This window comes from Oryctolagus cuniculus, chromosome 4, assembly GCF_051225735.1.
Source record: "Oryctolagus cuniculus isolate XC-2025 breed Fujian yellow rabbit chromosome 4, ASM5122573v1, whole genome shotgun sequence".
In the NCBI taxonomy this organism is placed as follows: domain Eukaryota; kingdom Metazoa; phylum Chordata; class Mammalia; order Lagomorpha; family Leporidae; genus Oryctolagus; species Oryctolagus cuniculus.
Window position 1 is genome coordinate 60,291,204 of NC_142870.1, and position 288,358 is coordinate 60,579,561.

The 288,358-nt window shown below is 36.9% G+C and overlaps 1 protein-coding gene and 1 pseudogene across 4 annotated transcripts; one reads left to right on the forward strand and one right to left on the reverse strand.

Moving 5' to 3' along the window:
* Window positions 1-32,196: 32,196 nt before the first annotated feature.
* On the forward strand, window positions 32,197-240,724 carry ALCAM (activated leukocyte cell adhesion molecule). Of its 3 annotated transcripts, none has more exons than XM_002716725.6 (15): window positions 32,197-32,983; window positions 187,571-187,671; window positions 190,932-191,151; window positions 199,164-199,228; window positions 200,379-200,466; window positions 200,929-201,111; window positions 207,892-208,019; window positions 209,823-209,955; window positions 216,734-216,846; window positions 218,264-218,399; window positions 218,515-218,648; window positions 221,394-221,526; window positions 223,357-223,395; window positions 223,681-223,798; window positions 240,612-240,724. In XM_002716725.6, exons 1-15 carry the CDS (start codon window positions 32,911-32,913, stop codon window positions 240,697-240,699), a joined length of 1,752 nt encoding a protein of 583 aa, XP_002716771.3. In that variant the 5' UTR covers window positions 32,197-32,910; the 3' UTR covers window positions 240,700-240,724. The 3 variants fall into 3 exon arrangements, with proteins under 3 accessions (XP_002716771.3, XP_008265229.3, XP_089186823.1); XM_089330697.1 differs by lacking the exon at window positions 32,197-32,983 and adding an exon at window positions 162,644-162,904; XM_008267007.5 differs by lacking the exon at window positions 223,357-223,395.
* LOC149126984 (synaptophysin-like protein 1 pseudogene) lies at window positions 93,596-97,977 on the reverse strand (annotated as a pseudogene). Its single transcript, XR_016232092.1, has one exon. The product of XR_016232092.1 is annotated as a synaptophysin-like protein 1 pseudogene (transcript).
* Window positions 240,725-288,358: the final 47,634 nt, after the last annotated feature.

A 288,358-nucleotide genomic window follows, 5' to 3' on the forward strand; every position in this document is an offset into this window, starting at 1 on the left:
TTGCTGGTATGAAATACAACCATCACTAGGATTTCTCTAGTGGAGAAGATATTAACTAAAGTTGATTTACTCAGGCTCACCATCATGGTTCCTGAGCAGCCAAAACTACCTTTCAGACTCTCTACCTCACCAAGTGATGCAGCTTCTAATGCCCTCTGGGTAAAGAATAGAAAGCAGATGAGAGTATTTCCTTTTTTTCTGAATGACAAAGCCATGCAATTATTCAACCTAAGAAAATTTGGTAGAGAATAATATTTGAAAAGCATCAAGCTCTATTTGCAAGAGGAAAAATTATTTTATTAACAATTTAATTTTTAAGGTTTAGCTACTTTCAGAGATTTTGTTCATCCTTAGAAGAGGCATATTTTAATTTGTTCATTTTCCTCTACCCATGCATTTAAGGAACTACTTTGTGTCCCTGGTCCCAGGTTGACCAATTAGATTATTTATTCCTTATTCCACAGAGATGGGTCCATGAATAAGAACATGAGCCGGATCATTTGGGGTGACAGATAAGCATGTGTTATGTGAGGGAAGGTTTTCTTATTTGAGTGAATCTGAGAACCATGTAAGTATTCTCACCTCAGAATTCTACCCTATAGCCTGCAAAATTAATCTCAGCTAGGAAGCATGGATGTTACAGAAATCTTTCCAAGCCCCTATTTCAAATTAATCTGCAGGTCTAACTGAAATGAGAGAAACTCGTCACATGTAGCTAGGGATTTGACCTATTTTTTTTTCCTTTTTCCTACAATATTTAGGTCATTCAGCTTTTTAGAGCTTCCACAGATCATGGCAAAAAATGCAGTATCTGCTGCTTCAGTGAACCGCAAGTTCCAGGTTTTCAATTCCAATCCTGATTCAAGAACAATGCAATGACCTTGTATCTTCACTGCTTGGATGCTTTCTTCAGTTTTTGAGTTTAGAAGTTACTCATATAATCCAAAATCCCATTCAAGATATAATGTGTTGTGTTATTCCTCCTGGGTAACCACAAAGCTCCTTCCAAGATTATTCCCCTGGAATAAACATTAATTCCCTTTTCTATAAGTCATTTAATGGTTTGGTTTAATGATTTCTCAAAAAATGATTTTTAAAAAATGTTTTTGAAGCCATAGTGATATAGCTTTCATGTACAAGCTATCACCGATCTTCTGAGAATTGTATGATAGTTTGAGCATTAGGGGGACAATTTAATCACTGACATAATATTATATCATTAAAATGTTTAACTATAAATGAGAGCATGGGAAGTTCAAAATAAATCATGCCAATGAAATAAAAATTTTCTCCTTAAATTTCTTTAAAAATGAAAAAGAATATATAAATAATAATAAATAATTAACACTACTTTCTAAATAGTTTAAATCTCTAAAAATGGTGAAAAGGAATATTCAGACACAATGAAATATATTCTGAATATGTTTCTTAACAGTGTTTGAAATTAATACAAATTTCCTGCTAATGAAGTAACAATTTGTTTTCATGGTTATTTACTAAATTACAAGTCTCATATATGCCTTTGCTTTATAATACACTATACATAAAAGCATTGAAAATGAGAAACCTTCAAGAATATGGGATTATATTAAATAGTACGATCTTTAATGAATATCTTGAGTAGTCTATTAAGATTGGATATATTTCTATAAAATATTAATATAATTTCATCCGATAATTTGACTAGAGTCCTGTAGTTAAAATAACAAGTGAATTGAAGATTATTTAAAGGTACATTTTGTACTCTGATTTCTATAAATACGAATATGAAAATAGGGAATATGTGAACAGATTTAACCTAACTAATCATTTTGATTAATAAAGGTTGATTATCAACAATGTACAAAGAATTTTAATCACATGAGAGAATATATGAGTAAAAGCCACACATTGTCTTGTCAGAATAAATAGTAATTTGTTACACAAAATAACTCATCAGAAAATTAGAAAATATGAAATATAATCAATAGATTCAGGTTGTTAGCAACATCTACTGCATATTTTCATCCTAGATTTCCTTGAGTCATTTGTCTATTACAGAGAAAATGCTGTTATTGCTACATTCATGCTATGGTCATAATCTATTTTCTAATTTTGTCTGTCACATTCTGGGGATTTACACCCAATCTTTTATTCTAAAGCCTTAATGTATTTCTTCATAAGGCCTAAGTGTAAACCCAATTGGAAATGGATCTTTTCTTTTTTTTTAAGGTTTATTTATTTATCTGAGAGACAGAATTAACAACAGAAAGAGGGAAAGAGAGAGAGATCTTCCAAATGGTGGTTCACTTCCCAAATGGCCACAATTACCAGAGCTGAGCCAATCCGAAGCCAGGAGCCAGGAGCCAGGAGCTTCCTCCAGGTCTCCTATGCGAGTGCAAGGGCCCAAGCACTTGGGCAGCCTTTCACTGCTTTTACAGGCCATTACCAGGGTGCTGAATGGAACTGGAGCATCTGGGACTCAAACCGTCATCCATATGTGATGACAGTGCCACAGGCAGGGACTTAACCTACTATATCACAGCACCAGACCCTGAAATGGATCCTTTCACAACCATCTCTTCCAGTGCCTCAACTTTTGTTTCATTGCCTTAACAATAAAATAAACAGAAAAAAAAATTGCTCTCTGGGTCCTGCCAAATAATTAGCTACCATAATTTTGCAGGTTTATTTACTGGCTTTGAAAATACAAAAGCAAGAGACTTCAATTAGCATGAGGGAAGCAGCTTATGGCAGGTATTTCTATTTATTTCTTCACAACACCCTGTTCATATCTCCTTTGTCATAAAAATCTAGTTTAAGATTCTCAATGATATCTAGGTTATCTTTCTGAGCTTCCTCTTAACATATGTTCACAGTCACTCACTCAAATCTGCATCTGCTCACTATCCAGTATCCCATGACCTTAATATCAACTCAAAAGCAATTGGAGTCCAGTTTTAAATAATTATGTGTTGCAGTAATGCATCAATGTCTGCTTCAAATTATTTTTGCCTTAGAAAGCATTACAGCAGTATAATTAGTGCAGTCATAAGTGGTTTTATATAGTTTTCAATATATTAAATTCAACTACAAGGAAACTAGAGGAACCATGTCCATTCTCTGGTCTCTATTCTATTGTATCATTATCTCTCTATGAAATACAACAAATAGTACACAAATATGGTTCCTTGTATGTGTGTTACACCTTAGCTTACAAATAAATTAAATTCTTGACCATTAAACATGTACAGTTTAAAAAACTAAATAAAGAAATATTCAAACTGCTATTTTCTGGATGTTCCCACTCTACCCAAACTCTGTATTTTATGTCAATGTGGGAAGCTTCAAAGTGTTCATCTTTTTTTTTTTCCACTTTGCCCTCTGAGGACAGAGGGTTCAAGATACCATCTTCAGCACAAAGTTGTGCACAGCAAGTCGAGTTGCCATTTGCTATGCCAGCATCTCATATTGGAATGCCAGTTCAAGTCCCAGCTGCTCTACCTGCCATCCAGCTTCCTGCTAATGCATGCAGGAAGGCAGCATAAGATAGCCTTAAGTACTTTTAGATCTATGACACCCATGTTGACGACCAGAATGGATTTCCTGGCTCCTGGCTTCAGCCTGGCCCAGACCTGACTTTTACAGCAACTTGGAGAATGAAACAGCAGATTGAGGATCTCTCTGCATCTCTCTCTCTCTCTCTCTCTTTCTCTCTCTCTCTCTTTCAAGCAAATAAACAAATCTTGAAAAACAAAAAGATATCATCTTGGAAGCAGAGATTAGGCCCTCACCAGATACTAAGCTTGCTGGCAGCTTGACTTTCTGCTTCTCCACATCCATAATGTAAGCAATAAATTCATGCTGTTTGTAAGTTACCCAGTCTAAGATATTTTATTATAGCAGGAGGAGTGGGCTAAGACATAAACTGAAAGATCTATAAATTTGAATAAAAATCATATATCACAAAAAGACTTTAGAAGAACAGTATACAAGACACTACAATAATGCTTATACTTGAACAGGTTGTTCCTTTCAAACAACAACAACAAAATTAATTGAAAGATAAATGAGCTATGGCTTAGCAATGGGGCATACAAATAAACTTCTCTTTCATTATTCTATAAATTGATAGTTTTGATATAAAAGTACACAACTCAGCATGGTGCATTAGTTTCCCTGTAAGAGTGGTAGGGATTTCATAAATATCCTAATTATGTAAGGTAAACAGACTAGTTATTACCAACACAAATTTCCAGGAAAAAAATAATTGAAGGCTCTCACATTAGAAATTACTTTTTTGATTTGGCAGCTTGTCACATTTACAATTGTTTGCTAAAAAATTTACTGGCACACAGAAACTTCACATGTATTTTTTGAATGAATTAATAAAAATGCTTTTGGTGTATTCTGGGTTTATCTAGAGCCTGGCAAACTTTTAGGTTTTGCATCTGGTGATACACAAATTGTCTACCTTAAATTAGTGCTGTGTGAATAAACCCAGGCATTTGGGAAGTTGAGCTTGTATGGAAGTTTTGGGACTAATAAGAGACAAATGAGGTACTGCTGAAGTAAGTCAGTAAAAAGAACATTTTCCAACAATATTGTTAAAATATAAATTATTTATCCATTTACTCAAATTAATGTAAAAAATCAGTACTGCACACACACTCACCCAAAAATCAAGATGTGAAATGATGATCTCTCCCACCAGCAGAGACCACATGAATGCTCCTGGGGGTCCCTGGGAACAATCCAGAAGTGCCAAGACATGGAACATCTAATGAATAAGTTCAACCAATGACAGAAAGCAGATAAAACAGACAAACTCTTGGCCTTTCTTCCTCCCAAAGTGACACTCCCAACAAGTAATGTTTGCATATGTTCTCTCTGGAAGACACTTCGTGGTTGGGCTACTGGTTTTGTTCTCTTGTGAATCTGACCAACTTAGAACAATGGCTTTGTTGTTTCTTTTCCTTCTTCCTTGCCCCATTTTCCCCATATTCCACATTTTTTAATTTCATTCTGAAATTGTATTTGTCCATAAATATAATATGTAACACATTCCATTATGCAGGGAACCCCTGCCAGGCCCAAAGGTGAATAAGGTACCATACCTGGAAACAAGTTTTGTAACAACTGTGATAGGTAGGGTCAATTGATAAATTCTGTATGGCACAATACGTGTTTCTCTATGAGCATTCAGAAAAAAGAACTAGGTACTATGTGAGATCAACAAGTTATGAAGAATAAAAAACAGTTTACTGACAAAGAACCAGCAGGTTAAGTACCAGTTTATTCCAAGCAGAGGGATAGCAAGAGTAAACAAAAGGGTAGAGGCATTTTCAGGAAACAATTTCTAGAAGAGCTTTATTATATATCTTCACACACTGCAAGGTGCTTGAATAAAACATCTTGCTAAGGATCTCATTGTCATTAGCTCTCAAATGCCAATTTGAATAATGTCTACCCCACAGTATTATCTAGTGAATTAAACTAGGGTATATGTGAAAAAAAAATCACGTAGAAAATGTCTAACAAGTGAGAAGACTTCCTCCCAACTCCCTTGAATGCTTTATATACTTTTAAAATCCATTTTCAATGAAACATACTGTGATTGCTACTCTGTCCAGTCTATTCCATCTACGGACAAGGTGCATTGCATGCTAATAATTTGAACTATTTTAATATGCATTTCCATTTAAAACTGACTAGTAAACATCTGTTGAACTGCCTAGAAAATGGATTTTGGAAAATGAGCTAGTGACTTAATTTAATAATGTGCAGGGAGTCAGAGAGCTATCAAATCTCAAACTCGACATAAATAATTTTTTTGACATTTGTGTTTTTCCACTTTTACATTTTTATTAAAATAATCTGAATTTATGCTTTATGGAACACTGAAGAAAAATTACCAATTCAACAACTTTGTGCTGTCTTCTCCCTTTTAGTAATTATTTTTACCATATACCAATTTGTTTGCATTGTAGGAGGCAGAAGTGTCAAAAAAGTATTACTATTTTACTGATAATTTTCTGTTTTATATATCCTTAATAAATTATTGTATGTGCCTATTATTTTCCACTAAAGTAAAGTGCATGATATCAACACAGTTCGGAAGTTGTACATTGACTGAATAACTTTTGGCTTTCATTACTTCATTCAATAATTAATTGCTAGGCTTGTCAGGGTATATTTTTTTAAGTGTACATTCCCCTACATCAATTAACTTCCAATGATTTGGAAGACTGTTATCTTGTCTAGGAGTTTAAATAAAAAGTAGATGTATGCAAATGAATGTTACCAAAAATCATGCTTCAAGAGTTTAGAGTAAGATACAACTGTCCTGAAGTGAAGAAAGATGATAGTGAAATATTGGGAGCATAAAAGCCAGTGAAAATCCATTCTAACTGCAAATTGTGAGTGTGTAAAGCAGGAAACACATTGGTATAAGTACAGGTCAACTGGTAATAGCATTATGCATATTCCTGAAAAATAAATATTTGAATAATTTGCAGTTCTAGAACTAGTTATCTTAAATTATGGGAAATAAATTAGTAGGTAAATAAGTAAGAGAGTACAGATGAAGAAGAGAAGTTAATTTTATAAAACATACCTTGTAGTTTTGAATTTATCTTTTTCCTCTTCTTTCCCTACTCTTTGCATATTTTTCATTGTATTAATGTAAGGAACACAGGAAAAATTAATAATCCACAATAAATTAATTCATAGATATTTTAGGCAAACTCTAAATAATATGTATTTAGTTCTGTAGGCATGAAGAAGCAGTAATAAATCTTGCAGATGTTTTTTCTAATAACCCTATCTCTACCAGTAATTACAAGCAGTATCTCAAAAACACAGTCACCACGTTTATTCCTGTGCTGTAATAGCAGCCTCTGTAATCATAGCTTAGAAAGCTAGAAAGGAATTCAAATAGCATTTTAATTCCAATGAAAATTATGCTCTGAATATTTTACCATTAACTATATTTTACTGATCTTTATTAATATATTTAGTTGTTCATGCTGTTTTTCCTTTTTTATGCATTTTTAAACAGAAAACAAACTTCCATTTGTAGATCACCTAAAGATGAAGCATTTTCTCATCCAAACCTCTTAATTACCTCTCTCTTACCAACCACTCATTTATTTAGTATTTGAAGGCTACAAGGATAACATAATTAATGAAACCATATATTGAAGTTCTGAATGAGGTTAGCCTATTATATCACTTACTACCTTTGTGATCTCAAATTCCTTAAACCCTCAGTCCTTAGCTTCTTCCATAATAAAATGAGAAAAATTAACTTTACCCCACAGAATCACCAAGCATACTCAATGAGATTAAACACAGCAACTACCATAGTGCCTAACTTAAAGCACACTCAACACATTTTAAACATTACAAATAATTTTTTTCAAATTTTGTTTATGTCAAGCCTTCCTTTTATTATTCACAACTTAAAATTCAGCACAACATTAACAATTTTATAAAATGATATAGAATATTCTACCAAGTTCCATTAATTTAAATCATTTCTTTGAACATTAGCAGGCACTCAATACATTTTAAGACTGCGATTATTAGGTCCCGGGTTTTGGCACATCAGATTATACCACTTTGTGCAACACCAGCATTGCATATAGGTGCCAGTTCAAGTCCTGCTTGTTCCCCATCAGATCCCGCTTCCAGCTAATGTACCAGGGAAAGCAGCAGAGGATGGCCCAATGGGCCCCGGCACCCACATGGCAGACCTGAAAGAAGCTCCTGGCTCCTGGTTTCAGCCTAACCCACCATGGCGGTTGTGGGATTTGGGGAGTAAACCAGCTGATGGAAGTGTGTTCTCTCTCGCTCTCTCTCCCTGTCTCTCTCTCTCTCTCAGGGTCTCTTTCCCCACCCCTTAACTCTTCCTATCAAATAAATAAATAAAATCTCTAAAAGCAAATGATTTCTGTTATTGTTGTTTTAACTATTATCCGTATCACAACTCCTTTTCTTTAGAATAAAAGGCCGTGATTTGAGCATTAGAAATTACAATACAGAAGCAAACATTCTATTATAATAGCTTTAAGAAATGAATATGAATATGTTTAAATACAAGGGATCTTCAAAAAGTTCATGGAAATGTAATGCCATGCCTTTTAAATGACACAAAGGAGTTGTTTTTCTTTATGAGGTGCCATGTGATGTTTCAATATATGCGTTATTGTCCAATTACAGCAGAAATATTGATTTCCTCGAACATTTAACATTTATTTATGGTGAAAACATTCAAACTGCTTTCTTCTAGTCTTTTTGATTTTGTTGTTGAAATATATGGTACATCATTATCATCTAAAGTCACCGTATTGAAAAATACCAGAACGTCTTACCCTTATCTAGCTCTAATTTTTTATTAAATTTTTTTCTGAACTATTTGAAGTATTCTCATACATGAACACTTACCTAATTTTTGACAGTCCCTCAACTATACTTCAGTTATGATGGTTTAACTTAAGACTTTTCAGCTTTATGATAGTTTGAAAATGATAAACCCCCATTAGAAAGCATTATTTGAATTTTTATGTTGTCCTGTACTAACAATGGGTAGCACAATATTTTCTCCCAATGCTGCTGCAACTTCTAGGCATTCACACCATCTTTAGGATAAATGACCAATACTTGACTGTTTGCTTGACATAGTTGACTTGACATAGTTGCTAAACTATGATGATCAGTAGATTCGCTGTGTTAAAATACAGTATTTTTGATTTATAGAGTTTATTGGGACATAGCTCCATTTTAAGTTGAAGTGCACCTGTATTCCCAGATTAACTGAAAGTAAGCTCAATAACTCACTTTTTTTTTTTTTTTTTTTTTTTTTGACAGGCAGAGTGGACAGTGAGAGAGAGAGACAGAGAGAAAGGTCTTCCTTTGCCGTTGGTTCACCCTCCAATGGCCGCCGCGGCCAGCGTGCTGCGGCCGATGCACCATGCTGATCCGATGGCAGGAGCCAGGTACTTCTCCTGGTCTCCCATGGGGTGCAGGGCCCAAGGACCTGGGCCATCCTCCACTGCACTCCCAGGCCATAGCAGAGAGCTGGCCTGGAAGAGGGGCAACCAGGACAGAATCCGGCGCCCTGACCAGGACTAGAACGTGGGGTGCTGGCACCGCAAGGCGGAGGATTAGCCTATTAAGTCATGGCGCTGGTAATTATTTTGCATTTCAAAAGCAGTAGTCAATTGTGAATCTTATGTACTCTACTGTGCCAATATATCCAAACCCCAAAAAATCAAAACCCCAAATTTAGATAGACCTTTTTTTTAATAAACCTGATTTTGATGATTATTAGAGACACAGGTCTCTTCTTATTCATCAAGAAAACTAAGAAAGTTAGGACTTCCTCATAGAGTTCTCAGCATTGGTGATAGATGGCCTCCAAGCTTTCCCCCACGTTATAATCCCTCTCTGGTATTCACACGCTTACATAGTTCCCTCTCACAATGATTTGACTTCTGAGGCTGAGTTATGAAAGACATTGCTGCTTCTGCTAAATAGAGTACAGAAACATCCTGCATATTGTTTTTTACCAAGTTAAAAATTAAATAGGGGAGGGTCTCTGCTCTTACTACTCCAAATTCCACTCCTATCATGGCCACCACAGGGCATCCAACCAAGACTTCTGAAATTTTAACTGATGAAATTACTTCAGACACATGATTTCTATGACTCAATAGTTCTCCACTTGCTGGCCACTGATTGAATGTCTTCATGTCTCAGGCACTGTCATGTGCTGAACGCCTGGCAGTCTTAAGGCTCTTACGTTCCGTTTCTCTTTCTCCCCCTTTCTTGCAAAATGAAACTTTCAAGATGAAACTTTCGTGTTTTGCATTAAGAAAAAGTCCTAAGTCTGCCATTGATAACTGTTTGCTTCATTATGCAGCTGCTTTTTGAGATTAGCATAGGTAACCTGCTGCTGCAATCTGTAGGATCACATGATGTCAATAGCTGGCAATTACTGCAAAATGAAACTTTAATAGAAAATTGCCAACCAGGTGGGCGGGAGTTATGACAAAAACGAAGCGATCACAATTTTGTAACCAATAAAAATATCGATGAAATGAGCACAATGGGGAACCTCTGAAAATTGTGAAAGTAAACGGAGCATAAATACCTAAGTGGATTTTTAAAGATTCTTTTTCTACCACATCTCTAGATTTGATTGATTGGTGTTATCTGCCTTATAAACATCTATGAGTTTATTCTCCTTATTTTTATCATACCTAGGAATCCCATGAAGTTAGTATTGGCAGAATTATTATGCTTTAAATTGTATATAAAGAATTATAATTAAGTTTAAAGGTATTCCTGTTCCTATCTGTCCTGAACACAAGGAGAAAGCACTGATGAGAGACATATCTGAATTTTTTAATCGATTGCTTGTTGCACCTGATTAAAGAAAGAATTTTTAGATAATCACTTGTTTCAAATAAAGACTATTAATTTTCTGTTCCAATCATCCCAAAAAGATATTGTTGTTGATGTTGTACAAACTACCCAAGCTTAACATCCAAATGAGTATTGTTGGGACCATGAAATTGCTGGTCAGACAGTATGACAGCAGCGATATTCAAAGTAATTAGCAAATTGAATGGGTAAGTGGCATCAACCAATCAGAATTGCCCTTGGTCATAGTTCTGAAGCAGAGTTAGTAACCCCTCACTATGCCATGGGTTAACCTCGTGAAGGGGCTCTAGCAGCTGAGTACTTGGTGAAATCATATTCAGGATAATTCAGGGAAGGGACAATTAATAATTGGAAGAGAATAATTACAGTATGTTAGTGATTGATATGACTGTGTCACATATATCTGGTGTCACTATGGCAGGATGAAATGAAAAAATATTTTTAAAATTATTCCAAAGATAACGTCACTCCCTAAACCATGAGTGCAACTCCTTTTTGCAACTGCCTTCAGAGCCAATTTAAAAGCCATACAAGAAAAAGTCTCATTAATTTCACCATACCTCATTTTTTTCCCCAAAAATGGTATTACACAACTTGTTAACTCACATTATTCTCCACACTTGGCTCTGAGTGGATTTCAGCTATTTCCAAAAATCCAACTCAAATTCCAAAGGAATATAAGGATATATTTTACAACGTTTTATGCAGCATCCAAAATAACTCCCAAATGAATAAAAGTTAACTGTACTATATTCCTATTATATATACTACAAATAGTTACTACATTTAGTTTTACACTATTTTACTATGCACTATTGACCATTTGGGAGTCTAAACTTCAGACATAGCAAAAATTTTAGGACAAAAATTCATAATACTGCAGAGAGAGGGGCTTTCTTTTGTAGAATATTCCTCCCCCTAATTACAACTTCTGGCTCTAATAAGTAGACTCATGATAATGACATATTGAAAGAAACAGGACAAAGTTTCCAAATATTTTAAAGTAAAAGGAAGCTAAGTTTTATTAAGTGTCCACTGCATGCCAGGAGTCCACATGTTACGAAGAGCTTTTGTGCATATGTAACAAATTTTAAAGACTATATTTAGCCAGGCAGTGTACCACATAGCTACATATTTTGTTATTAACCGATTGTTAACTGAAAACTCTTTTGGTTATTGTATTTTTTTCACAACATGTTTAAAGACCTGCTATGAAACAAGTATACATCAAATTATTTTACATTAAATTATTTATCCCATATAATATTCCTATTAGGAATATTTAGGAATAATTAGGAATAATTAGGTACTGTTAAATTCCCATTTTATCAACGAAATAGAGACTTGATGTAAAGATGTTAAGATTGCTTACAGTGACGAAGCAGAGCCAGGATATGAACCCAGGCACCCTAGAACCAAATTGGTTTCACTGAGGAGTATTAAAGGAATTGTTTAGAACACTGCAAAGAGCTGTGTCAGAGCTCAAGCTACTAAGACAAAGGACCGGAGACTATGTGGCTGAAAAACATCAGAAATCTATTTCCCACATTATGGAGCCTAGAATATGAACTCAAGATATTGTGCTGTCCAGGTTTTACTGAAGTCCTTCTTAAGAGCATACTTCCATCTTCTCATTACTTCTTCACATGGCAAAAGAGAGTGAGAGAGTTCTCTAAGATATCTTCTACAAGGACACTAATCCCATTCATGAGGCCTCCAATCTCATATTCGAATTTCAAAGGCCACACTTTCAAATATGCCATTGAGATTAGGATTTCAACACATGAATTTGGAGGAACACAAGCCTTCAGCTGATTATAGCTTGCTACTTTTCAAAATAAGAAATGTGGTTATACATGGATGGAGTTTGCACAGTGTAATATGATTTGCATATAGGTGAACACAAAATGAATGACCTACCCAGAAAACAAAAGAAAGATATGAGGAGTGAGGAGTTTGCACCATGCAATGGAAGGAACTCTCATTCCCCAGCATCAATATTTTCACTGAAGTCTATGCCAGAATGACTGAAATTTCCAGAATTTATCCACACTCTGAGAAAAATCAATGATTATCTTGTTTTGACACATGTGTTGTAAACTGTATGTCACAAGTCATTACTTTTATACTTAAAATATATACATTTAAAATTCTTTATTTTTAAAATTTGCCTGTTAGAAGGAGTCACTGTGCACTTATTCCTCATGTAGGATCTCTGTCCTTAATGTGCTGTACATTGAGATTTAATGCTATAACTAGTACTCAAACAGTACTGTTCACTTTGTGTTTCTATGTGGGTGCAAACTGTTGAAATCTTTACTTAATGTATACTAAACTGATCTTCTGTATATAAAGAAAATTGAAAATGAATCTTGATAAGAATGGAAGGGGAGAGAGAGCGGGAAAGGGGAGGGTTGTGGGTGGGAGGGAAGTCATGTGGGGGGGAGCCAATGTAATCCATAAGCTGTGCTTTGGAAATCTATATTCATTAAATAAAAGTTAAAAAAAAAATTTTAAAAAAATTTGCCTGTTAGAAATTGTTCAACATATCCACATGGAAAATTGGGGCAAATATATATGCTAGACAGTTCAAAATATTGAAGAAACTTTCTCTACCAAATTAGTAGACCAATACTAGAACTGCTAGGTATCTTTCCCAATCTTCTATTCTACGACTTTTGTAATTTCATTCTCTTCTTTATATTTATTTCTTTTGTTTATAAAATTTATTTATAAGAGAGAGAGAGCTCCAATGTGTTAACCACTCCCCAAATGCAGCAACTGGGGCTGGGCCGGAACTCAGTCTGGGTCTGCTACATGGGTGGGGAGCAGGGTCCCAACTACTTGAACCAGTGCCTGCTGCCACACAGGTGTGCATTATCAAGAGGTCTGAATCAGGGGTGGAGCCAAGATTCATACACATACACTCCACTACAGAATCTGTATTGAAACTGCATCCCATGGAGTCTCTTATCCCCTGGGCCACATGTTCCCCCTTATTCTCTATTTTTTCTTCAGGTCATCTATGTAGGCATCCTTAAACATATTTTTTTTTAATTTTCCCTTTTTAAATTTTATGGAAATGAAATCATTTTGTGTATATTGTGTGACTTTTTCTTTTTTTAACATAGCTGTGATATTTATCTATACTGATGTGAAACATTAGTTTATTTTTGTGGCTACTTAGTATCCATTATATACTCCAATTCATTTATTCTATCTTTGGTGGATAATGGAAGCATTAAAAGTTTTGTTGTTAACGAAGTAATGCTATTATGAATATTCTTGAATGATATCTCCTTGTCCACATTTGTAAACAAATCTCCAAGTTACATACCTAGGAGTTGAATTACTGTATGTAAGGTATTGGTAGGAATTTCTAATTACTATTTTCCTTTTGCGCAAAAACAGAGAGCTGATGAAGACATTTCCCTGACTTCTGGAAGCCAGTTGTGACCATGTGACTAAGTTCCTGCTAATAGAATCTAATACGAAAGGAATTAAAACCCTTCCTGAGTAGGCCTTAAAAATTTGGTCTGGGGGTAGGTATGTGGAGTAGTCACTGCTTAAGAAATTCACATCCTGTATCAAATTGTCTGGCTGTGCCTGGCTCAAGTTCCAGTTACTCCACTTCTGAACCAACTTCTTGCAAATGTGCACCTTGAGAAACAGCAGATGATGACCCAAGTACTTGGGCCCCAGACATCCATGTGGGAGATGGAGATTGAGTTCTAGCCTCCTGGTTTTACCCTTGTCCAGTTCTGGATGTTGTAGTGGATGGAAGATTTCTCTCTCTCTCTTTCTCTCTCTCTCTCTCTCTCCATTTCAAATGAAATCTGAAAATAACTTTTGAAAAAAGAATTAGATCTTTATCCATTGTATGCTCTTTTCCCTTCCCACACTCTAGGATATTTGCCATCTGTGATCCAGTTTACTAATAATACAAAAATGTCCAATGGCCTAAAAGTGACCAAATAAGGAGAGGTAAACATCACTGATCAATGACATTGTATAAGAAACCATCCCCCAAATTGTTCCATTCATTTGAGACTATACTATTAAAGGTAAATACCACAGGGGCTTTATTTTATACCATCTTAGCTTCTGTCTTATGTAATACATAGAAAATGCACCTTTAATCAGAGTTAGATTTTTTCAAAATTTTGCCAAGTGGTTGCAAGAGTTGACACTCTCACCAGCTGAGTATGAGAGTTCTCATTACTGCAAGTGTTCCTACCCATTTTGTATTGTTAGTGATTTTCATTTTTATAGTTGTAGTGAATGTGAAATGTTCTCACACTGACTTTAAGTGATATTTCCCTAATTACTAATTTTTGATGATTTTTCCATCAGATATCTTCTGTGAGTACATGTTTCATTCTTTTGCCCATTTTTCTTCTTCATTATATTTTTCTTAACTTTTTTAAGAATTCTTCATATTCAGGTAGACATCCTAGTCTTTTGCCCAACATCCTATAAATATCTTTCATCTTTTTACAGTGTCTTGGTGATCTTTTTTGGCGAAGTCAAATATCTCGGACTTTTCCTGTATTATTTTCACTGAATTTCTTTTTTGGCATTATGTAAAAAATTCTTCTCTTCCTTAATGGCATGGAACTATTTATCTAACCTCACCTAAAAGTTTAAGTTTTTATTTCATACACTTGAATAATTGGTTCACTTACTCAAGTTCTGATACGCCTTCTGTTGAGCAGAAGAGTAAAAGGTGGAGTTATAACAGGCATATGGGAACTGCAAATAATCATAGGTGTGTCCATGAGCATTTACATTTTTGTGAATGCCATCATTCACATTTTTTGAGAGTGTGGAAAAAGATTGTGAATGATTGATTGACAGCATTGTCTCCAGAAGTGACCTTAATGGTATTTAATAGGAATAAATGCTAAACCCTACAGTTAAACATGCTCTTAGTTACTCATAAACAGAACAGGTTGGACCCAGCTCATTTATTGCTTCATGAGAAAAAGACAGAGTTCTAATTTGTGGTTGACAAGCTAGGTATGACTTAACTGTGACAGGTTGCTAAGAAATCTAGAGTCTCATCCTTCACCAAGAATAGAATGTTCAGATCGTGGGTGAGTCTTCTCAGCAGCTGGTACTCATTAAAGAACAATTAGGTTATTGCATTTTATTCAGGTGTTATTCTTAAGAAGGATATAGGTAAACCCAAGGACAAACAGGTAAAAGTTATTAAAAAAAAAAAAAAGTAGTTTAGGCTAATTAAAAAAAAAATCTTCCATCAGCTGGATGGTGTCTTCAAAAAGAACTGATTGACTCAAGAAAATAGTGATCTCCTTCCCCAAAACTGTTGGCACTAGAATGGAAGCTGAGACACCATTTACCAGGGATGTTACCAATAAAGCTAACATCTATTAGTGCCTAATACAGGTGAGAAATTTTCCTATGCATTTTGCCTGCCTTTACCCACTTAATATTCACAGCAGTCCTGGGAGATGAGAACAATTTGTCATCATTCTCCAAATAAGGGTCTGAAACTTAGGTTAAATGATTTGCCCAAAGCCACATAATTTGTAAAAGGCAGAATGCACATCTATCTTGTGACCAAAGACTGAGTTCTCACTCACACTGCTTCTCACTTCTCAATGATGTAAAAAGATCTGCACTGGGGAGAAGTTGTACTATGGTACCTTCTAATTCTGAGACAACTCGATTTTAATAAAACAAAAATGGTTTGCACTGGGAACATAAAACAGTATAGAAAACAGACACCATAGGGAAATGGGAAGTGGAGTGAGATAAGCACAATTTAATGAGGAGAGAAAAAGTCTGGAAAGATCCTAAATGGAAGACATTGATACAGGAAAAATTACTCCTGATAGGTTGTAAGCACGGAACACTTTTTGAAGGCTATGCACACATGAGAGAAAGGTGACTAGGGAGTTGGAAGCAGCAAAAAAAAAAAAAAAAAAAAAAAAAAAAAAAGCAAGCAGCATTCAAAAATCAGGGGCAGGCATTTGGCACAGTGATTAAGTCACTGCTTGGGATGTCCACATCCTACACCGGAGTGCTTCGGTTAGCTCCCAGCTATCCTGCTTTTGATCCTCTTCCCTGGTGATGCCCAGTCTTGGAGGCAGCAAATTACTTCTATCCCTGCTGCCCACTTTTCCTTCCAGCCTCCTGGCTTCATTTTGATCCAGCACTGGCTTTGAGTTTTTTGTGGACCAAGTTACCAGATGTAAGACCTCCGCAACCTCCTCTGCCTCCCCCTCCTCCTCTTGAATCTCCTCTTCCACCCTCTCCTCCACCTCTTCCTTCTTTCTCTTTCTCTTCTCTATCTCCCTACCTTTCAAATACAATGGACATTAACTATTTTTTTTTCAAATACAAAAATTGCCCTTCCCTTAGCAGCAATGACATTTGATAATCTATAATGAGGTTCCAAACACCTCATTTTGTTTCTAGAAAGAACTAAGGGAAATAAAAAGGAATATCATCTTCCCATTAGTATCAAGGGTTTTATAAGTAATTGAATAACACCCTTCACTTACAAAAGCCGGAGTAGTAAGATGGTAATTAGATCCAAACGGACAATTTTTAAGCATTAGTGCATGCCTACCCTCATTTAACAAACATTTATTAAATGCCTACTATTTGCTAGACACTTTCCTAGGCACTAGGGATATAGCGGGAAAATATTTCTCACTTTGCAAATACATTTCCCTGTATTCATTGACTGTGCTCTCTGTGCAGAAAAGTGCACACAACTGAATATGTAAAATAAAAAGTTATATAAAACATGTGTGAGAGCTAAGGAGAAAAATAAAGCAAGGTAGAAGAGAAATGAGTATATAGGGAGAATTGTGTGCCTATAAGATTTTAATTAAATATTATATGGGAAGTGGTCCATAGAGACAATGTATTCAGGTACACCAGGGCTTGGGTCAAGCTTCTGAATCACAGAAACTGTGAGGTTTCATGGCAGTGTTAAAAGGACAGTGGGCAAAACATTTGCCATCTCTTATTCTCATGTCCTCATCTTTAAAAGGCAAATCCTAATATTAGCACTCTTGGCAACACAAAGTGGGTATGTGTTACAAATGAGTCATTGAACTTGAATATGGTCTGCAAAATGTAAGATAACACATACATGTAACTTCATGGTACTACAAAAAATCATTTGTATTTTTTAAATCCCCTCCTCACTTTGTCATCCATGGAATCTGTGGATCCCTGAATATATATGTATATATGTGTATATTTATTTGTGTGTGTATGTGCATCACATAAAGAAAGAAAGAAGAAAGGAGAAATTTTGATTCAGTAGCAAGAAGATACACACACTGGGTCTCGACCATTTCATATCTCATATAACCCACCTAGTACAGATAAGCTGACAAGGAGCAGTATATATCTGTAGTGAAAACTCAGGAATAGGATCCTTTGAGGCTTCCAGGAGCTTCTAAACAGACCAGGGGCAACACAGGCCTTCTCCATTTGGGTCCCCATGGATTATTAAAGACTCTGCAGAGTTCTTTTAATCACCTCCGAATTGCTGGTTTCCTTCCTCCATCTAAGAGACTCAACAAAATGGAACTTGTCAACTGTGCTTATGGTAATAAATCTCCTATCCAGTATTTCTCCTGACATTCTAATGCCTTCCTGAACATAATAAAAAGGTCATTTTCCACCTGAATTCATCTTCTCCAAGCTGCCTTATATTTCTGCAAATCCAAGTTTCAACAAGTTTGATTTCATTCCTTCTACAGTATTTTATTTGCTTTAACCAAGCTAAAAATCCCAACAGCCACTCGAAGCTGCTCTCTAATAGCTTGAATGGGGATTATATTTTATTGGCTGCCTGTATAATGTGGATACATTTCGAAAGCCAAACTGCTCCTTTTCCTTGAGTGACAGAGAATTAAATGCTCCCTTTCAGATATTGCCCGAGGATTTCTTATTATTTTGTTTCCCACATCAATTCAATTGCTTTCTATGTATCAATTATGCCCAGATCAGCATTCTCACCTCAATATAAAACAAGCCTTCAGAAGCTCTAAGACAGGAGTAAACCGTTCATTTTGCACAACCCACTCAGCTGTATTGTCACATCTTGTATTTCACAATCGTGTTTCTGGCTTTCAAGGGGTGCAATTCAAGTAGTAGTAGCTTTCCAGCAATTACACGTCCTCACTGCTGAGAAATCCCTTCCAGAAAAACGGTTGTATTTACTTTTGGTGTACTTGGGTGTTGATTTAAGTGCAATCATCATTTCTAGACAACATGGTCAGGAATACTGTTCCATTTATAATGAAAGTTTGGGGGGGGGGGCGGTTGGGAGGTCCCCTAAGCAGAATTTGGGAAAATCTTGAACTTTGGCCAGTGATAACCGCAGAACACAGGAACCCACTTGCTTAAGCTACCACATCTGTGATACTCATGTGTGTGATGGTCATTCTTCCCCCTCCCCGACACGATGAGTCAACGCCATGTGATCCACCAGGCAGACTGTGGCCTTTCCTCTGGAGGAACAGAGTCCCAGGACGATTTGTAAGGACCACGTCGTGACCGCGATCTCTGTCGCGCGAGGCGGGAACCAAATTATACCGGGGGCAGGTGTTGTCCCCGCCTCTACAAGGCAACGGAGAGTGCGCGCGTCCCCAGCTACAGCGCCGCCAACCCGGCCATCCTGAGTCCTGTGAGACCGGCGAGCCGTCTCTGCTCCTCGGGATGCAGGACCGCTTTCTTCAGCTCCTCAAGGAAAATGTTTCTTGAAGGGGAAGGGTACCCTTTGGGACACTGCCAACACCCAGAAATATCAGCGACCCCTCCTCCCGGGGCCGGATTCGTAGACCCCGGGAGAGCAGGTGACCATTGGGAAAAGAGCGGGGAGACCCTAGGCGAAGTACCCAGCTTCCTAACCTGAGCAGTTGCTGGGCTAAACCCAACCCTACCGGGGCATGGAGGCAACCGCAAGCAGCTGCAGCCTGGAAGGGTGCAATACTTTGGACAGAACCGGGAAAATAAAACAAAAAACCAGAACCCTTTGCCCACGGGATCTGGGGCTGCAGGAAGCACTCCACTGAAGAAGGGGGCCGGGGAGCAAGGGGATGGGACACAGAAGAGGAAAGAGACTTTTTCCTATTTGTCTTCTAGATATTCTGTTTTCTGATTTGCTTTTTCCTCCACTGAGCCCAAAAAGGAATTCGTTGCGATCCTGGGGAACTTCCATTACTTAATGAAAACCAAGACAGCATGTGTTTCTTCCTCTTCTTTAAATGAATTTAGCAACATCTCCCTCACTATCTTCCCCATTCTTCCTCCCTCGATTTACTCTCTCCTACACCATGTTCACTGCAGCCAAAGCTTAACGCTCCATTCGTCTTTTGGATCAATTGAAAACATGTGTCTCAGATATTATGTTCTGTGTGTAAGGTTTCCATCAGCCTAAATGCCTTTAGAGTATACTTACTCTTCCACTAATTTGGACTTCCATTCCCAATGCTCCAGTCCTTTCTAGTCCAAGGTCTCAATTAATAGTGAGATCTGTCCCTCCCTCTCTCAACCCCTCCCAGTGTAAAAAGAGCACACATTTTCATTCCACTCCACTTGCATTCCAACCCCTTGCTGGGTTGCTGTTTTGCCTGCAGGCTCTCAGAGCACATCAAAGGAATCTTGCTTTGACTGCCCTTAGACCTGAAGTTGGTGCCTATGGTGGGGCCTCTCTATAGACTTGGAATCCACACATCTTCATTGCCCGCCCCCCTCCCCCCCCACCCCCAGAGCCTGCTTCAATTCCCTGTAATAAAAACAACCCAAATGCTCAGAGCTTGAAGGAGGATAATCTGACTTCTACGCTACATCCTCAGCACAGTTCTTACCCTTCTCTCTCCCCTGCTTTCTTTTTCCTCATGTACCTTCCTTTCCCCACCAGCACTTGGGTTTCTGGCATGTCAAAACTTAATTCAACATTGTTAATTCAGATATGAGAAAAGGCTGGTATTAGACATTTCAGCTTTGCTGTACAGTCTCACAGAGTATAAGCAATCACTCATTCAACAAAAATGCATTGCACACTGACTAGATTCCAAGCACTGTGAGAAGGCCTGAGAACCGAGAGAATAAATACATCACTTTCTCTTCTCCCTCTGCCATTAGTCATCGTCATAATATCATCATCATCACCATTTTTCTTGACAATATTCATTGAGTCCTTAAAAATGGGCATTGGGCTATATCTGGCAGTCATATGTACATTTTGATATTTAATTATTATAAGGATCCTATGAGATCAGCACTATTATAAGCTCCATTTTATATGTGAGAAAGCTGGGAATTAAAGGGCTTGAGCAGCTTCCTCAGTCTCTACTCTTAACAAGTGTTGGTGCAGGCATTTGTAAACCAGACAGTCTGACTCCAGACATGTGGCACATCTCTGCTAAGGAGTCGCTGCTTTAGTGGTGAAGTCAGACTTGTAAACAGATAAATATATCAAAGAGGTAAGTGCTATAGCCTTAGAAATACAGAAGCAGCAGTGACTAACAGTGCCTGGGGGAATCAGGAAAGGCTTAAGAGACAATTTGACATAGGAGATGGGTCTTGAAATAGGAGTAGGAGTACCCAAGGCAAACAAAGGGATGAGAGTGGGAAGTACATTTCCTGCTGAAGGTGCCATGTCTGTGATGGCACTGCTGAGGAAGGCTGCCAAGGTATGTGTAGGAAATAGTGAGTGCAGCGGAGTGCACGGGAGGGTTGTGATCCAAAACTAAAGACGGGCAAACATAAAAGTGAAGATAAGAAGGTCAAGAACTTCAGAGATCTTGCCAGAAAGTGTAGCCTTCAAAATGACGTTTATTCAATGACTCCAGCAGAGATTTTAAAGCAAGGAGTGACATAATCCTGCATGTGAATGAATGTATATCTATTTGTCTGTCTGTCCTAGGATAACCAGGGAAAATCTAGAGAATGAGAGATGTAACGATGCTAGTTCTAAAGTTGATGTACAGATGTGAAATATGATGAGGGACTGGGCTAGGAGTCATGACATTGCAAAGAAGGAATTTTGTTGTCCAAAGAATATTGTCATGAGGCTTCTATCTGTTTCTAGGATAAAAGGCTTTAGGCACAAAGAATTTTATTTGAAATAAGAAGGCCTCTTAAGAGAGAACCAGACTAAGCCTCTTAACTTTACTAGTATAGTTCAAGTCCATGAAACTTAGGAAGATTAAAAACATGAAATTAACTAGAGAAATAATAATAATAGTAACAGCCACAGACTTCTGTACACACCCTAGCATCTTTCGGTACATTTGACCCCCATAACAATTTTTAAGGATAAATACAAAGCAACTCTTAACTGCATTCAACAGAGGAGTAAGCTGAAGTCAGTAACTTGGGGAAGGCTGCACAGATAATTAGAGACAGAACAGGGATTCAGAACCAGACTTGCCTGATCCCAGAGCTCACACAGCTTTTATATGCTATGTCCTGAGACTGAAACCTACATATCCTTGCTCCTCATCCAGTGCTCTGTTCAGTAGCTATTGCTGCTTTTATCCTCCATTAAATACATTTCAAGCATCACTAGGCACACATCCCTGACTGTTTGACTATCTATACTACTGGAATTATCCTAAAGTAGCATTTATTGTGGATTCATTGTCTGACAAACACACTAAGCTAAATATTACGATGATACTTTCTAAGAAATGAGGGTTGTATGGTGAAAGAAGGAGCAAATACAAATGACATTAATATGCACCCAGAAACAGCAAATTGAAACTTTGCATGGTCTAGGCACAAAGAATCAAAGGCAATTGGAGAAACAGCTAATGTTATTCAGATTTTTCCTCTGCCAGCAGCTATCCGCATGTATCATTTTTTATGAGAAAACTGACTTGGAGTGGTAAAATACTTTGCTCAGTGTCGCACAAATGCTAAGTAAATGAGCCAGAATCAGACTCAGGTTTATCTGACACTAAACTCAGGTTCTTAAACACTGTGTGTGGCTACAACTATTAAAGTGATTAGGGAATGCTGAAGTCAGTCCCATGGACAGCAGCGGCTGATAAAGTGCTAAACAGCCAACTTTTTAAAAAGGGAAATAAAGGAAAGCTCTGATTTGTAGTGTTGGCAATTTCCAATGTCTGTAGAAAGTACATAACTACAAATTGACAGTTTTCAAGCTGCCAACATGACATCACCGGAGACAGTGTGGGGAAGAGCTCTGCGGCCAACTGCAGAGAGCTTCCAGCACACTACTGTAGCATGCAGGAAGAGATGCTGGGACAGCATTTTACAAGTAAAGGTGAAAAGATTTTGGAGTGCTTTTTGGAGAAAGGATAACGGATGTAGGCTTTAGTGGAGGTTAGGTGAGTTATATTCAAAGAAGACACGAAGATTGAGGTAATGGTGATTAGACGAAATAGAAAGATGGATTTAGGATTTGCTGGGCAGCGTTAGCTTTAAGAATCACCATGCTGATGGATTAACTATTTTCTTGAAAAGAAGGCCTAAATATTGACATATACTGTTTGAAACTTTTGGCAGACACTTGTTTTAGTGGCTGCTAAAACTGAAATCGTACTTAAAAGGCTCAAATCAAGGCTAGATGAATCAAAAAGATTAGTCAATATGTATTTCTGGCTATTTATCTTCTTTTTTCTTTCCTTATGGCAAGGACAACAGCAGGCTGATCAAAGTGATATATTGCTGGACAAAGAGCCTTAGTAAAAAATATGGCAAATATATTTGAAAAGAGTTACTCAGTACTCACCTTCAAAACCTGCTTATTCCATCAGATTGTCTGAGTGTACCTTATATTGACTTTGTATCTAGAGGAAGTAAGTATATTTGCAAACACAATAGAATATCTATTTCCTCACTTTATTTCACATCTTTCTAAACATAAAACAATACCAATGCTTCCCTCATTCCTCACATAATTAGACCATAGATTGGATAGGGAAATGCTATTTAACAAATAATTTTCTGTTTTCCTCTAAACAAATATAGCCTCCTAAAAGAGAAAAGGATGAGACTAAAACTAGGTTTCCCATGTTCCAAATATTTTTTTTTCCCTCTGTTAACCAAAAGGTCTCATTGTGCACAATGCAGATGGAGAGCCATATTGGTGTTTAGAATCAATGCAAAATAATACAAGGAAAAATAAGTACATATCTGTTGGTATTGTCTGTTTGCTGGGTCATGGCTTCCCATTTCTGTGAGTCTGAGATGCTGTCAACATGGTGCCCACTTGCTTCCTGATTGCAAGGTAGGACATGTGACTGCCTGGCCAATTACAGGAAGGGATCCTATTGTTCACAGTAAAATACACAAGAAGTGACAGAGCCAAGCAAAACTTTTTCATGAGTAAAAGGATCTCCTTTCCTTTATGATCTCAATTTTGTGGATGTAGACTCAGATGTTCAAATAGCCATCTTTTCTGTATTGAGGCAGCTGAGCTAAGCAGAGGAAATTGAGAAAATAGTCAAAGCCAAGCAAAGGCCTGTAAAGCTAAGATATGGAAAGATGGACAAAGAATATTAACAATCTTGCTCAAATGCCTGGATCCTGCTATGTCTAAATATATACATGCTTTTGAAATTCTCAGTTTTACCTGTTAAGTCACCGCCTCTCCTTTTTTTTTTTTTTTTTTTTTTTTTTTTTTTTTTTTTTTTGACAGGCAGAGTGGACAGTGAGAGAGAGAGACAGAGAGAGAAAGGTCTTCCTTTTGCCGTTGGTTCACCCTCCAATGGCCGCCGCTGCAGCCGGCGCACCGCGCTGATCCTGGCAGGAGCCAGGAGCCAGGTGCTTTTTCCTGGTCTCCCATGGGGTGCAGGGCCCAAGCACCTGGGCCATCCTCCACTGCACTCCCTGGCCATAGCAGAGAGCTGGCCTGGAAGAGGGGCAACCGGGACAGAATCCGGCGCCCCAACCGGGACTAGAACCCGGTGTGCCGGCGCCGCAAGGTGGAGGATTAGCCTATTGAGCCACGGCGCCGGCTCGCCTCTCCTTTTTTTTTCTTTTGGATAAGCTGAATGGAGTTGGATTTTTCTTACTCTTAACTTTAAATCTCCTGACAATTACAAAAGCCATAGTAAAAATTCTCACTTAATGTCAGAATCTTGTTGGCTGGCTGGCTGGCTGGCTGGCTAGAATTATATAAATAATATTTCCCTGATTTAAAAATATGAATGGCAGACAGGATGAGGACATAGTGAGAGGTAAATTTCTTTTTGGCCAATATTTTAAGATATGTTAATTTATTCTGTTTTGTTTCTATGATCTATGACTCATCACTTTTTGGACATCTGTTTCTTTCATTGGCACACAGGCCATCATATACTCATTCCTTCATTCATAAATTATCATGAGTTCATGCTAAGTTTGTAGAAAGCAGGCAAAAGACAGGGTATTAAGTTGGGAGAAGGGGAAAGGAGAAAGGAGCCATTCATCATTTTCAAACTGGAAGGACAGGTTAATACTAGAATAAGTATTTTTCATCTTAAATTTCACATCAGGAATTTATGTGGATGGAGAAGAGCCATCTCAAGATAGAAAAACTGGTTAATGTACTTAGAAAAGAATCTCCAAAGAGTGTCATTCTGAATTAATTTTTTAGACTTAAAGACATTTTAAAATAGTGCATGATTCAGATTATACCTTAGATTTCTCAGGGCTGACACAACTATTGATTTCAGGATTAAATGGACACTAAATTCAACCCTTAAAGCAAAGAAATATCAAGGATCAGCTTGGAAAGGGTACACAAAGTAGAGATCATACCAATTAGCCTCATTGAGAAGGTGGCTCTTAGTTACTCAGATCTTTTTACCTCAGTAGCAGTTGTATCATCTTCTACCTCATTTCTTCCCTGCTATTATCTCCCGCTACTGGATGGACTATTTCACCCTATAACTTGGGTGTCATTCTCTATAATAAGACAAGTCATTTGACTTGAAAGATGTATCAATAAACTAGCATTAATAGAATTTTAAAACCAGAATAATGGCCAAAAGCATTTGATCTACCTCTTTGACAGCTAGAACACAACACAGATTATGGGGGTTTTGTTGAAAGAACATATACATGTTTATAAACATATACATGTTTATAAATGTTTTTGCACATTGGCCTATACAGCTGTTTTAATATGTTTTGCATTTTCTCACAATCTTTTCACCTTGAGATCAATTATTAAGTGAATTTCTTGCCCTTACAAAGAAAACTAAACACATTAAACACCTCCATGTAATGTTAAAATGCTGGACATTAAATTAAATTAAATATTTGTCCTAAAGCTCTGTTAGCTGAATACATTATGAATCATCTATGTTTGTGGAATACACTGCTTAGAGTTATAACTTTGCCAAATTCACCCTGTAGAGAACAAAGTATAAAGAACATTGAGGCTTAAAACCTTTGATACTGAACTAAGTCTGTAGACTCTGCAATATTGGTACTGCATCTATAATCATGCCTTAGTGAAATGTTATATAGAACATTACTCAGAATGTTTGCTCTGAAAAGAGTTTTTATAAATGCATGTATTTGAGATTGATTAATGCTGTCTGATATACATCAGATCTTATTATTATTCCTAGAGTTTGACTTAAAAGTTACAGAGTGTCTTGTATATTTGCTCTACTTGAAAGTGCTATATTTGCATTTAAACAAGAAGGGTACCCATAACAGTGAATTCTGGTTAAGCGTTTGGCTCTTAGGACCTCCATTACTTCATCTGTCATTTAAAATACTTAGATTAGCTCAGTGGTTTTTCTGACTACAGGAGGTGGTGAACCTCTTGCTACATATCAAACTTCAGCCAAAACAGATCCATCTTATCAGTTTATTAATTATTTTGCATTATAACATATTATTCACTGATATTATCATGAATTCATGGCTTCACTATTATTCAAATATCATGTGCCAGCTCTGTCTATTTTTGACATAAAGCGGAAGATAAAACAAATGAAAAATATGAACTTATTGAGCATTGTTTATAGCAAAGAAAGGTATATCATTAAAATCCTTAAACTAAGTATATATTATGCTAGAGGCTGATAGATTATAATGGAGAAAAATGAAGCAGGAAAGAGAGGTAAGGAATTTGGGGGTTAGGGAGTTAAATTTTAAATAATTGTTCATGGAAGGCTCAATAAGAGTGAGTAACAAGTATTTGAGCAAAAGTATTAAAAGAAGTGATGGAGCCAGTCACATTAATGGCTGAAGGAAAAAATTTCCAGGTAGCAAAAACAGAAAGAGCAAAGTCCCGGAGATGTGAGTGCATTAGGTATATTTAGGAATATTGAGGAGATCTTTGTAGCTGAATCAAACCAGAGTCATCCCTATCCTAGAAGAAGGTTTACTTTCAAATACTCACTAATAACATTTATTTAAATCACTCTTTTTAAATTTTCACTTTATACGAAAGTTTCCTTCCCCCAAATGCCTGCAACAGCTGGGGGCTGGGCCAGGACAAAGCCAGCACCTGGTATCAATCATGGGTCTCCTAGAGGTGGTGGCAGGGACCCCAGTATATGACCCATCACCTGCTGCCTCCCAGGGTGCCCATTAGCAAGGAATCTAGATTAGAAGAGGAGTTGGGACAAGAACCAGGTAACCACATGGGATGCAGGAATCTTAACCATTGAGCTAAATGTCTGCCCCTGAAATTACTTGTAAGGCCCTGAAAAGCACTAGGATTCTAAAGTTCTTTCTTATATTACATAATCAATGAGCCTTGATTCAGTGTTATTAATCCTTTTTCCTAATTAACAAGTCTTTTCTCTTCAAGGATTATACATTTATCCAAGAATTGCTTCTTAATACTTTCTTGTGAACTCAACTATCTTATTTATTTTAGGAGAAAATAGTATGTGTAACTGGGGCCTTATACATAATTAATTTGACTTTCTAGAAGTCCATTAGATCCATGGTGATTTCCTTGTTTTAAATATAAAATATATTTTATGTTTTACCATTACTATATCTTCACCTCATATTCCTAAATGGAATTATTATTGATCACAATGACTAGTAAATATCTGACAAGGCTAATAGAGATTAGTAAGGGACATCTTGAAAATACTTAATCAAGTTCAAGTTTCTTTGAAGACATCAAACATATGAATAACCATACTCTGAGTCATTTTCTACTTTCCAAAAACCTAAGTGAGACACTTAGTTCAGTTAAAAAGCTGAAAATATACTGTGACCTTTGAGGAGAAACTCTCAAGTTGTAGGGTAATCCCAGACTGTTATGCCTTGTGATTGTATTATTATGCATCTACTGAAATCAGTAATGAACTAAGAGTTTTGATATACTAAGGGTTTTTGACATCCACTTTATATGGTGTAAGTTTCATAGTCAAATTTCCTAGCTAGATTCTTTTCCCATTGCTCATGTCTGGGACAGGAAAGAAAATGACTAAGTGGATTTCTAGTTCTACTGAAATAACAACGAACATCTTTTTGTGCCCAGAAATTGAGCATCTGAAACAAAAACTTAATGTTTACCATAGACTTTGAAGTTCTTTGATCTTCTGAACTCCAGTGATATACCTTTATTAGCTAGTATCATTGAAAATATGTTACAGAATTTTATTAATTCAATGACTAACATTAGTATCAGCAATTGACATTATAGGATAAATTCAATGGGCATATTCTTAGAAAGTCAAATACTCATTTCACTTCATGGTGATATCTAGAAGTGATTTTAGAAAGCATTTGTTTGTTTGTTTTTTAAAAAAGCTTTAGATCCTGAAGCAAAAGTCTTATCTTATACATAAGTAATTTGTTCCTCTTTAAAAGTTTTATATCGTCCAAGAATTAATATAAATCCCACTTAGCCCCTACTTTAATCTGTGTCATCAGTGCATTAGCCCAGGCTCTTGCTTAGAAAAGTCACTTAGGAGTTTTACTAATCAATCTTTTATTCTCAGCTTTGGGCTTTGGGTTTTATTCTCTGTGATGGCGACTTTTTTTTTTTTCTGTCCAGTTTCTCTTATAGATTGTTTTCTCAATTTATATTCCAAAGTCCTCACTGTAGTGACTAAGACTTGATCCCTTTTCTTTGCTTTCCTAAACTTAGTTCATCCAAGTTCAATTATTCAAGAACCAATGGAACCCCTTTCATCCCTTCTTGTCATTACCCCTTATAAATTCAAGTTTGTGTGAGGGTACATATTTTATAAAGAACTCCTTCTCACTACATAGAATTCACTTTAAAATGTGGCTGGAGTGCTCTATCTACTTGCAAAGTATGACTACATGTACGTATTCACCAATGGGGAGGAACAAGGTGAAGAACACGAGCCAAATGTTGTTGAATTGCATGCAGTTTTGTTCAAAAATAAGGGGGGGGGCACACAAAAACACTATGACATATGGTGTTGAAGAGCAAATGTCTTCAGCTTCCAAAATCATCTTTGGTGAAATCACATCCCTAGTCAAAAATCTTTTAAGCTAACCTGGGGAAAAATCACTTTCATATTTCAAATGCTCACATGCCTTAACTGGCTATGTTGTCCCATAATGTTTTAGTACAGGACAAAGGGTCCTGACTTGAACACTGGGGCTCCTGAGTTCTGGTCTCAACAGACCCCAAGTAGGATCTGCCTACTGTGCTGTGTCACTGCTTGGAGCATACTGTCCTGATTGATGATGCATTCTTTTATATTTAAAATGCAAAGCTCTTCTTATGTTCCAGGTAACATGAAATATTTCTCCCCTGGCTGAACATTATTCATTTTACCTCCTGCAGTCAGAAGTACCCATCACGAGGCTCTGATGCATGACTAAACTCTCTGATAAATATCATTGGGATACTATGTATCCTCGGTTGTAACAAGAGTGAGTGCCATCCAGATGGCAGCTGGAAACACTCTTCCACTTAAGAACTAAGTAAGATGGATCCAATCTCCCATTACCTAGATGTTGAAAGGCATATACTCCCGTTTCGTTGTATTATTTTGTGGAGCTTACATTTTAATGTTTGTTTCTAACTCTGAACTCTTGCTTATGCTGCATTATTTCAGTTTAGAAAAGGTCTTGTCATCTCATATGCACCACACGTCGCCCATGCAAATTGAGTATACTGCTTTATTAATTTCCTCAAGGAAAATGTGTTTGAGGGAAGCCTATTTTATTAAAGTTTTGGAAAGATGCAGGAATTTATATTAAAAGCACAAATTCATAGCTATACACCTCTAATGGGCAAAGTGGACACTGATGAGCAAAGGTTACCAGGAGCTCAGTTCTAGAAGCAGAGTGCCTGTGGTACAAGTCTGGATTTATCATTTCTGTGAATCATTGTGTGACCTTGTGAAAGTTCCTTCATATTTTTGAATATCTGTTCCTTCATGAGTAACATGAAAATGAAAATAATAATTACTTCATAAAATTTTTTCATAGGGGATTATGTCCATTCATTCCTATAAATTGCTGAGTAACCCAACATGCAATAAGTTCTCAATAAGTCTTGCTAATAAACTAATTAAAATATATTTACAGGCTTTTAACCATGCCAGACTCCAGCTTGTATGATTGAGCCCTCTTTCCTTCTCTTTTCAGAATCCTGCCACATTCCCCTGTCAAATTATTATTGCAGTTTTTATGATTTTGTTGACTACAGAGCAGTTTTACCATTATTTTTATGGTTTTAGCTATATACCATCAACAATCTTTAGAGTTATTATCCCAACTGGCTATTAAGTCATCTTCCTAAACTAGAACATATTGTTCTCCAAAAGGAATTCTAGGAGCCATGGATTATACATAAATATATTTATTATACACACAGAGATATGTACATATAATCAGGTGCTTCCAGAGTTGCAGTGTGTTCAATATCCTTAACTCACATAATGTATATTCACCCAATTTAGCTGCACACTTTTGAAAGTGGCATTGTAATGTGACATCACCCTTCAGTGTTGAGAGACTGACTCTTGCTCAAGGTCACTCACTGAGTAAGTGCAGAACAGGAATTCTAAAAAGGCTTTGTCTACACCCCCAAAGCCCTAGCGCCTTCTGTATCCATCAGTTAGTTATCTCTGTGATCTCATTTAATCTCAACCACAATCCTGTGAAGTTAGCACTTTCGGTATCATTGGAGGATTAGAGAGATTGAGTTGTCCAAGACCACACGGTTAATAAGTATCAGAGACAGTCTCTGTTTCACCAATCTACTTTTAAACAATTAGGCTTATTAATTCCCACCCCAAATACAAAGGTCAGATAGAGAGTTTGCAGATTCAGGTTAAACAAATCGTTAGGATGAGGCGCAGTTAAAAGAAAAACAATTCCCAAATGGGAGTCTGCAGGATCCCATGGGAATGCTAACAGTCCAGGCAAACTTAGCTCACAGAATACAGAGCTAAAAGGTGTTTGCTTTCTAGCATTAGCCTTCTTGTTGATGTTAAACCCAAGGGGAGCAACTAAATTTGAGGTAAAAATATTAAGAGCTCTCTACCTTAGAATACTGTTACTGTAAGGAGAACCGGGAGAACAAGACAGGCAGGCTTTTGAGAAAAATCACAGCTGAAGAGGAAGCTCAGTAGTTTCGAGCACGGAAAGATAAAGGATTCACAAGCTGCGTGTTGGCGTGCGGAGGGGGTGGGAATGCGAGGGTTCTGTTTCCCTTCAGCTTCTGCCATCCCCACACCCTAACCCCCATCTGGCTGGCGACTTCCAGCCTTTTGATGGAAGCCCAGGACGTGACTGTTACTAGTTGCTATTCCCTGTTGAAGATCAGCCCCCACACAAGGGTGATCCTGGGACGCATGTAAGACTGCTTAGTACCCCGGGAGAGGAGTCTCAGGGACCAAAATTTTCTTACGCTTCGGGGATCAGAGTTGTGATCGCTCATCCCTGATTTAGAATCCCTTTAGGGTTCCACAGCTCCACCTCGGCGTTCTGGAGAAAACCCTTCCTTCGAGCTCTGTGCCTGATCTGAAAGCCACACAGGCTCCCCTGCGTTCCGCCTTGGGAGGTGGTTCAATCTTCAAAAATTGCCTGAGACGCCTGTCCATCTGTTGGGGCGCCTGGCTTTCTGGAACGCGCCAGGAGGAGCTTGGCTTTTAATCTGAGTAATTTGAGGATTTTCTGTTTGTCACTTAAAAAAAAAAAAATCACCACTTAATTGGAAGTAACAGCGGCGCGCGCTCTAGATTTGTAGACGTTGGGAAAATCAGTAACAGAATAAGGTCTACAAATTCCTGATTTAATTGCCCCGGGGGAAAAAGAGCTAGGCTCTTCTCGGTACGGAGCGGCGAACTGCGGTGGGTGGGCTGCCTGGAAGGGAGGCTGAGAGCCAGAGCCAGGGGCTTACAAGGGGCGGCGGAGTCTGAAAAGCTACAGGAGAGTCAGGGCAGGACCCGGGTGGCCCGGGACACCCAGCGGCTGTCCCCGCTAGCTCCCAGGAGTTTCCTTCTTTCCCATTTCTCCTACCCCTTTACGTCCCTGGACCCAAAGCGCCCTGCCCCACTGCTCATCACAGGAGAGAAGGCAGCAACAGCGCGGAAAGTCCTGGATGAGCGAGGCAGTGGGTGGGGCTTCTGGGGGCAAGAAAAGAGCAGTCTGACTTTTCCAAGCTTGGCGAGGCTGCGTGGGCAGAGGGAAGAGGCCGCGTGGTGACGGCGCGGGTAACGCCACGGGAAGTGTCGCTCCTTGAGACCCAGCCGGGCGCGCGCGGCTCCCGCGCCTGCCGATTGGCGGGGGTGGCCTAGGGGGCGGAACTTTCCGCGAGCGGGAAGCTCCGCCCCCTGGCGCGCTCAGGTTGGGGCGCACGGTTCTCCCCCACCAGCCAGAGTCCCGGCGCTGGGCTGCGTCTCCGACTCGGTCCTGCAGCGCCTCTAGGCTGCGGATCGGCGCTCCAACCACCTGCTCCGCGCTGCTCCGGGGGAAGCAGAGAGGCGACTGGAGAAGAGGGAGGGGCGGGGGAGGCGGAGAGAGGCCGCTTACACACGCCTCCCGGTCCCTCCACTCAGAGCAGCCCGGAGACCGCTGCCGCCGCTCGCTCTGCCTCCGCCGCCGCTGCCACCTGAGGAGACCCGCAGAGCCCCGCCGTCGCCCCCGGCCGTTCCCTCGCACCGGGCTTCCTTTTGCACGCTGCAACTACCATTATTAGTCTCGCCGCACGAGAAGGAAACTAAAAGAAGACACCCGCCGAAAAGAACCAGGAACACCTTTCCCTATTACTCCAGTGTCTCGCGGAAAGAGAGGGCGCCGGTGCGGGAAGGAGCGGCCGGAGAGACCGAGGGCGAGTGCTGACTGGGAGGGAGGAGTCGGGGTCCCGGGAGGTGGAAAGTTGCGAGCGACAGAAAGCCCAAGGTGCAGCGCCACAGCCCAGAGGGACTGTGTGTCTGGGCGAAGAGACTGCCCCTTGCGGCGTCGGGACCCGCGAGCGCGCGGGCACCGCGGGGCGCGGGACGACGCCCCCTCCTGCGGCGTGGACTCTGTCAGTGCCCCCCTCCCCCGAGAAGGAGGAGGAATATGGCATCCGAGGCTGCCCCCTCCTGCCGTCTGGTCTTCTGCCTCCTGATCTCCGCCGCAGTCCTCAGGCCAGGTGAGCAAGGGCCTTGGAGCAGCCCCGAACGACGTGTGCTGGGGGCAGGTCCCTAAAGGCCCGGGCCCCGGCCTGGCGCCCGCCGGGCTGTGCGCCCAGGCGCGTGGGGGAGGTACGGGGACGGCCCGTCCGGACGCACAGCCGGCCCCGGGCTCAGTCCCCTGGGTCGCACCTTTGGTCTCGGCTGGGCGGCCCAAGTTTGGGCGTCGGGCAAGGGGGCCTGGAAACCTCTCCAGGAACTTTGGGTGCGGCCGGGGTCGAGGCTGCCGGAGCCCGCGGACAGGATCGCGCGGCTCTTCCCTGGTCCCTGGGGCTGCGGGCGGGCAGCCGGCTCTCACCCTCCCACCGTTTCTCCCGTCTCTGGGCGGCAAAGTCCACGCTGCTGCGCCCCGGGCAGTTTTCCTTTCGTTTAGCTGTCGGATGAAATAACTACCCGCACTTTTTCGTATAATTCCCCTAGTAACTTCCCCTTGCTTTGAGATGAGGAAGGACTGCGAGGGGTAGAGGAGAAAAAAAGGACTTTTATCCCTCCCCACCACCCTTGAAAAAACGTGGTTCCATTGTCTGGGTGGGAGGTGAGCGTGTGGGGGTGATGGCAGGCAACCCACGCAGCCTGAACTGGAATTAACAGCCGGGGCTGGCTGTGGTTTGCGAGACCTTACCCATAGCCTTGTGGATTGCCAGGACCTACCCGAGAGCTTGGGTTCTCAGTTCCGTACTGTGCTTTAGAAAGAAAGAAAGAAAAAAACAAGGCAAAATTCCCAACAAGTAAAATATCTAGCGGGGAATCCCTCTCCGCACCTCGGGGGCGTCCTCAGGCCCGCCGGGCGCTGACACGAGTTGGTCCTCGCCCCGCGGTCTGCGCGCTCTCGGTCACTTGACTGCGCGGCAGGTTCATTTCCTCGCCCCACGGAAGGGTTTGGGCTCCCCCACCCTCCCCTTGAAGTTTTGGTTTCTCTGCCTTCGTAGATCCTTGCTAAATTACTTCTGTTACTTGGGCTGCTGTTTGCTCTTGCCCTTTTCTTTACCTTATATCAAAGAAGAAAAAAAAAAGCTCACTTCCTCCTCGCCTCTTTGATTCCTGCACGTCCCTTCAGTTGTTGGCGAGCGGGGCCCAGGGAAGAGGATTGGAAGCCTCTGAACCTCTCAAGGGAAAGGGGGAAGTGAGACTGGGGTCTAGAGCCTGAGGCAGACATCGCTAGTGTGTGAGCTGCCGCCGCCGCCGCCGCCGCCGCCGCGTGGGTGTGCATGGGGATTTGCCCTGGCCAGATCTCTTTATTAAAGTTACATTTCTGGGTGAGGTAATGAGCTCACCTGCTGTTTCTGAGGCTGAGAGAGGAGTCTGTGACGAATCTCGGGTTCTGGGGCGGGGACGGTGAAAGCAGGTGGTGGTGGGGAAGAGCACTGGGGAGATGGGAAGGGACGAACCCCCCACCCCCGACCCCCCGCCGCCCCGGGGTCTAACACAGTGCGGATTTCACTTTTTTTTTTTTTTCCAATCCTAGAGTCCGATGGGAGAAGGAAGGGAAGGGCACTTGGTTGGAGCCCAGAAGAGGGTCTAGAAGGCAGGACGTGGGTGCTTTAGTTTGCAAAATGCCTAGGATCCGCAGGCCCGCGGTCGGTTTTCAGTTAACCCCCTCGCGACTTTGAAACCATAATCTCACCTCCACCTCCGCCCGGGGCACACGCGCGCGCCCTGTGTCCTTTTACTTGCGGTCGCGCTGGAATTTATTTTCCGTTGGGCCACGTCAGAGGACAGGCTTCTCCGTATATTTAATTGCTACAAGAGGAAAGGTTCCGCTGTTTAACCTTCTTTCGCGGGGATTATTTGGCACCGCAGGCTTGTGCGTGCAGGGGGCGCAGAGCCGCGCTGTCTGGCAGCTGGGAGCTCTCTCAGCCCGCCACCAGCCATCGCCCATCCGGGGGTCGATGCCGCAGACCCTCGGATGCGTGCTTTCCCAGAATTGCCACTCTGGCATTGAGTGACGTTCTGGATGTAGTATCAGCGTGTTGTAAATGGAAGGATCAGGGCACCAAAGGCGCCCAGTCTCCAGTAGGAGAGCAAGTCTTGGACGGCAGGTGCACCTCCTTCTGAGTCCTCTGCAAGGGAGACCGGGTAGGACTGCAACAGCAATGAATGGCTAGTTTCCTTCTAGGGACTAACTGGCCACGCGCCTGCTGCCCTTGGTTTCCCCAGCAGTTTCAGTAGTGTGTGCCCAGCACCAGAAGACAAAACTCGAGTTTATGGAACTGCTCCCGCGGGTCTTTTGGCCTGTGGTCGCTGTGAAATCACGGATGTCTTTTAGGCAAGCTGCGTTACATCTATAGAGGAGAGGAGGAGGGTATTAGGAACCGGGAACACTGAATTCAGAGATAAAGGCAATGGAGTGTGTGCTTCGCATCCAAGGGAGCAAGAATCTCATTATTCTTGTAGAAAGAGCGTCAGCCTGTGGTGACATTTTGTATTGCTTTAGAAAGGCTTCCTTGATTATTTACAACAAGGAGGCGGGGCGCTGCAGTTAACTCTTTCTTCACTTGGGGCGTCTGTTTGTACCTGTCCCTAGGGTTTTTCATAACTACTCAGCAATATCATTCATTTCATGGTTTAAGTCCACATAAAGACCTTTGCAGTGGGATATTTTTAGTGGGATATTATGTTTGAAAAATATCAATTTATCTCGAACAGGCTCTGGGAAAAGCACCAGCTCAATGTCCTTTCAGACACTGATGTGAGAATTAAAATTTATTAATTTAAAAACTAAACCTGCTCAAGAGCCAACATATATTGTTTTCTCCCACAAACATTTATTTAATCCAATAACGGTTTTCAGTTTAATGGGGGTGATATTTGCAGTAAATTGCATTTCTAGGCTTGGCTCAGGAACATCTACCTTCAGGCACTTGAGCAAATCATTGGACCTCTTTGGGCTTCAGCTCTCTCTGTATAAAATAAAAGGTGTGCAAAGGGTCTGCTCTCTTCCAGCTGAAAAAAAAAACACACACACACACACACAAAACATGTGTTTCTGATGTCCTCAAGTAAAAATTTGAATTTACCTGGCAAAAATCATTTTCCAGTAGTATTTTTCTACTGTTCCTAGTCAAGACATAAATTACCACAAAAGTGCCAGTGGATTCCAATTTTAACTCCCTCCCCTTTCTTCACTTTTACGAATTCATTGTAATATCTTGTAATTTTCTAGTAGTATTTTCCTGCTGTTCTTAGTCTGGACAAAACATAAAATTATACTATTGCAAAGTATTAGTGGATCCCAATTTTAACCCCCTCTCTCTTTTTTTTTTTTTTTTTTTTTTTTTACTTTTATGAATCCACTGTAATACCCTGTGCTTACTCTTCCAGGCCTTAATAGGGCTATTTAAAAAAACAAACAGGCAATTTGATGTATAGGAATTAATCTTTCATTCTCCTGCAAAAAGAGATTCCCAAAAAAGAAAAAGATCTTAGGTTTCAGGGCACCCTGCTAGTGAAACTCTCAACTACTGTAAGACTGCCACTATCCAAATTGCATATACAGTTCCTAGAATGAGATGTAAGTGATGATCGATGTTAAAATGTTCATAAGACAAAGCCTCACATGTAGACCCTGAAGCTATAATACTATTATAAAAGGAAATAGAAGACTCTAATACTTTCATGTTGTTTAAAACCCTGCAGAAGTCCAACATATTTTACATTTCCAGATTCCAAAATTTTTTTGGACTTCTAAAAATTCAAGCTAGCTTACCTTTTATAATAGAAATTCTGATTGGAATGTGTGTCTACTGTTGGATATTAAAAAGAAGAAAATCAATAAAAACCTACTTAAGTGGTTGTGTTATCAGAAAACTCTTTATATGGGCATCAGTATTTATGTTGGGTTTTTAGCTATGCAATTTAAGAATGTTGTGACCTGAGGAGAGTTATTCTGTTCTTTTTTATTTCTCATCCACAAGATTTTCTGTCTGTATAATGTGTGGTTCTGATTGTGGCCAGATGAATAACTCCCTTGCGCAGCATTTTGATTTTTTCAAGTAAAACATGCTATATTAATTAATACTTTTATTATGTACTTAATAGAATAACACCCTTTAATTAATTCTAATTAATTATCACTTTGACTAGTTCATTCGTTAAAAGCAGGCGAAAATATTTTTTTTCTTTTCAATTTTTCTCCTTCGAGTTTTCATGCCACTAGACATGAGCACTGTGCAAGTTGTCAGCAGTACTTGTGTAAGATGGCAGCATTTTGTCAGATGGTATTTGAAATGCTTTGTAATCACCCTGTCTTATATTCCCAAACACATCTCATTCTGTTCTGGCCATTTATTTAGCATCAAACATCATCAAAGAGTTCTAGCTCCCTGAAGCTACTAACTCAAGTAGATACGTGTGACTTATATCCTAAATATGCAGAGAAGCCACATAGGTACAGCTGTGATCAAAGAGTGTCTCTGTGTATACATGAAACTTAAGGTGAAATTTTTTCTTCTTTATGTGCATTTATATTTTTCATTGTTAAGTTTTCACAAAGGCCCATCTCATTTCCTACACATAAATATATGTGACATATGAAGAATGAGTTAACTCACAGAAATACTAAAGAATGTTTTCTTACTAGTAGTGAGTGATAAATGAATATTTATTTGATTATTACTTTCGGATTTCAGCTCATTTAATTTCCAATAATAAATGAAGAGGACTAGAAAAATGACCATTTATACTTTTCATTACTTTTTTTATTAGAGCAGAATTTTCTCTCCCCCTAGGAGAACAAATTCTCTACTAAAATATATATTCTTTATTTAAGAGGGTTTTATAGACTGTTGGGAGGTGTTAAATCCTACAATTTTTATAGTATCCCTACAATATATAAAACATTATTGTATTTTTGGAGTTACTAATATTTTCATTCAGCTAATTTCTCTGTTTAAATAACAAAATCCATATTCTTCCACCCCCCGTCATTATTGAATGGAATATCTTATTTATTTCAGATAGCACTAGTTCCAAATGTGCTGTGGTATTCAGTAATTGTTTTATGGTAACCTATTATCATAGCCCATTATTGTAGTGTATGTTCCAAGAATGAAATTAGCTTTTAATGCTTCCTCTCTTATTTACCCAGTCACTTCTCAATTACCCATTCAATTGAAGGGGAAATCAGAGTTGCATACTATCAAAACAGCTTCTAATCAAAGGATTACTTAATTTGACTTTGAGTTGAGGTACTTCAGTGAACATGCCTGTATCTAGTCTTCTACAAATTCATATTATTTCAACATAATGAAAATAAACTGTGGGGGAATAGATTAATTCAAAATTAGACAGCAGTCTAGGTTCTCTGACTCTTTTTCTCCCCCCCCCAACTCTCTCCTGTATCACTTCATAAACTGATGCAAAATCATGCCCAAGTAAGAGTAAAAACATTTATGAAATTAATTCCAGTGTTTGTGATCTTTGCAAATCATAGAAGTATAACAGACTCTTAATGATCATAAGGCAAACTTCTATGGGCTTGGCAATTGGTATAGTCTTCTGACTTTGTTCAGTCACTCTTCTATCAAGAGTTCTTTGTTTCTCATCCAAGTATTGTTTAACTGTGAAAAAAATTACATTTTGAATATTAAGTTTTTTTCCTTCCTTTGTGAACAATTTTTCTTAAGAAAATTTTCTATGAATGAATAAATAAAGAAATTATACCTTTGTCTTGATATGAGTTCACTTGGTACCCTGATAGATTGACTCTGTGAACAACCTGCTTTTAGGGAAAAAAAAAATTTACTTTGAATGGATTATAAAGTCACTAAAAACAGTGAAAACCGGTAATATCAAATCCACAAATGACAGAGGAAGATTGAAATTTAAATTTAAAGGACTTCCTTTTGGATTACTTTGTTGTGATAATTTCAACACTGTAGTTACATAAGTTTGCAGATTAAGATATCAACAAGCATTCTAGTGCAATATTTTCTTAGAAAAAATCCTAAAGCTCCTCTGACCTCAGAAGTTGATGAAAGTAGTTTTTTGCTTTTCATTTGTAGAGCATAGATTCAGGGTGTCTAGGCTACTTCATTTGAGCTTTGAATGAAAAATGATTAACTTAACTATACTTTTTGTCTTCAATACAAAATTAGCATTGAAATATCAGGAACAAGTGTCGTTCCCAACTGTTCTCTTTCCCTTTGCCCCCTCGTTGTATTTGCTGTAGGCTTTGCCACAGTGTAGTATGACATTACTTTTTTTCCCTCAATTGATCATGATCTTTTGAATACAAAATTTTATATTCATTTGTGTATCCTTCAGTACAGTAAAGAGAACATGCTTCTTTGTTTTCATTGTATTAAATAGCTCTAGCACAAAAATGGAAAACTAAGCTTGTTTATAAGCCCATTCATGGGCTATCACAAATACTTTCTCAAGGAACTTGGGAATTGAGGATATAATACTGCTCCATGAGAATTAAACAAGAAAATAAAAGCACCGTGAAAGAAAAAATAGATTCAAAAATTATCTGAATGCAAAGAATTCACAGACCATTAAGACATGATGACATTTTGATAGTATAAATGAAGAGAAAAGAATGAAAAGAACACATACATTAGGAAGAACTTGTGATTAAAATCAGAAAATGCTTTGATCAGTAGAGAAAATAAAAGGAAAATGGTGTGGGTTATTCAATTGTAGTTATTGAGCAGATGCTTTCTTTTGTGGTGGAAGTGGCTCCTCTAACTAGAAGACACAATTTGCCCAGCCCCCCCCCCCCCCGCCTTTGCAGGTGTGTCTGTCTGTCTGTCTATCTATCTATCTATCTATCTGTCTGTCTATCTATCTATCTATCAATCATCTGTCCGGACTGGTAAGATACATCAGAGCCTAATGCTTTAAATATTAAAAATCATAGAATGAATTTTCCCATGCTGTGATTTTTATGATCACTAAAAAAAATCTTTCGAACTATAATGTGAATTCCTATAAAGCTAATTTACAGGAAGAGGACATCCTTGCTGTAGGATTGTGAGCATTGTACTCCCCTAGCAGTAATTGTTCTCATGTAAACCAATAAGCTACTTTATGAGTTTGGCTAGTAATAGTCATCCTTGAAAGATGGGAAAACTTTTGGTAAGCAGCCAAAAGTAACTGATATTTTCAGGGCTAAAGTTACACAATGAATGATGGCAAATTCATCTCATGAGTCCTCCTGAGGTATAGTCATACACAAGATGACACTTATTGTGTCACCTGTTGTGACCTAGTTATTTTGCATAGGTATTTTATAACTTTGGTGAAATTTGGTTTAATAAGCACATTGTTAGTAGGATGACCATATATCATACATCCTTGTATGTCCAAGGCAATCTTGGCATATCTCCGGTGACCTGGTTCAATTATTAATGACACCTCTTTCACTCTCAAAAATGCAGTGTGGATGGTAAATTATTTGGTCAGTATAGTTATTAGTAACTTTTTTATATTTCTGTCTTAACTTTAGGAGATTATTTATCTAAACAAAGTGCCTATTTGTACCCTTTTTAAATTTAAATATCAGCTACAGTGAATTATGTGCTGCTTTCCTGTCAAGTGTAAGATAGACACGATGCTTGAGCCTGGAATCCCAGATGTTGTAGTGGGTGTAGAACACTGAGGATCTCATAGTTTATAGTCGAAATCAAACTGACCTGAGATGCCAGAGGAATAAGAACGACTGAAATTTATCTGAGAGCACATTTGATTATGGGATTATTGAGGAAAAGCAAGTTTTAGTCTGAGCTTGAAATCCTTTTACAGCAAATTGTGCAATTCTATTCTTTGCTTCTATGAGGTTTCTCAGTGCCCCAGCATCAATTTGGATTTAAAGATAACTATCAGGGATGTCTATAAAGATGAAAAAAGTCCCCAAGCCCTTCTGTACATGTAAACTAGAGTTGCATCAGTCAGATATGGTGTGCTGAGTGGGGGCAGCCAACCATGAAGATGGAGCAATCAGTGCTTAGACTGCTCCTTCCAAACTGGACACTCATGTGCTGTTTGGTTCAGCTGTCTCAGTGTTTAAGGTACTTCCCCAAATCCCCCAAATCAGGGGACTTAAGGGAAGTTAAGAGGGCATTTTCCAAGAACACAGGGTAAAGAAATGCCATAGTTTTCTTCTCATTAATAGGGTTGAATAAAGGGAAGGGACATTGGCCTCTGTGACTGAACCTTTTGTCAGTCTAAACTGAAGTATTTTCCCTGATGGTTGGTTTCAGGGTATGGAATTTGCCTTGTTCTAGATCAGGCAAAAATATAAGAGATCTGGCAGTGTATTAGTTAACTATTGCTAAGTAATAAAGCACTCCAAAACAATGGTTTAAAACAGCAACCACTTTTTTTTTTTTTTTAAATTTCATTATTCTGCAGGTTGACAGCTTGGTTTGGGCTTGGCTAGGTGCATTTTGTTTGTTTGGTTTTTGTTGTTTGGTTTAGTTGAATGTCTTCATTGTACTGCAGGCATCTGCAGGTCAGTCCAATAGCCTTGTTTCTGGGAGTTGGCTGGCTATTGTTTAGGAAAAATAACTCTCCCCCATGATCTTCCGTTCTCTAACAGGCTTGCCAAGGCTTGTTCTCTTAGTAGAAGCTTAGTTCTCAGAGAAACCAGAAGCTTGCAAGTTTTCCTGAGGCCTAGCATCAGAACTGGTAAATCATCATTTTTGTCTCATTCTATTGATGAAGACAAGTCACATACCCAGCTCAAATACAAGGCTGGGGGCATTATCTCTTCCTATTGTATGTGGATAAAGACCAGACAGAGAAAATTACCTGCACTTTTTTGAATCCATTATACAAAACAATAGAGAATGTGGCACCAACAAGGACCATTGCATTAGAGCTTTGATCCCACATTCGTGGTTTACACCTTCCTCTTGGGCAAAACATGTGCCTTATTGGAGCCTTCACAGCGTCCAATAAGAATACTAGTTCCTATTGTTAAAACCTTAACTTCTGGAATGAAATTATGGGAAGCTGAGTCTGTGTATTTGTGTGCATATTAAAGGATGATAGGGGAGGCTTGGAAAGATTAGAGGTACACAGTTCGTGTCATGAGCTATCATGAGGTAGAAAAGATGTTGGAAAAATGAGAAAGTTTCTTATCTTGTTCATTCCTCTATTAGAAAGCTGAAAAAAATGAAGATACGAGTTAAGAGATCATCTAAAATTCAATAGCAATGTAACCACAGTTCTTAGAGACAACAATATTCTTAGCTTCAGTTGTGCCTAGACCGATGGCTTAAAGATTTGGGGGTATTAAAAAAACTTTAAAATTACTTAGCGATTTAACTAAGGTCATACTTTCGGCCAGTCTAAAATTAAAACTCATGTGAATAGAGTTCTCAATATGTGCAAAGCACTGTACTTGGGGATATGGAAATAAACTACGGGACAGTCAAGGTCCTATCACTGAAAATATGTTCTCTTTAAGAGACATCAGTCAATTTACTATATAACTATTTGCTTGAAATTTTGCCAAGTATGACATGAATAAATGATAAGTTTACATTAAAGTGAACAAAATTTGAGCTGCATTTTAGGAAAAACTCACAGGAGTCACTTCAGAAAGTATGTGCTAAGGAATAATTAAACAGACAATTGGACAGAAGGATTAGCATGAATGAAGACAGGAAAGTGAGAAGGAACATGACTTCTAACTCCTGGACAGGAAGAGAGGCTTGTCCCTTTCTGGTGAAATCAAAGGACCTCTGAAGGTTGAAACAGAAACCAGGGATTCTTGAAGTTGTTCAGGTACTTTCCTGTGGTCTCCCTGACTGACTTACCAATTGTGAGTTAAGAAGATCTCTTTGTCTTACTTAAATACCCTTATACTAACAAACATTTGCATTTACACTTCCTTCATTAAAAAAATAAAGTGGGACCATACCATACATAAAATATTGTGCCTTCCTTATCACTTAGCAGTACATTTTGGAGATTAAAATTTTGTCCCATATCAACAGCACATAAAAATGATGCATTGGATTTTATTTACCACCATAATTAATGTAACCAGTTTACTGTTTTTTTGAAGTGTATATAGTTTCCATTATGTTGTTATTACAAACAACAGAGCAGTGAGTATTCTAATAGATGTTATTATCCTTATGAACAATTATGTTCCTAAGAAGATGTTTTGGAAATGAAATTGTTGAGTAAAAGAATATGTGTATTGTTCAATTATAAAGAAAATGTAAAACTTTATTTCAAAAAATACCCGCCTTTATAAACGTCCATCCAACTATATGATGATGCCCCTTTCTTATACTCTCTCCATAACTCAATAATAGTATTATGTTTAACAGAATAATTCCTTGGTTTGTACTGATTTAAGGTTTATGGAAAGAATACAATTATAGGAATAATAAGCACACATACTCACATGTAAGGCAAAAACTATAATACATTGGTGCCTAACTTTTATTATGTATGTGATAAAACCAAAAGTGGGGAAAAATGTGTTTACTATGAACTTATGTGCTGTTTCCACAAAAGGTTGCTAACTTTTAGAACATAAACGTAATTTTGTAAGCCATTTTTTCCTTTTCCTTTAACTTTCATATTCTATGGAATCAGATTGACTAAACTGAAAGAGTAGATTCAGGGGCAACCAAATGTGAACCTTAAGAAGATTCGATGCTGTTTTTCATTATACAAAGAGTTTCCAAATATTTGTGTTTGTTCACATAGGTACCACACACATAATATGGGTGGTCTAACTAATTCTATTGTTTAAATACTGTATATTGGTTTACTAAAAGCCACTTATTTTTAAGTAAATCACATTTTGAACAGATTTTCCAAGAAGATTAATAAGCTTGTGAAAATTTCTACAAGCTGAATAAAAGTTTCACCTTTTGCAAATATTAAAAAAGTACTCTTAACTGTATGTTTCATTCTGTTATTTTTAGACCTACTATGGGAGGTAGAAGGAAAATCTGTTTTATAGTCACTTTATATAGAAAAATTAGCACTATGTATAATAAGGAGGTTTCAACAAATATATGCTTGATATAAACTTTTAAAATAAAATAACATATGCATAATTTAATTAATATTAGTGTGCACATAATGTAATTTTATGAATAAGCAGTTTTAGCCTGGTGCTTAATTTTAAATGTTTACATATGTGGCATGTATACTTCATTCTGCAAGGATTTGCAGTCTGGTTAAAGGTCTGACACTTTTAAACAAGAATATTTATGGTAGTTATAAGACATAGGTTTTTTTCAGAGATGGATATGGCTTTAAATATGAATAATGCTTTTAATATGTCTAAGAGTAAGATGTAATATATAAATGGATTTACCCTTTTAGATACATCTACTTGACAGAACTTCAGTGGATGCTAGCTAGTTTTCAAATGGAGCTTGTTTGAGAAGCGTCTGTTTAATATAAGATTAAACTGCTGTTCTTATCACACCAGAATGGCAAATACTAAGTATCTGTTTATTCAAACAATCTCTGTACCTGCTAAGTTATTTATCACTTTGCTGATAAGATATATAAAAGAAATGATAAAACATCAAAAAAAGGAGAGTTTCAGGGTATAGTTTGTAGATTATCATTTTTAAAATGTCATTAAAATAATACATTATTTGCTTGATTTTTATGAACTCTAAATTCTTACAGATTCTAGACTTCAAAAACTTTGCACAAAGGCTCAAGAACTTGAGCATTGGGTCAAAGTGTCAGCTTGCATTCTAGCTTTTGCCACTGTTTTCTTGTTTGTAAATTGAGGGTAGCAATACCTCCAAAATTATTTGATATTGATATTCAAGAAGGTAAAGAGTATATACGGTGCTTCTCAATGGCTGGCAATGCTAGATTCTCAACCAATAGTAATTAATATGAATGACATTTTCAGTAATCATAATATAATAATATCGATGCATTTACCTCCAAAAACTTGTGAAATATCTCATCTACTGATTTAGAAATATGCTTCATTTCCATCTGAATATATTTTGGGTTTCTATAACAAAATCAGAAAGCGTATTTTATTAGGAGATTTAATAATCCCAAGATTGTCAAGTAACCATTCAGTTTTATTAACTCAGGAAAATTGAAGCAAAGTAATAAATTAAAAAATAGCAGTGTTAAAAGGTGGTTACCCCAAGCAAGGAAACCAGCAAAAAGCTTTACATATTTTAAAATTGGGACATATATAATTAACTCTATTATTCTATGATATTAGCATTGTATATATGGCTGTTTAATTTGAAAATATTATACCTTGGAAAGAGCAAAAAATTCAATTATTGTAATGTAGAAATCTCCATGACCAAATTATGATTTTAAATACAAGGCACATTTTCAATATAAATTGAAATTCAATAGAGGGAGCTCCACTACTTTCATTTTAGGAGCACAGTGGGATGCTTCCATTTATTATGATTTCATAGTGACCTCTAATTTAATAGTGAAAATTATAAAAACCTTCAATTTTAATATTAAGGATGCTTCGAAATCAAATAATATCTTCCTCCTATTTATGATATCCATAGAAATGCTTCTTAAATATATTTGATGTTTTAAAATCCCTAGTTCTTATTTCTTTGTACCTTTTGGATAATAAATCACTAGAAGAAATTAAAATATGTATACTCTCAAGAAATATACTTTAATATAGTAAGGTAAAAAGGAAAACAAAGTTTTTTTAAAATGATAAAATAATACGTGTTTCGATACTAATTTTGTAGTAGCTAATAAATTAAACTATTACATGTTTGAATAGTGGAGGAAAATAGCTAATATTTTAGTAATAACTTCTTGGACTTTTAAACAGATGACTATAGATTTCTACATAGAAATGGTCTATTCTTGCACTTTCCCCTTTTATTTTTCCACATATCACCTTGACTTTGATCATTCTATTTTCATCATCATATCAGTTGTTACTTTGTCTTTTAATTTACTGTGATGAAAAATGTTGGGTTTTTAGGTACAAAAATTGATAATTTTTGGAACAAATGCACTACATTGAATTAAAAAGTTGAGTGGTTTTAAATGTATAATGTATCTTCTAAACTGTTCCTATATAAAGCAGTAATATTCAATTCTGTGTGTGATTCTGAGAATTTCTTTACCTTTTAAGAGATTTACCTTTGTAATGGAAATATTGTGCCATGTATTTTCTTTACAGCTCAAAAAAAATCTAAGATGCAAGGATACAACTTGATTTAGGAAAATAATACCCACACACATTTGTTTAGCTTTGAATCAATATTAAGCAGTAATTTTCCTTGCAGTTCCATTAGAAAAAAATTTAAGTTACATAATCCCATGCAATGTACTTGCTAATTCATTACTAAAGTGTTATCAGTTAAAGAATAACTCAGTTCACTGGCATAGTTAAGAATTGTCAACACAGCTTACAATATTTCATGTTAGGATTAGGTTAATATCTGCCTTTGTGGCAACACTGGGGAAGCAGCCTGGAAATGGATGCCTATAGCTCATTCATCACAGTTTTAACAAAGCATAATTTTAAATATTCCTAAAAATTAATGCTAATTTTGTTGTGTTACTTTCCACTGTGGGTGTGAGTTTGAGAATATGGCTTCTGCAGCCAAACTGTAGTTTTAAAACCAATTTTTCCACTCTGTTTTCCAAGCTGTGTGACACTAGCGAGTTGCTTAACCTCTCTTCTGTACTGATCTATGCAGTGAGGACCATAATACCTACCTTTTAGGGTTGGTGGGAAATTTAAATAAATTAATATACATAATGCATATTTCCACAGCTTGGAGTAAACTTCTTTAAATAAAGACTTATTTACCTATTCTGAAAGACGTACAGAGAGAGAGAGAGAGAGAGAGAGAGAGAGAGAAAATCTTCTATCCTCTAGGAGACTCCCCAGATGGCCGCAATGGCCAGCACTGGGCCAGGCTGAATCCAGGAGCCAAGAGATTCATCTGGGGCTCCCACATGGGTGGCAGGGGCCCAAATACCTGGACTATTTTCCATTGCTTTTCCCAGGCCATCAGTAGGGAGCTGGATAGGAAGTGGAGGAGCTAAGTCTTGAACTGCGTCCATATGGGATGCCAGCATTGCAGGCGACAGAGTTCTGCCTCCAAGTAAGCTCTTATGGTAAAATTTAGACTCAGGTGTTTAATCTCAGGTAATCTTTCCTAGAAAATATGACCATATTGCCAGCCTACTTCCATAGATGCATAAAGATGCGAGGTTAGGTTGTTCAGAATTATAAAATTACCAGTTCTACCTCCTCTTCACTCCAATATTTCTTCTATTCAAGAAATGGAATATCAGTGAGAGTGGTTTCATATTATTTATCGGGCATAACCTTGAAATTTCTCACAAATCATTCACAAACTCCAAGACTTTATCCATTAATTATTAGTGTCATACTCATTATGAAACAGGGTAGTATTGCAATAATGAAGTTGAAATCAAAACGTAAATGTAAATTTAAGACTAAAGATGAGATGCATTGCAACATATGGTACACAGTGTCTGAGAGCAATTGTTTTCCAGCATTAATGTGAATGGGCCACAGATAATTTATGAGTACAAAAATGTGTGTACTTAGCGGACAAACTAGTGTAGATTCGGAGTAACTTAGGGCTCAGTGATCATATTTTAAGAAACTGAATAAAGGATACGTAGCTGAATGTGTTTCTCAAACCACTTGTGTATCCTCCCTCTTGATTTTTTCTCTCCTCTGCCATCAGAATGTTAGAAGCTATACATAGAATCTCATCACTGCTCTGCTTAAACTATTTCAGTGGCTCCCTGGTATTGTTAGGGTAAATCATAAATTCTTCATTGCAGCACTGAAAGGTTTTACATCCCTCAACACAGTCTTTCTTGGAATTCCCTGTTCTGACCATACTCTAAATGTGCCGTACCCTATGTGATCCCTGGGCTATATTTTCACATCTCTTAGTCTACAACATGTGTTTGTTCATGCTGTCCCCCTTTATCCTCCCATTGCCTGAATAATTTGTACTCCCATCCTTCAGAGCAGTTTCGCTGCCCATTCTCCCAGGAATACTTCCCTGAGCCGTCTAGGATGCCTGTCCTCTGAGTTCCCAGAGTTCATTTCGTATATTGCCTCTTTGCTTTTGTTTCTTTCTTTAATGGATTCTTTTGTTCTTTTAGAGTCCCCTAGAAATTTAACGTTGTTTATTTATTTATTGTGAGCTCATCCAGAGAATTATAGTAAATAAATATGTAAATTATAGTAAATAAATATGTAACTGTGGGTGGTGCCTTAAATCCTGTCAACAGTAAAAAATTAGAAATAAGTTGGAGAGGAAGCTGGTACTGTGGTATAGGGGGTTAAGCCACCACCTGCCACATTGGCATCCCATATGAGCACCAGCCAGTTTGTGTCCTGGATGCTCCATTTTCCATCCAGCTTCCTGCTAATGTGCCTAAGAAACCATTGGAAGATAGTTCGAGTACTTTGTCTCCTGCCACCTGCATGGGAGACCCAGGTGAAGTTCCTGGTTCCTGGTGCCAGTGGTCATTGCTGACATTTGGGGAGTGAACAAATGGATGGAAGATTTTCTGTCTCTCTGTCTCACCTTTCCTCTCTGTAGTTTTGTCATTCAAATAAAATAAATACTTTGGAAAAAATCTGTTGTTATATTTTGCAAAAATACTATCTACTAAAGAACAATCTTTAAATTGTTATATATAAAAAATTGATATATGTGTATAAAATTGTGTTATAAACCTAAAAAATGAGAAAAATATTGAACATTTCATTTTTACTGAAAAATGGAAATTGTTCTGTTAAAACTAACATGAAGTTTTAAAAAGCAAAACTGTATTGATAAATACGGAACAAAATTCAAGTCATCATAGTATCTCATGTGATGACTGAAAAAATATTTTTTAGGTTTTTTGTTATCTCTTCCCTGGACAAAATAATTAAATTTCTATAATCATTTTACTTAAATCCTTTTGTATAAGCCTTGATTCTTTTTTTTTTTTACTTACCTTGTATGTTTTCCAGTTATTCAGAATTTTAATTTCTATATCATGGTTTTACTCCATTGTTCTCCATATAGATAATCTTGTCAGTATATTTACTTCTTTGGTCTGAGAGTCAAACTATCTCCTAAACTTGTACTTAGAAATTCTAAGATTTTTCTAGAACATTATAAAGGTTCTTTCTGAATAAATCAATATAAGCCCTACCCACTATCAGAATGCTCCCATCTATTGAAAACTGCTGTGTTCTATGCAATGTAGTATCCACTAAAGAATGAGTATTTGAATACACTATTTTAAGCTTACAAGAAAATCTGTGCTTCTAGTTTATTTTTATTTTTAAGTAACAAAATTTAATCACATTTTCACTCTTTTCAATGTAGGACTCAATACACTATTGTCTATATATAAATAAATATATCAAATAAAGCATATAAATGGGCCTCTCTCTTTATTTAAACATGTAAAGTTAGTTTGCCCATATCATCAGCCTCTCAAGATTTGGGGTTAATTAAATAGGCTCCATGATAATTTAAAAAAATATATATATATAAATTTTCTACTACATGGGAAAATGTTACCCATTTCTGTGACAAATATTTGTGGATTATTGGATTTTTGGCCTTTGATATTGGCTTCAGATTAGTGATGTGTAACCCAACAAAATATTACTCCCCAAAACATAAAAGATAATTTATGAATAAAAGTCTCCATTTTCTGTGGAACTGGAAATTTTTATCATTAACAATCCTTGTATAAGTCTATGTAAGCAGAGTTAGAAAGTTCAGTTTTATGACCATAGATACGATTCCAGTAATGGAGAGCACTGTGTTTTATAAAAGCCATGGAGGATAAGTGAAGCTGAAGGGAACAGCTTGTACTGGTGAGGAAAGGGACTTCTCTTCAGAGAAAAAAGATAAGACTAGAAGCCAACATGAAATGGAACTTACTTGTTAAAAAAATTACTGCAAATTGTATTGACCAGGGTCCCTATGCTGTAAAAGAAATTATTTTTCCTGGTTTGTTCTGACACCCAGTTGATGATACCTTCTAGTAATTTCTAATTTGAAACTCTTCCATCAATATTAATACTCAATTAATTTCTTCTCCTTAAAGAAGTAGAGCAGTGGATAAGAAAAAAAAAAAAAAAAACTTCCTGTAGGGAAATTCTGATGCAAAGTCATCTTGGAATACAGAGAATTATTGATCAAACAGTGTTAAATTCTGACAGCAGATGTGAATTCATGGTTCTTTATCAAAATTTAAGAATTCTATAGAGAAACTTGAATTCAGTTAACTAATGCCATAGAATATCATTTAATAATAAAATATAATATACCTATTAATCTTCAACTGAATTACTCTACAAATATACTCAGACCTTTCGTGAATACTGAATACTTGTACATCCAGGTTCTGTCCCAAATGTGAACCAATGAGACTCTAGGAAAATATTTTTGAAGCTGCTTCTCCACAGATGGATGGGCCAAATAGTGTTGAAATATCTGCCTTAACCCTGGACATTGTTAGGCCTGAGAAAAGACGTGGGCATTGAGCACTTATTTGCTTATCTCCACCGTAACAGATTGCAAAAGAAGTTAAAACTACAGAAATGAGCATAACATAAATTGAGTATAACTCAAATTCTGAAAAGGGAAGTCTGGTCGGATAAGAAATCTGGAGGAAGAAGTGAATATTAGAATAACAGAGTGAGGAAGATAGAAGTGAATCAATGAAATGTCTTTGGTTAGAATAGCTTCATCTGTATCTGTTTTGAATTAAGTGTTCTATGGTTCATGCATGGGTCAACGGAATAGAAATAGCCAAGGCTTCATAGTCTGAAGATTTGGTCCTAATTATTGGTTAACTCCTTTGCTTTATTCACACATAGAACCAAACTAAATCTATTCTCACTGGCTGGGCTCATTAGTCCCCCAACTAGTTTTACAAGATATTTCTCTACACCCTACCTTCTGATTTGAATTCCTGTAATTCCTCTATCTGCTCTTTTTTTTTTTTCCAAAAAAAAGATTAAAAGATTTATTTATTTATTTTGAAAGGCAGAATTACACAGAGAGAGAGACAGAGACAGAGACATGTTCCATTTTCTGGTTCACTCCCTAGCTGCCTTGCTGTACCAGGCCAAAGATAGAAGTCAGGAGCTTCATCTGGGTCTACCATGTGGATGTAGGGGCTCAAACACTTGGGCCATCTTCTGCTGCCTTTCCCAGGCAGGGAGCTGTAGCAGAAGTGGAGTAGGTAGGACACAAGCCAGCGCACATATGCAATGCCGGCGTGTGGAGGTGGCAGCTTTACTTGCTGTGCCACAATACTGGCCCCACAGACCTTGCTTCTTGACAGACTAGACTTTACCCTTTCATTATATCAGAGTAAATATGTATTTTAAATTCTTTTCTTTGTGAATTGTGAATTTTTTCTTTTAAAACTTAAAATGAAATGGAAAGTATGTTTTTTTTTTCTATCAATTTAGACACATTTATAAAAATCACACCTTAGACACCAAACACTAATTAAGGAATTATCAAATAACTAGTATTGATATATTACTTTTCCTAGCCCAGTTTCTAATGTTTACCTTCTGAACTTAATTATTTTTTTAGAGATTTTCTTTTTTTTTTCAAGATTTATTTATTTTACTTCAAAGTCAGAGTTACACAGAGAGAGGAGAGGCAGAGAGAGAGAGAGAGAGAGAGAGAAGTCTTCCATCCGATGGTTCATTCCCCAATTGGCCGCAATGGCCAGAGCTGCACCGATCTGAAGCCAGGACCCAGGAGCTTTCTCCGGGTCTCCCATGCGGATGCAAGGGTACAAGGACTTGGGCCATCTTCTACTGCTTTCCTAGGCCACAGCAGAGAGCTGGACAGGAAGTGGAGCAGCCGGGTCTTGAACCGGCACCCATATGGGATGCCATCGCTTTAGGCAAGGAGGTTAACCTGCTGTGCCACGGTGCCGGCCCCCTGAACTTAATTCTATGATGTGAAAGCAGACATCAAAGGTAGCATGAGGATATTACTCACTAAAAATTATTTTGACCAAGAGTTTAAATTTCACTCTACTTAATATCATAGTCAGTGTTGATGACTTTTTTTTCAAATTGATAAGTTTGTAGTTTGCCTTTTCTTTTTATCTCAGGTCATTTTCTGAATAAGAATTTAGATTTATCCATAAGAGAAACGGAATAACTGAGGCGTCATCATATTTTCCACAGCAGTATGTGGTGGTCTTATAGGCCAAGCTTCCAAATGAGGTTGCTACAGGGAATGGCAGGCAGAAATAAAAATATAATCAACAATCCTTCCCACTCACCAAACCAAGTCAAACAAACAAACAAAAAAAACGCGATGAAACCATCAAACAAAGCTTTGAACTACCTCAAACATAAGATCATCTTTTACTTCTCATCTTCAGCTGGCTATTTGCTTTGCCTTCTGGAAATATTGCTCAATCTATTTGCTTTTTCTCTTAGGTGTTTGTGGGCTAAGAATGTTCTAACAAAAAAATGCCCATTAATTCTCACAATAGAACTAGTGTGCACTTGTTAAGTAACTATATTTTTAAATATGGTTGCTTCATAAGTAGAAAAATAAAAAAAGAAATTAAGAAAATATGCCTTTTGATAACAGCTCTTGCATTTTCTTACTTAGTGATTGAATTGGAAAACTTTGACAAGTGAGTGTTGGTTTGTCATTGTTGATTCAGTAATGTTTGCCAAGATCATTGTCAAGTTAATAACAGTAACCAGAAACTTTCCTTCTTTGTTAGGATTGGCTATTGTGACCAATGGCAAAGTGAGGTGGAGGAACACTGGAAAGGGAGCCAGAGATTCAGGTTTTGGTTCTGCCTTTACCAGAAGCCCTGTGTATATTCCTGTTTTCTGTTAATTTTCTTGTTTGATGATAATTTTTTAGACTACAACCGATTCGACTACTTTCCATGTCATTGTGAAGGTTATGTGACTTTGTTCCAAATGGTCATTACGTTGTCTCTTTTTTTGTATAAATTTGTATTTTTTTGTTCTCATGAGTATGCATTATCAAGAATTAACCATGTAACATTTTACAGACTGAGATTTTCAAAGTCACAGGAGATCATAAATAGAATAATTTTGGCAGAAATTAAAAAATAAAATATAGGAAAGCACTAACAGTACATACTATTCTAACATCTACACATTTTTTTAAAATTTATTATTTGAAAGGCAAAGCTACAGAGAGAGAGAGGGAGAGTCAGACAGACAGAGAAAGAGAGAGAGAGAAAATATGAATCTTCCATCCACTGATTCACCCCCTAAATGGCCACAAAGGCTGTGGCTGGGCCAGGAGGAAACTGTGAGCCAGGAGCTTTCTCCAGGTCTTCTAGGTCTGTTCAAGGGCTCAGGCACTTGAACCATCCTCCACTGATTTCCCAGGCGTATTGGCAGAGAGTTGGGTTGAAAGTAGAACAGCTGGGACTGGAACTGGTGCCCATATGGGATGCCAGCGCTGCAGGCGGCAGCTTAACCTGTTATGCCACAACACCAGCCCTGCACAATTTTTATACTCTATATATTAACTTCCACATGTAAAAAATATCACAGTATTTGTTTTTCTTTGGCTTATTTCATTCATCATAATGATCTCAAGTTCCATCCAGTTTGTTGCAAATATCAGAATTTCATTCTTCTTTGAATAAGCAATATTTTATCATGTATATATACCACATTTTCTTTATCTAGTAATGAATAGATGGACATCTTGATTGATTTCATATTTTGTTATTGTGAATAGAGAAGGAGAGATATAACCTCTACCTTAAAAATGAACCAACTTTCCTTAAGAATGTAATGTTACATTTCATTTCATTTCAGTCTCTGTGTTTTAAATAAAGAAATAGAGATAGTAGATTTGGTTCAGAGAGTAACAGCAACAATGATTAAACCTTACATAATTAAACCTTAAAGCATATGGCTGTGTATGGAATGGTTAAAGTCTATAGAATGAAGGAATAAATGTTGAATTGATACCTGTGGTGTTAATGCTGGTCCATCAACACAGGTTGCTGTCCCACACCTCAAAACAACATTCATTGCTGCAACAAAGAGCTGGTTTCTTACTTTAAATTTTCTCCTTTTGAAGAAAACTCAGGGACCACTACTTCTGACAGTATTACAAATGTTATAACTGCTTTTCTGTCTTGCGTGTTTGATATCTATACCATATTCCAGGCAGAGATTTCCTGACACCCGTATCAACTTTGAGATCCACATGAAAGGATGATAAATTTGTTGGTGAATTTAGTGATAAAGGCCTCATTTTTCTTATCTGTAGAGTGATAGGAAGAAACTGTGACTTAAGTTTCTTTCTGGTTCATAATATTTATGATTTTTGAGATATCAGATCTGAGGTTTCACTAAATATTTGATAATAGGAATGCTTCAATCCCTATTAAACCTTCTAGTGAAACATCTTTTTTCTTTTTATTATTTATATTTTAAAATATTTTTTAAAAATACAGTATGCATTCCAAGAAATGCATATAAGAAAACATATAAGTGAGTTTGTCATCTGATCACACTCGTAACCAACCCTCAAATTATGAACAAAGCATTGCTAGTGTCACAAGAGTCCTCACTATTCCACCCTTTTCCATTTCTTTGTTTTAAATGTGTGAAATAAGAATGTATTGTAATTTATATAATATAACTAGTGAAACACTGATTATGGCTATATACCAAATAATATGAGGTCCATGTAATTCTTATATTCTCTCTATACATTAACTGCTACAAATAAGAGAAAAAAGCATATGATATTTGTCTTTTGGGGTCTGGCTTGTTACATTTTGCATAATATTTTCCAGTTGAATCCGTTTAGTTGCAAATGTCAGGATTTCATTCTTTTTTGACTTAATAATATTGCATATGATATATAACCCTATTTTCATTATCCAGACATCAGTTAATGGACATTTAGGTTGATTCCATATCTTAGCTATTGTGAATTGAGCTGCTGTAAACATGGGAGTGCAATAACTCTTTCATACACTGATTTCATTTCCTTTGGATATATTCCCAGGAATGTAGAGATGGGTCATATGATAGAATTTTTTTTATTATTGTATCAGCACAATTTGTTACCTTATAAAAATTAAAGTAAGCAAATTTCACTTTTTCTGAATTTCCTGAATAATTTACACATGGAAATAGTTCTGTTTTGTAGCTTTCATGTAGTAAAAGAGAACACAAAATGAAAGTTTTTTTTTTATTAATTTAACAGAGATCAATCTTTGTTTTAGTTTCTTGAGGAATCTCCATACTGTCTTGCATAATGACTGTACCAGTTTACATTCCCCACAACAGTGTTTTAGGGTACCATTTTTCGCACATTCTCAGCAGCATTTGTTATTTTTTTTTTTATTTTTGGATGATAGCCATTCTAACTTTGTTGAGGTGATACCTCACTGTGATTTTTATTTGCGTTTCCCTGATGGCTAGTTTTCCTGAGCATTTTTGCATGTGTCTGTTGGTCATTTGTATTTCATTCTTTGCATGTTCACATCCTTTGCTGATTTCTCAGCTGGAATTTTTATTTTGTTGTTACTGAATTTCTTGAGCTCTTTATATTGTCTGTATATTAATCCTTTATCAGAAGTGTGATTTGAAATATTTTCTCCCATTTGGTCAGTAGCCTCTTCACTTTGTTGAGTGTTTCTTTTCTTGTGCAGAAGATTCTTAGCATATTTCCCATTTGTCTATTTTTGATTTTATTGTGTGTATTTCTGGGATCTTATCCAAGAAGTCTTTGTCTAGACCAACATCTTGCAGTGTTTCTCCTATTTTCCTCTAGTAATTTGAATGTTTCATATCTTAGGCTTACAATTTTGATCCATTGTGAGTTGATTTTTGTATAGGATGTAAGGTGGTTGTCTTGTTTCAAACTTCTGCATGTGGAAATAAAATTTTCCCAACATCATCTGTTGAAGAGACTGTCCTTTCTTCAGGGATGATTTTAGCTCATTTGTAAAAGATTAGTTGGTGTGGACTTATGTATTAATTTCTGAAAAACCAGAGATCTTTTTCTTTTAAAGGATAAAATGAGTATGGTTTGAAATCAATAATTAGTTTACAAATGGTTCTAACCATACCCTGTTGGTCTTTAGTTACATAATATCCATTAAATGGCTATATGAATATTAAGGATTTCATGCATGAAAAGAAGAAGAAAGAATGACAGTAACAAGTCACTGAAGTGAACAAGTTATTACAGTCTATAAGTCACTTTCTAAGTCAGGAATAATATTTATTACATGGGAAATTTGTTGAAAGAACTAACAGATGATCCTTGGAAAGTAAATGGCCAGTAGAACAAGCTTCAGAAATGTTAGTTGTTGTTGTTCACACTTCTGTATTGTCAACATCTGAAGCTGAATGTTGAATATACATAGGTTTCAAGAAAAGCTTCAACAATGATACATTCATATATAATAAAAAAGATGAAAAAGTTTCCATGTCAAGCAATTATCCCACCATACTTTTTTATTCATATTTATTAAAAATGCAGGTATGAATAGCTAGAAAAATGAAGTGACAGAGCAGTATACATGATATGATTTTTTAAAAAGATACAATGTTTTTCAGATTGCACATAATCACTTACAAGATTGTACATACTTATGCCAGGATAATTTTTCCTGAAGTACATGTAAGAATTTTTAATAATGGTTATCTTTGGAAGTGAGGCTGGGGCATATGATATAGGAGGGAAGCCTTTTTATTTTTAACTTTGTATTCATTTACTTGAATTGTATATATATAATGTTTTCATGTGTATTATTTTTAAATAAACTGCTAGTACTAGGATTATTGTAACAACAGTGCTCCTACCAAAACTATAGAAGAGATAGACACATAATCTCAAGTAGTTGTTCATTTGTTTGGAATTGAGAAATTAGGACAATTAATTAGTTTTGGTTCTCTTGAAGCCTTAGGTTAATTACTTTGCTCACTTCATATGTTCCTTTTTTCTCTTTTTCTTTTGTGGATATGTGAAAACTTTCCTACTTGCTACAGTATACATACAAGTGTATTGGAATTAAAATGATCTTTCATTTCTATTGTGATTTTTTAAAAAAATTAGTCCTTTTTTAAGTTAAATTACATATTAGGTGTGGCTTCATAGTGTACTTTTTCATTGGTGTTTTGAAGATATTTTAAATGTGAACATGTAAGGATAGATTACCTGTTAATAACTGCAGAAACATAGCTAACAAAAGACCATTATTCACTAATGAAAAAACAATTCACATGTGATGACAAGCAAGTACTTATGAGAAGACATGTAATAAAAAGAATTTAAATTTTGTGTCTGTTGATTGTTGAATCATGTTTAATGGAGTTATTTTATGAATTTGTGCTGTAGAATTTTTAGAACAATGTTTCCCAAACTCTTATGACCATAATAACTAGACTATAACATAATTAATTAGGAAATCATGTATACTTAACACTCACTGTTGAAATTCATAGTACAAATAAGCTTTGCTAAATCTTGGTATGAAGAAATTTGCTTAACATTGTTTAGTCTTGTTTCTTACTTGAGCCATTTGGAGAACCAGTACTTAGGAAACAATATATACAAATAAAATTCATTAAGCAAACATATATTAAATAATATTCAGATTTAGAAAATAGAGGCTAGAATTCTAAGAAAAATTCAAAAATATTACCTCACTGCACAGAATATAGAAAAATTGTATTGCCAACTTACTTTTGACATTCACAGAAAATTTCTAATTATAGACATCCAAACTGAGTACATTTCTTGTTCTAATTTGAGGATTTCATAGAGAAGTGGAAGAATATTAAGTCTTATTTTTTCTTTGAAGTACCACAGTGCTAAATTCTGTGAGACATAACTTTAACCTTCCAAGATGCTTTGCAACTTCAAGGTAATTCTTTTTGTTTACAGATTCATCTATTACTCACCTGATTCAAAGAGACAGTTGTTGGCCACAGTCTTTCTATAGCTATTATCTTTGGTATTTTTCAGAAACACCACTCATAAAATAATTCTTTCACATGATGACAGTCCAGGTAAAGGTGTCTTACTTTAGATTGCATTCTGTTATTTAGTAATCAAAGTTTGTCTGATTTCTAGGCTCTCCTTTGTACCTGACATTTTGTTCACAGCTAGTAAGGAGGTAATTCAGAAGAGATTAGACAGTAAAATATATGTCAACATGTTTTGTAAGAAAATATTCAAAGAAAAGATGTTAACATTAAAACTAGGACTAAAAGTGTTTCTATTTTTAAGTTAAAACTGTAATGAACATCACCCTAGATGTACCAACAATCTCAGAGTATGTTAACTAACTTCAACTGTCAGGAAGCAGAGTTGATTTAAGTGAAAAATGTACTCGATGTATGAGCTGGGATGCATAGTTTATGAAGGGCATTATGAATTGTTTCAAATTACAATAGTACTAGTAATATGAGCAAACAAAAAGACTTCATGTTTTATAGAATAGCAGTGGTCCATTTTTCTCAAGATTGCTACATTTATAGCAAAGTATTGTGGTACTTCGACTGACTATGATAATAGACAGCATGTAAAACACCTAAATATGGAATAAGTCAATTTTAGTTATTCAATAATTAAACCTATTAAGAAGTTCAGGATAGAAGAAGGCAATAGTTCCCATTTTATTTCTCCATGTGTGTCCATGACACAGGACACACTACATTATGTATTTTGGTGTCACACGTGATGGGACCTAAAATGGGTATGTTAGGGATGAAGGAAGGAGAGCATCTGGAGATATTTCTCTGCTGCAAAACACACTAGCATGGTCTGGAGACACTGTCCTTGCTCCCAAATGCCCAAGATTTTCTAAATCTTTGGTTCCATCTTCAACTGGTCTATAGACATTGCTCTGCTTCCTTGACATCACTTACTCTTTTTTGAAAACCCAGCGGTTTTCCTGGACTCTTTTCACCTAGGCTGACTTTGTAAAGCAGACCTTTGAACAGAGGACATGAAAAAATTATCATTGTTTTAAAGAAAACACAAAACATGAAACATTATCCATAAGTACTCCTGAAAATAATTTTATTTTAGAGTTATGTCCCTAATATACACTTAGAACAACTCAGCCAGGGAAGCATTATTTTTTTTCCATTTTATGATTCAATACAATTATACAAAAAGTTTGACAACCCAATGACAATATTTTACAATCCAGTGATTTATAGGGACTATATTTTGCTGTTCTTCAATATATCCTTCTAAGGTTTTACTCTATGAAATTATGCTTTTCTTTAAAGTAATAATACTTTTATAACTGGTGAAGCAAATGCAGGGAAGGTAATAATGACTTTCACATAGAAGTTTTTATAATATTTCAGCTAAAGACACAGTAAGTAATGAATCTCATGCCATAAAATTATGCCCAAACCTTATCACAAGTTAACAACCAGCGTATAATTTGAGTTTTCATAAAATGGCCTTACTACTAATTTATTAACAGACTCTGTAGCATTATTTTTTAACAATCACTTTGAACCTTTTTTCCTAATCTATTTTAATTTTTGGGCTTAATATTTCATTATTTTTTGAGATAAAATACTTTTAATTTACATTATAGTCAAAAGCTTAATGACACTACTTAATAAATAGTTCAACAAATAAAAAATAAAAGACCTAACAGTCCAGCAGGAAAATAGGTAAAGACTACAAATACTACAACTAATAATCAAGTGAAAAGATGTTCAACTCCACTCATACGAAGTATATTTTAAAATAGTTGCAAAATAATTAAATTTGTAATAGTATAAACTTCCTTTCATTATTTGATGAAGATTTAATACAAAGTTTGACAAAACACTGTATTTGCAGCAAAATGAATTCATACAGGCATTAATTTTCTTTTTTAAAATTTTTTTCTCACATACATAATGGAGAACATGTAGTATTTTCTCTTTCTGTGTCTGATTTATTTCAGTCAATATGATGTCCTCCACTTTCAACCATTTTGATGCAAATTATAGAATTTCATATTTTAGTCAATAATATTCCAGTGTGTTTATGTGTGTGGTTGATTTCATATTTTGGCTATTGTAAACAGTGCTGCCATAAACATGGTAGAGCAGGTATCACTCTGATAGAATGAGTTCATGTGTTTTGGGTATATACATAGTAGTGGGATTGCTGGTTCATATTGCAGTTCCACTCTTAGTTGTTTAAGAAATTTCTATATTGTTTTCCATAGTGGATCCATTAATTTATATTCCCAACAGTGTTTAAGAGTTCCCCTTTCTCTACATCATCACCAGCATTGGTTGCTGTGTCTTTGGGAAAACAGCCTTTCTGAAAGGGATGAATTAATATCTTATTGCGGTTTTATTTGCATTTCCCTAATGGCTAGTAGTATTGAGCACTTTTAACATATATTCGTTGGTCATTTATGTTTCTTCTTTTTTTGAGAATTAGCTGTTCAGTTCCTTCACCCATTTCTTAGTTGGGTTGTTGGTTTTCTTTTGATTTGCTTGTGTGTGTGTGTGTGTGTGTGTGTGTGTTGTTGAGTTTTTTGAGTTGCTTTATATTCTGGACATAAATCCTTTGTCCAAAAAGTAGTTTGCAAATATTTTCTCCTATTCAATCAACTGTCTCTTCATTCTAAAGATTGTTTCTTTTGTGTGCAGAAGCTTCTGAGTTTGATATAATCCCATTTGGCTAGTTTTGCTTTTGTTGCTTACACTTTTGCAGTCTTTTCCAAGAAGAGTCATCACTTACACCAATGTCCTGAAGTGTTTCCCCAACATTTTATTTCAGCAGTTTCATAGTCTCAGGTCTTAAATTTAGGTCTTCATACATGTTAAGGTGGCATTTATTGTCTCTCCATTAAGAAATAGATTTAGCACTACAACAGAATATATTTTTAGATTTTAGGTTCAGCAATCTCCACTGGAACTTATTTTGAGTGGTGTTTCACATCTTATCACCCTAATATTTGGAAACTTTTTGTTCTTGGAGAATATAAAGAAATATTGAAATTCATAAAAACAAATAGGTTCCCATTTCCTGCATGCAGACTTTTTTTCTTACTAAATTGTTCTTTACATATACTATTGTAATATATCTGTTCTATGAAATCTAAGTGACTCTTCCACATCAGATCTCCACTTTAGATTATTTCACCTGAAAATATAATTTTATTATACTAAGTTGAAAATAATTAATATAACCCATGGTTTTGGTACCTGTGTTTTTTAGGAAATTTTCTTGCAGTGACACAATTGTACAGGATATAGCTTAAGCGAAAGTTCAGGACATATATTGAAAGTACAAAAATCTCTTTAACCAGGAAGACGATGTAGGTGGGATTAAGAACCTGGGAAATAACTAGAATTAATGCCATGAGTGCTGTCACTTCTATCTCCATTTGTTAGCTCTTTTTCTTTTTATTTGTCTTCTCCGTTTCTTCTCATTATCCTACTTTGAATATATGGCCATATAGCAGTTGCTAGTACCTGGATGTAGTTTTTCTTTTTTTCTTTTTTCTTTTTTTTTTTTTTTTGACATAGTTAGACAATGAGAGAGAGAGAGAGAGAGAGAGAGAGAGAGAGAAAGGTCTTCCTTCCGTTGGTTCACCCCCCACAAATGGCCATAACTGCCAGAGTAATGTTGAACCGAAGACAGGAGCCAAGTGCCTCCTCCTGGTCTCCTATGCGTGTGCAGGGGCCCAAGCACCTGGGCCATCCTCCACTGCCTTCCCAGGCCACAGCAGAGAGCTGGAGTGGAAGAGAAGCAACTGGGACTAGAACCCAGCACCTATATGGGATGCTGGCGCCGCAGGCGGAGGATTAACCAAGTGAGCCACGGCGTCGGCCCCCTAGTTTTTCTTCATTTAGTAAATTAACCAGCATGGTTACAATCCAAACTCTTACAATCCAAACTCAAAGGGAAAATACTCTGATTGTCTCAGCATGTGTCAGTTGCTCACTTAGGAATAATTGACTAGGGGTGGAGGAGGCTAAGTTGGCATTTCTGCATGGAAGAAAATGGCGATCTGTTAAGAGAAATGATTGGGCAGATAAAAATTCTACTTACTTATTAAAGTACTCTTTACTTAATCTAATACTTTTTGGCTATTTATATGCACAAGTTATTGTATGTAACTTGTTCTGGATGAAGATGAGTAGAGTAAGATAAATGTGTGTAGCCAGTCTAGTGGAATATTGTAGCTACATAAAACACTGGCATGCAATGCAGAGAATAGAGTTTAGTGATGAATGAATGGAGAGAGATAGCAGGTTAAGGACCTAGGAGGTTTGAGATAGAATATTTGAGATAGAAGAGAGATGAAAATGCGTATTAGTAAGAGCCTAATGTGAGGAAACAAGGAGCAGTGTAAAGGGACAGACCTGAACTTTGAAAGAAATAGGATTGCTTAAGGAAAGGCTCAGCGTTGGAGAGAGCTGAGAAGCTGAAGAATATTTGGAACCTTGTTGGGCTTCTACAAGATGTAGCAAAAAGATGGCTAAAGATATCTTTCCAAGAGTATAACCTCTGGATTAATTTCTTGGAAGCTTTGTGATTCTTGGTTATATATCATCATGTGGAATAACAATTTTTATAAAAAGTGTATGTATATATACAGGTGGCATTAAAGTGCTTTTAACTTTCTTTTTGTGGACTTTTATCCCATTTTCAGCTCATGGTGTCAGATTTCCTCTTGTAGATGAATTGAATTAATTTTTTTAGAATAACTTTTTGTGAGGCTATATAAGACAATATGCCAGAGTTAGAATGTACTTTTTGCCCGATTTTCTATTTTCTACTAAAGACTGTAATTCAAACAAAAATACAATAAAGTGTGTCTCCTAAAATTGTACCTGGTGAAATGATGATGGCTGTTACTATGACCCTTGAGGTTCATAAATTTCCCTCTTGGCAATTGTTTCCTTATTTAACTGGCAATATAAGTTTCGAGTTTACAGGTACAAATCTTACTTTTCTCTTATTTTGATTTTTGTTCATTTGTTATAAACATGCTTTTGAAAAATGAAAATTAGCTTTTCAAGATTGCACACATGTATAATGAAGTCAACTTATCCAAGGTGTTATATAATTTTATAACATAAAATTATGTGCATATACTCATATGCTGAATGACAAGAAGTGATAACCATAAATTTTAACAAATGAATAAATTCCAAAAATAGAGAAAAAGCAACTGATGTTTTCATGATAATTTCTCCTCAAGTAACCCTCCCCCCAACTTTGAACAACTAACAAAACAAACTAAACATATACCCACCAATTTAAAATTATTTTTTAATGATTGTCACAATATCTTTTAAAATAGCATTTTATTTTTTCAAATATAATTTTTTTATTTTTTATTTTTTGACAGGCAGAGTGGACAGTGTGAGAGAGAGACAGAGAGAAAGGTCTTCCTTTGCTGTTGGTTCACCCTCCAATGGCCGCCGTGGCCGGCGCGCTGCGGCTGGCACACTGCGCTAATCTGATGGCAGGAGCCAGGTACTTATCCTGGTCTCCCATGGGGTGCAGGGCCCAAGCACTTGGGCCATCCTCCACTGCACTCCCGGGCCACAGCAGAGAGCTGGCCTGGAAGAGGGGCAACCGGGACAGAATCCAGCACCCCGACCGGGACTAGAACCTGGTGTGCTGGCGCCGCAAGGTGGAGGATTAGCCTAGTGAGCCGCTGCGCTGGCGTCAAATATAATTTAATTCCAAATGCAAATAATAATTCAGTCAATTTAATAAAGCTCTTTAAAAGCTTGAATTTATGTTCCATAAATGAAATCATTTGTTTGCTAGCTCTAAAAATATTCAAAATGATGAATGAGATATCTTTTAATATTTACTTTCTTTGAAAAAGGTTTATTTTAATTAATTTATCAACATATTTATTGTGTTACTGCTATGGGTTAGCTACTAGGACAAGTTGGGTGCTGGGAATATAGCAATGAACACTGTGTGGTCCACTGGCGCTCTCAGAGTTAGTGCTTCTGAAACCTGGACATGAATCAGAATTACCCAAAGTGCTTATTGATATAGATTTTTGTTTCAGACACCCAGTTTCAGACTCAGTATTTCAGGATTAGCACTCAGAATTTGATAGTCTAACAAGTCACAGATATTGCTGAGATTGCCAGTCCTGGGACTATACTCTGAAAATAGCTGTCTTGGAAGAGGCAGTGTTTTCTATATACCAGGGCTCCAATTAGCCTATTTATTGCCTCAACTGTGCTATAGGCCCCTGTTTTAAATTATTCCCAGTAGAAAAATGCTTTCTATAAATTTAGTCTGGTATATGAGTGTTTCACAACTGTATAGTTGCTTATTGAATTAACAAAAACGTTTACAAGGTCAGGTAAATATGATTTTTAAAGGCAAAAGCTAACTTGTTTATTCTAGTGAAAATGTATCATCATCAGCAACTGATTTTCAATTGAATCATCACTTCATTTTAACATAAAGCTTTTCTTTCTGATCTTTTGGTAACCATCCAGTTTTCCATAGTCTTTTAAATGTGATGACCAGTGGTTCATTTGTTGCAATAATTAAGATGGATAGCAGTGTGCCTACTAGAATGACTACACTTGTGTTTATTGCATAAATTATTTTCCTAGTATGAAAGCCTCTTCTATCACTTTTGCCACGGTCTTATCTTTTGTACCCTAAACCATTAACCATAGCATGTTTAGGAGAGCTATACATAAAGAATATAACAATTTCTAATCATTACTGTTTCATGTCTACATTTTCTTAGCACTGGAGGTTGCCTTTCACTTTGTTTCTTTCTCCAAGAGTAGAAAAAATAAAACAAGCAAACAAAAAACACCTTCTAGAATGCACAAGCCTTTTATTTTTCTTTTTTGCCACCTTCACAGTTTAATTTGTTCTACTTCTCAACTCATTTTCTTGTGAATATTAAGTGAATTGGGGAAGTTGACTCAAAATACAAAGAGGTTCAGTCTCAAATATAAATTACATATAATAACAAATTTTTATCTTTTCTTTAAAAGTTTGGTGGTCTTTTCCATTTCAAAAATAAATGTGCTTCAGAGTAAAAAGAAATTATTCAGATAAAGTTAGGACATTGGTTGTATTATTTCAGTACTCATCATAGTACCCCACAGATTTCATTAGATATTTGCTAACCTAAGTATTTTTGACTTTTGTCTTTTAGCTTCAAAGGATATTCCATGCCTGTTATCTTTCTGAGGGTTAGTGTAGTCTTTATCACTGTATTTATAATATTATGCTTTTAAACTTTATAAGTCTGAAAACATAAATAAAACTGTAATATATTGTCAGAACATTAATTTAGTTATTATCTACATATCAAATAACTAGTTCAGACAAATCAGAGTAGATAACACAGAATTTAGTGGCAATAAATATATATTATTGCACATAAACATATGCTGTCTTGTTAGATTTATTACCTGCAGTTCTTTATCATATTTCAATATAAAAATAGAACAATGAATAAATACAGTGCTAGACTAGGTTATTGTTACTAATGTTAATTTTACATTCTCTTAGTGAGTCGATAGCATATCTTGATGGTTTTATGCTTTCAGATCTTTCAGGCTATCCTTTTCTAACCAAGGAAATCAGGAAAACTTGGCCTCCTTGGAAAACCCAAACTAGCCATTCAGTTCACACAAAGACAACAAGAGTCCTCTGTTTTAAAAACTCTGGCTTTTTTCAGCAGTACCATTGGCCTGAGAATACAGAGCATTCTTACCCACTGGCTAAATTTAACTTGGTTAACAGATAGTCTGTATCCATTTTTATAAAAAATTGTTCTTAAAAGGTAGTATATTTTGTCCTCAATCTCCTTAACACATCCACCATCTATTATCTACTTTCTGTCTTGACTTGCTAATACCTTTATTCTTATATACATATTTTATAGGTTGTCACTACTCCTGTTTTAAATAATTGAAGTTAAAGCATAATAGTTTAAGTGAGTTACCATCTTTCTTTGTGAACCTTGATACAAGTGTGGAAGTGAATTCAAACATACAAAAGAGGGATTAGAGAAGTAAAAATCTTTCATTTGGATCATGAGATGATGAAATATTTTTCTTATAGCATTGATTGAATGTGTTTGAAACCTTTATATCTTCAGTGGTGACACACATATTTATTATTAGGTTTTAAGAACTATGTATTTTCTTAAAAATCTCCAAACATCACTTAATTTAAGACTCTTGCTCTACTGACTGAGCTAGCCGGGCAGATGTCACTTTGTTATAAATAACAAATAGAAACAAGGCACTGTCATTTGTATATGTACAAAATATGTTTAAAGAATATAAAATATAAAATTTTAATTTTATTCACTGATAGTGCTGGAGATGTTCAGATTAATAAACTGATCTACTGTAATGTATCATTTGCATTTATATGATTTCATTAATGTCATATATAACATTACAAATTTAGAACAGTGGTAGAGTAATCGTAAGAAATTTTAATATATCTTAGCCTGAGTTTTATAAATGAGTAAAAGGCCCTCAGGCTGTACATTAAAAAAGAAAGAATTACAGAAATACTTAAGTGAATGATTGCCTGAAGATGGGATGGTGATGGTTGTGGTGAAGAAGATGGCTCAATTTGTTCATTGAGGGAAGAGAAGAGATGAGAAACTAATCTCTTGTTCAGACTGGAATCAGATACAGCAGAGATTAAATTCTTGCCCAGGCATAGGTTAGTCATGTGCCTTTCAGAAGGTTACTTTAGTCTTTTGATCATTTTCTCATATGTAAAATGGGGAAGGCAATACCTGTTTTATAAAGTTAATAGGAATATCAATTGAAAAATGTGTGTTAAAGTCATCCTATACACAAAGTAGAAACTCAAAAATGAGAGCTGTTACTAAAAGAACAAACCCAGAACTCAAAATGATTCCAAGTTTTAGGTATAGTTCCCATTGAGGTTGAACATTGATGATGTTCAATAGGCATTGACAATTACTTTCAATTATCCACAAGGAATTGAAAGTTAGTGGCTCCTTGTTGTGTTGAATACTGAGGACTATAACAATGCAGTAAATGACAAACTGAGATAGATGCTGCCTTTATTGAGTTTTATCTTGCATTTCATGAGCACCACCATGATTTCAACCTTGTGGGCTTTTACAAACTTTCACCGAAGAAGAGTCTTTAGGAACAACACAGAAACAACCCAGCAGAGGAGTGGCACTGAACTTTTGGGAGAAAATAATATTCAGATAGCTTTGTTATGAGAAATGAGTCCCCCTAGCAAAACACATACTTACTATCGCTGAAATTATTGGTTTATTCATTAATACAGAAATGTTTCTCAAGGATTTTTTATGGTAACAGCATAGAACTACTCTTGAAATTACAACAGTAACTCAGATAGATATAGCCCTTGCTTTCATGGAACTGATAGTGTTTTTTTTTGTTTGTTTGTTTGTTTGTTTTTTGACAGGCAGAGTTAGACAGTGAGAGAGAGAGACACAGAAAGGTATTCCTTCCATTGGTTCACCCCTTAAATGGCCGCTATGGCTGGCGTGTGCGCCAATCCGAAGCCAGGAGCCTGGCGCTTCCTCCTGGTCTCCCATGAGGGTGCAGGACCCAAGCACTTGGGCCATCCTCCACTGCCTTCCCATGCCACAGCAGAGAGCTGGACTGGAAGAGGAGCAACTGGGACAGAATCCGGCACCCCAACCGGACTAGAACCCAGGGTGCTGACGCTGCCGGCAGAGGATTACCAAGTGAGCCGCGACGCCGGCCAATAGTGTGTTTTAAGAATGAAAAGAAGGTGCTCACTTCGGCAGCACATATACTAAAAAGAATGAAAAGAAGGAGGTGGGTGATGGAGATGTGTCATAGCAAGTAAAGCTGTCACCTGCAAAGCCAATATCCCACATGGGCAGCAAGTTCACGTCACAGCTGCTGCACTTCCGCTGCAGCCCCCTGCTAGTGGCCTGAAAAAGCAGTGGAAGATGGCCCAAACTTTGGGTCCCTGTCACCCACATGGGAGACCTTGAAGAACCTCCTAGCTCCTGGCTTCAGCCTACCTCAGCCCTGGCCGTTGCAACCTGGCTTCAGCCTACCTCAGCCCTGGCGGTTGCAACCTTCTGTTTATTGAACCAGTGGATTGAAGAGTCTCTCTCTCTCTCTCTCTCTCTCGCTCTCACTCTCGCTCTTGCTCTCGCTCTCTCTCTCTCTCTCTTCCCACCCCATGTGTGTGTGTATATGTGTGTGTCTCCCTCTCTCTGTAACTCTTTCAAATAAATAAATAAATCCATTCTGACACCTTTAGAGGGCTTTCTTAATCATATATACAGAAAAAAAAAAAAACAGTAAAATTGCCACTCCCATGCCCATACTATGATCCTTTCAATGACCCCCTGCCTTTCTCATTTTTAGATATGGCCAGGTTACTTACATGCCATGAAGCAAAGTTCTTTATAACCTGACTGCACCTTAGGATCATGTTGACAATTTTAAACATACTAATAACTGAATCCTACTACATACAAATAAAAACGTCTGGACCTAGGTATCAGTATTGTTTGAAAACTTTACGGTTAATCCTAATTCATAACCATGATTTATATCTGCTACTTGAGAGAGAAAAGGAGATAAGAGAAAAAAGGAAAGAGTGTCTAACTCTACGATACTAAATAATGACAGATTGAACAAAACCAATGATAAAAATAGTAATACATCTGAAACTACCAGTGTCCCCATTTTAGTTTTTTAAATATCTGGCTTATACAGAAAGCAACTGAAGCAAATTACATTTAGATAATCATGATTTTATTTATACTCAGTGGAAATTTTCTGTGAATAAATATGCTAAATCTAGAGACTTTATCATGTTATTGGGAATTTCTTGTCCTGACAATTAATGCATTATTATCATATATTGTCAGTAAGAGCTTTATAATTAAAATTAATTTAGGCCAGATTGATCTTTATTTTTTTCTTTTCTTTTTTAGTACTTTCCTTTTTTTTTTTTTAAAAAAAAGACACAATTAATTTGCAAGTTAGAGTTACAGAAATGGCGGGAGAGCCAGAGAGTGATCTTCCATCCCTGGGTCACTCCCCAAATAGCCACAAAAGCCAGGACTGGGCCAGGCCAAATTCAGGAGCCAAGAGCTTTTTCTGAGCCTCCCATGTGGGTGCAGGACCCTAAGGACTGGGGCATCTTCCGCTGCCTTCCCAGGAGCCTTAAGAGGGAGCTGGAATGGAAGTGGAACAGCTGGACATGAACTGGCTCCCAAATGGGATGCTGGTATCACAGGCAGTGGCTTAACTTTCTATGCCAAAACACTGGCCAGGATCTGTATCTTTTAGAGAAGTTTTTATTTTTTTAGACTTTATTTTTTAGAAGAATTTGAGGTTGACTGCCAAATTAAATGGAAGATACAAAGATTTCTCCTTCTCTCCTCCATGCACACGATCTCCTCCATTATCAATATGCCCCACCACAGTGGCACATTTGTTACAATTGATGAGCCTACATTGATACATTATTGTTCCCCAAAATATATAGTTTACATAAAGTGTCACTCTTGGTGTTATATATTGTTTGGGCTTGGGGAGGTATACAAAGACATGGTTCTGTTTTTTTTTTTTTCCATATGCCTTTTTTATCATATTTTTAAACTTTTATTTAATAAATATAAATTTCCAAAGTACAGCTTTTGGATTACAGTGGCTTTCCCCGCCCCCCCATAACTTCTCTCCCACCCGCAACCCTCCCATCTCCCACTCCCTCTCCCCTTCCATTCACATCAAGATTCATTTTCAATTACCTTTATATACAGAAGATCAATTTAGTATATATTAAGTAACGATTTCAACAGTTTGCACCCACACAGAAACAAAAAGTGTAAAATACTATTTGAGTACTAGTTATAGCATTAATTTACATTGTACAGCACATTAAGGACAGAGATCCTACATGAGGAGTAAGTGCACAGTGACTCCTGTTGTTGACTTAACAATTGACACTTTTGTTTATGGCATCAGTAATCACCCTAGACTGTTGTCATGAGTTGCCAAGGCTATGGAAACCTTTTGAGTTCACTGACTTTGATCTTATTTAGACAGGGTCGTAGTCAAATTTAAAATAGCTGTTGCCCACATGAATTTGAATCTGGTGCTTGTAATTTTAAAATACTAGTTTATTTTTTCCTCATAGTCATTTTTTGATGTTGTGACAGGTCCATTAACTGTAACATTGGTAGGTTCAGTCTTCACTGCCTATCTAGGTCACTGAGAATTAGCATAATTGGAAAGGCAGGTTGAACAGGCTGTGTTGGAAGCCACAAAGCCAAGTTGTCTTAAATTAGGGGAAAGGAAGTAGTGTCTGCTGTGATGTTTACCATAAGATCTGTCAAACAACTACTGTTGATCCAGAGTGCATAAGAGAAGAGTTAGTGCCATTCTGTGTGTATGTGTGCATGTGTGTGTGTTATATGTATGTCTGTGTTTGTGTACTGCAGAATTGTCTGTACCTCCTTGAAAAATGCTTTACTAACTTGGTTTATGATGGACTGTTGATTCATTTGGAAATCTGAATGCTGACTCCTTTATTTTGTTTACCATTTGAGGCAGGCAGGCTTCAATTGACTTAACAGCATGGTAGCAACTCAGAACCTGTTGAATCTAATCATATTTTGACCCATTCTTGATTTGTTTAATCTCCACACTTTAGACTCTTCATCTGTTTACAAATGTTTGAAGAAGGTCCTACTCTCCAGTGGGGTTTGAATGAGAAATAATTTTTTTTTAAAGATTTATTTATTTTACTTGAAAGTCAGAGTTATACAGAGAGAGGAGAGGCAGAGAGAGAGAGAGAGAGGTCTTCTATCCACTGGTTCACTCCCCAATTGGCTGCGATGGCCGGAGCTGCACCGATCCGAAGCCAGGAGCCAGGAGCCTCCTCCAGATCTCCCACGTGGGTGCAGTGGCCCAAGGACTTGGGCCATCTTCTAATACTTTCCCAGGCAATAACAGAGAGCTGGACAGGGAGTGGAGCAGCCAGGACTAGAACCGGCACCCATATGGGATGCCTGTGCTTCAGGCCAGGACGTTAACCTGCTGCGCAACAGCGCTGTCCCTGAGAAATAAATGTTAATGTTGATTATAGGGCACTTTGAGAATACAAAGTGTTATGAAAAATTTGACTACTTTTGAAATGTTCTTTGACATCAACTTACAGAGAAAAACTGAAATTTTGCATAATAGACCTTTTTAAGGAATTTAATATTTGGTTTTTCCCTACACTTTTTTTTAAGATTTATTTATTCACATGGAAGGTGGAGTTACAGAGAGAAGGAGAGGTAGAGAGAGAAAGAGGTCTTCCATCTGCTGGTTCACTACCCAAATGGCCGCAGTGGCTGGAGCTGAGCCAGTCCAAAGGCAGGAGTCAAGAGCTTCTTCTGGATCTCCCACGTGGGTTCAGGGGCCTAAGGAGTTGAGCCATCTTCCGATGCTCTCCTAGGTGCATTTGCAGGGAGCTAGATCAGAAGTGAAGCAGCTGACCTCGAACTGACATCCATATGGGATGTTGGTGCTATAGGTGGCAGCTTAAACCACTGAGCCACAGAACCAGCCCCATCCCTGTACAATTTTCTATACTTGTGTACCATGGTTCTTCTAAGCCATTAATGAAGTTGGTAAACATCATATAATATTGAAAGATGTTTCTATTATATGCACTTTCAATTATTCATGTTAATGGAAAAACATTGATGCCAATCTTACAAAATGACAAACTGTCAGAAAGACCCCAGGAAGGGTGAACAGTCAGAAAACCTGGAGTCCCTGGTCTGTGGTATCTCTGTCAGGTGAGTAATAGTGTATCAGAGGCCATATGATCAGGGACAACTCAGCTCAACTGTGTAATGAACAGGAGCTGAGATTTGGAAGAAAGTGGTCCCCAATTCACCAAGGCTTTCCATTTCATCTGATTTCCCGCTTGGTAGAAGAAAGTATATATTTCAGGGCATAATTACAGCAGCGGCAGCAGAAGCAGAATTAATAGTAGGAGTATAGTAACAGAAGTGCAGTATAGTAAAAGGGTAATATTAACATCAGCAACAATAGTAACATCAGCAGTAGAAGCAATAGCATTTGTAGTAGTAGAAATAGTAGCAGTGGGAGCAAGAGCAATAGCTAACACCGATTGACTATTAAATGTGAGCTAGGCAGTGTTCTAAATTGTGTATCTATTTTATTATGTTTAACTCTCACAATATCTCTTATGATATAGGCAATTCCTATTTTATATGATATTGCCTATGAGAACAGTAATCATCAAAACTCAGCAAAGAGCTGAAGAACAAATGCATGTGCAGTGCTCAAAGTTTAGAAATGCTGGTTAGGCCTCTAAACAAAAGTGAACAGATACTTCTTAACAGTGCCAACTGTGACCTCTTAGAAAAATTACAACCTGAAATGAAGGAGAATATTTTTTATCCTAAAAAGAAAAATACAAGAAGTGATTTAATCACACATAGAGATTTGTATCAGGAACAGAAACAAAAGGGACATATCATACTGGTAAGGGCACTTTTGTGAACTGAAACAGGTTGCTGAAAGAGGAAATAGAATCTTTTCCCCTGGAGATATTTAATGCCAAGACTAATAGCATCAGTATAGAATGATCTGAGTAAAAGCTGGAGGGAAAAAGGAACAAATCTCTAGAGTCCTTTTCAGGCCTGCAATTTTATAAAGTAATTCGTAAATTTTTAATATCTTGGAACAGTGCTCATAATGGAAGAAAGAGATCTGTGTGTCCAAATAATTAGGACATCCGTTTCCTTCAGGATTTTTCCTTAACAATCTTGAAGAATGTGGTGCTACAAAAGAATATGAAGGTCAAAAAGTATTAGAAACAAATGTGCTTTATTCTCAGTGTGAAGAGATATGCCAGACAATGCTGAAATGGTGTAATTACAATTAATTTGAAATTCAGTAGTTAAAATTTTAAGCAAATATATTCTTCTCACCATAACACTGTTAGAGGTAAAATAGTAGAATGATCATATACTTACAACTAGTAAAATTCATGATTCATATGCACTTATTGTATTCAAATAATTAACCTTATTTTGCCTTTTTGTGCTTGAGAAATACACAAATTGTAATCCAGAGTCAGAATTTTAAAAGTGCCAGATTGCTGTTTTTTACAAATGAGATGATTTACAATCATGAGAATTGTGCCTTTTAGAAGAAAAAAATATCTTTCATACTGTATCAAAAATCAATATGAGCAGAAAGAAAATGAGGTCTGGTTTGGTTTAGGAAGAATGTTCCTGAGCACCCTAATTTTATAACATACTAGGAGAACATGTGAAAAAAATACAAGAAAAATATATTAATGATCATTCAACATGTTTAGCATTTTATATTAGATACACAATAAGAACAGAGGGATGATTAACAGAGATATTAATTTGGAAATTATTGTGGCCAGCATCGTGGTGTAGCAGGTAAAACTGCTACCTACCATGCCGGCATTCCATATGGCACCTGTTTGTGTAGTGGCTGTTCGATTTCCAATCTGGTCCCTGCTAATGGCCTGGGAAAAGCAGCAGGAGATGGCTCAAGTGCTTAGGACCCTGCTAATACTTGGGAGACTTGGAAGAAGCTCCTGGCTCCTCTCTACAGCCTGGCCATTGCAGCTGTCTGGGGGAGGCGGTGAACCAACAGATGGAAAATCTCTCTGTGTAAATTCCCCTCTCTTTGTAACTCTGCCTTTCAAATAAACAAGTAAATTTGGGGCCGGTGCTGTGGCGCAGTGGGTTAAGGCCCTGGCCTGCGGCGTTGGCATCCCGTATGGATGCTGGTTCTAGTCTGGCTGCTTCTCTTCCAATCCAGCTCTCTGCTGTGGCCTGGAAAAGCCGTAGAAGATGGCCCAAGTCCTTGGGCTCTTGAACCCACGTGGGAGACCTGGAGGAAGCTCCTGGCTCCTGGCTTTGGATCGGCACAGCTCTGGCTGTTGTGGCCATCTGGAGAGTGAGCCAGCGGATAAAAGACCTCTCTCTCTGCCTCTCCTTTCTCTCTGTGGCTCTGACTTTCAAATAAATAAATACATCTTTAAAAAAAAGTAAATTAAAAAAATTAGAAGTTTTTTCAAGGAAATATTTTAAAGGACGTGTTCATAAATGTACATTTACATGAGCTCATGTACTCATCATATAATAAGCAATAATAAATGTTTATCTAAATTTTACATTTTCCAATACTTGTTTTGCTTAAATGCTGTGATCTTGTGCTTGTAGTCAGTAAAAATATCTTGCTATTCAAGCAAACCCAGTTCTTGGCCAAAGTTCTACTAGCCAATGATGTGACCTTGTGACCTTGGGCAGATTAATAACATCTCTAACTTTTCCATTTCTTCATCAGTAAAATATATATAATGATAATATTTATCCCTGTTCTTGTGAAAACTGAACTAGTGAATTAAGGGCTTCCTACAGTGACTGATACTTCATGTGTGTCAGAGATGATTATATTTTATAATTATTAAGTGATTTAAAATATATTAGTTACTAATAACATTATATAGTTCATGTTAAGTATTATAAGTTAGTTATAGAGGGGTCACTATTTCAGGGATTAAACTTTGGTATAAATTTGCTTATAAATTTGATACAAAATAGTTTTTCCACCTTCTGTATACACATTCACAAATCATTCCAATCATGCAGACCTGGCTTGTGCTATAGATTAGAACATAGGTAGACTTTATATTCAAATATACTTGACTTCTATTTTCTACCTGTCACTTACTAGATGGATGTTGGATAAGTCACCCATTCCATCTCCTTTTGTTCTTGTTTTTTTTTATATATATTGTTTCTTAATATAAGGTGAACAAGTTTCATGGATTCCATATTTATAGAGTTAGGAGCATAGTGACACTTCCCACAACACCCTCCCTTCGGCCCACACTCCCATCCTTCTTCCTTCCTTTGTTATTCTTTCGTTTTATTTTTACAATGACATACTTTCAGTTTATTTTAGAATCCTAAGCTTAATCCTGTACTACATAAAGAATTCAACAAATAAGAAAAAGAAGCAAAATACTATTCCTCTGACCTCAGTTGTCATTTGTAAAAGAAGACTTTTAGTTAGGTTAATAGATTGCTTGGAATTACTATAGCTACAACAATGTCACGAATTTCTGTAGTTGACAAAGAGCAGGCTTAATACTAACTAAGTAATGTGCCTACAGTTCTTCCTTATTGCAGTATATGTTTGATCATTATACATTTCCTTTTAATTACAATACCTTTTGCTGAGGAAATTCAGAAGTAATTACAAAATAAGGGTAGTATGTTTAATATTTTCAGTGGAAATTTTGCACTCACTAAATGGATGAAAAATTTATAGTAAATAACTAGTTTACTAAAGCCTAAAGTGGTCATATGCTATTTGTTAAGCATTATTTACTTCAATTAGGCTAATTTAATGCCTACTACATGCAAAACATCATGTTCAATGCTGATGAGGGGGGTAATGAATACAAATAAGTTAAATACAGTTCTGTTTAATGACTTGCAATCCAGTGATTGACAGAAATGCAAAGTTTAAGATAAGCAGCGAAAATGTTTGAGGAGATGCGTATTCAAAGTACTATGAGATTGGAAATGAAATATAAAATGTTTTCTAACTTGGATGAATTAGATAGCCTCCTTACGCAGATGACATATGAAAATTGAAAGACTGCTATGAAGTTTAAGGGCACTCTGGAAAACAGCTGGAATAAAGACTCAGATTTGAGAAAGCTCAGCATATGTTCAGGGAACTGGAATCTAGGATGCTTGTGTGCATATGTGTATGTGTAATTATGTTTATTTGTAAGACACAGGATATGCATCAGAGTATAGTAGGACATAAAATTCAAAAGCTTAAGCTATAATTAAGTTGAAGAAGGATTTGAATTCTAGGCCAAGGTGTTTGATCTTATTTTATAGACAGTGAGACTACATCAAAGACTTTTGTCCAAAGGAGTGAAAAAAACTCAGATAACTCTAACGCTAGTCTTTAAGGTACGCTTGTGGAGAATGACCTCAGAAACAGAAACAGCATTTGAGAAGCTATGGTGATGGTAAAAGTGAAAGACAGATATAATCTGACCTAGAACCTCAGCAGGGGGAAGACAGCTGATTCAGGAGATATTTTACATAGAGCATCAAGATTTATGGCAGATTAGATAGATCTGACTGCTCTGTAAAGCACTATTTTTCATGACTAGTAAGTCAAGTCATTTAAATGACTGAAAACATTGCATAATCCCCTTTAGAAAGCATGTTGGAATAGTTGATGGATGTTCATTTTTCCATGTTTTTTAACAGAAAAACTCCAGGCATGGTAAACATGAATTGCTTACCTTTATCACTTTGGTCTCAAAGAGTTTTTAAGGATTCATTAATTAAGATGAAGTTCTTTTGAAAGAATTGTGGAAAATGAGATTTTCCTGAAGGAAATCAAGCTTAGCAGTTTCTCTTTGTGCATATAAGTAAGTAAAAGAAAGACAGAAATCATGTCAAGAAAAAGATATCTAGAGACAACCAAATAATATGTCCTCTAGGACCAGATTTGCGTAGTAAATGAAAATTTCTTTACGGTAACAATAGCTTTCTTTTATATGAAAACAGCTTGCAAAATTCATATTAATGTCAACCATAGTAACATTTCTCTTCTAGTAACCGTAAGAATGAACATGTTGTATTGAAGTGGGCATATATAAATTAGTTTTATTTGAATCTATTACCTTTTATTTTGTACTGATAGAATACTGTGTTGTGTTGTTTTCTGCCATGATTGTTTTTTCTAGTGCCTTCTTTCTTTTTAATTCATCCCTTCAGATTTATGTGAAAAGATGTGTGTTCATTAGACTTTTACCAATGGCTAATCTTTGATTCAACTATAGATTAACATCAGTAGGGTCTACAGAGAACATTCATCTCTTAGAATTTACTATTATGTTCAAGGGTATCTAGTTAAAACATAGATTAGGTTAAACACAGGAGTGCTTCAAAAAGTTCATGGAAAATGAAATTTAGAAGGTCATGCATAGTTTGTTTTCATACTATGCATTTCCTATGAATGTTTTGAGGACCTCTTGTATTTTTGGATCTAAAGTAAGTATATAGTTTTGCCACATTTTTCCATTGATTTTCTATATAATTTTTACATGTTGTTCATACTTTAAGAGAAACAGATATTATATGTACCAATTATTTGCCAACAAATAGATTCCTGGTGCTCCTTGGGGACAATGCAACTCTCCTACTTATTCCCAAATTCGATACATTTCTATTAGTTTCTGCTTGGCTTGTGATTGCTTCCTGTGTCTTCCTGAACTTGACCTTGCTGTCCCTCTCAAGGATGTGGTATAGGCTTTTTACATAATTTCCATTGAAGAATAAATTCCATAGAATGTTCCCATGAGATCTTAAACCAGTAAGAGGAGACTTCAGCATGCCTTGAGCTCCCTTTTTCCAAATTAAACATTTAATTTCTTATTAATGTGTTTTTTCTTATAGCCTATCCAGTTAGTAATGCCACATACCATCTGTATGATAGTGATCAAGTTACTAAACTTCTTAATTTTTTTCACTTATGAATTTGGGCTAATGACTATTTCAGAAATGGATATTGTAAGAAAATTATATGTAACTATATTTGTGTCATAAATAATGCATATGTGAAGCAGAATTCAGTTTCTGGTACATAGTTAAGTTCAATAATTATCATTATTATTGATAATAGCAATAGTGTTATTATTATGAAACAGTCCCATATTGCTTCTCTTTCTGTGTTCCCAATCTTGAGGAGTGGCAATACCATCTAACCAATTTTTGGACTGATCTCCTGAAATACCCTTGTCACATCTCCACCCGTCACATCCTATTTACAATCACTCAGCACATTCTGTTTATTCTACCCAAGAGTCTTTTGCATCTCAACTTATCCACCCCCCTCATTTTTTTAAAATTTAAAAGTGTAGAGATAGAAAAAGATCTCTCAATCAGTACCTCACTCCTGAAATACCCACAACAGCCAGGTCTAGGCCAGACCAAAGCTTGGAACTCAGTACTCAATCTGGGTCACCCACATGTGTGATAGGGACCCAATTACTTGAGTAGTCATTTACTTCCTCCTAAAGTGCATATTAGCAAGAAGCTGGATTCAAGAGCAGAGCCAGAACTCAGATCCAAATGCTGATATATAATGATGCTGTCCCAACTGGTTTTTTAACTGCTGCACCAAATACTCACCCACCATCATTTTCTCCATTTCTATTCATTGTCATACCCTTGATTCAAGCAACCGTAATTTCTTTACTTGAACTACTTGTAATAACTAACTCCTGTCCCCACAGTTGTCTTGCCTGCTATACAATTCATTCCTCTAGTTAGAGAGATTTTTAAAAATGCAAACCTGATCATGTTATCTCCTGCTTAAAATGTTTCAATAGCATCTCATAACCTCTAATATGAAGCCTAAAATCCTTGAAATGAGCTATAATAAAAGCCCAGCACAATGTGTTCTTTGCCTAATTCCCTAATGTCATTCATCTCCTCGTTACCACTTCTGTATCCAAAAGCTTCAGCTTTACTGAACTTCCTTTATTTCCCTGTCCCATTTCCATCCCAGGCCTTTATACACCATTTCCTCTGCCTGGAAGGTACATCTAACACTAATGTTTCACCTGCATAACTCTGACCTCTCAGGCCTAGTGAATTTTCCCAAAAGCTTTCCTGATACCTTCCTCCCTTCCTACTCCACACCCAGCCAACATATTATTAAATCTTGTAGGATTTCCTGTTTCTACACTGCATTCACCATGCTTAATTTTCTTATACAAGATCTTATCCTCTGATTCTGAAGCCCTTGAGGACCTAGAAGACTCCTTTGGTTTCACCATTTTGGCCAAAATATTAACATGGATGTAAAGTTAGATATTTAGTAAATAATTGTTGAATGAAATGTATGAACTGTAGTGAGAAGATGAAAGACTTTATTAACCCACTCAGACCTGAGCTCAAATCCCAGCTAGACCATTTGCTAACTCTGTAACCTTGAGCAAATTGTTTACACTCAGTTTTTTTTAAATCAGGAAATTGTGCGGTAATTTTATTCTCCTCATGTTTGTTATGAAAGTTAAATGAGGAAACATATGTAAAGCATTTAACACAAATGTATTTTCTATAAAGTTTGCTTCCTCTTTCTTCCCCTTTTTATTTAAAGTTGTTCTTTTGAAGTAGGAGCAGTGATTTTGATTACCCTGAAGCGTTCTTGCCATTCTATTGTATATTCTCTTAGGATATACAGAATTTAATTTGTTCCCTATTTTTTGTTAATATTCTTTGAGTGATTGATAGTGAATCATTATTTTAATCATTATTTTAGTGTCTCTGGGAATGAAGGAATTATAACACTGTTTTTGTCAGGAATAAGTATTCTTTGCTGTAACTTGGGCAGATGGAATGATCTAATGATTAAAAGGACCAGAAAAAAACTTGTCTTTTTGCTGATTGATTTGAGGGGTCTGATTATGCAGTGCTGACTCACCCTGAATAAAAATGTGTTTCATTTTCATTTCCTCTTACTAATATATGGCAGTCATCATTTTGTTTTCCAAAGGTCTTTAAATTCATCTAATATAAACTCTAATGCAAATCTTGTGTGTTTTTATAGTGTCTCTTACTTGATTTTTAGAAAGTAAAAGAGAATAAAGGGGTTGAAGAGGTGACTCTTGGTTTTAAGGATATTAAAATGCAATCTTCAACAGCTGTCCATTTTTAAATTAGATTTTAGTTTCTCACATGAGCAGTGTATGTTGGCTAGCTTCAGAGTAAGAATCTAATGCTCAAAAAGCTTTGAAGTTAATTCTCCATTAAGAAACAGCTGAAAGGTTGAGTGTGACACCATTTCTCCTTGAATCTTCAGTCAAACACATGTGCTCCTTTCAGTAAGTCTGCACTACTATGAGATTAAAAAGAAAAAAAAAATTAGTTAATGACAGTTCAAATTCATTTCATAGAGTAGAATTTTCTAAAACGGCAGATTGTGACAGTTGACGGATTGAACAATTTTCTTCTGTTGTGTGTTTTTCATTTGTTGTGAGTTGTTGCTAATTTTATGATGATCTGCTTCAAAGTTTGTGAGGATAGGGTGGTTAGTGTTAGATAACTGTGATCAAAATACAAATGAGGGATGAATTTAAAAATGTATATACATGTTAATATGATAAAATTAAATTTGATAGTATAGCTATTGAATTTTATCTTCAGTTTCTTTATTTTCCTGGGTATTCATTGGAGGAAAAAAATTCTGGCCACAAATGGAATTTTTACTGAGTACTATTTTATTTTTCACACTACATCCCAAACCATTTCCTATTTCTCAAATATTACCCACCTACTGTTTCATTTCTACCATTTTCTTTCCTTTTCACAAAAAAATTCTCTAATCAAATTACATTTCTGTGTTTTCTTAACATTTGTTACATTCTACTTCCTCTTGAGATCATTTTTAACCCCAAATCCCAGTGCATCTAGAAGGTCTTTGATTTTTCTAGTCTTTTAAAAGAGGGTGCTTTTTTATTTAAAATAAAAATTAGCTTATAATACCTATACAGTCATGCACAGCATAATGACTTTTCAGCCAATGTTTGCACAATGTAAAAATTGTCTAATTATGCATTTCACTTATTGAACTTGTGTGTTTATAAATAGTAACGAATAATTAAGAATATTAATTATATATAATTAAATTATAGTATATAGTTATTATATATAATTAAATATATAATAATATATAATTAAGAATAATAAATTTACCCTCATTTTTCTCCTAAAAGACTAAAATGTGGCATTATGGTTCAAAGTAGGTTCTCCTCATTTACTCCCTAAAGGGCTACAGTGATATCAAAGGAATTAAACTTAAGAAATAATTCCACAAAGAGCCTAAATTAAATAGGAAGCTTGATATCTTAGTCACATTCGATTGATGTCATTTCTTTATATTGCTGTATTTCAGAAATAGTGTAAAAACAGTTGAGTTCAGACTACCTAAGACATAACACTAATTAAAAAAAAAAGAAAAGGTCAGAGAAGTAGTAATGGTTCTGGAGCACTAATGGGAAAAAGACATAGTGCCCTGGAGAGAGCTCTGTTACCTCCACCTTGATGGCTGATAAAGGTGATGCTCCAAACTGCATTACAGAGAACGTAATAACTCTACAATGTTTCAAGGGTCAATGTGACAGGGAAGGTCCAGAGGCAAAGAAGGGAAATGAATATAAAGAGTCAAATTTTGTTAGGCCTTAAAATATATGATAATAAAATTTCCCATAGGGAATTTTAAAAAATGTAGCAGACTAGAAATTATAAGTGGTCTCAAAGGTGTCTTATTTTTCCAATTGAAGTAGCTGCTACAAGCTGAGAATTAACTGTACATTATAGTCAAAATAAGCAGGTGGTTATAAGAAATTAAATTTCCCCATAGAACAAATAAATAATTGTGACATTCAAGTAATTATGGTATCCCACAGTTCACATTCTGAAGAAGGTCAAATAGTACACATAACAATGCATTTCTGTCCTCCAAAATGAACATCTTCTGTTTATTAATGATTCATTTATTTATTGAAATTCATCCTTATAGAGATGAAGAGGCAGAGAGAGGGGGAGGAAGAGAGAGAGAGATCTTACAGTCTGTGGATCACTTCCCAGATGGCTGCAATGGCCAGGGTTGAGCCAGACCAAAACCAGGATTAGGAGCTTCATTCACATTTCCCGCATGGTGTGGGGGCCCAAACACTTGGTCCATTTTTCTCTGTTTTTCCCAGACCATTAGCAGGAATTTTTTTTTTTTTTTTTGACAGGCAGAGTGGACAGTGAGAGAGAGAGACAGAGAGAAAGGTCTTCCTTTTGCCGTTGGTTCACCCTCCAATGGCCGCTGCAGCCTGCGTGCTGCGGCCAGCGCACCGCGCTGATCCGATGGCAGGAGCCAGGTGCTTATCCTGGTCTCCCATGGGGTGCAGGGCCCAAGTACTTGGGCCATCCTCCACTGCACTCCCTGGCCACAGCAGAGAGCTGTCCTGGAAGAGGGGCAACCGGGACCGAATCTGGCGCCCCGACCGAGACTAGAACCCAGTGTGCCGGCGCTGCAATGCGGAGGATTAGCTTAGTGAGCCACGGCGCTGGCCGCAGGAAATTGAATCAGAAGTGAAGCAGGGGCCAGTGCTGTGGCAGAGTAGATTAAGCCCCTGCCTGTGGTGTCAGCATCCCAAAATGGCACCGCCGGTTGGAGTCACGGCTGCTCCACTTCTGACCCAGCTTCCTGCTAATGTCCTGTGAAAACGGTAGAAGATGACCAAAGTGCTTGGGCCCCTGCACCTTTGTGGGAGACCTGGAAGAAGCTCTTGGATCTTAGGGTATGGAGAGAAAGAAGTGTGCTTTTCTTTCATGGTGCCCCGCTAGGGCTCCAGGCTGGACTCAAAGTCAGTGTGGTCCGCAAGGTTCTCCCTCAGGTAACATCACCAGCGACACAGGCTTCCACACAGTCTGCTTGCACCTTGCTCTCTCTCAGAAGCTGGCATCTCCTCCAGGCCCCAGTTGCAGGAATCATGGGTGGTGTCTTTGCTGGCTGCTGCATGTTTGTTCTGTCCATGCTGCTCCATGCATCTCTCTGCTTTCTGTAGATTTTCCACTGCAAACTTCTCTACAACACTCCCTCAGGGATGCACTTCCTTCACTTTTCTTCTGTATTCTTCCCCTAGTCAAAATCAGCACATCATTCCCATATTCAGCCATCTTGGAATCTTCAGGACAAAAAGTTTTCAAATTCAGGCATAGGTTTTTTCACCTACAGATTTTACATGAACTTTTTTTTAAAAAAATATTTTATTTATTTGAGAGACAGAGTTATAGACAGAGAGAGGGAGAGAGAGAGAGCACAAGGTCTTCCACCCATTGATTCACTCCCCAAATGGTGGCAACAGCAAGAGCTGGGTCAATCTGAAGTCAGGAGCCCACAGCTCCTTCCGGGTCTCCTTTGTGGATGCAGGAGCACTTGTGCCATCTTCCTCTGTTTTCCCATGGCATTATCAGAGAGCTGGATCAGAAGAGGAGCAGCCAGGGTTTGAACCAGTGCCCACATGGGATGCCGCAGGTGGAGGCTTAGCCTTCTACACTGCAGTACAAGCCCAAGAAGAGTTTTAAAAGTGCTTTGTTCATTGATAAGTGACAACCTTTATTTCTTCCACAAAGTTCTATGTCAAAAATATTTATAAGAACAATTTAACTTAGAGAAATTCTGTGCAGATTCTACACACTGGTATTCACTATAAAATAATCAAAATTTGCCTCAGAGATTGTTTACTTTGTAGAAATCATGCTCTAAACATCAGTTGAAATGAGCTAACTACAGTTACAATTGATTTGGCCAATGAGATTATTTGAGATTATATATTAGAATTTTTTAAATTCTGTGTCTTCTCAAATAACTTTTGTCATTATATTTTCCTTAGCTCACAGGACATCAGTTTCTTCTTGCTACTGTGGGTTATTCCGTTCAGCATCCCTTTGGGGAAAGTCTAGCCATGCAGCCCATATGCGCAGGTAGCAGCTATTAGAGACACAGAGAAGGAAATAATTCCTTTTCTGTATGAATCACAGAGCCATAGAGATGACAGCATATTCAGTTAATTAAAAGGTACAAAGATTGAGAACTATAATGGAGGTATTGCTATGGGAACATAAAGAGAGAACAATATATTGTGGGTGCAGAAGGTGTATTTGCTGAAGAGAGGAAAGTGAAAGGAGCAAGACTGTCATCTCCAAGAGATCATAGAGGAAAAGGATTCAGCAGTTTTAGACAAAATTTGGTTGTATTTGAAAGTAGGAAACCAGTGGTGTCCTGTTTTGAGCACTGGTTAGTCAATGATGGGTAAGATCCCCCGGGGGACAACCTAAGACAGGCACAGGTGCATACGGAGACCACATGGAAATGGGATCAACAATGGTATGGCCAAGAATAATGCCTCCCTTTGCTCAAAAATAAACAAAAAGGGGGAAATGTAGTGGAATGAGAAGGCTATGCCAAGATGGCCACTGGCAAGTGAGCATCAGTTAATCAGGAATGGCTTTGAAACCCACCTGGCAACAGAGCCTGCCTGGCAACAGGCTGTGATTGGATGGCTTTGGATACTGCCTGGCAACAGTCTGTGATTGGTTAGGGCATAAACCTCCCCTTGACTGGATTGGTTGCCTTGGCTATTTAAGCTGCTGTACCAACTGAAATAAACGAGTCTGCGGGCTGCTCACCTCTGGCCTGCTTTCACCCGACTCTCGGGGTCTGTGTGGTGACTCCGCGCCTCTTGCCCCACCACACTCCTCCTCTCAGAACGAATTCACAGCAACATCAACAGTTCAGTAGAAACTTTAGTCTGGGGCAAATTTTTTTTTTTTTTTAAGAATTAGCAACCTGTTTGCAAATAGTCTCTAATGCACATTTGTTTTTATTCCTCAGACACTACCTTAAACAATGTTTTTAGATATTATATAGTTTAGTACTAGTATCTCCTTTAATAACCACTCTGATGGAAAGTTGTCAGTTGTATTTTAGAGGTGAAGAAATATCCAGGAAAATGACTGAATGATTAAATTTACACAGTTAATAATCACCACCAATGGTCTAGCTGGCTGATTTAAATGTAAGCTGGGAACATAGAGAAATGAGAAGACAAATTACATGTATTGATTAAAAAGTAGAATAGTATCCATGCTATGTTTCTTTTGAGATTCATAACAAATTAAGACTTTGTGTTTAGTATAACATTGCAAATACCAGATCTCAATGACCACATATTGTATTTATGATACATTTTTAGTATAGTTTGCCAGTAAAATGATAATTTAAAGAATTATTTATCATTAAAATAGAAACAAAGATAAATTATTTTAAATCATATCTGCTGTGAACCTCAGCCACTACCAATGAACGATGAAGAAAGAAATGGTTTCTCATAGAAAAGTGAGTAAAGACCTGAGACTCAGAAAAATGATGCATTCCACAGTCTTGACAATGCCATGGAACTCAGTGTTCATCTCCTGAGAAGTGTTCTTGATAAGAAAACTGTTAAATTCCTGAGCCTTTGTCGTGTGTTCTTTAGTCAAAATGTTGGTGGAGTTATAAACCTTTTATTTCATTTCTGCAAACTCAGTTTTGGACAATTTTTAACTCCTTAAGGTGAACAGGGGCTGGTGCCATGGCTCACTTGGTTAAATCCTCTGCCTGCTGCGCCAGCATCCCACCTGGGCGCTGGGTTCTAGTCCCGGTTGCTCCTCTTCCAGTCCAGCTCTCTGCTGTGGCCCAGGAAGGCAGTGGAGGATGGCCCAAGTGCTTGGACCCCTGCACCCACATGGGAGACCTGGAGGAAGCTCCTGGCTCCTGGCTTCGGACCGGCGTAGCTCCGGCAGTAGTGGCCATTTAGGGGGTGAACCAATGGCGGGAAGAATTTTCTCTCTGTCTCTCTCTCTCACTGACTCTATCTGTTAAAAAAAAAAAAAAAAAAAAGACCACTAACAACTTTAAAGCAACGTGTTGTTGAAAGATTATTTCCAGTGGAACTGGTAATGCACTCAGGAAGAAATTTGTTTGACTCCATCCCCCCCTTTTTTTTCAAAGTTGAATCAATGTATTTCTGGGACACTGATTAATAAATCAGTGCTTCTGAATTTTTGCTTTCCCCCGAGATATTTTGTGGCCTTTTGGACGGGGATGAGTAATGTGCTTTTCTAAACCACAGGTGATAGAGAAAGATAGTGCTTTTCCTCCACTTACGGGTGCTGTCGTAATCATTTAATGTGTTGAACACACGGGATGTTATTACTGTGCAGTATTGGATTTCTGCAGCATATTATGGAATAGAATATTGAACAATAATGAGACAGAACAGCTTTCTAAACAACCTGTGTTCAAGCCACTGATATGGAATTATGCCAGATGAACTTGTTTTGTTCTCCAACTACTTCCTAAAGATTCAGTGGGATACAACATATTTGAGTGGGAAAAACAGCTAATGGACAGAAAGAGCAAGTACAGTCATTACTCTAGGGAAGGACATAGTTCAACAACTGAACACACTTTTCAAAAATATATTAGACTCATAACTAACAATTGCATTAGTTCTACTTTTAAAATATAGTAGCTATACCCTTTTACAACATTGTATATAGTTAAGTCATATAATTTTACTGGAATCTTCTAATGTATGCTCCTATTCTTAGCAGTGAAAAGGGAACTGGTCTTTAATGCTTTTTCTGAGAGATCAGGATGAAATAGAAATTCTGTTTAATTTCTGGATTCCTGTATTACAGATGGTGAATCAAAATTGCAAAAATTTGTAACAACCATTATATTATAATATCCTTAGCTGTTTACTAAAATATGTTTGATTGTTTTGTGAAATTTTCTTCCTGCCAGTGTCAGTAAAAACATTTTTTCAGGGCCTAAGAAAACATAAATATTCTGACAAATGATTGTTAGCATTGTCTTGGAAATCTTACTTGTGTACAGTCTTTAAGTGGAGGACAAACAGGGCAATAATTTAATCAAGGCATTAGGATTGATCTTTTGTCCTGGGATTTCAGTATTGAGTGATTTAAAAACATTTTTATAAAGACAAAGAGAGTGAAACAGATCACATACACCCCTCCACACACACACACACAGTGTGGGGAGATTCCCAGCTGCTGGTTCAATCCTTATATGCCTGCAGTGGGAACAACGATGAGGTAGGAAGAAACAAAGCTGGGGATGAGAACACAATCCACATCTCCTACACGGGTGGCAGGAATCCATATATTTGATCCATGACCACTTCCTGCCTGATTGTACCTTAGGAGGAAGCTGGTGTCTTAGATACTAAGCCTGTCACCTGACCCTTGCATGATTTTTTTAACTATGGATGATATATAATCATGTTTTTTCACTAGGCATTTGTGTTTTTTTTTTTTAAAGACTTACTTTATTTAGAAGACAGAGTTAGAGAAAGAGGTAGAGCCAGAGAGAGAGAGAGGTCTTCCTTCCACTGGTTCACTCTCCAAATGACCACAATGGCCAGAGCTGAGTTGATCCAAAGCCAGGAGTCAGGAGCTTCTTCTGGATCTCCCACCGGGGTACAGGGGCCAAGGAACTGGGCCATCTTCTGCTTTCCCAGGCCACAGCAGAGAGCTGGATCGGAAGTGGAGCAGCTGGGACTCACCATTGCTGCAGGCTTAGCATTTGTTTTAGCATTTGTTCTTTTAGAAAAAAAGAAAACAATGTATAATCAGATAGTATTAAAATTATATTCAGTGTATTTCAAGTCCTGACAGGTCTTTTTGTTTGTGATTTTTAAGATTTATTTATGTGAAAGGCAGGGTAAAATAGAATGAAGAATAGAAAGAGATTTTCCATCCACTGGTGCACTGTGTACCTGAATGTCTGCAGCAGTAAGTCTGAAGCAAGAGCCCAGACCTCCATCATGGTCTCCTATATTAGTGGCAGGGACCCAAGAACATGTGCCATCTTCTGCTGGCTTCTCATCCATATTATCAGGGTTGCTGGATGGGACATGGAGCTGCTGGGACTCCAACTGGCACTCTGATATGGGATTCAAGCAGTACAAGCAGCATCTTGGCCTGCTGCGCCATAACATCACTCTCATATTTGTTTCCTTAATGACTAAGAATTACATTAGATTAATATTAGCCACATTATTTTAGCTGGTGACGTAGTATATTCGAGCATTTAATTCAAAAATCATAGATATTCATTTCCCATTTTATTCTATAAATTAATGCTGGTTTGGTTTGGGCATTTGACATCTTAGTTAAGACACTGCTTGGAGATTCCTGTATCCACATAAAAGTGGCTGGGTTTTAGTCCTGGTTCCAGTCTGAATTCCAATTTACCTTCAGTATGGACCTTGGGAGGCTCAAGTACTTGGGTCCCTGCCCCTCATGTGGGAGACCTGGTTGGCATTCCTGGCTCTGGGCTTCAGCCTGGCCCACTCCCTCCCATTGAGGGCATTTGTGGAATGAACCAGTGGATGGGGATTTGTGGCTCTGTCTCTCCGCCTCTCAAATAAATAAAATTTTATTTTCAAAATTTATGCTATCCTAATCCTATGAAAAAAACATGTTATTTAAAATTCAAAGCAAGCACAACCTTAATAAACACTGAGCCAATGATTGAACATTCATATTCCTTTTTCAGAAAGAAAATAAATCTAGTATGGGTCAAATTATATAGCCTGCAACTTTGACTCATGGTGAGTATTCTATTTACATCAAATAAGCTACTATTATTTGAATAATTTGGGCAGAATTCAACTAGTGTTTTTTAAAAGAATCATGAAATTATTAAAATTTCAAAGTATTTGTTCATTCACTGACATCTTTGACTTTGGTTCATTGTGGATACAGATATTTAAGTAGTTAAGGATGCCAGCTCATAAGCCAAGTAGTATTTCCTGGGAAATTACTTAAGTTCCCTATTCTACAATTTCCTTTTGAATGAGAAGCAGTATTTGCTTCATAGAGATTTTCTGAGTGTCATATGCATAAATAAATACAAAAAGTAGAGGAAGGAGCCTGAACCACATTAAGCTCTCCGAAGGTTTTAGGCATAAACACCTTGTTTAATACTCACAAAAACAACTTGTTGCGTAGAGAAAATTCCCATTTTACAAGGGGTCACACTATTCTAAATCACACATCTAGTGAAGTAGGAGAATTCAGATTAATCCTGAGAATAATTTGAATCCAAAAAACATGTTATTTCTTCTATACTGAAAATAAGACACTCTAGCAAAACAAATATCAGAAATATGTTGGTACTGGAATGAAAATGTTTATGGTGGTATACTGAGCAATTAATTTTGCTTGATTTTAGAGTTATGGGTAAGTAATATTGAGAAATTGTAAAGTTAGTTTAGAGAATATCTTAAACTACAGACTATGTAATTTGGAATTTATTGAGGTTAGTATTTGAAGGCACTGATAGTGTCTGGATATTTCTAAGAGTGTCAAAAAAGCAAATTTGTTTGGGAGGGAAAAGAAGAGTGAGAGAGGTAAGGATGACCCTCTAGGAATCCATGTATGAGTCTACATGGCCAGATTAAAAGAGCATCAAACAATGAAACTGTGTCCAGTGTGCCATAGCCATCTCAAAGAAGCAAATAATTTGTTATGTTGATGGACTATCATAGATGAAGAAGAGGAGAGGGTAACTAACTTTCTCACCTAGAAGACTGACTTCCTTCACTGACTGAACAAATCAAATTCAGCACCCACTATGTTTCTGCTATTGTCTTTGGCATCATGGAGTAGGTGGTAAAATTGAACCCTGGGAGATTTTATATGCAAATCTTTATGCTTATTTTAATTATATTCCCTTCAATCTATGGGTGGAATCGTCTAGCTAGTGACAAGAAGAATGAGGTTCGAAGATGGCTCAAGATGTCTTAACACTAAGTAGAACAATTAATGCTAAAATTCAGAACCTTGAAATTTTGTTCTGTATTCCATGATATATGAATATGTTGACAAGTTTAACCTCTCTGAAAAAATTACCTTCTTATTTGAATTCAAGCTATACTCTATGTTTGATGATATGCTGGTTCTATTTTCTTTACACACTGTGTGTGTGCATGTGTGTGTGTGTGTGTTGCAAGGGGGTGGGTGTGGGAGTGTATTTAACTAGGATTGAGCAGTGCAAAAGAGCCAGCATCCCTTCCTCTTCCAGAGCGGAGCCTCCAATTGTGTCAGAGGAGAAGGATGCATTAAAGGAATCATGTGCCTTTGGTGCATCTGCTGGACACTTCTGATACTTGAGAACTGATTTTTGTTCCCTAGCAATGATTTAAAGAATAATTTATCATAAAATTAAATAGATTGCACTGTAAAAATCCTATAATTACTCCCGTAAAAGTACAGATGAAAGCAAGTACCGAAAATTAAAGTGTAAAGTTTTTAATTAGGTTCTGATTATCTATAAGCTTATGTTTTAAATGTACCATGCAGTACCTTATAATAAGTAAGCATAAATTAAATAGCTACTAATATGTACATCATAAAAAGATTAATACTATAGCTATCATGTATTTTTGCTGGCATAGTTTTAATAGTTTTTACTCTAAAGGGGAATGGATTCTCAAAATTGAGCATTGATCACATGGTTACTGGAAGAGCAAAATATTCTTTCAGAACGTAGGCAATAATCTTACCTAGTTAAACTAGGTGGCAAGTGATTTTTTTAATCTCAGAAAATGAGGAACCTCTCTTTAAAAACTGAGATCTTTTTATGATTTAACTTACGCTTTTTCTTTGTGTAGGAGACTCACTCTTCCAGTGGAAGGGAATGCAGCCCATAGGCTCACAGACAAACTGAGCTTTGTTTTTGCATTTTATCTAGATCTGTGTTCTGCATTATACAGTTATTAACTGAAAACTTAATTTGGGAAGGTGAAGGTATTTTCTGAAATCAAATATTTAGAGACATTAACTTGCTGAGTGATCTTGGTCAAGTAAATTAAGCTCTTCTAGCCTTGGTTTTATAACTTAGAAATTTAGGAAGTAAAAGTAAATAATCTTGGTGCTTAGCACCAAATTTCAAAAATGATTTTTCTATATTCATTCTATTTTTGAAGGTTGTTGGCTCCTAAGTCCTTTCAAAAATATCTTGGAAATTTTAAATAAAGGAGATTTTATGTTTTATTTAAGCTATACAAGTTTCATATATTTCATGAATATAGATTTAGGAACATAGTGACACTTCTCTCCCACCCTCCCTCCCACCCATGTTCCAACCATTCCTCCTATACTCTCTCACATTCCCACTCTTAATTTTTACAAACATCTATTTTCAGTTTACTTAATGATTGTATAGTTAAACCTACACTAAGTAAAAGAGTTCAACAAATAGTAAGAAGAGAAAAAAAATACACACTGTAACCTCAATGGAAGACACAGGGCTGTAAACAATCACAAAATCTCAAAATGTCTATTTCACTCCAATACATTACATTTCTAGTATTCTGTTAGTTACCTCAGATCAGAGAAAACATATGATATCTGTCTTTTTGGGACTGGCTTAACTATAATGGTTTCCAGTTGCGTCCATCTTGTTGCAAAAAACAGGATTTCTTTTTTCTTTTTTTTTTTTTTTATAGCTGAGTGTACTCCATAGTGTATAAATACCATAATTTCTCTATCCAGTCAACAGCTGATGGTCATCTGGGTTGATTCCATATCTTAGTTATTGTGAATTGTGCTACAGTGCACATGGGTGTATAGATACTCTTTCATATGCTGATTTCCTTTGGTTTGGGTGAATTCCTAGGAATGGGATGGCTGAATCAAATGAGAGATCTATATTCAGATTTCTGAGGTATCTCCAGTGTCTTCCACAGTGGCTGCAAAAGTTTACATTCCCACCAACAATGGATTAGCCTACCTTTTTTCTACATCCTTGCCACCATTTGTTGTTTGTTGATTTCTGTATAAGAGCCATTCTAACTGGAATGAGATGAAACCTCATTGTAGTTTTGATTTGTATTTCCCTGATAGCTAGTGATTTTTTTTTAACTTTTATTTAATGAATATAAATTTCCAAAGTACGATTTATGCATTACAATGGCTTCCCCCACATACCGTCCCTCCCACCCACTATCCTCCCCTTTCCCACTCCCTCTCCCCTTCCATTCACATCAAGATTCATTTTCGATTATCTTAATATACAGAAGATCAGCTTAGTATACATTAAGTAAGGATTTCAACAGTTTGCTCTCACACAGAAACATAAAGTGAAAAATAATAGATGATTTTTTTTAAATGATGATGAAATCAGATCAGACCTATTGTCATGTTTAATCCCAGTGAGAGTCAAGTTGGGAGTTGATAATTTTTTTTTTTTTTTTTACAGAGGATCAGTTTAGTATACATTAAGTAAAGATTTCAACAGTTTGCACCCCCATAGAAACACAAAGTGAAATATATTGTTTGAGTACTCGTTATAGCATTAAATCTCAATACACAGCACATTAAGGATAGAGATCCTACATGAGGAGTAAGTGCACAGTGACTCCTGTTGTTGACTTTACCAATTGACACTCCTGTCTATGGCATCAGTAGTCTCCCTATGCACCAGTCATGAGTTTCCAAGGCTATGGAAGCCCTCTGAGTTCTCCGATTCTTATCTTGTTTAGACAAGGTCATAGTCAAAGTGGAGGTTCTCTCCTCCCTTCAGAGAAAGGTACCTCCTTCTTTGAAGACTTGTTCTTTCCACTGGGATCTCACTCGCAGAGATCTTTTGCCAGAGTGTCTTGGCTTTCCATGCCTGAAATACTCTCATGGGCTTTTCAGCCAGATCCAAATGCCTTTAGGGCTGATTCTGAGGCCAGAGTGCTATTTAGGACATCTGCCATAGCTAGTGATCTTGATTATTTTTTCAAGTGTCTGTCGGCCATTTGAATTTCCTCTCTTGAAAAATGCCTATTCAAGCCCTTGGCCTATTTCTTAACTGGATTGTTTATTTTGTTGTTTTTGAGTTTTTTGAACTTTTTATAGATTCTGGATGCTAACCCTTTATCAGATGCATAGTTTGTAAATATTTTGTTCCATTTTGTCAATTGCCTCTTCACTTTGCAGTGTATTTCTTTTGCAGTGTGAAAGCTTCTTAATTTGATGTTATCCCATTTGTCAATTTTGGCTTTGATTGTCTGTACTTTTGGGGTCTTTTCTAATAATTCTTGGCTATGCCAATGTTTTTTACAGTTTCCCCAATGTTCTCTAGTAATTTGATGGTAATGGATCATAGATTTAGGTCTTTGAAAATATCAATGCAACTTCATCAACTCTAAATGTTAAATGTTTCAAAAGTAAAATATAATCTTAATTTTTGTAGCCTTCTGAAAAGGGTCTTCAAAAAGAAGTGGCCTATTTTTCTCTACTCGCAAGGAGACTAGGTCTCAACCTATGCTTATACAGCAAGAGCAACATATGACAGCAAATAAACATCACCAAAAGTAATGCCCACACATACGAAGATATCTAGGTAAGCCATGTTCTTTTTACTGATACATGAGGGTGGTTCAGAGAAGTTCATGGAAAACATACATTATCTTTTAATTCCTATTAAACCACTAGTGTAATGTAGGCTTATTTCTCAAGTAAAAGAATTACTAAATAAACTACCTATCTGTTAGAAACTTCCAAATCCCTGCTCCCAACACGGTTTTAGTACACATATTAAGTACAGCAGATCATTTAGGAAAAAAACAGAAATAGAGCATATACCCAGTCTTTGTAATTACATTTTTTATGACATGAACAATGCTCAGATATACATTTTGAACTAAATATATTTTTTCTAAATACAACTTATATAACCTAGACTTTATTAAACAAAGATAGATCTTGAGCATATGATCTATACAAACTTATAGTAGTATATGTCCCAAATAGTTTTCTTCTTATTATGATATGATAATATGAATTTTCTGAATGAAGATATATGTTAAGGCTTAAGGTGTAAACACTTTAGAAAGCAAACAACTCACTGCTCATTTAAAAATGTACATCATCTCATAATAGGCCCCTGGATTTTCAAATTTACATGTGAGAATACATTTACATCTTACATTTCTAGAAAATATACTGGCTTTATGTAAAAATGCAGCAAAATTTAAAACCACAATTTTATTGAAAAAGCCATTACTTTTATTAGAAACCAATAATGCTTCTCAAGATGTTGGCAACAAGTCATAGCAAGACACAAATTTCCTACAGTGCATTTTTTCTTTAATTATATTCTAGTAGGAGGTGCAATACCTCCCTGGCCATGGGCAAAAGTATTTGATGGACTGTGGAAACTGATCTCCTTGTATACAAACCATGCATTTCCTCCTCAAAGTATCATGTTCAGAAAGCCAAAGATCACATATATGTTTAGGGATCCCATACAAGTCACAGAACCAAAGTAGTAATGTGCGTCCTGCTGTTCAAAAGGCAGAGGTTCCTGAACAATATTGTGCCGATTGGTTACTTTAATGTTCTTGAGAGTTTTAAGCCAAAGTGCTCACCAACCACAAAAAAAGTGGCAAGAAGAGTGATAACAAAGTAAACTATGGGTAGTTTGTGAGTGTCTCTGTCTAGGTTCATACAACCAACATACAGCAGAAGGGCAGCAATGCAATGAAAGAATGCAAAGACTGCAAACCTAATAAAACTGTGCCAAAGAAGAGTAATCTATGAAGACATGACCTTCCCAACTTAGGCCACACACATTTACATTTGCCTGAAATAATACCTGATTTAACTTGAATGGATAACCAAAACTAGCTGTCATAGTTTTCATGCCAGGAAACTGAGGAGGACAATACACTGGAACCTCTGTTTTGCCCTTAAAAACATCCACAGGTGGCCAAAGTAAAGATGGGCACAATCCACTCAAGGACCTTTATGAAGCCAAGCATCTACTTAAGCAGATTGAGGCTGATCTGGAAAAAGGACATCCTCTGAGCAAAGGAGGAAGAACAGTGGGGCGGAGGAGGAGGGAACCGACCCCCAAATAGTGTCTTAACCACTGTGCTGTACATTCACCCTGAATATGTATCTTTTTTTTTTAAAGATTTATTTATTTATTTGAAAGAGTTACACAGAGAGAAAGAGAGAGGTCTTCTACCCGATGGTTCACTCCCTAGTTGTTCACAATGGCTGGAGCTGCGCCTATCCAAAGCCAGGAGCCAGGAGCTTCTTCTGGGTCTCCCACACGGGTCCAGGGACTCAAGGACCTGGGCCATCTTCTACTGCCTTCCCAGGCCATAGCAGAGAGCTGAATCTAAAGTGGAGCAGCCGTATGGGATACTGGCACTTCAGGCAAGCATGTTAATCCACTGTGCCACAGTGCCGGCCCCTGAACATAAATCTTTAACATTCTCACCATCTCACCATAAAAGAATTATGTTACTGAGGTGAAGAATTTGTTAATTAGCTTGACTACAATATATGCTTAGATCAGATCATCACATTATACCCCATAAGTTTACACAATTATCTGTCAATTAAAAATAAATACATTAAAACCAAGCTAAACAATGTCCATGGCTGCCAGTGCTTGTCTTATGTCAGCACTACTTCATGACCACAGGCTGAAGAGTGCCATTAGCAGGAGCAAAAGAATGGGAATCCGGGAAAAGGAAAGCCCTTGTCTCCCTCAGTGTCTATTCTCCCTCCCCTGTTTCCCCTGTGGTGTCTGACAACTTGCCCAGAGCAAGTGTTTTAAATCACCTAGCTTTCGGTATTCCTTAAATGAGCTTCACAATGCTCTTTATTTCATGAAATTGTAGATGACATTTGGATTTTTTTTTTTAAGATTTATTAACTTGAAGGTCAGAATTACACAGAGAGAGGGAGAGAGAGGGTGAGAGAGAAAGAGAGAGAATCTTTCATCCACTGGTTCACTACCCAGATGGCCGCAACGGCCAGAGTTAGGCCAATCTGAAGTCAGGAACCAGGAGTTTCTTCCGGGTCTCTCACCTGGATGGCAGGAGCACAAGCACTTGGGCCATCTTCTCCTGCTTTTCCCAGGTCATTAGCATGGAGCTGGATCAGAAGCGGAGCAATCAGGACTTGAGCAGGGGCTCCTAAGGAATGCCCTCATTGCAGGTGACAGCTTAACCTGTGGTGCCACAACACTGGCTCCCAAGTTTGGGTGTTAATGAAGGTTTACGGTAGAGGTCTCAGAATCTATCAGATTCTCAAAAACATCATGAACTTCAGTATCAATATAACATCTCAATAGGCTTTATAACTCTCTTACTTGATTTTCCAAATCTTTATCAGGATTTACCTTACTTACATGTGGCATTCTGAAAACCTAGTCACCATGTACACTTAATTCTCCTGATTAAAAAATGCCTACAAATGATAAAAAAAGGAGGTTTCCAGACAATTCATTTCAAGATTCAATATAATCTGTAATACTGACTCTTATAGAGTAATGAGAAAGTCACATTAGGTTGAGCTAATATATATTTTGCCCACATATATGCACAAAGAAATTGCAAAAGAAAAAAAAATAAGTCCTTCCTTTGAAATCCTGAAGCATCTGAACTAAATATTTGAATATCTACAAAGGCCTGGAGTTGCTATGTGCACTTAAGATCGCACTATTTGTATTCTTTGTAAATTCCTTATGGCTGAGTCAATATTATTAGACAATCTTAGAATTAGAAGATTAAGGTTTGTGACCTTAACATTTTTCAAGATTAAAAGGCAAGACAATATTCCCCATTATGTTTCACCATCCTGGAAACAATAAAGTATACAAAGAAAAGCACGCATATGAAGAAGATTCTTTCTCTCTTAATTTTTATCCTTATATTTCTGAACTAGCCATTTGAAAAGAAAAAAAAATTTCTGAAATTGCACTTTCCAACATATTGTGATATTCCTGTTTCCTGGAACTTAAGGAAATTATTTGACTCCTCTATTTTAAAAACATAACACATCATGCATGTATTATATATACAAATACAATTATTTAATTTCTGCTAATTTTAGTAATAGGAAATTTTTTTTGACAGGCAGAGTTAGACAGTGAGAGAGAGAAAGAGAAAAGTCTTCATTCCATTGGTTCACCCCCCAAAATGGCTGCTATGGCTGGCACGTGCGCCTATCTGAAGCCAGGAACCAGGTGCCTCCTCCTGGTCTCCCATGCGGGTGCAGGGCCCAAGCACTTGGGCCATCCTCCACTGCCTTCCCAGGCCATGGCAGAGAGCTGGAGTGGAAGAGGAGCAACCGGGACAGAATCTGGTGCCCCAACCGGGACTAGAACCCGGGGTGCTGGCGCTGCAGGCGGAGGATTAGCCAAGTGAGACGCGGCGCTGGCCAATAGGAAAATTTGATACTGAGCAAAGTAAGAGGAGTAAAAATTATAGTCCTGATTTCTGGCAAGTGTTTCAGAATTGGCAATTTTAAAAGGTAATTCAATTGGGCAAGCATTTATCATACTGTAGTGCCTGGTTCAAGTCCAGGCTCCTCCACTGCCCATCCAGTTTTCTCTATTATGCATCCTGTAAGGCAGCAGATGATGGCTCAAGTGGATGGATTACTGTCACCAACTCAGGAAGCCCAGATTAAGTTCCAGTCTCCTGACTTCAGCCTTCCCTAACCCTTACTTATTGTGGGTATTTGGAGGAGTGAACCAGTGGATGGGGAAATCTCTCTCTGTACGTCTCTTTACTTTTCAAATAAAATCAAAATTAAAAAAAAAAATTTTTAAAAAAGGCAATTCATAAAACATTGCATTTTGGTATCTCTTTATAAGTTTTTGTCTGTTATATAGAAACATGGAAGCTGATGTGTTGACCCTCATGAAAAGCAACAGTAGATTAATACAGCCAGTGCTCTAGTTACATTAGTCCACCAACAAAGAATATTGAAACTAGAAATTGTTCTTGTGAAGGCATACATACCAGAAAAAGAGGTGGTGCTATAGTGCACTGGAGTTGGTCTTCAGACTAGAATTGGCATCCTAATCCCTTGAGAGAGGAAGAAATGAATATTTAATTTTATGACTTAGTTACTTACATTATGCAGCCTTTACACTGAGCACAAAGGAAGAAAACACTCTCAATGAATTTATGTTGATGCGATCTCTTCTAATTTGTGGTTAGGATCTATAATCTATTCCATAAGATGCAAAAGTTCAGATCACAAATGTTAAACCAAACACTTTAATTGCTTAAAACTGTAAGTCTTTCTGCAAAAATCCTATTTTTCTTTTTAAAACTTAATATCAGCTTTCAATCCTACTTTCTGTCATCCTTTGTTGGTTGCCACATCAGTAGACTGAGAATAAAGTATCTGCCCGAAGCAAATACACTAGAGGTCACTGTCAAACAGAGATCCCCAAGAAACCAAATAGAAAAGGAATAAAAATGAGAAGCATGTTTTATTAAATGTCTTCTACACCTGCTTCCTTTATCTTTTAGACTTGTTTACCAAAGCCTGTTGGGTATCTTGAAATTTTTTAAAGCCGCAAGGCATATGATGTGGTATTTATTTTGTAGCTGCATTAAACATTCCTCTCATTACATTAAATTCTGCAAGTTAATGGTCTAGTATTAGAAAATAATAATGATCTATGTGCAGGGCATTTCCATGAAAACTTTTCAATTGATGAATGGTTATAGTTGCTAAGCAGATTGGTTATTTATTAAGTAAGCACTGTAAATAAAAATATTTAAATGGCTGGTATATCTGTGATCCTACCAGTAATCTTCTTGAGATAGAGTGTGATGAGAAATGATATTTAAAAATAATTTTAGGAATTGTTAGTGGAAGCCAGTTATTGTACAATATTCATCTTATTTTCAAAATTATATTAAGATAGGATGCAATCTATTTAAATGCATTTTAATTAAAATCAATTAATTTCACCTCCAGTTTATTTTATATTTTAGAATGAGGTATTATTTATTTCTTGCTGATCAATATTTAATTGGCAACTTATTAAAATTAAAATATTTTGAAAACTACACTTGCAAGTCCCAGGGAATATAATAATAATATAATAAAAGTGAAAACAAATCAATGATACATAAACAAAACAAATATACTACAGAATGGATGCAATTTAAACTCAAATAAACATTGCTGATACATATTTCCATGCATACTATATTTTAAATAATATTTAATTTTAGAATGTTTTATAGGAAAATTTTGAACACTACACTATACTGTTTCCCCTAGCAACAACACTTATAAGCAAATAGGACTACATTATAATCAACTTAAATTCAGCCTCTATTCAGATTTTCTTAGTTTTACCTTAAATCCTTTTTTCTAGGATTTTTGCCTATCATAGTACATTTAGTCATCATGTTTCCTTAAGCCTTTTTTTTTTAAAGATTTATTTATTTGAAAGCCAGAGTTAGAAATAGTGAGAGAGATCAAGAGAAAGATAGAGGGATATCGGGAGATCTTCCCTCTGTTGGTTCACTCCCCCAGATGACCACAACAACCGTAATGGGGCCAGACTGAAACTAAGAACCAGGAACTCCATCCAGGTCTCCCATGTGTGTGCAAGGACCAATTACTTGGGCCATTTTCTGCTGCTTTTCCAGGCCCTTCAGAAGGGAGCTGGATCAGAAGAGGAGCAGCCTGGATCAGAACCGGCACCCATATGTGTTGCTGACATCACACCCGACAGCTTATCCTGCGCTGGTCCACATGTCTCCTAAAGCTTCATTGATTGATTATTTCATTTACTTGTGTCATCCTTACAGTTTTGAAGGGTACATGTCAGATATTTAGTAAAATATCACTTTATTCAAGCTTCTCTAATGTTTTTCTCATGATAATTTGGAGATGAGAATTCTGAGGTTTGAGGGAGAATGCCACAATGGCAAAATGCCATTCCCTTCACATCATATTAAATGTGCATACTGTCAACATTTCTTCTTAATATGGATGTTAACGTTGATCACCTAGTTGAGTTGGTGCTTGTCTGATTTCTACAGTATAAAGGTACATTTTTCTCCGGTTTTATTCTGTGCTCTTTGGAAGAAGGTCACTATGTGAAGCCCATGCTAAGGTCATACTGAATGAAGCCAATCTCCTATTTCCAAAGCTTTTTTTCCTAAGGAGTCTTTATACCCTCCTCCTTGAGGGTAGAGTATCTACTTCAATTACTTGGAAATTTTCTGCCTGGTTGATTTACCTATTTTCCCCCATTTTAAATGTACTTAATTATTTATTTTTATCAATATGGGTTCATGGATATTTACTTAGTACCTTCAGTAATAATTTGTTTAGTTTGTTACTCAAATAATTCCACACATTATTTTTGAACTATATATTTAGAAGTTCCTAACAGTAGCAGAGCATAGTAAATGTTGAATAGATACTAATTTAAAGTGTACCTAAATGTAAAAATAGGATTATGACCTATTTTGACATTAAGAAATAGGAAATGTACTTCATTACGACATAGTTGATCTTTAATCACAGATCTTTACTCACACCCTTAGAGAGAACAAAATAAGAAGAGGCATAGAGGGATAGGCACTGTGGTGTAGCAGGTACTGCAGTGCCAGCATCCCATATGGACACCAGTTTGAGTCTCAGCTGCTCCACTTCCCAGCCAGTTCTCTGCTGTGGCCTGGGAAAGTGGTGGAGCATGGCCCAAGTCCTTGGGCCCCTGTACCCATGTGGGAGACCTGGAAAAAGCTCCTTGCTCCTGGATTCAGATTGGCACAGTTCGGGGAGAGTGAACCATCAGAAGGAAGATTCTCTCTCTCTCTCTCTCTCTCTCTCTCTCTCATTGGCACAGTTTGGGGAGTGAACCATCAGAATGAAGATCTCTCTCTCCCTCTCCCTCTCCCTCTCCCTCTCCCTCTCCCTCTCCCTCTCCCTCTTTCTCTCTGTAACTCTGCCTTTCAAATAAATGAATAAATCTTAAAAAAAAAATGAAGAGGCATAGAATAACTTAGATATTCAGTTCATGAATGAGTGTGTTGATCAACTGATCTTGGCTGAGTTTGGCTACTTTGGGCAGGCTCACTAGTTTGTGGGTGGGTACAGTGGATGTTGGGTGGTAGGAGAGTGGTCTAGGGCATCAGGTGGTACTTGATATGCTTCAGGTGGCATAACAGGGAGCATCTCATTCTGGTCCACAGTTGTCTCTCAACATGAAGGAGGACAGCTTGAGCATGTTTTAGTGATGTTCAAAAGCAACACTGAGCAGAAATATGTGTTTTTCTTCATACTTTTGCTTGCATCACATTTCATGACATTCCAGTGGCCAAAACAAGGCACAGATGAACCCAAATTCCTGAAGTGGGGAAGCGCCGTGTGCCTCCTTTGTGAGAGGAACCAGAGTCACATGGCAAATGTAGTCACCAGGAAGGGGTCAACGGTAACCATAAAACAATCCAAATACCATGCATAACTACCCAAGGGAAAACGTCTAAGTTTTCAAGAGTGAGTGTTTATTGTTTTTGAAATACGTTTTCACTCTATTTTTGTTATAAATTATGTCAGCAAGTGTAAGTGCAGCATTATCATTAATTATGTCATATTTCAGGAGTTGTTCTTTCTGAAATGACAACCAAATCATTTAAAAGTATACCATAGTAGTTTACTTTTCAATTCTGCACACATCTTGGATTATAGTGAAATCTTATTGAATGAATGCTTTTTAATTGGGGTATGTTTCCAATATAAATGAGTATTTCATGCGGACAAACTTGAAGCATAATTATGAAGAGGCCTGTAAAATGAAAGAATCAGCTAAGCCTATAAATCCCCCCATGTACATTTATGCTAGAATTAGACACATGAATAATCTATTCAGCAAAGGACAAACTCCTAGAAAGAGGTCTCTCTGGGAATGCTTTTTCAAATAGAAGTATTGATAATTGCAGAATACACAACTTGCAAATTTGTTGTTTTAAAGTTTGTTTAAATTAAGCCTTTAAGAATTCATGCATATCAAATCCCACTTTTTTCCTGTAGAAAAATTCAAATAAAACAAATTGAAATAAATCCTCTTTTTCTGAAAACATTGAAAAATAATGTGAGATGTAATTAAGCATAGATGTTAATGTTTACACCTCAAATTCTAAATATAATCTATAAGAAGTTTTTATAACATTTCTCTTAAAGCTGCTAATATTTGAGGTAGCACTCTGTAATAAGACAGATATGTTTTATGTCTCAGGAGACCTGGGTAGAAATCCTGATTCTCCCTTTTGTAAAATCAGTTTAGACGATTTTTTCTTCTTCTTTTTTAACATCTAGGAGCCTCAACTTCCTTTTTTGTAAAAAAGAATAAACATGTTCATCTCAAATGATTGCTAATGAGAATTAAAATCATATATTTAAAATGTCAAATTTTGCACAGTGCTTTATACATAATGAGTTCTGTACTATTATGTTGATATCACTGCCTTACAAGTTGCACATTATTTCAGTTAGTAACTTAATCTTACTTTTCCAATATTTTACCTTGTGCATGCCAGAAAGACAAATATAATGAAACAGAATTGGTCCTGTGGAATAACAGCAAAAAAAAATTACTGGAGACAAGTTTTTTTGTATAGCAGATAAGATGATGCTTAAGAGACCTACATTCCATAATGGAGTCCTTAGGTCCAAGACCTGGTTCTGTATCAGATTTTAGCTTCCTGCTAATGTGCACCTTTGGATACAGCAAGTACTGGTTCCTGCCCCCAGCACAGGAGACCCAGAATTAAGTTTATGGATCCTGGCTTAGGCCTGACCCTGCTGTTGCATGCATTTTGGGAGTCAACCAGCAGATGGAAAAATCATTCTCTTTCTACTTTTCAATCAGCTAAAACAGAACAAAGAATGACAGGCACAAACTGGTATTTTATTGCTAGAATTTATATGCACTCTTGTTCTAATCATTTTGTCAAAATTTTGACAGGGCATACATTAATCTGCTTGATATAAACTTTTTTCCAACTAATATAATTTTTTTTTTTTTTGACAGGCAGAGTGGACAGTGAGAGAGAGAGACAGAGAGAAAGGTCTTCCTTTGCCGTTGGTTCACCCTCCAATGGCCGCCTTGGCCAGCGCGCTGCGGCCGGCACACCGCGCTGATCCGATGGCAGGAGCCAGGAGCCAGGTGCTTTTCCTGGTCTCCCATGGGGTGCAGGGCCCAAGCACCTGGGCCATCCTCCACTGCACTCCCTGGCCACAGCAGAGAGCTGGCCTGGAAGAGGGGCAACCGGGACAGAATCTGGCACCCCAACCGGGACTAGAACCCGGTGTGCCGGCGCCGCTAGGCAGAGGATTAGCCTAGTGAGCCGGGGCGCCGGCCCCAACTAATATAATTATTAAAGAGATATTCAAGTGTATTAACCTAGAGAACTTCATTTAGAGCATCTCAAGAAGTGGCCACATAGTAAATTTGACAGAATTACAAACGTTAAACTTTAAGTATCACTTTTTCCTCCTTCCAGAGGCAATAAAAACACTTATTTATAGCTGTAATAAAAAGGCCACAATAAGATAAGTTTCTGAGATCTCTTTTTAGTTAATTCTTCTATTACCAGATGCTTGTCACAAGGTATCCTAGATCATGCCAGGATCTTAATGCCAAATTTGGTAAAACAGAAACAGGCTCAATTAATCAATGAATGTTTAGTGCCCAGTTTGCCAATCAAAAAACATTCTTATCATTCCAACAAACTATTTTTTAAAATATCATTTACCTCCTTTTTTTCTTTTTTTTAAAGATTTATTTATTTATTTGAAAGGTAGAGTTATGGAGTGGTAGAGGTAGAGAGAGAGAAAAAGAGAGAGGTCTTCCATCCATTGGTTCACTCCCCAGACAGCCATAAAGGCTGGAGATGTGCCAATCCAAAGCCCGGAGCCAGGAGCTTCTTCCACGTCTCCCATGTGGGTATAGAGGCCCAAGGACTTTGCCATCCTCCACTGCTTTCCCAGGCCAGAGAGCTGGCTGGGAAGTGGAGCAGCCAGGACTCAAACTGGTACCCATATGGGATGCCAGCACTGGAGGTGGAGACTTTACCCACTATGCCACAGCGCTGGCCCTCGACACAGGATTTTTCAAGCCAAAATCCTGAATATCATATTGCATAGAATCCATGAATAAGATGTATGCCCCATCCATCAAATTTCTGCTTTACTTTTTTAGATAGGGCTAAGAGAATGCTCCGGTTTCTAAATAGATCTTGATGTTGCTTACATCATCTTAAGATACATGTGCACACTCACAGACAAGCTGACACTGAAAACTGGGTTATAGACTTTGTGTTCATATTTTGTGATGGACATATGAGGAGCTAGTCAGAATCAATCAACAATTAAAACTTTTAACCTTCTCCCAAAACAGGCTCCTGGGTTGGTTGCCAAGAAAAAGACTTGAGTGACTACAAACAATAGAGATGTTTCTTTGCATTCCCACTTCTCTCCCCCAAAACATCACTTACTTCATTGTCCCATCAATGGGGATTTATGAGGAGATTTTAATTATAAGACTGACTGGTTTTAAAATATAAGACTAATGTATTCTTGATATTGAGAATTTCTTTTGATTTATATTAACTTTAAAATCTTGTCTTTTCTCTCCATCAAGTGACCTTCTCTTTTAAATTCGTTGGTATTTATGGAATTGATGTGTTGCATTAACACAAAGCCTTTTATCCAGGAACTTCAAAGCACTTTTTATCTGTCACCATGCTATACTTATTTAGTATCACTATAAATTGTTTTTATGATTGATTATTAGAGTGAGAAAGCATTAACAAAACCAAAATATAAGGACAACTTTAAGATACATCAGATTTCATCCAACAAATTGCCTTAGTTTTAAATAACCCATGGTATGTTAGAATGAAATGCACTTCTACTTAAAAGTTAGCCTTGTTAACATTTGTTCTCTTAAATTACATTTTAATTTAAAATAGCTTGTCCTTATTTTGAAAATATATTACTGAAAATAGTTCATCTGCAATCTTGAGTTCCTTAACTAAAAATTTCATATATTAATATACTAAATGTATTCTATATTGGCCTTTTTTTTTCCTCTTGGGCAATTACATAGACATGTTTTTACTGGTAAGTATGGATAAATTAAATCTGTCAGGACATTAAAGTAGCAGTAGATAAATTGTGTCCATTGAACTAAATGATAGCTAATTCTCTAGAAATGATGCAGTTTATTTCTTAACTCATATAAGTTTATATTAAAATTTTGAGGGTGTTAATGAATGCATTGTTTAATGAGCTTATTTAGTTGAGCACACTATGAAATTCCTTTCCATTCTCCCAGTGACAATATACATGTGTTGAAACTGTAATTCAGTTTTCTACATGTGAATGGAATCATAAACTTAAATAATATTTTCAAATCCTTATGTGTATGACTTAAAAACAAATCTCTGGAAAAAATTATAGTATGAAAATGTAAGCACATAATGTAGTAAAATATAGATTTATGTATTACAGACTTTGTCATTGCTACAAGTCAGTGTCATAACTTTGGACAATTCCCTTAACATTTTTCAACTGTAAAATGTGAGCATACACATTGATGATTGCTAAGGTCATTTCAGGCTTCTATATAATTTAATGAATTGTGATTCTTTGTAAAATATGGGCTGCTCTATATATTTTTTAAAGATTTTATTTATTTATTTATTTGAGAGGTAGAGTTACAATCAGTAAGAGGTAGAGACAGAGAGGTCTTCCATCTGCTGGTTCACTCCCTAGATGGCTGCAACGGCCAGAGCTGTGCTGATCCGAATCCAGGAGCCGGGAGCTTCCTCTGGGTTTCCCATGTGGGTGCAGGGGCTCAAGGACTTTGGGACATCTTCTACTGCTTTCCCAGGCCATAGCAGAGAGCTGGATGGGAAGAGGAACAGCCGGGACTAGAACCAGCACCTATATGGGATGCTGGCACCTCAGGCGGAGGATTAACCCACTGTGCCACAACACCAGTCCCTCTACATATTTTTAAACCATGCCTAAGGTTGTTTATTAATTATAATTATAATTCATTTCTCTTTTATAGGCAGTAGTGATAAAATAACCAGTGACAAGTCACACAAGGAGCAGCATAGCATCTAGAGCTAGTCCCAGTAAACAAAATGCTTCTCTTTTTGCTTCCGGTTTTCAGTCCAACTAAATTAAATGGAGGACACAAAAACTCATTTGTGAGAGCACCCTGACTATTACTATTTTCCTACCATGGCTATATTATAGGACCATAAGTAATTGATATCATGGCATTTGAGGATATATTTGTAATAATTGTTTCAGTACCAAGTAACAAGGATCTATCTCAAACTAGGTTGCATAAAAATAAAATTTCAACATAATGTGATTGGGTTGGCTTGGGCCTAGAATCCAGAGTTTATGTGATACCAAGATGTATCTGTTACCATCAGTGCCTTGCTTTTCCTTCTTTCCATAATGTTCTAGAATGTTGAGGATTACAATCCATCTACCAGGCAACTTTGTTGTAGACACTTTGTCTTTCTTAATAGTTTTTTTTTTTTTTTTTTTTTTTTTTGGACAGGCAGAGTGGATAGTGAGGGAGAGAGAGACAGAGAGAAAGGTCTTCCTTTTTGCCATTGGTTCACCACCCAGTGGCCGCCGTGGCCGGCGCGCTAAGGCCGGCGCACCACGCTGATCCGATGGCAGGAGCTAGGTGCTTATCCTGGTCTCCCATGGGGTGCAGGGCCCAAGCACTTGGGCCATCCTCCACTGCACTCCCTGGCCACAGCAGAGAGTTGGCCTGGAAGAGGGGCAACTGGGACAGAATCCGGCACCCCGACCGGGACTAGAACCTGGTGTGCCGGCACCGCAAGGCGGAGGATTAGCCTAGTGAGCCACAGCACTGGCCTCTTAATAGTTCTAATAAAAGTTCTTCAGCCGGGTCCCCTTGGCCTTGTGTAGGTCAGTCACACAGTCATCTGAACCAGACATTTCATTCAGTGCGATGGACTCTCCCTGTTGGCCAAACTGACCCTGAACTCATCTTTGGAGCTTATCAGGCTTGGAATTAGCAAAGGGCATTCCTTCCTAAACTCTACCGGCTAAATAGTGGGAAGGAGTAATGCCACAGTGCATCAGAGGACTGCTCCCCAAAGGGTCAATGATGCTGTGTTTGCACAAGCCATAGGTATCCATTCATACTAAGAGTCAAAGAACAAGAAAAAGAGACAGTAAGGAAAGTGTTCCTTTTTTCAACAGCTGTATTTTAAGTGCTACTATGTTTCCCATACATTGAGAATATAGGAATGTACAAGAGAGACAAAACTTCCAATTCCAAGGGTGGGCATTTGGTGTAGTGGTTAAATTGCCACTTGGGAAACCTGCATTTGTATCTGAGTGTGTAATTCAAGTCCGGTCTCCTGTGCTTTTGTTTACACTCTGCTAATATACACCCTGGAAGGCAGCAGGTGGAGTAAACCAGCAGATGGAAGACCTTTCTCTCTGACTCTCCTTCTCTCTGTAATTCTACCTCTCAAATAAATAAAATATTTCAAAAATTGCACAGGAAAACATGAATAATCTTTGTAACTCGATAACTTTTATTAGTAACTGTTAAGGAGGATGTCCTCCATAAATATATAAAAAAAGTTTAATTGTGGAATAGATAGCAAACCATTGACAATAAATTTTAATTATGAGAATATTTCATTAGATATATGAGCTTTTATAGTTTCTTTTTTTAATTTATTTGACAGTTAGAGTTATAGATAGTGAGAGAGAGAGACAGAGAGAAAGGTTTTCTTTCTGTTGGTTCACCCCAAATGACCGCTATGGTCAGAACTACACTGATCTGAAGCCAGGAGCCAGGTGCTTCCTCCAGGTCTCCCATGCGGGTACAGGGGCCCAAGACTTGGGCCATCCTCCACTGCCTTCCTGGGCCACAGCAGAGAGCTGGACTGGAACAGGAGCAGCTGGGACTAGAACCGCACCCATATGGGATGCTGGCGTCTCAGGCGGAGGATTAACCAAGTGAGCCACAGTGCGGGCTCAAATTCAAAATTCAAATATTTTAAGTATTTGAATGTTGTGTCTTTTTTTTAACTTTTATTTAGCAAATATAAATTTCCAAAGTACAGTTAATGGATTACAATGGCTCCCCCCCCATAACTTCCATCCTGCCCACAACCCTCCCAAATCCCGCTCCCTCTCCCCTTCCATTCACATCAAGATTCATTTTCAATTCTCTTTATATACAGAAGATCAGTTTAGCATACATTAAGTAAAGATTTCAACAGTTTGCACCCACACAGAACATAAAGTGTAGAATACTGTTTGAGTACTAGTTATAGCATTAATTCACATTGAACAACACATTAAGGACAGAGATCCTACATGAGGAGTAAGTGCACAGTGACTCCTGTTGTTGACTTAACAAATTGACACTCTTGTTTATGGCATCAGTAATCACCCTAGGCTCTTGTCATGAGCTGCCAAGGCTATGGAAGACCCTGAGTTCACCGGCTCTGATCATATTTAGACAAGGCCATGGTCAAAGTGGAAGTTCTCTCCTCCCTTCGGAGAAAAGTACCTCCTTCTTTGATGGCCCGTTCTTTCTACTGGGATCTCACCTACAGAGATCTTTTATTTAGGCTTTTTTTTTTTTTTTTTTGCCAGAGTGTCTTGGCTTTTATTGGGCTCTTCAGCCATATCCGAATGCCTTAAGGGCTGATTCTGAGCCAGAGTGCTGTTTAGGACATCTGCCATTCTATGAGTCTGCTAGTCTGCTGTGTATCTCGCTTCCCATGTTGGATCATTCTCTCCCTTTTTTATTCTATCAGTTAGCATTCGCAGACACTATTCTTGTTTGTGTGATCCCTTTGACTCTTAGACCTATCAGTATGATCAATTGTGAACTGAAATTGATCACGTGGACTAGTGAGATGGCATTGGTACATGCCACCTTGATGGGATTGAATTAGAATCCCCTGGCACGTTTCTAACTCTACCGTTTGGGGCAAGTCAGCTTGAGCATGTCCCAAATTGTACATCTCCTCCCTCTCTTATTCCCACTCTTATATTTAACAGAGATCACTTTTCAGTTAACTTTAAACACCTAAGAATAATTGCATGTTAATTACAGAGTTCAACCAATGGTATTAAGTAGAACAAAAAAAATACTAAAAGGGATAAAGTATTAAGTTGTGCATCAACAGTCAGGGTAAGGGCCAATTAAGTCAGTCTTTCTCATTGTGTCCATTATTTCAGCAGGTTTCCTTTTTGGTGCTCGGTTAGTTGTCACTTGTTTTTATGATGTATCTTACTACACATTTACAGAGAGAGAGAGAGAGAAACACACGCACACACACACACACACACACACACAGAGAGAGAGAGAGAGAGAGAAGAGAGAGAGAGGGAGAAAGCAGTCTTCCATCCTCTGGTTCACTCCACAGATGGCTGCAATGGCTAGTGCCGAATCAGATGGAAGCCAGGGACCAAGAGTTTCTTTCTGGTTCTCTACATGGGTGCAGGAGTCCAATTCTGCTGCTTTCCCAGGCACATTAGCAAGGAGCTGGATTGGAAGTGGAGCATCTAGGACCCAGACTAGCACTCATATGGGATCCTGGTACAGCTTTCCCACACATTGTTGACCACAACTGGTTTTGATTAATGTCCAAAATGTCAAACATTTTCCCCTATGATAAACCATTTTATGTTTCTAAGGATACTGTATAGAAACATATATGTAAATAATATTATTTGGTTCAGTTCCCAAATCAGTGTTTTAAATACTTTCCAACCTGTTGCCCTTGTAATTATTATGGTAGTTACTTTTCCTGTTTAGCTTCAGAAGTTTAAAATACCAAGTGGGATGAACTATTCAGTTCTAAAAAACTGTATTTATAAATTATGTTCACAAAATATTTAGAAATGGTTTCTTAATAATTAGTCTTTGACTTTTGTTAATATCAAAATCATTCTAGCAAACACTTCTAATGGGAGAAATCTTTTAATGAAGTCAGCCAGAAAGCATTTTCAAGGATGATTGAAGTGCTGTCCTTTCGTCTCATTTGTAAACCTTTTTTATAAATACATTAAAATGACACAATTTAGTGATGTACTTTTCCATGACAGCCTTTGTGAAGATAAACAATATCAAGTGGTAAGGCCTCAAAGACAATTTCTACCAATTTTATGAGTCAAAGTTTCAGTTAAACTTGGCAAATTTTTTCTAACTCTTTTTTCCTTACTTCCATCTTAAGTGAATTAAAACTCAATTTCTCTGTTAGATTGAATCATTTGACTTACTGCCTTACATTCAAAAGAATATTAAAACAAATTTGAAGAGTAAGTAAACTTTTTACTATTAAGATTAGTTAGATTCACCATATTGTTTCTTTCCTATAGGGAAAGATATACCTAAAGGAAAAGGTATATACTTCATTCATTTAACACTATATAACGTCAAGTTAATAATTATAAAGAATTCTCTTAACTCATGCAGATAAAAGTTATCAGGATAAAACTCTCAAGAAGGAAAGAGAAAAACAAGCTCATAACTAGAGAAAGTGCTTGGGGGTAGTTTAGAGGTGGAAACACAAAGAATCCACCTGAGTGAAAAGAGAAGCAAGGCAGTCAAAACAGAAAGCGAAGGAGAAGAGAAAGCTCCTCCTTGGGTATGGCACTTTAGAGGAGAAAAATAAATTAAACTTGGTTAAACAGTTCTAAAGTTGAAGGGCAAAATATTTATTGATCATCTCCTGACCCTTTGAGAGTAGCACTGAAGCTCTCTTCAGGTTTTATTTTGTTTAAATTTTGAGGTTTTAATGGAGTGTGAGAAGAGAGGATAGGATGGGTTTGAAGAAAATATCAAGCCACCACATCTCCTTGAAGAAATGGAGAGTATCTCTCTTGGGTTCCTGCTCTTAAGACTAAGTTCAGGAGTGGGCAGAGGAGAAACTGTCCATGAAAAGGAAAAGTGCCTATCAGTCTTTCCAGGGTGAGAGTTCTTGGAGTTACTGACCTCTTTTTTTTTTAACTTTTATTTAATGAATATAAATTTCCAAAGTACAGCTTATGGATTACAATGGCCTCCCCCCAATAACGTCCCTTCCAGCTGCAACCCTCCCTTTTCCCGCTCCCTCTCCCCTTCCATTCACATCAAGATTCATTTTCAATTCTCTTTATATACAGAAGATCGGTTTAGCATACATTAAGTAAAGATTTCAACAGTTTACACCCACATAGAAACACAAAGTGTAGAATACTGTTTGAGTACTAGTTATAGCATTAATTCACATTGAACAACACATTAAGGACAGAGATCCTACATGAGGAGTAAGTGCACAGTGACTCCTGTTGCTGACTTAACAAATTGACACAGTTGTTTATGGCATCAGTAATCACCCTAGGCTCTTGTCATGAGTTGCCAAGGCTATGGAAGCCTTTTGAGTACACTGACTCTGATCATATTTAGACAAGGTCGTAGTCAGAGTAGAAGTTCTCTCCTTCCTTCAGAGAAAGGTACCTCCTTCTTTGATGGCCCGTTCTTTCTACTGGGATCTCACTCACGGAGATCTTTCATTTTGGGTTTTTTTTTTTTTTTTTTTTTTTTTTTTTTTTTTTTTCCCAGAGTGTCTTAGCTTTCCATGCCTGAAATACTCTCATGGGCTTTTCAGCAAGATCCGCATGCCTTAAGGGCTGATTCTGAGGCCAGAGTGCTGTTTAGGACATCTGCCATTCTATGAGTCTGCTATGTATCCCGCTTCCCATGTTGGATTGTTCTCTCCCTTTTTGATTCTATCAGCTAGTATTTGCAGACACTATTCTTGTTTATGTGATCCCTTTGGCTCTTAGTCCTATCATTATGATCAATTGTGAACTGAAATTGATCACGTGGACTAGTGAGATGGCATTGGTACATGCCACCTTGATGGGATTGAATTGGAATCCCATGGTATGTTTCTAACTCCTCTTATCTCCAACATGCTCTTAGGGGAAAGCAGTGGGGCTCCCTCTTGCCCCTAGTGAAGATCTATTTATGTTAATAGTCTTCTTTTAGCAGCAAGCCAGGCAGGAAATTTAAGTCAATTCACACTTCTGCATAAATTGCCTCCATCAGGTAAGCAAACAAATTGCTTTTCTTTGTATACTGCCTGGGATCTTCTGCCCCCAAGGTATTTCTTTTCAGACAATAGAGGACAAGTGTGAATTTCTTTGGTAATCCTTTCCCTTTTGGGCCTTGGTGAATGGTTTAGGGGAACAGAGTTAAGGCCTGGGAACTAGAGAGAAAGGTGAAGTTTAAATAGGGAGAATGTGTTGAAAACAGACTCCCTCTGGTTTTGATTTTTACTTAGGATATTTCTAGGAGTTAGACAATTATTTCAAGTATATTTTGAGTTGCTAATGTCTGAGCTAACATAAAATAATGACTGAATTTATGACTGTGCATTAATCATAATCACTTGGTTATGAACAGAAGCCCAAATATCATTTGAGCATTTGCCAAAGGGTCATGATACCTTGTGACTAAACAAGAATATAATAAAATAAGTGAGTTCTCAATATTTTACTTACCTTGAGAGTTTACAATTTTTTTTTAACTCTAAACCAGTTAATTCAGTTGATTCAGTTTTTCATGTCTGCCTGTTTTCTTTAATTATGGGATAGTTTCTGCCATGGCCAACATTCCTGGTTCACCATCTATGGCATTGCATTAAATCAAGTTGCTACTCCCATTTTTACAAAAGGAGAGATTGACTATATGAGAACATTGCCACCTTATTCATTATGTATAGCTCATTAGTTCCCTTGACAACTTTCTTTTGCTTTTAATCAACTGAAAGAAAAAGGCTTCACAGATTTTTAGTGGGAAACATATGGAGCTCTAGCTAATCAGCAATGTGGGAACTTATATTTAAAGGTGCAGCTGACCTTGACTATGCATCCTTCCCAAATTGCCTCTTATAAATCCTGTGATCAATAAATGAAATAGTATTCTATCCCCTTCACAGCTCACCTTCAAATATCTGTTATCCCCGCAGATGGTCTAGGATTCAGTAAAATGTTTTTGCCCATGTAAAGACTCCAATCTATGAGTTTTATAAAAGAGGGATTTAGCATTTCGTCTCAATAGTGAGATATGGCTGGAAAATTATAAATTGACAAGAAATCCAACTTTATTAAATATCTAGTTAGATGCTATATCTTTCCAAGGAGTCAAAATGAGTGGCACTGTATTGTAAGAGTAGTATTGACTTGAACATGGGCTATCTATGTTCTTTTCAGATGACACTTAGAACCTATTTTTAAATCTTAAAAAAAAACACGAGTATTTAATACACACAACTGTATTTTCTTTTTTTTTTCCCTGTGTATATTTGTGAGTTTAGTGGAAAGTGTTTACAATTGGATATAGATTGATGCTGCATTTGAGACTGGGTGAGATTTTAAATTACTAAATAGGATTCACATGTGACCATAATCAATCTATCTTGGGTCTTTTTAGCCATTTAGTTTCTGCCTCAGATTTGAGGTATCAGAACATCCAAAGGGACCCCCTACCTCTTAGAGAATTAAGTAGAATTAACTTTGTTAATTTGAAGATGTATTAAAAGTATCATAGGATATTGGTCAAGCAAATTTTAATGTTTATTCTACTTTGAGTGAATAATGAATATCTTTCCATTTTGTTTCTTAAACTAAGTTACAGAAATATAAAATGTGAGGGGAGTTCAGAAAGTTCATGAAAAAATGGAAATAAAGGGTAACTATTTTGGTACAAAACCTTTTGGAGTACTGTATTTTTCTCATAATATACATTTTCCTTGAACTTTTAGAAGACCCCTCATATTTGAAAGAAAAAGATTTTTAAAGGAGTTATTTTATAAAAATAAATAATTTCAAGTTTTCACATTGGAAGAGATGTTTAATTTATCAAAATATACAATTATGTAAGGTAGCAGTTGCACTGTTTAATAAAAATAGTTCTTTTGATGACTTAAAGATTTTATCCTTACTCCTATTTTGAGTGCATACTTTTTTTTTTCAAGATTTATTTATTTATTTATTTATTTGAAAGGCAGAGTTACAGAGAGGCAGAGGCAGAGAGAGAGAGAGAGAGAAAGGTCTTCCATCCGCTGGTTCACTCCCCAAATGGCCTCCACGGCCAGAGCTGGGCAATTTCCAAAGCAGGAGACAAGAGTTTCTTCTGCGTCTCCCACGAGAGCTCGGGGGCCCATGCACTTGGGCCATATTCTTCTGCTTTCCAAGGCCATAGCAGAGAGCATGATTGGAAGTGGAGCAGCTGGGACATGAACTGGCACCCATATGGGATGCCAACACTGCCAGTGATGGCTTTATTTTCTATGCCACAGCACTGGCCCCTGGAGTACATTCTCAAAGATAACAACTTTACCATTCGTATGTTATATGTATTATTTGGAAAATGAAATAGAAACATCCATTTAATCACTTATTTTTCACATGGAACATGTATGCATTACAAGGACCATAATTCTGTAAATTCTGGTCCTCCAGAGTGTTTTTTCCAAAGTTTATTTCTATCTCCCTAATTTCTTCCAGATCTTGACTTGCCTCTTCACTTCACTTTCACTGTGTTGAAAACCATATGATGCAATATGTGGTGTGTCTGAGTGGAATATGGTATACAATGAGCTTTGTAAGAGCTGAGAAGACATTGATAACTAATCAATTAGACTATAACTTATCTGAAATACAATAAATTATAGTAAGAGATATAAAGATGTATGTAGTATTCATTTTAAATACATAACTTTTTTTTCTAAAATAGTAAACATTGTAGATCAGGAAAGTACATCAAATTTAACATGATTTCTTTTGAAATTATAAAAAAGGCTTCCATCTAAAACATTGTAGAAATGCGGAATTAAATTTCTTTGCTATTTAAAAAGATGAAGACAAGTTTCAAATCGTTCTGCATATAAACTTGCTGACATGCATGATTTCAAATCAAGCCAGTTATAGCTCTCATTCTTTGAACTAAATTCAAAACTCTCTTACTTTTTCAGCATTAAGAGAGATACATCAAATATTTCCTTAATGCTTTACTTTCATTCAATCCACATCTGATTTTGGAGAGCTGCTGTCACAATGCCAAAAAAAAATAGACTGGATTTTTAATAACATTTTTGATATGATAAAGAGAATCAGGGTAGTTTTATAGCACAGTCTAAATGATGAACTCATGTTATACCTTTCAAATGAAATGAACTATTTCTAGTTTCTTAAAGGGCCTTTTAAAGAATTGGCTGGTAGAATAGCATGTCATGTTCATCATAAAGCCAGAAATGCCAAGAAATTTTTTATAATGCATTCCAAATAGATATGGTTATGTTCACTTTTACAATACATTCATTTTTTGTAAGTAGGCAAGATTATTGACCAAACATAATATGAAATCAATTCAAAAAGACCCCAAAATACATCCTAAACTTTACCACATAAATGAAAAAATAATTTAAAACACATTCATTCTCTTTATCATCTCATTCTTTTATATTCTCTAAGATATGCAATCAAGCAGTTAAGCAGTCAGTGGTGCAGTTTTATATCATAGTAAATTATAATGCCAAGCTAGGTTGTTTTAACAAATATGAACAGTGACTTTTTCTTTAAGAATACTGAAAGTATCCCTTGAAACAAATTTTATATGTGTATTTAATTGTTCATATATTCAAAAACATCCAGTTTATTTGATGTGTATTATGCAAAACAGATAATTTAAATGAACTTAATTTATTTAGTCTGCAATACAATAAAAGTATTTACAATGATCTTGAAGAACACCAACAACCAAAAAATTTGAGAAATTAACATTGAAGACATCAAAGGAATCATGTCATCCTACTACACAATTTCTAAATATACAGATACATTGAATACTGGTTAGTTAATACATGAACAAGTAATTTTGTTTTTAAAATGTGAAATGATTGGTTAGGAGTTTAAGATTAAAAAGATTAGAACTTTTCGTGCAAAAAAGGGTTTCAGAATTTTATAAAGAGACGAAACTTTTAAAGGTTAATTACAACTTGTCTTATTAAATGAAGATACGTTTGCGTTCATACCTTTCAGATGTAACTCTGAGAACTGTACTATGTTTTTAAAAAGTGTTTTTGCTTTGTTATAAAATAAATCTGGATGTGGCAGAGAAATGAGGCCCAATCTTCCCTCATGGCATTGCTACCAATAAACATTTGAAGAGAATGAGAAAGCTGTATTTGTTTATCTATTTCTGCTATTCTAAAAATACAACAAAAGTATGAGAAAGATGTTAGCTCTTTGGTAATTCTGATAGTCTTTTTTCTGTTTAGACCTCTAGATTTCTACAATTTTAATTAAGATTAACCCTTTAAATGCAAAAGCCACCATCAACAACAAAGAAAAGTAGCTGGAACTATGAAATTGTAATGGTGTGGATAGCCTTTTTTGTAGATGAGAGGTTAGTTATTTAAAGCTCAGCTAATGCTAAACCAAAATAATTTCAGTGAAGTCCTAAGCTCATTTCAGTCCTAATTTGGAGGCATACTGTGTCTGATCAACTTCAGACAATTTTCACATATAGATCTTTACCTCATTTGCACTCTTTATAAAGCCCTAATGATAAATGAATTTGTAAAATATTGTGGAGTATAATATCTTTGGTCAGCTAGTGACTTATCTGGAATTACTTAGTTAAAAATCCTTTACGGTGAAAGAAAGATGAAATTTCTTATCTAAAAAAATTTGTGTTTTTCAGTCTCCATTTTTTAAAATTTATTTAAGGTATACAAATTTCATATATATAGATTTAGGAACATGGTGGTACTTCCTACCCTACCCTCTCTCATACCTATGCTTCTACTCTTCATCCTCTCCTATTCCCACACTTAATTTTTACAAAGATTTATTTTCAGTCTCCATTAAAAAAACAAACTCCACTAATCTTCTGAATTTCTTTCCACCCAACGACTCTGTAATATCTTGCCTCTACACACTGTACTGCCTTTTTAGTCAATTCCTGCTTGGAGTGATGAGTAACCATGGCTCCATCCAATTTTCCACATGACATCTGTGACAGCAGAGCATGAACAGGACCTGTCTCCTGCAGAACCGTCCCTTAGGTGGAGCTTAAATCTTTGTAAGAAAGCCACCAACACAGGAATCCAGTCAGGACTCTGCATAAGGACTGGAGGCTGCCAGAGCTTAGATGCTGACAAGGCAGTGTTTCTTATCTCTAGGATTTCATGCCCCTCCCCCCTGATGCTCGGCTCCTCTAGGCTGGCAGGGAACTTGCCTCTGGACAAGACTGTGACAGACTCCCTTTGATGATGAGCATCCACAGGCACAGGGAACAGAATTTTCCTATTCATTGAGCTGCACAGCTGTGGCGATTAGATTCTGCTTTGGAGTCAAAGCTGAGGGCAGGGTTTCGGTTTAGGTAAAAGGGAAGACAGTTCGAGTACAAATGAACTGCTTTTGACTCTGAATTTATTTCTTTCAGATGCCCTGAGATTTAAGATCAACTCTTTATTTTACTGAAACTTGATAGTTATAAAGTGGCCATTTTCTCTGAAGTATCAAATGAAAAAAAATTGGTAATAACCATATTTCCATACAGAAAAAGACATAATTGCATATAGGAATATCTTGATAGCTCTTTGGCATTGATGATTTTACAATTATATCTTATTTCTCTCTTATTAAACCCTGAGTTAAGCCTAAAACCTCTCCTTGTTGGCTTATCATCAGTGCTGTTGTGGGCTCTGCTTCATTGTAGTTGGTGTGGGATGACAATTCATTGATTTACTTGATTTTTTTTTCGCCTTTTTCTGAGCAGAAAGTTTGCAAATTTAATGAATATGCTGTTCACATACTGAAAGAATCCTGGCTTATTCTACGGGCACTTTTAGAATGACATGAAAGAGGATCTATATAGCATGTGGCTATTTCCACCATAGCAAATTTAGAAAGCATATAGAGTTAATTCAACTGTACAAATGAATATGCCAATCAATGCATAATTTATCTCTGAAGAAACATATTTCTTGTGTCCCCTATTTGATTAGATGGCTTCAATGTTCAATTAATCAGTTACCTTTCAATATCATTCCTAAGAACTGCTTAATTAATCTGTTGCACTACAACCCTCTTCATTCTACTGGCAATCCCTCGCCCCATTTCAATGACAAAATGCAGGAACTGTGCCATGTAAAGACTTTATGTCAATGTCAAGTGAAGGTTGGTAAGTGGCTGGCTTGTTTTCTTTATTAGGTTAATCAAACCAAGCAGCCTCACAGAACTTATATTGTAAGAAAATTTTAATGAGTTGAAACAAATGAGATATGTGAAAAAACACCAAGATAGTAGTGGCGCTGTTTATATTTCTCAAAAACAATATACTACTTTCATCGAACAATTTGTTTTCTTCTCTTTTCCAAATAATGAATTTAAAGCATACTCCTAATCGAACCCAAACTAATCTATTATGTAGCACTACCACATCCCCTACTAACAAATGAAGCATGGGAGGCACCTGTGTGTTTAAAGGAAAAGTGATCTTTATGTTTACTACCTCCTGGGCGCAGTTTATTCCTTTTCTAATACTATCAATAAAATTCCACTAGTAGTTCTGTAAATATTTACCAATTTGATGGTTCTCTGAACATATCACGGAACAGTCACCCTGGGAGATACTTGCCATAAAATTAAGTGCAGGTTCATGGGATCTTTCTCCCCTTATCTGTTTACCAAGCTTGCAATCTCCCTCTTCTACTCTTTTCCTTCCTTTTCCCTTCCTATTATCTGAGACTTCTTATTCTCCCTCAGTATTATCCTGTTGGCCTCGCCATAACAGAGGCATTTTGATGCAGTTGTACCCAGATCTCATATCATCTTCTTCACCACCTCAGCATTTTAGGCCAACTCTCACCAGCAAGCCTCCTCACACAGAGGCACTTAGCATGCTAAGATGGGTTTATGATATTATGAATAAATTCTTTGTCAACCCAGTAACTTCTAAACTAAAATAGCCATGAAAGCATAGGTATTGTTTCTTTAGTTATATAGGTGACAGCCCTTTTGAGAAAACTAATAGTGATAATAATTATAATATTTGTGATATATTTGGCTACTTTTAATTTGCCAGGTACAACTTTAAATTCACTCAGGCCATCTTCCACTGCCTTTTCTAGGCCATTAGCAGGGAGCGGGATCCTAAGTGGGACAGCCTGGCATGAACCAGAGCCCAGTTGGGATGCCATTGTCATAGGCGGTGGCAAGCTTACCCACTGCACTATCACAACAACCCCTTAATCCCATCTTAAAGTCATCCCTATGTGCTGTTATTTTACTCATTACACATATGAGAAAACTGAGGCATTGGGAGATTAAATACCTTGCTTGAGAGAACACATCCACCCTATTTATAATTTTTAAACATCTAATTCTGGACTAGGTCTTTAGCTTGGTGGTTGAGATTCCTGTGTCCTCTATCAAAGTGCCTGGGTTTGATTCTCAGTTCAGCATCCTGACTCCAACTTTTTTTCAATGCAAGCCCTGGAAGCAGCAGTGATGGTTCATTTAATTGGGTTTCTGCAACCTCTTTTGGATACCCATTTAGTGTTCCTGGATCCCTGCTTCAGCACTGGCCTGGCCCAACTTTTTTGGTTATCTGGGGAGTGCAACAGTGGCCAAAAGCTTTTTCTCCCTCTCCCTCCCCTTCTTACTATCCCTCTTCCTCCCTTTCCCTTTCCTTCTCTTCTCTCTCTCTCTCTTTCTCTTTCTCTGTCTCCCTCTCTGCCTCTCATAATAGGAGTTTAAAAATTTAAAGGTATGTAATTCTGGAAATTCCACCAGAGTGTTGAGATGTGGCTTTTTTAAAATAATATTATTATCAGTACATCCATTAGCTTACTCGAAACAATACCAATCATACAAAGTTATCTAAGAGATTAACTATTAGATCTTATTTGATTTGGTTATCTAACTGTAATCAACCTATTTTCAGCAAAAAAAAAAAAAGAATATTATTGGCTTGGAATACTAGGTTAGTGCTAGGGTACAAACAGTCTCAGATGTGATTGGGTCTAAGTACTGAAATATGTTGCCTGACTTTATTGGCTTGGAATACTAGATTGGTGTGAGGGTACAGTCTCAGATGTGATTGGGTCCAGATACTAAAAATATGTCATCCCTACCGATCTTTCAACATGCTTTCCTCTGTGTTAACTTTATTTTTAGACAGGAGAAGCAGAGTATCTCGGACATTTAAAAAATGGACCTTGCGTCAATCTTCCTATGTTCCAGACCTGGTTCCTTCATTTATCAACAATTCCCAGTGATATTTTACTAGAAACAAAATTCTGAGTTAGTCCTCTGTCATTCTTTACAGCTAGATAGCACTTAGAATGGTATAGAATAGTAGATTTAAAATTTGTTGAATGAATGATTTATCATCTAAAGACAAACTCTTGTCAAATTTCTAGAAAAAAATTAAGACTATCTTTCAAGATATTTAAACTAAAATGTCTATAAGCTTGGTGTTGCATGTAGTGAAATTTTATCAAGGTCTGATTTTTATAAGGAAAGATTTATTAGAGGTGGTAAGTTCAAAATATAAAAAGGCAATGTAGAAATGGTACACATGAATAGCAATCTAAAAGTCTAAATGGAATTGCTTGAAAAATTACAAATTGTCAATAACAAAATACAAATTGATACTGGTAAGTTATTCAGTAAATTGAGCTCTTAAAAATGATTTCAATGTGGTATTAAGTACAAAGCTTCATTTCTTGCCATTCTTCTCTGTATTTCCAGCAAAAGTATATTCATAGTTTGTATAATAATTATCTTTCCTGCTTGAATAAGGCTTATCAGACGACTGAATTGGGTTTCCCTGGACATCTATTTATAACTTATACATGAATATACAGCCATCCCAAAGTCATTCAAGTACAGAAATGTAATATATTTCCTTTTCCTATGAGTACAGTAGAATATATAGGTGGATTTTTAGTTATATTGTTAAAACAAAGCTATCTCTAATAATTCATTAAAACTTTTACTTATTAGGCACTCCCTTCATGAAAAAAATGTACTTTTAGCAAGTTTTCACTTTATGTAGACATTTTCATGTTTGTTCCCAAGCATGTAAAAAATCAACCATTTACAAAAAACAGAATATTCAAAAGCAGTTTACTTTCTTCTATATAACATTCCAAGTTTAAACTTCCTAATGACCTAGGGGTGTCCGTCATGTATATTAGTTGTGCTCAAAACCGATGCTCCAAGTGCCAAGTCAGGTGTTTATGATTATTTTTCTTTATTCTAAATGGTGGTGCTGCTACCATGATTCCCCAGTACAGTTATTTATTTATTTATACTCTGCCTTCTGCTAAAGGACTTAATGTACCTTAAAAAACATGTCTTCAAAGATTTTTTTTAAAAAATGTTAAGAAAGTGAAAAATCAGAACACAAGTGAATTTAATAAAATCAAGAAGATGGAGCCGAGGATGACATTAGTACACAAAATATGTGTTATAAGGTGTCTTCTATTTGTTGAAAGAAGGCAGGTGTGATTAGCAGCCCCCCAACACATGGAAATATGCTGTGAATTTCTGAGTTCAAAAGTACAGCAGAATCAGAATTGGTTCTGGTAGTGAGAAAAACTTGCCAGTGTCTCCAAGTTATTCTTCATGGCCTCCATTCTATCTGGATCATTTCTTGGCGACTACTCACATAGGTAACCCTTCCTTGAAAACACTGCTCAGAAATCCATCATCCATTCCCAGGAAAGCACTATCAGATGCTTTTTTTCTCTTCTATCATTTGGGAAATACCACTATCATTGCACTTACAGTTTTGTAGCATGATTATTGCTTAGTTATATTTCTCATCCATGGTCTTGAAAGCTCCTTAACGGCTTTGGGTATGTGCTATTCATCTTTCTGTCTCCAAAACCCAGCATAGTATCTGAAATACTATAATCAATAAAATAATCTGAATGAATGAAAGAGTACTGGTAATATGCTGGATTGTCTCCTAACCAACATATTTATTATAAATATAAAATTAATTTATTAAACATTTTATAATATTCATTACTATACACTAAATTCAGAAAACAACCACACTCCTTTGTAATTGAACCAACACAGTGCAGCCCAAAACCTGGAAATAGAGGGCTCATTTAACTCAGAAATAAATCTTACATTTTTTCCCAAGATGCAGAAAGACAGGAACACACTGAGAGGAGAGAGAGTATACCCACCTCGATTGATTAAAAGTCTCAAAATGCCTGCAATAACCAGGACTGGGCCAGACCTGGACTGGCCCAAGGCCCAGAAATTCAAATCAGGTATCCCATATATGTGCAGAAACTCAATTACCTGAGCCATGATCCCTGCCTCTCAGGGTGTGCATTAGCAACTGGAGTCAGGCAGGAGCCTGAGCCAGGTACCAAACCCAGGTACTCCAATATGGGATGCCGACATCCAGCTGGCTTCTTAACTGCTAGGCTACCCTATGAATAAATTTTAGAGGAATGAATAGAATACATAACTAAATACTTGGTATATGTTAAGTAATAATGAGTTCAAGCTTACTTTACCTTTTGTGCTATGATTCTATGTTGCACTCTTAAGTCTGGAGTCAGTGAAAATAAGTATGTGTACCTGCTGTACATGTAAAGAAATGCTAAAATTCATTAAACGGGTCAGAAATAAAGACTGCTCTAGTTGGCTGTTTTGATTTTTTTTTTTTTTTTTTTTTTTTTTTTTGGACAGGCAGAGTGGACAGTGAGAGAGAGAGACAGAGAGAAAAGTCTTCCTTTTGCCGTTGGTTCACCCTCCAATGGCTGCCGCGGCCGGCGCGCCATGGCCAGCGCACCACGCTGATCCGATGGCAGGAGCCAGGTACTTCTCCTGGTCTCCCATGGGGTGCAGGGCCCAAGCACTTGGGCCATCCTCCACTGCACTCCCGGGCCATAGCAGAGAGCTGGCCTGGAAGAGGGGCAACCGGGAAAGAATCTGGTGCCCCGACCGGGACTAGAACCCGGTGTGCCAGCGCCGCAAGGCGGAGGATTAGCCTAGTGAGCCGCGGTACTGGCTGGCTGTTTTGATTTTGTTTTTAGTTGTTTTGTCTCTTTCTTTGTTTAAAATGCTGACCATCATTTCTTATTGCTCTCTGAATACTTCTCTGCTCAAAACTCTAAATTGGATTGCAAACTAGATATTTAAGCATATTTTAAAATTATGTAAATAAAAATAAGATATATTTAATACAGGTCCATAAGCACATGCTGAAAATGATGCATAGTTAAGGTTAAGTTAATATTAATCTTGTTTTTTTCTCCCAAAACCTCTAGATGTCTAGATGAAGGGTACAAGTAGGTACTCAATTCTCTGAATTACAAACCTGAAAACACCTTTATGTTTGAACTCTTTCTTACCTCTTCACATCCAGTTATTCAACAAACTGTGTCATTAATTTCTGAAATAGGTTTGCTGCAGTTTCTCTACTGTTCTTTCATTTGGGAATTCATATAATCTCACATGACATATTGCTGGAATACCTTGTCTAATTTCTGTAGTACTAACATCAATCCCTCTACGCTACTCTATTTACTCACCTTCTGGAGATTTTGCCTAAATGCAAACCATTCTATAAATACCTAACAGCCTCAGTATAAAAACCAAATTCTTTACTCAAGGATTTAAATAATTTTTAATACATATTGTGTATCAAGCTCTGTCCTCGGTGTTTAAAAACATATACAAAAGATTTCTAGGATTATTTCTCTTCCTTGTATCATCTCCTAGCTTTCCCCTAGTAATATCCTGTGAATACACTTATTGTCCAGACCCACAAACTTTTCCACCATGCAGAATGTTCTCTCATACTTCCTGGTACTTCAGCAAAAAATGCTCTTCTCTTGAGGCTTGTCTCCTCCTTGGTGAAGACTTTCTTGTGATTTTTGCCCATTCTTGGGCAGAGACAGAAAATTTCTACTAAATCCTCCTGGAGCCTACTTTCAAATAATTTTACTGTTGGTGTTTAAAACTGTGTCCTTATATTTCTTTCCCAGTACATTGTGTAGACATGAGTATTATCTTTTCCATCTTGTCAGTGATGAATGGTGGCTGTTCACTTAATGCCTGCTGAAGAAACTACTCAATGACCTCCTGTATACTTTAGATGGGCACTTGGTCAATGGTGCTACCAAGATTCAGGACCTATTGTTTCTACTTTGCCTTCCATAAGCCCCTGAAGGGCAAGAAATTATTTCCCTGTGGTGCCTAGTAAAGGGTTTTACATGTAATATATGCTGAATTCACAATTATTGAATTGAATTTTTAAAAACACTGTTAGCAATTTGTCCTGTAGTTGATGACTTTGTTGCTGGGTGATAATTGAAGAGGCAAATGGAAGGAATTGGAGAACTTCCGAGGGAAGTCTATTCTCCTCTTAGTTCCTGTTCTTCTCTGGCTCCTTCCTCATCTGATTGACTAATGATTAGACATGGAAGGTGAATGGACAGTAATCAGTGAGGGTGGAAGCTATACCATGTAACAGAAGCCCCTAGAAATGAACAGCAAATTAAATCTTTCAGTAACGGGAAAGACAGAACAAAATTGTTGGAAACATTAGTTCAAGGAGTGCCTTAGTCGAAATGAGGCAACATCAGAACAATGTGGGGGAAGGGAGCAGTGCCAGTGAGGCCGTTTTGACAGTCTGTGGTGGGTACTCTCTCTGGTCTGACTAATTGAGAATTGATTGTGCATGCAGAAAGGTTATGTTTTATTAAGGGAAACCTTTTTTCCCTTTTGTCGTTAAGAAATCTGCTCTTCTGCAGATGTTATTCCGTTCCCATACTAAACCCTCATTAATTTATAATTCACTGCATTGCTTTAAAAGTGCTGCACAGATTTCCTGTTTCTCTCACATACAGTGCTTCTAATAGAGAAAGTCAAGTAGGATACAGGTTGAAATGTTTCTTGTCTTGAGGGCTGCAAGCCAGACTTGCTGGTGCCAAAACATTTCACCAATAATCTCTTAGATCATTGTAAATGTTTCACAGTGCCATTTTGCAGGCTCTCTGAAAGTTAATTTGGGCTCTCAAACAACTCTTTCGCTATAGACTAAATTAACTCTGATTTTTGGAATCTGGAATAAAAACGAATGGTCTCCTAGTGGAGCTACATACATTTTGAATACAGGTCCCTCACAGAGAAAGGAACAGGATTTCATCCAATGCAAATTCTGAGGGTAGAGGCAATAGATATAGAAAGAGAGAAATTAATGTACCTTGTCACCCATATAACTCTTTTTTCTGCCAGTAAATTTGATATATCTTGGAAAAAATTCAATACAAAGGAAAATAGAATCAAATGAATTCTCAATTTCTAATTATCCAACATGCCATTAATCAAGATAAATAAAAAGAGTGGTTTTAATAACCATTTTCATTGAATTCTTACGGATATATGGAGATAGAAGGATAACTTGACAATTTAGATATATATTTGGGAGAATAACTTGACAATTTAGATATATATATGTTAAAATTTAAACATTTTAAACATGAAATACCTGTATACTTAACATATACCAGATTCCAAAAAACATAAATAAATATATTAAAGTAGATGCAGACTTACAGGGACACGTGCTTAGATCAAGGCACATGGGGACAGTAGCTATTTAGCTCTGATTGACCAAAGTCAAAGAAAGATGCATGCCTAGTGTGACCAAATCTTGAATTTTTCTAAGGAAACTAGAAAACTGCATTTGCAATTTAATCTCTTATGAATATTTGCAACCAAACATCAGAATGTTTGTGATGATCAGGTAAAACATACATATGAATAATACTCAGCCTTGCAGGCAACCAGCTTAAGACCTCTAGAATAGAGATGTATTGACCGATTTTTTTTTAAAAAAAGACTTATAACGTGTTAAAAAATTAAGAAGCAATATAAGCCATTACATAATTATGTGTCAAATTAAATGAAGTTTCAATGAGCAAATGTAATTGTTCTGGAAAGTGAGGGATCTACAGATGCTGAGGTTTAGCTGGAATTATGTGAAGAGATCCAACTTTACCTGAAACTTGAAAGATGTTTGGCCATAGTGGCAATAAGTAAGGGAGGAATGCAGATGATAATTTGGGGAAACAGTGGCTGGTTTACATTTAGTGGAACCATTTCTTTTAATTCCTAGTCCATTGTTTTCTCCTCCATGCTCTATCACTTCCTATTTTATCTAGGATTAAAAAGAGATATGCATTAATTAAACAAGTACCTACTGATCACCTACCATATGCCAAGCACTATTCCTGGCTCTGGGGCACAGTGAATGTTAATGCTACAAATATATGCATACTGTACTGTGCATAAAGACACAGGTAAAATCCAACTTCATTACAAATTGAATACACAAAAGTCACATTAGATACATTTTAATTACTCTAGAAGGAATTCAAATTATTTGAGAATTTCCATAATTCCAGGAAGACATAGTAAAGGCTAAAATTTTGAATATGAACATGCTATATAAAGTATCAGATACATGTTACAAATATTCTGGAAGCAAGTCAATAAAACACATCATATTTATCAAAAGTTTAGAAAAAAATTAGAAGTGAGTAGCCAAACTAGAATTACAGTTTGGTCAGTTAGTGAAGGTATTTCATTCAACAGTCACTGAGTAAGTACTTATTGAGATAATTATTAAATGAATATAAGTAATATATTTATATTTTTATCCCTTGATGTTTATGTCTTTTGATAACATGGCACATGTATTTAAAAAGATACAGAAAGAGAGAAGAAAACAGCAATTATTTAAAAATAAATTATTTGGGGGCTGGTGCCGTGGTATAGCAGGAAAAGCTGCCGCCTGCAGTGCTGGCATCCTATATGGGCACCAGTTCAAAACCTGGCTGTTCCACTTCCAATCCAGCTCTCTGCTAATTGCCTGGGAAAGCAGCAGGAGATGGTACAAGTGCTTGGGCTTCTGTTCCCATGTGGGACACCCAGAGGAAGCTCCTGGCTCCTCGCTTCAGATCGTCCTAGTTGTGGCAGTTGCAGCCATTTGGGGAGTGAACCAGCAGATGGAAGACCTCTCTCTCTCTCTCTGCTTCTGCCTCTGCCTCTCTGTAACTCTGCCTTCAAATAAATAAATAAATAAATAAATCGTTAAATAATAATAATAAAATAAATTATTTGGAAAAGGATAATATCTTTGAGTATGCATCGTATGTCTATGAGTGTGCTTTATATGCACTATCTCATTTGATGAAAAATAATATACAAATATAAAAGAAAAATACAAAGTAAATACAAATAAAATATAGAAATATAAATATAAAAATACAAAAATAATATACAGATATAAATATTTAATTTTGCTTTCTAATTCAGCAAATGCCTTTACTTTTTATTTTTTATTTTTTAATTTTTTAGGTGAACAAATTTTATGTATTTCATATATGCAGATTTGGGGGCATAGTAAAACTTCCTGCCCTACACTCCCTCTCACCCATGCTCCCACCAATCCTCTTCCTCCTTTTCCCATTCCTTCCTTTAATTTTTATAATGCTCTACTCACAGTGTATTTTTTACTCATAAGATTACAGATTTCAACAATTAGAAGGAAAAACACTGTTCCTCAGCAGTAGAGACAAGGGCTATAAACAATCATTGAATCTCAAAATTTCAATTTCACTCATATACTTTTTTGATTACTCTATTAGTTACCACAGATCAGGGAAACCATCTGGTATTTGTCTTTTTGAGACTGGATTATTTCACTTAATATAACTGTTTCCAGTTGCTTACATTTTGTTAAAGAAGATAGGATTTCATTCTTTTTTATGGCTGAATAGTATTCCATACTATATACATAACACAGTTTCTTCATCCAGTCATCTGTTGATGGACATCTGGATTGACTCCATGTCTTAGCTATTTGTGAACTGAGCTGTAATAATCATGGGGGTACAGATAACTCTTTCATGTGCTGATTTCATTTCATTTGGGCAAATTCCCAGTAGTAGAATTGCTGGGTCATAAGGTAGGTCTATTTTCAGATTTCTGAGGTATCTCCATACTGTCTTCCACAATGGCCGTACTAGTTTACATTCTCACCACCAGGGGTTTGGGGTACCTTTTTCCCCACCTCCCCACCAGTATTTATTGTTTGTTGATTTCTTTTTTAGAGCCATTTTAATGGGGGTGAGGTGAGACCTCATTGTGGTTTTGATTTGCATTTCCCTGATGGCTAGTGATCCTGGGCATTTTTTCATGTGTCTGTTGGCCATTTGAAATTCTAAAAATTCCTGTTCAAGTCCTTTGCACATTTCTTACCTAGATTTGTTTATTTTGTTGTTAAATTTCTTAAGCTCTCCGTAGATTCTGGATATTAATCCTTTGTCGAATGCACGGTTTGCAAATATGTTCTCCTATTCTGCCAGTTGTCTCTTCACTTTGCTGAGTGTTTCCTTTGCAGCACAGAAACTTCTTAGCTTCATGTCATCCATTTATCTATTTTTGCTTTGACTGCCTGTGCTTCTGTGGTCTTTTCCAAGAAGTCTTTGCCTATGTCAATATCTTGCAGTTTCCCCAATGTTCTCCGGTAGTATTTTGATAGTATCAGGTCATACATTTAAATCTTGACCCATTTTGAGTTAATATTTGTAGAAGGTCTAAGGTGGGGGTCTTGTTTCATACTTTACATTCTTTTGAACATGTGGCAGTCCAGTTTCTAGTTGAAGCATATCATATATCAGGGGACCATCATTTGAAAGTGTATGATATAACATGTTTAAAATATACCTGTACTATAAACTAATGAATATGAATTAGCACTGTGGGGAGGTGTAACTCTTTTCAGGTATTCACTGCTCTTAACAAAGTAAATTGCAGAATGTAAAGTTAAAACACAATATCTATGTTGATATTTCAGACTCAGCCTTACTTTTCAAAACATGACCAAACAGTTAAAAGCCATGCCAAAAGCAGTAAAGTCTAGGAATCTTAATATAAAAAATATATGCTTACAAAACTTGCATTGCAGAGTGGCATTCTGTGCAAAAAATACTATATTGCTGGCCTAGCCTTTCCATCTGTTTTTCGCAGACTTCTTATCTAGGCAGTTTTCCAAGACACACAGAATATTAGCTGTGCACTCTCTAAATTTAACTTGAAAGTTGAGATAGATCAGATCCATATGTACAAGAAAAATAAAGTGTCAGCATGACCATCTTAACTCAGTGTCTTGGATATAATTTTTAAAAGCTACTCCTTCATAACTGACATATAATGCAATTTAACTTTATCTAGTTGAATACCTTTCACAAAACCATATTTCAGTCATGAAAAGGAATGAAATCAATATCTACTTAATATTGTGATTAAAAATGTATACCCAAAAGGAACATCTCAGTATTTGAATTCCAGTAATATTTCACCTCCCTCAGTCCTACTTTCATGTTAGTGCAACATTATCTCAGGCAGCACCCATTACAGTGGTTTTCTCTCTAATGTTGGTTCTCTTGCATACATTTTATGGCCTGCTCTGATGGAATTTTATCTTTACAAATGTGTTTTCTAATTTGTCTATTTTTGTGTTCAGTAAACTTTAGACTGTGTGCTAAGAAAAAGTTTTAGCAATCTCTTGGTTATATTACATTAAAAGCAGAATTTTCCACAGTGAAATTTTGATAGTCTTTCTTGAGGCATTTGGTAAAAAACAAAATTTCTTCGTTAAGTGTTTTGGATTGCAATTTATAAGAATTGGGTATTTGGAGGGTTTTGAGACAAAAAGGATAATTCAATTGCTACCTGCATGATGAGTTTAGAATAATTGTACTGAAAAGTTAAAATTTGCAATCACTTTAAAAAGTCTTTTACTGACTTTTGAAAATAACACACATATCTTCTAGGTTTTTCATAGTGAGTGTGTTATAATGTTTAACTGTGGATTAGTGATGTATTTTAATATCATGCATAATCTTGGTTCCCAAACCAATAAAATTTATCTATACAGAGCTTTTAGTTAGGAAAAAAATGAGCATTTTAGAAAGGAATATTTCCTAATTGGCAAAGATGTATTGATGATCCTTAGTTTCTTCAGATAGCAAAATTTAAATTCACAAAGAAATTATTTTCTTTTTATGAAGAGACTAGTTTTTCCTTTATATTTTCTCCTTCATAACTTTGATGGTACTGGGCAAAGAACACATTTTTATTGCAGTGCATGCCCTTGGAATAATGTCGTTATCTTATACTTTATAGGAAACCATATTTCACCATCCAAAGAAAAAAAAAAAATAAGGGTCTTACTAAAGAGTAGTTTTTCCAGAAGAGGCTATTGCATTTGTTGATTGGTACGATTTTAGTATGAGGACTATGATTGTCTTTACAAAAGTAGCTACAAATAATATTATGGTTAAAATAGCTGATAATACATGAAAATAAGAAAGTAGTTTGGTGGAGGAAGTACCAGAATGCACACTGTTCTTTCAAAATATTTTTGAGATGCAATTTGCATATAGATCTTAATTGTACATTTCAACAAGTTTTGGCAGATGCGTTCAACAGTGTAACCAACACCCTAGTCAGTAGACAGAATATCTTTGTCACCTCAGTCATGTTCCTGTGTCCCAGCTTAGCAATCTCCCCATCCCCTGAAAACAGATAATCTATGTTTCAGTTTCTATGATAGATTCATTTTGTCTGTTCTTGAATTCCATATAAATGAAATAATGTGTATAGGCTTAGAGATTTTGACAATAAAATAAATAAGAAAAAATAGTGTCACCTAGAAATTAGAAGATTGACAAGACAGAAGAGAGCAGTTTATGTTGCTTATGAGCTCAGAGATAAGAACCTGTAGAGAAAAAGAGCTAGAAGACTCAAGAGAATCATAAGTAATGATGATATCTGGGTAAAAGTAGAAATATTTTTATTGCGTTGGAGGTATTAAATGTAAAAATCTAAGTTCTTTGTGCTGACAGTTCACAGTGCTGACATGACTTTTTCCAGAAAATTCTGAGCAGCTGAGGAGTAGGTCACAGGAATCAGAAGACGCGACTCAGACGATATTAGTTACAAGCAAGATGGGTTCCACAGACCAACAGTGTAATGATAATCAGAGTAGAGCAACAATATGTGGAGAAAAAGTAAGACTGGCAAAGATCAAAAGAATGGCAGTTACTGTGAGAAGACATTTACACCCTGGTTACTTGTGGGTGGATGAGCATGTTACCAGTTACAGTGCAGTGTCTGAAAGTAGTGATCCCTAGTTTATACCTCAGTTCCCATTCTACCTTCAAACAAGTAGCTTTTTATTCTTCACAATGTGGCTGATAATTCTCAAGTAGCTTAGGGAATTTTTTTTTTTTTTTTTTTACTTTCTACTCCTACTGTCATTGTAGATAAACGTTTAAATTAGCTTATAACATTGACTACTTCACAAAAATATTTATGTCTCAGATTAAACCCAGAAAAGGATCAGACCATTGCCGATTACCCGAGGTACACAGGTTTTGAATTTAAACACCAAGAAAAATATGAGAAGAATACACTTGTTCTTTACAGTGGCTTTACTAACAATGAAAGTGATGCCAACTTCTGAATTCTCATTTATTCCATGGAACACTGATTTTTGCATCTGTCTTATTGAAAGCAATCCTTCCTTATACACAGTCCCCAATATCTATTTTTTTAAGTAATTCTTTCACCACTTATTTTTTGGCACAGAAATTCTAGCTCAAAGAACATGATAACAGCCACCTTTTTATTCCTGCTTCATGGTTAGGTTTCTTAACTGCTCAACATTTTAGGGAAGCTTTTCCCCCATACATTCACATTCCCCCAATTTTCAATGCTTTCGCCAGCTAGTAAGTGCTTTTCTAGACATCTTGAGTGTTCTCCAAGAAAGCATGAATGAAGAGACCAGGCTGACTATGCTCTTAGTGCAAATAGCAGCCATTTAGCAATCAGGGGCCAGAGATCAAGCAAATGCTTTCTTTAACTTTGTGCCATCTTCACATCTTTATTTAATGGCTACTCATTTATTGAGGCCACTTATATATGAAGAGTCTTCTCCTTGTACAAGAAGTATTTAAATGCTTTTCTTATACTCATTTGTTCTTTTGGTCTTTTCTTTAAAAATTCTCTTTTCTTCCCAGCTCCATTAGTTATCAAAGCCATTCATTTTCATGTGCCAGGACATAGCTCAAAGGTTAACTTGTGCATCCAGCTTAATCAAGAGGTGACTGTGCCCTCAGACATGCAGAATGAAAAGGTTATACACTCTGAATGTTTAGAACATTGTTTCAGCACATATTAATTAGTGACAAATGACCTGAATTGATTCTGTCTAGATCCAGGTCAAATGAGCAAGCAGATATTTGACTTCTAGCTTCAGACACTAGAATCCTGCTTGTTGGATTTTTCCGCTAGGAGATCTAGGGCTTGGCTCAACAACTTGAGGGAGTTAGTCTTTGGATGTTGTCAATTCTGTATAAGGTGAATAGGCTTTGCAGAAGTGATTTACAACAAGCAAGCTCATCCAAAACTGATTTATAGAGAAAACAGCATTTTATCAATTTGCAGGTGGAACAGAAAAAACATGGACTTTAGAACTGCATCAAATGATGTTTAATTCTAACCTCAACATTGAATAACTGTGTAACTTTGGAGATGTAATGTATTCTTTCTGAATTTAATTTTCCCATTTGCAAGATGAATATAATACGTATTCAATTCTCTGATAAGAAGTGCACAGGCAATATATGAAATATGCACAGGAATATCCCTGGAATATACTACATACTAAGTAAATGTTAATTTTTTTTCTTCAGTCCTGTTAATAACAGACATGATTATTTAATTTTAAAAAATTGATGCATCTGTGAGTAAATTCTTTCAGAGTGTATGCCTGCAGATTAAACAGTTATGAACATAGAATTACAAAAGGCAAATATTTTTATTTAGTACAGCTTAATGTATTGACCTTCTTCAAGCTTAGAGTATTTCTCAGTAGATAACTAGTATTGAGCATTAACTCTTAAATAGCCTTTCTCATGGAGAATGTGAGAAACACAGGAAAGATTTTCTTACAGCAGACTTATTAATTCAATATTTCTTATTAGTTCTAACTTTTTATAGTATGATTATACTTAGAAGATGGCATTCTTAGCTAATTTGACTCCAAATATTTTTGACATTTTTAATGAGGAAAATATTTTAGGATAATTGCTGAGATTTAGAGATAACCTAAGCTTATGAGGAGGTATTAGAATGCAGTTTTCAGTTTTATGATAGCTTTTACTGACTTTAATTTCAAATTATTTTCAAATCTTGATTCTGAGGTGAAGAAACTTAGTTTGTATCTGCAGTGTAAACAGTTAAATTATGCCAATTAAAAATTGAAATCAAGTATCCCATTTTGCATAAAATATTGTGATTCTGGTGGTGTACATCTTTGACCACCACTGCCTTAGGCATCTGGTAAAATTTCTTTCCCCATTTTTCATTCTTCACTTCCAGTATTTCAGTTCTGCAATGTATGGAAGTAGGAATCATGTTCAAGGGATCAGTTCCATGTAGTTTCCTGTTGCTTCATGAAAAAGTAGTGGTAACACTCCAACCCTTAAGGAATTTAAATATAGTGCAGTATACAAGCAATAAAGCAATGATTACAGTACAAAGTGCTAAGTTTGTCACTGAGTTACACATACATTGGGGTAGGAAAACAAATTTGGAGTTTAGGACAAACATAGAGTCTGATTCAGACTGTACATGTACTTGTACCTAAGGGTTAGCCAAGAATAATGAAGCAACTTTTTACCGACTCTTGGGTTTACTGCTCATTCTTTGGCACTACTAGAGACCATGATAAAAAAAAATTACCAAATGTGTAATAAAAACATCCTGTTAGCTGACAATTAATAGAGACAAGTTGGTATGAAATTTGATTACTCAGCTCTCAGTTCACTGGTTGATTGGATAGTAAAGCTGAGATCCAGTGATTTCAGTTTGACAGTTCCGCATCATTCCCAAGTAATATATTGAATTCTTTCTTTAAATGTCTAGACTTTCTCTATAACCTTCATTAATATCCATTCATTTAAATTAATTTGTCATAAAGATATAGAAAATATGCATCACTTCTTTTGTAACCTGTCAGACTTGCAGGGAAATCAACCCATGGACCAGTAGGCTATGAAGAAGACTGTGGCTCCATGCCCCTGGTGGGTGATATACAAGAAAAGTTGCCAGTGAAATTTACTTTGCCATCTTTGTTTCCTTTCTGATAAAGCATTCTTTACTACCAGGACCAAACAGGGCCATAAATAGTGCACACAAAGACATAAAAGTAAGGTTTAGTTCACTTTTATACTTGTGCTCATATTTATAATGTGAAGCTGCCATATCTCTATGCAGATTTTAACCTGTGTTTTCATGTCCACTGAAGTCATATATTCCAGATAATGTATTTTTCAGTGGTAGAACATTATTTGGTTCATTTTTATTTCTCTGATGTCAGTTCTAATTTATTTACTGAGTTTGAGCATAAATATTCATGTCTTTGAGTATAGTTATACTAGCTGCCTTAAAATTTCTACTTGCTAATTCAAATATGTAGGGCTCTATAGAGCCAATTTCTTTTGATTGTCTATTCATTATGCATGAGTAGCATTGTTTTCCAGGGAAAACCTGGATTACTATACAGTTTTCTTGCCGAGTTTTTGGTATAAACATTCAGTATTCTGTGCATTTTAGATTAAGAAATATTACCTTACTTATACTAAAATCATCCTAAAAATTCATGCCTTCACCAGAATTAAAAAGAAGTGTACAATTAATTGGTAACTCAAAAGAGCCCATACTCCCTATTCTTTTGTGCAATGGTAAATAATAAATCTACTTTTTTTCAAGAAATGGCTTATTGTATAGAATAAGCAACTGTTTCAATGAAAGTTAAGAAATAGGTATTTAGGAGCTAAATTATGAAAATAATTCATCTTTTGATAACTAAATATTGTATCTATGAAATTAACTTAAAGTTTCTTTAAGTCAAATTAACTAATTTTGAGTTTACCATAATTTTATAAGGAAAGAGGAAAATCAGGGAAAAAGCAAGTGATAAACGGGACTTATTCATGAAAACCTTTTAAGCCATTTTTGATGATTAGCTATAATCACTCCAGACTTCTACACTATCACATGAATGTGCAATAAGAATTGTTATTCATAATGGTGATTCTGAGTCACAGGTTTTAACTCTCTAATATGCCCATTCTCCTCTGTAGTTGTATTAATAAGCCAAGAAGAGGATTAAACAATTTTCAAAAAATTTTAAAGAGAAATTTAAGTTGTTTTTTAGATTTATTTATTTATTTAAAAGTCAGAGTTACACAGAGAGAGGTGAGATGGAGAGAGAGGGAGAGAGATCTTCCATCTGCTTGTTCACTCTCCAATTGACCACATGGCTGGAACTGCGCCAATCCAAAGTCAGGAGCCAGCAGCTTCCTTCAGGTCTCCCATGCGGGTGCAGGGGCCCAAGGACTTATACCATCCTCCAGTGTTTTCCTAGGCCATAGTAGAGAGCTGGATCGGAAATGGAGCAGCCAGGACACGAACCAGCACCCATATGGGATGCTGGCACTGCAGGTGGTGCCACAGCACTGGCCCCAGAGAGATTGAAATTTAAAAAAGGTTTTTCCTCCCTGGTTTACTTTTAACTTTATGAAAAAATTAATTATGAGAATTGTACTTTTTATTAAGATACAGAGTTTTTAAGCCTCCAAGTGTTCTGCGAAAGGTTCTGTTTACTTTTATGCTTATTTTCAGTCCTTACACTCAACTTCAACTGCCAAAAAGGAATGAGATTGGAAAAGGGAAGATAGAAAATAAGAGAACTATTTATTCTTGTACATGAAGTTTTTTTGGTTTATCTTTATTTAATTTGAATATTACTTGGAAGATTTTATTGGTATATAACAGGTCAAACTTGATAATGTAGAAAATAAGTTTCTTTATTGTTCAATAGCTAAGTAGTTCTTTCCTGAGAGTCAGAATTTAAGTTTAATCTAACCAGACTCTTTTTAAAAATATTTTATTTTATTTATTTGAAAGGTAGAGTTACAGAGAGTGAGAGGGAGAGACAGAGAGAAAGGTCTTTCTTCCATTGGTTCACTCCCCAAAATAGCTGTAATGGCCAGAGCTGCGCCGATCCGAAGCCAGAAGCCAGGTGCTTCTTCCCAATCTACACACGGGTGCAGGGGCCCAAGGACTTGGGCCATCTTCTATTGCTTCCGCAGGCCATAGCAGACAGCTGGATTGGAAGAGAGGCAGCTGGGACTAGAACTGGCGCCCATATGGGATGCCAGCACCGCAGGTGGAGGATTAACCTACTGCGCCATGATGCCGGCCCCTGACTAGACTCTTAAGAAAAAAAAATAGAAAAAAAGAAATTTATGGTAAGGAACAGAGTCATTTCCCAAGAATTTCTTGGCTGTAAAAAGCCTGATTATTATCCTATAGAAAGGCCAGATTATGGAAAATAAGTCTAAATGGAAGTAGTCAACCTTAGGAAGTCAAATATGATGATGTGGACAGCTATATAAATACTACTTAATTTTAGTGTAGTTTTCTTGTAGAATGAGGAGTGGTAGGACAACTCACAGTTAAAATTAGTGCTGGAGTTGATCAGCTGAAATACAGGTCACTGTAATTCTGTTGTGTTAACAAGGATTTTTTTTTTTTTTCTGTGCCTTGTAGTAATACCATTGGATTACTCAAGAAAAGAACATTTCTTTGAAGAAAAAATGTTTTTATCTTTATGTTACTTTTTACACATCTTGTTTTCTCGTAGGAAATTACTAAGTCAGAAATGGGTTTATCTGCAAAGGTAAACATAAAATTTTATAAGATAATCCTGATGATTTGTAATTACATGATACTTACAGAGTAAGTCTTACCCACAGAGTGCTGCAAAGTCATACTTGGTTGGGGGAGAGTTTTGGTTTATTATTTATAATTTATTCTTTGGCTTGAATTCATTTCAATTACCCCATGTGTTTTAGGATTGCCATTATGTACTTTATGATATAGGTACACACAGTTGTTTTTGTAACTTCATTCATGCTTCCAAGGGCTGTATGACACATAAAAACAAAATACTTCCTAGAAAGCTGATTTGAGTGTGACTCATTATCTGAAAAAGTGCAATGTATATATAGTGTCATGTTCTGTAGGTATGGCTAAGAATTGTGTGGATGAGAACTAGCAGACACATTTGGGTAGCAAATCTCACACCTACTTAAAGTTATTGATAGTTACCAGGTCATCACCCTTTTATAGCCCTGGCTTTATTTGCAGATAATGCTGATGAGGCTCATCTGTTATAAATTAATTAATTTAATTTTTGTGGTTGAGAAAGGCAGTCTACATATAAATTACTAGCATTTGAGTAAGAATTGATTTCCCAACTTACTTTCCTTTATAGAAGAAGCCAGACAGGAGAGCTTTGAATACGAAAGTTTAAATCTCTAAGAGACTGCTTTGACATCACATATCCCCTTGGAATTAATGGGAAGACAAATTGCCTTGATCATCCTAAAGGGGGTTTATTATTTGCAATGAAGCAAGACACCAGCTAGCACCCTCTTTATTGTAATGTCCTCTTAGTTATGCATAATTTATTTCTCTTTGAATGAACAAAGAACAATATACCAAAACACTCGTTTCATGGGCCTCTTAGAAATTGAAGAACAAATAGGATTGCAGGCATTAAAAGATCATTTTCAGCCTCTTTTCCTAGACAAGGGACATCCCAATTGAATAGACAGAGATGACTGGAAACTCAAAATACTGAGCAGTTTAACAAACTTTATATCTCAAGTAGCAAGCCCTAGAAGAATTCATAAGTAGAGTGCTGTTTTATTGCCACCAACTAGTTTATTTTCTCAAGATTTTTGTAGGTAATATTCAACTCATGACTAGAACTATTAAATAAGTTGAAAAATGTATGAAAATTTTTAAAGTGTAAGTACTACATAAATATAAATTAGAAGTGCTACTGAAGAGGGGCCGGCGCTGTAGCTCACTTGGTCAGTCCTCTGCCTGCAGTGCCAGCATCCCATATGGGCACCAGGTTCTGGTCCCGGCTGCTCCTCTTCCAGTCCACTTCTCTGCTGTGGCGTGGGAGGGCAGTGGAGGATGGCCCAGGTGCTTGGGCGCCTGCACCCGCATGGGAGACCAGGGAGAGGCACCTGGCTACTGGCTTCCGGTCCGCGTGGCTCCGGCCATGGCGGCCATTTGGAGGGTGAACCAATGTAAGGAAGACCTTTCTCTCTGTCTCTCTCTCTCTCTCACTGTCTAACTCTATCTGTCAAATAAATAAATAAAAATAAAAAAGTGCTAGTAAAATTGGCCTATGGTAGATGATTGTTTAAATCTATTTATTAGAGTGAAAGAGAAAGAGAGAGAAAAACTCCCCTGCTCCCCTATCTACTGATTCACTCATCAACTACGTGCAACAATTGGTGTGCCAAAGCCAGGGGCTGGAAACTCAATGCAGGTCTCTAACATGGGTGGCAGAGACCCAGCTATTTGAGCCATCACTGCTGCCTCCCAAGGTCCACATTGGAGAGAAGCTGGAATCTGGAACTAGAACTGGGATTTGAACTCAGGTACTCTTAACGTAGTATACAAATGTCCTAACTAGTATCTTAACCACTAGATCAAATGCTCCCTATAGTAGGTTTTTAATATCTGCTTTTTTAAAATAATAAACTATATTAGTAAGGTGGAGCCAGAAATAGAGTTCGATTATGTTTAACAAAATAATATGAAAGGTTCTTAAAAGTGCATATTATGAGAAAACTATACATGAGCTTCAAAAATTTTTGCTCCAAAATAAATTTATCTTTAATCACACTTTTCTATAGACATTTTTTACCTTTTAAAATCTGTTCATTGTTTTAATTTTGGATTCAATCTGGGATTCAGACATCCTATTCTCTGATCTCAGAAGTTCTAACTTACTCTTTAGGTATTTTACTCCAGTCTTCACGTAACAGGAAAGTGCTTTCTTTCAGCATTCATCAGCCCTCTCCACTCTTATTCTTCCTTCCTCAGCCTATATCCAATGGTCTTTTCTTGTCGTTATATCCTCAAAAACTTCAACTCTCTTGTCCCCTTCATCTTCCATTTTTCTTGCTTAGCAAGCCCCAAACTTAATAAATCCAGTTGGCTGCCCACTCCATGCTCACACACGGACTGGTGACCATAGGTAGGTAAAAATTATATGACTATTTTGATTGGCCTCATAAAGTGCATAACTACAAACCTCAGATGAATACCCACTACTGCTCAGAAACCCTGAAATTTGACCCCAGTAAATTCCTTTGGCATATGCTTACATTTTCTCCTAAATCACATTATGATGAAGCAGTATTTTTGAGTGGGATCCAACCACTGGATTTCATGATACATTCCATCTCCTACACCATTTCTCCCCCACTGAATTCCTGTGAAGGTATTTAAGTATTTAAGCCAATTATATCACTAGCCAATCTGGACTTCTGATATAAGGGGAACGATATAGTTTTCTTTCAAAACATAAGGTTGCCATCTTCAAGTATCTATGGTATTCATTTGTGGAGCTAATTAAGGGTCAATGACTACTTACTTACCAACTCTCTCATTATGAACAAATACCTGTGATTATATCAGTGCCATCAGTAGTGGCTAGGTTTGTAACATTTGGTTTCACTGCCAGTAATTGGGAAAGTATCCTTGGAGGTTTTAGCAATTACCCAAAACATATGCTGTTTTCCAACAACATCAAATAGATTATGTAGAGTTGTTACTAGAATCTTGATGCTGTTCTGTAACTTGCCCTCCCATAATTTTGAATTAAAGATGTAATCAGGCCTTGAGTATAACTACTGGCATGCAGTGTGCATGCTGCATCCTATCTGGGGTGGGCGTGGAGCATCTTCATGAGTTTTTGAACATGCTATAGCCTGTTTTATAAAAAATAATTCTCAGATTAGATTGAGCATTATGTGGAAAAATTTGTAAGAATGTAGTTCCTCTGGTTACATGAAAGGATATTGAATGTGACTAAATTGTTCCTAGAACATGAAGTTAATAACTAAGAGATTTACAGCAACCCTATGTAACTTCATTAATAATGGATCTAATTTACTAAGAAGCTCAGCTTTCAATGACAAATGAAATATTCAGATTTAAGTTTTTATCTTGAAAACGAAAAAAAGGAATGAAGTTTAATATTTTCCATTTAAAATAGCTTTCCTCTTTTAATATTGGGTGTAAATTATATTCATCTTTTACTTTGAAAGTGAAGAAAGTTGAGATTATTGGCAATGAATATTTAAAAATTTAATATTTCACTTGTTATAAGTTATCTATAAGAATCACTGTCTTTAATCCTCTGTAAGCTTCCCAGTTCTTTTTGTCACATGTAGAATGATTTTCAGATTACAGATAACCCATTAATTCAAATTCCAGCTAATGATAATCCCCATAGTTGCTCTAGTAGAGTGAAAATTGGCTAGCAGTTGAGTGGGTAAGCTAAGGCCAGTGGGTTAAGAGTAGTTTGTGTTCTTGTAAAGATACCAAGGGTCACCTATTTTGTCCCTAATGTGGCTGAACATCTGGCCAGGCATTCTGTAACAAGCTTTGCTCCTTAAGGGTGTTTGCTTACATTGTCAATAAGCCAAGGGGTGGGTTATTTAGAATCTGAATTTTGAATTTAAACCAACAAGCAATAGCTATTAATATAGAAGGTTTTAAGTTTATAGTTTATTCAAAAAATGTTTCTTAAAATGGAAGATAACTCTATCTAATAGTTGTTGTATGAGTTTAGTTTGTATGCTAGCAAAATTTTAAATGAGATTTTTAAAAACACTCTGATGGTTTTTAATCTCTCAGGAGCTTTGAGGATAACTTGCTAAGGTAAATCTACAGAAGTAAAACACAAAATTGCAATATGTATTCTGTTCATCTGTTTCAGTTATGTACTTGCTTGAAACTAATTTGCAGGCTAAGTTAGCAGTTTCCTTTAAAATGGTCTTTGCTGAGTGGATAAAATATATCTTTAACTTTTCATTAACTGGGACATAAGGTTTAAATACAGTAAACTTAATCACATGCACACAATTTGCTAGTAAAATTTTCTAGCATCAAATACAACTGCTTATAAATTTCATGCTCAGCAAAACATTTGATTATTTGAATATATTTAAGAAAAGATGCTTTCTAAAATGCTGTTTCTGATTACTACATTAACCCTTGAAATTTCAGTAACCCATATATGTCATGATGTCTCCCCATGTCTTTACTTTCCTCTATGTCTTTACCTGCTACCTCTGAACTGAATCCTGGCCACCATCACCATACTCAGAATTTTCTTACTTTAAAAAATGGAATTATAAAAGCCTATTTCTATCCATTCTCCTAACCACCACCTTTTTTCTTCTTTTACTTCCAAGCTTCTTGAAAATAGCTGTCTACAATCACTGATTTTGCATCATCTCTCCCTAGGTCCTAATTTTATTTCAAACTTCAGCCCTCCACAAAAATGATTCATCCTAAGATCAATCATGGGTTATATTACTAATAAAACGAGATTTCTGAGTCTTCATTTTACATGACTTCTCTGGTGGATTATGGGTGATGGATGAACTCTTCCTTAAACACTGTATTCTTGCCCTCTACCATACTACACAATATATTCATCTGCGTTCCCACCCTGGATTTCCTTTGCTGCTGGCTCCCATTTACCTAATCTTGAAATATTGGAATTCCTTGCACCTCAGGTGGCATGATTCCATAACAATTCTTCTCTTTGTTTAGATGTTTTCATTCATAACCTAACTCCCATTATCATCCCTATGTGTCAATGATAGTAAAATTTATACCTCTTAATCAGGGGTTCTGGCCCAACGGTCATTAAAAAGGCCCACAAAATCATTTGCTCTGGCCCTGCCAAGGCAACCACCAGCAGGACTCAAAATACAGTAAATCTAAAACAGGCTAATTTTTAAGTCGAAACTTTTGTATGATCCATGAGTGATGTTATATATCTAAATGATCCTTGGGAAGGAAAAAAATTTCCACTCCATCTGTAAACCAAAATATTTCTCTGATATCCTGACCTCTGTATTGAGCTATATACTGAAATTCTTCCTCAGAATGTCTCATAGTTTCTGCAGTAGAATTCAGTTTATTCCAGTAAGTACTGTATCTTTTAGAGATCTCTGCCTTTCCCATCATCCTCATCTCAGTACATGGTATTGTCATGCATCTGGTTGCTCCTGATGGAATCCTGAGAACCAATTGTTTACCTCATCCTCTTTCAGTCTCCAAATCCAGAATACCTATTATTCCTTTCAGTTTGAAGTCTAAAGTTCTTCACGTGAATATGAGTTTCATGGCCGGCGCCGCGGCTCACTAGGCTAATCCTCCGCCTAGCGGCGCCGGCACACCGGGTTCTAGTCCCGGTCGGGGCGCCGGATTCTGTCCCGGTTGCCCCTCTTCCAGGCCAGCCCTCTGCTGTGGCCAGGGAGTGCAGTGGAGATGGCCCAGGTGCTTGGGCCCTGCACCCCATGGGAGACCAGGAAAAGCACCTGGCTCCTGGCTCCTGCCATCGGATCAGCGCGGTGCGCCGGCCGCAGCGCGCCAGCCGCGGCGGCCATTGGAGGGTGAACCAACGGCAAAAGGAAGACCTTTCTCTCTGTCTCTCTCTCTCACTGTCCACTCTGCCTGTCAAAAAAAAAAAAAAAAAAAAAAAAAAAGAACATGAGTTTCATGAAAATTGGAAAGAAATACTGGTTTTATGTTTATCACATACTTACCTTTCCAAATGCTCTTCATTGTCTTCTTTTGAAGTTTTGAGTTCATTAACTATCATTTACCCTCAATCTGAAGTGCCTACCTTCAGCATTTCATTCTCTAGAACGTTTTTTTGTTGTTGTTTAATAGATACTCCTGAATGAAAATGTTGTCTTTCAATACTTTAAAGATGGTGAATTAATGTGTTCTTGCTTCAATTATTTCTAATTAGAAGGCTGAAGTAATTTCAGTCATCCTTCTCTGTCTAATAGGTCAGTTTTCTCTTGCTGACTTCAAAATTTCATCTTTGTTTATGCCAAATTTGACTAAAATATTCTTAGGCCTGACACTATTGTATTTGAATTGTTACAAGGATTGCTGTATTTTTTTAAATATGTAAATTCGTCTTTCCCCAAACTGGAGAAAATTCTTTTGTCTCTACTCTCATTTTTGACTCAAAGACTATTGTTAGAACTCTTGATATTTGTGCTTTGGTTCTTGAAACAGTGTTAATACTTTTTTCAAGCTTTTTTTCTCTCCACACTTTCCATATCTGATGTTTGTATATAATGTGTATAATAATAATGTGTTTGTGTGTGTGTTCACCATGGAGTCTGGAGAAGGGAGCAGAATTTTGAACCTTTAATTTAAGAGACTATCATAGAGCTCAGAGCCAAATCCCTCCAAACATGGTGTCAGCATGGTAGCTTCTGGGATTATGGAAGGGGCAAGCTGGGCTAACATGCAGCAAAGAAGAGCTTATTGGGGTGAGAACTTTTCTCTTCCCCGTACATAGCAGTGAGCTTGACTTTAGTATTTTTTAAACATTTTTATATGCTGTTACTTTGGACCCTTTGTATTTGTGAAATTCAATTTCACATAAAATATATTTTCTGAGGACAATTTATTCATGTTGGAAAATGCTTGCTATAGAGACAAGCACTGTCATTTGTTTCCCTGGTCTTACAAAGTAATTCAACAAAATTGCTTTTTGGGGGATTCTTTCCTTTGTTTCCACTCTAGTGGAAAGAAGGCACCAGAGAGCAAAATCCTATTGTCTGATTGATGAGATTTTGTTCAGTCTGTGACAGTGCATAACTCCTCACATTGCCCTATCTGTGGACTCCCCAGAGAGGTTGAAATAGCACAACCTTGGGACAAAAAGAAGTTTTGAATTTCCTTTTTTTTTTTTTTTTTTTTTTAACTAACACTGTTTGTAAGAATAGGAAACATCAGAAGTGATTAGAGTAAAAAGTGGAATGCAGAAAATTAAGAGAAAGTTTGTGAATCTATATAGTTTGTTTAATAGGGCTAATAAGATGAATGCCATTAGACTTGGCACTTACATGAGATACATAAAAATCTTTCATTTTTCCAATCCAAAATCTGAGTCCAGGACTATGGCCCATACCCAACTTTTAAATATTACTCACTAATTGCGAAGAGAACCAGAGAAGACTTAGGTTATTCAGTACTTAATGTCAATCATCTTATCCTGAGAAACAACAGCAGTTTCATTTTTCACTGCTAAAAGTTCTGTCTTTGGCCGGCGCCACGGCTCACTTGGCTAATCCTCTGCCTGCGGCGCTGGCACCCCAGGTTCTGGTCCTGGTTGGGGCGCCGGGTTCTGTCCTGGTTGCTTCTCTTCCAGTCCAGCTCTCTGCTGTGGCCCGGGAGGGCAGTGGAGGATGGCCCAAGTGCTTGGGCCCTGTACCCACATGGGAGACCAGGAAGAAGCACCTGGCTCCTGGCTTCAGATTGGCTCAGTGCACTGGCCGTGGCAGCCATTTAGAGGGTGAACCAACGGAAGGAGGACCATTCTCTCTGTCTCTCTCTCTCACTGTCTAACTCTGTCTGTCAAAAAAAAAGTGATGTCTTTGTCTTTCTTTCTGAAATATGGAATGTTCATAGCACAAGTTAAGGGTCACCAAGTTAAAGATGGAATATTAGGCAATAAAATAAGTGAAATAAAGATAAAATTATGCTTAATTTTGAATTAGGTTTCTTTTATCTTTTTCAACAAGATTAATTCTACAAGAAGTACAGATTAAATATTGATTTTAAGTGATGTCTTTATAAAAATGAACCAGAGAATTTTTTTTTTATTTGAAAGTCAGAGTTACACAGAGAGGAGTGGCAGAAAGAGAGAGGTCTTCCATCCTATGGTCCACTCTCCAGTTGGCCGCAAAGACCGGAGCTTCACCAATCCGAAGCCAGGAGCTAGGAGCCCCCTTAGGGTCTCCCACATGGGTGCAGGGGCCGAAGGACTTGCGCTATCCTCCACTGCTTTCCCAGGCCATAGCAGAGAGCTAGACTGGAAGAGGAGCAGCCAGGACTAGAACCAGCGCTCAAATGGAATGCTGGCGTGTCAGGCCAGGGCATTAACCTGCTGTGCCACAGTGCCGGCCCCGAGAAATGTTTTTTTGTTTATTGAATATTTCCACATATTACTTGAAGTGAATTACTTGAAGTGAATTCCACATATTACTTGAACGTGTCCCAAAGTTAAGAATGAGAGGTTTTGCTGATGGAAAAAAAAAAAAAATTGAATGGATAAAAACAGAGCCACTTTCCTATGTCTGTCATTTAGGTATCTCTTAGTCTTTTTTTTTTTTTTTTTGTATAAAATTATAAAGGTGTTATTTGAGCTATCTGACAAATTCATTTAGGGTACTTGTGACTACTTCTCAAGTTTAACTTCAGTATAAGAATTAAATGTATTGATTTCTTTGCTATTTACTGAATTTTATCTAGTAATTTTAAAGTAAATAGTTTCTATTTTTAAGATTATTTATTTATTTGAAAGGCAGAGTTAGAGAGAGGCAGAGGCAGAGAGAGGGACAGAGGGGTCTTCATCCCCTGGTTCACACCCCAGATGGCTGCAACTGCTGGAGCTGTGTCGATCTGAAGCCAGGAGCTTCTTCCAGGTCTCCTAGGTGGGTGCAAAAGCCCAAGCACTTCTATCATCTTTTATTGTTTTCCCAAACAGTTATCAGGGAGCTGGATTGGAAGTGGAATATCTGGGACTCGAACCGGCGCCCAAATGGGATGCCAGCACTGAAGGGGGTGGCTTTACCTGCTTCACCACAGCGCCAACCCCAGTAAATAGGTTCTTATTTAGTAGACCTAATAACTGTAAACCAATTAATCCTGAGAAGAGAGTTTAATGGAAAACAAATGAAAAATGAGGCAGGAAATATTGCTGAAACTTGATCATTTTCTCCTAATATTAAGTCATATTATAAAGGAAAAATTCAAAATGCTCAAGTAAAAACCTTTTTACTTTTTAAACAGGGAGTGTATTGGGAAAAATAATATCATAATTATTAGTTTTATTAATAGTATATAGTTTGTCCATTTTAGGACAAATTATGAAAAAAATTAGCAAAAAAATCCTCTAAAGTTTGAATGTCTCCACGTGACTGAGATCAGGCCATAATTGGAACATATTTTTCACAAGGAGACTGAGACTGAGCTGACCTTGTAGCTTTACTGGAGTATGGTGTTCAAAAGAGTTAATATAAAATGCATATTATGAAAAAATATTCATGGAGTTCAATGTTTTGCGCTAAAAGAAATTTAATTTTAATCTATTTTCCCATGACCTATACTTTATATTGAAAAATAAGATCTGTTGAAGTTACATTGTTCTGTGAACTCCCAAATAGAAGTTTATAGAACAACACAATTGCTAGTTAACTGTTTCATGATTTGTGACAAATTTGGAATCAAGAATTTTCTCTGTGACTTGTTAATTAGAAGTGCTCAAGAAATTTTACCCAGGAATATCTGAATAGTCATATCTACCTGGATAGTTGAGATGGCAAAATGGTCTTCATGGAGACAATTAAATTTTTGTACCCACTTGATTGATCTATTGAAAAACTGGATAATATATGAGTCACTAAATGCATTCATTACCTAGGCTTTCATTCTTCAGAAACCTTACTCTGTGGTACAGCATTGATAATGGGCCTCTCATATGTCCCCATTCCTGGAAGAGAGCTTGTATCCTATGGGCATTTCTTTCTCTCCATTTGTTACATGAAGACAAGAACTATATCTTAATGTTCATTTATGTACTCATTTATTTCCTGTTTATTTATCAACAATCGTGGAGCGCTGTCAGACCTGTACTCCATCATCGGGGATGTTGAGGCACACAGGACCAGGAACTGAAAGAATACTCATGAAAATGTAGGCAGATGGGTCATTCTTTATTCAGGTAGCAGCAAAAGCAGCCTAGGTTACTAGAACACAGCAGCAGCAGCCCAGAGGGGCTATCTCCTTTTATACAGGGTTGCACAACAGTGGCCATTAACCAAGCAGTTACCCAACAGAAAATGTATCAGCTCTACTGGACCTGCTGACCAGCAGAAAATGTACTTAACACTGAGTCCTGCCAGGTTGCCATGGAGGCAGGGATAAGAGAACATAGCAGCATGCAGTCTTAACGCTAATAGTCAACCTGTTTACCTGAATTTTCCTACGGTTCCAACAAGCACCTACTATGTGTTAGACTTCACATTGAACTGCAGTAGAATTGCAAAGGATAAGGGATGAAAAGTACTTGTGAGCAATTGCAATTGTGGTCTGGATAGCAGGAGCATAGTCAGGACTACGCATACAGAGATATCCCCAAAGAGAGAATGCATTTTTACTATCTCACTATCCAGTCAGAGAGGAAAAGGGAAAGGTCACTCATGGAATACAGAAAGATACCAGAAGAGCGACAGAATGTAGGGCAATCAAAGAGTGTATATTATAGAATACATGACAACACAGGTAACATTTGGGTGAAATGAACTACGTACAATAATAAACAATTTTATAAGATTTATAGTTTGGTACATAATGAATGTGAGACCTTTGTCTGGGATTTTGAAGAATCCAGTTAAGTCCCTAATATCGTATTTTAAAATTTTTGAACTGTACACTTCGCACGCCTAAGGATGCAGTACAGTGTTTCAACATGTCCACAGAGTAAACTGATCACACCATCAACCAACATCCCCACCCCACCCCATCCATCCCCCTGGCTTGGAGCCTTCTAGCTCCCCTCCTTCATGCAGTATATAATACATTATTATAATCAGCCTCTCCATTGTACTGTGGAATATCAGAACCCATTACTTATAACTGGTTGTGTTTTGATATCTATTATCCAGCTTCTTTCTACTTCCCTCCCTAGCACCCTTCCAAGTCTATAGTAATCAATATTCTAAGTTCAAATGACTTTTTTATTTCTATTTTTTTAAAGATTAATTTATTTATTTGAAAGTCAGAGTTAAACACACAGAGAGAAGGAGAGGCAGAGAGAGAGATCTTCCATCAGCTGGTTCACTCCCCAGTTGGCCGCAATGGCTGGAGCTGCACCAATCCGAAGTCAGGAGCCGGGAGCTTCATCAAGGTCTTCCCATGCAGGCACAGAGGCCCAAGGACTTGGGCCTTCTTCTGCTGCTTTCCCAGGCCACAGCAGAGAGCCAGATTGGAAGTGGAGCAGCCGGGAAACGAACCAGCACCCATATGGGATGCTGGCACTGTAGGCGCTGGCTTCACCCACTAGGCCACAGTGCTGACACCATGGATATCTCTTAACTTGACTTTTAGCAAACTATGTCTTCTTCAACAGTCTCTTAATGTCCTTTTATCTTTTTATTTGTTAAATGAAGGAATTTGATAAAATGATTGGAAACTTACACCTAGTTTTAATATTTTAAACACAATATTGGAAATGAGAAAGTACTCTTGATTAGAAGCAATTTTCTAGAGAATAAAAAAGTAGACAGATATAACAATATAGCTATGATATATCAAATGCATATTATATCTTAGAAAATCAATCATGTAAAATGTTGAAATCATATGAATAGGAAAGTTAAAGAGTAACTTATGATCATTTTTCTCTACTGCATGAGTTACTTTCACTGTATAACAACTGGAAAGCCAAACAAAGAACATTTCTAATCAAGATATCAACATTGTTTTCATGTACCAGCTTAATCTATATGGCATGTTATTTGGTCACCACACCCAGGTTTCAAATAAAAAATTATGAAATCTGGAATCACTCAGATCATCAAAAGGTCAATGAGTCATGTTATTATTGCTAACCAATATTAATACATACCATACATACCTTTATGGGGAATGGGGAAGTTAGCCTATTTATTGATTGCTACCCAATAAATTGGAAAGCATTTACAGAACCTCAGTTATTTCTCAAGCAAAGTCAATGTGAATAACTTTCAGATAGTTATTAGTACCATAAAGATTTAACGATATTTCTACATTGTTATACCATGGTCAAGATAATCAAGGGATATGACAGAGAAGGCATATTAACATCCCAAAGCACTTGAATATGATAATTATCCCCATGTGCTCAGGTTAATATGCTCTCATGGAAACATGTGGAATAAACAGCTGTTGTGGATATGTGCCACCAGAATGAATGCTTCACCCAGCCAGAGGAACAATTAGGAAGTTAGTGAACCAGTACATGGTAATATCTTAGGAAAGCAAATACTTGTTATTGAGCCTATAGACAAAATTAAAATTCTAAAGGACTTTTTTTGGGAGGGTAATAGTAAAAAGTTTGAAAAGATTTTGAAATATGTAATGAGGGTCCCATCACCGTATATTCTGAAATTAGAATACAAGAGAGTACTTCCATAAATTTGTGGGAAATGGAATTAAAAGATAAGTCTACTTTGGTGCAAAGAAACTTGAAATCCATTCATAATTTTTCATAAAATGGATTTCCTATGAACTTTTTAATAACCCTATATGTGTAGACTTTAAAATATTTTTCATTAAAATGAACTTATCTTTTAATTCCATTGTCCATAACATTTTGAAGTATCCTTTTATAGCCTTTTTTCATTATCCAATTTTTACCTTGCAAATCTTGAGTTATGAAAAATACATTATGCCTTACACATCAAGATAAAAATAAAAGTAGACATATTCTGGCAATATCAGTGCTTGCATCTCTAATGCAGCATGAAAAGGAGTCTACGGATGGTGCATCCAAATTGCTAACATTAGCACTCACACACACAGGCTGCTTGCTCTTGATCAAAAATATCCTGTGTTTTGCTTTGAGTATAGGATTGATATTTGTTTGAAAGAAATGTTAGGCCTATAGTCCTGAGAGAAATCCTAGCAGATATTCTAGTTTGTTTTGAGACTCCAGACAGGATTGCCTTGTGTGTGTATCTGTCAAAGAATCTGATTATTACATGCAAACAGAAAAGGTGAATTTTCTTCCTAGGAGGCAAAATAAACATTAAATCAATATAGGTTAACCTAGAAATGTTAGGTTTCAGTATTGCATCTGTAAGAAATTTGATAGGTATAAACATTGTATCAACTATCTACCATTTATTCTTTCATCTAACGAATATATATAGTACAAACCAACTTTATTATTGAATTATAACCATGATATTAATGAAATCATATATTTACCAATCTTGTTTTTAGATTAATCGATATGAAATTACATATGAGTGATCATTTTTACCTCAAAAAAAAGGTTACTTCATGTTTTTAAATCTACTAGTTGATTTATCATTGGGTACTCTAATGATACGTTAATTAAAGAGCTTTGAAAGATACTTTAAGAAAAGCACAAATTTATATGAACCAAAGAAACCACATGCAAGGTTAAGCTTTGAGTTGGCTGTACAGATTAGTACAAATTATATCCATTTACCAAAAATAATGGTTTTTAAAAATGAGATTAATCAAATGCCTTCTCCTCTTGATGGTTTCCAACTGCTAAAATAACAAGGTCATATTTCTTAGTAGCTAGTTATTACGTACAAAACTTTTTGGATTAAAGAGTTTTTTCAATAACTTAACTAAATCATTAAAAGGGTTAATTTATTTATAGAAAAATTGAACCCTTCTAAATTTAATGTTTTTAGATGAAAGCATTGATCCTCCCATGCTTCATAACACAGCATCCCACTGGATTCTCATTGCACTGATAGTTCTACTGGGAGAGCCACTAGGCCAGTTTATTGAATGAAGATCTCAGTATAATGATAGATATTTTCAAAGCTCTGCTTGATTGTTTTTAAAAATGCTTTCATGCATAGCAGATGCTTACTCTACTCAGCTATTTGAGATGTTTTAGCATTTACTAAATTTTCACATAAATTGCTGTTCTATGAATCAGATTATTATACCAGTTTATAAAGTCCAGTATATTTTCTACCTCCCAAATGGCCTTTCAGCAAGCTTTAATTATGTCTTAATATTATATTTAAGTATAACTCAATAATTCTTCTTAAAGAAGAAGGGAGTAAGAAGAGAGTAAATTGCATGAAAAAGTCCATTGTGAAGGGAATTAGCGTTCATTTTTAATAAGGGAAGAATACATTCTACATCATTTTAAATTCTCATTTTATTCATTTTAGTTAGCATGCATCTGTTATAATTGCACTCTTTTCTTACTGTGTAATTAACCACAAAATAGGTTGCATATACAGTTAAATTAATTCACCACATAGGAGGCAATTGGGAAGATCAGCTTCTGAAAACCAGCAGTCCAAAAGCATTCCCAAAAAATATAAATGGAAAACTTACTTCAAGAAATAGTTTCCATTTATCTTTCAACATAGTTTTCAAATTGGTTAGCATAAGGTCTAACTTTATAATGGATAAATTATATTTTGAAAATAAACACTTGCATTGAAATTAGATTATTTGAAACTGAATTATTCTTGTGCTATCTCTCCGAGCAGAGCATAAGGCATATTTATTTATTTATTTATTCAGTTTTCTGCTAGGCAAACATTTATTATGGGTTACCAGTAAAGGAAGAGGATTTTGCCTAGTTTTGCAAGAATTTTTATCAATAAACCCTAAGAAAGGAATACTTTCATGTGGGGAAACCAGCTAAGATTCAAGGGTCATAAATGTTGCAGATGAAATAACTATTTTTTGAAAATGTAATCATATAAAATTTTCTAGTGTCCAGTGTCATTTTCCATAAATAGAATTCCCTTTCACTCTATTCTTCCTGCCACATATATCTCCCAGATTCTTTTTGTTTTTAAATTTAAAGTCATCTCTTTTTTTAAAGATTTTATTTATTTACTTGAGAGGCAGACTTTCAGACAGAGAGAGGGAGAGACAGAGTGAAAGAGCTGTCTGCTGGTTTATTCCCCAAATACCTAGAGCTGGGCTGATCTAAATACAGGAGCCAGGAGCTTCATCTGGGTCTCCCACGGGGTGCAGGAGCCCAAGATCTTGGGCCATCTTCCACCACTTTCCCAGGCCATAAGCAGAGAGCTGGATTGGAAAAAGAGCAGCTGGGACATGAACCATCGCCCATGTGGAATGCCAGCGCCACAGGTGGAGGCTTAGCCTACTATTCCACAGCCCTGGTTCCACCTCCCAGATTCTTGTAGAGATTATGTTCAAGGGAAATTCCAGGTAAATTAATACGAACTATTACAAACTAACCTTAAATCCTTATGTAGCTTCTGCCCTTGGATAGCTGCACTGAACTTTCATCTCCTGGAAAGAGAGGGTATCTAACAGAAGACCTAAACTAAAAACACACTTGGGGGGCCAATTCAGTGTTTCTTTTTTTCCTAGTTTACTTCATAGACTTACAAGAAATAAATGAAATGTTCCTATTCCCGTGTTCCTCTACCAGCTACACAGGAGGAATAGAGAAAAACAATCAAAGAAGGCAAGTAATCTAAGAGCTTTATGAGATCCGAAGAAAGGGGAACTGGGAACAGAAGAGTTCTGAAGTATTTGTTTCCTTTTATACTGTTGAGTCAGAGAAGGTAGAGGCTAAAACTGTATTTCAAATCAGAAATAGACTTTGAAGACTTATAGTTAGAAACCAAGCCAGCTCAAGACAGCTAGTGATATATTGAGGGAAAGTTAGGTCTGTTAGGTTAGGAAGGTTCTAGGCTGAACTGGCAGTGGTTAAGAGGCTTGAACAGAGTGCCACCAATCTGATTCTAAAGTCAATCAGGCAGAAATGAAGACCAGGAGAGCTCCAGTGGAAAATGTATAAAGCCTTAATGTAGACCAGGTCAGCTGGCAAAGATGAAGTGTGTGGCATAAATAAATTATAAACTTGGATGGGGGAGTCCTTTGTCACTGAGGCTTAACTTGCTATCTGTGATGCCTGCATCCCATGTCAGAGTTCGTAGTTTAACTTCTGGATACTCTGCACTTCCCATCCAGATTCCTGCTAATGCACATCCTGGGAGGTAGCAGATGATGGCTTAAGTACTTGAGTTTCTGATTCCTAGCTTCATCGTGGCCTAGCCAGGCTGAATGAATCACTAGACAGAAGACTCCCCCCTCTTCTTCTGCCTCTCCCCCATCTAAGTCCTCAAATAAAATGAAAATAAATAGCATCTTAAAATGAGAGCCTGACTAAATATCTTGATAAAAACATAGAAGAATTAAGGGAAAATCTCTGAATAACTTTTACACTACAACTTGAAAGAACAGTGAGTGCATGAATTTCAACAGGAAACAAAGTAAAAAAAATGAGTAATGTAAATATAATGTGGACCTGTGATTTAAAGAATGGCATGTTAGTTCTTGATTAATATGATAAACAGATCATTTCACCCTCTGGACTAATTTTCTCTCCTGCAAAATAAGGTGATTAGATTGAACCTGGCGGTTTGTAAAATTTCTTAAAGGATTAAAAAATCTATGACTCAGAGCCGGCACTGTGGCTTAGTGGGCTAAGCCACTGCTTGCAGTACCAGCATCTCATATGGGCATTGGTTTGAGTCCCAGCTACTCCACTTCAGATCCAGCTTCCTGCTGGTGCATCTGGGAAAGCAGCAGAAGATATCCCAAGTCCTTAGGCCCCTAATACCAGTGTGGGAGATCCAGAGGAATCTCTTGGCTTCTGTGTTCCACTTGGCCCAGTCCCAGACATTGTAAACATTTGAGGAGTGAACCAACAATGGAGGATTCTTTCTTTCTCTCCTCTCTCTCTCATTCTCTCTCTGCCTTTCAAATAAATAAATAAATGTTTTATAAAAAATCTATGACTCAGGGGCTGGTGCTGTGGCTCACTTGGTTAATCCTCCACCTGAGGCTCAGGCATCCCATATGGGCACCAGTTTCTAGTCCCGGTTGCTCCTCTTCCAGTCCGGCTCTCTGTTGTGGCCCGGGAGGGCAGTGGAGGATGGCCCAAGTGTTTGAGCTCCTGTACCTGCATGGGAGACCAGGAGGAAGCACCTGGCTCCTGGCTTTGTATCGGCGCAGCCCCGGCCATGGTGGCCATTTGGGGAGTGAACCAATGTAAGGAAGACCTTTCTCTCTCTCTCTCTCTCACTGTCTATAACTACCTGTCCAAAAAAAAAAAAAAGAAAAATCTATGATTCAAGGCTCTAAACCAAGTTGAATAGTATATATGTTTATCTGCAGTGAAGTTGTTTAAGCCAGGAGATTTTATCACAAGATTAAAATTTTTGTTAAGGGTAATGTATAGAACAAAGGTATCTCCTGAAGTGGACTAAAGAGTAGTATTAAAGAGAAAAATTAAGATCTAAGAACAGAAAACTGATTTCTCAGGTAGAAGTAATGAAAGTCCATCACTGGAGAGTCTTTTTTTGGGTAGTATTATGTTATTTTTTTTAAGATTTACTTATTTATTTGAAAAAGAATTACAGACAGTCAGGAGCAGCAGCAAGGAGAGAGAGAGGGAGAGGTCTTCCATCCGCTGGTTCAGTCCCCAGATGGTCGCAAATGCTGGAGCTGTGCCAATCCAAAGCCATGAGCCAGGAGCTTTTTCCAGATCTCTCTTGTGGGTGCCCAAACACGTGGGCCATCTTCTGCTGCTTTCTCAGGCCATAGCAAAGAGCTGGATTGGAAGTGGAGCATCCGGGACTTGAACTGGGGCCCATATGATGCCAGCGCTACAGGCAATGGCTTTACCTGCTATGCCACATCACCAGCCCTGTAGTATTATCTTCTAAGTCAATGATTCTCAAATTTAATGTGCATTCAAATCATGTGTGACCATTGTCAAAATTCTCATTGAGCAGGTCTTGGGGGGGGGTGGTGATACTGAGCTTTTCATTTCTACAAAGCTCCTGTTTTATGCCAATAAGTACCAACTGGTTTTCAGCCTTAAGTAAAACTTATAGTCTGATGACTTAAGGTGAGAAAAGCAAGTCCATGTATACTACATTTATTCATAAATCAGATTTTGGTGATATTCACAATGATATTCATCCAGAACAAACTCTGTAGTACCAGATTAACCCTTTTAAATATATTACAATAGTTGTGACCCCATACCATCAAAAATAGGCTATCAGGTTCAAGGGATAAACTAGAGAAGTGTCCAATTAGAAAAAGTGTCATCTAAAATAATCATAGCATGTTTTGTTAATATAATTTTAAAATGTAATGAGCATTTTTGATGTTTTGAAAATTTTCCCATCCAGAATATTTCATCACCCATGCAAAAAGGTATAAACAAGTTGTTGGTGTAAAAATACACATTTTTGCTGTCTTTAGGCACAGTTCAATCTATTGTTGGTCTGAATGTAAACAGCATTCTCTGAACACTGTGCTGACCTAGAGCAGAAAACTTATTATTGTTAAAAAACAGACAAAACATATCTGGATATTTCCCATATATCATTTGAAACTGTTCAGCTGGGTCACTGATGGTTTTCACATGTGTTATTTTTCACAGTCCAACTGTTAGAGTGGAATTAGTGCTGTTGCCATCAGTGCCTGCTGCTCATATCCGACTCCAGTGTACATTTCAAGATATTTTGTTTACCTAGCAAAGTAAGTAAGACATTTGGAGATGTGAGCCTCAAAACGATACTGTGCCTTAGGCTGTAAGTGGCCTCTCTTCAAAAAGTTTTCTTTATGGAAAGCTTCCAGGTTAAACAGGCCTTCCTCCTTTAGGCATTGTAGACAAGTTTTTATTTTTTCAAATTTTCTAAATCCAACTATTTGAGCCTCTTATCTTCTTACCCTTTCCCAAACATTCAGTTGATGCCTGGTACTGCAAGAATGATGTTCAAGTGACTATACTGGATAAAATTGTTTAATGTTTAACAAAAGAAATTTGGAAATAACCTGTTTAGATTTTCTTTGTGACATGAAATCCTTTTAACCTGAAGTATTTTTCTTTTTTATTTGAAAGGCAGAGTTACAGAGAGGTAGAGGCAGAAAGAGAGACAGAGAGGTCTTCTATCCACTGGTTCACTCCCCAGATGGCCACAAGTGCTGGAGCAGGGCCAGTACAAAGCCAGGAGCCAGAAGCTTCTTCCAGGTCTCCCATGTGGGTGCAGAGGCCCAAAGAGTTGGGCCATCTTCCACTGCTTTCCCAGGCCATACTAGAGAGCTGAATCAGAAGTGGAGCAGCCAAGACTAGAATTGGTGCCCATATGGGATGCTGGCACTGTAGGTGGCAGCTTTTACCCTCTACTGTCTTGACCAATTTAAGTAGGCTATAGATTAGGATTTAGAATTGTAGTTCACAAATGTCATCCTATATAAAATTAAACTAAAAATATACTACTATTGAACTGCATCATTCTTCATTATTCATTGAACTGGACTAATAACCTTGGATATTATTGTCACTTTTATTTTGAAATTTCATCTGACAAGGCATACATTTTTACACTGTAAGAGCTCCAGTTAGTGAAAAAATGAATTCCTAATATCTTTTCTCTACCTAATAATAGCATGCAGTTTTTTTTTTGGTTGTTTTTTTGTTTGTTTGTTTGTTTTGTTTGTTTTGTTTTGTTTTGTTTTGACAGGCAGAGTTAGACAGTAAGAGAGAGAGAGAGACAGAGAGAAAGGTCTTCCTTTTTCCGTTGGTTCGCCCCCCAAGTGGCTGCTACAGCCGGTGTGCTGCACTGATCCGAAGCCAGGAGCCAGGTGCTTCATCCTGGTTTTCCTTGCAGGTGCAGGGACCCAAGCACTTGGGCCATCCTCCACTGCCCTCCCGGGCCACAGCAGAGAGCTGGACTGGAAGAGGAACAACCGGGACAGGAACCGGCGCCCCAACCGGGACTAGAACTCGGTGTGCCGGCGCTGCAGGCGGAGGATTAGCCTAGTGAGCCTTGGCGCTGGTCAATAGCATGCAATTTGAATACAAAATAATAGGTTAAAATTCTCCAATGAAAAAGCAACTTAACAGAATGCATACTTTGAGCATCATGAATACCTGTTTACACTTAGAGCATTTGTATATTACAGGATATAACACTATCTTGAAAAGGTATCACAGTGAGCATGTCTAGAAAAATGAATGATATACTTGCCATTTATCACTTACACCTAAACTAGAAATGTCATCACATGTACAAATCTCAAATAGCTAAATTAATTGCTGTTCAAGCTTTTGGTCAGGTGGTACTAGTTCATTTGTTGGTGAAGCAGCATTTTCGCATAGGGTCATAAAGGAAAAAAATAATACAGAATTGACAGAAGGAACTAATGAGTAGGAGTGATTTCTTTACCCATTTATAGAAACTTTCTGTCATTGTTTCTCAGTATTTAGGTAAATTTCAGATTGCTATACATACGATGTCAAGAAATTGTAAAAGTTTTCCTGAAAAGAGCAGCTGAAAACTGGAAACTTTCAGTGTTTATTATAGGAATCAGATATAACAACTATCAAACTATTATACTTAGCACAAGTTGTTATTTAAATATGTTAGAAAATAGTAATAGATTTGTTTACAGTGTTTGAACAAAGTATGATGAACAAATGTTAAATTATATTTGTAAAGTATCAGTAAGTCTGAGATTATCTCTATCAAATAGGGTATACTGATAGGGATTTTCAAACTGCAACCCAGTATATTGCAAACAGTTTTGGTGAGTAACTCATTTGAACCAACATGGAAATTCTTAAAAACAACAGTGTAGTAGGTTGCTGTTCTATTTTGGGGGTTTTAATTTTTCCTATATATTCATTCAGAAATGTGGAAACAGAAAAAAAGGAAAGAAAAGAATAAACCAGCAAGGACAAAAGAAGGCATAGAAACATAATATTTGTGCAATAAATATTCACTTTTTCCAAATATAAATTCCAACTTGATTTCAATGTAGTTTAGCAGTAAGAATTCTCCCTAATACATTTTAGAGCATTTCTACACAAAATGGACAAATTGTTGTTTTGATTTTATTATGTTCTTATTTGTGCAATATAAGCAATGTAGCTTGATTTTTGAGGCTCTATATGTGTTTCATTTTGAAATGTTTAAAATTAGATATACAATTGTATAGCTGTTCTCAGCATTGTAATAAGGGAAAAGCACTGTGCTGTACCAGGAACTATGAATTGCACCTAATCAGCATCAACTGGCTGCATGGCCTTTTGTAAGACACTTCCTGTCACTTGCTACCTCATTCTTCATCCAAGAAATAATCATAGGAGAAGTCAGTAAATAACACCTAAGTTATAAGAATATATAAGTATGTGACATATATGCTGATGTTGATGATGATAAATTAATCACATTTTTTGAGCACATTTTGTTATATCATGCTTTGGTAAGCAGAAAACTAACCTCCCCAAAGCCGTTCACATTTTATTCTCCAAACCTGATATTAGGTGACATGGCAAAAGAGACTTTGTGATGTGATTTATGACACTGAGGTAGATATTTTCATTGTTTACTTATGTTTGCCCAATATAATCACATGAATCCTTAAAGAAAAAAAAAATCCTGTTACAGTGAGGAAGACATCAATGCAACAGGGATTTTTTTAACCATGGAGGAAAAGGGTCACTAGACAGGGAATGCATGTATCCTCTAGAAATTGGAAAAGGCAAGGAAATGGATTCTCCCACAGAGTCTTCAGAAAGGAACATTAGCCTGCTGACACCTTAGTTTTAGCCCAGTGAGACTCAGGTCAGACTTCTGACCTCCATGGACTGTAACAATGAATTTGCATTGTTGAAGCCAACAACACAAAGTTTGTTTGTGGTCATTTGTTTTGGTGGTGATAAAACATTCTGATGTGATAGAGTTTTAGCTAAGTGCTTTAACTCATTTTGGCCTCACAGCAACCAAAAGTAAGACCTGTCATTATCTCCAATTTATACATAAAGAAATTGAGGCTTAGGCTGTTTTAGTAACTTCTCAAGCAAGCTCCCCTCTTGTAAATAATGAACCCAGCCGAGGGCTGTTTTGTTCAACTAAAGAGAGGGTACTTGAAATCTTCCAATGTTTCAAAATCATGTTAAGAGTTTCTTATTTGGAGCAGTGCAGTGATCCTCCACCTGTGACACTGGCATCCCATGTGAGCGCCAATTCCAGTCCAGGCTGTTCCTCTTCCATTCCGGCTCTCTGCTGTGGCCTGAGAAAGCAATGGAGGATGGCCCAAGCACTTTGACCCCTGGGAGACCTGGAGGGGGCTCCTGGCTTCAGATCACATGAGCTCCGCCATTGTGGCCATTTGGGGAGTGAACCAACAGATGGAAGACCTTTCTCTCTGTCTCTTCCTCTCACTGTCTATAATCCTGCCTCTCAAATAAATAAATAAAATATTTTTTAAAAGTTTTTAATTTAATTTCCTTTACTAAATAATTAAGTCAGCTTTTCTTTACTAAGGGAAAGGTATCTATGTGAGGACTTTGAGAAAAAAAAAAGGAAAAAGAAAAAGTTATGTTATGTATGAAATTTGCCTTATATCTCTTTCCAAAGTAATCAATCTTCAATTTTCTTATGGAGTGATTTCCTAGTATTTTATAAAGGAAGAATGAAATGTGAAATCATTAGTCTGATATATTGTAGAATGTAGCAAAAGGTCTTTGGTTTAATAATTTTCCTTCCTTCACTCCCTCTTCCTGCTCCTCTCCGTCCCTTACTTCTTTTCTTTATCATTGCATTTCCCCCTTCCTCCCTTCTTTCCTTCTTTCCTTTCTTCTTTCCTATTTCTAGCTAAGCAGCAACTCATTCACATATGAATAGGAAAACAAAGTTTTCTCCCTCTTAAAAAAAGCATATGTTCAATGCTGACTTTTCAGATAATAATACTTTTCTTTACTGTTATGATGCCCATCTATTCATATCTTATTCCTATTTTTGTTGCTACTGCATTCTGTTTGATGCACTGATAGTTTACTCATTTACACTGAGAGATTATTTCGCCTAGGAGCTTTGGACATCTTCTAAGATCCTCACCCAAATAACATCACTTTATGTCATCTGGCTTGATGAGCTTGTGAAAGCCGTGGGGTCTCTTTGCCACTGTGCATGACACCACATTCCACATGAGAAAACTAAGTGACCAGAAAATACCTTAACTCTTTAGTTTCTTCTGCTTTGGTGCTTTAAGTCCTTTAAGCCACTTAGGGGCTGCTGGTATCTACTCTGTGAGCTGGAAAATTTTTGATAAGAAATGCACTTCAAGAAGGGCATTTTAATGTGGGGGGAGGCTGGAGGTTGTGGGAGATGGATCGAATAAAACTTGTTTCCTTCCATAAAAAGATTTAAAAAAATAAAGATGCATATAGGTAGAAAAGATTTGTGAACAGCAGAGTTCCAGTTCAAAAAGATGACAGGCTAAAGCTCAAGCAATGAAAGAGTAAGATCCCAACTGTTAACAAAAAGCAACACAAATGAGAATTATTTTTGTGTAAAGAACATGAGATTGTATTTAAAGTTGCAAAACAGGTGGAATGCATTTTACACAGCAAGTGCTCAGAATCGGTTTATATCTAAAATTAGCAAACAAGATCAAAGTACCATTTACTACCTATGGCTGCAAATAAATGATTAACTGAGAATGGGCTGATGGTTCTGAATAAAAGTAAAAGGAAAGTTAAGGGCATTGAAAATTATAGGATTAACGGATATGTCCAGTTAAAAATGCATTTAAACTTTTTACAAAGGTATCTAAACTAGTTCTGCTTTCTGTTTCTTGCTTTTTTTTTCTGTAACTTTCAATAGTTGGCTGTTTTTAAAACCCAAAAGCTTCCATTCATTCCAAGATTCACGTGCTTCACAAAAGTGCTGATAGCTTCACTTTAACTCTCTTTGGAAATAAATAGATTTCAAAAAATGTCATTTTTTTTCGGCCATCAGAAAAAAAACTTATGGATCCATAACAAGATAAATATGACCAGCACAGATTGTGTACACTTACGAAACATTGCATAACATAATGTTCAAGGTGACCAATACATGATAGTTTCTTAAGTTTAAGTAATGTTTGTCACATGAAGGAATATATTTTGAAATGATAAATTAGATGGTCTTATTAAACAATGCTTTCATTTATATTGAGCTACAGCTCTACTAGAATAATTTCATTGTGTAACACTATTTTATATTATTGTTTTAAAACCATTAAAAAATGGATTGATTACTATTCCAAAATTCTATACCAAGAATTTTCATTTAATTTTGCTTCTTATGTTCTTCTTGCAAAGAAAGGAAGAAAAATGGAATGAGGATGGTGGAAAGTAGAAGGAGTTAACATTTTAAGCACTAGCAATAAACAGATTTTTAAACAGCTTTCTGTTCTCTTATCACTGAAGAGAAAATGCCCATTTTCTACCTCCCTCACTGTTTGGTTGTCCCAGTCACCACAGACATCCATCAGCGTGCCCCCTCTCATTCACCATTCTCTACAAGTCTCTTGACATTTTTGGTGTTAAGTACATTAATAGAACAGAATGACTGAAGTAGATAAGATTATCTTTAGGTAAAGTCCTGAGGTAATTTATTATTAATAGAAGAGTTCCATTCTGCCAAGATTATTTTTCACCCAGCAAGTTGCAGCTAGATATTCTGTTAGATATGTAGTTGTCCAATTAATGTCTCTGTATGAGTGTGTGTGTGTGTATATGTGTGTTTGGCAGGAAATATATGGAGGAGATAAAAGGAAGAATGAAGAAGTGTAGTAAACATTCCATTCAAAGAGGGAAATAACTAGACTGTTTCTATCTACAATTTTTATCTTATTACCTATTTCTATTTGTTCTTAGTAGCTAAAAAAGTTTTTGCTCTACTTTTAATTGAATCAATGAAAAAAAAAAGTTGTATCATATTCTTTAAGGAAAAGAATTCATGTAAAATATAATTCCGATCAAATCCCAGAAAACCATGAGTATGTTTCTTATTTTCTTTGAGCAACGATGAATCATTTTCAGTATTGAAAGAGGTTTTTAAGAAGGTCAAAGAGCCCGGAGCCGCAGCTCACTAGGCTAATCCTCCGCCTGCGGCGCTGGCACACTGGGTTCTAATCCCAGTCAGGGCGCCAGATTCTGTCCCGGTTGCCCCTCTTCCAGGCCAGCTCTCTGCTGTGGCCCGGGAGTGCAGTGGAGGATGGCCCAGATGCTTGGGCCCTGCACCCCATGGGAGACCAGGAGAAGCACCTGGCTCCTGCCTTCAGATCAGCGCGGTGAGCCGATCTGAGCGCGCCGGCCGCAGCGGCCATTGGAGGGTGAACCAACGGCAAAGGATGACCTTTCTCTCTGTCTCTCTCTCTCTCACTGTCCACTCTGCCTGTCAAAAACAAAAACGAAAAAAGAATATGTTGAAGATGAGGAAACATTTCTTTCCTGACACTAAACAGAAAGAAGTAAAGTATCCTCCAGTCATTCAGGAAAGTAAGAAACTTCCTATAAGTGCTTTTTGTCTTTATATTTCAATCTGTGTATATTTTAATTGACTATTGCTATAATTTAAAGTAACATAAAATGTGTAATGTAAGTAATTTTTTTCAAATATTCTTCCCTGTTATCACCATAAATGCATTCATACTTGACACACTGTCCCAGTTTTTTATATGAAGATGTAGACACTGCGCTCATATGGTGTAGCCCAACAAAATTTCTTGAGTCTTACTGTTTGAAATAGAAGAATGAGCTAAACTTTGTAAAGCACCCATAACATGCCAGGATGACTGATATCCTACTTTCATTATCTGCTTCATGTTGAAAGATTCCTATTGTATCATTTGTGAAGTATGGCGGCACAAAAGATATATATATATATATATATATATATATATATATATATATTTGAGGCAGGTGTTGTGGTAGAGCTTGGGAAACCCATATCCTACATCAGAATACCAGTTCCAGTCCCAGCTACTCCACTTTCTTTTTTTAAAAGGTTTATTTAATTATTTGAAAGAGTTACAGTTACTTGGACCATCTTCTGCTGCTTTCCCAGGCCATTAGCAGGCGAAAGAATCTGAAGTGGAGCAACGAAACACAAACCAGCATCCATATGAGACCTCTGTGTTGCAAGCAGAAGCTTTACCCATTGTGTCACAGTGTGGACCCCAGCTACTCCACTTTCAATCCAGTTTCCTACCAATGCATCCTGAGAAGCACCAGATGATGGTCAAAGTTCCTGGACCCCTTCCACCACAGGGGAGACTTAGATGGAATTCTGGTCTGCAGGCCTCAGCCTGACTTAGCCTTGGCTGATGTAAGTATTTGGAGAATGAACCAGCAGATAGAGAGATCTCCTCCATTACCTTTCAAATAAATAAGTAAACACTTAAAAAATATATATTGGAGAATGTTCAGCTAGGAAGTCATACCAGGGTTCAAAACCAAAACATTTGAATAAAAACATTCCCCCACCCCCATTCCATAATATTCTGCTTTATTACTTTATATTTTCTTGTCAAATAAACTAAAATGTAAAATATCAACATAATTGGGAAATTTTATAATGAGTAAATATGTGAATACTGTGCCAGAAAATACAGAACAAGGTCTCAATACTAGAGAAGAAGAATCACAGTACAGTTTTTCTTGAATTTGATGACTTCTTACCAAAATTTTATGCTTGTCAGCCTGCCAGATGTTGTGTCTGTGTATTTTCATAATCTATCTCATTATTAACTTAATAAACCTTTGGCTTGCAATCATGTGGGCCAATGAGACATAATATGTTCATTTAATTTGTTAATAAAGATTCTAGAACTATTTTACTTCTTATAATACTTCAGTGCATCTTATAACACTTATGCTTAGAACTCCAGTCTCTACAGAGTAATGACAAAAGGCTGTTAAAGAATCAAGTTCAGCACTTTAACATAAAAAACCTTCAGAGGCACAGAAAGATCCAGTATTGAAAGAAAATTTCAAGTAAAACATTGAATTTAAGTATATTTATTGCATTATTGGGTATAAGAATACAATTTAGGACATTGTACAGTGTCTTTATTATATTTTTCTATAGATGTAGTTCAATTACAAACTATTAAAATATAGTGAGACAGTTTCTCCAATATGTTGAGTATCTCATCTGTAGGCAATTGAATGACAATAAACAATAATACAATATCACTAGACTACTTCTGAATTCATGAAAGTGATTAAAATGTACAAAACAGGAAAAATGTTTAAATTATTGTAAAAAAAAGAAAACTATATTTTGCAAAGCTGTATACAGTAGAAACTCCATTCTTCAATATCTAAGAGCAAGAAAATATTTTAAATGTATACATATTTCATAGCCTGTGAGAGCAACCACTTTGGATAAGATACTAAAAACTGATAAGTGGGTTACCAATGAAGATCAAAGATATGACTAGAATTTTAAAATATAGCTATAAAGTAATGTAAAAGTTATGTGGGTTTTTTAATGCTATAAATTTCTCCACTTTAGTAAATATGCCGAGTGATAAGATTTGTTTTATTAATTCTTTTCAAATTCCAATCCAACAATGTCAAATATCTTTAATATGGTTTTAATTTTCAGTCATGTCTACAAGAGTCCTTTAATCCTATCTTGCTGAGAAAAGAAGTCATTTGTTATGCCTTAAAAAATGTGTTTCTATTAATGAATTCGTGTCTATCTTTTTACATACCAATTAATTTTTCTTCAATTGATTAAGATCTGCTGGGAGTGAAGAGGTAGTTGTTTGATGTAATTGATCTACCAAGTATAAATTCAAATGACTAAGTAGGATGAACTTTAGTACAGTTGATAAACAGAATGACATTTTTCTGGTGAAAAGCTGTTGTGATTTCTATAGAAACAGACAGCTTACCCCAAACCATCTAAATCTGACTGTACTTTCTAGATTTTTCTTCTCCCGATATCCATTGTACTCCAAGAATCCCCAAGGTGAACAATTTTACCAATAAGGTGTTTGGAATTGTTTTTCCCTTAGTGAATACTAGACCAATATAATAGCTACTGTTTTTTCGTATCTCAAATTACTTTACCTAACTACCACTTTGCTTTCAGAATCTATATGTAGAAGGTCAGTGTGCTGTGGATTGGATTCTCTGACACAATCTACTCTAGTTCCACATTACATGTTTCATTTATGGCTCTTTCTTATCAATTAAAATTTCACAATTTATTTCTTAAATGTTTTACATGATTTATCATCCCAGTTTCCACATTACCAAAACAGATTTCTTCTCTAGAATTCTACTCCCAATGCCAAATATCTGAGTTATCATGAATGTGTTACAAGAATGAATTTTAGAATTTTCTTTTTATTTATTTATTTATTTATTGAGAGACAGAGAGACAGACATAGCTTGGATACACAGGGTCACTTCCCAAATGCCAGCAATGGTTAGGGCTGGGCTCCAGCCAGAGGCAGGAGCCAGGAACACAATTCCCAACACAGTTCCCCAATGGGCAGCAAGAAGCCAGTTCCTGGAACCATCACTGCTACCTCAGAGTCTAAGGTAGACACTCGAATTTGGGATGAAAGCATATTAACTGCTGGGCTAATGATCCATTTCCATGATAATAAATTTGCAAATATTTGAGTTAACTTCTCTTAAGTAAAAGAAGTGTATGCCACTTTTTGTTTAAGTATAAACACGATGCAAAGTTGTTAGATATTAGCTAAAAATCAGACTTTGATCAAATGAGATATATTAAACTAGTTTTATTTTATTGTGTGTTTTTCATTAAAATAAAACGAAATTTCAAAGTACTTGCTCCATTTTTTCTTCTGTTCTAGTATGATCATTTGACAAACAAGAGAATGCACCAAAAAATTGTGACAGCCGTTTTTTTTTCTTACTTCCAACTCCTAAGAAGAATTAGGTCTCAAATCAAAGCTGGCACTCATTTGAATGTGAAAAATGTATGATATTAATTTTGTTGTTTAGTCAAAAGTGAAGCATTTGGGAGACATAGTCATAGGTCCTTTCAGTCAGTTCAATCCTTAGGATAGAAATGACCAATTTAGCCACCCTTGCCTGGCTGCCGGAGAACTGTTGTTGTTGACTTAACCACAAACTTATATTGGCTTATATTGGGATGAAGGGAAAAACTATTGCAGCTATTGAAACACCAAAAAATTGTCAAACTTCCTTAATAATAACATGCCAAAAATGACTAATTTTTCTTCTTGCCTGCCTTTCTTGCTTCTTCCCTCCCTCTTTTCCTTCCTGTTTTTCTCTACTGCCTTTTTTTTTTTTGAGTATTTTATATTTTTAAAAGCAAGTTTTATGTGTGGTGGATGATTAGATGACGTATTTAGAAATCGATCTTTTTAAAACATTTGCCTCTCAGCTTTCACAGCTGTGGAGAAAATATTGATAGAATGTTTACAATTTAATAGTAGAAAATATAGTCTTTCTATTACATCCTTCATTCCATGGCATAGTACATGGATTTGAAATGTATTATCTCCATGATGTCATTTGTACCACACTTCCAAGAACTCAGTATAGTACACCTTCTTATATATAGTAGACCTTCATATAGTAGACCTTCTTATCCATGGTATTGCTTTCCACAGTTTCAGTTTACTTGACTGAGCTCAGTCAATTGCAATTCAAAATTATCAAATGGAAAATTTCAGAAATGAACAATTCATGCATTTGAAAGTACATGCCATTCTGAGTAGCATGATGAAATCTCATGCCAATTTTGCCCTCTTCCTTTCTATTTTGCCTGGGACATGAGTCATCCTTTTTCCAGTGTATCCATAGTCTGTTTGTCACTTAGCAGAAATCTTTGTTATCAAATCAACCATTGTAATTTCTTGGAGTTTTTGTTCAAGTAACTGTTATTTCACTTAGCAATGTTCCCAAAGCTTGATAGTAATTATACTGACATGTCTATTATATTGTATTATAATAATTGTTAGAGTTTATTATTGTTAGTTATTATTGTTAATCTCTGATGATGCTTGTTTTATAAATTAAAATGTATCATAGGTATATACACATAGAAAAAAAAGCATAGTATTTATGGGCCATGATACCACACAAGGTTTTAGGCATCATTAGGGGTCTTGAAATGTATACCTCATAGATCAGGAGGACTACTGTATCTTAAAAATATCAAGACTGAGGGCAGGCATTTGGTCTAACAGTTAAGATATCAGGACATCTGCATCACATTTCAGAGTGCCTAGGTTTGAATTCAGGCCTGGCTCCTGATTTCAGCATCCTGCTAATATGGACCCTGATAGGCAGTGATGACAAGTACTTAGGTTTCTGTTACCCATGTGGGAGATCTACACTGAGCTCCCTTCTCCTAACTTTTGCCCTGGCCCAGTCCCAGCCATTACAGGCTCTTGGGGAGTGAAACAATGGATGTGACCTCTCTCTCTCTCTGTGTGTGTGTGTGTCTCTGAGTGTGTGTGTGTCACAATCAGTCATTCTCTTTCTTCCTCTCAAAAAATAAATTTTAAAAATATCAAGACTATTTAGAAAAAGCACACACAGGAACTACTAATACAAAGAATTTTAGGTAGAGAATTGGTTCCTTATCACAATTCTGCCTTTAACACGTAAGATTCTCTGGTCAACATCCTTAGTTATAGAATATATGACCTGCATTTTGTAATCTCTAAGTACCTTTTTCATTTGGATATGCCCTATCGCTAAGCTAATTAACATTTTCTTATGAAAGCAGAGATATAGAGTCAGTCTTCTTATTTACCAGTCTCAACCATTCAGGGTCTATCCAAGAACTTTTCGAAAATGTGCAGGTTCTAATCAGTGAAAATAAATGCTGATGTCCATAAACTAAATCTTGTTCTAACTAACTCCTTGGGCCCCTCACTCAGAAGCTGTTTACTCTTTAAATAGAGTCTCTTTTTCAGTTTGATTATCTTGTTTTCAAAGGCCTGCACTTTACTGGCAAATTGGAAAGGGACTATGAGGCAGTCCTAACTAATGAAGAGCAATGCATGGGAAAGTGCTTTGTAGGCTCTGAAGTACTATACATGTGAGCTGTTATCGTTAGCAAGAGTGACTGACAGCTGATGGGAACAGTGAGTGGAAAGATAAACAAACCGTTTCAAACAGAACACAGGAATTCCAAAATCCTGTTTAGTAAGCCAGCAAATAGGTTTACTTACTTCAGTAACTTCTGAGATCTTCACAGAATTATAGGATAGTAAGTACTGATAGAAATGACTGACTTAGCAATGAAAGATTCATTTACATTCCAAATAATAATTTGGTTTAAGAGATAAAAGACTTGGAAAGTACATTTTTAACCACTATAAAATGTTACTTGCTATCAGGTAACTTAATTTGACATCAAGAGAGTATATAACATGTTCCAAATGTTTTCCACCTAAAAGAATTAGAAATAAAATTCCATATGCTACAGATAGGCTTTATTTAAAATACCTAGAAAATTATATCTGTAGGATCCTGAGTCCATGAAATATTACACTAATTTTTAAATATAGTTACTTTTTTTCCAAAATGGAAATAATTAGCATAGCATTATATTAATTTACTTTGTTCTATATTTAGAGAAAAAGATACAAAACTTGTGTCAGAATTTTCTGAAGTGTAGTTTCCAATCTAAAAAGCTTATTATGATAGTATTCCTGGGAAAATAGAATACATGGTACATAGCAATATTGAAAACATATTATATGCTGAGGCAATGTAATAAACACTTGTGATAATTCTTAAGTGGTTGTCTAAAGCAAAGCTCAAGTTGAAGCTAAACGTCATCAACTGATATGGTATTAGAAACCAAAACTAAAATATATTCAGTGTCAAATTACTAAAATATTCATTGGAAACTTCAACAGAAAATTAATTTATAACAGGAAAACAGGAAACCTTTTAAATTATCCTTTTGCTAGTCCAGATATAAAGTAATAGGGCTTCAAATCCTAACTGAAAATTGACTGTGTGCTTTTCTCAGATTGGGGAATATGAAGCTGGGATCTTTAAGCCTTGTGCTATGTCATACGTAAATAAACCAAGGAAAAGAAGGGAGGGTCACATGATTTAGAGATAAAAATGAAGCAAAATCTTCAATCTGATCTCCTGTGCCCCTGTTCTTTCAGCTCTGACATGTGAATTAATATAAAGATGCCATCTGCTACCTTCCTGTCACCATGGCAGACAGCATTTTACAGATGAAGACTTGAGTGCTTATCCGAGTCCATGATCGTGGAGCTTGAGACTTTGCTTTCGGGGACCATTTCCTAGAGTCAGGGCATCTGAGGAGAGTGCACAAAAGCCACTCAATGGTGACTAGCAGAAAGGCCGCCAGCCAGGCAGCTGCAGGTTAGTAGGATGGATTGACTTCCCAGCAGACCAGAGCACAGTTTGCTCAATTACTCTTTTGTACAACTGGGAAAGAAAGACAGGAACAACCAGAGACTGCTAGCACACAGCTTCTGATAACTTGCAAAAAAGAGATATTTAAAAGATACAAAAGTAGTGTTTTCCATTCTCTCTGATTAGGAGAGGCATCTAATCAACAGTGAAATTCACGAGCAACCAAAGGTAGCAGCACTAGGTTTTGACAACTCTCTCTGGTCACACAGTCCCCTTGAACTGTAGCATTACTAGCACAATGACTTTGTGCTTTTTCATCAGCACTTGGTGTGTGCTCCTTGATTCACCCCACAGTGTGTTCAGAAACACTGGAGATTCAAATGAATTCAGAAACTACTCTTTAAAAGAAAAATCAGCAATAGTGACTGCAAAGCACAATATTCCAGGCCCTTTTTTGTATGCACATTTTTATTTTTTATTTTTTGCTTTCTTTGTCAAAGCTCCATTTGGTAAACAAACAAATTGTCAAATTTCTTTAGGAGGTTTAAGTTCCAGTTCTGTTCTGTAATATACAAAAAAAGGGCTTCTGTGTGTTAAAACCAAAATGCATTTTACATTAACAATCTGCGTTTAGAAATCCAGGCACCTAACACCACCAGAGTTAATATTTGCTTTGGACTGTTCTGCTTATTTAGTCTCAAGCTTTTACAAAGAGCTAACACAAAAAGGCAGCCTTCCTATTTGCTTAGTGAGTGTGTGATTTCACACAGAGTGTATGAAGTGCTCCTGCCGGGACTAGGTATTAGCTGTTCTTCACATGAGCAATGCACTCAGCTCTGTTGGGAAATGTGAACTTTGTAGTCACAGGATGCACAGTCAACTTTCTGAAGCTCATATGGATTCCATTTTGGAAACGCCTCCTGTTTCCATACCACCGTGCCTCCTCTTCTTCATTCTAGCTGCCCTGTTTCACCATGGCTATTTAACCTTCTAAACGTTTTAACTTCCTAACAAGGTTTCCTTATCTTCGTTCTTTCTCCAACTGATTTTCCTCCACACGGCTGCCAAAGATAATTTTGTGTAACAAAAATTTACCACTTCATTTCCATCCTTAAAATAAACCATCATTTTTTATTATCTCCTCATTCTTTATAGAATAAAGTCCAAATTCTTTAATGTATTGTCTGAACACCTTCAAAGTATCAGCACCTAAAGCTCCCTTCCCACATGGAGTTGCTTCGGGTGCCCCTCACGTACACATTTGATGATCAAGATCATGACTCCTGTTCCCAGTCTTTCTTCTGCCTAGAGTTTCCCATTGTCCATTTCACTTGAAGAAATATTCATTTGTGAAGATTTAAAATAATTGATCTTGTTGGCCAAGGCCTTCTCCAACCTATTCATCAATCCTCCTCTGTGCCCACAACTTTTGTCACATATTTCTATTATTCCAACAAATAAAAGCCAAAAGATGTGATAGTTACATTTTCCTGAGAAGTTATTATATGAAAAGCACTTTTAAAGCTACTTGCACAAATTAATTTGTTGTAATCATGATAACACTGTAAGCTTGACACTAACACTGTCTTCAATTTTATGGATGGAAACTACAAGTGCATACATGTCAAGTAACTCGCAGATCACCTAGCTTCAGTAGAAGAGTTTGATTCTGTTACTCAGTCTTCAGTCCAGAGAGCAAATCTTAATTGTATGCTAGGCTGCTAATTGTGTTTCATTTCCATCTTCTTCTAGATATTAACCCCCCTGAAAGAGTAAAGTGACTTTTTAAAAGACTTGTTTATATGTATTTATTTATTTACTTATTTATTTGAAAGTCAGAGTGATGAGAAAGGGATCTTCCACCCATGTGCCCCTGGCCACAACTGCCAGGGCTAGACTAAGCTGAGCAGGACTCCAGGTCTCCCTCCTGGATTGCAGCCATCTAAGTACTTGGGCTATCTTCTACCTTCCCAAATGCATTAGCAGGGAGCTGGATTGGAAAGTAGAACATCCCGAAATCTCATACAGAATTCTAGCATCATAAGCAGTGGTTCAACCTGCTGCTCCACAACACCTACCTCAATATAACATATGCTTATATACCCCCAGGAATACAATACTTGATATTATAGCAAATCTATACATTTATTCTAGTTTGTTTGAATTAATGTGAATGAGGACAATTTAGATTAAGGAAACTTGAGATTTTAAACTGTATCTAAAAAATTCCTACAAAAGTATCCAGAAATCCTTGGTGCAGGTCAACAACATAAACATCTGTTTTCCCAATGAGGTGCACCTTGAGGTGCTTTATTTAAAAACAAAACAAAACAAAACAAAACAAAACAAAAAAACTAGATTTGGAGGTAGTAGAGAGATAAGGCCTGAAAGAGTGATTTTTATTAGATTTTTATTTATGAATTTGAGAGTCAGAAAGCCAGAAAGATACGCAGAGAGCTCCTACAGGTTCACTCCCCAAATTCCTATATTAGGAACAAAGCTGCAGTAGAGCAGAAACAAAGAAGAAATTCAATCTGGGTCTAGCATGTGGGAGAACCTAACTACTTGACCCGTCACCTGCTGCTTCCAATGTGTGTCTCTAGTAGGAAACTGGAACGGGGAGTGAGGCCAGGACTCAAACCGAGGCACTTTGATATGGGATGTGGGGGTCTCAATAAGCATCTTAACTGCTGCACCAAATAGTTTCCCTCTCTATAGTTTTTGATTTCTTGATTATATAAGCAATGCTAGATATATTTTAACTCATATTTATTATTGTCTGTTCATAAAACACACTTTTTTCATTTATTATAGATTGCATTTAATTTCCCACATATTATCATAAATTGCCTTATAACTATAAATATTTTAAAATGAATAATAAATTTCGTAATTCTGTCTTTTTAGTACTTTTTATTCATTATTTTCATTGAATGTATATGTTTGCCTTGGTTATCATTAGATACAACAGCATTTCAAAAAGTTCATGGACTAATAAGATTAAAAAATGTTTATTTTGGTACAAAATTATTGAAATACATCCATACTTTTTTCATAATTTACATTTTCCATGAACTCTTTGAAGACCCCTCTTGAGATACTGTATTGGAAATTCCTTTTGTAAAAAAGGTCCCATTATTTTTTAAGTTTATTTATTTATTTTTATTTCTTTGAAAATTAACGTGACAAAGAGAGAGATCTTCTACCTACTGATTCACTTACCAAATGCCCACATAGCCAGCACTATACCAAGCCATAGCCAGGAAACAGAAATTTCATCCGGGTTTCCCATGTGGACTGCAGGAAGCCAAATACTTGAGCTGTTATCAGCTGTCTTTCAGGGTGTGCACTGGATTCCTGCTGGGAATTTAGATTAGAAGCAGAGGCAGCACTGGAACCAGGCATTTAGAAATGGATCATCCGAAGCAACATCTTAAGCTGGTGCATCACAATTCCTGCTACAGCTCTCAGTCTTTAAAATTAAAGCTACATAGGCCACCGCTGCGGCTCACTAGGCTAATCCTCTGCCTTGCGGTGCCGGCACACCAGGTTCTAGTCCAGGTCGGGGCGCCGGATTCTGTCCTGGTTGCCCCTCTTCCAGGACAGCTCTCTGCTGTGGCCCGGGAGTGCAGTGGAGGATGGCCCAAGTACTTGGGCCCTGCACCCCGTGGGAGACCAGGAGAAGTACCTGGCTCCTGCCATCGGATCAGCGCAGTGTGCCGGCTGCAGCGCGCTGGCCGCGGCGGCCATTAGAGGGTGAACCAACGGCAAAGGAAGACCTTTCTCTCTGTCTCTCTCTCTCACTGTCCACTCTGCCTGTCAAAAATAAAAATAAAAATAAAAAAAAAATTAAAGCTACAAGAATGTGGATTTTTGAATTCCAGATTCTCTAAAATAGTGGTAATTACCTAAAGGATATTTAATATATCCTTACTGATTGAACATGTGCCAGTCATCAAATGTCTATGTAGAGACCATCTGCTATTCAAAAAATAGAGAAGGCGGCATTTTACAATTGATTCCACAGGCAGCAGCAGTTAAGTTGCTGCTTGGATGCCTGCAACTCAGATCTGTGTGCCTGGTTTGAATCTTGGCTACTCTTCCAATCCAGCTTCTTGCTAATGTGCATTCTGGGAAGCAGCAGATGATGGCTCAAGTATTTGGGTTCTGTCACCAATGTGTGAAGCCTAGATTGGTTTCAGGCTCCTGATATCAGCCTTGCCCAGCCTGGCTGTTACCAGCATTTGGGGAGTGAACCAGTGGATAGAAGAGCTATCATATCAGCCCTTCTGCCTTTGAAATAAAAATTAAAATTAAGTAAATGTTTTAAATAAAATAAAATTTAATCTATAAATATCCTTAATATCTCATATATACACAGAATGGTAGAATTATCTCTAAAAAATGCACGTAGAGCCTATTTTCTTAGGACCCTTAAAAGGGAAGTAGCTTGAAAATGATGATCTGATTTTTAGACAGTGACACAACCAAAGCATTTCAATCTTCTTTGTTTGGTTTCCCATTTATTACTTCCTGGGGAAGTTGTCTCAGTTATAGAACTCAAATGAGTTTCATAAACAAAATACAAGATAAAATCTAAAATTCTGCTGGGATTCTTAACAGCTCTCATCTATAACCTGGTATTCTCTGAATGTGTAAGTACAATGAACTTTTTTAACCTAAGTGACACTATTGTCTTTGAAAGCTGTTAAAAATAGCAGAGTCAAAGAGGTAATATAATATTCAGTTAGGGTAATTTTGAGTGTCATTATCTCCCTAAGCAGTAACCACGAACAAATTATCAGACGACATTGTCTCTTTTAAATGGAAAGATGAGCAAAATGTATTAGCACCTCAGTGGGATTGGGAATATGTGGGAAACATAATCATGAAACAGCAGTTGCTGAACTGCAGCCCAGCTGCCCAGGGCACTGTTGATCAGAGGGCTTGGTGCTGTCGGAAAGTCAGCACCTGCGGAGGTTGCATGTGGCTTCAGCTGCCTGGACTGGGATCACCTTCACTGATGGATGCCAAAGCTTTGCCCTTGAGGATCTTTTTATCTTTCCCTCCCCATAAACCAAGGAAATTTCTATTAGAATGGCTGAATATATAATGTATTTCATACACTGAAGAAATTATGTATGTATTTAAAATTAATAGATTTTTTTATCTATATAGGTTCATACAGAAACTGCACACCAATAGTTCCCCTTATTATTAACATCTTTTATTAGTGTAGTACATTTGGTACAAATGATGAGCCAGTATTGATACATTCTTATTAACTAAAGTCTGAAGTTTATATTAGGTTATCTCTTTCTGTTGCATATCTTTTGGATTTGGAAAATGTTTAATAACTGTTATCACCCATTATAATGTTAGTATTATTTATCTGCCCTATACATTTACTGTGCTCTCTCTACTCATTCGTCTATCACTTGAGCCCCTGGCAACCACTGATCACTGCACTATCCTCACAGTATAACCTTTTCCAGAATATGATATATTTGGAACCGTGGCATTAAGCCTTTTCAGATTAGCCTCTTTCACTTAGCAATATGCATTTAGGGTTTCCTAATGTCTTATTGTTTCTTGATTGTTCATTTCTTTTTATTGTGCAATAATATTACATTGTCTGGAAGTATCACAATTTGTTTTTCCATTCACCTTTTGAAGAAAATCTTGATTGTTTCTAAGTTTAGAAATTATGAACAAAGCTTCTCTGACCATTTTTATTTTTTATGGACATAAATTTCCAACTCAATTAAAACCCATGATTGTGAAAAATATGAAGGTACTTGAAAAATTTTATGAAAACAGAATTAAAAAATCAATATTCTGATGTAAAAAGAAATTATTTTAAAGATGTATTTGAAAGTCAGATTTTTAGAGAGGGGAGAGAGAGTAAGAGAGGAGGAGAGAGAGAGAGAGAGAAAAAGGAAGCTTCCATCCTCTGGTCAATTCCACAGATGATAGCAATGGCCAAGGCAGGGCAAGGAGCCAAGAGATTCATCTGGGTCTCCCACGGGCCATCCTCAGCTTTTCCAAAGCAATTAGCAGGGAGTTGGATTGGAAATAGAGAAGCTGGACATGAACTGGTGCCCGTTTGGGATGCTGGTGTTGCAGGCAGTGACTTTACCTACTAAGCTACACAACACAGGCTCCACAAAAAGAAATGTGTGAGCCTTATGAAGTTTTTGCATGATACACATTTTTCAACTCTTTGACATATCTTTGTATTTTTAGAGGAGAGATGAAGATTTTTTTTTATTTATATAAAGGGAGTAAATTTCATGTATTTCATATATATGGTTTTAAGAAAATAATGATGCTTCCTTCCTGGAAGTATCCCACTTTCCTTACTCCTTCCTTTCTTAATCTTCTTTTAGTTTTTGCAATGTTGTACTCTCAATTTACTCATAATCACAAACTTAACCCTACACTAAACAAAGAATTCAACAAGTAGTAAGTAGAAAAACCACTGCTATTCAGAAGTATAGACAATAATCAAATTTCAAAATATCAATTTTGCTCATATACTACATTTTTTTGGCACTCTGTATTTTAGTTCAAACAAATCAGGGAAAATGTATATTTGTCTTTTGGGGACTGGTTTATTTCACTGAGCATAATGGTTTCTAATTGCTTCCATTTTGTTGGAAAAGACAGGATTTCACCCCATCCTGAGTGCACCCTTATTCATCAAATCTCAGAAGCTAAGAAGGATCAGGCCTGGTTAGTACTTGGATGGGAGACAAAGATTTTGAAGTTAGAAAGATTTAAATCCCAAACTTGTCATTTTACTCACTTGGTGGTACATTTTTCCTGGAAGTCTGTCATTCTATCACTACTGTTTCAGGCGCTAGAAATGCATGAAGGGCTACTCTGTCTATTACTGCAGTGCCTTGTCAACACTGAAGAGCCTTATTATATCTCTGGTTCCAAATGTGAAAGATGCCTATATCTGTGACTATTTATGATTTTCTGTTTTCTTTTGCAAATTGGTTGAGCTACTGTGGACAGACATTTGAAAAATGATCAAATATGTTAGTTTCTTTCTCGTTCCTATAATCCATAGGTTTTTTTTAATTATCTAAGTCTAAATATGGAGAACAATCTAATATTTTTTCAAATAATATTCTTGAATTATCTATAGTATAATATGAAATAACATGGAATCATTTTCTGTGTATCTGGTACTGATAAGAATAGACTCAAATTGGGAGTTAAGTTTGAGCTCTAGCTTCATCACATACTGGCTTGATCAGGCTGGCTTAGGTCTCTTGGCTTTGGGGGGTAAACATGGTCTTACTGGTAAACTGAAGCTTCATCATGTTCATAGTATTTATTTCTTTGACCTTCTTGCTGGACTTTTGTGAAGTCAAAATACAAAAATCTGGAATGTATATAAAAATTACAAGTGGTAAAACACTATAAAATCCATTGTTTTAACTTTAATTTCTCTAATGTATTTTAACATTTAAAAAGCTTAAATTCCTTTTTCATTGTATATATTTATGATGTCCAACATGAGTTTTTGATAGACTTGTACACAGAGAAATTATTATTAAGCAAATGTTCATATCTGCCTCCTAACATATTTTCCAACATTTTGTATGAATGTGTACATTTGTGTGAGTAGTGAAAGTACCTGATATCTACTGTTAGCAAATTTCCATTATTTAATATACTTTTAGAGTTCTAAATTATAACTGTATGATTTATAACTATATAATTTATAATCTAGAATTCTGGACCTACTTTTACTACACGAGTGCAACATTGTATGTTTTGATAAATTAACATTTCTCCATTTCCCTCACTACTCTGCCTTGGTAATACCAGTCTATTCCATTTCCATGTATTTAACATTTGTCAGATTCCTCATGTGGGTGAGATCATGCAATATTTGCCTTTCTCTGCCAGATTTATTTCACTTAGCATAAAGTCTTCCGGGTTCATCCTTATTGTCACCAAAGGCATGATCCTTCTTCTATTTAATCTATCCATCTATCAAAGAACACTTAGGGATTTTTCCCCCATACAAAGGCTGTGGTGAATAATGCTGCAATGAATACAGGAATGCATGTATTTCTTTAAATATTTTGAATATTTATTTCATTTCTTTGGGTTAAAACACCTAGAAGAGTGACTTTGGTCGTATGATAGTTCTATTTTTAGTGTTTTTAGAAAGCTCCATGGTGTTTTCAATAAAGACTGTATCAAATAACACCTACATAAATAATATTCAATGGTTTTCCTCTCTCCACGCCCTCCAGGAGCACTTGTTATCTGGTGTTTTTTTGTTTGTTTGTTGTTTTGATAATAGTCATCATACTACGTTTAAAGTGATATTATGGTTTTGATTTACATTTCCTTGATGATTAGTGATGGTGATCACCTTTTTCAAATACCTGTGTGTCATTTGTGTGTCTTTTCTGGAAAAATGTTTATTCAATACCTCTGCACAGTTTTTAATCTGTTCACTTTTTGTTTAGTTATTGCATGTTTGTTTCTTGCTATTGAATTTTATCAGTTCCTTATATATTTTGAATATTAACTTCTTATCAGATAAATGGTTTGAAAGTTACATAAAGTTACCTTTTTGATCATTGCCCTTGTATAGAAGCTTTTTTAGTTTGATGTAGTCCTACATACTTGTTTTTGCTTTTGTTGTCTGTGCAATTAGTCTTATATCCAAAAGAACAAAAATCATTGCCAAGGCCGATGTGAAAGAGCTTTTCTCCTTTTTTTAAGGTGTTTTATGATTTTGGGTCTTGCTTTCAAGTGTTTAATCCATTTTCAGCTGCTTTTTTGTGTATATAATATTTTTTTTATTTTGCCAACCCCTTACCAAATCAAAATGTCTTTTTTGTTTCTCACTGCATCTATATTAAACTCCTGATTTTCTGGAATCTTACAACATACTAATGTCAGAAGGTTTGACACAGTTATGGTGAACCTGATTTACCCCATGTGCTTGTCAGTTTCCACTGAGAAGTAGGTGTCACACCAGATTTAACAAGCAACAGTTGTGTGAGAGGAAACTGCTGTGCGAGAAAAACTGAAGAAGGAGCTGAGGAGCTGGACAGTCATCTGCCTGTGCAGTAAATATAACTGAGTGAAGGAGAGAGGGGGGAAGGCTGGGACAAGCTTTGTACACTGTCACTCTCTGAGGATGGTTCTGCAGGGCCTCAGAGTGTTCTTTAGCCACAGTCAGCCCTTCTAGGAGCGCTTTATCTCCCACAAGACCCCCTGGTTTGTGTCCCTGCTTCCCTCAGTCATTAACAGGGAACAGCTGAGGTACAGTGTGATCTGAACACAAACCTGGTGATAGAGGGCAACAGTTGAGTCTTTGGTTAATTACATTTCTTGCAGTTGGCAATCTAAGGGATACATTTTCATGTCCGTTTTCTTAAATAATAAACAAAGAAGTGGAGGCATTTATTTTGTCAGTGCTTAAATAAGGATATGAAAATGTGAAATACAGGCAGTTGAGGTGTGACGTTAAAGTTAACAAGCATGGAAAATCCAATCAATGCAGACACATGCTCAGGAGAGATGCGCATGTGCAGAGTTTAATGACACTGTCCCCATGCTCAAGTTACTGTATAATCACGGTGCACAGAAGAGCCGTTTCCCTCTGTGGTGACTGGCTCTCCTTAAACACCTGTTTTAGTTTTTGTCTGGCCACCTCGCCATGATAAGTAGTCTTTCAAAAATTCTTTGGGGAGAGGAGGAGCATTGAACCATTTCATCAGTTGCAGCATCAACACAAAGCATTTTAAGTTACACCTGACCCCAGAGTGATAAGACGAAGTTTTCAGTGAGTTAAAATCTTCAAAGAGTAAAGGCAAGTTTCAAAACTTGAGACAACTGCAGGTTTAGACTTTAGAAATTTCTCAATTCTGACACTCTTAAAAATTATAAAGCTACCTTTCAATACAGCTTCCTATATTTCTCATTTCTACTCATTGCCTTCTTAGATTATCTTGTTCTCTTACCCACTTCTTCTCCCACTGATCAATTAAGAATAATGACTGTCAGGGAAAATGGAATATATGAAAAGTTATTGTTAAAATATTAATAGATGTCAGCATTGTCTCTGTAAGTTCCTCATTCCAGAGTTTCCCATTGAGCTCCCATTGTGGGACACCTCCGGGGTGCAAGTTCTGCGTGGTTACTCAGTGCTGGGAGCTATACAGCATCTCTTAAGTAAACAAACTGATAGCATCTTCATACAATGGATTTTGCTGTATATGAAACTATTTGTCTATTGACTGTTGCCTATTTTCAAATTTTGTCTTTCCTGTGTGTGTGTGTGTGTTTTCTGACAGGCAGAGTTAGACAGTGAGAGAGAGAGAGAGAGAGAGAGAGAGAGAGACAGAGAGAAAGGTCTTCCTTTTTTTCCGTTTGTTCACCCCCCAAGTGGCCACCATGGCCAGCGCGTTGCGGCCGGCGTGCTGCGCCAATCCGAAGCCAGGAGCCAGGTGCTTCCTCCTGGTCTCCCATTCAGGTGCAGGGCCCAAGGACCTGGGCCATCCTCCATTGCCCTTCTGGGCAACAGCAGAGAGCTGGACTGCAGGAGGAGCAACCAGGACAGAATTCAGCGCCCCGACCGGGACTAGAACCCAGGGTGCCGGTGCCGCAGGCGGAGGATTAGCCTAGTGAGCCTCGGCGCCGGCCTTTCCTTTAATCTCTTTAAAATATATCTGTAGCAAATGTTCCTATTTCTTGTTCTTCCTCAAAGCTAGAAAACTAGATCTTAGAGTAAGCTCAGTTTAGGTCTTGAAGAAAAGGAAAATGCTATGGAAAGCTATCATTTTCTTCCTACGACCTTAACATACATTGCAGCTCCTCCAGGGAGCTGTCAATTAAAAGCATGGAATTTACACAAATCTAAATCTTGGAAATCAGCCAGCAAGCTGCACCAAATATGTGGAAGAACTTATTAAATAGCTCTTTAACCTTTATTACTTAGCGCATTTGATTGTACAAATCCGTATCCTCAGGAGACATAGGCAATGCTCATTAGGATTCCTGTGGAGAAAAGAGCAGAAAGCTATTTCAACCAACATAAACATTTTTTAGTACTGAGTTAGATACTGAGTTTAGTACTGAGTTAGAAGCTATCACACTGGACGCTATCCCTCAAAAAATATAGAAGCACAAAACATGCTCATTCATACGCTAATAATTCACTGTTATCCCTGGTAATTTACTTTCTCAGTTATAAAATAAAATTCTATGTCTGCAATTCTAATACTATTGAATATTACTTTAAATGTTAAGTAATACAATTAGCACAATCTGTTATTAACAGATACTCTCTGTGAAAATAATGATGATATTATTGGCTAAAAAACTTTGTGATATAATTTTCTAAAGAATTTTCAGGAATAATAAAGCTAAAAGCAATTTGTTGCTTCAGAGCTTTGGAGTATTATCAAAAATAGCTTTGATTTTTCTCAAATCAAGAGGTCTTTTTATGGTCTTGACATGAAATTATTTGCAGAAAACAAATTTAATAATGTCACAATTACTCTGACCTCTTTCTGAAAACAGACTCTTTTCTAAATTCCAGAAGTTTCCATGACTTCAGATTATACCATTAAGTTCCTTTATGAAACACTGGTCTGCTAATAGCGTTTTCATGAATACAGTGTAGTTAATTCTTCTTCTTGCTCAAATAATTAATAATTTCCATACAACTTATGTGGTAAAATTCACAGGCAAGTGTAGTTTCTTCTTTTAAATAGAAGTGATTCTCTAAAATAATTAAACCTGGACTTTCATGCTGAGAAAATGTTTAGCTTAATAAAGCCTAAATGCATTTATCTTTCCTTTGTATTATTTTACCCTGGGTAGTATTCAAATATTAGTTTCTTCCGCCTGCCTCTTTATTTATGATGTTGTCAAGTGCAGTTCTCATAATCTGGACACAGAAAATGCAGGAATTAATGCAAGAGATTGAATTGGGGGTGGGTGAAGAGGGAAATTGATTTATTATTATTTCATTGTTTTGAGTAATTGAGTGCAGGACTCTTTGTGTAAGCACCTGAAAGATGTAGCTTCACATCTAGATAATTAAAAGTATTATAGTAGAAAATAGTTAACTTTATGAAGCTCGATTAATATGTTAATTACATGTGTATTCTTAATTTATATAATGAACAAAATATATAGTATAAAGAGAAATATGTGAAACATTTCTCCTTAGTCTCATTCACTATGAAAATCTACTTCAAAATAAAATATACACTATCATTTCTTTCATATACAAAAATGTGTAGTTTTTGATCTGATGTAGTCTCCCTTTCCTACCACATACTCAGAACATGGTGCTTTAAGAGTTTTTATTTCGGGTTACTACCATTCAGGGAACTGTGCATTTGCAGGTTGATATAGACCCCCTGGCCTCATCAAAAACTTTTCACTTTGGAATTGACTTGGTCACATTAGGATCCCATTGTGGAGTAAGTGGTAATCTCTGTCTCCTAAAACCCAGGGCATAAGACATTTTCAATATAATCTCGATATATATGTTTTCTTGTATTTATATTATTTTCCATTGTGAAATTGTTTGAAAAAGATGGCTTTTTTGGTGAGGGGTGATTTTAATATTTTCATTGTTAATCACTATGATACTGCCTTCTTCCTACCCTCTGGTTGATTTCAATAAATCGTACATATATTGTTTTCTGGGATATTAAAAACAGAGAAAAGATATAGGCTAATTGATCTTGTAGAGTACTCTAAAGGTAAAAGAAAGGGCTTTAGTTACTCACTATTGTTGAGCTACTGCAACCTTCAAGGTGCTGCAAAGAATTTTTTTTTTTTTTGACAGGCAGAGTGGACAGTGAGAGAGAGAGAGAGAGAGAGAGAAAGGTCTTCCTTTGCCGTTGGTTCACCCTCCAATGGCCGCCGCGGCCGGCGCACCACGCTGATCCGATGGCAGGAGCCAGGAGCCAGGTGCTTTTCCTGGTCTCCCATGGGGTGCAGGGCCCAAGCACCTGGGCCATCCTCCACTGCACTCCCTGGCCACAGCAGAGAGCTGGCCTGGAAGAGGGGCAACCGGGACAGAATCCGGCGCCCCAACCGGGACTAGAACCCGGTGTGCCGGCGCCGCTAGGCGGAGGATTAGCCTAGTGAGCCGCGGCGCCGGCCCAGAATTTTGAGATAAGTAAAATGTAGGCCATTACTTCAAATAGTTTGCCCAATTGTAAAGGACATAAATTTGATATTTTTCTTTTAAAAATAGAAATAAATATTTTAAATACATTATAAATATTTTTCTCTAGAATTTAAACTCCATCAGATCATTTCTACCAACCTGGAAGAGCACTTGACACAGTGTAAACATTCAATAGGCAATAAATAATTCAATGAATTCATGATTTAAAAAATTTTAGTACCAAATTAATATCACATTAACATGGAAAATAAGGTAAAAAAAGAAAAATAAAATGAACACATAATAATTAATTAAAAAATTAAAAAACTGTACATTTGGCTTTCACTTGTCAATGGGTTCATTTATTTTTTGATTTTTTTAAATTTTTATTTATTTATTTGACAGAGTGAGAGAGTGAGAGAGAGAGACAGAGAGAAAGGTCTTCCTTCTGTTGGTTCACCCCCCAAATGGCCGCTACGGCCGGAGCCAGGTGCTTCTTCCTGGTCTCCCATGTGGGTGCAGGAGCCCAAGCACCTGGGCCATCCTCCACTGCCCTCCTGGGCCACAGCAGAGAGCTGGACTGGAAGAGGAGCAGCTGGGACTAGAACCCAACGCCAATATGGGATGCCGGTACCACCAGCAGAGGATCAACCAAGTGAGCCACGGTTCTGGCCCCTCAGTGAGTTCATTTAGAGGATTGTGTGAATGTACTTTTTATTTCAGTCCCCTCTTACTATATTTAAGTTCCTCCAGTTTTTCAGGATTAAAAATAATAGTGTATTAACTCTGTATATAGTTTTTTATGCACATATGTAAAAATACCATAGGATATATTCCTAGTCATGGATTTGTTAGATAAAATAATATTAGCATTTTAAATTTTGATACCAACCAATTTTGCTTCCATTATTTCTATTCAACTTGGGGTGAACCTTAAACTCTTTTTTAAAGTCACCTTTGACAATTCTGATCAAATATTTGAATCTTCCCATTGAAAAAAACTTTCAGTGAACTATAAATTTTTAAATATAATTTGAAGACTTGTAAATGCCTTAAAATTTCTTCATAGATCCCAAGTTAAGAAATTTTAACAATTACAGTAGAATCTCCGTATTTTCTTATTTAAAATTCATGAGGCACCTCTCAAAAAAATAAGAATTGATAACTTAAATCAATTTTGTTCCTTTTTGACCTTCTCTAAATAAAGTATTTGTTTATTATTTAAAAATAGCTCCCAGAAGAATCCAAGTGCTAGTGTTGAGGATGAAAGTAAAGAGAGCTAACATTTTATTGCATTTTACTAGAGAAATTTTATGTGCATTTATGAATTTTGGAAAGCTGCCAGTCATAGGACATGTTCCTTATGAAGATCAAAAATCTACTCTGCAAAAATACTGTAATAAAAAATTGACTTGCACGGAGAGAGAAAATCAAGTGTCACTCAGTGACTCTCATGAGCCCTGCTTGTGACATTCAGTGAAGTAGTCCTTACCTTCCTATCTGCTGAAGCCTAAAGTCAGTGTTCAAGTCAAATACAATTTACTCCAAAACATTTTGCTAGTATTCTGAGGCTTGTTGCTGGGATTCCTTGCTGTACATTCTCACTAAGTGCCTGATACAAATTCCATCATGTTTCTTGAAAAAAAAAAAAAAAGGCCTTGATATTTTATTTATATTATTTCCCATTTCCCCCACAAAGTCCACTTAGCACTTTGCCTATATTAAGTGTTCAATAAATAATTGGCATATGACTGAGTTACAAATAGATGAGTTTTTAGATAGGCATGAAAGGATACACTATTGGAATTCAACCAGGATAGATGTGCCCAAGGGACAGCAAAGACAAAGTAGGGTGAGTGGAAAGCCTAAACTCGGAGGAGTTATGACTCATCAACTCCATAGGTTTCCTAATTATTTTTTAAGATTTATTTATTTTATTTGAAAGGTAGAGTTACAAAGGCTTCATTTTGGTGCAAAAAACTGAAATGCATGTGTGGGTTTTTCATAACATCTTCATGAGCTTTTTGAAGACTTCATGTGTAGGTATATTTCAAAACAAATGTATATTTTGTATGCATTTTTACATGAACTTTTTGAAGTACCCTCTCATATGTCAAAATTATTTGGTCAAGATATTTTTCTTATCCTATGCTTATCCTGTTGTACTTTCATTTAATTCTCCTATGAACCCTTTCTAATCATTATCTTTGGTTAATAAGCCTTTATTCTTATAAATACATGAATAATTACACTCTGCTTCTTAAGTTTGACACAGTTCTATATCTTATTTTTGGTCCAAAAATTTGGATTCCCAATGTAATAATAATTCATAGAAGTGCCTTTAATTTATAGAACACATTACATACAGAAAATTCTAGTCCAATTAAAGTGTCTTGTGATGTATGCATATACACATAGGTATAACTCATCTCCCACAATTGCAGGTGCTTGTGCATATGCATGTTCAGTTTCCATTCTACATTTAGCCTCTTTGAGGAAGGACATTAGTATATTTTATATTTGCAACAGCACTCAGTGATCCTGAGACTACAAAACCATGAATGGTTTTACTTATATTACAGGGAGAAATTTTCAGGAGAATCCTAGTAAGCTAAATTCAATTTTTAGACTTGGCAATTCAAAGAGAGAAAGCTCTTCTGTGAAAAGTGTAAACAGAATAATTCAGGTTGATGGGTACTTTAGATCTTGTTGGAACTTTATCTCAAAGATTAAGACATCTCTAGAAATTCATTTTGAGATTGATTATTGTTTATAGCCCTTGTCTGTACTCTTGAAGAACAGTGTCTTTTCTACTTGCTACTTGTTGAATTCTTTATTTGGTGGAGGGTTAAGCTTGTGATTATGATTATGAAGTAAATTGAAAGATTGTCATTGTAAAAGTTAAAAGAAAAATAAGCGAAGTGGGTGGAAGGAGTGTGGGAGTAAGGGAGGGAGGAAAGGTGGAGGGGGTACCATTATTCTCTTGAAACTGTACATATGAAATCCATGAAGCTTCTTTCCTTTATATAAATAAATAATAAAGGTAAATAAAAAGTAAATTAGGATGTTAACTCACCGCTGGATTACTGTAGTCTTTAAATCGTTTTATGCCTAGGGAGGTTAGTGGTGTTAGGTCTCCAATAGATGCAAGCCTTTGATCTTTCTGTCAGATAAGCCTGGGCGTCAGTACTCTTACCAGAAAAGGAAAGTTGGTAATTATAGCAAACTTAAAAATTGATTATAAACTAAGCATGATTATAGCTCATAATGTCATCCAATTCACTGTCATTCATTCTGCCTTAAGCCTGTGGAGCAGTGGGTACATCTGTAACTGTTGGCATTTTACCTACTTCCTTCATTCTTGTCACATGCTTTACAAGGGTACTTCCTAGGAATCAAAAGACAATGTTCATTTCCATGAACTTTTGTATTTCACTTTTGTTTGTTCTGCTCTTCAAATTCCTGTGTTAGCGTGAGGCGCCAGCCGCAACACGCTGACCGTAGCAGCCGCTTGGGGGGTGAACCAACGGCAAAAGGAAGACCTTTCTCTCTGTCTCTCTCTCTCTCACTGTCCACTCTGCCAGTCAAAAAAATAAAAAGAAATAAAAAAAAAAGAAATAAGAATTCACAAAGTTCCAATGTTATCAACTTCTCTCTGATTTTTGAAAATGTTAATTTGATAAGCAAACTGAACTCCAAAACATTGAGATAAGAAACTATTTTATTAGATACCCTTAAATGCCAGACATTGTTTCTGGATATTCGAAGATTAAAAATATATTGTCCCTTCCCTGTTGTAATTGCATTTTCATCTTGCTAGCACACATCTTGAAATTCACAGTTTTAAAAATCTGTCATAAAATTTGATGTGTATATAGAACATGAAATTTCTATAGGAAAAGGGAAATGGTCTGTGAGAAAAGACAAAGCATTAAGTTTTTTGGAAGTACAAAGTAGAAATTCCACATCTAGAAGTTAAATATAATGGAAAACAAGCATTTTAACATAATATATAACAATATCCTAAATATTACCTTGCATATCATCAATCACATAACTAAATCCCAATTATTTTTATTTTAAGGACAATGAAGAGACAATTTCTCCATTAGAGTCTTATGCTTTTTCATGGTTTGATGTTAAAAAATGATTATAGGTACAATATGGAGAGCATAAAACAAAAAATATTTAAGTATTTTTTCAGTATTGTACTGAGCATCTGGTAAGCATTTTTAAGTGAACTTTTTAAATAGCCATTGGAAACCCATTCTCACTTCTTAAATTTTGTATACTGTATCTCAACAATGATAAAAATACTGAAAACTAGTTATTATGTGGCATGTTTACATGAAGGTGTGTTCTTTGTAATTTTATTCACTGGGACAAAATTGCTTAAAGGGATAGTAACTACCTCAATAGATACAATTTTAAAATGGGAATTTTATTAGTTTTTTTCTTTACTGAGGTTAATGATTTTCACACTTTGATGACATTTTTATATGCACTATGATTGATAGTGAAAGGTGGTATCCACCTCCTTGGTAGTAAGATGGTTTTATTTACATGTTGCAAATTGCCTTAGCTTTGCACATTAGCACCACCTGGTGGACAAAATATCATTTGTTTATATTTTCTCTACAGTTTGAAACAGCCCCTTCATACATTATATCCAACTATGACATATCTTTATAGATATTCAGTTGTAAAAATTAGATTTTAAAATCATTGTAAACATAATAAGGTAGGCATTTTTATCTGAGATACTTCCTAAGTACTGCTACCAATTTAAATGCCTGTTTTTTTAAAACTTCATATATATACACACATATATATAACTTTGTGTATATATAATGATGTGAAATGATGTGATTGACATCTTACATTCATATGAAAAAATGTTTTCTTCTACATTTGAATTGTTTATATTTTTCACAGTAAGAATTTAAGTAATATCAGAAAATTTTCTGTACATTAGTGAGGAATTGTGTTTTAAATTAGATTGTCTTTACAATATACAACTAATCACTTTGTAACTCTACTTTATGAAGGATTTTCATACTACCAATCCTTAAAATGTCAAATCTTATGCAAAATGAAAATTATTTTTTTAACTTTAGTACTAAAAAATAAACCGTTTTCATGTTCATTTTCCCCCATACAAAAAAAATTCAGTTGTCGTCTTATATGCATTAGTTCTCAATTTGTAAGGGTTATTTTAATTTCCTTAAGAATAAGTTCGATCATATTTTGCAATGAAAAGCACGACTTATTTAAAGCTACACTTAAGAATTTTAAATGTGAATCTTTGTATTGTCCTGCACATTTTTCTGAAATATATTGTTACAAAGTACAGAAAGGAAGATAATCCACTTGCAAATTCCACTATACTCTTGTGTTACTTCAAGAAGAGAATTTAAAAACTTCTCTCTCTCTCTTTATTTTTGTCTAAAGGTCTTGGATGGTATACTGTAAATTCAGCATATGGAGATACCATAATCATGCCTTGCCGACTCGATGTACCTCAGAATCTTATGTTTGGCAAATGGAAATATGTAAGTGCAACCAATCTTGCTTGGATTTGATTAATTTCTCTGGTTTTCTAAATAAAATATTTTATGTGAATAAAAATGAATTTCAAATTAACATAATGGCAATATTCATCTATGTGTACAAATACACAAGGTAGAATTGATGTATATGTCAAAAATAGTGCCTAAGTCTTGCATAGCAAATATAATTTTAAATTAAAGCCAATAAATATGTAGCTCTTAGATCATATTTGTCTGAAAGATACATTCTTAAGTATCAGAGGCAAAGACAAGACAGAATTCCAGAGTAACATCAGTGGCATATGAGGAAGAGCTTAGTGGAGGATGGCAACCTTTCCCCACCAGCTCATGTTGTGTTGAATGGGCTGTTGCCAAGGAAAGATACAGGGGTGGTGAGGACACTCAGGTATTCGCTGGAGGTAAGTCACCAGCATTACAGGCACGTTCCTGGTGAGTAGCCTTAGAACCGTGGCAACGCTGTAGCAGCTTTTTATATTTAACATGTTAGTTGTATCCATTTCTGGCTGCTGGCCAAGTCAAATGTTCTTAGCTATACAGATGCAGATGGATCTGGAAATGGAGAGTAGAGATCCTGGTAGTTGGATGTGGAATGGCTAATAACTTTGACTGATAAAATTTCTCAATTACCAAAATCAATGAAAGGTGCTTGTAAAGTACAGTTTCCCAATGCTGAACCACAGGAAATTCACAGCAGGTTGCAAGCTTCACGCAGGTGTAAGTTTCCTGGGACACAACAGCAAAGTTTTCCTAGCTCAGTGAAATTTTAAAAGGCAGTTGTTTAGGGCAAGGATTTGATGCACAAATAATTTATGGAAAGTTTCTTCCATGAGCAATTTCTGAGAGCTTCTCATATGTTGAGACGTGTTATGAATTGTCTGAGGGTCACAGTTTGATTCATTTCTGAGGTTCATTTGACCATAACAACTTTTGTTTTCAAATATCTCCAAGAACAAACATTTTACAGAGCACAATCTGGGAAATGTACTTAAGAGTGCATTCCAGGGGTGGGTTCTGAAATCAGACCAACAGGTTCCACCATATACTTAAAATAATATTCTGGGCAAGTGAGGTAATCCTTATTTCTCATCTGTAAAATAAGATGATAATAACGATTTATTCTTCATAGTGTTGTGGGAATGACATGAAGTAATTTATATCAAAATATTTACCTAGTGCTTAACATGTGGTGCTCATTTGAGGAAGTGAGTTATTTCCATTGTGCTTCTAGAGTGGTTTGTGAAGGGAAAGGAAGCGGGTAGGGGAGCCTAGCACTTTTCAGTACTATCCTCTTGCTTTCAAGTTCACTCAGTAATTATGAACTGTTCCTGGTTCCCTATAAACATGGAAATTTGAAGTTAAGGCCTATGAAGATGAATTCTATGTGTACCTCTAAAATTCGAAGGGTTTGGAAGACTATGATATGTCACCTGCTGAATTAATTTTGCTCCCAAAATGAAGGGATTCAGGTGACAAAAACTTAAATTATCACAGAAAAGTTCGAATATAAACAAGGAAGTATTGTTCACCTAAACTGTACTGGCACAGTGGTACTAGAAACCAAACAATGATGACAATTTTCAAATGGTTAGTTAAGCAAACAACTTCAGCAGTGAGCTGTTGAGAAATGTTTGAGGTACGATGTGTGCCATAATGAGTCCTGATTTGCAGAAATATGATACAAGCCCTAATTTAATGTAACTGACAGACAAGTAACAGATTTGGATCCAGTGAAGGGACGCAAACACAGAGGACAGATGGGCTGCTTTCTCCCTGATCACATTGTACTCCCCCTGTAGAGTGGAGATCAGAGCCCCTGCTCACTCCCCCCAGCCCCAATCTTGCCTCTTCTTCTTCAGTATCTGCCACAATGACTGAAACAGAAAAGGCAACCGATGTCTCTGAAGACTGCTGCGTATTTTCACAATGGTGCCAGGATGCTCAGTCCAAATCTAGGTCAGATTTACTAGCTGGGACCTTGGGAAGTTACTTAACCAAACCTGACCTCCACTTTCTAATCTGTAAAATGAGGTTAATGTTATAACTCTAATGTAGAGGGTTGTTAGGGATATTAAATCAGTTAATTACTGCATAGAGAAACCAAAGAAAGCACCTGCCATATAGTTAGTTTCTCAAAAAATAATAGATATTATTTATTGCAAAAGGGAATGAATGTGGAAACTGAAGGTAATGGTCTGACATATTTCCCATAGGAAAGGAGTGGTTTAAGGCAAGGATACAAATTGTAAATCTATGTTGAAATCAGAAATTTAAGACTATAATTGATGTATTCAAATATTTAAAGATCTATAACTTTTAGATTCCAAACATAGTAATATATGTTAATTTTTAAAAATTTAATCCCTGAATCTTAAAATTTGTCATGTATGTTAACATGCTTTATTTCCACAATGACTGTAGAAGGTAAGTAGTAGAGATATTGGTCTGAATTTTCGATCAAGTTGTTCATTAGATAAGACAATCTTTGGTGCAGTCAGAAGAAGAAATGTGTTTTCTATCTAGTGCTCTTGGCATAAGTGTGTATGGCAGTATATTTCTAATTTTGATAAAATTGTATGCAGCAGTGTTTTGAGCAAAATTTTATGACTCAGATAGCAAAACTATAGATTCTAGTGGCTCACATTAGTCTATTGCTTAATGGCCATGATTGTTTTACAAGAGTAAACACTGTTACTGCATGAAGACTGTTTAAATGATGCTGTGTGTGAAGGTCAGCCATTTCAGTTTTGCTTGAAAGGCATGTGTGGACATTTCAAGGATGTGGATTAAAATGAAGAATATGCCAAAAATAATTGCCCAGGATATCTAGGTATCTGAGTACTTGCAGCTCAAGGATATGCCTACTGTGATGGTTATCTGAACACCACTTTATACATGTGTGATTTTTATTTTATACACATATAAAATGAGCCTTTGTTAGATTCAGTACTGTCACTGATGCTGTCCTTCAGATAGACAAGAAAAGGTCACATTCCAAGAGCTCTATTCTTTCACTTTAATGTGTTTAAACTGATACCTGTAAATGAATGCAATTTCCCTATGAATAATGATTTTCTGTAGCCAGAGATCTTTGTGAGTCTTGTATTCACAATTATCTTTATTGGATAAAAGTTATATGTATTTGTGGGAAAAGATAACTAAGGAGTTTCTGTTATTCTGAGCATAATACTGAATCATCTCAATGTGCTTTTGTTTAAAATGTATTATTATTATTTTAATTCTAGGAAAAGCCTGATGGCACCCCAGTATTTATTGCCTTCAGATCCTCAACAAAGAAAAGTGTGCAGTATGATGATGTACCAGAATACAAAGACAGACTGAACCTCTCAGAAAACTACACTTTGTCTATCAGTAATGCAAGGATCAGTGATGAAAAGAGATTTGTGTGCATGCTAGTAACTGAGGATGATGTGTTTGAGGCTCCTACAGTAGTCAAGGTGTTCAGTAAGTAATCTGCGGCATAACTGCTAAGTGGGATTGATGGCTGGTGTTTCGGAAAGACTGGACTCTAATGTCTCTGCAGCAGGAATCTATTTGAGAGGACTTCTAGAGATCTTCATTCTGCTCATGCATGCTGCTCATTTCAGCAAGGATAAAAAAAATCTGAATTTCAAATAGGAGATTTGCAGAGAAGAACTAAAAAAATTATCTGTTGTTTAGCTGTGTAAAATTTCCTGAGATATTAAATACTTTTACCAGTGACATTTGGCATATAATATTTAACTTCCAGTGACAGGTACCAATAAATGTTCTGTGATGTATCCATGGATACATGGCACATAAATATGGTCATGCAAATCATGCTTACCTATGCATGTTTTAGCTAACCATATGAAATTGCCATATTGATACACAGAAACAGTAAAATGCTGGTAAATCCAAACCATTTTATAAATATATACATCAATGTGTATATACACATATATACATTTAAAAGTATATGTGTGTATATATATATACTGACATTTAATGCTTATTGATTTAGACATTAAAGAGTTCACCTGGCTTAGAAAATTTCCCCACACTATATTATGGATATGGGATACACTAAGGAAACACAGTAGAGCAATGTTGGAAGAAATGAAAATTATAGAAGAAACTTGGAATAATTATAGTGATCACAATAGCAAAGTTACTTTGCCTAATGATAATATACAGTTGATGTTACTGTGCTATTCACATGAATGACTTGGGGAAGTATAATTAAAACATCTCATCTTTTAAAATTCAAATTAAAGATTACATCATCATATCTTAGAAACTGCAGGAGGTAACACAGGTCTCAAAAGTTTCAGAATCTCAATCTTTTTAAATTAGGGAATAAGGTCTCACTTTCTAAATTTTGTCATTTGCTCTCTGATAAATTGACAGCACCTAGAAATTATTAAAATCAACAGGGAAGAAAGAAACCCAGAGGGCCCTCCATCTAAAGCAAGTAACCGTGAATTTGTTTTCTTATAATAGACCATGCAGCTAAGTAGGTCTATCCTTGAAGTATTTATTTGGACTTCAAAGCTCCCAAAGTTCATGATGTGGATTCAAAGAGTGCTTATAGAATCAAAGGAAGCCTTTGTTCTTGAGAAGAACCTTGTAAAGCCACACTGCACGTTTCAGTTGATTACTTTTCAGCTGGGAAGTTACTTTCTAAAAGCCATCTACACTTCTCAATCATTTTATGAATCAAACTGAGTACCAAATGTCAGTCATGGCTACTTCCACGAAGCACCCCAGATAATCCACATCCTGTATTTGCCGAGGGCTCATGCATTTTATCTTTCACTTCACTTTGATGTTACTCAGAGGATGGATGATGTACTGCTCAGGACACTTTATTTGAAAGAGAGGAACCAGATATCTTGGATTATAGGCCATGCTGCCATAAATGAACCTAAACATCAGGAATGTACCATAGTAGGTATAGAAGTTCAGTTGCAGCCCCCTAATGCTTATGTGCATTAATTTTCCACTGTAAGATTTATTTTTTTCTTCGTTAAAACTATTGAATATCAAGATAGCATGTAAGGAGGTTGAGAAAATCCAGGTCATTTCATTTAGAAGAAGCATTTGAGTCATTTTTCAAAATAACTTTTCCTTAAAGGATGCATATGGAAGTCTGAAAAAGAATTCAGTTTGTCTAGTTTAACAAAATTTGTAAGCTGTTGTGGAATACAGAAGATTTCTAAAACTGAAAACAAACTCACACCCCATATACTGCCAGCAACCCTGCCCCCTTCTTTTGAATGTTATTGAAAACAAAGTGATCCTCAGAAGCAGAATTTGCATTCCAGGCTGTGGGCCAGGGAGAATTTACATAGACTAGTTACCCATTCTTGAAAATGGTGTTTTATTCTAGATTCTATGAGACCCACAAAATCCAATGAAGTGAATAGCTAGGCTCATGATAAAGAAAGAATTTACACGAACATATAGAGGCTTTCCCTTTTGTCTTGTTAATAACGAATTTGCTTGGGGTCACTTTTTTGTGAAGCAAACAGTAGCTGTGACAAGGAGACTTTCATGCTATGCATGTCTATATTGCAGTCACTTAAGAGTTACTAGGCTCATCAATCAGTCCTCTGTTTCCCTCTGTTGAATCACCTAGCAACATGCACTGTGTACTACAGAATTGAGTGTTGTTGATGAGAGCCAATCCCAGATCAGCCTGCTGCAGGTTACCATCCCCGTGGGCAAAATCAAATTATTTATATTCAGACTAGAAGCCATGAGTGATGACTTTGTTACCTCTAATGTAGGTTTGTTTGTTCAGTTTTAAACTGTACTGCAGATGCAAGAAATCACACCCATAAACCTGCCCTTACCCAAATAAGTGACATGCTTTGTCATCACTAATCAGCTTCCTCCCCCCTTTGGAGTTGAATGCCATCACAGTGAGACTGTGTCTGCATTTAATGCACATTTGAGGTTAATAAAATCATTCAGAAGCAAAGTAGACCTTTAAAGACTGAGAGGTCAAATGGGTTTCCAGAGGGCCACATGGCTGGTGGTGAAATGGAAAAATCACTGAGCTGGTCACTAGGAGAACTCGCTTTGTCAAATCTGCTCATTTCTGACCTTGAGCAAATCACTCCACCATAGTGGGGCTAAGGGATTCCGTGAGAGCTTTCCCATTCTGTTACAAGGCTGCTTTTCAAGAGCCAGTGAAGAGGGCAGAGGAAGGGGAGAAGCTGCTTCTACTCAATTTGCTAGCATTCTATGTATTCAATATCTCAGTATTTTAATAATAATTTGTTCAAATAGAAAAAGACTGGGGGAAGAAAGGAGATCTTCAGCTCTGAAAAAGTATTTGAATATGACAATCCCTGCCAGACTGTCAACCTCTTTTACTCTGTTGGCGCACCCTGGACTTACTTATGTGAGAGTCTGATGTCCGTGTGGACTGTCCCTCCCACAATTATGAGCAGTGCTTGCTGGCTAACACAATTTATTTCAAATATTTTATCTGTATGTCTTTCATTTGGTATTGTTGTTCTCAACGCTTTTTCAGAATTGAGTGTCCCTCACTTTGCCCTCTTCATGGAAGTTATTTAACCTGAAAGTAAAAATTTGTAGGGAAAGGAAGATGTAGACAATGGCCAGTTAAACAAATGACACCACCTACACTACATATTTCATTATATAAAAATGATAAATTTTCAATCTAATGAAATAAGTAACCTCCTAAAGTGATTGCTGGTAAGTGCTGAAAAAAGCATTTCCAAATCACCCTATCTGGTGCCTCTGCCTTTTCTTCCTCTTTTCTCATACCAAATTGAGATATTCTCTGTGTGGTTTTTTGATCAAATCACTAGCATACTGTTAGTTATAAGTTTTGTTAAGTTATGTAAGTTTCTATATGTTATAGAAGTTTTGCATTTATCATTATGTCCTTTCCTGGCTGTGAGATGGCTAAATACCCCAAAATATAACATTTTAATGAGTTGACAATTTCTGGTTGCTCTGAAGGCATTCACTAACAATAGCCTATCTGTGAGAGCAAAAGGAGGTACCTATTTTAGTTTATTTCTTCCTGATTGTCCCCATCCCCTTAACACAATTTTCTTCTTATCTGGTATATGAATCTCCTGTATAACTTCTCCAGCTGATCAAAAATAATAAAGAAAGTAGAGGGAAAAGCAACGCTGCTATTTATAAAATGTTCCTAATTATACTAAATATTAAATATAGCTTAGCTTTTAATTATATATATTAGAAGATCTCAAATTACTAATTACCAAAAATCCCACAATCTATTCAGTTAAAAATAAACCATTTGAATCTTAGCATTGCATACCATGCCAATGGATATTGGCACATATATGCTCCTGAAGATATAGTTACCCCCTGCCCCAACACACACACACACACGGAGAGAGAGAGAGAGAGAGAGAGAGAGAGAGAGAGTAAAATACTGCAATATCAGATATGCAAGGAACATTACAAGATTCTATTTAAAATATCCTTATTCTATAATTTACAACAACTTCAGTTGGCCCTGTGACAATATTATAGCCCCTGGCTACTCCAATGAAGATAGCTGGATCAGCAAGGAAGAAGAAAATGAATTAAGATTTTTTTTATCATTTGATAAATGTTCAGTTCAGTGATTTTAGAGAACTTAGACATGAATGTTCAAAAGCAAAATTTAGTTTAAATTAGTGCTCTTGACTAAATGACTTTAATAATACAAGTAAATTTGTAGTATTGCTTTTCCTTTCAGTTCTGCATTTGGTTATGAATTCTTGAATCATATTAAGACATAATTCACATAACTTTTTTTAAACCACTTTGGAATCAATATGTAATTTTGCTAAAATAGTATGTGTCCTCTTTTATGGTCCTCCAACTAATACACATCGATTGTTAAAATCTAATATAGAAGAAAATTACGTACAAAACATGTACTTAATATAAAAGTTGTGAAACAAAAATGTAAGGATAAAATAACTCAAACAAATGCAATAAGTTTGACTTATTTCTACTCATTGTGATACTCTCTTCCAAATAGGAAGATAAGTAAAAATGTCAAGAAAACTCAGCTTTATGCATCCTTTCATCAGGTTTCATTTTAGTGAAATAATAATTTTAGAAAGTGTTTGTGGAAACCATGTATACCTGGCCATGTGTAAAGGATCAACCATTATTCCACAGCAAGTGTGGATGATTATGTCTGCATTGAAAAAACGTCACAGGGTTTACAAAGCATAGTAGAAGCACACATTCCATGTAAGAGGAAGTAAATATGTGCCCATCTGTTTTTTTTTTTTTTAAGAATTATTTTATTTATTTGAAAATCAGAGTTAGAGAGAGAAGGAGAGGCAGAGAGAGAGAGAGGTCTTTCATTCCACCGGTTCACTCCCCAAATGACCACAGCGACCAGAACTGAGCTGATCCAAAGCCAGGAGCCAGGAGCTTCTTCCAGGTCTCCCATGCTGGTGCAGGGACCCAAGAGCTTGGGCCACCTTCCACTGCCCTCCCAGGCCACAGCAGAGAGCTGGATTGGAAGAGGAGCAACCAGGTCCCGAACTGGTGCCCATATGGGATGCCAGCACTACAGGCTTTAACCCACTGCACCACAGTGCTGGCTCTGTGCCCATCTGTTTCTTTTCCCTTTTTTATTACTAATTGTAAATTTAAAAGCAAAAATAATGGTGTAGCACCGTAATGATCCCCACCACCATCCCAGAAACATACGTACTAGTACACTCACTGCACCAACTATATCACACTCAGCTTCCCCTATTTTCTTTAATACAAACCCCTTTTATCTCTCCATCCCCTCCTCACCTCTTTTTTGCGTGTGAACTGGAAAGAAGTGACCCTTGGTAAAACTGCCTGCCATATCTTTATGTAGAATCTAAGCTTATGAGTGGATTCTGTAATTTTTCCAGATAGTCTAAGCTTACTACTACTGAAGAAGAAACTAAAATCCATATGACCTTAGGTTTCCTGTTAATTTTGACTTTTGATTGACCAAATAAATGAATTTAATATTAGAAACTTTTTAGCTTTTGAGAGGATGTCACTAAATGACTGCTTTTCATTACCAGAGAACTTTGGCTTGCTTAATTACTGCAAAATAATTTTGTTCATTCTGTTGAAATATTTTGGATGGACACCTCTCCCAAATACATAAAATATTTATTATTTTAAAACATGGGTCCCAAGCAGAATTCAGTAATTTAGCAACAATTACAGCTTTTAATCATGAACATTAATAACACCCAATTAAAATAGTGATAGTGCTGTTTACTGATATGTGTAAAGCTTGAACTCCTGTATCATATATTTTCTAGAAACTGGTGTCTATTTTTGAGGATTGTTTGATCAGCTTTATTTAATTTTTATTACCTTTCTAACAATCAGATTAGTAAGCTGTCACTTTTTGAATGTTTTAATGTTGTTCATCGTTTCTGTTACGCTTTTCTATTATTCCTGTGTTTCTTTTTGCTATTTTTGTATCTTTCTTACATTTGAAGTTTCCAGTTGTTATATTTTAAAACTAGATAATCACCTTTCTGAAAATTGCATTAATGGAACAATATTGCTAGAACTAATAATAAATAGCCTCTTCCATAATTAAGGTACACAATTTTAATACATAGGTTGGTTTATTATTATTAATTATTTTGATTTATAATACAAAACATACTAGCAAAGGAGAAATTCACTCTAGATATTTATATTAACCTGTTGAAAGTTTATGATTTGAATATTTATTTCTATTTATTTATTTATTTGAGAGAGAGAGAGAGAAAGAAAGAGAGAGGTCTTGCATCTGCTAGTTCACAACTAAATCACCACCACAACCCAGGCTGAACCCGGCCAAAACCAGGAGCCAGGAATACCATGCTGGTATCCTACATGGGTGGCAAGGGCCTAAGCACTCAGCCATCTTCCGTTGCCTTCCCAGGCACATTAGCAAGATGCTTGATTGAAAAGGCGATGGCCAAGACCCAAACTGCACTCTCATATTGGGATGCCAGCATTGCAAGGGTGGGTTAACCCGCTGTACCACAACACTGGCCTCACATTTTTTCATACAGTTTGGTGATAATAGTTTTGCTATTCCATGTATTTTGTCTTTTTCTTGTTTTCTATAATATTTTGCATATGTACCCTATCTGGAAATTAAATTCCAAATTGAATATAATTATAGAAAAGCCAATTTTGATTAGTTTGATAAATACAATTAAAATTATGAAGAAGGTGAACAATAAGACTATGAAAGGAGAAATAGTTGGTTGTTTTAAATTTATTCATCTACTTGAAAGGCAGAGTGAGAGAGAAAGATCTACCATCCACTGGTTCATTCCTCAATTACCCAAAACAGCCAGGGCTGCGTCAAGCCAAAGCCAGCAGCCCAGAAGTCCGTCTGGGCCTCCCACATGTGTGGCAGAGGCCCAAGCACTTGAGCTGTCATCTGCTGCCTCCCAGAATTTGCATTAGCAGGAAGTTGAATCAGAAGCAGAGTAGCAAGGACTTCAATCAGAAGCTCAGCTATGAGATGGTGGCATCCCAAGCAGCAACTTAACTTGCTGTGCCAAAACACCCAGCCTGACTGGTTGTTTTTAATGGTTTATTTGCAAGAAGTTCATGAAAAATCAATGAAAATTAGGCTATGAGGCCATTTACATTATCCATAAACTAATTTTTAGAAGTACATAATCTATCAATGACAAAAAATTAACAGATAAAAACAAAATAACCTAAAATCAGTTTTATAAATTATTGCTGTAATTTTTAGTCATTTGTGTATGTATATTTATAATGCTTCTAGGATCATCTCAGGTTCCAAATTTGAAAGATTTCCCCACATTTATAGTTTCACAATGTGACTTGACTTTAGAGACAAAATTTGAGATGCTTGGGAAATTTGGGCTTCTACATTCCCTTAGCCAGCTTTCTATATCTTGTGATTTTTACATCAATGTTTGTTAAGCTTCACTGGGCTCAAGAATCCCATACTGACTTATTAAGCATGCCACTTTATGGGACTATCCCCAGAGACTGTGACTCAATAGGCCACAAGGGACTCATTTAAGCAAGTACCCTCGTGATGCTGATTCATTGGACTAATGTTTTCACCTAATGAGTTGGAAGCCAGTGATGAGTAGAACATGCCCATACTAATCAATTAGAAGTAGTATAGCCTATTAGTATATTATCCTCTGTTTTACCATCAAATTCATATTCATTACATCTTAAAAAGCATTGTAGACAGATTATGCAAAGGAATTGTAAGCACTTATAATAACACTAAGGATCATAAAGCTAACATTAGGAAGAAAGAGTCCTACCAGATTTCCTTATTCCAGATTATGTAGGAAAGTCTATTCTTTATTCTTACGCTTATTATTCTGCTTTGGATAAATGAATTTTTTTTTACTATAAACTAAATCATATATGGCCTTTTTTTCTTTTACATATACTTAAAAGCTTTCTTTACTTAACTTTAGAGCAACCATCTAAACCTGAAATTGTAAGCAAAGCACCATTTCTTGAAACAGAACAACTACAAAAGGTAAGACCTTGTTTTTGATGACCTCTATTGTGTCTAGTGTTAAGTGATTGCTCCAGGCCTCACAAGCTGTGGAGCTGACAGTGTTGCTGGTTCCAAACAAGAAGTATGCAAAGGCACACTGGGCACTGTGCTCACTGTCTCTTGTGACCATGGGATATGAAGGATGATGTGGTCATTTCTGATGGGAGGAGTCTTTCTTATTTACATTATTACATGTTTAATAGAGTTATGAGAGACACATAGATCTTCTCTAGGCTAAATGTAAAAAAATAGGATAGCACGTTTCGGCAACTGTTAAGTTTTCACACTGTGGAAATTTTAGATGCAAATGCAGATGGCAGGAGAATGCAGTAAGAGATAAATCCAGAGAGGGAAAGAAAGACTAGATCAGGACAATCCTTAAATCCCACATGGGGAGTTTGAGTTTTGTCCTGTCAACATATTAAACATAAAATATTGAAGTAAAGATGTGAGAAGATCAGATTTGAACAAACACTTTAGCACAGATGTGAAGAGATGCTATTTGAAGTGGAGATCAAGTTAAAGTTCTGTATCAGGCACAAAAATTAAGTAATAGGGTCATTTTTCTTTTCTTGCAAATTGAAATGCATATATTTTCCTATGGGAAAGGAAACTCCAAAATCTTGAGTCCTTTGAATAAGATTAAATTTTATTGCATAATAATATATGATAAACTGAATAGTAAAGTTATAACACATTTGAAGAAAACTGTGGGAATTAGTAAATACAGTCTCTGAAATACATAGTATGAATTGAAGAGGCAGCCCTATTTTAATACTATAAATGAAGCTTGCATATGAAGACCTATGTAACATGGTAATAATCATTGTTAATGCAACTCAGTTATTTGGTTAATGTTGAAAATAAATAGTGTTAAAATGAATTTGGTAATGTTTCAAAGGGAATATGATTTTATTAATAACAGCTGCATGTATTGTGTTTTTAAAAGGGCAACCTCTATCTTTAAATGTAAAGAATTATTTTTATTCAAGAAAGCATGTATTCAGTGTTGGAAAATAAATGGTTCAAGAAACTACTACTACTATTACGTTCACTGTAATTTCTGGACCTTCCAAATTGATAGCACCTGTTTGAACCTAGGTACTAAGGTTTCCCATTTGTTTTGCAGTTGGGTGACTGCATTTCAAGAGACAGTTATCCGGAGGGCAACATCACATGGTACAGGAATGGAAAGGTGCTACAACCTCTTGAAGGAGGTGGGTACGATGTGGGCAATAAATTCAGGAGACTTGTTCTGATTTTCTCTTATTGAGGTATCCTTTAGGACTACCTGGGATCTAACTATGTTGCCCTGTTTTGATGCATGATGTTGTGCTTTGTTACTTTAGGTATGCACTAAATCATTAAGTGATTTTTAAACATGATTTTGAGCCTTTCTGCGGAAAAGTCAAGGGCAGAGAAAATTAATTATGTGTATGACATGTTCTAGAAGTTAATAATTAAAGTGAGTGGAAGATAGGATTCCAGGAGTCTATTTATGTTTATGTCTCTGATTCATGGCTTTGAGAAGACATCCTACCTTGCTGCATGTCAATTTTCACTCCTGTAAAATATAGTTAGAAGGACAAAACAACTTCTCAAAGATGGTGTGATGATTAACTATGCATTGTGATTTTCTGATAAATGATCCCATCATTGATGCTCTTTATTTTCCTCAGCTGTAGTAATAATTTTTAAAAAGCAAATGGACCCAGTTACTCAACTCTATACCATGACTTCATCCCTGGAGTATAAGACAACCAAAGCTGATATACAAACGCCATTCACCTGCTCCATAACATATTATGGGCCATCTGGTCAGAAAACTGTTCATTCTGAACAAGCAGTCTTTGATATTTACTGTAAGTAATTCAATACATAACTATGTAATTTCAGTGCATTAAAAATATTAAAGTGCTGTTACTCAATGCTCTTTGATTTCTTCTTTTAAAAAAGACATTTATTTATTTGAAAGAATTACAGAGAGAGATGAAGGAACACACACACACACACAGAGGGAGAGAGAGAGAGAGAGCTTTCCATCTGCTGGGTCAGTCCTCAGATAGTTGCAACAGCTAGGACTAGGCCAGGCCAAAGATAGAAGGTTTATCCGGGTCTCCCCCATGGGTGTCAGGAGCCCAAGCACTTGGGTCATTTTCTGCTGCTTTCCCAGGCCATTAGTAGAGAGCTAGATCACAAGTGGAGCAGCTGGAACACAAACGAGCACCCACATGGATGCTGGTGTCACAGGTGGCAACTTAATCTGCTGCAGCACAGTGCTGACCTCAGTGCTCTTTGATTTCTCATTCTAACCTCCCACCCTAAACTCTTGACACCCAAATAATCTCTTCCTTGGGAGACCTATTTTACCTGTCCTACAATATCTTTCACTCTCTGTGTTTTTTATGAGCATCTCTTCTGTATTCATTTAGATGCTTCTTTAAAGATAAAACTTCTAAGGGCCAGCATTCTGGCGTAGATGGTAAAGCCACTGCCTGCCATACCAGCATCCCATATGGGTGATCCTTAAGTCCCTGCTGCTCCATTTCTGATCCATCTCCCTGCTCATGTGCCTAGGAAAGCCATGGAAGATGGCCAAAGTGCTTGGATCCCCACACCCATGTAGGAGATTGGGAAGAAGCTCATGGCTCCTGGCTTCAGCCTACCCCAGCCCTGGTCATTTTGGCTATTTGGGGAGTAAACTAGCAAATGGGATCTCTCTCTCTCTCTCTCTCTCTCTCTCTCTTTCTGTGTGTGTGTGTGTGTGTGTATTCCTTTCTGTGTTGCTCTTTCAAATAAAATAATCTTTAACAAGCAAAAGATAAAACCTCTAACTTGGTTGATTTACGAGTAGTCCTCAACCCTGGATTACCATTATGAATTTTATAATAATTCAAAAATTCCTATCATCATTTTTAATAAATGACAAGTATAGACTGGTAACTGACTTTCTAATAAGGGATTATCACTTTTTTGAGTTACTTATTATAATAATAAGACCAATTACATTAACTATTTAAGATGTATTCAAAGATAGTTTGGTTGACTAAATTATAGATTTGAAACAGAATATTAAATTACAAAGAAAAGATGATTATCTATTCTTTTACTATTTTACTTACTAGTAAACAAAGGCATGGAAACTTGCCCTAAATTGCAAGAGATATTGGAATAAAATCTTTTTTCCAGTGTTGTGTTCTGTTTGGGTTCCAAGATAATCTAATGATTATGAACAAAGAAGCTGATACCCCAGCCCTAGTGCTGTCAAATACTGTATGTTTCTAGAAAAGTAGCTTAATTACTCTAAGTCTCAATGTTCTTATCTTGAAATAGGAAAAATGTAATACTTAACTCATAGTGTTGTTATAGAGATTAGGTGAAATCACAACTGTGAAGCAGCACATTGCATCACACATTAAATGCTCATTATTTAGTACCATTGTCATTAGCTATGTGGTGATTATTGCTCCATAAACATGGAGCTAGAAAAAGACTTTTACTTTACCTGTGTTTCTATTTTGGTTCCCTGAGGCACAGAATCTTACACATGAACAAAACGGAAATTACAAATCTGCCCTAACATTAAAGGATTGGTTTGCCTTAAACTTTGTAAGTTTCAACTTGATTTAAAAGCAGGGAATTAAGAGTGTTTTGTGATGTATAGCTTATCTAAAATCAAACTATGATTTGTGTAAGTGAAAGCATAATTCCTCTATAGAAAATACTCAATTGGCAATAACCCAACTTGGCATAAGTTCAGATAAGATAGATGAGAAACTCAAGATGAATAATAAGAATCGGGGAACTGGCTTAAGAAAGAATAGGAATGTAAGTGAGTGCCAAGCGTGCAGAGTTGAGTGGACAGTGAAATCCTTGGATGAATAATAAGGAAATGATTAACTATGGCTGGTAGTACAGAGTGTATTTGGCATAGTTTTGGCGAAGGCTCAGTGTGCTGGCCTTCCTGGTGAAGACACAAAGGGCTTTACCATGTAGTCCTGACATCCAAGGAGTTTTCTACTCCAGAGAGAAACAAGACATCGGCAACAACAAAAGGAAATTGTTAAGGCAAGGTGGCAAGTAGTAAGTGGCATAGGAACTCAGTGAAGACTCAGGAGCCCTAGGACAGTGACTCTTAAGCCATGTGTATTAGAAGATCCTGAAGGACCTATTAAAATACAGGCTTCTGGATCTCACCCTGGGTTTTGGATCCAGTTGGGGAGGTGCTTGTCACTTCACACTTATAACAAACCCCCAGTGATGCTAATAATGCTCTTATTGACAGCCAGCCTTGAAGAACCACTACTCTGGGAAGATTTCAGAGACGAGAAGGAGAGCTAACAGAAAAGAGTACATTCAAAAAAAGTATTCTCATGAATTTCTCTTGAGAAAACTTGAAAAAGTTGCACTAGACCAGTCCTTCCTTACTCCAGTCAATAATGAAATTTTAGAGAAGCTGGCTCTTTAATCTTTGTGCGTATCTGATTTCTGCCTCTGGCACTGCCTGTATTTATGCCACCATTCCTCATCGCTCCTATCTCTGTAATGATTTCCAAAATAATGTCCCTGTAGTCTGCCCACACTTCTTTGGTCACCTCAAACAAACTGCCTTCCATGCTGTTAGCAGAAATATCTTCTTAAAACAATAAATGTGATTGTGTTATTGTTAATTAAAATTCTTCATTGATTCCCTAGAGCTTGCAACTTAGTCTACACATACCCAACTGCAATTGTCATAGTCTCTTTCAGTCATGATCCTGTACTACATCTAAACTTTCCTTATTGCATTACACTAACTGGGGTCTGTTGTATTTTCCAATTTCCTCTTATAGACTACTTGTTACATATCTATCCATATACTGTCATTATCACCTAGTAAACACCTACTTATACCTCAAAACTTGGTTTCAGGTGATACAGGAAAAAGCAGGTAACTGGATTAGTGCCATGAGCTGGAAGCCACCTATCCCTATTCCCTGCCCTGTGTAATCCTATCTGTCTGTCAGTCAAATAGTCCTCTTCCCAGGATGTTATCTCCCTTCATTTTTGACCTGGAGTGGGAGGTACCATGTAGCCACTCCCCTTCTGACTTTATAAAAGATGCCTGCAACTGGGAGGGGTTCTTTTCCCTTAGAGAGCAGGACGAGACAGAGACAGCTCTGAGCTGCCCTCTCTGCTTCCCTCCTACCCCTTTCCCTTCCTGGCCCACTACACTCCTGAACTAACCCCACATGTGTGTGTTTGCTTTCTCACCTTTTAAACAAACTGCACTTTGTTCACCATATATGTGCCAGTACTAAGAATGTTTCTCTAAGTAGAAGTCAAGTACCTGGAATAGAAATTAGATCCCACCTATGTTGGTAGAGTTGGAATAGTCCTAATTTTTTTTTTTTTTTTTTGACAGGCAGAGTGGACAGTGTGAGAGAGAGACAGAGAGAAAGGTCTTCCTTTTGCCGTTGGTTCACCCTCCAATGGCCGCCGTGGCCGGCGCGCTGCTGCCAGCGCACCGTGCTGATCCGATGGCAGGAGCCAGGAGCCAGGTGCTTTTCCTGGTCTCCCATGGGGTGCAGGGCCCAAGCACCTGGGCCATCCTCCACTGCACTCCCTGGCCACAGCAGAGAGCTGGCCTGGAAGAGGGGCAACAGGGAAAGAATCCGGCGCCCCGACCAGGACTAGAACCCGGTGTGCCGGCGCTGCTAGGCGGAGGATTAGCCTAGTGAGCCGCGGCGCCGGCAAGGAATAGTCCTAATTTTTTGTTGGTAAAGTTGGTATAGTCTTAATTTTTAGGTTTGGTGTTATCATAAATAGAATATGTAGTGAATATGCTATTTTCAACTTCATAATTCCAGCATTTCATACTTGTACAAAATATATGCTAAAAATTAATAAGTGACTTGGACAGAGGGTGATAAATAGATAAATAGATGGAAGGTAGAAAATTTGAGTAGACCCTTGGTTACTGTGTAAGGGGTTACATAAGATGGTAAGATATAAGATTCTTACTTCAGCTAGGTTCAAGTCATGTGGATACTACATTAAAGAACTTTTATTCTTAATCTTTAAATATTTGGAATATTTGAAGAATTTTGAGTATCATGGTAATATTCGAAGTACTACTTCAGAAAAGTGATAGAGAATAAATAGTTATAAAAGAGTTATAAAAGAGAAAGAGATTCAAGGTAAGGAATGAAGTGAAATTTGATGGCAATGCTTCATGTGCAGGTTAATTAGGGCCTGGACTAGGGAAATACTGGTGGGAATAGGAGAGATTCAGATGCAAATTATTAATCATTAGGACTTGATGATTGAGTGCATGCAAGAGGGCAAAGGCGAAAGCCAGAGCATCAGGAAGAATGATGATTTACTAATAGGCAGAGTAAAATTCAAAGTCAAGGGCAAAGGCAAAGCAAGAGATCATTAATTTTGTTGTAGGCCTATTAGTGGATATTTTAAAAGTTACTGTTCAAATGCAAATGAGTCACAATAACCCTCTGATCACAATTTAATTCTTCAATCCTCTAATACCCAGCAGAGCTTATTGAAGAGGGAACACAGTGAAGAGGGAAGGAGGGGTGGAAATAGAGGAGAAAGATCGCAGTCCCTGCCTCTTCCAAGGTCAGCCTTGATCAGAAAGGTGATGAGCTATAGGCCAAAATTGGGCGCAGTCAGATAAGAGTTGCATGGAAGAGTGAGGGAGATACAGGATTGAAAAATTTGTGGTACATGAATAACAAACTTTATTTACTTTTCAACTTTTTGGGAACTAATGGTTCCAGGCATATCTAGAACACATTAGGCCAATCCAGAAAAAACAAGGAGTATATTAAACCAGTTACTGTTCAGCCTTAAAATATTCTGGGTTTGGGACTCACATTGTGGTATAATGTGTGAAGCCACTGCCTGCAATGCCAGCATCTCATATGGGCACTGGTTCATGCCTGGCTACTCTGCTTCCAATTCAGTTCTCTGCTAATGTACCTGGGAATGCAGCAAAAAATAGCCCAAGTCCTTGGGCCCCTGCATCCTTGTGAGAGTCCCAGATGATGCCCCTGGCTCCAGGCTTTGGCCTTTCCCAGCCCCAGCCATTGCAACCATCTGGGAAATGAAGCAGTAGAGGGAAGATTCTCTCTCTCCCACTCTCCCTCTATCCCTCTCTCCCTCTCTCCTCTGTAACTCTGCCTTTGAAATAAGTAAAATTAATCTTTGAAAAAGAATTAAATATTGTGGAGGCATCTGTGGCCAGCATTCTGGTATGGCTAGTCTGCCACTTGCAACACTGTCCTCCTATGTCTAAACTCTGGTTCAAGTCCCAGCTGCTACACTTCTGATCCAGCTCCCAGCCTATACTCCTAGGAAGGCAGTACTTGAGCCCCTGCCACCTATGTGGAAGACCCAGGGTGGAATTCCTGGCTCCTGCTTCAGCCTAGCAGAGCCCTGGTTGCTGCTGTCATTTGGGGAATAAAATGACAAATGGAAGATCTCTTTCTCTCTACCTTTCAACAATTTTATTTAAAAAAAAAAAATACCAGAAAATTAAACATTCAGAGATGTTCAACCACGCATAGAGAAAAATCAAAGAAGTATTTTCGGCACTTTAATTGTAGAAAGATAATCAAATGACTATATGAAAGTTTTATTTAAAAGCCCTCCAAAACTATCATTTGTTGGTTACACTTTATTAGCCAATAACAAAATAGATCTTCATAGATCAATTTAAGTGCTACCAGTTCAAAAATACAGACATTTGCCTCAACAGTTATTAAGTCTTGTGGTAACGGTTCTATAAAACAAACCTTTGCATTATATGATTTCAGAAGTCATTGTCCATTGCATTAGCCAACTACACAACAGTAAAGTGAGTCATTTATAAATGCCACCATGTCCTTTTTTATTTCCTCTATGCTAGATTTGGTCTATTGTATCCAGCCTTTAATTTATCTAGCCTTCTACTGTTGAGCAGTAGCCTGTACCAAAGAATACTCTTTAGCACTATTTTCTTTGTAAAAATGGCCAAAATGGAATGAAGATTGCATTTTGGCTCCAATGGACAAGACAGAATTACATTACATTTATAGGCTGTTGATTGTGTTAAGTGTTTCCCTCAGTTCACAGGATTCACTTTTTTCTTTTTTTTTAATAAGATCTACTATCCTGCATGCCAAAATCTTTTCTGGTATTGTTTAGCTTATGTCTCCACTTTTCATTTAGTATAAGATATTATATTTATTGTGTCATGAATGTAGTGGTGTTGAATAGCTTTAACAACTTTGCTAGCCAGTTTAATCTTAAAATTCACATAACATAGTTAAATTTCTTTATAATAAAATCATATGGTGAGGATATTCCTACTAGTCTTTTATACACAAAATAATTGCAGTCATTCCTACTTCAATTAAAGACATTTTGCTAAGAAGAAATTGATTTTTTATGTAACAGGGTCTCTGTATAGTTTTCTATAACTAAGATTAGTAGTTGGTATAGCAAGTGGCTATTAAGTTCAATCCTTCCATAAAAAGATACATTTAAGTAATTACCAGTACAAGCTTCTTGAGAAAATTGTGTATAATTTAGCCATTTACATTGTATGCACAGGGTAATTTGGTACTTGACGAAAATGGTTAACTTGTGTCTGACTCTTGTAGATCCTACAGAGCAGGTGACAATACAAGTGCTGCCTCCAAAAAATGCCATCAAAGAAGGAGACAACATCACGCTTAAATGCTTGGGAAATGGCAATCCTCCGCCTGAGGAATTTTTTTTTTACTTGCCAGTAAGTGCTTAAGTTTTACTTGAGCTAAACCTCTACCATTTTGTCCTATTGTTTAGCATCTGGCCAACATGAAGAACTGTAGTTAAATGAGAAGGGATGTTACATTTGTAGACCAAGGACACTACTTGTAGAATATCCTTTGAAAGCTTTTCAGCATCTCCCAAAGTTCTGGCCTTTTTATTTCTCAATATTGAGAGATTTCAGAAACAAAGAGTAAGAAAAAAAGTTGACCACAGGAAACTTTAATTGCAAAAATTGAAAGTTTAAGTGTTCAAAAAAGCTATGAGAATCTTATCTTTGGAAGCATGTAACTATAAAGTAGAAAATGATAACAGCAAATGGTCTGATGTTAGTTCTAAATCTCCCCCACAGGGATTCCATGAGCACACTTGTGATCTTCTGAAGTAGGCATAGTTTTGTTGCACTTTATGAATATATGTATATCTTGAAGGAATAATGATGTGGGCTGTTGCTTCTTGCCATATGTAATCTTGAAGTGTCAACTTTTTCTGTATCATATCTAAATGAAATGACACATAAAGGATACTTTGAAAAAATCCCTGTAGCATGTGTTTTGGATGTTATAGTGATATGGAGCCAGACTAAGAAAGAGCTGTGTCTAGAGATACTCATATGCTTTCCCCCAGTTCTGTGTTTGACATCTGTGTTGGGTGGAAGGAAGCCATAGACAAGTATGACTCATTATTACATTTATTACAGTGATGCAATACTAATTCCATTCATTACATTACTCAGCAGTATTCAAAAATATCATCCACTGTGTTACTAAGAATACTAATTTCTTCTACCCTCAAATGTTGTCAAAAAAACATTGTTTCTTCTAATTAGTGGACAGGCTGGTTTTGCCTCATGTAGAAATTTTGAAACTAAATAGGTCACCACTTTGGCTGTCAGGAACAACAGAGACAAATTCATGCTTCAGTTTTAGCAACAATATGTTAATTATCTTTTTGTTAACACATAAATTTATTTCATCTAACTTTTCCTATGCTTAATTTATTGTTCTGTTTTCTTGTACTTTTCATTTTATCTTTCCTCCCCTCTACTCTTTTTTTATCCTTTCTTAATTAACTCTTCTATTTTCCTCCATCTGTACCTCCCTCTCTATCTTCCTTCCCTCTTTACTTGAATATATAGCATGTTGTCTTTTAGGTTGTCTCAAATATGTTTATCACATCAGGTAGGACACAAATATAAAAATCTGCCATATGGGACTCGTGCTGTGGCACAGCAGATTAAGCCTCCATTTCCAGCATCCAATATGAGTGCCGGTTCAAGTCCTGGCTGCTCTACTTCTCATCCAGCTGCCTGATGATGTGCCTCAGGAAGCAGTAAGGATGGCCCAAGTACTTGGACCCCTACTCACACGTGGGAGACCTGGATGAAGCACCTGGCTCCTGGATTTGACCTGGCCCATCCCAGGCTGTTGGGGCCATTTGGGGAGTGACCCAACAGATGGAAGATCTCTTACTCTGTCCTCTCTCTCTCTCTCTCTCTAACTCTGCCTTTCAAATAAATAATCTTTTAAAGAAATCTGTCATGAAACTCAAATGCAAACCCTGTTGTTAAGTACTGTATAAATTAGCTGGTCAAACTCCTTAAAACTAGAATATTAATTATTTCTCCAATTATCAGATGTTGGCAACACAAACTGACCTGTTTTGTTTGAATGAAAGAACATGCTTCCTTTCTTTCTGAGAAAATAGCATTTTCATCAAGAAATACAATTGTTCTCATTCTGGTTACTAGTGTAATCTTCTGACATTTTGCCTCTATCAAAAGGGACAGCCCGAAGGAATACGAAGCTCAAATACTTACACACTGCCAGATGTGAGGCGCAATGCAACAGGAGACTACAAATGCTCCCTGATAGACAAAAAAAGCATGATTGCTTCAACAGCCATTACAGTTCACTGTAAGTCACTTTCTTCTTCATTACCAGCTTCACTTCAAAGGCCTCTAATAGTCTAACTCAGCTATCTTTTCAAATAAATTGCAACTATGTCTTTCTTAAATGACTGGGTTTCAATAGACTCAGTAAAAAACCTCAAAGTTAAGTTCAACTTTGGTCAAGGTTTGTCTGGCAATATTGAAATCTTACATGGCCCTTTGATGGTGATAAACCTAAGTTTTATTTCTAAATGTCATCAAATTGTAGTACCAAAAAACAATATTCAGTGGGTCTTAAATAAAACAACTCACTACATGTTTTAAAATAGATAAGTGCACAAAGTTTGCCCTGGGTCTGAAAAATGTAGATTAAATACCCTTTCCTTTCTTGCAGAATAATATTTATATTCTAACTCAGGCAATAAAAAAATCACTATAGACTTGGCTTTTGGAATAACAAGTACAGATGATTAAAAATTGGCCAAATGTGCTCTATCTAGAAGTATAGTAAATATCTAGTTACAGACCCTCTTGAAGATCACCTTGAGCATACCTTTCTATTAACTCTTAAATTTATTTTGCTTTCCAGACTCTCCAAAGGTTGTATTTTCCCCTGTGTGATGGGAAAATGCACAAATAAGAGACACCTAGCTTGAGTTTTTTATTTATAATTCTTGTGTAGTTCATACTGTCAATACAGTTGTGGAAGCAGAAAACTAACTTGCTCCCCAGTGAGGCTAGAGTTCATCATGTGCTTTGGACGAGTGTCAGTATTGCCTGGAAGTAGAGGCTAACTGTTCATTAAGTCCTTTGCACTCAACAATATCAACATGCTCTAGATATGATTTACTATGATTCTACTGAGGATGAAGTATTTCTTTGTTTCAAAATTAAAACAGAATTTAGAAGTTGTCATGAACACATGGCTCTAAGTCTTTCACTCTAACCATAATTTTTTGAAAACATGTAGGATAGGAGCTTTAACTTTGAGGAAGGTACAGGTGGGTGCATTGGTAAATAAAACAACCTGATGGTTATTTTTTGATGATCTGATGTTGGGAGTACACCCTAGAGAACACTGTAAAAATGGTGGATAGTTAAAACATGTATACAGCCATTTCTCTGTTTGCCCATATTCATGTTACTTAGGTTTGAGCATGAAATCATCAGGGTCTGGTCATAGAGAAAACAGTGACCATTCATGTAATAAGAATAATATTTTTCTCTGAAGAGCACTAAATCATGGGACCATGTATCCAGACCTGTTACTTGAGAAAAAACAGTAAAATAATGGCTATAGCCAGAAAATAGAATTGCCAGTAGAATAAGTGTCTGGTATCATTGTTCATGATGTCTTTGGGCCAGTGACCAATAATCTAGTGCTTTAGAGATAGTGCAGTGAACTTATGTTTAAGAGATGCTAGGTAAGAGTACCTTAAAAGCATATAGCTCTTGTTTGTCTTACTTGTTGGTAAAGCACAATGAGATAGTAACAGGATGATAAGGCAAAAATGTGGTTGCACACAAATAGTGCCTGTGTGATTGACTGTGATGGGAGTGCCTTGGGGAAATTAAACAAAAGCATTTAACAGTTTAACTGGATTTCATTGCATTTAGTTAAATTGAAATGAGTCTTGGTTCTGACAGGTTGACAGTAACATTGGGTTTTTAAGACCCACATTGCTCTTAAAAGAAGAAAAATTCTTATAAGTAACTAAAAATTTGTTATAAATTATAGGAAAACACAAAAATTCTATCTCTGGCCTTTTATCCTTTAATATTTGTTTTCCAAAAACAGAATTTGTTTCCTTTCCCTAGATGACTAGAAGGAGTATTGGTGGAGAAGTAGCTCGTATCTACATATATTTGCAGAGCAATGCTTTCATCAAGCCTCACCCAAAAGATTCACAGTGGCCAGAAAAATAGCTATTCTTCCTCTGCCAAAGCATATGCATGTAGCTTCTTCACCAGAACTGTCGATGTCCATAATCACCCATTAAAATCTTTTTCTTCTCATTGGCAAGTTAATCATCCAGCCAATGAAATCTTCCAACTCATACTGAATAAAGTTTTCATTTAAATACATGGATATTTCCAAAAGTACATGGAAAATTCAATTATGTTTATTTTTGTGCAGGGAAACTCATGCATAATTTTCTCATAATACACATTTTCTATGAACTTTTGGAGGATCCCTCATATAGTTAACCCAAACATTCTTAAGAAACTCCTTTTATTTGTGATGATGTATTTTTGGTTTTTTTTTTTTTTGTTTGTTATATTATTCTCTTTATTGGTCTGCATATGCTTCTGTATGAAATGATTTTTTATTTATTTATTTTTATTTATTTTTTAAGGAATACAAATTTATAAGTACAACTTTAAAAACAAAGTTATTCTTCCCACCCTACCAGCCCTCCCACCCACACTCCCACCCCTCCTTCCTCCTCCTGGCTGTCTGCCAGTCCCATTCTCCATTAAGATTCACTTTCAATTAACTTTGTACACAGAAGACCAACTCTATACTAAGTAAAGACTTCGACAATTTGCACACACAGACACACACACAAATTGTTTGAGAACTGGTTTTACAGTTAACTCTCAATACAACTCACTGAGAACAGAGGTCCTTCATGGGGAGTTAGTGCACAGTAATTCCCATTGTTAATTTAACAATTAACACTTTTATGTGTGATGTCATTGACCACCCGAGCCTCTTGACATGAGCTGCCTAGGCTATGGAAGCCTTTTGAGTATAAAACTCTGTCAGTATTTGGACAAGGCCATAAACAAAGTGCAAGTTCTCTCTTTCCCTTAAAAAAAGAATTTCCTGGGCCAGCACCGTGATTCATTTGGCTAATCCTCTGCCTGCAGCTCTGGCATCCCAGGTTCTAGTCCTGGTTGGGGCGCCAGGTTCTAGTCCCAGTTGCTCCTCTTCCAATCCAGCTCTCTGCTGTGGCTTGGGAGGGCAGCGAAGGATGGCCCAGGTGCTTGGGTCCCTGCATCCACATGGGAGACTGTGAGGAAGCACCCGGCTCCTGGCTTCGGATCAGCGCAGTGCCGGCCATAGCAGCCATTAGGGGAGTGAACCAATGGAAGGAAGACATTTCTCTCTGTCGCTGTCTATAACTCTACCTGTCAAATGAAAAAAAAAAAAAAAAAAAGAAAAAAGAAAAAAAAAAAAAAGAAAGTATGTCCTTTTTTGATGGCCACTTCTTTCCACTGGGGTCTCACTCATAGAGGTCCCTTATATAGAACCTTTTTTTCCACACTGTCTTGGCTTTTCATGCCTGAAATGCTCTTACGGGCTTTTCAGCCAGACCAGGAAGTCTTAAGGGCTGAATCAGGATGTCAGAGTGTTACCTGTAGCAACTGTCATTCTATGAATCTGCTGTATGGACTGCTTCCTGTGTAGAACATTCTCTCCTTTTTAAATTTATTATATTTACCAGACACTTGATCCTATTTATATGATCTCTTTAACTCTTTATCTTATCTGTATGTTCACTTTAACTCTTAATATGATCACTTTAACAATTAAGATGGCATTTTTACCACCAATTTTAATGGGATTTGGAGACCAATGACACATTTTTAAATTGTACCATTAGAAGTAAGTCTGTAGGAATGAATGTAGAACTATACAGTTTTACAATTACAAACTTCCTCCTCCCTCTCTTATTCCCAATATTATTTTTACTGAGATCTATTTTCAATTGACTTTATACACATATGATTAACTCTATGTTAAGTAAAGAGTTCAACAAATAACATGAAGAAAAAAAGACAAAAAAAAAAAAAAAAAACAAAGAAAATGAAACTGACCTTGACAGTAAAGACAAGGGCATCTCAAGTTACCTGTTCTTGAACTGTCAATCTCACTTCTACAGATTTCATTTTAGGTGTTCTATTAATTCTCACAGATCAGGGAGAACATATGGGTATTTGTCCCTTTGGGACTGGCTTATTTCACTAAGTGTGCTGTTTTCCAGATTCATCCATTTTGTTGCAAATGACTAGATTTCCTTTTTTTATATACTGCTGTGTAGTGTACATATCCATAGTGTACATATCCCATAATTTCTTTATCCATTCTTTGGTAGATGGGCATTTAGGTTGATTCCATGTCTTAGCTATTGTGAACTGAGCTGCAATAAACGAGGAGGTGCAGATAACTCTTTTGTTTACTGATTTCATTTCCCTTAGGTAAATTCCCAGAAGTGGGATGGCTAGATCACATGAAAGGTCTATACTCAGATTTTTGAGGTATCTCCATACTGTCTGCCATAGTGTCTTTACCAGTTTACATCCCCACTAATGTTGGATTAGGGTACCCTTTTCCTTACATCCTCTCCAGCATTTGTTGTTTGTTGATTTCTGTATGAAAGTCATTTTAACTGTGATGAGGTGAAACCTCATTGTGGTTTTGATTTGTATTTCTCTGACAGCTAGTGATTCTGAACATTACTTCATGTGTCTGTTGGCCATTTGTATTTCCTTTTTTGAAAAATTGGCGCATGTCTTATCTGGGTTGTTTTATTGTTGTGGAATTTCTTGATCTCTTTGTAGATTCTGGTTATCAATCCTTTATCAGTTGTATATTTTGCAAATAGTTTCTCCATTCTCTTCACTTTCCTGACTGCTTCTTTTGCCACACAGCAACTTCTCCATTTGAAGTAATCCCATTTGTTAATTTTAGTCCTGACTGCATGTGCCTCTGGGTTTTTTTCCAAGAACTCTGCCTATTCCAATGTCTTGCAGGGTTTCCCCAATGTTCTCTAATAATTTGATGATGTCGGGTCATAGATTTAGAATTTTAATCCATTTTGAGTGAATTTTTGTGTAATGTATAAGGTAGGGTTCTTGCTTCAGACGTCTGTATGTAGAAATCCAGTTTCCCCACCACCATTTGTTAAAAGAGACTGTCCTTGCTTCAGGGATTGGTTTTAGCTCCTTGGTAAAATATACGTTCATTGTAGATGTTTAGATTGATTTCTGGTGTTTCTATTATTTTTCATTGGTCTATCCATCTGTTTTTGTACCAATACCAGAATGTGTTGATCATAACTGCCTTGTAGTATGTCTTGAAATCTGATATTGTGATGCCTCCAGCTTTATTTTTGTTATTTAAGATTGTTGTAGTTATTTGAGGTCTCATATGCCTCCATATCAATTTCAACATTATCAGAAGACCATCCACCCAGACCAAGTGGTATTTATCCCTGGTATGCAGGGATGGTCCAACATTCACAAATCAATCAAATACAACACTTCCATTTTCATGGATTGGAAGAATCAATATCATCAAAATATCCATTCTTCCAAAAGCAATGTACAGTTTCAATGTGATACCAATCAAAATACCAAAGACATTCTTCCCAGATCGAGAAAAAAAATGGGATGTTGTATTTTTTAATGTTAATGAAAAGCAAAAAAGAAAAAAGTGTACTTCTTCCCTTTATTTCTTCAACCTTGTGACAGACATTGTGGATACCTCAGTGACAAATCAAGTCTCCGTCACTATCTTGTGGCATGAACAGTAACAAGAGGAGCAGATGCTACAAACAATCAACAGATTGCAATAACAGTCCTTAAACCAAGGAAGAACAAATTGTGTAATGACTTATTCTCATCCCCTAGAATAAAGTTCCAACTTCCAGTCTGGTCTCAATTAATTATGTGGCTTTATCTTCTGTGAGTTATCACCACTCATACTAGATTACTTACTATTGTGAAATCTTCCAAGCTTTCTCACCTCTTTCTCTCTTTTTCTTGGCTTACATGGCAAAAGTTTGCCTTTCATCTCCAACTATTAAAGCCCTCTCAATCATCAGGGGTCACACAGCTTCCTATACAAAGCATTTATGATTGCTTTGAAACCCAGTTTGCCTCTGTTCTCTATACTTCTCCCTTAAGTGTTTGTTTGAACCTGTGTTTGTAACCCTGCATCTTTCAACAAATATTTATTGAGTTCCCAATCTGTACTGGGTTTTTACTGGGAGCCTATTTCATAGGCTGTATGCTATATAATCTTAAGTTGAGTGTATATAACCTCTACCACATTAAATTGTAACCCCATTATTCATCTCTGTATCTCCCATCAGTGCTTGGGACAGAGTAGCTATACAGTAACTGTGTGTTTGATTGAATTGGATTTTCTACATACAGATCATACTAAGGTAGTAAGGTTTTTATTATTTGCCATCTGAAAGATCATATATCTTCCAATGTGTTTATACTATTTTTTAAAAAATGGTATCTAGTGACAGTATACTTAGCAAGAAATCTTACAAAATTTCAACTATGTGAGAAATGAAATAGCATTTTTTTAAAAAAAACTACTTTAGTCAATTTTCTTTGAGGGAACACCTAAACTATCTATGCTTTTCCAGTTTATAATGATGGATAACTGTACTTGATTTTCTCACCTTTGTACCATCTCTTTTATAATATTTATTTAGTCATCATTTTTATTTTCTTTCAAAAGTGATTTAAGAATTTTTTCCTTAAGGTAATAGACCTTAGGGGATCATTTATATGCACTCAAAACATCAGTGGTATTAACTGCAACTTGATGCATGATCAATTACATTGCTAATTCACTTGTCCAAGTTGGTCTCAAAGCTGGCTCAAAACACTAAGATGATTATGCTTCAGTTCATTTATTTCAGTCACATAAATCAGGTCTGAACTTTCAAGTGCAGTTATAAGGTTTTTTTTTTTTTCATCTTTTCATCTCCAGTGTATTTTGACTATCTTACTTTCTTGGAGTTTGCGTTTCAAGCAGATTTTCTGCTTCACAGATTTGGATTTGTCTTTAAACCCAAGTGGGGAAGTGACCAAGCAGATTGGTGATTCCCTGCCTGTGTCATGCACAATATCTGCAAGTAGGAATGCAACCGTGGTGTGGATGAAAGTAAGTGATATTTTTGGTACTGTCCTACTGTTTGAGCTGATTTCTTTGTTATATTATATTCATATATATACTCACTGATAACAGGTTTATATACCCACACTTAGGCTGTCTCTTTTTCTTTGTAATAATACAACCAAATTACACAAAAACTTTAGAGGTACTCAGAAACAGTGTGGCATCCATGACCGATGCTCCAAAACTTAATTTGGAGCATTATTTTAACTATATATGTGTGCTAAGTGATTTTACACATGCACGTACACACACACACACACACACATACAGCTATGTACTTTGGAGATTAACAATTTACAATGTGTTTTTTACTCACATTATTCTCAAATGAGCTGTTTGAAGGCTACTTATATGCATAGATTTCAAATATTTTTTGCAAAATAAATATATTTTAATTCCACTTTACATGAAATTTCATTTTTGTTAATTGTTGGGAAAGGGGTAAATATTCTAGTAGACAAAAACCATCTAATCTTAGGATTTCTTAGTTTTCTATTTAGAGGTTCAATTCCTAGTAAAATAGAATTTTTTCTGTATTTCAGATGATATTTGAAGTTAAATGTTATGTTTTCTTTGTTCATATACCTTAGTATAATAATTTGTTAAGAGTTTCTTTAAAAAAATCAGTCTTCCATGGAGTTGAAGCACAGTGAGTTAAGCCACTGCATGGGATGCTCGCTTCTCATATTTTATTTGGATCCTAGCTACTCCACACTTCCTATCCAGCTTCCTGCTCATGTACTTGAGAGGTCACAGATAATGGCTCAAGTACTTGGGTTTCTGCCATGCACATGGGAGAGTTCCTTGCCTAGCTTCAAACTGACCTAGCCCTGGCTGGTTTTGGCATCTGGGGAATAAGCTAGCAAATGGAAGCTCGCTCTCTCTCTGTGTCTGTATTTCTCCCTCTCTCTGACACTGTATATTTTAAACAAATAAATCTTAAAACAAACATCCATTCTTTTCATAATTGTCATGGCTCTGTAATGGATCCCCTATATTGATAACAGTTCTGATGCAGTAACTTGAAAATAAATATACCCATTGCTGAAATCTCCATCAACTGCAATTAGCAGGTATCCTCAATTGAGAACTTCCCTTAATAGAAACCATTGCATTATTCATATAATTAAGTTTGCATAGTAACTCAATATGGTAAGTTATTACCCCATTTCATTAACAAAGAAAACTAAGTCACCAAATTGTATGTACTTGTTCCAGATTGCAAATTTAGTAATAGAAGAGACTGAAATAAAATTCCAATATGTCTCACTCCAAAACTACAAAGGAAAAAGGAAATCTATATTTGGAAACCTCTGAAGTTAAGAAAATTTTTCAGTAGACCCAAAATAATAATTTTAGTCTTATCATGCCTTGTGAAATACTTGACTTTTTACTTAATCAGGACAACATCAAGCTTCGATCTAGCCCATCGTTTTCCAGTCTTCAGTATCAGGATGCTGGAAACTATGTCTGTGAAACTGCTCTACAAGAAGTTGAAGGACTGAAGAAAAGAGAGTCCCTGACTCTCATTGTAGAAGGTAAATGAGATACTTCTCACCAATGCAGATTTTTCTTTGAGGAAAAAAAAAAAAAAAGATGGTCTCTTTTATGATAATGGTTCAACATTAAACTTTAATTGTAATAATATTCTAGGAAAACCTCAAATCAAAATGACAAAGAAAACTGATCCCAGTGGACTATCTAAAACAATAATCTGCCACGTAGAGGGTTTTCCAAAGCCAGCTATACAGTGGACCATTACTGGCAGTGGAAGCGTCATAAACCAAGTAAGTATTTGTCTTCTGTTCTATGCTGTACTTGGTCCATGGAGAGTTTTTTTAGGTACCTAAACTACATAAAGGTTTGTTGCCACTTGAAATTTGCAGTGTATTCTCAGGGGAAGCTCTTGCTAACTTTTTAATTTTCCCAAAGGAAGAACATGACTCAAAGAGAAATTTTAAATTCCAGGGTCATGGAAAATGAAAGAAATATTATCTGTTTTTAAAGGAATGTAAATCTGATGTTGTTCCATGGTTGTTAACTTCTGAAATATTCAGGCATAAAGGTATATACTTTTCTACATCATAAATTGACACATAGGAATATAAGTAGACTTCATTAGTTTGCTTGCTGAAGCACATAAAGGAATATTTCTTCTTGAAACTGGGCCTTGAGTGTGGGGAAAAGTACAGTAATTGCTTGTGCACATTTGTTTTGATTTGCCTATGATTGAACTCAGTTCAGAATAAAGAAAGTGTCCTGTTCTGAACAAGAGGGTTGAACCAAACTTTAATATCTTTACCCCTCATGGGCATTTTCATAATAGCAAAGGGCTAAGAACATATGAATGTATCAGTAATTTTCTACTAATATTAAGTCTTTGACACAAAAAGAAAAAAAAAAGGTGAGGATGTGCCCTGTCACCAGGTGTTCAGAACTATAATCCTACAACATTTCCAATTTGCTTGTGTTACAAACCTACCTGTAATTTCCATTTTCTCCACACAATCTTCACATCACCTCTTCTCAGGAGGAATAATTAAAGACTTTACCAGCACCTAGAGGTGCCATTTGATTATTTGAATCTTCCATTCTGCCTTCCTCCCAGCTTTGGACCCAGTTGAAATTTGAGAAGATGTCTATAAACAAACACCTGCAAAATAATTTTAAGTCAAAATCTCCACTCATCCTCTACCAGGGAAGTCAGACCACAGTTCACCTTAGGCAACATAGCTTTGCACAGCAATGTGGATTTTGGCTCATTCCCCTATGGATGATGCATTTCTGTTGGCATGATTTTGGGTATGGGACACCCCTGTAGCAAATGACTCCTGATTTGTTTAAGTATGATGGGACACACAGCTGAGAGGCCATGCCAGAGAAGAGCACAGAGGCTCTGGACCCTTTCAACTTAAGGAAATGCAGTTTCTTGATTCAGAATAAAGATCTAAACCTCTGGAATTGCTGACAACCTATGAAGCTATTTTATATCATCAAATGCTAAAAACATAGAAATGTTTCTTTTCTACTCTCTCCTTTTTGCTCTTTAGTTCAGTTAAGTAATAAGTGCAGTAAAACGAAACCTTCAGGTACTAATAATACAAGAATAAGAACTAGAAAAATAAGCACATAGTGAATGTCTGATGAATGAAAGGATACAAAGATTTAAAAGGCTATCCTGGAAATGAAAAAATGTACTTTATTAGAGCAAGGTAAAAAAAAACAGGGTCTTAATGAGAAAACCCTATGAAAAATCCTAGTAGGTAGGATAAAAGTAGCAGATGAATTTCCTATGAGCCAGAAATAATAATTCCATTTTTCTTTGTCAAGGAGAAGGATTGATTCTGACCCGTTAGGTGATATGTTGTTTTTCTTTTCTAAGTTTGTGCTGATCAATCCACAATCTTTTATTTGTTCATTCCTCAAACACATGCCAAATCTATTATTTTACAACTAGGATGTATCTTTACCCTTCCTCCACCCCCAGGAACTGGAAGAAATCCCGCCTTTGTCCTTAAGGCACTTAGAGTATAATTAAGGAAAAAGCAAGCAGAGAGCTATGTAGGACATGATGTGTAAAAATGACTGAGAAAATAATATATAGTATATATTAGCTTCAGTCATGTTGAATTTTGGAGTCAAATTCTAGGAGATGAGATTAAAGTCTATGGTTTCTTATATTTGAAGGATTTAAATACAATGATTGCCCTTGTTAATATCTCACAAAATTCAGACTTAGAAGTAACTAAAAAAAGAGTCCATCATCTGTATTTAGCCCAAAAAAATCTAGAAAACAAAGATTTTATTTACCAATGAACAATCATACATACATATATATGCACTTAGATGTAGTGGTTTAAGGTAAAGGAATTAACTCCTGCAAGCAGAAGCAGTTTCCAAATTCATAATTAAACTCATACGTTTATTGAGGGAAAGAGGTGATTAGATCTTAACTGCTTAATTATTTTGAGATGAATATCATCATGCCAAAATGGTGACTACACCTGCATATCTATTGAAAGTTTAATTTAACATTAGAAGTCACAATTGAAAAAAAAAAAAAGAAACCCCATTGTGGATTACTAGTCTTTTTCTTACCTGCTGTAGATATAGGCATACAATCCTTTCTTTTTTTTTTTTAATATTTTCTTTATTTATTTGAGAGGTAGAGTTATAGACAGTGAGAGGTAGAGACAGAGAGAAAGGTCTTCCTTCCGTTAGTTCACTCCCCAGATGGCCGCAATAGCCAGAGCTGCACCGATCTGAAGCCAGGATCCAGGTGCTTCCTCTGGTCTCCCATGCAGGTGCAGGGGCCCAAGCACTTGGGCCATCTTCCACTGCTTTCCCAGGCCATAGCAGAGAGCTGGATTGGAAGAGGGACAGCCGGGACTAGAACTGGCGCCCTACCTTACACATACTCACGAACAGTAGCATGTACTAAAGAACCACAACTGTCCTATTTCATCCCTTATTATTCTTTCCCATGTTTTTCTATTTTCATTTCTAAACCCATCTTCCTTTTTTTTTTCCAGACAGAGGAATCCCCTTATATCAATGGCAGGTATTATAGTAAAATTATCATTTCCCCTGAAGAGAATGTTACTTTAACTTGCGCAGCAGAAAACCAACTGGAGAGAACAGTAAACTCCTTGAATGTCTCTGCTAGTGAGTATTTCATTTCTGGCATTAAAAAGTAAGAAAAGTTGAAGTTATTCTTCATTAGTTTAAAATCTTCAGTTCCATCTTCCTGTACTGCATTATGGTAAGTTTTATTTATTTATTTTACATTTGGTATCATCATCATGAGGTTATTTTTTCTTTTTTCCTGGTTTCCATACTTGTATTATCCTTGTCTTGACAGTTAAATCATTTCATGTTTTATGAATCAGAGACTTTATCTAATCAAAGAATATTTCCCAAGAGCAGCAGAAAATAAGAAGGAAAGAAGTTGCTCTTTTTTAATACATGTTTTGTGTTCAGTGCAGAGTTAAGTCAGTCAATCATAAAATATTCTTGTAATAGTTCTAAATTTAGTAAATTTTAATTCCCTTTAATCTGTTATTTTGCACTCCACTTTTTGGTGGTGTTCTCCTACTCTTATTTTGAATAGGAATGTCAAAAACTTCATCATTCCACATAGTAATAGTAGAACTGATAGAATTCATGAAATTTGGCCTCAAAAATTGTTCCTTTTGTTATATCATATTTGAATCATGGCCAAAAATCAGAAAAAAATGATACTAACTTAGATAAGTTAAAAAAAATAATTGCTGAAATCAGTGTTACAAATATTTTCCAACAGCAGCTTCTGCTGAAAACAATTGCTATTTAATATGAAATTATTTTTCATCTTCATTTCTGCTGTTGTTCCTAGTGCTATGTCCACTTTAAATCAGGACTGTCCTAGAATGAGGTTCAATCTGGACAGGCTGTTGACTGACCCATCAAAATTTTATTCTTCAGTCAATCAGAATCCTGAATGTCACATCAGCAAGCTATGGATGCACTGTTAATTGTCTAAAGATGATGATCCTTAATAGATTATAAGTGCACTATAAAGGCCTGATGGATTGACAGGAGAAAAGAACCAAATTTAATTCTAAAATAGGAGCATTGACTTTTCACAATGCAATTCCACAAGTGTTGATTTGCCATTCCTAGAAGAGAACCTATCTGTTCTTCCTGAACAAAAGTCTCTCTTTTTATTCTAAGCCATTGAATGATGTGCTTTAGTTTTCTAGGTCTTGTAGAGCTTGATCAACATTTAATACATTTTCAAATTCAATGAGCACCTCCTGAGATTACAATTTAGTATATATGAGGAGGAATCTGAGAATATGATTTATATCAAACATCACAGCAGATTTGATGTAGGGCCATGCAATCTGAAAATATTCATATAGTTTAATATTAGATGATAATCAGCAATAGCAGTGATTCTTAAAATGAGCCAAGAGCTTGGCACTATCAGAGACATTTGGAAGGCTCTTGAAATCACTGCATATTTGCTTGGTAATCTCTAAGGCATCCTCAGTTTTAACTTCAATCTCAGTTGCTGTATGAACATCTCTATGATAGGTTCTTGGCAATAAAAAATGAAAATGATTTCTCCTATATTGACGCAAGTAAAAGTGAGGAACACCAAATCATAGACTTCTTTGGTGCCAACTTGTTTCTCTTATTAAAGAAGTACTATTAAAAGGTGATAGATAGTGGAAAAATTAATATGGCTTTCATATTAACACTATAGCTTGTCAGTTGTAAAATTTTCTATAATAGATTAATACGTTCACAATTTTAACTACTTTTTTTCCTTAAAAATTAATTTCTTTGCAGGGAATTTCATGTTCTGTTAATTGTGATTTTTTTTTACCCTTAGCTCTAGAATAGATATTTTATCTTTGACTACTATAACATCATACTATAATGGTAAAGGTGACTTTCATATATCAACAAATTTTGTTTTTAATTTCATATTAACATTTTTCATTTCAGTAAGTATTCCAGAACACGATGAGGCAGACGAGATAAGTGGTAGGTACTATGCTGCCGACTTCTTCCTTAATTATCAGCTCAAGATTTATGAAGTGTCATTGGACAAGTAATTTTCCCAGCTGTCCTTAATTTCAACTTGAATTAAAATACAAAATGAGACAAGATAGTAAGAATGCTAAAATTTTGCCCTTTAAAATCACAAGTTTGCATGTTAATCACAGTAGTGAGCCTTAGTCACTTTTAATAAGTAATAACTAGATTGATTTATTTTTTCAAATTCTTGGCATTTTCTGTAATTGCATGGAATTTTCTTTTTTGTTATAGATGAAAACAGAGAAAAGGTGAATGATCAAGCAAAACTAATTGTGGGAATTGTTGTTGGTCTCCTCCTTGCTGCTCTTGTTGCTGGTGTCGTCTACTGGCTATACATGAAGAAATCAAAGTAAGTTGTGAAAAATAATCTTCATTGTTTACTGAATTTTATTGAGAGATAATACTGTGTATCAATTATCTTCACTCCAGCTGTGCTTATAATTTCTATAGTAAGAAAGGTATATTCCCCAAATCAGAGTGATCATATTTTATTTCACCTCACAGGAACTTCATTGTCAACATCAGAGACATGGTCTGGGGTTTGAGTTCACATGTGTCTCTTTAATTTTCCAAGCCATTAGTCTGAGTCCAACTACCAGAGATTTTCTATGCATAATTATGTAGATATTTTAAAAGCATGTACTGGCTAAAAATCACATATCCTAAATTTTTTGGTTAAGATTGGCAAAGATTAATTGAAAGTGGTTAATACCTATTGTAGAGACTTTCTAGGTGTCATTACATGGACAACAGCCATGGAATAAAACTGGCCAGGAATAAAACTACTAATAACATTGGAGGATCTTGTCATTGCTACCTCATTCTATTTACTTGAGTTTGCTCCAAATGAGAATCTATTTCAGAGAGACATACATGATTATTTTGGCTTAAAATTAAAAAAAAAAAAACTGATTAGACAAAGTACAAAGATTACTTTTAAAATGCCTGTGATGGTGTGTGATTGAAAACTAATAGGAGCAAGTGTTTGGTTTAGGACTTAATCTGCGGTTGGGATGCCTATCCTATATTGGAGTAGGTTGGTTTCAAATCCCAGTTCTTTTCCTAATTTCAGCTTCCTGCTATTGTGTACAGTGGGAGCAGGTGGCTGATGGCTCTAGTAATTGGGTCCCTGTCACCCACGTGGTCACCCTAGATTGAGTTCCCAATCCCTAGCTTTTGTCAGGCTCAGCTTCTGCTTCTGCAAGCATTTTGGGAATGAACTAGGGGATGAGAATCTGTGAACTCTCCCTCTCTCTTTCTCCCTCCCTCTCAGAATTTTAAAGAGTAATCAGTTAAAAGTATTAGTCATGTAATACTATATAGTATGAACCTTATCATCATCTAAGAATGATTTATAATGAAATTTTGATGAACCAATGAAGATTTTTAATATACACACATGCCTAATACTTGTCCTTGCCTCCTCAATCCTAGCTTCAGATGTCATTGCACAGGAAAGGGTTTCTAGCATTTGCAATTTTTTAAAAGTCACGTTAGTGATTCTGTGGCAATATTTAGATTCCAAACATGGATTTTAACCTCCCTTATCTTATAAATGAGAAAATTGATATTTGCAGTGAGATGTTTATAACTAGTGGCGACTTTGTACTTAATTACATATTTTTCTTTTGTTGATATATCCCCTTTAAGAGCCTCAGGAAAGTTAACTTAAAATAAAATTAGAAGAAAAAGAAGGCTCCAAAGAGGATCCATAATCTCACCCTAAAAAGATGTTGATTCCAATAAAGCAGTAGCTCAGCAATTTTAGAGTCACGTAACAAGAAAGGAATGTATTGAGCTCATTTGTTCTCATAGCAGATCCGTGAAGCAGATACAATCAATATATATGTTTTCACACTTGAAAAATCTGAGGCAGAGAATGGTTACATGACTTGCCTTTTTAAAAAAAATATTTATTTTATTTATTTGAAAGACAGAGTTACTAAGAGAGATAGAGACAGACACACAGAGAGTTGTCTTCCGTCTGCTTGTTCACTCCCCAAATGGCTGCAATGGCCAGAACTGAGCTGATCTGAAGCCAGGAGCCAGGAGCTTGTGGATGCAGGGTCCCAAGGACTTGGGCCATCCTCTGCTGCTTTCCCAGGAACATTAGCAGAGAGTGGGACCGGAAGTGGAGCAGCCTGGAATCAAACTGGAGCCCGTATGGGATGCTGGTGCTGCAGGCTGGGCTTTTCCCCACTGCACCAAGCAGTGGCCCCAAGGTTACACCGTTTGCAATGAACTGATTGTTATTTGATTGAATGTAGTAATGTTGAGAATCTTTGCACTTAATCACTGGGCCTCTCTTTTCATGTATAATTTTTTTTATTGTGTGCTGTGACCAATGTTCATGATGTCCATCCTCACACTGGGGAACAGCCACTCCTGATCTTGCATGTCACTCCCCAGTCTTGAAAAGACTCCACCAATACTTAGTGTACTATTCAGGCTTCCCCAGAGTCAGACCAACGTGCACACACACGTGTGTGTGTCTGTCTGTATTTGTGTGCAAAGAAAGATGTATTATAAGGAATAGACTCATGTGATTATGGAAGTTGAGAAGTCCCAACATCTATCTTCAGAAAGCCAAAGACCCAGGAGAGCTGATATGCAGTTCCTTTCTTTATGCAAAACCTTGAGAGCCAGGAGAGTCAATGTTAATTCCAATCTGAAACCCAGCAGGATGGAGTCTCATCAGAGGCCAATGTTTTAGTCCAAGTCTTAAGGCAGTGAAAAAACAGCTCAAGTAATTAGGCAGGAGTTCCCTCTTACTAAGCCTTTTTCTTCCATTTAGACCTTCAATAGATTGAGTGAGGACCAGCCATTTATGGATATACAATCTGCTTTACTTACTCTTTCTATTCAAATATTAATCTCATCCAGAAGCAGCGTCATAGCCACAGCCAGAATAGTGTTTGACTGGATCTCTGGATACCATGAGGCTCAGTCAAGTTGACACATAGTTAACTGTCACACTTGGCAAAAAACATGTTCTATTTCTCACTGAACATTTTACCTACAAACACATCATATGCATTTGTGTCCATGTTGTCTACAGAAAATTTAGAAGTCCTATACCATGTATAGGAAGGAAATATGGTTCCTACAGCCAATTATCTATTACCAAAAATTCTCATTTTGTGTGTAGAAGTTTCCTGATGACCAAAATCCAGTCCACTTGTGTAATACATCATAAGGCATTTACAAATATGACCACTTTGTGCTTTAGGGTATATCCATTTTATGAGGGCTTCTGATGTACTACAACAGTGATTTTGTTTCTTAAGAGAATGAAAATGTTTCACTTTATGCAGAAAATTAATTGAAAAGCAAACTGTGGCACTCTATATTATGGTTAGGTGAATGCTAAATTAGTGAGACAACTCTGTATTTTAATCATCCTTTTCCAATGACCAGATTTTTACCAGACACTATTTGTTCATATATATTTATATATGTGTATTTGTATATATATATATGCATATGTACATATATATATATAAAGCAATTTGTGTGTTTTGTGTGTGTAGATAGTAACTTGCTTCATTAGCTATTACCATATGGTGACCCAAAATTAAAATCATGGATAAATAAATGCTGGGCACTTATCTTCATAATGTCTTTAGGCTAAAGCCACAGGCATTTTCTTCAAAGCATCTCTTTAAATTAAATTCAACTTTTACCACCTAGCTTGAACATTCATCTATAACTGTTGTTATTTGAAAAACATATTAAGTTTGATAAAGTTAGTATTATTTGTAACCAAATTGATAAATTATAATTGTCATCCCAAACACGAGAGAGTTTTCATTAAGAATGTGTGGAATACTTCAGATTTGCTTACTAGTTTACATTCCCAATTAGTTAATTCCTTGCTTGCACCCTCTGAAACAAGCCAGTATTTTAGCTATGAGTTAATGTTCTTAACCCTTTCAGCCACTAGTCCAAAGGAATGTAGAATCCTGGTAAGAGCTTTCTGGTTAAGAATTTCTGAGGCTATTTTTGTGATACAGCTAGCAAAGCAGTGAAATGTTAGCAACATTTAGGGAAAGCTCTTTAAATTGGTTATTTTTAAAAGCTTAGGAAGAAGATAAGAGAAACTTTTCTTTATTCCTTGGGAAAATTAAGAGTACACTTATTAATAGACCTTACTCAACTAGTGTGCACTCCCTTCCACGAATAAGAGCTTCATATTGTTATACGTACTTCAAATATGGAATACCATAGCAAGAAATACTTAGCAATTGTGTTCTTCATTATTATGAGTACATTAATTGAGTGAGGACTTCCGACTCCTCTGTGATTTTAATCCATGTAAATGCTTACCAGAGCTTTTGAAAAACTAGAAACATTTGAATAATGAGAAGAGATGTCTCTGGTCATTTCCCATCTATGTAAAGTATTAGCTGACATGGTCAGGCAAAAGGCATTCAATAACTAATTCCACTCCATGTCTAGTTACTTAATAGGTAGTAAAACATTAAAGAACTATAGATAATTTTGATGACTTTTAAATTATTTATCCCATTTCTCTCCACTCTGTTTTCTGCAAATACTTTTACTTCTGTAGAAAATTAAAGGTTACTGTTTGAGATCCAGATCTTCTTTTGTGTGTCTCATATTATGAGATTTAGTAGAAAAAGAAAAGAGAGAGTGGGCATTTGGCCTAGTGGTAACCATGCTTGTGTCCCACATTGCAGTACCTGGGTTCAGTTTCCAGCTCTGGCTCCTGACTCCAGCTTCCTGCTAAGGCAGATCTTTGGAGGAAGCAGTGATGGCTCAATTGGATTCTTGTTGATCCACCTGCTTCAACCCCGTCCAGCCCCAGCCATTACAGGCATCTGGGGCTTGACTGTACTCCCTCTGTCTCTCTCTGATTGCCTTTTAAATAAATAAATTTAAAGATATAAACCAAAAAGTCAAAATAACGGAATGTAAAGAAAATGTATAGAGGCGACATGATAGAGCCACAGATTTATTCAGGTAAAGTTTATTAACACCATGATTTCTGGTCTGATTGCATTTACGAGACCCTGACCACCATATTTTTTCCTCTGAGCTGAGATCAAGTATTAACTAAACATTTATAATCTTGAAATACTCATTGAGTATATTTTGATATTTACATTTTGCAACAGAAATTCAAGATTTTTTTCATGAAAATTATTATGTATACATACATACTTCAAGATGTTTGTGAAAGTGGAATTAAAAGAAGTCTATTTTGTTGAAAAAATCTTGGAAATTTGTGCATAGTTTTCTATAAAAAGCATTTCCATAGACTTTTGGAAGTTCTCTTCATATTTTGTAAGTTTTTGCACCAAAAATAGTTTATCTTTTAATTCATTTTCTAAGATATTAGGAGTATCCATGTAGATAATGTATAAATCTTAAAAGCACAAATATGCTGTGTTAACTCTGCCTTATATGGTGTAGTGTAATCAGAAGAAATCAGAGACAGTCTTAAATTGGCTGTAAGGTTGAAGAAGACCTGTGATAATACTGAAACCATAGAAAACAATGCTATGTTAAACCTTTCTAGCATCCTCCTTAGTATCTCTTGATATATATAGAACAAGATCTTTACAGAAAGTTTTAACTGAATGCTATCTTCCATTCAATAGGTACTCTAAAGTCAAATATATGTCTGCATGAGGGAGATGGGTCTTCATTGAACAAATTGAAAAGATAGGCTAGAGGACCACTTTCAGTGTATGTTTAGTGATTCCTCATGTCTTGCTACCTGTACACCTACTTTCTTTTCTTTTCGGGGTGGGAGGAGAAACTTTTAGTAAATTCCCAACAATTTAATGAGCTGCATACAATTAACCTAATTTCATGGCATGTAAATCTCAGAGGGCTTAACCTGCCCAGGATATCATAAATTGTGAGTACTTTATTTTAAATCCCTTATGCTTTCAAATATATTTTGCTGCTTTACCTACACTTCTTTGTAATTAAAATTTCTGCTATGAATTTGATTGCTTGCTGGTCTTTAATACAGTGCTTGGAAGAAGGGGTGTATTTTTTATTTTTAAATTTTATTTAAAGTACACAAGTTTCATGTATTTCATACCTACAGACTTAGGAACATACTGATACTTCTCACCTTGCCCTCCCTCCTGCCTACGCTCCAACTATTCTTTATTCTCCCTCTCCTATTGCCATGCTTAATATTTACAAAGCTAACATAGCCTTTCTACTTGTGTCAGAAGTCAAGATAACGTAAGTTTTGGCTTCTTTCTGTTTCTCTATCCATAGCCTACCAGGCAACTGGAAGAAAACAAAAAAGAAAATTTCTCATTTATTCTATTAAGCCATAAAAATAGAGTGGATTAGAGAGAAAACAGGATAATGTGGAGATGGCATTTCATCATTGTGGTCTCCTCTTGTTACAGGAGGATGGAGATGATCTCAATTCTTGTCTCACATCAAAGAATTTCCATGCAGACAGGGGCGATCTGAGCAGAGTGAAATTATCATAGTGAGAAAACCCTTGCCACAGCAGTCAGAATGGGGCAGCCAAATGGAGGAGTTGCCCCAGAAACAAGCCAATTCTGGGTCTTTTATACACAAAAGTGACTACCTAGATTTACCCAATTAAGGGAGAAGCAGAACAGCAGCTAACAACCAATGAGAGCACTAGAATACCAGTCAAGAGGCTGGAATAATAACTAATCATAGGGAAATACAAAACCCATCAGAGGGCTGGAATTATAATCCTATCTAGCCTATTCCCATGATAAAAAGGAAAAAAAAAAAAAAAAACTAAAAGTTCCTTCTGGCAGCCTCTGAAAAGAGACAAGCATTTCGTCCACTCTTTAAGGGACTCTGCCCCTTTTTCTCATTCCTAGGGTGACCTAACTGCCTATTAGCTCATCTAACTCCTCACACTCTGTAAATGTTCGTTCAGTTCCATTTAAAATAGAAATAGATGTTTGTTTTAATTATGTTTTCAAAAGGTTAAGGGGAAAAGGCCTGTTCCTTGCCATGAGCCAGGCTTCTCCCTGTCTTATCATTAACCACAATAAGAAAAAACTGAACCAGGTTGCTGAATGTATGCAAGCAAAAACCTTGGTTCTTGCAGATTGAGTATTTTTAAATTTATTTGGATCTTCCAATCATTTACCTAATGGATGATCTCCTATTCACTTCTGGGTGGAAAGTCTGGTTTCTAATTCTTGCCAAGGATATACACATTCCTATTTTAATGAGGATTTCTTTATGGAGTTTTAGACACTCTAAGGACATAAGATTAAGACCAACTATCTCTTTTTCTTGGTGCATACTTCAATCAAGAAATTGCTGCTGTCAGCAGAGACCAGTCCTCTAGCTTTTCATTAAGCTTGACCCACTAGGAGACTCATTTTACTGACAGCTCTGACCCAAGAAAAAGAAACCTCACTATTCTCTTGAACATGATCCTAATTACCTAGACAGGTATCAATGGCCAGTTTGCCAAAAGTGGCAGACTGCACTGCTAGAGCCCCTCGTTTAAATGCCTGTAGCCCTGCTAACTTTCTGTAGTGTGAATCAGAGGTGCCATAAATTAGAAACCATGGAAAATATCCATGTATTTAGAAAGAGTACAGAAGTCCTCATACTCCCTCAAAGTTTTCACTTTTGTATACACTGCTTAATTTGAAAAATGTAAAATCTCATGAATTCCTTCATGTATGCTTTATTTTATGTGACTATTAGCTCTGTTTGCCAAACACAAAATTCTACCATAGTAATTTGTCTTATTTTTTTGAATGCTGCCACCTTCCAAGGTTGTGATACACTGGTTGTGCCTATAACATTCACCCTTCTTCACATTGTCTTCTTCCTTCTTCCCCCAACTAAATCACGGTTAAAGTAAAGGTGTACTAAGAGAGTAACACCAGAGGATCCCCCTATGTCCTTCCCAAGTGAGCTCAAAACAAATATATAATATTGGAAAAAAATCACCAAAAAGTTTTGATATCCTTTAAAAGCAATTCTAAGCCTTTAATAGCACTGACTGAACTTGTGGAAATAATACAGAATGTGGAAATGAGACTTCTTTTTGAATTTTCCTTCTGCTACTTAGTAGCTGTTTGACCTTGGATTTCAGATACATCACTCTCCTTCAGTTTGGTGAGTCCTTGTCACCTGCTTAGTACTTCCACATATCCTATCACGTGTATCCTCACACTAGTCCTGTGAGCAGATCCTGTCGTTTCCCCTACTCATAGATGAACAGACCTCCTTAGGGGAGAGAACTGTCCACACTCTTGCTGCTCAGACTTGAAACTTGGGATGAAAGCCCAGACCCACGGACTCCAAGATGCACCCTGACTCACACATTAGACAAGAGGCTCACCTGTAGGGATAGTTCATTCGTTAATTTATGATTCAATGATATACAACTTATATTTAAAATTACTAAAAAGGGACAGTAATGATGAAATGTTAAGGCAAATAACCAACATAATTTATATTTAAATCCAACCATTCAATCATTATAAATGCCTTTTTTTAAACTTTTATTTAATAAATATAAATTTTGGAAGTTCAACTTTTGGATTATAGTGGCTTTTCCCCCCATAACCTCCCTCCCACCTGCACCATCCCATCTCCCACTCTCTCTCCCATCCCATTCTTCATTAAGATTAATTTTCGATTATCTTTATATATAGAAGATCAACTTGGTATATACTAAGATTTCAACAGTTTGCACCCACACACATACACAAAGATCCTACATGAGGAGCAAGTGTACAGTGACTCCTGTTGTTAATTTAACAATTGACACTCTTATTTATGATGTCAGTAATCACCCAAGGCTCTTGTCATTAGCTGCCAAAGCTATGGAAGCCTCTTGAACCTCATATCCGTTGATTAAAGAAACTTTAGCTAAAAGAAATTATTTAAATAAACTTTGGTTTGTCACATGTTGTGTACAGAAGTGTAATATCTTACCATTCCTTCAAATCTCTAAGATTTTCTGAAATTCAGAATGAAATTTATACCCAAAAAGTGCATTTTTACTACATCAGTCTCAAAACCAAGGCAAAAGTATTCAAAATAATGTTTAAAGGCTTTTAACTTATTGGGAAAGAGGACAGTAACTAATTTAGAGAACTTAAAATGTAGGTAAATATTCTCTACATTTGCAACCAATGAGTGACCACACTCCCTTCCCCTATTAGAAAATGTTTCTATTTCATAGTGATTGAGGGCCTAACATGTATGTGTAACAATGAAACATGACTCATGGATCCTGGAGCCACACTGCTACTGTTGGAATCCTGGTTTGCTACTTCATAGCTGTGTGCCCAAAGGCATGTTAATTAGTCTGATTGTAATATAGAGACATTGTGAGGATTAAATAATACTTATAAAGCACTTACAAAGTGCTCACACACTGTAGCATCATGTGTGAGTGTTAGTGGTCATTATTTTGTACAGTGGAATTAAGAAAAGAAGAAGGGAGATTTTCATTTTTCACTATTTACCATTTTTTATTATTTTGTTGCCTATTATTTTTTCCAACTTTTTATTTATTTTGGAGATGGCATTTTAAATTTACACTGTAGTTAAATGCTTAAACTCCAGTAATCCAAAGTTTAACAAATAAAAATAAAAAGGCCATAACTCACCAAGAAAATTGGCTAGGCTATAAAAATAATCAAATAAAAAGATTTTCAACTTAATTCATATAGAGTAAATTTTAAAATAGTAACATAATCAGAAACTTTAAAATAAAATAATCCATTTCAAATTATGCAACTTGTGTTCTGTGAATGTATTTCAGGTTTCATGTTGCCCTTACTCACTCTCCTGTTCAGATTCCAAACTGTGAGCATTTTTTAGCCTGATTTTAACCACCCAGGTTTACTGAAAGATACTGTGATTTTTTCGGTGAACCACAGTTTCCCTAGAAAGAATTTTACTCCTTTTTTTTTTTTGATATCCCATTCTTCTATTTATTTAAATTTGTAATTACCTATTTGCAAGATAGAAAGAAAGACAGACACATACACACACACAGAAAGAGAGAGAGAGAGAGAGAGAGAAAGAGAGAGAGAGAGAGATCCTATGTCCACTGATTCACATTCCAAATGTGCACAACCTCTGGGGCTGGACCAAGACAAAGCCAGGAGTGCAAAACTCAATCTGATCCTCCTATGTGAGTGGCAGGGACCCACGTTCTTGAGCCATTATCTGCTGCCTCCCAAGGTAGCGTTAGCAGAAAGCTGGATCAGAAGCAGACAGATCTCAAGCCAGGCACTCCAGTATGGGGCGTGGGGCTATTAACTGCAGCATCAAATGTTTGTCCCTGATTTTTACAGCTTTATGGCATCACATCAACTGTCCTCAAACTCTGGATAAATATATGCACTTAAAAAGTAAGCAGAATATGAACTAGAAATGGTAGTATGCTGCTTCATTGCACCTTTGGATGGTTCTTCCAATTCTTATACAATGAAGATCATATTTAATGTTTTCTCTGTAATGATTCCCATTGAGATAAAATTTTCTTATATTAACGTATAATTTATTTTTGCAAATGTATATACCCTTATGTCTGCCTTAGTCCTTATAACTGTACCATCTTAGTTAATATACCAAAAAAAAAAAAAAAAAAAAAAAAAAAAAAAAAAAAAAAAAAAAACAGGTGCTTAGAACAACAGAAATTTCTGCCATAGTCTTAGAGACTGGGAAGTTCAAGATAAGCCCACAGCAGATTCAGTGTTTGATAAGGAACTTATCCTTGGTCATAGATAGCTCCTTCTCTGTGTAACCTTACCAGACAATAGGACACCAGGGAGCTTGAGGCACCTTTAATAAGTGCACGAATCCTATTCATTAGGGTTTCAAACTTACAACCTAAGTACTTCCCAAACACCCCACTTACCAAACTGTCAACTTGTGAATAGGGAGGTGGAGGAGAGAGACAAAAGTATTCAGTGTGGAGAAGTAACCCTAGTCAAGACAATTTGGGCTATTATGTATAGTATGGCTAAAATAAACATTTTTTTTTTTTTTTTTGACAGGCAGAGTTAGACAGTGAGAGAGAGAGACAGAGAGAAAGGTCTTCCTTCCATTGGTTCACTCCCCAAATGGCCACCACGGCCGGCACGCTGCGTCGATCCAAAGCCAGGAGCCAGGAGCCAGGAGCCAGGAGCCAGGAGCCAGGTGCTTCCTCCTGGTCTCCCATGTACATAGGTACAGGGCCCAAGGACTTGGGCCATTCTCCACTGCCTTCCCGGGCCACAGCAGAGAGCTGGACTGGAAAAGGAGCAGCCAGGACAGAATCTGGCGCCCCAAGTGGGACTAGAACCCAGGGTGCCAGCGCCGCAGTCAGAGGATTAGCCTAGTGAGCCACGGCACCGGCCAAAAATAAACACTCTTATACAAGTAATTTTGTAAGCATATGTTTTCATTCTCTTTTTGCTACAAACATAGGAGTGGAACTGCTAATCATGGGCAGATATTTGTTCATGAGAACCTGCCAAAGTTGTCCTCTTGTTTGCAACTCTTATCAGCAGTGTTATGAATTTTACTTCTTTCACATCTTTGCCTAAATCAAGTGTTGTCATTTTATTGAATTTTAATCATTCTAAGAGGTTAAAAATGATATCTAATTCTGGTTATAACTAGCATTTCCATGTAGCAATGATACTAAATCCCTTCAGGGCTTATGGTGTAGCACAGTGGATTAAGCTGGCATTTGTGATGTTAGCATCCTGTGTGAGTGCTGGCTCAAATCCTGGTTGACTCCACTTGGCATATAGCTCCCTGCTAATGTGTCTGGGAAAGTGACAGAAGATTGCCCAAGTACTTGGGCCCCTGTGACCCTTGTGGGAGACCCAGATGGAGTTCCAGGATCCTGGCCCAACTGAAGTCATTGTGGCCATTTGGGGAGTGAACCAGACTGTAAAATCAATCCCTCGCTCTCTCTCTGTCTCTCCCTCTCCCCCCCCCTCTGTCTTTCTCTCTCACTCTCTTCTCTCTTTCTCTCTCTCTCTCTCAAATAAATAAATACGTCTTTTTTAAAAAGCCCTTTAACTTATTAGCAATCCTATATCTCCCTTTATAAAGTGAATATTCAAGCCTTTTAAGGTTGTTTATTGATGAGCAGAAGTTTTTCGTATTTATGAACAACTTTTCAGTTCTTTTGTTGTGTTTAGTGCTTTTTGTGGCCACTGTGTGAAATCTTTGCTTATTCCAAAGCAACAAAAATATTTTACTAGAAGCTTTATAAGCTTTAACTTTTACATTTAAGGTTATGATCTATATAAAATTTTGTGTGTAATGTGAGATAATGGTAATTTTTATTTCTTTGTTCAGTTTTTATTTTACTGTATATTTATAGAGTCATGCTAGCGTTATTTATTAAAATGACTTTCAGTATTGGCATATTTTTCAATAATTAATTCACCATAGTACTAGAGTTCTTTAATTTTGATTTTTCTGGTTGTCTTAGCAATCACATTTCTGCATTTCCAAATACACTTTTAAAACTTGCCAGATTCTATTCCTTCCCTTCAAGTTTTATGAGATTAGTATTGTTTTGAATCTGTAGATAAATTTAGGTAGATTTGGCAACTTAATAATATCTGTTCTTCCAATCCATGATCATATCTCTCTCCATTTACTTAGACTTTTTCAGTTTTTTCTTAGCAAATCCATAATTTTTAAACAGACAGTTGACAGTTTTATAGAATTTTTTTGTATTTTATGTATTTTGAAGCTGGTATAAATATGACATTTTGTGATTTTCCAAATTTTTATAATATCATTTTTAAATTACTTTGCTAGTCCTATTTGGTGTTTTCTATATTTGTTAATATTTCTATGTAAAGAATCACTTCGTCTGTAAATGTAATTTTACTTTCTCCCTTCCATTCAATGTGTCTCTAGACAGTAGAATAATGTGGGCATTATAAAATGGGTTGAAAATTGATCCTGTATTCATCTTTTTCTGAACTTTTTACTTCCTTCCATTCTGAATAGATCTCAATGATGAGATGATCTAGATCTGGAGTTCTTTGTGAAAATGTGCTTTAAAACAAAAATTATAATTTCAGTTTCCTTGGTAGGTATAGGGTTACTTTTTCATGAATAAATGTAAGTTCTTGTAATGATTTCTACATTTCATTTTTTATTGACATTTCTACAAAAAGAAAAAGTTGCCCAGATGATTCCCTATTCCTTTTATATCTGTGGCACCTGTGAGGATAATGCTTTGTTTCCTAATATTGTTCATTTATCTTGCTTAGTCTTGTTGCATTGTTACCAATTTTTATAATATATTCAAATAACTAACTTTTTGCTTTTTTAATCCTATTGCTTTTTTTTTTATTTTTGTTCATACCATTACTACTTTCTTTGTTGTTTTGATTATAACTTGCTCTTCTTTCTCTTAATTTCTTGAAGTAAAGAATCAGACCACTGATATTAGTCTTTTTCTTTTATAATATGTCTTTAAACAATGGATTTCATTCTCAGAACTGTCAATGTGTTATGTTCTTATTCATTAAATCAAAAATATTTTTAATTGCTCTGTGTTTTCTTCCTTGAAGTCATATGACTAGAACTATATTAAATTCTGAATATTTATCATTTAATTATCTTTTGTTAGCATAACCTACTCCATAGATTTTAACCTTTGGAAGTGCACTGATATTTGTTTTTGGGACCAACGTGATATTTTACCTGATGAATACTCCATAGATACCTAAAAAAGAGATTTACATGTGGATTGATGGAAACAGAGTTCTATCGCTATCATTTAGGTTATGATGGATAATAGTTTGCAAAACTTTGTTTTGTGACTGTCAAACAAATGGTTAAGAATGTTATACTACTACAATTTTAATGGTCTGTAATTACTTTAAAATGTATTGTATACATGTGAAATGGTCATTTTGCCAGTCAATTATTGTCTTTAACCATTGTCTATATTCCCACTAAACTGGAGTCTTTTGGCTTTTTACTTGCTAAGCTTCTTACTTGGTGAATTAGTAAGCTTTTTACTGTAATATAGTTTTAAAATATAATTTCTTAAAAACTAAAAAAAGAAGGGAGAGAAGGAAAAAGAATATGGGGAGAAAGGGGTGGGAGGGAGAGCAGAAAGGAATATCATTATGTTCTTAGAATTGTATCTACAAATTACATTGAATCTGTTAAAAACTAATTAAAAATTAAAATAAAAAATTTTAAAAATAGTTTGATAAAATCTTTTTATTCCTACAGATTTTTTTTCAGATTACATGAAATCACCTTGTATATGAGAAGGTTATAAGCGTATACCTTAATTCCCATTGTGTATTTTCTGTATCAATGTATATGTATTGAGATTTTTTAAATATAATCTTTTTTTTCCACTGGCAATTTTGATGTATATTTTTACTGACATGTTTCTAGGTTGATTTCTTTTAAGTATTTTTAAAATTTTATTTTTTAAGATATACAAGTTTCATGTATTTTATATATAGAAATTTAGGAACAAAGAGGTACTTCCCACCCTCCTTCCCTCTCGGCCACTCTCCAACCCTTCTTCCTTCTCTCTCTCCTAACTCCACTTTTAATTTTTAGAAAGATCTATTTTCAGTTTACTTTAGACTCATAAGGTTAACTCTACATTAAGTGAAGAGTTCAGCAAATAATATGAAGAAAAAAAACACAGTTCCTCAATAGTAGAGACAAGGGCTGTAAACAAAGTATTGAGCATTTTATTTTTTTAAAGATTTCTTTAAATCTACAGAGAGAGGTAGACAGAGAGAGAGAGCTTCTGTCCACTGGTTCACTCCCCAAATGGCTGCAATGGCTGGAGCTTCCAGGTGCTTCTTCTGGGTCTCCCATGTGTATACAGGAGCCCAGGCACTTGGACCATCCCCTGCTGTTTTCCAAGACACATTATCAGGGAGCTGGATTGGAAGTGGAGCAGCTGGGACTCAAACCAGCACTCATGGGTTGTTAGCGCTGCAGGAAATGAGTTTAACCTTCTGGGCCACAGTGCTGGTCCCAGTATTTGAACTTTAGAGATATCCCACCATCTCTAGCTTTGTTTCTTTTAATGAGATGTCATTGGATGTTGTTTTTCACAACTATGTGAAAATTCAAAAATTTTTAGCAATATTTATTCAAATACTTTGTTTTCTCTATTCCTGAGATCCTCTAATATATTTTTTTATGTTGCAACCATTGCCTACTAATTCAATTGCTGTAGATATGGTTGTATTAACTGATTTTTTTCACATAAATGTGGATTACCTTGTTCTACTTCTTTATGTTTAGTAATTTTTGTTTGGAGGCTAGAAATTTTGATGCTACATTGGTGTGTCTGAGTTTTGACAGCCAGCTAAATTACTTACTGGTCAGCTTAATCCTTTTGAAGCTTGGTTTTAAATTTGATTAGATTGGGTATAGCTAACTTGGTGCTCAGAGAGAGAAACTAGAGAATTCATGTAGATTTTTTATATGGTGTCTTTGCATAACTCCACCAATCTCCTTCAATTCCCACTGCTTCCCTCTAGGCAAGGACTACTCTCTGCCTCCTCAAATCAGTGAAAACCCTGTGCTTGCTATGGGTCCCCATGTTTGGCACTACAGTCCAGCAAGAGCTAGCATAGTTCTAGTTCAGTCTGAAGATGACTTCCTACTTCATGGGTCAAAGGAGATGGAAATAATAAAAAAATCCAATCCACATCATAATAGCTCATTTATTATTTTGTTTAATGTTATTTAATAGAATTTGCCTATAGAATGTTGGCTTTTTAAATTTGTCACTCTCTAGGGGCTCCAAACAAGTTAGAACTCTCACTAAAGGGAGGAAGAATAGTTAATGAAGTGAATTTGAAAAAAAAAAATTAGGAGGAGACAGAGAATAGAAGGGACAGCAAAAGGAGAAGTAGAGAGAAGAGGAAACAATAAATGGAATTGATATACTCTGGGAAATACAGTTGTCATTTTTTCTGACTTCTGGTTGAGCTCCCAAACAAGGAATTTAACTGTGTAATTAAGAACACTTTGTTTTGGTTCTTCAAGGATAGAAACTAGGCATATGTCATAATAGCTGCCACTAAAGCATTAGCTTTCACATTGCAGTTGGCTGCACAATCACCAGACGGCCTTAAGCTACATAGATTGCAAGGCCCTGACCCACAGTCTCTGTTTCTGTAGTTCTGCTGTCTGTCCTGAGGATTTGCATTTCTATCAGGTTTTCAGGGGGCTTTTGCTGCTGGTCTGGGGACCACAACTTGAGAACTATCATCATGTTAGGGCTGTCCTAGCTTCTACGTCCAATCTTCTGTCATAAAATGGAGTCTATTTACAGTCTTCCTTTTGATGTATTCAATAAAACAGAATCTGTAAACATAGACATACGGTATTGGCTCAACTGGGATACATACTAGGGAATGCTGAAAGGGAACCGGTCTTAGTGAAACAGATCTGAAATTTCTGTTGAATATGTTTGCCAGAATGTAATGTTTTGTTTTTTGTATTTTTTTGTTTTTTTTTGTTTGTTTGTTTGTTTTTTGTTTTTTTGACAGGCAGAGTGGATAGAGAGAGAGAGACAGAGAGAAAGGTCTTCCTTTGCCGTTGGTTCACACTCCAATGACTGCCATGGCTGGCGCGCTGCAGCTGACGCACCGCGCTGATCCAAAGGCAGGAGCCAGGTGCTTATCCTGGTCTCCCATGGGGTGCAGGGCCCAAGCACTTGGGCCATCCTCCACTGCACTCCCGGGCCACAGCAGAGAGCTGGCCTGGAAGAGGGGCAACCAGGACAGAATCAGGCGCCCTGACCAGGACTAGAACCCGGTGTGCCGGCGCCGCAAGGTGGAGGATTAGCCTAGTGAGCCACGGCGCCGGCCCAGAATGTAATGTTGATAGTCAAATGATATTAGTTACTTCCCAAAAAGTGGAGAGAAAAATAACTCAGCTAGAAGTCATGATGCAACAAAGTATGGATAGTCAGTGTTCACATTTTTTTCCTTCTAACTTATATTTAATGCAACCTCCCAAGGAAGCTGTTTTTACTGGACAGTGTTCTTTTGTCAGTCAAGAATTGCAGATGTGGAATTATTCACCCTAGTAATCTGTCTGTAAAGCATGTTCTTTTCAAAGAAACGTTAATATGAACATAAGTGCATGTTTGTCAGTGTGATATTCGTTTGTTTATCTCGTAGGACTGCATCAAAACATGTAAACAAGGACCTTGGCAATATGGAGGAAAACAAAAAATTAGAAGAAAACAATCACAAAACGGAAGCCTAAGAGAGAAACTGTTCTGGTTGTCCAGGTAAGTAGAGTGCATGAGGCTTGCGAATGTAATTCCCAGAGACGTGTGAACATCTTGGAGATGACAGGGAAAGTCTTACATTAAAACTCTTCATAATTACAGCTGTCTAAACAGGAAGAGATGATTCAGAAGGAAACGTCAGTGTTTTTAAAAGCATTCTCACAATTTCACCAAGCATCCTCTTCCAAATATCATTATTCCCTGAATAATAAAAATAAATTTTATGATTTTAACACCCAATTAGCATGTGTTTTCTAATTCCAGAGTTTTATTGAGTACAAAGAGACTTTATGAATCAGTATTTGAGTAACATAACAGCAGTATTCTTATTTTTTAAATAATTATGAGACTAAAAATCTAAGAATTTAAATCTAAGATTTTAATATGTGTGGGTATATTTATACATCCCCAAATCATTTTAATGAAAAGATTAACAAATTGTTGTGCATATAGATGCACACAGACATTCACAGATAATGTGTGTATGCATGTGTACATATATGTATGTGTGTTAATGTATACATTAATGTTACATTGATAATGTATATATATAAGAACTGTGTGGGTGGGGATTTTTAATATAAACTGAAAAAAGCAAATATTTCTATAGTATTTCTCTTGGAGTTTGAGCTGTTTCTGTTTATTGCTGCTCCCCTTGATCTAAACACAGGAGCAATTTGGACAAATTTTTTAGTGTCCCTGAGAATACTGTTATTGTACCTTACCGATGTCATGCAAATGGCCCCAACAACTGCAATAAACCTTGGATTCATTGTAAATAAACCATAAATTATAATTTGAGTCCCTAGAAAGTATAGGAACCATGGGAAATAATATTTGGAGGAATGCGCACAAGAGAAAAATATAATTGAAATTAAGGCCTATTTTTTTAAGATTTTATTTATTTATTTGAGAGGTAGCATTTCAGACAAAAGGAGAGAGAGAAAGGTCTTCCATCTGCTGGTTGACTCCCCAAACAACAGAAATGGCTGGAGCTGAACCTATCAAAAGCCAGGAACTGGGCGCTTCTTCCAGGTGTCCCATGTAAGTGCAGGGACTCAAACACTTAGGCCATCTTCCACTGCTTTCCCAGGCCATAAGAAGAGAGCTGGATTTGAAGAGGAGCAGCCAGGACACTAACCAGGCCCATATGGTATGCTTGTACTGCAAGCAGAGGCTTAGCCTACCATGCCAAAGCGCCTGCCCCAAGACCTGTTTTTAAACTCTGAAAACCAAAATCTCAAGTTGAGTGAGAAAAGTCAAAGTAGAATTCCTTCTGCTGATATGCTGTCCAGGGAGGCCAAGTATGCAGTAGGCCCACATGGTTCTTTTTCCACTTCTCTAGGGTTTTTTCCTAGTCCTTTGCAACACAGATTTTAGTGTCTGTTTTCTTCAAAGCTAGATACAGTAAATTCTTAAATAAAACTGGAACTTACAGATAAATACCATAAACTAGGTTATGATTTCAAAAGATGAATGTATTTTTAACAAAGAGATATGGAATGAAATATTTTCACGAAAAAACTTATAATCTTAGTATGAATTAAGCATTTAAAAAAAACCCTATCAACAATTCCAAAATATTATTTATAGAAAGGATGCAGCAATGTCTAATATTAAAGATGGGCTCAGGAACATGGAGTTAACTCTTTCTATAAAATAATTCTTGTACCTTTTAGTACAAAGTATCCATTGAGAGTGGAAAATGATTGCTATGGTAACTTATCTAAATTATGTTTCTTTCATCATTTCAGAGAAAAAACATATAGACCAATTGAAGCATGAACGTGGATTGTATTTATGACATAAACAAAGACATTGACAGCAATTCATGGTTCAAGTGTTAAGCAGTTCATTCTACCAAGCTGTCACAGGATTTTAGAGAATTATCTCAAGTAAAACAGTGAAATAAAATTATAAACAATAACAACAAGTTTTGGCAGCCATGATAATAGGTCATATGTTGTGTTTGGTTTGAAATTTTTTTTCTGTAAATGTCTGCACTGAGGATTTCTTTTTGGTTTGCCTTTTATGTAAATTTTTTACGTAGCTATTTTTATACACTGTAAGCTTTGTTCTGGGAGTTGCTGTTAATCGGATGTATAATGTAATGTTTTTATTTCAATTGTTTATATGGATAATCTGAGCAGGTACATTTCTGATTCTGATTGCTATCAACAATGCCCCACACTCTTTCACAAGCACCTAAAACCCAAAGGTGGCGGCTTGTGAAGATTGGGTACATGCACATTGCCCTGTTCAAAAAACTGTGTTTGTTTTTTTTTTTTTTTTAATCACAAAGAAGAAGCCGGAGAGTCAGATTGAGAAACAACAGAGCAGTTGATTTTTTGTATGTGCCACGACCTGATTCTCACAGGAAATCACAGACACATATGGACACACTTACATGATAAAGGAACTCCCAACTGATGGCTTTGCCTGTTCTGAACGCTGTAACACAGGATTTGGGCAGCATTTACTTTTTTTTTTTTTTTTTAATTTGACAGGTAGAGATATAGATAGTGAGAGAGAGACACACACAGAGAAAGGTCTTCCTTCCGTTGGTTCACTCCCAAATGGCTGCCACGGCCGGCGCTGAGCCAATCTGAAGCCAGGAGCCAGGTGCTTCTTCCTGGTCTCCCATGTGGGTGCAGGGCCCAAGCACTTGGGCCATCCTCCACTGCACTCCCGGGCCACAGCAGAGAGCCGGACTGGAAGAGGAGCAACTGGGACTGGAACCCACCGCCCATATGGGATGCCGGCACCGCAGGCGGAGGGTTAACCAAGTGAGCCATGGTGCCGGCCCTGGGTAGCATTTACTTTTAGAAACACCTGCTAACAAATTATCTTCTGTCAAAAGAGTAAACAATCCAATGTGTGAGAGACAGTTTGGAAAGATCACGGATAACATTTCCATTTTCATAAACCACAATGTAAATCACTGTAATTAACAATTGGTGTTAAATCCTTTGGGTTATCCACTGCCTTAAAATTATACCTATTTCCTTTAGAAAAAGAAAGATATCAGTCAGAATTGGAGATTTTTAACAGTGGTCATTATCAAAGCTGTGTTATTTTCCACAGAATATAGAATATATATTTTTTTCGTGTGTGTTTTTGTTAACTACGCTACAGATATTGAATGCACCTTGAGATAATTTAGTGTTTTTAACTGGTACATAATTTATCAAGCAGTACATAAAAGTGTAATAATAAAATGTCTATGTATCTTTAGTTACATTCAAATTTGTAACTTTATAAACATGTTTTATGCTTGAGGAACTTTTTAGGGTGGTAGTATAAATGGAACTTTTTGAAGTAGGCTGGATATGGGCCAATAGATACTTGTGACTAGACTTTTAAACTTTGCTCTTTCAAGCAGAAGCCTGGTTTCTGGGAGAACATTGCACAGCCATTTTTGTCCCAGGACTTACCTTAAAGAAAATGAATATCAGATTTCCAGGTATAGAACTATGTTATTTGAGAGAAAAAGGAAAACTGGTGTTTGTTTTCTATACTCATGGAATAAAAATTTATGAAGGCAATGAAAATCAAATGGAAATTAGGGATAATATTTTGCCACTTCTGCATTATTTAGAAACACATGTTACTGTACATTTGTAAGCCGTTTATTGTCTGGGCAATAGTGACTCAGTTTAATACAAGCTTCCTGTAGTGCATTGGTATGGATTAAACACATAAAAATATTCTATTAGACTCACTGTATAAAATATTATGGGAACAAAAGAAAATATGTTATTTTTGCCTCTAAACTTTGATTTGTTGAAGTTTTATTTGGCAAGAAAAAATTGAATCTTGGTCAATATTTAAACCAAAGTGAAAGGGAAAAAACCAAAGTTATTTGTTTTGCATGGCTAAGCCATTCTGTTATCTCTGTAAATACTGTGATTTTTTTCTTTTCTTTTTAGAATTTTGTTAAAAAAATTCTAAAATTCTTAAGCACCTGCTTTCCACAATAAAGTATAAACACTAAAATGAAATTCCTTCCATATAAATTTATTTTCTTTTTTCTTTTGGTGTGGGAGATCAAAGGTTTAAAGTCTTACTCTTAAGATATATTTGCAGAAAGAAGCAGCATAACAATAGAAAGAGATATATTACGATTATGTCTTGGCTTCCACTTGCAATGGTTAACAAAGTCCAAAACAGCTTTCAGAACCTAGAGAGCAGAACATAGGAAACTCAGAGCTCTGGACCAAAAGCAGAAAGTTTGCCAGGAAAAAGAGATAGGACATTATTATCCTTGGATGAAGAAGAGAGCTCACTTGTTCAACAGCGGCACTTCTGAGAAGGAAGATAATTCAGTCTTCAACATCTGGGGTTTTATCTCTCAAATTTAACTCTTTGGCAGCAGGAGACATGTGTTGCCAGTTCAAGGTTCATTCCCTATATGTAATTATAGGAATTGTATGTGGAAATGGATTAACATACCCGTCTATGCCTAAAAGATAATAAAACTGAAATATGTCTTCACAAATCTCTTATGGCTATCTGCTTCTTGTCTAAATTAGGATGTTTGTGAATAGGAAGCGATGCGTTTCTTAAATAATGAAAAACTCATTGTGACTCTCTCTCTCTGGAGAGGAAATTCAAGAAAAATCAAATTTTCCCTGACTTCCTGCTGCACATGGTGGGCTACCTCAGCTAGCCCTCAAGTTTAACCAGTGCTTGGTTCTATCTTGCGTCTGCCTTCAGTGATAGGATCACGCTTACAGTGGAAACCCCATGTAAGTGCTCCAGGAGATTAATGAAGAGGGTGCTTCATACTTTTTTACTTTTGCTAATAACATACCATCGAGGCGACCACTTAGAATTAACTAACCATGAGCTTTATTGAAAATGTGTTCCCTTCAAAACAAGGTAAAGCCAGCTATGTACATCAAATAAATGGCATACAAATATCCATTTTTTAATAATTTAATAGCTGAAAACCTGAAGTTCCATGGCTCCAAAGAGCACATAACTTTGAAGTAGTTGAATGTCAAACTAGATCTGATTCCTTGCTCCATTCCTCTATAGTTCCCAAAGCTCTTCTAAAGGAATTCTCCTTTCCATAATTCATAAAATCAGAAAATGTTGATACATGTACTGATTATCAAGATGTGTAAGTCATATGATAAACCAATATTGCATAAATTTTCAGCTATGGAGGGACTAAATCTATTAGAGCTTTGATTCAGAATATACACACAAACAAACACATACACACACATCACATCACACTTTTAAGCACACATGAATTGTTGTCATATTAAGTGCCTTTTGTGAGACAAACACTATGTTGATGTATTATTTCCACATTCCACACGTTCAATGACTTTATCTCAATATCCTGATAGGGAAAGTCGTATCCTCATTTTACAGATGAACACAATGAAAATAACTGTCCATTGTCACAGTTACAGTGAATACATGAGCCAGGACTCATGCTGAAGATTCTAAAATCCAAACTCTATTCACCATATTGTCTGTCATCTGTGTTATGTATATATGTTTCTATCTTTACTTGGGGAGACTACCAAAAAATAGAGTAATACTGAATATCCTACATGTTCCTCTAGAAACTAGTGGCATTCATATTCAGAGTAATATATGAAATAAGAGACATATGAACAATAAATTATTTATAAATGTTAATTGCTTTTTTATCCTGTGTCTAAAGAATCAAATACAATTAACTTTACTATATTAAAAAATCACTGCTGTACTGCACTGTGCTTTTACAATAAAAAATACTTAAACAAGGAATGTGTATTTCCAATCTAAGCTTCATAATAAATATTAGTGGAGTGTGTACAGGAGGGAGGGCAGAGTGTAAAGTATCCTTATGCTCCTAAATCTGTATATATGAAATACATAAAACTTTTCACCTTACATAAATTTTTTAAATGTCTGAAAAATCCAATCAAAAAACAAAAATCACATTGAGGAAACATGAAGCCAGAAGACTGAAGCTAAATTTTTCTCAGCATGCTGTTTTTACCTATTCATCATTCTCTTTCTATCCAATTTACTTTCCCCCAAATTCTGCCTCTCTCATTTTCCCTTATAAATGCTTTTCACGTGAAGAAATATCCAATGGAAAATGAATATAAATGTGACTCCAAAGGCTGAGCTCACTGTCAAGTTTTTTGTCCTGACCTTTTTATTAGCTATCTGTGGGAAACATTTTAGCTTATAATGGCCAAGCAGCAAAATGAGAGAAAAGATATTCAATTATGTATACATATGCACAAGCCCCTCAACATATATACATATACATATACGTATACATATGCATACAAAGTAGGATATTTTAGCTTATTTTTCTCAACTGGAGGACATAAGTTTGCTTATCAGGAACAAAGTTGCTTGGGGAAAGGGGAGACAGCATTGAGCAGTACAGTTAAGATGCCACTTTGGATCCTGCATCCCATTTCAGAGTTCTTCACTTCAGTTTCTGACTATCCCTTCCCATTCCACCTGACTGCTAATGTCCACCCTGGGAGAGAGCAGGAAATGGCTCAAGTACTCAGGTCGCTGCCACCCATGTGGGAAATCTGGGTTGAGTTCAAGGCTTCGGCTTCAGTCTGGCCCAGCCCAAGATGTTGCAGGCATTTGGGGAGCAAAGCAGGAGATGAAAGACCTCTAACTTGATCTCTCTCTCACCTGTATGTCTCTATCTCTGTCTCCATCTGTGTTTCTGTGTGTGTCTGCCTGGCTTTCAAATAAATTAGAAAAATATAACTTGCCTTTAAAGTGAATTGTTTGAAGAGATACACAGCATCTATCAAAGAGGAAGCAGTAATGGGGTGAACATATATGTGACACTTTGATGGGAAGCATTCATAATCTCACAGGTTCAGAGCACATGAAAACCAACAATCACAATGAAATTGACATGTGTGTGCTGTCATATAAAGTCTATGTGACCAAAAAACTGATGGGGGCCACATATTGTAGAAGCTGAATACTAGTTATAAATTCTCTGAGTAAAACTTTGCATTATCAGAGGGCAGAGGCTATGTTTTCCAGAAAGTAAAGCATTAGATACAAGTGTGGTTTTGGAAACTGTCAGTGACTCAATTTGGACAATATGGAAGTTAAGTAATACAAATGAAAACTCAATTTTCTTATATATATTGTCCTTGTGATCTCACTACCTCAGGTAGACCAGCATAAATTGAACTTGAGTATCAGTTTAAATTGATGGCTTGATTCTCACATTAAGATGCTCACTCCCACAGAAATAGCAGTTGGAACTTGAACAACCCTGTGTAATTCTTTGAAATCTCTTAGGTAAGGAAATCACATGATTAGTTTAGTATGGTGCTACTGCTTGGAAAATGATACACAGCGCTTTCTATAACATAGCTTGTTAAGTTAATGGAGTATTTCAGTTAAAATAATTGAGTTTAACATTCGATTTTTTTTTCTTTTTGGATGCTAAACTGTCACTGAAATCCAGTAGACTATGAAATTTTGTATTTCTCCATTGGTGGTAATTAAAAACTAAATTCATTTTTTTCAACTTGGTTAGAATCATCTATTAAATGCTTTATAATAGTCTCTTATAGAAAGATAAATATTTAAAACCAATTTTTGAATCAAATTCCAACAGCAAAGGCCACTATTTCAAAATTTTTAGGTCTATTTACAGTGGTGATTTTCTTACAATTTTTATTAGAAAGCTTAGCTTTTCTAATCTAATAGTTTCATATAAGCTATTTAATAAATTATTAGTTCTTCACAGTAGCAATGATATCACATAAATAATAGATTGAAATTTCCCCATATTTCTAACTGGCAAATCTGTTTTCAGAGAAATGTGATTATAAATTTGCCTGAGTGGCTTTGTTACTGTTTGTTTGTGCTTAACTTTTCTTGCATGTAATAAATAATACTGTTAAAATATCAGAGTTATCACAACAATGCTCATTATATTTTTAATTGAAGCTAGAAGCTTTTATTTTGTAAAATTGAATGTCAAGCAATGAGAATATTTTACACAATAATACAGAGATTATAAAATGCTATCTCAAAGATATTTTGCCTTTTTTATTTATGTAAAGAGAACAACTTTCATGTATTTAATACATACAGTTTTAAGAGCATACTGTTACTTCCCAACTCTGTCCTCTCTCCCTAATTCCACCCTCCCTCCTCCTTCTTTTCTTATCATTCTTTAAAATTTTCCAATGACATAATTTCAATTGACTTTATAACTGCAAGCTTAACCCTCCAGTAAACAAAGAATTCAACAAGCAGTCAGTAGAAAAAACACTGTTCCTCAAGAGTACAGACAAGGACTATAAACGATAATCAAATCTCAAAATGTCAATTTTGCTTGTATATATTACCTTTATTTTGTACTCATATATTAGTTACCACACATCGGGGAAAACAAATGATATTTGTCTTGTTGGGCCGGGAATTTTTCGCTGGTCTCCATTGCATCCACTTTTGTTGCTAAAGGCAGGATTTGATTATTTTTTTTTTTATGGCTGAGTAGTATTACTTCCTATATGTATGAATATATATATATATATATATACATACATTTCTTTATGCAGTCATCAGTTGATGGATATTTGGATGATTCCATATCTTAGCTTTTGTGAGTTGAGCTCCCAGAAACATAAGGGTACAGATAACACTTTCATATGTTTATTTCATTTAATTTAGGTAAATTCCCAGGGGTGGGAGGACTGGATCATATGATAGATCGCTTTTCAGATTTCTGAGGAATCTCTGTACTATCTTCCATAATTGTTGAATGAGTTTACATTCCTGCCAACAGTGTATTAAGGTTCCCTTTTCTCCACGTCCTCACCAGAATTTGTTATTTTATGATTTTGGGGTGATAGTCATTCTAAATGAGGTGAGGTGAAACCTCACTGTGGTTTTTATTTGCATTTCCCTGATGGCTAGTGATCCTAAACATCTTTTCATGTGTCTGTTGTCCATTTGTACTACGTCTTTTGAAAAAATGCCTGTTCATTAGCCCATTTCTTAACTGGATTGTTTGTTTTATTGTTGTTGCCTTACTTGAGCCAATTTGTATCCTGGATATTAACCTTTTATCCATGTATAGTCTGCAAATATTTTCTCTCATTCTATTAGCTGCCTCTTTATTTTCCTTTGATGTACAGAAGGTTCTTAGTTTGAAGTAATCTCCTTTGTCTATTTTTGCCTTTATTGCCCATGTTTCTAGAGTATTACCAAAGAAATCTTTGCCTATGCTATTGTCTTTAAGTATTTCCACCATGTTTTCCTGCAGTAATCTGAACATTTTGGGTCTTAGATTTAGATCCCTGCTCCATTATGAGTTGATTTTTGTATATGGTGCACAACACAGGCTTTGGTTCATACTTCTGAATGCAGGGATTCAGTTTTCTACACTATTTGTTGAAGAGACTGCCCTTTCTCCAGCGAATGATTTTAGCTCAATTGTCAAAGATTAGTTGCTTGCAGCTGAGGTCTCTAGTGGGTTCCATTGGTCCACATGTCTATTTTTGTGCTGCTTTGATTATAACTGTCCTGTAACATGTCTTAAAATCAGGTATTGTGATGCCTCCAGCTTTGTTTTTATTCTTTAGAATTGCTTTAGCTATTCATAATCTCCTGTGATTCCACATGAATATTAGGGTCATTTTTTTTCAAATCTAAGAAGAACATGTTTGAAATTTTGATTGGGATTGCATTGAATTTCTAAAGTGCTTTGGGTAGCATGGATGTTTTGATGATAATTATGGTTCCAATCGATTAGTATGGAAAATTTACCATTTTTGTGTCTTCCATTTCTTTTTTAATATTTTATATATTTTTGTAAGATTTAATTTATTTGAAATACAGTTACAGAGGTAGGTAGAGACATAGAGAGAGAAAGAGAAATTTTCCATCCACTGGTTTATTATCCAAATTGTCACAATGACCAGAGCTGAGCTGATCCAAAGCCAGAAGCCAAGAGTTTCCTCCAGGCCTCCAATATGGATGCAGGGGACAGATAACTTGGGCCATCCTCCATTGCTTTCCCGGGGACATTAGATAGATTGGAGGTGGCGCAGCTGGGACTCGAACCATTGGCTATATGAGATGCCAGTACTGCAAGCTGGGCCTTTAACCTGCTGTACCACAGTGCCTGCCCCTTTTTTACAATTTTCATTGTAGAGTTTTCTCATATCCTTTGTTGAATTAATCCTAAGATGTTTAGTTTTTTGTAGCTATTATGAATGACAGTGGTCTTTTTTTTTAACTTTGATTTAATAAATATAAATTTCCAAAGTACAGCTTATGGATTACAATGGCTTCCCCCCCCCCAATAACTTCTCTCCCTTCCGCAACCCTCCCCTCTCTCGCTCCCTCTCCCATTCCATTCACATCAAGATTCATTTTCAATTACCTTTATATACAGAAGATCGATTTAGTATATATTAAGTAAAGATTTCAACAGTTTGCATCCACACAGAAACACAAAATGTAAAATACTGTTTCAGTACTAGTTATAGCATTAATTCACAATGTACAACACAATAAAGACAGAGATCCTACAGGAGGAGTAAGTGCACAGTGACTCCTGTTGTTGACTTAACAAATTGACACTCTTGTTTATGGCATCAGTAATCACCCTAGGCTCTTGTCATGAGTTGCCAAGGCTATGGAAGCCTTTTGAGTTCACCGACTTCGATCTTATTCAGACAAGGTCATAGTCAAAGTGGAAGTTCTCTCCTCCCTTCAAAGAAGGGCACCTCCTTCTTTGATGGCCTGTTCTTTCCACTGGGATCTCACTCTAATTTAGGTTTTGTTTTTGTTTTGTTTTGTGTTGTTTTGTTTTTTTGCCAGAGTGTCTTGGCTTTCCATGCCTATAATACTCTTATGGGCTCTTCAGCCAGATCCGAATGCCTTAAGGGCTGATTCTGAGGCCAGAGTGCTGTTTAGGACATCTGTTATTTCTACCCATGGTATTGTTTATGTATACAAAGGCTATTGATTTTTGTGTTGATATTATACCCTGCTACTTTGCCAAACTCCTTATGAGTTCCAATAATCTCTTAGTGGATTCTTTTGATTCTATGTATAGGATCATATCATCTGCAAACAAAAATCCCATTTGTACCCATTTGCTTATTTTTTTTCTTGTCCAATGGCTTTGCCTAAAACTTACTGAACTATATTGAATAGTATTGAGAAAGTGGGCTTACTCATCTGCTTCTGGATCTTAGTGGAAATGCTTCCAGCTTTTCCCCATTCAATATGATTCTGGCTGTGGTTTTGTCAGATATTGCCTTGATAAAGTTGAGATATGTTCCTTCCACACCCAATTTGCTTAAGGTTTTTATCATGAAAGGATGTTGTATCTTATCAAATGTGTTCTCTGCATCTATTGAGATAATCATGTTTCTGTTCTTCAGTTTGTTAATGTGATATATCAAATTTATTGATTTGCATATGTTGAACCATCCCTGCATACCGCAGATAAATCCCACTTGGTCCGGGTGAATGATCTTTCTGATGTGTTGTTGGATTAAATTAGCTAGCATTTTGTTAATGATTTTTGCATCTCTATCAGGGATATCGGTCTTTGGTTCTCTTTGTTGTATCTTTTTTGGTTTTGAAATTAAGGTGATGCTGGCCTTATAGAAGGAGTTTGATAGGATTCCCTCTCTTTCAATTTTTTTAATAGTTTGAAAATTGGAGTTAGTTCTTCAAAAGTTTGTTAGAATTCAACAATGAAGGAGACTTCATCGTGGCATAGGGATTAAAGCTGCCTACTGTGATCCCATGTCAGCACCAGTTAGAGACTCATCTGCTCTATTTTTTTTTTTTTGACAGGCAGAGTGGATAGTGAGAGAGAGAGAGACAGAGAGAAAGGTCTTCCTTTTGCCGTTGGTTCACCCTTGAATGGCCGCCACAGCCAGTGCACTGCAGCCGGCGCACTGCGCTAATCCGAAGGCAGGAGCCAGGTGCTTCTCCTGGTCTCCCATGGGGTGCAGGGCCCAAGCACTTGGGCCATCCTCCACTGCACTCCCGGGCCACAGCAGAGAGCTGGCCTGGAAGAGGGGCAACCAGGACAGAATCCAGCGCCCCAACCGGGACTAGAACCCGGTGTGCTGGTGCCGCGAGGTGGAGGACTAGCCTATTGAGCCGCGGCGCCGGCCTGCTCTACTTCTTATCCAGCTCCCTGTTAATGAATCTGGGAAATAAGCAGACAGTGTCCCAAGCGTGTGGGCCCATGCATCTACATGGGAGAACCAGAAGAAGCTCCTGGATCCTTAATTCCTCCTGGCCCATCACTAATTATTACAGCCATTTGGAAAGAGAACCAGCACATGTGGGACCTCTCTCTCTCTCTCTCTCTCTCTCTCTCTCTCCATCTCTCTCTCTATAACTTAGCCTTCCAAATATATAAAATAAATCTTTTAAAAAATAATTCATCAGTGAAGCCTCCCAGTAGTCCTAGGCTTTTGTTTCTTGGGAGGGTCTTTATTACTGATTCAATCTCCATCTTGATTATTGGTCTGTTTAGTTTGGTAGGTTGTATATGTCTAGAAATCTATCCATTTATTGTAGGTTTTCTAATTTGTCAGCATATGGCTGTTTGTAGTAATTTCTGATGATTCTTTTGATATCTGCGATTCCTTTTTCCTATCTGAGTTTATTGATTTGGGTCTTCTTCCTCTTTTTTTGTTAGTTGACCATTGGTTATCAACTTTGTTTATTTTTTCAAAAACCCAGCTTTATTTCACTGATTTTTTTGTATTTTTTTAATTCTCTATATTTCTTCTCTAATTTTTACTATTTCTTTCCTCCTACTAATCTTGGGATTTTTTGTTCTTGTTTTTCTACATCCTTAAGATGCATCATTAAACCAGTCCTTTCATGCCTTTCCAATTTCTTGATGTAAGCACTAGTTGCTATAAACTTTCCTTTTAACACAGATTTTTGCTTTAGCCTGTAAGTTTTGATATGTTCTGTTGTCATCTTCATTCATTTCTATGAATTTTTAAATTTTCCTTTTGATTTCATCTATGAAATCAAGAGCATGCTGCTCAGTCTCCATGTGTTTAGATGTTTTCTTGAGTTTCTTAAGTTGCTAATTTCCAACTTCATTCCATTGTGGTCAGAAAAGATACATGGTATGATTTCATTTTTTTTGAATTTGTTGAGACTTGCTTTTGGAACTTGCATATGGTCTATGCTAGAAGAAATTTCCATACACTGATGAGAATATGTATTTTGCAGCTGTGGATTGAAATGCTCTGTAGATATCAATTAGGTCCATTTGGTCAATAAGGTAGATTGCCTCTGTTGTTTCTTTGTTGACGTTATGTCTAGTAGATCTGTCCATTGATGAAAACAGGGTGTTGAACTCCCCAATTATTATTGTTTTGGAATGTATGTCTCCATTTAGATTGAGTAATACTTGTTTTACACAGCCAGGGTTGCTAGCATTGATTGCATAATCACTTACTAAAGTCACATCTTCCTGTTGAATTTATCCTTTAATCATTACATAATGCCCTCCTTTATCTCTTTTAACAATTTTTGTGTTCGTCTGTTTTCTCTGATATTAAGATGGCTACTCCTGCTCATTTTTGCTTTCTGTTAGCATAGAATATCTTTTTCCATCATTTCAGTTTCAGTCTCTGTGTATCTTTGTTGGTGAGTTGTGCTTCTTGTAAGCAGCAAATAGATGGGTAGTATATTTTAATACATTCTGCTGGCCTATACTTTTAATTGGAGAATTTAGGCCATTTGCATTCTGGTTTATTAATGATAAGTAACAACTTGGTCCTGCTATTTTTCCATAAATATTCCTATCATTTATTTTGGATTTCCTTTGTACTTTTACTAGATTTTCTTCCTCCACATTCTTTTATTATGCACAATATCTTTCTCTGTTCCTGTGTGTAGCACATCCACAGTATCATTTGTAAGGCTAGATGAGTGGTGACAAATTCTTTCAATTTCTGTTTGTTTGGACAGTCTTTATTTCACCTTCATTTATAAATGAGAGCTTCGTTGGGTATAGTATTCTATGTTAATGGTTGTTTTCTTGGAGGACTTGAAATATGTCTCTTCACTCTGTCCTAACCTGTAGGGTTTCTGATGAGAAATCAGTTATCAATCTTATTGGAGATCCTTTGAAGGTAATCTAGCATTTTTCTCATATGCATTTTAGGATCTTGTCTTTATGTTTTGCCTTTGAAGGTTTGACTTTAATGTATCATGGTGAACATCTTTTCTGATCATGTCTATTAGGAGTTCTCTGTGCTTCCTGTACTTAGACATCCCTATCTTTCTCCAAATTAGGAAAGTTCCACTTATGAGGTATTCTAATCCATTCTATCTTTCCACATCATTCTGAACACCTAAGACATGTATGTTTGGCTGTTTGGTAGTATCCCATAAATATCAAACACTATTTTAAGTTTTTCTAGTTTTTTCTTCTTTGTTTTCTGTCTGAGCTGTTTCTAAGGATTTGTCTATCAGCTCAGATATTTTTTTCTTCTCACTGAGCCTGTTGTTAAGGCTTTCCACTGTATTTTTTTGACATTGAATTCCTCATTTCTAATATTTCAGTTTGATTTCTCTTCAATATCTCTATCTCCCAGCAGAATTTCCCTTCCATGTCATGTATAGATTTCTTTAACTCACATATTTGCTTCTCCATGCTTTTGAGTAGTCTCCTGGTCATTCTTTTGAATTACTTTTCAGGCATTTCACCAATCTCTTCATCTTCACATTCCAATATTTAAGTATTTTTCTGTTCATTTTCAGGAGTCATATTGTCTTCCACGTGCATTTTTTGTGTGTGTTTCTATGTTTATTTTTAGGCATTTGTGGAAACATTTGTTGGCTTTCTCCTCTGAGGGTTTTTATATTTGAAATCTGTCTCTGTATCTTAGTGGAGTATCTGTTCCTTCAGCAGATATCCAGAGGAATGTGTTGGGTGGAGCCAGGGAACGTTTGCTAAAGCTGGAATATTGTTCAATATTCCAGAGTGATTCTAAGTTGGGTGTGATAGATCATGTTGGCTGGTGTTGATCACAGCTTCACCCCCTCACTGCCAAGATGAACCAACTGCCCATTGTGAACCCACAGAGGCTACACACTCCTATGAATTGCACAAAGGATCTCCATGCTCCTCAATGTGGGTGTGTGACCCTCTGAAATGACCCACACCAGGCATTCAAGGGACTATGGGCATCTTAAAGCCCGCCATAGTGATTGCCCAAATACCCAGTCACACCCCATCTTCTATTGCACACAGTTTTCCCTCAGTCAAAGCATGCAGAGCTCCCACAATCACAGAGAACATGGGATTCACTCTCAGTCCCGGCAGACTCTCTCAATCCATGTAGAAGGCCATGGTATTCCAAGAGCCAGTTGCTTGCCTAGTAGAAATTGTTTGGTGCTCTTTCTTGGCAAGTGGAGTCTGGGCACCATGATAGAGTGAGGGGAAGGGCACACTTCACAGGGCTAAGTGGGAGCCACACCCCTGCCAACATTTCAGGCCAGACTCAAAGTCAGTGGGGACCACAGATTTATCCCTGCAATATAGTATCCCAGTTACATGGGCCATAGAAGCCTCTAATTGCCTTATTAAGGTGATGCTTCCTCCATGCTAGTCACTAGTTACGCTTATAGGGGGATGGGAGCAAAGCAATGCTCTCTCCCTTCATGAAGTTAGGTGGGCACTTTGCCCCTGGGTAACACTCCAAACTGAACTCAAAGTCAGTGAGTTCTGCGAGGTTCTCCCTCAGGCAGTATCACCAGTGACACAGGCTGCCACAAGTTCCTGTCACCTCACTCCAAAAAGATGGTATTCCCTCCAATCACTGGCTACAGGAGTTGCTGGCTACTCATTATATTTTTACTGCCCTGATGAGGATAATAATCCATATAATCAGTATTCACTGCAAAGGATTGAGCAGATTTAGAAATATTATTGGTTTTATGAGGTTTCTATATAATACATGGAGTAACGTTTGCATTGATGTCTTCATTATCATTGCCAGTGACTTTTGGCTTTATTCATCTGGGAAGCAGTTTTGTTGGTTCAGCCCCATCATTCCCAGCCTTATTATTAGTAGTAATGTATGAATGTGTGGAGAGGTTGTGAATGGGCAGTCTGCTTCTCAATTTCTCCTTTCAAATGATTGTTTAAAGCATTGACTCCAATGGGGAAATCGTGGGGTTGGGGCAAAAATCAAATGGGTTTTACCAAAATAGTTTGACTTCCCTTTAGGAATTGAAAAACCAGAATGGATCAACACAGTTTGGAAGCTTATATGGGCTTGGGAAGACACTCAATTAAAATTTAAGCCTCAAAATCATCTTGAGTTTCCAGATGTAGGACACATATATTTATCATTGCAATTAACTACCCTTTTGCTAAAGGATGTATTTTTCTGATGAAGCATGCAACTAAATATTAAGCAAAGGTCCGTATGGCCTATGATTTTGCCCCTGGTTCTTGTTTTCTTCTTGGAGGATGCTACCGCAGAACAAGCTCTTTCCTTCCATTTTGTGCAAGTAAAAGAGAATGGCTCCTAAAGTTTAAATTGTTTTGCAAAATGCATCTGTCCTATTTCTTTTCTTGTTCCTTTATTTGTTGTAGTAGTTCCCCTAATTCTTTACCCTTACCTGTGTGCATGCCCTTTGACATGTGATCATCTCACAAATGGACCAGAGTTTATTTTCTACTCCTCTACATTAGGTTGGGCCAAGTGAATTGCTCTGGACAATGAAATCATGTGGAAGTATTTGTTAGTTTTGAGTCTAGGTTTCATGTAATTTACCATTTTCTTCTTTCTTGTCATTTTTTGTTTGTTTTTTTTTTTTCATCAACATGATAAAGACAAGCTGCTGAATTTTTAGACCGCTGTAATACAACAATAGCTAACTGTTAAATATTTTCAGGGGCAACTGAGATCCTGGTTTTCTTAATATATCAGGATTACATCAGAAACATTCATTTAGCCTACTGGTTAAGAGGTTCACTTCCCATATTGCAGCACCTGGGTTTGACTCCCAGCTCCTAATTCCAGCTTCCTACTAATGCAGACCCAGGGAGACAATGGTAATGGCTCACATAATTGGTTCCTGCTACCCAGCTTGATTGATTTCTTAGCTCTCAGCTTCTGCTCCAGTAGAGTTCCAATCCTTATGGGTATTTGAGAAGTGAACTAGCAGATGTGAGTTCCCCCCCTCTTTTACATCTCTCTGTTCCTCTGTCTCTTAAAAAGTAAATTAAATTAAGAAAAAAACAAGAACATTTCACAAAAACACAGACACATTTTATTAAATCCCCGATGATTAATCCTTTGTGTTTTTGAAATGTTTCCCTTGTTTCCGAATTTTCTGGAACCAACATTAACTATCCATGTTCTACAAACCCCAATAGGCTATTGAATAAACTTTGATATCAACAAATAAGAATCAGTGATATTAACACTAGCTAGCTGTTTAGAGATCTTTCTTACTGACAGACTGTGCCTATTGTGTTTTGCCTGACTCTGGCCTGCAGTTGCCCTTTTTCATTATTCTAAAAGTTCATCATTCAAGATGGGCACATGTAATTGCTCTTTTTTTATGTCCGTATAATTACATGCCAATAACTTTCCTCAAATTAGAAATTATATCTGGGCTACATATTCTGCTGAGACCACATTCCTCACTCACAAAATGTCAGATTCTCTTAATTCTGAGGTCAAAATTCCTAATTAAGTCTTTAGAAATTCAAGTCATTGGTCATACAAATCAACCAATACTTGGGTGCCCAGGAACTTTGAGACATTAATCTCAGAGATCCTAGGCAGTTGTGCTAAATGATTTTTTAAAAAGTTTTCTCATTGCTTTCAGTGATTATTTCCTTATGTTTCCACATTTCAAGCAGCAGTTCTCTCAATCGATGAAACTGCTTAGGAAGAAGATTCAGAGAAAGCAGAATGAAATAGTAAGAATAGAACCATATGAATGACAAACAGTTGGGAAGAATTACTAAACATACCTGTATATGCACATGCCTTCACCAGATTTTTTGAGAACCTCTGCAGATAGAGATGCAGCAGCACATTCTGAATGAGGCAATTGTGATGATGCTTTGAGGGAAAAGTGGGGGTACTTTGGTTTCTGTGTCTCCAAATAGCACAAGACATCCTGAGGGACAGCTGGACAAGTTGGTTTAATAAAAAGCCTGGACATTTAAAAACAAGCAGACTTCTAATGGACATCTAAATAAATAAAGTGGAGCTACAAATTATGAGCAGTGAGGTCTAGAGCATAGCATTTTACTCTCAGAGCCTCAGTTTTCTCATCATTGAAATGGTAGTAATGCTAATTCCATCACAACTTATTGCCCTTTAAAGAACAAAGCGTCCATGCCACCGGGAAAATGACTCTGTCTCTCATTCTGTTTCTCTCTCTCTTTCTTTCTCTCTCTTTGTGTGTGTGTGTGTGTGTGTGTGTCTTTAATAAGAGGACTATAAATCATATCTTTTCTTCCATAGGGAAAGCAAAGTTTCTGGGTGCTGTTGACTTGCTGAGAGTATTTGTTCTAGCAGATTAGTCTTTATGCAAAGGCTGGCCTGGCTGTTTCTGATTAGTCCTGGAAACGGTCTTCACACCTGTGAGACCTTTCTGATGTTACCAGAAGTCAGGTCTGGGAAGCTGTCAGATGGCAATTTCAAGGTTTGTCATGGGCAAAGCATTACAGTGCCTCCTATGTCATAAGCACTCAGTGTATCTGCGTCCCTCTTACTTTAGCTTTGTCTGCTGCAGTTAGTAACAAACATGACATAAGTGACTTAGTACAGCTAAAATTGGTGGGCTGACATTACCTCTTCCAATTCAATCAGGTTAGTTACCTGCTTCATCTGTATCCTAGCTATTGAGACTATATGACTTAGCATCCTATGTAGGGGGAGAAATAATAATTAAACTTGACAGCTTTAAATATCCTTCCAATCCAGGACTCTTAACATATCAGCAAATAAAAACCTTTCTACCTCTCTGACCTTTCCTGTCCCCTTCTCGAGGCACGTACACCAGAACCTCAAAGCTGAAGAAATAAAGCAAGAAAAAGGTTGGAATGGAGATGGGGAAAAGCCATCATATCTCATTCCTGTATCCAAGCCTTCATGAGAGCAAAACGCAAAAAGAAAAGCCTTTTCTTACAATGAAGATTCAATTATTGATTGATGTCTTGGACTGGTACGCTTACTGAGTTGAGGTTATGATTTATGATTTCATGTAATTATAGAACTGTTTATCTGTGAGGGTCTCCAAATTCCTTCCCATTTTTCCATGCAGGGACAGAAGCTAAAATAAGACTTTTTATTGCTTGAATGTCTGGCTCATTATACTATAAATCAGGGAGTAGACAAAACAATAGCCAAAACACTGCTAATCTTGCCACATTATTTATTTTATACCTAGACTTAGCAAAAGTGGAAGGATCATGTCCAATCTGGAGTCCATAAGTAGCATCAGTTACATTTCCAAAAGAATTTAGTGACTGTGGATAAGAATTCTTAGTGGTAATTTATTTCTTACCTTTTCTTCCAGTTTTCTACTCTTACCCAAGTTTTTCACAAGCCAACTAGAAGATGATACAGGTTATTAGCATTACACCTAATGGGATGATCTTTCTATTATGCACATCACAAACTCAATTTGGGAAACAAATCTATCTTCTAGTCTGTCTTGATACATAACTTAGTAAATGGTCTTCTAGAAATCTTACAGTTAAGGCCAATAGTAGTGGACTTAAAGGATTTGGGGTCATCAACCTAATGCATGATTGATAAGAAAGTACATCACAATACAATTCAACCTTTAAAGTTTCTTTTCTAAAATTAAATGACACATAGGTAGAGTATCATTTCCTTGAATTTCCTCTGCATTTCAGGCAGCTTCTGATTATCATGCAAGGAAAATCATTCTAAATGCAATGTTTAATACCAGTGGCATGTCCTTCCTTTAGAAGCTAGCGATTTTAATCCCTTTATTATTAATTTGATTAATGCAAACTACTGTATGGGGCTGTGAAGGAACATAGGCAAATCAAAGTTAACACAATGATTCATTTAAATTTAAATTTATATTGCTGAGAGAGGATACAACTTTTAGCCTGTGATATTGAGAAAGAAAAAAGTATTCCCTATGCAAAATAATAGATTTATTTCTATATGAAGAATTCAGGGACATGCTTCAAGTTCAGAATGACTATGCAATGTGGGATGGCATATATTCTGTGTGGATATAAGGGAGGAAAAATCTATCTGTAATACACCTGATGACAGTAAGGTAATTCCAAATGCAACTAATTAACCAGGAACTACATACTAAATGAGGGATCATCTGGGCTACAAACAACACCTTAGAGAAATAGAACCAAGATAAATGCATAAAGATAATTTATATTTCATTTCCCATGCTTTCTCCTGTTCATCATTGCTTAAAATATCTGCTTAAAGATATTTTCTTCTTTACCTTGAATAGCTCATGATATAATATAGAAAATAATTGTCTATATTTTCATTTGAAAATGTAATGCATACCTACAAACACACATATACAATTTATTCACGTAATATGTAAATAAAAAATCTGGCATTGAGATTTTGGTGTAATGGTTAGACTGCCAGTGGGTTTGTCCACCTACCACACTGAAGTTTCTAAGCTCTGGCTCCTTATTCCAGCTTTTTGCTACTGTAGACCATAGGAGGCAGTGATGATGACACAAGTAATTGGGTTTCTGCCACCCATGTACGAAACCTAGCTTGGCTTCCCCAGCTGTTAGCATGAATCCTAGCCCAGCCTCAGCAGGGTCATTGCAGGCATTTGGGGAATGAAATCAGTGAATGAAATATCTCTCACTCTCTCTATATCTTGCTCTCTCTTTTCCAGATAAATACATTAAAACATTTTAAATAAATCTGAGGAGCCCAAGTTGATAACAAGGAAAAATATTTTTTTATTTAATACTTGTTGACTTACTTGTGATATTCCACCCATCCAAAATGCCTTTATTTTTTCATTCTATTATTAAAATTCTTCTTTATGATTAAAATCAAGCTGCCTAAATTGTGATCTTTATTTAACATTCTTTTTTTTGAGGTAAAGACATTTTAATGAAAATATGCAAGTCACCCCTTAATTAGCATCACCAAGATAATCAAACATCACACCACAGTAATATATATGGAGTTCTTTGTTGGGTAGTACTAAAGAACATCAAGAATTCTGACATTCAGAAATAAGTATTTTTTTCCTTCTACTTGCTCAACTTTTTCTTTTTTTTTAACTTTTATATAGTAAATATAAATTTCCAAGGTACACTTTATGGATTACAATGGCTTCCCCCCCATAATTTCCTTCCCACTCGCACCCCTCCCATGTCCCGCTCCCTCTCCCATTCCATTCACATCAAGATTCATTTTCAATTCTCTTTATATACAGAACATCAGTTTAGTATATATTAACTAAAGATTTCAACAGTTTGCACCCACACAGAAACACAAAATGTAAAATACTGTTTCAGTACTAGTTATAGCATTACTTCACATTGGATAACACACTAAGGACAGAGATCCTACATGAGGAGTAAGTGCACAGTAACCCCTATTGTTGACTTAACAAATTGACACTCTTGTTTATGGCATCAGTAATCTCCCTAGGCTCTAGTCATGAGTTGCCAAGGCTATGGAAGCCTTTTGAGTTCGATGACTTTGATCTTATTTAGACAGGGTCATAGTCAAAGTGGAAGTTCTCTCCTCCCTTCAGAGAAAGGTACCTCCTCTTTGATGGCCCCGTTCATTCCACTGGGATCTCACTCACAGAGATCTTTCATTTAGGTGTTTGTTTTTTTTTTTTTTGTTTTTGTTTTTGTTTTTTTTTTTTCTTGCCACAGTGTCTTGGCTTTCCATGCCTGAAATACTCTCATGGGCTCTTCAGCCATATCCGAATGCCTTAATGGCTGTTTCTGAGGCCAGAGTGCTATTTAGGACATCTGCCATTCTATGAGTCCGCTTCCCATGATGGATCTTTCTCTCCCTTTTTGATTCTATCAGTTAGTATTAGCAGACACTAGTCTTGTTTATGTGATCCCTTTGACTCTTAGACCTATCAGTGTGATCAATTGTGAACAGAGGTTGATCACTTGGACTAATGAGATGGCATTGGTACATGCCACCTTGATGGGATTGTATTGGAATCCCCTGGCATGTTTCTAACTCCACCATTTGGGCCCTGTAATTTATTTAATATTCTAATGACTTCCAAGCACCTATGATAGTGTCTTGCTCATGATAGACATTCAATCAATATATAAATAAAAGAAGTGAGGAAGGAGAGAAGGTAGGACAAGTGAGAAGAATTGTTACAATAAACACAGGAATTGAAGAGATTACAAGTGCAAGCAATCTACTAACTAATGAATCTGAGTCCACATGTGTATGATGTTAAAGCAAACATATTTTGTAACTACCATATTTTAGCAGTCCAAGCCCTGTACTTTTCTGTTTCACATTTTATCATCTCTGTAATTGAAATACAAGTTATGGGCAATGACCCCATACTCTGCCTGGCAGCACTTATGATATAATTATCATTTTATAAGAAAATATCAAAAGCTCCATCAGTGAAACTTGCAAAATTAAATTTCAGTGCATTGGAGGAAAATCAGGAACTTGCCCTTAATCTATAGCATACAAATGATTGTGGGAGGATGTGGGAAGGGCATGAGTTAAATGGGTTAAGCAAGTTTCAAATGAAAGTCAAAGACATAATAAATGTATCATTGCAAAACTGATTTATGAGCCAGCACAAAAGGGCATTAATTATATTTTGGCCCTTGATGTGATGAAAGAAACAAAGACCTCATGACTATAAATCAATAAGCAATGTGGTAGGGCCAGCATTGTGGTGCAACAGGTTAAACTGAGTCTTGCTAATGCCAGCATCCCACATCAGAGTGCCCCACTTCCACTCTAGCTTCCTGCTAATGCAGTTGGGAAGGCAGCAGAAGGGACACAATAACTCGGGCTCCTGCCGTTCATATGGGAGATCAGGATGGAGTTCATGACTCCTGGCTTCAGCCTGGTCCACCATTGGTTGTTGCAACCATTTGGGGAATGAACAACTGAATGGAAAATACTTTTCTTTCTCTTTCTCTCTCTCTCCACTCCACCTTTCCTGCTGTCACTCTACCTTTCAAATAAACAAATAAATAAGTAATGAAAGTTTTCTAAAAGAGGAAATAAAAGCAATGTGGAAGAGGTGGAAAAGACTCCTCTGAATTTAGCTGTGGTTAAGATGTTCATTTCCCACAACACAATATCTGAGTCTAATGTCTAGCTCCAGCTTCCTGCTAATGCAGACTCTGGGAGGAAACAGTGATGACTCAAGTAATTGGATTCCTGCCACCCACATGAGACACCTGGATTCTGTCCCAGGTTCCTGCCATTGAACTTGGCTCAACCCTGACAATTGTGCCCATTTAGGAGTGGGGGATGTACTAAAAGACAAGAGCTCCCTCTTTATATGTCTCTCTGCCTCTAAAATAAACAAAAACTAACAAAAACATTTTAGTAAGAAAAGTTTGCAAGCATTAGGCAATATTAATGAATATTATTGATTTTATGTATGACAAGAGTGAAATCTGATTTTAAACTAGTGTGTAAGTAATACTATAGGAGCATTTTCAGTAGCTAAAAACAAAATTTCTACATGATGACATGATTGCTATGGTTCGATTGATGGCATTTTTCTTTCTTGGTACAGAAAGTAATTGTGGGTCTTACAATTGATGGTGTTTGAGTCAATAAAGTACAGCACATGATAATTAAGCCAAGGAAAAATTATAAAGAATGCTTAGAGAATAAAATAAATACTTTCTTCCATAGATTTGCTATTCTAAATTAGAGAAAGTACAGATATCTCCCTTGGAAACTGTCTATGTAAGTGTTGGGTTCCCATGGGTAAATTATTTAACTTTCCTGCCTGAGAGTCTTCATTTACAAATAATGAAAATGATGCCTCCCAGGAAGTACTGTTGTGAGAAGTAAATGAATACCAGAAGCCCAATGCCTTATCCCTAGAAACCATTATACATGGTTGTTACAAGTTTGAATTTATGTACTTTTCAGCCAGATATTCATGGCCCACCAAAATGCATCCTTAATGCCTAATTCCTGCTACAGTAACCATCTGTAGTTTGGGCTCTACTTCTAACACCTTCTTCTCATCTGTCCCTCTTTACGTCAGACTTCAAAACAATGCTGCCCACTACACATTCAACTCATTTGTCACCCTTTATTCCCTGTAGATGTGCAGTTACAGAAGGATGCTTGACTATATAAATAGAGTCGATTATTTAGGTAAGCATCCCCTATACTTGTGGGCAATAACATGTCGTTCTTCTGTCTTTTATCAGGGAGACACACGATGTATGGTTGTCTCACTTTTATTGGTGATTAAATTTGAGGCTTACAATGCTGTCAGACTCCATCAGAAATTTTCCCATTATTTTCACTAATGATTTAATATCTGTTGATGATCTTCACCCAGATCCACTAATAATTTAGAGTTGAAAAATGATTTTCTAACTCTATCATTCTTTTTGCATGTATTAGAAGAGTTTCTCTGTGGCCGGTGCCGCGGCTCACTAGGCTAATCCTCCGCCTTGCGGCGCCAGCACACCGGGTTCTAGTCCCGGTCAGGGCTCCGGATTCTGTCCCGGTTGCCCCTCTTCCAGGCCAGCTCTCTGCTGTGGCCAGGCAGTGCAGTAGAGGATGGCCCAAGTACTTGGGCCCTGCACCCCATGGGAGACCAGGAGAAGTACCTAGCTCCTGCCATCGGATCAGCGCGGTGCACCAGCCACAGCGCGCCGGCCGCGGCGGCCATTGGAGGGTGAACCAACGGCAGAGGAAGACCTTTCTCTCTATCTCTCTCTCTCACTGTCCACTCTGCCTGTCAAAAAAAAAAAAAAAAAAAAAGAGTTTCTCTGTAAAGAATATGCACATGATAATTACTCTGTTATTCTAAAATATCATTTATTCAGGAAATTCAGATTATATGTCAAGTTCTTCTTCTATAGACTTTTAGAGCAATGAGATTGGATAAATGAGCTCCAAATAGTAATTAAGAAGTATTCTTCTCTTATGATGCTTAATTAAGTAATGGGTTTTTATATTTATATGCTTTTTATTTATATACCTTGTGTGTTTCAATCCACTGCAATTATTATTCTTTTGGTGCTCAAATTGCCCTACTTTAGGTCAAGGGGGGAGCCCTTTTCATTTTATTTTGTTTTCTGATCATGTAAGGCTATTGATCCAGATAAATTTTTCATTTCCTGTAATGATAAGATGTCCCAGGTTCATCTTCTAACTTACTGCCCCAGTAAGTTATTGTCTAACTGGAATCTGCTACTTCATCAAAGATCCCGGAATATTCTAGTGGAAAAAAATTACATATATATATAAGCACATGAGTTCTCATTGTTACTGGGTCCCCCCCCCCCCCCCCCCGTGGACAGAGTTGAGGAGTAACTGTATTTTTCTAAGACCAAAAAAAAAAAATGAACTTCTAATTGAAATTTAAGGTGGCAGGCTTTTATTTAATGTGGTTTGTTTCATATAGGTAGCTTCTTATGCTTTCTCATGCTGAATATCTTCTTCCTTAACTATAGTTATCTGATCACTTATTTTGTTCACCTTAAGTGTACCTGTGTTGTTTAAAATAATAACATACGTAGTACTGCAACTTGTCACTTGAAATTGCTTTTACCTAAAGTAACTTTTGTTTTTGTGAGGTTATGCAACCAACAGTTGAGTTCATGTGTTTCCTGTTTGCTTTTTCTTAAAGATTTGTTTATTTGGAATGGGGGGGGGAGAGAGAGAGAGGAGAGGGAGAGAGAGAGGAGAGAGTGAGGGAGAGAGAAGAGAAGAGAAGAGAAGAGAAGAGAAGAGAAGAGAAGAGAAGAGAAGAGAAGAGAAGAGAAGAGGAGAAAGGAAAGAAAAAAAGGAAAGAAAAGAAAGAAGGGAAAAATGAAAGAAACAGAGAAACTGCTATCTGCAGTTGGCTACAACATCTTTGTCAAGCTGAAGCAAAGACCCAGGAACCCATTTGGATCTTCCACATCATCCACTGCTTTCCCAGGCACATTAGTAGGGATCTGGATCAGAGGCAGAGTAGCTGGGACTCCAAAGGACACTTAAATATTAGATGTGGACATCCTAAGCAGTGCCTTAACCCACTACAATGCCTGCCCCTCTTTTTTTTTAATATATGTTTATTTGAGAGGAAGAGTTACAGAGAGAGAGGGGGAAAGACAGAGGTCTTCCATCTGATGGCTCACCCCCTAAATGGCCACAATGGCCAGAGCTGAGCCGATCCAAAGCCAGGAGCCAGAAGATTCCCCCAGATCTCCCATGTGAGCACAGGGGCTCAAGCACTTGGACCATCTTCTACTGCCTTCCTAGGCCATAGCAGAGAGTTGAATTGATAGAGGAGCTTCCAAGACTCAAATCAGCACCCAAATGGGATGCCGGTGCTGCAGACCGAGGCTTAGCCCACTATGCTACAGTGCCAGCCCCCCTCTTATTGTTTTTTTTTTAAACTTTTATTTAATGAATATAAATTTCCAAAGTACAGCTTATGGACTACAATGGCTCCCCCCCATAACATCCCTCCCACCTGCAACCCTCCCCTTTCCCACTCCCTCTCCCCTTCCATTCACATCAAGATTCATTTTCGTTTCTCTTTATATACAGAACATCAGTTTAGCATACATTAAGTAAAGATTTCAACAGTTTGCTCCCACACAGAAACATAAAGTGAAAAATACTGTTTGAGTACTAGTTATAGCATTAAATCTCAATGGACAGCACACTAAGGACAAAGATCCTACATGAGGAGTAAGTGCACAGTGACTCCTGTTGTTGACTTAACAAATTGACACTCTTGTTTATGGCATCACTAATCATCCTAGGCTCTTGTCATGAGCTGCCAAGGCTATGGAAGCCCCCTGAGTTCACTGACTCTAATAATTTTTAGACAAGGCCATGGTCAAAGTGGAAGTTCTCTCCTCCCTTCAGAGAAAGGTACCTCCTTCTTTGATGACCTGTTCTTTCCACTGGGATCTCACTCGCGGAGATCTTTCATTTAGGTTTTTTTTTTTTTTTTTTTTTTTTCCCCAGAGTGTCTTGGCTTTCCATGCCTGAAATACTCTCATGGGCTTTTCAGCCGGATCCGCATGCCTTAAAGGCTGATTCTGAGGCCAGAGTGCTGTTTAGGACATCTGCCATTCTATGGGTCTGCTGTGTATCTCACTTCCCATGATGGATCGTTCTCTCCCTTTTTGATTCTATCAGCTAGTATTTGCAGACACTATTCTTGTTTGTGTGATCCCTTTGGTTCTTAGTCCTATCATTATGATCAATTGTGAACAGAAATTGATCACGGGGACTAGTGAGATGGCATTGGTACATGCCACCTTGATGGGATTGAATTGGAATCCCCTGGTATGTTTCTAACTCTACCGTTTGAGGTAAGTCAGCTTGAGCATGTCCCGAATTACACATCTCTTTCCTCTCTTATTCCCTCTTATTGTTTTTACTGTAATGGTTTCTTCCTGTTTATTTTTTTCAATTATATAAACATCTATGTGGGGTGTTGCCTAGGTCACATGGCAGGTGAGAAAAATCCCTCACTAACAGCAGTGATATTTCTGAGCAAATTACCGAGACAAATTTCCTGATTGGGAAAACCCATTGGAGCGCACAGAAATGAAACCCAACAAAACTGAGGAGGCTACTGCCTATCAAATGGCTATCTCTGTGCAGCAGACAGACTCTTGCTGTCATTCCTGCTGTTCCTTGCAGTGGATTCAATAAATCTGTCCTTACTCACTGCACCTGACCATTCTGGTAAGTCCTTTCACTACCAGCAACACCAGCCCCAATCAGTTGCTTCCTATGATATTTTCATGGTCCATACTAGGAGCAAACTCTTGTCCTCTTTAGCTTTGCTAAATGTGGACCCTAGATAAACAGTGTATCCAGAGGTAATTGATGGCTCCTGGTCAGGGCTCCTCCCTGGCAAGATCAGAAAGTCTCCAAACCTGGGCACTTAATTGCTATTGTCCCTTAGGGCAAGAGCAACCTCTGGTTCCTTTAGGTCTGTCAGTGGAATGGCTGCACCTCTGGCAATTGATGATCCTTGGTTGGAGCTACTCCCCAGTGCTAACAGAAGGGGAAGAGATTGAGCTTCCTTGCTTGTAAAGGTTAAAGATCCTTTCCTATCCCTCAGCCCAGCTGGTGGGCAGCATCCCTAAGGCTAGAGAATTATGGACCCCTGACAGAGGCAGTTACTCAATGTATCCAAAGCTTGAGTCTTTTCACATCTACCTGTGCCCTCTGGGGCAGCAATCTGCTCCCTTCAGCCTTCATCTCTCTTGATTCTGTGAACTGAGATCCTGGATCTTCCTGTCCTGGATATCCCCAAACCAGGGGATGGATGACCTGGGCTGGCCATCCAGCTTCGTTAGCCTTCTTCTTCCCAAAGACTCACTGAGGATTGCACTTCCAAGGATGAGACACCCTCACTGGAACCGGACATCACAAAAAAATGAGCCTCTCCCTTTCTAGCAGGACACACTGGAAAGAGTTAGCACTGGTAACCTTTCAGCCAGGCTGTTTTAAGTATGGGACAAGTTCCTTTATTCCTCTGGATTTACCTGTGAGATACATCCCAAAACCTGGAGAAAAAACTGACCCTCCACCCCTGGCCTTGAAAAATATGGAGTGAATCCCTGGGCCACCAAATTGGAACCTACCAAATGAGAGATGGCAGAATGTTGCCTTATGAGAGATGTTTGAAATTGTTGTACATATAGGGTTCCCCTGGTTGGGTTTCAGAGATGTTGGGAATCACTGCGCTATTTGATAGGGTTATAGTTGTTTGACCTTGTGGGGAAGGAGTCATTAATGGGTCCCTTTGTTGAATATCTTTGGCAGAATTCAGCCAGAGTGGAGGAGTTGTGAGTGAATTATACAATAGTGGGTATAAGTTCCACAGATATAATAAAATTCTCAACCTGTATCTGGTGAAGATCCTTAAAATTATCTCTAGTACAGAAATTATTGAATATAGAAAAAGGTACCTGATTTAAGTTTGTCTGGCATTGGTATTCATGTAAAGACCAACCAGATATCCCCTTCCTGGGGGGTATTGGGGAGGGGCAACATTAGACATGCAAATGGAAAAAATTTCTCTCTGCTCCAAGTAAGGAGTATAAATATGGGTCCTGTTGGGATGAAAAGATTGCCACTGTGGGTGATTTCTGGCATCTGCCATCCATCCATCCATCCATTAATTAACTGTCCTGGATCAATAATAGCAAGGGACTCATGCTTCCATGTAAACAGGAATGGGAGTAAATCTCCCAACCAGGTACATGGTGGTTAAGGTCTAATCCTGGGCTGTGATAGGCTTGATATGCCCCAACCTCAAGTAGACATGCACAACCAGCAGTGATGCTGAAGTTTTAAGAGGGTAGCAGTTTTGTGTGGGAGCAAACTGTTGAAATCTTTACTTAATGTATGCTAAACTGATCTTCTGTATATAAAGAGAAACGAAAATGAATCTTGATGTGAATAAAAGGGGAGAGGGAGTGGGAAAGGGGAGGGTTTCAGGTGGGAGGGACATTATGGGGGGGAAGCCATTGTAGTCCATAAGCTGTACTTTGGAAATTTATATTCATTAAATAAAAGTTTAAAAAAAAAGAGGGTAGCAGTTTTGTTTGCTAAGCCATATGCACTTAGCTCTTTTGGGTAAGGGATATTCTTTGGAAGGTAGTTTTATTGTGATGCCAAGAAGTCATGACTTCTCATCAGGTAAAGTCAGATAGATCTCTTTAAGCTTGGAGAAGGAGAGGACAGGGCTTGTACCAGAGGAGCAATGTAGGTAAAGCTCCTTTAAGACAGTGTTATAGAATAGATGGGTATGAGAGGAGAGACACTGACCATGAGCCATGTTTGGAAACTAGGGAATTTAAGGACTAGGGTGAGCATCACCAGAGTCCTGGCTAGGCACTGATCTGCAACAACTTATCAGCTGTAATTTGTGAATGGATCCTCCTCACTGGAAGGGCAGTCTTGATTTTAGAGAGCTGGATGTAGAAGAAACTCAGGGTTTTGCTCACTGAGGTTGGTGTGGATAGAAGTATTTGATGGGGTCTGGTCCAGACAAGTTTCAGTGATTTCTTGTCCTGTGGGAGATATAACCAGTCCCCAGGCACATGTTTGCAGTGTGTTTGGCCTGAGAAGGTAGGATCAGCCTTGGGCTGTGATGGTTTTGATAGTTATTTATGGCTTCTAAGGTTTGCCCTAGGGATTGAATGCATTGTGCCAGGTAGAGGTTTTTAGGGTCTAAAAGGAGATCTATCTGGAGAAAGGGTTTCCCATAGAAAATCTCAAACGCGCTGAGATGTGTCAGATCCCATCCAGGTCAGTTTCTGTGTGACCCAGGTGGAAAGGTTCTGTCGTTAGAGTGCAAATAGTACCTGAGAATCAAGATGCTCTGTGATACAAAAGTAAATATCCTTGAGATCTAACATGGTATACCAGGAAGGGCTAGGGGGGTCTGTCCTAGGATGATGTATGGATTAGGGAAATAGGGTGTGTGGGTATCACTGCCTCACTGAAGGCTCTTAGATCTTGTATCATCCAGTATGTGCCATTTTATTTCTTTACCTTCAAAATGGGTGTGTTGCATGGTGAGTTATGGGGAAGCAGTAAGTCAATGATTATGCTGTAGGCCACTTTGAGCTTTTTGCTTTAGAGGGTATTGGGGTTTTTCTGGGAAAAGAATTAGACTCCTTCAGATAATTCTTAGAGGACCCATGGACAATGATCATCCTTGGGTGGAGATGTCCTGTATTCTGGAGGGATCTGTTGGAAGATAGGGGATTATGCCTTTATAGGACCTGAGAGATTAAGGTCCAAAAGTGCCAAGAAAGGGCACATAAGCTCATACAAGTCAAGGTTAGTGGCATGTTTTGTCATAATGTCCCTTCTTAGTAAAGGGGTGGGGCAGTTTGGCAGGACAAGAAAAGTGTTAGTAAAATAATCTCTTCTAGGTATCATACTAAAAGAGGATGTGAAGCAGTCAGGCTTGGGTTGGCCATCTATGATAGCGGATCTATCTATGATACAATAGAGGGTTGGGGTCCATAGAAGTAGTAAGGGCAGACTAAGTGGCTCCCATGTCCACAAAAAATTCTGTTTTGTTCCTGCCACATCCAAGGCTACCCAAAGCTTACTCATGGAGATGGAAAATAGGGGAGCCAGCATGGCCTCTGGGCCCTATCTGTTTCATTGTGTTCCTCATAGTCTACATAGAGTGTCGGGACATTTTATGTTCTCTTGTATTAGCTTTCATTTGGGGGCACATGTTTGTGGGGTCACTCTCTCCCAAGAAGGGCAATCATGCTTCCAGTGTGGCTGCTGTTACAAACCAGATAGGGTCCAGGAGGCAAGACTCGGCAGTCTCAATGCATTTGTCTAGGTCAGTGGCAGCGGTAGCAAGGATGAGGCACCCTGGTAGACACTGGTCCCATTGCCGCTGGTTGCCCTGTGAGTCCCTGGGTAGGCAGACAACTGCCAGTGGTGGCTGACATGCGTTGGATCTGTCATCTGTTCTCTCTCCTTTTCTCCATTTCAATTCTTGAGTTCTCCCAGTTGTTAAAGACCTTGAAGGCCATGTCCAGCAAGGTAGAGAAAGGAGGCTATGGTCCTTGGTCTAATTTTTGAAGTTTGTGTCTGATGTCTGGTGAAGTCTGGCTGAGGAAATGAACAGCCAAAATGGCAAGGTCTTTCTGACTTTCAGGATTTAAGTTCATATATTTTCTCACAGTCTTGGCTTGTCTAGAGTGAAATAGGGTGGGATTTTCATTGGACTCTTGCACCACCTCCCACAGTTTGGCATAATTTATGGATTTTGTGATGGCTTTTTCATTCTCTCAGTTAAGTCTGCGAGCATGCAATTTCAGCATTCCCTGCCAGGATCCCTATACTAGTATGACTATGGGGCTCAATATATACTGCATCTCTGCTCAACTGTGTGTCATGAGGGTGTTGGGTATGAACCTCAGTCCATCACTGGGCCAGAGACCAGAGGTAGTCTTTTCCTCGTGTGTGTGGCATGCAGTGAAAATAATACAGACACCCTGCCAAGTGAAATCAAAGGCTATTCAGAATCCCTCAAATTCTTTTACAAAGGGAGAAAGATTCTGGCTGAAAGAGGCATGTTTGGCCTCTATTTTGGATAGGTCTCACGTGGGAAGGGAATATGAAGGTTGATGGTCTCCAATTGCCACTTTATGGAGGGGCAAGGTATTCTGTTGGGGAATGGGAGGGACCCAGTCTAGATGTTCATAAGCAATGCCTGGTCTGGACTGTGAAGGGGAGAAGGTCCTAACAGGGCAGGGAAATTGTCGTCTCATTGTGAGGAGGGTGGTTTTAGGTCACGGTAAAGGAAGGATCATCCAGTACACCAGGGTAATCCGTGGGTCCATGAAATTTAGTAAAGTACATTTAGCAGTTTCTGTAAACATCAGGGTTTTGGGATGAGCCATGAAGTCTTGAAATAAGGGAGCTTGGATCATTTGGATAGACTGCAACATAAGAGATCAAGTGGCAGGACAGTTGTATTTAAGAGTTCTGTTCAGGGACCAGGCTTCCCATTCTGGAAACTTGTATCACAGCGAGATATTACAAAGGAATACCCGATACCTGTTTTTCCAAGAACAAACCTGGACTTATTCTTCCACTATCCTCTTTGATGCCTACAGAGAAACATACCAAGCCCCATTTCCATAAATAAACCCCAAATCCAGCCCCCCTACATGATTTCACAATGAATTAGGCTCCCAGACACATAAAGACTTTACTGGTTATGCATCCAAAGTGCTTATTTAGTACTTCCACCCTTTTAGACCGAAAACACTCCCTGGAAAACATCATTCCTGACATTATCCTAGCATGGGAAAATGACACACTTCTTCACCCTTTCTATAGATGTTCTCACTGTGCAAGTAAGCAGTTCCCAGGGCCAGCGCTGTGGCACAGTAGATTAATCCTCAATCTATGGCAATGGCCTTCCATATGGGTGCTACACTTCCAATGGCATTCCCTGGCTGCTCCACTTCCAATCCAGTTCTCTGTTATGGCCTGGCAAAGCAGTAGAAGATAGGCCAAGTACGTGGGCCCCTGCACCTGTGTGGGAGACCTGGAAGAAGCTCCTGGCTCCTGGCTTTGGGTCAGCCCAGCTCCGGCTGTTGGGACCATTTGGGAAGTGAACCAGCAAATGGAAGAACTTTCTCTCTGTCTCTCTCTCACTATCTGTAACTCTACCTCTTAAATAAATAAATAAAATCTTTAAAAAACTAAAAATTAAAAAAAAAGTAAGCAGCTCCCTATACATCTCCCCCTCTCCATTTGCCAAAGTGTCCTTTTGAGAGCAGGGGGTCAGGCACTGGGAAGTAGCTCACTAAGCATTCAGCAACAGCTCCCACAGGAAATGGCCAAGAACTTTCAAGAAACAACTAAGGGTCTGACCTAGATACAGGAACAATCAGATTCACTGGATAGAGCAGTCCTCCAAAATCAATGGGCCTTACATTTGTTAGCTGCAAGTCAGGGGGGAAATGCATTGATAATTAAGGCAGGAATGTTGCTTTTTATATAAACAAATCAAGAATGGTAAAGCAGAGTATAAAAGGCATTTTTGTTGGAGCAAACACACAATAGAGACACTAGGAGTGAGTTTTTGAGTCTCCAATTAGCTTAATTTCTGTTCTCTCTCCCGCCCCTAGCTACTTCTTTAATTTCTCTCTTCACTCTAACTTTTGGGCCTTCTCTTTTAAATAAACTAATTCAGTTTTATCTCCTCCAGAATACAGCAAACATAATGCAACAAGAATAACCCCTTCCACATGCAATTCCTCCAGATGAGTCCACCTACAGTCAGAACTTCCTCTTCGCTGAGATTCCCAGCACTCCAGGACACCTAACATGTCTTAAAGATTTACAATCTTAGGGCAAGTACCACACCCCTGACCAGCAGGGAGCAGTTATGGAAGATGAGGCCTTTGCCCAAAGATTTTCACTGTTTTTCTGTCAGGGGAGAATGTGGGAGTTATCTGGGGCAGTTGGCATGTGGGAACAACCATAGATAATGGCAATGCGAACTTCCCAGCTCCACCCTTAAAGGCAAATTACCTTATTGGGAGCTCCTGAAGAACTGTAATAAAACAGAACTTAACTGAGCTATGAGGAGGTTGCCCACTATATATGAGCTTGTCAAGTTGCTTGCCAGGTGCACCAAACAGACTCACTCTTCTGCCTGTTGCTCCTTTGCAGTGGATTGTGTATTTTTTTCTTTCCTTGCTCTACCTCACCACTCCTGTGAATTCTTTCACCACACATGACACAGCACCAATTGGACAGTTCCTGCAACAACATACATGGGTATTGCATGGACCTAAGCAATCAGGCCATCTTCCACTGCTTTTCCAGGTGCAATAGCACAAATCTGGGTGGGAAGAGGAATCTGGATGTGAGGTGGAGCAGCTGAGATTCAAACCATCCTTCATATGGAATGCCACTATTGCAGGCACTGGTTTAAACTACTGAGCTACAATGCCAGCACCCGAGAGAGAGAGAGAGAGAGAGAGAGAGGGAGAGAGGGATACAGGGAGAGAGAGGAGAGAGGGAGAGAGAGGAGAGAGGGAGAGAGAGGGAGAGAGGGAGAGAGGAGAGAGAGGAGAGAGGGAGAGAGAGGGAGAGATGGAGAGAGGAGAGAGAGGAGAGAGGGAGAGAGGAGAGAGGGGGAGAGAGGGAGAGAGGAGAGAGGGGGAGACAGGGAGAGAGCAGAGAGGGGGAGAGCAGAGAGGGGGAGAGAGGGAGAGAGGGGGAGACGGGGAGAGAGGAGGAGAGAGGGAGAGAGCAGAGAGGGGGAGAGAGGAGAGAGGGGGAGAGGGGGAGAGAGGAGAAAGGAGAGAGAGGGAGAGAGGAGAGAGGGAGAGAGGAGAGAGGGAGAGAGGAGAGAGGGGGAGAGAGGAGAGAGGGAGAGAGGAGAGAAAGAAATCATTGCATTGTGTCAAAAAGCAATGCCAGCATCCCATATGGGTATCAGTTCATTTCTGGGCTGCTCCACTTCTGATCCAGCTCCCTGCTATTGGCCTGGGAGAACAGTGGAAGATGGTCCAAGTCCTTGTGCCCTTGCACTCATCGGGGAGACCTGGAAGAAGCTCCTGTCTCTTGGCTTTGGCTTGGCCCCATCCTGGGTATTGCAGCTACCTGGTGAATGAACAACTGAATGGAAGATCTCTCTCTCTCTCTCTCTCTCTCTCTCTCTCTAATTCTACCTTGCAAATAAATAAATAAATAAATATTTAGGGGGAGAGAGTGAGAGAGAGGAGAGAGGTGGGGTGGGAAGGAAGATTTATTTTAAGGCATCCATTCATGTAATTGCAGTAGCTTGCAACTATGGAATCTGTAGGTCAGATTAGCAGGCTGGAAATCAGGGAAGGATTGATGTTTCAATCTCCAGTCCAAAATCTACAGCCTGAAAATTCAGGCAGTTTCTATGCTGAAATCTAGAGGCAGAATCACTGCTTTGTTTGGAAGCCAATGTTTTCTCTTAATCCCAGCAACTGACTGGATGAGACCCACCAGCATTATGGGAAGTAATCTGCTGCTTTGTTCAGCCTACTAATGTAAATGTTAATCACATCTAAGAACTACCTTCACAGCACCATCCAGATTGGTATTTGACTGGACAGTTGGGTACTGTAGAAAACCCAATTGACAGATAAATTTCACCATCAAAATAATAAGGATGTTTTCCCCAAGTTATGAGCTATCTTTTAACACTAACTCAAATCCTGTATATTATAATCATTCAAATATCGACATCTATTTACAGATACTAACCATTTTTATAGAGCCAATATGCTCAAGGAAATCTATTAAATCTTAGAGTCTTCTGTATAATTCAATTGCAAAATTAATGATTTGTTTAATATTAAGGATTTGTTTAATGATTATATGAAGGTTGTTGATTAATACTTCACATACATTTTATAATCACAGTACTGAGATAAATGAATTTTTTCATATTCACAGAAACATTGGATTTCTTTCAAAAGCATCTATTACAAAAGAACAAGAAACATCTTTTTAATTTTTAACTTGATAAATATTCAGTTCTATGGTGACTGAAACATTTGAAAATCCGAGAAAGAATTCCCACAATATATTCCATATATGTGAATTTTGTCTCCTAGGACCATAGCCAAGTGCCTCTTCTTTTTTTTCTGCTCTAAGCAAATCATATAAGTCCTCACTACCATCACCTTACACACTCTGCCTCTTGGCCACAGCAGTGGTTCTGATCAATACGGAATGATTGGTGGGACTTTTCACTTGGGAAGAGACAACCAGTTTTGTTTCTCTCAACTACAAGTGATGTAACTGGGGCAGAAGAGGGCCTTGCTTTTTGCCAGTCAGGTTTTGTGATGTATGAAGGCACAACAGACTGAGGGAATAGTGAAGCAGAATTTAATGAAAAGAAATAGAGCTGATTTACCAGGCAGCATCTCAGGAAATAGCTGAGAGCCCTATCTGCATTCAGACTTGAGTCTTTATGGATATGAACATGAGTTCTCCGTTTATTCTCCTCTCTGACTCTCTGGGGTATGGCTGGGTGGAATACTTCCTGGGCATGGTATTCCTGAAATTCCTCCTGGAAGTTCATAACAGACATAAGGCCCAGTTGGTGTAGATCAGGGAAGATTCTCTTAAGCTGCCTTCACCATCTCAACCCAAAAGTCATTGACAAGGAGCAAGACCTTTGATGTGCAAATATTGTTCTGCTTCTAAAGCTTGCTTCTACATTTCTTCTCTCGTGCAATCACAGAATTCCTGTCTTCTTCAGCCCCTGGAACACACACATAGGCTAATGTCTATCTAGCTATCTTAACACGATCACCTGAATCCATGTTCCTTAGTGTATACTTGGTCAACTGTGTAACAGTGAGCAATGCCTACCTAAAGAAGAAAGCAAACCATCAGATGGGGTATCTTGGCTGTATTTCAGGTCCTGCTTCTTGTTCTCAACATACCCAGATTCCTCTTATATTTTATTTATTTAAGCTCCTTTTTGGATAAGTAAGTATAGGTTCAGTTCATTTCACTTACAACCCAGCTAGACCTAATGTACACATGCATTTTGCCCATTATTTCAGGAATCTCATGGATTCCTGAATTAGTCCATCTTCAGACTTTATCCATAGATCTCACTTATGAGCCTCTATTTAAAGCTATTCTTCATTTCTGTGAACATTAGTCTTTATGAGCTATTTATCCAGGAAAACAACAATTAACATAAATACGTTCACTTGATAACTTTTACGTACTTGATTACATTCAATCTTTATTAAGTCAAATGCACATTGTACCTGTTTTACACTTAGACATTAAGGCTAGAAATATTAAATGGTATCTTAGAAAGAGTACATAACTTAGCATTTTTGTCTCAAATCTGACTTCCTCCTGTACTAAAATTGCTCCTTACCATTATTCTCTTCACTTAGCTTTTTAAGTTACAACTTTGAAATTTGCCTTTGAAAGTATTCACTGTTGGCAATATAAAAATGTAATAATGGAAACACATAAAATTTGAGTTTAAAAGAAAGTGTTAGATTGCTTATTTGCATACCTATTCACCCCAGTTTGTAAATAAATACGTTGTGATGAATAGCAACAGCCTTCTAAAACACACTGCTATTAGGAAATACTTAGGAGAAAAGAGCCACAGTAGTGTCATTAGGAGAGAAAGGCCTGTGTAAAATGAGTGACATATAACCCACCTGGATTAATCTTCCAGCTTTGGTTAAGTTTCTACAAGAATCCAGTGAGCCCAGGGAAATGAAAACTCACAGAACACAACTAGGAGAACAAAGGCGGTGACTGTGTGGGAGGGTTGGGTTTTTCCTAAACTCAAGCCCCTGAATCTGCCTTTGCCAGTTTGCATTTCAGAAATAATGGAGACAGCAGGGGACATCATGCTCCACATTATCTCTGAGCTTTTCCCGGGCTGGATGGCAGGACAAATCCACCACAGAGCTAAACAAGAGCGTGTCCGGCCTCTGCAGGCTGCGCGCCTGCCCTAGTCAATCCCAGCCCTTTCTCTAGTGAAACAGATTTTCCTTTTGATCAGACAATATCCACAAATGACAAATGACAAATCAGAAATTTTTCAAAGAAGGATTGAGTAAATAAAGACGACAGGGTTGTAGCTGCGGCTCCATTGTAACTGATGTCCTAGTATTTGTCCTCACTGTGGAATGATTGCCCAGCATCTACTTTCTCTGGGGTTACAAAGGGCTTCTGTGCTCTTTTGTGGCTGGCAAGCATTCTCTCATGATTACTCAGCAGAGCTCCCAGGATGTGCACCAGCGCTGTGATTTACAAGGCCCCCTGAGTGCCTTTGGTTAAGTCCCAATTCCTTTACTCCAGGAACGAGTGTTTTCTGTGCTAACAGAATACTTGAGAGCTTAAAATTAGCTCCTCTTGAGTAGAATGCATTGTGATGTGCCCACGATCAGGGTCAGCCTGGTTCCCTGCTCTCTCGGGTTTTTCTGGGCAGATGGTAGGTAGACAGAGCAGTGAGGCAGGACATTCATTTTTCTCCTTCTTTTGAAGTCCTACACTATACCTGATCAGTTGCTTGGATCTCAGTGGGCGCCTGTTCTTTATTGAGCTAGAAAGTGGGACCCTGGTGTAGTCTCTCCTCTTCCTACCTGGGCCACCAAGCCCTGAGGCTTTTGAATTATACAGCAGGGGAAGTTTCCATTGCTACTCTCTCATCACTTGCTTCTCAAGAATCATATAGGGCCAGTGGATGGGGAAATGCAGTAATGGAGAGAAACAAAACAATGGAAGATAAGAAAAATAAGCAGAAGATTCAGAGCATTGTTACTGAAGGTGTCTGCATGAGTAAAAGAGAAAAAGCATTTAAAAGTATTGTGCCTCATTTATCTGCTAAGCATCTGCCATTGCGTTCCCTTGAGCTTCAAAATCCTTTCGTGGTCTGCATTACTGACTCCATTTCAAACTTTAGAGAATTCAAGTGTAACAGATAAGCCCATATCAACAGACACTAAGGACCATGTCACACTGTAAAACCCATGCCTTTGCCTCCGATTTCATGCTGCCTCCTTGAAGGACAAGTAAGGGACTTTAGTATTCTCTTAAAATCTCACAGGCAACACTAGAATGGGTACAGAATGGAAAAAGTTGTGGAAAAAAAATTAAAAAGTCATATAGGAGTTTAAAATTAGAGAGTGGCTGGAAATTTCCTGGAAGAAAACCTGCAAAACAAATTTAAGAATATAATTGACTTTAAAGATAAACACAAAAAGCAGGGCATTTTCAAGGTGCAATTATAACAAATGGGCTTTTCAAAGTTGTGCAAGGATATGAAGTTGCTGGGAATGGTGTAAAGATGTGAACCCACTTGTATCCATCCAGGACCATATTCTGAACGGACTGGCAACTTTGGTTCACAAATTTCATTCAGATTTTCTCACTCCTCTGAAGAAATAGCTGACTGTGGGCAATGAAGCTTCAACATCTCCCACCAGCATGTTCTAAGGAACACTGTGTGGCAGTCAACTGCAGCTGCTGTGTGGGAAGAGATAGTGGGCATCTATCAATCACCCAGAGTGGGAACTGAAGTTTGGGCAGCAGCCTATTTATCCAAGGGTGGCAGCCTCTTGTCTGAAGAGGAGTCTTCATAGTGGAGGTTTAGGGGGAAAGCGATCACTATTTATTTTATTTTTTTTATCTTTTTTTTTTTTTTTTGACAGGCAGAGTGGACAGTGAGAGAGAGAGACAGAGAGAAAGGTCTTCCTTTGCCGTTGGTTCACTCTCCAATGGCCGCCGCGGCCGGCGCACTGTGGCCGGCGCACCTTACTGATCTGATGGCAGGAGCCAGGTGCTTCTCCTGGTCTCCCATGGGGTTCAGGGCCCAAGGATTTGGGCCATCCTCCACTGCACTCCCTGGCCACAGCAGAGAGCTGGCCTGGAAGAGGGGCAACCGGGACAGAATCCGGCGCCCCGACCGGGACTAGAACCCGGTGTGCCGGCGCCGCAAGGCGGAGGATTAGCCTAGTGAGCCGCGGTGCCGGCCAGCGATCACTATTTATTAATCATCCACTACTTCCTGGATACTTTATGTGAATTCCCTAAACAACCCAAGATATAAATATCACTGCCTCATTTTACAGATAGAGAAATAGTTCATGCAGGTTAAGTTAGCCAAACTCTCATGGTGGTCAGTAAGAGTCATGTAAGGCTCTCCTTACATTATCATATTAACTAATTTGACATTAGACTGTCATTCAGGTATGTCCGTTTTTCCCAGTTTAGAACTCCACCAAATGTCATACAGTAAACATACCACGAATCTCTCCCTCCGCCCTGGATCCAGTAACTGCCTTCTGCTCAGAGATGGAAACTTTCCTGAAAGGAAAGAGCCAGCACCCCTCTGAGACTCATCCAGGAAATCGATCTTTACTTCCATTCTGAACTTGCCCTCGAAACACAGATGCTGTGCTTAAAAGACAAATTGATTGTTTTATTTCAATTGCACAGAAATGATGTTGAAATGGTGAGCAGACCTTGGGCCATTAGAGCTCGATACTTGGCAGAAAGCAGTCTGCTTATCAATTAAAATTAGAAACCCAAATCCCCACTGCTTCAAATTGTCTTGGTAATAAAGAAAAATGTAACCCCAAATGGTACAATATTGACTACCAAATTCATTCTTATGAAACTACGCCTAATGCAATGTTTATAGGATTAGTATTGTCAATTACAGTAGAAATATGCTGGTTCTAATAGCTAATAATTGATGTGTATTTTCCTTTAACACAAATCATAAGTGAAATCTGGTATTTCTTTTATGCAATAGATCCAACTCTCCTTTTTTTCATGACATCATGTTATCATTTCTGTAATTTAATAACTGTGCCCACATACTGTTTTTTTTTCTTAATTTTACAAAGGAAACGGCATTTGAGTCATTAAGTGAAGGAAAGGCAGAAAATCCAAACCACTTAGAAAAAGAAGCAAATCCAGCTGATCCACGATTAAACTGCCATACCTACTCTGTATTTAATTGCTCTTTCTAATCAACATTCACTCAGTTCCAACTATGTGCCTTGTACTGTGCTCTCATGTGGTTGAATCAAGGAAGATTAAGACATGGGACTGGCCTTCAAAACCAACAGATAGAGACAGACATGAAAACTGAAGGAAAGGCTAACCTGAATAAATAATAAGCCATTTGCAGGTTGTCGAACTACACAGGTAGAAGACCTTGTTTTAGACCAAAGGATGCTGACAGGACTCATAGACAAATTTATGGTGTCTGAATAAGAAACATAATTTCCACATGAAGAAAAGGAGAGGCCAGACTCTCTCAACTAAGAGAAGAAATATAACAGGGCACAGAAGTGCAGCTGTATGCAAGGAATTGGGTTGGGGTTTCCTAGATCCCCAGACAGGTGGCATATAGAGATGAGTCTGGAAACTTACATTCAGTAGATTTGAATGGATCTGAGTGCTGCGGCAGTTTCCAAATGTAGCCACAAAGTCTTCTATTCCTGTGTGCACATGCCCCTGGATTTTAAAAAATATTTCTTCCTTTTAAAGCATTTCAATTTTCCAGAAAAATGGTACAAGAAGTACAAAGGATTCCCAAATACTCTCTCTTTCCTCCCCCCACCAAAGCCCTATACACACCCTGTCACCTATTAGCACCATCCAATAGCATCATACATTTGTTACAACTGACACACAAATACTGACACATATTATTATTACTAAATAACTAAATTAGGGTCACTGTGTGTTGTGCTATCTGTGAATATTGATAAATGCATAATATCATTTGTCCACCACTATACTATCATGCAGAACAGTTAGTTACATGAACTTACCAATTCCCCATGCTTCACTAATTCATCCCTCTCTCCTTCCCCGAAATTCCTGGCACCCACTGATCTTTGACTATCGCTAAAGTTTCAACTTTTCAAGAATGCCGGCTAGTTGAACACACACAGTATGTGAAACCTCTACAAATCGGCTTATTTCACTCAGGTGAAAGGTCCCTTCATGTCTCTTCATGTTTTGATAGTTTCTCTTTGTCGTAATCTGTCATCTGAATGTACCGCAGTTGTTGATCCATCTACCTGTTGAAGGCTGTCTTGGCTGCTTCCACTTTTGGTAATTACAAACCCAGCTAATATAAGCACGTGTGTACATTCCTTTCTAACATGACTTTTCAACTCATCTAAGAAAAACATAAGCTCGCTCATTCTCTCTCTCTCTCTCTCTCTCTCTCTCAAGATTTATCTATTAGTTTGAAAATCAGAGTTAGAGAAAGGGTGAGAGACATAGAGAGAGGTCTTCCATCTGGTGGTTCACTCCCTAAGTGGCCACAATGGCCAGGGCTGTTTCAGGCCAAGGCCAGGAGCCAGGAGCTTCATTTAGAAGTAGGGACCCAAGCACTTGGGCCATCTTCCACTGCTTTTAGCAGAACATTAACTGAAAGTAGGCTAGGGAGTGGAGCATGTGGGACTTGAACTGGTACACACATGAGATGCCAGCAGGCAATGACTTCACTTGCTACACCACAATGCTGGCCCCAGTGTCTCTACCACTCAAAGGCAGGCTTGGCTATTTAGCTAGTTGTGGTTTATTATTGTTGTTATTATTAGAAAGCCTGGTGAATGCACACTGGGGTTTGCCTGCTTTCTGCTCTTGGAACCCTGCAAGCACTCTGTGAAGAAGCCTGGGCTCATGTTCAGGATGATGAGCTATGAGTTTCAATGGTCCCCAGAAGACCTAACTGACATCTAGATGCTTAAATTACACAGCCACAGGCCAATTTGCTGGTTGACTTTAAACACGCGAGAAACCAACAGAAGTCATCAAAGTGGTTCAGACAAGAAGAACCACTCTGCTGAAGCAAGAACCTCTCAGTTAACTAAACGTCTGTTGTTTCTATGCACTGTGGTTTTTTGTTTGTTTGTTTGTTTGTTTTGACAGGCAGAGTGGACAGTGAGAGAGAGAGAGACAGAGAGAAAGGTCTTCCTTTGCCATTGGTTCACCCTCCAATGGCCGCCGTGACCGGCGCACCACGCTGATCTGATGGCAGGAGCCAGGTGCTTCTCCTGGTCTCCCATGGGGTTCAGGGCCCAAGGATTTGGGCCATCCTCCACTGCACTCCCGGGCCATAGCAGAGAGCTGGCCTGGAAGAGGGGCAACCGGGACAGAATCCAGCGCCCCAAACGGGACTAGAACCTGGTGTGCTGGTGCCGCAAGGTGGAGGATTAGCCTAGTGAGCCGCAGTGCCGGCCTGCACTGTGTTTTGGGATGGTTTGTTATCCAGTGAAAGCTAATATAACAATTTGATGCTAATTATGAACTAGTCTTTATTTTAAGAGAGATTAGTAGATTATTTAGGAAGCAACTGTCGTCTTCAAGAAAGATAATAGGATAATAGGATCAAAATCTGTAGATAAAGATCAGATGAATGGAAAAATCTGTAAGTAGCAATACACTATACAAATACAAATCTCATCTTTATTCAAAGAGAAACATAGACCTATGGTGAGAACATTTCCATTATACTACTGTGGTCATATTGCCTGATTTTTGCATATCCATAGCCCTGGATAGTAGAGGATTTCTGTCAGTCCAGCATAAAAACTTCAAGGCAAGTACAATATCTAATCTACCATAAATAAATAAATAAATAAATAAAAACCCAGATAAATGAAAGCTCAACTTTCCTATTATGGGGTATCCTCAAGGCCAACATTTGGATAGAATCAGAAGACTAGAGTTTGAAAAACGATATAAATATATTTATAATTAGAACGTTGGTAGATTCTTTGGTCAGGAAAAGATTCATGAGGGCTGACTCAGCCACAGGACAAGACAGACTAGTCAGGCAGGTGGAGGATGGTGGTAGAATGCAGTGAAGGACAGAAATTGAAAACCAGTATTCCAGAAGAACTGTCAGTGGAGCCCAAGAAGTCTACTTGTGGGACCCTGGCAAGTGGACCAAGTCTGGCCACAGAGAAGCCTGCAGATGTTTCACAGCAGATAAATCGAACTCTATTGGTGGTGAGATGACCTAGTTAATGAATCTCACCCACTGGGTCACTGGATCAGATCCTGGGTATTAGAGAGCAGCTGATCCTGAATCCCACTCCACCTGGAATGTCCTTCATACATGTGTGCACACAGGCCACTCCTGCTTTCGTTAAGAAGCTACTCCAATGTCACTCGCACAGAGGCCACCTTGGCTATAGATTCTAAAGTGTCCTCAACCCCTTAGACAAACGCCTTAACCCATATCTCCCTTGATTCTGCCTTGCATTTCTCACTTCTCGCTGTATGTTTAGTACAATTTGTTTATGTTCTCTGCTACATTATTCCAAGAATGCAAGAACCCAGAAAATAAAGGTGCGACTCCCTAGTGCCTGTTCAGGCCCCAATGTAGTCCTGGACTTTAGGTCCTGAAGAAGTATTTTAGAATTATTAAACAAATTGAGAAATGGTAAGTTAATGAGTAAATGAACTGAAATAGAACAAGTAGGGCATGAAGCGCCGTCCTACCTCAGTCAGAAGTGTCCTAGATCCCGGGGTTCTTGCAAGCCTATCATGGATTCAACTATGAAAAGTTAAGGTATGCAGAAGCAGGGGCTGATATGACAGTGGACCAGTAATTGTCAACAGAACTCTATTCAAGAATTATAGTGGTCCCGTTCACAGTAAGACATACAATGAATGCTATCAATTTCATAGCAATCTCTTGCTTCATTATTATTGACTTGACGTTGAAGATGGAGAAAAAGACTCAGAATGAAATCCGACACCCAACTGTGCAAGAGACTGCCATTTTCATATGCGATATCCACTTTCCCTTCCACCTAATGACAAATCCCTGAGATTTACCTTGAGTACATTGTCTGTGAAAATTCACGATTACATTTCCCAGACTGGTGAGGTGTCACAGGACTAAATTATAAACAAATGAGACCTAGGCAGCAGTGTCATGGGGGACTTCAGTGTTTCTTAGAAAGAGGCGAGTTTCTTGGGAAAGGTTCATTTTCAGCAGTATTCTACACTTCATAGCTAGGTGTTGATGGTTATAAACCCTGAGAAGCCAGCAGCCCTATCAGAGGATAAAGGATAAAATTATATTGACAATGGCAGCCATATCCTTGGACATTAAGGCAGGAAGACAGGAATCTAGTCCTTAAAAACTCCGCATCTGCTCAAGGCTGCACACCTCCAGATAAAGAAAACTTTTGCAAGTAAAAAACAACTCCCTTCCTGCTTCTGTTGTTGCACAGAGCTGAACCTAATCCTACCTAATAGGATCCTACCTGGCCTCAAGAATTATAACAAACAGGTTATTAGTGGAAAATATTTCTATTTAGAAACATGAGTTCTTGTTACAGCTTTCACTGACAACAGCTATCATTTACAACTAAGAATGCAATTTCATCTTTTTGGGAACTTTTTAAATTTTAAATGTTGAGAAAATAATGTGTCCTTTTAAAGCAGTTGTTAGGATTAAAGGAAAAACTGTACACAAAAAGGGTGTTATATACTTTTACATTTTATAATTATTTATTTGAAAGGCAGCAAGACAAAAAGAGAGAGAGAGAGAGAGAGAACGTCACATCTGCTGATTCACCTGGGCTGGGCTGAAGCCTGGACACTGGAACTCCATTTCTCCCACATGGGTGGCAGGCATCCAAGTACTCGAGCCATCACCTGCTGCCCCCCAGGGTACGTATTACTAGGAAGCTGAATTAGAAGCAGACTCAGGACTCAAACTCAGGTACTCCAATATGAGAGGCAGATATCCTAAGTAGCATCTTAAGCACTTAATCTGCCCCTGTTATATACTGCATTCACTGTAATTTATAATTTTTTATGTGTGGAGTGGTGGGTTGTCTTTGCAAAAAAATATTAAATATTGGCTTCCTCTGGCCTATTTAAACATTTCCAAGAGGCAATCAATCAGTATCTCATCATGCTATTTAACTGACAATTAGGGACTGTGCAAATCAGAATTGGATTCTTTAGTATAAATAAAAAAATAAATCATGATCCCAGTCCCCAGTCACCTCTAATCTAAATAGAAGGGAGAAACTTTGTTTCTATTCAGCTATAAGCCAGTCGTGAATTACTTATGCTACCCTCGCAAGCAGATTAAATGATGCAAGTTTACAAAAATTTATTTTGGTTTTCCTCTCCCACGAACCTGTATCTGTCTAACTCTTACCATTCCTTGGAATAGTTAACTGGATTGGACAAAGATTTTTCTGATTATCTCCTGATTATTTTCATGCAGACACACTTTCAAACAATTTTTATAGTGAATTTGGCCAAATTCCACATTTCAACCTCAGTCTCATCTATAAATAGCATGGGCAAAATATTCCCTTTGTAGCACTGAGAGCAATGAAACTAGAGATTAAGAGGAAAGGGATGTGACAGGAATGGCAGAGTAAGAGGAGCTGTTTTCGCAATGCACTCTTGCAAAAATTAAAATTAATAGACAATGAACGAATGGTGGCGAAACGTTGGACCTGCACTTCTGCATTTTGAAGGGAAGAAAGATAAGAGGTAGGTTGAAAAGTTACTAAAAAGATATGGCTAGTATTCATGATGTTTATGAGTATTTCTAGCTTTCCACCTTCTGAACACATGGAATAATGTGCTTCTGGTCACTTTGTGGATGACTTATGAGGGTTAGGGGAGAAAGGAAGAGTGTGTGAGTGTGGGTGACTTTTGAGCCTAAGAATTCAAGTACTGCTGCCAGACATCCTCCTCCCCCTGCCTGAGGTCTTTCTCTCTGCCACTACTACCATCAGTTTTTGATATGGCGGTTTTTTTCATTCAGATGGAGTGCACAACTTGGTAAAAAGGCACGAAGCCACAGCTGACCCATGATAGACACGTAGAAAGAGCAAGAAGCATATTTTGACATTTTTTCTCATTAATTCTCTGGATTCCTTTTTTACTGCAATATAACCTAGCCTTTCCTGACTAATCTCTCCAATTTGCTTTGTCTAATTTTGCCATGGAGAGATCATATATAGAATTGGGCTATGAATTATAAATTTAATGATGGAGATATATAAAATACATAACTGTCCATGGAGACTTGTTTCACCAGTTATATGAAGTTAAGAAAGTTAAAAATATGATAGAAAATATTATGTTAGGAGAAAATAATCTGCTATTTACTGACTTCTCAAAGGAATGGAGTACAGAGAATTACATTTCTGACTGAGCGAATAATGAGGCTGAGAATGACTGTTAGATTGCTTTGTACCTTGGGATAAGTGAAAAGGAATAAATAGACCAAAGCCTTAGAAATGGAACAGCAGGAAACACCAAAGCCAAGAGAGCTGGAAAAGTTGGGTGTTGGGAAGTGGGAGGAAAATGTGATTGTAGAATT

Excerpts from the sequence above, each read along its gene's own strand:
- ALCAM (XM_002716725.6), top strand. The coding sequence starts at position 32,911 with ATGGCATCCGAGGCTGCCCCCTCCTGCCGTCTGGTCTTCTGCCTCCTG. Across the intron at positions 187,672-190,931 it reads TGTTTGGCAAATGGAAATAT|GAAAAGCCTGATGGCACCCC; the intron begins GTAAGTGCAACC and ends TTTTAATTCTAG. Across the intron at positions 218,649-221,393 it reads GTGGAAGCGTCATAAACCAA|ACAGAGGAATCCCCTTATAT; the intron begins GTAAGTATTTGT and ends TTTTTTTTCCAG.